This window comes from Sus scrofa, chromosome 2, assembly GCF_054392235.1.
Source record: "Sus scrofa isolate SSC_HxYL_T2T_F1_AM1 chromosome 2, Sscrofa_HxYL_maternal_Yorkshire_Landrace_v2.0, whole genome shotgun sequence".
Lineage (NCBI taxonomy): Eukaryota > Metazoa > Chordata > Mammalia > Artiodactyla > Suidae > Sus > Sus scrofa.
Window position 1 is genome coordinate 50,540,012 of NC_139384.1, and position 288,358 is coordinate 50,828,369.

The 288,358-nt window shown below is 41.8% G+C and overlaps 2 protein-coding genes and 1 long non-coding RNA gene across 13 annotated transcripts; 1 reads left to right on the forward strand and 2 right to left on the reverse strand.

Annotated features, from left to right (window-relative positions):
- The first annotated feature begins 19,797 nt into the window (after window positions 1–19,797).
- On the forward strand, window positions 19,798–78,918 carry DKK3 (dickkopf WNT signaling pathway inhibitor 3). 2 transcript variants are annotated; one of them, XM_005661123.4, is made up of 8 exons: window positions 19,798–19,933; window positions 20,501–20,745; window positions 29,097–29,234; window positions 33,812–33,895; window positions 73,696–73,788; window positions 74,894–75,038; window positions 76,285–76,441; window positions 77,313–78,918. In XM_005661123.4, exons 2-8 carry the CDS (start codon window positions 20,533–20,535, stop codon window positions 77,530–77,532), a joined length of 1,050 nt encoding a protein of 349 aa, XP_005661180.3. In that variant the 5' UTR covers window positions 19,798–19,933; window positions 20,501–20,532; the 3' UTR covers window positions 77,533–78,918.
- A 619-nt stretch (window positions 78,919–79,537) lies between these two features.
- LOC146405378 (uncharacterized) lies at window positions 79,538–82,637 on the reverse strand. The gene is made up of 4 exons (XR_014837279.1): window positions 82,390–82,637; window positions 80,487–80,564; window positions 79,837–80,321; window positions 79,538–79,622 (listed from the first exon to the last, which is right to left on the reverse strand). It is a non-coding gene; the product is annotated as an uncharacterized LOC146405378 (long non-coding RNA).
- Window positions 82,638–85,295: 2,658 nt separating this feature from the next.
- Window positions 85,296–216,952, reverse strand: USP47 (ubiquitin specific peptidase 47). Of its 10 annotated transcripts, XM_085012012.1 has the most exons (30): window positions 216,701–216,952; window positions 186,952–187,146; window positions 171,408–171,467; window positions 164,626–164,829; window positions 160,939–161,052; window positions 159,367–159,505; window positions 153,512–153,608; window positions 148,708–148,853; window positions 148,064–148,143; window positions 145,163–145,312; window positions 128,197–128,292; window positions 127,940–128,092; window positions 125,436–125,603; window positions 123,516–123,647; window positions 122,991–123,067; window positions 122,349–122,404; window positions 119,998–120,110; window positions 118,988–119,092; window positions 109,413–109,620; window positions 106,948–107,063; window positions 103,268–103,387; window positions 100,390–101,167; window positions 95,785–95,960; window positions 95,340–95,420; window positions 93,217–93,332; window positions 92,743–92,861; window positions 89,866–89,996; window positions 88,176–88,223; window positions 87,951–88,081; window positions 85,296–86,811 (listed from the first exon to the last, which is right to left on the reverse strand). In XM_085012012.1, the coding sequence occupies exons 2-30, from the start codon at window positions 186,964–186,966 to the stop codon at window positions 86,637–86,639; spliced, it is 4,104 nt and encodes a 1,367-aa protein (XP_084868138.1). In that variant the 5' UTR covers window positions 186,967–187,146; window positions 216,701–216,952; the 3' UTR covers window positions 85,296–86,636. The 10 variants fall into 10 exon arrangements, with proteins under 10 accessions (XP_084868138.1, XP_084868137.1, XP_020938974.1 ...); XM_085012011.1 differs by lacking the exon at window positions 186,952–187,146 and having other exon boundaries at window positions 106,948–107,060; XM_021083315.2 differs by lacking the exon at window positions 186,952–187,146.
- Window positions 216,953–288,358: the final 71,406 nt, after the last annotated feature.

A 288,358-nucleotide genomic window follows, 5' to 3' on the forward strand; every position in this document is an offset into this window, starting at 1 on the left:
CAACATGGGTTCTGAGCCATATCTGTGACCTATACCACAGCTCATGGCAATACCAGATCCTTAACGCACTGAGCAAGGCCAGGGATCGAACCCAGGACCTCAGGGATACTAGCTGGGTTCATAACCTGCTGAACCACAACAAGAACTCCCATGTTTTCATTTTAAATCTAAGTCCCCAAAAGCAGGTGTTTCCACTGAGAAATAAACATGGTTTCTCTTTTCTCTGACTTCTGTCCAGATTCTCTTCAAATTGTGATGACGGTCCGGGCAGAGTGACAACTATGCATAACACGTCCATCCAGCTCTGTTTACGTCGAGCCCTTCAGCATCTGTGGTCCTGCACAGCCCTCACTCTGTCCCTGAGAATCAGGAAAGGTAAGATTTGAGACCCCACAGACCTGAGACCAAACCAAAGCAAGAGAGGCCACTGGAGCACAGTGTGTGCAAGTGTCAATTACAAAAACAAAGTAAAAGACTAGCCCTCAGGACTCCTGTGACAATTCTACACTATAGTCTAGAGCTGAGTTTATCCTAGGCTTGGTGGGAAACATTTATTACAAATTAAGGAAGACGGAGCTCCTGTTGTGGTGCAGAGGAAACGAATCCAACTAGGAACCATGAGGTTGTGGGTTCGATCCCTGGCCTCACTCAGTGGGTTGAGGATACGGCATTGCCGTGAGCTGTGGTGTAGGTCGCAGATGCGGCTCAGATCCCACGTTGCTGTGGCTGTGGTGGAGACGGGCAGCTACAGCTCCGATTAGACCCCTAGCCTGGGAACTTCCATATGCTGCAGGTGTGGCCCTGAAAAGACAAAAAGACAAAAAAAAAAAAAAAAATTGAAGGAAGAGGCTGTTTAGGCTGTTTCAAGCTGATGAAAAGAAAAAGGGAGAGTAAGACTCTGTTCCTTAAAAACAGGACTCTGACCTCTCTGCGTTTTTATAGTCAGAGCCAGGCATCATAGCTGATAAGCCTCTATTCATTGAATGAATAAATAACTGAGACATAGACATAAACAGATCCACTTGGTTCCTGAGACAAGTAATTAAGATTCTTCACATGGTAATATTTCCAAAATCCACATAGACAGGAGTCCTGGGCAGATGTCTCAACAGGAGGAAAGCTCACAGCATGCAATGATTTGTTGGTCTTTCTCTCCTGTGGCTTTGAACAGTGACCCTCTGGGGAAAGGCAGGCTTCAAACAGTGCTGGACTCCTGCAGCTTTTCATTGTTGAAATCATCCATGTAGCTAATATCTTCCACCCACCTCCTGAGGATCACGGTGGGTCAGGTTCTGAGGCGTAGGGAATAGACAAGTTGGATAGCATATGTAATAGTGTGACATATCAGAACTTAGATTTAAAATGAGAATAAAGGGCTCTAGATGTGTGATCTTGAACGGATCCTGACTCATAGTATAAGTGGGAATGGAGAAAGCTATAATTAGGAAGTTAATCTAGTAACAATTGTCTAAACTCTAACATGCCCAGGAACAAGTACTGGGTGAGTAGGAAGACAGGGCTGAGGAAGGCAAGTCACTGGCGCTCTTCACATAGATGGAACAAGACAAGGACATAAATAACCACTTAGTCTCATGTTTACCCATGTTGTAACATGTATCGGCACTTCATTTCTTTTTTTTTTTCTTTTTTTCTTTATTTGCTTTTTTTTTAGGGCTGCACCTGCAGCATATGGAAGTTCCCAGGCTAGGGGTCAAACTGGAGCTATAGCTGCCAGCCTACACCACAGCCACAGCAACAAGGGATCCAAGCCACGTCTACAACCTACCCCACAGCTCCCGGCAACACCAGATTCCCAACCCACTGATCAAGGCCAGGGATCAAACCTGTATCCTCATGGATCCTAGTCAGGTTCATTAACTGCTGAGCCACAAGGGAACTCCCTTTAATTTGGTTTGTTTATTGGCCACACCCATGGCATAGGGAGCATATGGAAGTTCCCAGGCCAGGGATTGAATCCGAGCTGCAGCTGCAAACTACGCCGAGGCTGCAACAATGCTGGATCTTGCAGTAGGGTTCTGAATCACTGTGCCACAGCGGGAACTCCAACACTTCATTTCTTTTCATTGCCAAATAGTATTCCACTGGGTGAGTATAATACATTCTGTTTATCCACTCATCTGTTGATAGACATTTGGGCTGTTACTAGTAATTCTACCACGAATATTCCGTATTAGTTTGGGGTGTTTTCATTTCTCTTGAGTCTATATATCTCGGAGTGGGATTGCAGGATGATATACTAACTGTATGTTGAACCATCTGAGGAACCGAGACACTTTTTCAAAGTGCCAGCACCAGGTTACCTTCCCACCAGCAGTGTAAGAGGATTCCGATTTCTCCCCATCCTCTCCAGCACCTGAAAGGACCTGTCTTTTGAACCCAGGAGCCCTTTGGAGAGTGCTCTGGTCAGAGATTTTTTTTCTCCTGCTTTTTGTGAGGTTGGGTGCAGAGGAGGGACTGCCAGCCAGCAAGGGGAGAGATTGCCCTGCAGAGGGACTGCTGTGTTCATGCAGTCAGTGGTGGCAGTGGCAGTGGTGGCAGGCGGGTGTCTGCACTTCCTAGCTGGGTGTGCACCTGCCTCACCTGTGAACTACAGGGGCCTGCTAAGCCCAAATGACACACATTCTTATCTATGCTTGCAACACCCAATGCACAGGGGCACAGATAGCAGCTGATGGAGCAGCCAAAGAGACTGGGAAAGGCCAGGTTCTAGAAGGGTGACACTCTCAGGGGGCCACCAGAGCGGAAGCGATCTTAGGTTCATTGTTTGTCTACTGCTTGCCACATCTCCTGAGATCTCATTTAATCCTCATAAAGGGACAAGGGAAGAGGAATTAGGATTATGACTCCTCTATCTGCTCCAGGGTTTCTCGAGCTTTTTTTTTTTTTTTTTTTTTTTTTTTTTTTTTTAAAGCTCTCACCTACAAGTCTTTCTAGGCAATGTTTTTTAACTGCCTCCCCCCATAAAATTTTTAGCACCACAGATACACTGTATGTCTGTTTACTTGCTGTATGTACATCTGTGCTTTATTATAAATACAAGAATTTTTTTGTCTTTTTTTTTTTTAATGGCCGTACTCATGGCATATAGAAATTCCCAGGCTAGGGGTCAAATCAAAGCTCTAGCTGCCAGCCTATGCCACAGCCACAGCAGTGCCAGATCCAAGCCATGTCTGCGAACTATAGCACAGCTCACAGCAACGCCGGATTCTTAATCCACTGAGCGAGGCCAGGGATTGAACCTGCATCCTCATGGATACTACTCAGATTCCTTCCCACTGAGCCACAATGGGAACTCCAAGAATAATTTTGTCTCTAGGAACTAGCCCTTACCCCTCCAGGATGATGCTGCCTGTGGGGAAGTTTTATCCCCCAGCACAACAGATTGATGGTAAGACAAGTCTCCTGCCCCCAAGATGCTCATGGTTCAGCAAAGATGATTTAAAAAAAGAAAGAAAAAAGTTACAGGAGTTCCCATGATGGCACAGCAGAAACAAATCCAAGTAGGAACCATGAAGTTGCCAGTTCCATCCCGGGCCTCGCTCAGTGGGTTAAAGATCCAGCCTTGCCGTGAGCTGTCGTGTAGGTCACAGATGCAACTCAGATCTGGCATTGCTGTGGCTGTGGCATGGTCAGCAGCTGTAGCTCCAATTCAGCCCTTAGCCTGGGAACCTCCACATGCTGAGGGTGCGGCCCTAAAAAGACAAAAAAAAAAAAAAATGTTACAAACCAAGGCACAAAAACTGAGCATCACAGTAGGAATTGAAAAATGGAATGATCATTTGTGCTTGAATTAAGAGTCTGACACACCAGTAGCCAGAAAGGAGTCACGGACCTGCTCTCTCTCAGGAACTACCTGAGTCCCCCAAGACTGCATTCAGTTGCTCCTCCCTGACCCTTCCCATGCCTCCCTTTCAGGTGACACTTGATTAAACTGATTTAGCAGCACAGCAGAAAGTACAGGCGGTTCGGGAAGCATCTCACTCTGAGTCCAGCTGTGTAGGGTGGGAAGCAGATAAGGGCCAGTGATCAGAATCCGCCGAACTGAAGCAGTAGGAATCTCTCACTGCACCTTGGGGCTGTCCTGTGCCCCCTACCCCCACCGCAGGCTTCAGAAGTACAGCCAGGCTGGGCAGCAAAGAAGGGCACACCCCGTAAATTCAAGTCGATTTTAGAGCAATGTCCAGTGGCCTTTTTCAGTCCCTCTTTAAACTAATGCCATGTGCATCTGGCCCCAGTTTGCTCTACTCCAGTGTGTACTGGTGGCTCAGGATGCCTGCCGTGGCCACCTCGCCCAGCCTCAGCATACATCGCTGCCAAGTCTCTGATATATGACCTTCCCTTCACAAACCTTACGGGCAAAATCTCAAGGGCTCTTCCAGCAGCACACCTAGCAAAATGTGAGAAAGCATGCTTAGATATGGGGAGCAGGGCTTAAATTTTGTTTTTCTTACTCCTCCTCTTTTCTTTCTTCTGAAAGGATCACCCAATAACTGTGGGACCACAGGAGAAACAGACCTGTCTTTGCCCCCCACTTCCTGACACACAGCTCCCAAAACTCTCAGAATCTCTGGAGTTCCCGTGGTGGCGCAGTCGTTAATGATTCCGACTAGGAACCATGAGGTTGAGGGTTTGGTCCCTGGCCTTGCTCAGTGGGTTAAGGATCTGGCGTTGCCGTGAGCTGTGGTGTTGTTCGCAGATGCGTCTCAGATCCCGTGTTGCTGTGGCTCTGGCCTAGGCTGGTGGCTACAGCTCCGATTAGACCCCTAGCCTGGGAAACTCCATATGCCGTGGGAGCAGCCCCAGAAAAGGCAAAAAGACAAAATGAAACGAACAAACAAAAAAACCCTCTCAGAATCTCTGGAATGAGGAGAGTGTCTTTTGTGTGCTGCTGAGATATCTGGTGGCTGGGGGACCCTAGATGTCTTCAGGATGAGAGCCGGTCACCAGAAAGAACAGAGCTTGATTAGACAGTTGGAAATTCCAGCCCCACCCCCTGACCATCAGGGAGAGGAGAGCTTGGATTGAGCTAATCACCAATGACCATGGATTCAATCATGCCTCCATCATGAAACCGCATCAAAATCCTTAATGGACAAAGTTTGGAGCACCCCCGGGTTGCTGAGCACCTCCAGGTGCCCAGAGAGGGCACACCCCTTCCCACATGCCTTACCCTATGCATCTCTTCCTTGTGGCGGTTCCAGCGCTGTGCCCTTTAATAAACCACTAACAGCAAGTAAAGCTCTTTCCCATCATCTGTGAGCTCTTCCAGCAAATTATCAAACTTCAGGGCGGGGGTCATGGGTACCCCCAGTTTATAGCTGGTTGGTCAGCAGCACAGGTGATGACCTGGGACTTGTGACTGGCCTCAGAAGTGGGGATGGTCTCGTGGGACTGAGCCCTTATCGGGAGCGAGTGTACTAATCTTGGGCGAATAGCATCCTGATTGAACTGGAGCAGTAGTTCAATGCTGGGTCCTGGGTGTTGCAGAACTGGTGGTTGGTGAGGGAAACCCGCCCCCCACTCCCGGCCACTCACTGTCAGAGGTGTTAGGAGTAGGAACCACTCCCACTGTTCATTCATCATTCACATTATCCCAAGTGCTGGTCCCTTTATCTGCATAATCTCATTCACGTACCTGACAACCCGGGGGAAGTAGGAACAGTTATTGTGCCCCCATTACAGATGTGACACTTGAGGCTGAGAGTGACACACTCTGACAGCTGATGCCTGTCACAGCTGGGATTTCAACCCTGGTCTGACCCTGAAATCAGGACTGCGTTTAAAAGCAATTCATTTACCCGGTTTTCATTTTTGGCATAGGAAATGCACATGCAATTTGCAGATTTTGTCAGGTACCAAAAGGTACATAGAGGATATTCCATACTGAGAGATGCAGTTAACAAACACACACTGTTTTTGCACTTTCATTTTTTTTTTTTTTGCCTTAGCAGTGTATCTTGAGGATTATGTTATTCCCAGTACCTTTCCCCCCTAATACTTATTGAGGTGAAATTCCCAAGACATAAATCAACCATTTTAAAGTGAACAATTCTGTGGCATTTTGTACAGTCACAGTGTTACACAATCACACCCTCTCTCTGGTTCCAAAGCATTTTCATTACTCCAAAGTAAAACCTTACCCATCACGCAGTCTCTCCCCATTCACTGCCCCTTCTTCTAGCCCAGGTGACCAATGATCTGCCTTCTGTCTTGATAGATTTATCTATTCTGGGTACATCACATAAGCAGAATCATACAATATGTGATCTTTGGTGATTGGCTGCCTTTACTTAGCATCACGTTATTGTTGTTGTTGTTTTAATGATTTTTATTTTTTTCATTATAGCTTGGTTTAGCCATGTTGGAGCATTCATTACTTTTTCAGGCTGCTAACATTCTATTGTATGAATATATCACAATTTGCTTATCCATTCATCCTTTGATGACTTTGGGCTGCTCCTGCCTTCCTCCTATGAAAACACATGTGTATGGACTTGTGGAAGAACCTGTTTTCAATTCTAGGATGGGAATTGCTGGGTCATATGATAATTCTAGAGTTAACTTTTTGAGAAATTGCCAAGCAGCTTGCCACAGTGACAATCATTTTACATTCCTACCCGAAATATGTGAGGGTTCCATCCTCTCAATATCCTCACCAATACTTGTTATTTTCCATATATACTTTTTTTTGGTCTTGTCTTTTTAGGGCCGCACCTGTGGCTTATGGAGGTTCCCAGGCTAGGGGTCCAATGGGAGCCACAGCCATAGCAACGCAGGATCTGAGACCTGTCTGTGACCTACATCACAGCTCATGGCAATGCTGGATCCTCAACCCACTGAGCGAGGCCAGGGATCGAACCCCTAACCTCATGGTTCCTAGTTGGATTCGCTGAGCACTGTGCCATGATAGGAACTCCATGAAGTTGTCTTGATTTGCATTTCTCCAGTGACTAATGGTACAAGCTGTGAGGTGTAAGCTCTTGAATGTCCTTTTCATGTGTTAGTTGGCTGCTTGTTTATCTTTGGAGAAATGTCTATTTAGGTCCTTTGCGCATTAAAAAATGGGATTTTCTTTCTCCTGTTGAGCATAGAATTCTTTACCAATTCCAGATGTTAGACCCTTATCAGAGACCATTCCTCACTTTCTTTATATCTGCTCAAATGTCACCTTATCAGAGGTCTCTCCACAGCACATCTAAAATAGCAAGTCTCCCCATTCTTCTCAGTCTTTGACTTTATTTTCTTCATAGCATTTATCACCTCCTAACATGTAAAATATTCTCCGTATGTGTGTGTATGTGTGTGTGTGGTGTGTAGGTTTGAAAGTCCCTCTGTATCCTCTGGAATGTAAAGCCGATGCTTTGCTGTTTTATTCATTTCTATTCCCAGCGTCTAGACCAAAGCCTCACACCTAAAGTAGTGTAGTTTTACCAAACACGATTCTTAAAATATAATGTTTTCAAGAGTTCCCATCATGCCTCAGTGGTAATGGACCTGACTGGTATCCATGAGGACGTGGGTTGCATCCCTGGCCTCACTCAGTGGGTTAAGGATCTGGTGTTGCTGTGAGCTGTGGTGTAGGTTGCAGATGTGGCTCAGATCCCACATCGCTGTGGCTGTGGCGTAGGCTGGCGGCTACAGCTCTGATTTGACCCCTAGCCTGAGGACTTCCATATGCCGTGGGTGCGGCCCTAAAAAGACAAATAATAAAAAAAAATCATAATGTTCCCGCTCATCTAATACCTAAGTTTTAAGAGAATTGTTCAGCCCTGTCTGGTCCCTTACACCCTCAGCTGCCTACTCTAGAATTATATAGCCATCAGCTCATAAAAGCAAGATGCTCTCCGGCCCCCCTGCACCCTTTACAGACTTGAGCCTGCACTGCTTGCCCCAACCTTGGCAGTTACCACATCCAAACCTGTTTCTAATCAGCTCACTTTTTATTGTCTCCCTATTTCTGACCTCACCCTACTTTAGATGTGATACTCAGCACTGTTCTTTTCGGCTCTGCTCTTTAACTGTTAGTCATGCTCCAGAAACATCTTTCATTTGGTTTCTGGGACCCTCTTCAGTGGTGTTTTTTCTTGAGCAGTTCTTTTACCAATTCCTCCTCTCTTGGGTCTTAATTTGAACCCAATGGAGAATGTTTGGTGGTAGCTGCTGGCAGAAAGCTGAATGCAAAACTTAGAAAGCACTTCAGGGAGTTCCCGTTGTGGCTCAGTGGTTAACGAATCCGACTAGGAATCATGAGGTTGAGGGTTCAATCCATGGCCTTGCTTAGTGGGTTAAGGATCTGGCGTTGCCATGAGCTGTGGTGTAGGTTGCAGATGCGGCTCAGATCCTGAGTTGCTGTGGCTCTGGTGTAGGCCGGCAGCTACAGCTCTGATTCGACCCCTAGCCTGGGAACATCTATATGCCATGGGAGCGGCCCTAGAAAAGGCCAAAAGACAAAAAAAAAAAAAAAAAAGGAAAGAAAGAAAGAAAGAAGGAAAGAAAGAAAGGAAGAAAGGAAAAAGAAAGCACTTCAGGAGTTCCCTTGGTGGCTCAGTGGTAACGAACCCAACTAGTATCTGTGAGAACACACGTTTGATCCCTGAACCCAACTAGTATCTGTGAGGACACACGCTTGATCCCCGGGCTTGCTCAGTGGTTTAAGGATCCTGCGTTGCTGGGAGCTGTGGTGTAGGCCGCAGACACAGCTCAGATCTGGCGTTGTTGTGCCTGGAGTGTAGGCGGGCAGATACAGCTCCGATTCAGCCCCTAGCCTGGGAACTTCCATATGCTGCAGGTGCGGCTCTAAAAAAGACAATAAATAAATAAATACATTTTTTTAAAAAAGAAATCACTCCAATTTTCCTTTTACTATTATCTACAGCACAATCTCTTTTTCTTGGGCTGGCTGCTACTAGCAATGCTACCACCATCTTCTGATCTCCAGTGAAGCTTCATATCTCCCCAACGGTAATGAATAGAGGTTAAACATTTTGGTCCCTGGACGGACATTATTAGGAATACCTAGGAGATTATTACAACTGCAAAGTCTAGGGCCCCATCCAGGAGTCTGTGTTTAAGACCCACTCTTGTTGCTCCCAGGCAATTCTGATGTTTACTAAATTTTGAGAACACCAGCCCAAAAGATGATGGGTCCTGGCCTGTGCTGCCTGGCCATCAGGGTGAATTTCCAAAACAGCACAATCAAACTGGCAAGGGGCTATTGTCTTGCAGAGATATTGAGCAAATAGACCCATTCCAAGTGTCTGTTTCAGGTCAAGCAGGAGCAGGCAATAAGTGACGGAGGAACAAAAACAAGAAGACATGGAGTAAACATTCGTTTCAGGGGAAACGAATCTGACTAGCATCCTTTTGGACACAGGTTCGATCCCTGGCCTCACTCAGTGGGTTAACGATCCAACATTGCCATGAGCTATGGTGTAGGTTGCAGACCTGGCTCGAATCTGGTGTTTCTGTGGCTGTGGCGTAGTCTGGCAGCTGTAGCTCTGATTCGACCCCTAGCCATATGACTTGGGTACGACCCTAAAAAGCAAAAAAAAAAAAAAAAAAGAGAGAGAAGACACAATTTTAGCATTTTTCTATCCAAACTGTTCTAAACGTAGGAAGTCTTTTCTTTCTTGAGACTGCACAAATTCCTTCCTCTGAATCTTGCTCATGTGTCATCAGGGGGCTGGATGGAAATCATACGGCAGGAAGGGATGTGCAGACCATGAGTGAGAAAAGAAAACAAGTTTAAAATGTGAAAGCCTCAGCTACAGGACCTAAGCATGGATGGGAGCGTGTTCTGGGTACAGAGCATGTCTATTATGTGAACTTCTTCTGACCCAGCCATGCTGGCAGCACTGTGCGCTGAGGCAGACAAAAGGTTTTCCTGCATAAGCAGAGAAAAGCTGTCTGCACAAGACCCTCCAGAACCCTTCGTGGTCTGAGCAAAATCGCCGTGGACACTCCCCTCACCCAGGCTTCCCTGGAGCCCCAGCGGAGCACACAAAGGGAGCTCTGTTCCCTGCTCGCTTTGCAAGAGCTTTGTTAGCCAGACCTGGCAACACTACAGAAGTGATCATATCATAATGGCTAACACTCAGTGATGCTTGCTCAGTGCAGGCACTTTGCGGAGTGTCTTAAGGAGCTATTTCTTTTAAGACTCACAACAGTCCCATGAGGTCGATACTGTGCTTGCCCTCCTTTTATAGATGAGGAAAGTGGGGCTCAGAGAGGTATCTCAGTCACCTGGATGGAGAGTAGCACAGAGCTGGGATCATTCCCAGCCCCAGTCCTTTAATGACGACACAGCGATGCCTCTAGCAAAGGAGAAAGTCATTTAAAAATGAACAAACTTGGAGTTCCCTTCGTGGGTCAGTGGAAATGAATCTGACTAGTATCCATGAGAACCCAGGTTCGATCCCTGGCCTCACTCAGTGAGTTAAGGATCTGGCATGGCCATGAGCTGTGGTGTAGGTTGCAGATGCAGCTTGGATGTGGAGTTGCTGTGACTGTGGCATGGGCTGGCAGCTACAGCTCCAATTGGACCCCTAGCCTGGGAACCTCAATATGCTGCAGGTGCGGCCCCAAAAGGACAGAAAAAAAAAAAAAAAAACCATGAACAAACTTGGGTTTAGAGAGAGACCAAGGAGCTTATCTGAGATTATAAATATACAAGGTGGAGTTCCCGTCGTGGCGCAGTGGTTAACGAATCCGACTAGGAACCATAAGGTTGCGGGTTCGGTCCCTGCCCTTGCTCAGTGGGTTAACGATCCAGCGTTGCCATGAGCTGTGGTGTAGGTTGCAGATGCGGCTCGGATCCCGCGTTGCTGTGGCTCTGGTGTAGGCCGGTGGCTACAGCTCCGATTGAACCCCTAGCCTGGGAACCTCCATATGCCGCAGGAGCGGCCCAAGAAATAGCAACAACAACAACAAAAAGACAAAAGACCAAAAATAAAATAAAATAAATAAATAAATAAATAAATAAATACACAAGGTAGCAAAACCATGACTAGAACACAGTTCTTTCCCCTACACCACGATGCCCCCGCCGCAGGCTTCTTTGTCGATATTCCTGAACAAGAGCAGAGTATTTCCTGAGAGTTGCCCCCTCCCCTGCAAGCTTCCAGAGCACAGAACGGCCAAAGCCCATATCCAGGAGGTCCACGCACCTGCTTGCATCCCTGGCTCGGACCTTGGGCAAGTTACCTTATCTCTTTTCCCCTTCATTTTCTTTTATAGGTATAATTTGCCTACATTAAATTCCGAGTTTTTGGAGTACCGTTCTACGAGTTTTGACAAATGTAGACCAACATTTTATGTCTGCCACCACAATCAAAGTACAGAACCCCTAAATGTTCCTGTGCCCCTTTATAGGCAATGCCTCCTCTCATTGTAGCCTCTGGCAACAGATGACAGGGGGATGTAGTCCCTATAGTTTTCATTTTTTCTAGAACATCATATAAGTGGAATCAGTATATAGCCTTTTTTTTTCATTTTTAAAGGTTTTATTGAAGTATAGTTGATTTACAATGTTGTGGTAATTTCTATGGTACAACAAAATGATTCAATTATACATGTACATACATTCATTCTCTTTCAGATTCTTTCCCACACAGATTATCACAGAATATTGGGTAGAGTTCTCTGTGCTATACAGCAGGTCCCCTGTTGGCCAATCATTCCATGTACCTTTGTGTGCATGTGCCAATCCCAAACCCCCCATCCATCCCTCCCACCCTCCTACCTGTCCCCTCTGGTAACCATAAGTTCTTCAGAGTCTCCGAGTCTAGTATATAGCCTTTGAGTCTGGTTTTTTTTTCCACTTAGCATAATGCATTTGAGATGTGTTTGTGTTGGTCATGTAAGTGGTTCATTCCTTTTTACCACTGACCAGCAGAGATCTTAACATAGCAAAACCCAGCCATCCCCCTGGAAACATCTTGGCAGGCTGTTGAGATCTTCACCTATTAAGTTATGACCCCTTATTTTCAAGGTGGAGCAACTATCTTGGAGACTGTGGTAGTGCAGGTGACTGGAAACCAGGACTGAGTCACAGATGCACAAACACATCTCTTGGGGACTTCCCAGGTTATCTTAGTGACAGCAGGTATAGGCTAAGAGCCCTGTAGCTTAGGCACTAACGTGATCATAAGCTAGAGAATCCTGGAATATTCAGGTCTTGGCAGTAAGGGTTAGACCAGCACCCACACTCAAGGCTACCCAGCTCCACATCCAGCCTTCCTTCTGCGCTCCATTGGCTTCTAACCACATCCGGGGCAAGCGAGTACTGCTGGCTATTGCACATGTCAGGGGAGCGGCTGATGGCAGGAGAGGAAAGCTTTTGGGTAAGGCTTCATGATAAATGAGCCTGTGGCAAGAACCATTCCAGAATATATCCTGAAGGGCCACCTCTCATACTCCTGAATCAGCATCTCCAAAGGACAAGCTGATATCTGTGTTCAGCAAGCTTCCCAGGTCATTCCGATAGTGTTGAAAACTGCTCCAGGGAAGAAAAAAACACACCATTCTGACCTCAAGACATGGAGAGAACTGGGCAGAAACACATTTCTAGATGGTCTTCTTCTACGGTTGCCTAAGAACATCAGTTCTTTTTTTTTTTTTTTTTTTTTTTTTTGTCTTTTGTTGTTGTTGTTGCTATTTCCTGGGCCGCTTCCGCGGCATATGGAGGTTCCCAGGCTAGGGGTCCAATCGGAGCTGTAGCCACTGGCCTACGCCAGAGGCACAGCAACGCGGGATCCAAGCCGCGTCTGCAACCTACACCACAGCGCACGGCAACGCCGGATCATTAACCCACTGAGCAAGGGCAGGGATCGAACCCTCAACCTCATGGTTCCTAGTCGGATTCGTTAACCACTGCGCCACGACGGGAACTCCAGAACATCAGTTCTTGCCTCTTCCTTTTTGGCACTGGCTCCACCACACTTCTCTTGTTCCTTCAACAGCCTCCACTTCAGATACACTTGGAAGAATGTACAGAGCACAGGAATCCACCTGCTAAACAAGCAAAACAAGACAGCCAGGATTGGGGCTCATTCCTCCGGTGCTGTGTTCAAAGTGGGAGGGTCAGGAGTAGGGTCCTCTGGGTCCCCTTTTATCCCCCACCCATGGAAATTTGGCAAATTAAATGTAAGTATTGGATAGTCAGTGGTTCTTACTCATGGAAACCCTGAGTCCACGTGAACACTCTTTCCAAAGCCAGATGGAGTTTCCATTCAGAAAAATCTTGGCATCAATTTCCTCAGAACAATCACAACATACAGGCAGGAGCTGGGAGGGCTCAATGGGATTGGTGGCTGGCACTGCAGGTCCGAGGGGGTCAGCAAAAGGGGGGAAGCTTCTGGTTGACATTTCCCTGTCCTCTTGGACCTGGTGGGCTTCTATTTCTAATTCATGCGTCTCGAGAGGAGTAATGACTTTCCCAAATGCAATCCTTCCTTGATGAGGACCTCCTTGTTGATCTACAGGCAGTCCCACCCCAGATATTTAAGGCAGCTTGGTAGCCAGCAACAGAAAGTCATGAAACCTAGCTGGAAAAAAAGAAAAGAGAAGTATGGGAGAAGAATCCCCAAACATCTTACAAAGTCTAAGGGCGGATGCGGCAGCTGGGTCTCAAAACTCAGGTAAGACTCGAACCAAGAACCAGAATGACATCATGGGAAGAGGAAGCCCCCCCGCCCCCGCCTCTTCCCATCACACCCTCTCTCAGTCTCATGGACTCTCACTTCTCGAAATGTGTCTCCCCCACCCTCTCTCTCTCTCTCTTGGACTTCCTTTCTCGATGGTAGCTTTTGTCCTTAAGCAGCTGAACAGTAGGGTCTCCAGCCTCAAAATCCAGGAAAGACTGATGGGTCCCACTTCAGGCAGGTGTCCATCCTGGTCCAATCACAGGGGCAGGAGAAGTGGGTCCTCCATGTGGATAGCGCCGAACCTGCGGCTCCCACAGAGTTAACTGGACCAGCGATGGACACTCCTCTCCTCCTATGGATGCTCTGAAAAGAATCAGCTTTTTTTGTCTTTTCCTCTGTCATGCTGTCCTGACTTTATCTGCTTACTTCTCTGTTTCTTTATACTCAGTAGGTTCCTCGTGGGTGGGATCCCAGCCGCTCCCAGGCCTGCACTCATGGAGGGTGTCCTTCCTGAGTGTGAACTCCCTGAAGATGCCAGGCTAGACAGATTGGAGACGGTGGCAGAGCCAGGCATCCCAGGGAATCTCAGGGGCCTGCATTCTAGCAGGGAAAAGAGATACTAAATAGATACTAAATAGTCCTGCAGATACATGATCTCTGAGCCAACTCTTCACGTGTGTTTCCAAATTATGTTCAGTGAAGTCAATCTAGGAAGGGAAAGAGAAAAGAGGAGTGTTTAATAAGGCCTTCCTTGGTCTAATTAGTTATTCAGAATGGTTAAAGTTTTAAAAATCGGTACCTTGATGTTCCTGTCAAGGCACAGCGGAAATGAACCTGACTAGGAACCATGAGGTTACAGGTTCGATCCCTGGCCTCACTCAGTGGGTTAAGAATCCAGCATTGCTGTGAGCGGTGGTGCAGGTAGTAGAAGTGGCTCGGATCTGGTGGTGTTGTGGCTGTGGCGTAGGCAGCAGCTACAGCTCTGATTAGACCCCTAGCCTGGGAACCTCCATGTGCCACACGTGCGACTCTAAAAAGACAAAAAGACAAAAAAAAAAAAAATAGGTACCTAAAAGTCACCTATCCAGACTGAGTCCCTACAAGTTCTGGATGTCTGAGGTTTCCTTGTTTGCAAACTGTTCCCTGTCCTGGTGTTGGCTGGGGAGGGGTTGACATTATCTGTCACTCCCAGGGTTATTACCCCCAGCTGGAGAACTTCCACATGCTACAGGTGTGGCCCTTAAAAGAAAGAGAGAGAGGGAGGAAGAGAGAAAGAAGGAAAGCGAGAAAGAGAAAAGAAAAGAAAATGTTACAAATGCAACTGAAGGTAATCCCTATCTCTTCCCCCGCCTTCTACCTCAGAGGCAGCCTGCCCATTTCTGTGTTTTTTACTGTATTTTGTAGCATCCGTAAACAACAGATAGTTGTTTTGTGTCTTTAAAATCAGCACAAATACCATTCTGTGCATCTCATCTTGCAAATTGCCACATTATGTCTTTTGAAAGTTATCCACGTTGTTGCCTAGAAATACTGCTCCATTCCTTTAACTCCTGTAGAGTATTCTATTGTTTGCAGGAGCCTATTTATGGCTTCTTCTGCTGCAGACACTAAAAAGTGTTTTCAAGCACATGGCCATGACCTTCTGCGGGGTCGTCAGCTAGCCCTGAAATTGCTGTGTGGGTGCGAACTTTGTAGGTAATTTCCAGCAGGCGACAACCTCTCTGCTGCCACTTCCTCAACCATGAAATGAGACCCCTCAGGAAAAAAGGTGAAGATGTTTAAGTTTAAATGACAATTCCAGTAACTGGGTCCAATACCCTAAAAGAAAAACAAAACAAAACAAAAAAAACAATTTTGTTGGATAGACAGCTGAGACCAGTGATATAAATGGAAATTGTGGCATTTTAGAAAGTTCTTTACCCTAAAGATGATCGATCTGGACAGCTCTGGACAACTGTGCCTGCTCTATGTGTTCCAGAGCCCGTGCCCTCACAATGACCTTCCAGACTGTGACCTTTTTTAAGTCAGGCCCCAAACCCCAGGGCTACTCCCCTGCTGCCCCTAAGCTTCTTGGAGCCCAGAACACGTGTGGGTCTGATTTGAGCCCATCTCTGCAGCTCCCTCTGGTGCTTTTCTGCTTGTCTATGAATGCCTCACACTAGTGCCTCAGGGGGAGCATTTATATCTGAGGACTATAAATTTTCTTACTTTTTCTTTCTTTTTTCTTCTTTATCTCTCTCCTTTTTACTAGTTTCACTTAATACTGGTATTATTGATACATTTGTACATTTAAGAGTACAAAATTTAGACCCTGGATGAGAAAACACATAGCCCTTCACCTGTCACTTGGGGAAGCACAACTTTTTTCTTTTTTTTTAAAGTTCAGTCTGAAAGTCAAGATCTCCAGGCTAGAGTTCCCACTGTGGCACACGGGATCAGCAGCATCTCTGGAGGGCTGTGACACAGGTTCCATCCCTCCCCTGGTGCAGTGGGTTAAGTGGTGTGGTCTGTGCGTAGGTTGGAAAAAGTATTTTCCAGACTCAGTGCAGGGTGAAGAAAAGACAAGTTTACTGAGGCAAGAATGCTGTTAATCCAGCAGGCTGACTTCCTGCTAATCAGGGAGAGTTGACCCTGGGCACATGGTCTTGCCTGTTTTTACAGCCCAGGGACAAAGGAGAGAGAGGAGAGGTCTTACCATACACCTGCTGACCCTCTGATTGGTTGGGGAAAGATGGGGTATTCTGCTACACTTGCTGATTGATTGGGGTTGTATATTGCCTCTATAGGGGCAGGGTGAGGAGTGGGCTACATGCCTTTCCTAGTAGGTGGCAGGAAGGAGTAGACTAGGTGCTGGGGGTGGGGGACTCAGGAAGTTTGTAACAATTACAATGAGACAGGGGGGGATGATAAAGGTCTGATCATTCTTATCTCAACCAAAAGCCTTTTGAGTTTTACCTCCTTGGAGAGGTCTTGAAGTCCCCCATCAAGGACCCTGCATTGCCACAGCTGTGTTGTAGGTTACAACTGTGGCTCGGATCTGATCCCTGGCCTAGGAACATCATATGCCATGGGGAGGCCAAAAAAGAGAAAAAAAAAGATTTTCAGACTTCAGAACAGCAGATACAAGGTAGAAGACAAGTCTTATTTGGGGGAGATTCCAGTCTTTAAGCCAACAATGTGGAGGAATAGAAGACATGGTTTGCTCTGTAAATCTATACCATTGTGACTCTTGCCTTGGCCCCCAAATACGCCCCCTGGCTGTGACCTCTGTTCTGCTTTAGTTTCTTCCTAGAGTGTGTGCCTGAAGTGGCAAGGTGGGATATTTGGGGATTTGCCTCCATGCTCTTTGCATGGGATTGGCCAACCCCAGAAAGCTAGGGAATAGCTGAGTCAGGCCTGCCAAATATCAAAGGGACAGCACAGAAAATGCTGGGGGTGAGGGGGCTTTCTCTGGACTTTTGGGAAGGTCTGACCCAGAGACCCAGAAATTGAAGAGAACCTGGCTAGAAGCCACAGAGTGGTGATAAACTGTGAATCAGAGAGTTCTGCAAAGAAAGAAAATTATGAGAGGGAAAGCTAAGAGCACTGGCTTTAGAGTCAGTCGCACCCAGAGTCGAGTTCCAGACCAACCCACTTGCTGTCTGGCTCTGGGCAGAAGGCCTAACACCTCTGAGTTTCCAGGCAACTCACTATAGATTGGAGTGTGCCCCGTGCCTGATGCCAAGAAGGCCCCCAATATGCTTTCTTCCCACTTTCCCCTCTGCTGTATCCTGATGAACATGATAAAGAGGCCCCTGGAGGGGAGGCCCATTTTCTCCTCTAGCTTCTTAGCATCTCCAGCTGGACCTAAGAATTAAACTGACCTAAGATAATAATAGGGGGAAAGCATCCATGTGTTATTAAACTCTCAAGTGTACATGGGGGCCTTCACAGGCAAAATGAAGACCTGGGAATGACCCTGATCTGGAAGCATATATATCTCTTAGACAGAGAAATGATAGGTTTATGAAGAAATGATGAGGCAAAGCGGGTTGGGCTAGGGACAGCGAACTGTGGGGAAGTGACTGGGAGCTCTATGGGGGGAAACTCATGGAAGATGAGGGTTGTTTTTAGTAAGTGTGTTTGTTCAGGTCCCTTTTGGCATTGACTCACTCTCTGATGATAAGAATGTTCTCTTTCTGGTACAGGGAAAGCATCTCTCTGGTGGGAAATTTTATGGTCTGCTTTTAGGTGGAAAATGTCACGTCTGAAAGCTCTTCCTGCATCTGCTGTTTCTCAAGTAGCTTCAGTGCAAAATAATGAATATGCCAAAGTGGCATATTTGGGGTGGCATGTCCCATACTCCCTCCCCAAACACATAGTTTCTAAGTGGTCACCAGCAGAAATTGCTCATCTCATGCTCCCAAGTCATCTCATCCTTCCGGGCCAGGTTTACAGTAGAAGAGCTTGGCAGTGAGCTTGTAGCATCTGGAGCCAGATTCCTGGGTTCCATTCCCAATTCAACCACTTATGAGTTCTGTGGCTTTAGGGAAGTTTCCTTATTTGTAAGAAGGGAATAAAAGTAGTACTACCTTACTCAGAGACTGAGAATTACATGAGTTAATACTTGCTCCTGGCATATAATGCACGCTCAGTAATGTTACTGCCATACTGGTAGATCAATAGCAATTGATATAATGATCAGCCCATCAATTTCTTGGGGACCAACTGTATATTATAATTGAGGCTCTGGTGACACAAAATGGGCAAGTCAGTCCCCGCCCTCCTAGAGGAGCTCCTGGTCTCTGGGGGGAAAATGGGCCAGTGACCAGACAGACCATGGCAAATTAGGGGAAGCAAATTAGGGGAGCACCATGGGCTGCAAATTAGGGGAAGCACATGATGCTGGGAGAACCCAGAGGGAAAATGGGATGGAGTAGGGACAGATAATGAGAGACTGAGTCTTGAAAGATGGGGTGGAGTTAGCCAGACCAAGGGGAGGAAGAAGGGCTGTCCAGACAGGAAGAGTAACAGGAAAAAAAAAAAAAATAGGAGGGGATTGACCAACAAAACACAGGTTTATTCAAAAATCAGGTGAGTGCTCCCTGTTCTAGGCACTAGGGAGAGGACCAGTAGATAGACAAATTCTGCTCTCTTTACAATATAGCTAAACATAGATACCCCAATTATCACATGCCCCACACTTTCCTGCATGTGTGTTACTTCAAAAGGTACCCTTACTACTTGTCAACTAAATTAAAGACCGACAACAGGAGAGCTGGGAGTTTTAGTTTTCCTTGGGAACCTCTTGAGGACTAGAGCCCTAAGTAGGGGAAGAGGCAAGACTTTGGGTTCACAAAATTTTCTCTTAAAAATGTCTGCCCACCCCAAGGCCTGTTCTGCCAGTTTTCCGAGGGCACAGAGTGCCTCATTCCTGATCTCTGCCCTCAACTCCTTTTAGGGTGTGTTGAAGGTCAGCGGAGTGCTGAGGCTAGTGACTTCACCCTTGGAGAACCAGATGGCAAGTGATGTTTGTTAGTTATCATACCATAACCTCCATTCTACATTTGGGCCAACTGAAGAGCAGATGAATCTGATAACTTGGCCAGATTGGTAAAGTCCTGAGGAGCAGAGCTGGGATTGACACCATTGCGGCTGTATACTCTTTATCATTCCGCTATGACACCCTTAAGAAGCTTGCTGGCATTCTCCTAGAACTATTGAGGGAGCTACAAGTGGATTTTCTTGGCTGGAGTACGTGTCAGCGATGGCAAACAGATTAAGACCCGCCTGTGATGGGCCTAGAATGCCAGGCTAAGGGGCTTCGATTGTATCTGCCTGCTGGGTAAAGGATGGCTTGGAAAGGACAAGGTAGGAAACAGAACACCCCCCTCACCCCACCCCCTGCCTCCCTTAAGCTGTGGCAAGAATCTGGCCAGAGATGACAATGGACTGGGATGCTGCAGGGCAGTGGGATGCAAGGAAAGGGACAGCTTCCAGGAAAGCCAAGCCCCGCAGCAAACGAGGCCAGCCTGGAGTAGGAGATCGCCTGGGGACCCGGCGGCCAATGGCGGCGGGCTGGGCCACCGCCCCTCCCATGGGGCGGGGGCTGGCTGGCGGGCGGGCGGGGCGAGCGCTGCGGGCTCGCCCGGGTACCAGCGCTGCCGCATCCCCGCCGCGCTCCCAGCACTCGGGCCCAGCCCACCGCGCCGCTCCTGCTCCGCAGCCCGGAGGCAGCCCCCGCCGAGGCCTGGCAGATCCAGACCCGAGCGCAGCGCGGTCCAAGCTGGGTAGGTGAGGGCCGCTGGCGGGTACGGTGGGCGGCTCAGCTCGGTCCCGCTGGACTTGGTTTCAACCCCGGGGGTGGGGGTGGGGATGGTGATCTGCTCAGTGACCCCCCGAGATGGGGGCTGGGTCGCAGTACCGTAGCTGCGCTCTGACCTGATCGAGGAGGGGGAGGGCTCGAACCCGAGACCAAGCCGGGGTCGAGAGCGGGTTGGTGGGTGTAAGCATCGGGGAACCCAGGTTCTGTTGCTCCGGGAGGGGGTTATCACTGGGGACAGGAGCAGAGCACAGCCTGTGCCTGAGGATGGGGGTATGGGTACCCAGAAGATTCGGGCGCGGGGGCGCAGGGGCGCAGAGGCCCGGGGCTGGAGCGGGTTGGGGGCTTCCCTGACCGCGGGAGCTGCGTCTGGAGGGGGGCTCGATTTCATCAGGTCTGAGGGTGGGTGAGGGGAAGCGGAGCGCCAGATGGGGGCGGGCCGAGGCTCTTAGTGCCCGCGGCGGCGGCGGGGCGGGGCGGCGGCGCGGAAGAGCGGGTGGTCGGCGCGCCTCTGACAGCATTCTGGGACGCGCAGGCGGCGGCACCCGCGGCGGGCGCAGAGCGGAGATGCGGCGGCTCGGGAGCACCCTGCTGTGCCTGCTGCTGGCGGCGGCGGTCCCCACGGCCCCCGCCCCGGCTCCGACGGTGACCTCGGCTCCAGTTGAGTCGGGTCGGGCTCTCAACTACCCGCAAGAGGAGGCCACCCTCAACGAGATGTTCCGCGAGGTTGAGGAACTGATGGAAGACACGCAGCACAAACTGCGCAGCGCGGTGGAGGAGGTGGGTGCGCTCAAACGGTCGGCGCTCTGGGGAAGCGCAGGGCTGGCCACAAGGGGGTCTGGGAGACCAGTACTCGAAGGCCCTGGGTGGGGCCGGCAGCTGATTCTGAGTTGTCTGGAAGCAGCGCAGGGTGATTCCCAACTCCCACCTCCCTTTTGCCTTCCTGCCAAAAGCTCTGGGTCTGAGTCTAACCACCCAGAGACTATGGCAGGACCCACCCATGGGCAGCTGGGGTCACCACCTGCGCACGGGCTGCCGGCCATCACCCAACAATTATCTTCAGGTGTGCACTTGGCCTCATCTGGTGGTAAGCGGGTGCTTGCAAGGCCCCTGGTATTCCAGTGCTGTGGTTTTGCAGAGGAAGCTCCTGGCATCTCAAGTCCTAGCTTGTCTGTTAGGTTTTGAGCTTGTGCCATCTTCCTAAGAGACAGTTAGGGCGCTGTGTGGGGACAGAGAGCCCTGAGCTTTGCTGGTAATCTGTTTGGGCTTCCATGTGGGACAGAGAAAGAAACTGGGAACCTTAAATCCCAGCATCCTATTCAATTGTCAAAGGGTGGTGGGTGAGAGGAGGAGGGGCACTGTGAAAGGCAACCCCACCCCCACCCCAGGAGCACTTTGGAGTCAGTCCTGGGCTCAGAGTTCTCCCCTGTCATTCACTGGCAGGGTGGCATCGGGCAAATCCCTTGATAGCCTGTGCCTCAGTTTCCCTTGGTAATTAAATCCATATGTGTGGCACCTGGCGTATAATAGATGCAATAAAAAGAAGCTGTTAGCATCGGATCCCTTGGGAAAACTTTGCCTGACTTCTTCCCTCCCTTGCCTCCCAGGTCCAAATACTATGGATACATCCTCTATGGTGGTCATCCAAGCATTGCCAGGGTCGCCTGGACAGGAGGTGCAACTGGCCCAGCTCTACCAGTCAGGTGGCCCTGCTGCCTAGGGTGGCTGGGCACAGCTACTGCTAAGCCTGGCTCTGGCTGCAGCCTGTCTTTAGGAAGAAGCCCACCCCAGGAAAAGTGTCAGTGAGAAGCCAGATGGTAGATCAGGCACCACCACATCCCTGCTTGTCCACACCACATTTGGGCAGAGCCTCCAAAGCTGGCCCTGGTCTACCAGGAGAGGTGTGTTCTTTGGGGGCAGTTCCCCTTCTTTTTCTTTCTTTCTTTTTTTGGTCTTTTTAGGGCTGCACCCATGGCATATGAGGGTTCCCAGGCTAAGGGTCCAATCGGAGCTGTAGCCACCGCCACAGCCACAGCAACGCCAGATGCAAGCTGCATCTTCGATCTACACCACAGCTCATGGCAACGTTGGATCCTTAACCCACAACAAGGCCAGGGATCGAACCTCCATCCTTGTGGATATTAACAACTGAGCCACAACGGGAACTCCAATAGTTCCCCTTCTTTCCCATCCACAGCTGGCAACCCAGTGGACCCTGGACACTGGCGAAAGGGACACTGGATTGGGAGGCAGTTGCGTGGGCAGCTGTATGGGAACACCCACTGAACAGGCGGGATTCCAAAACCCATGCACTTTCTGTTTCCTCTGAAAGCAAATGAATCATGACATGGAACAAATAAAAGGGCAGGAGCGCCAGTGTTTCCCACTCTGCACCCTCAAATTGAATTGAGCTCATGATCCTCTGGTTCCACAGCAGGCCATCTGCTTCCCTTCTCTGAGTTCTAGGACTTTCCCTCCTGCACATGGATTCCCAGTGAGACTGACCAGGTCACCTCCTCATTTTCACTCAGTGTGAACGTGCTTGTGCAGCACGGTTCTCGGCCCCAAGCCCCTGGTGAGGGAGACGAGGGGCTTCTTCAATCTCCTCATTGATCAGAGCAGCTTGGGGCCCATCGGCAGGTTAGTGGGACTTGTCCACAATGGCTGTGCCGGGGCCCAGCCTTCCTTCTCCAGACGTGGCTCCACTTGACCTGCACGGTGGCCTGGCTGCAGGTTGCCACCAGGAGAGACATTGGCTGCCACCTGGACCCCACTTGGTGGGAACCAACCTTCCTTTAGCCCACCTTGGCTCTGCCACTCTAGTGATGGGATCCAGCCTCTGAAATGGAGGAAATGTCCACCCCTGAGTTAAATGGGAGAATGCAGTTAAAGCAAATTATCTGACCATCCAAAATGGGATTAGGTAAAACCGATGTAATATAAGTTGCTCCTTTGTGTGGTGGATCTAAGGACTATGGGAAACTGTTGGTTCTCAATAAATCATGTCCATCCTCATCATCATATTAAGAGTACTAGCATGGGAGTTCCCGTTGTGGCTCAGTGGAAACAAATCTGACTAGTAACTATGAGGACACAGGTTCAATCCCTGGCCTTGCTCAGTAGGTTAAGGATCAGGGGTTGCCCTAAGCTGTGGTGTAGGCCACAGACACAGTTTGGATCTGGTGTTGCTGTGGCTGTGGGGTAGGCTGGCAGCTACAGCTCTGATTTGACCCCTAGCCTGGGAACTTCCATGTGCCCGAGGGTGCGACCCTAAAGAGACAAAAAAAGAAAAAAAAGAAAAAAATACTAGTATGACTAATAACATAAGAACCATTAGTGTCTGCTATGCAATAGATTCTTAACAGACTGTGGGTATTAGTAGTAATTTTTTTTGTTTGTTTGTTTTTTGTCTTTTTGCCATTTCTTGGGCCGCTCCTGCGGCATATGGAGGTTCCCAGGCTAGGGGTCGAATCGGAGCTGTAGCTGCCAGCCTACGCCAGAGCCACAGCAACGCAGGATCCGAGCCACGTCTGCGACCTACACCACAGCTCACGGCAACGCCGGAACCTTGACCCACTGAGCAAGGGCAGGGATCGAACCCGCAACCTCATGGTTCCTAGTCGGATTCGTTAACCACTGCGCCACGACCGGAACTCCAGTAGTAATTTTTTAAAGAGAAACTGCTTGAAAACCCGTAACTCTCAAAAACAAGAGTTGCTCCTTATTCAAATGTCCCAGAGAAGAACCAAAAAAGAGCCCTCAGGCAGATACATTAATTGTTTACATAGTTACATCACGAATCTGCTTTCAAAGTAACTTCCTGACATTTAAAAATTCCAGCTGACTCAAGCTGTTGATTTCTTTTAAGGGAACAAAGTTAACTCTACTTGTTGAATCATTGTTGAGGGGAAGCAAATCTCTAAATGGTGTAATCTGGGTTGTTGCATTTTCCTATTTTATTATTCTCTTTGTTACTAATACATTTACTTTGAGGATAAAAACCACTCCCCTGGCCCCACGGCGGTGCCTGTAACTAGCATATTTTAGAATATTTTTATCACTTCACCTGTTTCTAGGAAGAACTCCACTCCCAAGCCTGAATGTCTCTCTCCAATTTTTTTTTTTTTTTTTTTTACTATGCTTCTTTAACAGACACACAGATTCACCAACTGCAGATGCCATTTTAAATAAAAACATTCCTCCTCTATGAAACAAGTCTGTTACTGCAGGCTTAAGTTTCTCTTGCTAGAGGCAGTAATAGTTGTGGCTGAAATTTCCATTGTAAACTCTACTTTTAGTTTGTGGTGCCATGAAAGAGCTGTTAGCTCATTCTGTTGAAATAACCACTGGTTGAGGGCGAGAAGGTTTTCTATAAAGATTATCTGTTCAGCCCAGAGCAAATTCTAGGTTTGGGAACTTCATTATTTAAAAGCCAAACTGGAAGATGCAGATTCCTATGGGAATTTTAAAAACATGAACATATTCTTTTCTTCTGGATAACGCCCCTCTAGCATCTCCAGTCTTCTACTCTTTTCCAGCTGTGTCTTTTTTAAATCACTGAAGATGCCAAGATCGCTTGCTTAAAACAGATTTTAAAAGCCCTTAAATTGCCTACTAGCTTCTTTCTGTTTCTTCTCCATTTTGTTAGCAAACCCTCCAAACACACATTATCTACTGTCTGATCTTTCCACTGCCACCCAGATATTATTATTTTTTTTTTTTAAAGGGCCACACCTATGGCACATGGAAATTACCAGGCTAGGGGCTGAATTGGAGCTGCAGCTGCCGGCCTACATCACAGCCACAGCAACCCCAGATCTGAGCCACCGCATCTGTGTGACCTACTCTGCAGCTTGCAGCCACGCTGGATCCCTAAACAGCCAGGAATCGAACCTGCATCCTCATGGATACCAGTCAAGTTCTTAACCCACTGAGCCACAATGGGAACTCCTAAAAGTGCTTTCTTAAAGGACTATATTATGCAAGTATTACACCTTTGCTGGGTGGCAGATACTGCATCAAGTACATGGATTTCATGATCCTTAATTCTTACTTCTGCTCAGCAAAGAAGAATCGTTCTGATTCTGCAAACAAGAAAGCTAAGGTTTAGAGATATTTGATATGTTTTTTGTTTTTTTGTTTTTTTTTTTTTTTTGTCTTTTTAGGGCCATACCTGCAGCATATGAAGTTTCCCAGGCTAGGGGTCCAATCAGATCTACAGCTGCTGGCCTCCACCACAGCCACAGCAATGCCAGATCTGAGCAGTGCCTGCGACCTACACCACAGCTCACGGCAACACCGGATCCTTAACCCACTGAACGAGGCCAGGGATTGAACCCACAACCTCATGGTTGCTGGTCAGATTCTTTTCCACTGCACCAAGACGGGAACTCTGATATTTGATACCTTGTTCAAGGTTACATGGCTGCTTTGTGGCAGAGCTGGGACTTGGCCGTACGTTCCCCAGCTCCAGAACCCAAATACTGTCTTTTTTTTAATCTGATTTTTTCTTTTTTCTTTTTTTTGTCTCTTTAGGGCCATACCTGCAGCATGTGGAGGTCGCCACAGCAATGCCAGAAACGAGCTGTGTCTGTGACTTATACCACAGCTTACGGCAATGCCAGATCCTTAACCCACTGTCTGGGGCCAGGGATCAAACCTGCGTCCTTAGGGATGCTAGTCAGATTCATTTCCGCTGAGCCACACCGGGAACTCCCCCAAGTACTTTCTACCGAACTGCCCTCTGACGATACTGGGGGCAACTTCTTATCTAGTCTAGTGGCCAGCTCTCAGTGGCCCTTCTAGATTTATTTGGAGCCTTTGCCACCTAGAAGGCCACTCCCCAAATATAACCTCTGACTCCCAGCCTGCTTCTAGCCAGTCCCCTGACTCTATTCTCTTCCTTCTCTGGACTCTGAATTTTTCTCCCAACTAGTCTTCAGAACTCGCCACAACTCCCCATTGCTTGGTGTGAGTAGAGAGAAGGGAATACCTTAGAATCATCTGGGAAACTCATTGGTATGTGGGCCCTTCCTCCAGAAATTCTAAGTCAGCAGTCAGCAGGTCTGGAAGAGATCCATATATATTTTTATGTATCTATATCAATGAATATTATATATATATTTTTAAAGTTTTGGCCATGACTCAGAGGTACCCTCTTGCTTGAGAACGAGGACAACACTTTCCGCTTTCTTTCTTTCTTTCTTTACTGTTTAGGGCTGCTCCTGTAGCATGGAAGTTCCCAGGCTAGGGGCTGAATTGGAGCTGTACCTGCCAGCCTATGCCACAGCAACACCAGAGCCAAGCTGCACACCTGCAACCTACACCACAGCACATGGCAGCGCCACAACCTTAACCCACTGAGCCAGCCCAGGGATCGAACCCGCATCCTCATGGAAGCCAGTCAGGTTTGTAACCAGTCGAACCACAACAGGAACTCCCAAACACCTCTGCTTTAGAACTGCCCCAGGATCCAGCAGTCAGTCTCTCTCTACTTCATCCTCCATCATTTTATCCATTTAGGGTCCAGCGTGGACCCTCTGCCCTAGCCTGCAAGATGCCATTCTCATCCAGGCTGCCACAGTTTTTTTTTTTTTTTTTGGTCTTTTTGCAGTTTCTTGGGCTGCTCCTGTGGCATATGGAGGTTCCCAGGCTAGGGGTCTAATCGGAGCCGTAGCCACTGGCCTGCACCAAAGCCACAGCAACACAGGATCTAAGCCACATCTGCGACCTACACCACAGCTCACGGCAATGCCAGATCCTTAACCCCCTGAGCAAGGGCAGGGATCGAACCCGCAACCTCATGGTTCCTAGTCGGATTCGTTAACCCCTGCGCCACAACGGGAACTCCCAGGCTGCCACAGTTTTGTCCCTCTTGGCTCCTCTCTGTCCATGCTGTTCCTGACCTTTGAGACCAGCCCAATCATTTTTCCTCCTCCACATGGAAGCCTTTCTACTCTCTTCTTTGAACCCCTGGCTTGCTTCTAGAGACCGGCTTATGTGGGGCTCTCCTATCTCTCCAGTAAAAGCATAAGCAGCATGATACACTAGGAAAGGCATGTAAGTGGGAGTCAGATTACTTAAGTTCTTATCTGAGTTTCACCACTTGGGAAGAATGTGATGACCTTGGGTAGATTCCTTCAGCTTTGCTAACCTTGTTTTCTTTATCTGCAAACTGAAGATAATAACACTTCCTCAGAGAGCTGCTGTGAATATTCGAGGAGGTACGGAAGGGCCTGGTACAATGGCTGAGACAGAGCTGGTACCCAGGCAGGGCGGCCGTTGTGATAGTGATGATGGAACCAGGGATCCGGTTTCAGACAGTTTGGGATTTGTCTCAGGGACAAACACAGTGGTTGCTGACCAAGTCCTTGTGTGGTCACCTGAGGCTTTGTGCTGACCAAGCTTTTCATCACACTTCTAGTTCAGCGTCTGTGCTATGCTGAGACATGGGAACTCTTTCCCCATGTCCACCCAGCTCAGCAAATCTGGTTCAGAGAGAGGCAAAGAGGGGCCTCATCTAGGATGTGAGGAAATAGAGGGCTGTGATTTTTTTAAATACAAAAATCTTTTTTTTTAATTTTCTTAATTTTTAAATTGTAATCAATTGTTATTTCCCCAATCGAAAATCTTTTTTTGAGGATTCATTTTAAGGAAGAAAAATAGCCCGGAGTCAAAGATTGCAGTGTTGGAAAATTGCCAACCACCAGCTACAACTTCTCTTAGTGTCTCCCATTCTAAATTTCTAGAGAGAGCATCTGCTTGGCCCAACTGGTCCATGATGTGCTCTCTGTTTGAGTCCCATCAGCTGTGACTGGTCTCATTGTCACCTGCCCTCTCATCAGGACTGAGGCTGGGCAATAAATCCAGGGCAGGAAATGGGGTACAGATTCAGGTTGACTGATATAGCTGGTATAGATGTCTTAGAGGCTCACGAGACTAGATGATTTGAGGACAGTGGCCTCCAAAAAGGACACATGTGCAAGAAGAGCCAGAGGAGGGTGCCCCCGCTGGGAACTAGTCACCTGACCCTCTCCAAGTGTCCCTCTATACTCAGGGGGTAGGTGGGAAGGAGACTTGCAGTGGGGAGGGGCTGTCCTAGATTGGGTCCCCACCCCACCCTCCACGTGGCCCTGCAACAAGGATTTGGGAGCAAATAATTTATTTGAAATGTGATCCCAGAAGTACTAGGAGGAAGTAGGAAAGTGAGAGGGAAGAGAAGAAAGTCAATTAACTGTGCTGGTGGAGTTTCTGTGGTGGCACAGCAGTAACGAACCCAACTAGTGTCCATGAGGAGGTGGGTTTGATCCCGGGCCCTGCTTAGTGGGTTAAGGATCCGGTGTTGCTGTGAGCTGCAGTGTAGGTCAAAGTCATGGCTCAGATCTGGCATTGCTGTGACTGTGGCGTAGGCCAGCTGCTACAACTCTGATTTGCCCCCTAGCCTGGGAACCTCCATATGCCACAGGTGTGCTCCTAAAGCAAAAATGAAAATAAACTGTGCTGGTGAACAGCTTCCTCCTAGGGATAGCTAGGGCTCCGGTCCTTGGAGAGAGACTGCTCCCTGGAGGGGAGAGAGCACTGGAGTCCTCCGCCCCATAGCATGTCCCTTCTGTGGTTGAGGGCTGTCCCTGGAGTGTGCACTCTCTGACACGTGGGGCCTGTGCAGCTTGAGCACACTCCTGCAGCCAGAGAATGCTCTCCAAGAGAGACAGAGTTGGTTGTTGGCTTGTAAGGGAACTGAATTCAGGTGACCTCCTGATGAGGCCGTGGGAAGATGGATGGAGACCAAGAGCATTTACACAGGGGTCAAGACCCTTCAGCGGAAGCCTTCTCAGATCCGGACTCTGCCCTTCATGGAGCATCTTGGGAAGTTATCTAGTCTTCCTGAGCCTCAGTTGCCCCACTTGTAAAATGGGGACCTTAACACCCACCTCCTAGGGAGGTTGTGGGATATAACGCAATAATCTATATAAACATTTAGCACTTTGTCCTGCTGGGTACTCACTTGATGGTCATCACCGCCATTATTTGTTGTTGCAGAAGAGGAATGGGAAGTGGTTCTTTTCTTCTAACGGACTCTAGTTTGTATCAGGAGAAAAGAATATTGCTCATTGAATTCATTGATTTAATAGATGGAGGCAGAAGAGGCTGCGGCTAAAATATCATCAGAAGTGAACCTCGCGCACTTACCGCCCACCTATCACAATGAGACCAACACGGAAACCAAGATTGGAAATAATACCATCCAAGTCCACCGGGAAATTCACAAGGTAAGGGCCGTCGTGGCCAGCACGTCCTCCTTTCCTCAGTGCCCAGTTCCTTCAGAGAACTATGGTCTTGGTCACATGTTTGATACCCAAGTCAATGACAAATGAGAGGAGTTCCTGTCATGGCACAGTGGTTAATGAATCCGACTAGGAACCATGAGGTTGCGGGTTCGATCCCTGCCCTTGCTCAGTGGGTTAAGGATCTGGCATTGCCGTGAGCTGTGGTGTAGGTTGCAGATGAGGCTCGGATCCCGCGTTGCTGTGGCTCTGGTATAGGCTGGCGGCAATAGCTCTGGTTAGACCCCTAGCCTGGGAACCTCCATATGCCGTGGAAGCAGCCCTAGAAAAGGCAAAAAGACAAAAAGACAAAAAAAAAAAAAAAAAAAAGAAGACAAACAAGGATGGGAAATAGAGGTTAAAAACCAGAGGGAGTCAAGGAGCTATTTAGAGGGGAAAGAGATGTGTCAAAAACATGAATTACTTTTGCACGCAAGCAGTAAATTTAACTCTGGTCTTCCTGCCTGTCCAATTGCAAAGGAATGTTTGGGGATTTTTAATGATTGAAAGAAGGGAAGCAAACAGGTGTTTAGAGAGATACTTCCCTAGTATGGAGTTTGAGGAGTTTATCTCACAGGATTTTATCTATGTTTAGTAGAGAGTTGAAATAGAGTTCATGATGGGGTGAATAGATCTTTCCCATTTCCTTAGGAGGAGCTCAGATGTGATATACTTAGTCTTTAGAAGGGAAAACTCTATTGCCACAAGGTGAAACATTCATCTGCTTGTGGGTCATTCATTCAAAATTCGATCATAGAGTGTTTTCCAACCTACCATATGTCTAACTGTCTCATGGTCCAGTATATTGTACGAGGAGCCGGCAGGTTTGTTCTTGATCTGACTTGAGAAGAAAACATCGCAGACCTAGAGGAGCATGGCATTAGCTTGTCGCTGGTGCGAGATGGCTCCACTGTGGCTTTGGCAACAGTCTGAGAGCAAACCGAGCAGCCTGTATTCTCTCGAAGAGAATCTGGTGCACAGATGTTCAGGGTGATTGTTAGAGTAGAGAACATCAAAGACCTTGACCTCTGATCTTATCTCAGTGCCTACTTGGAAGGCCATGGTGGTTCTCACAAGAGAGCCTTGCTTTTGTTCAACCCAGGTAGTGACTGGGTTGAAACAATAGTGTATATGTGCCATAGAGGATAAAGGGGGCAATTTTCATGAGCCATTGCCTTCACTATAAAGTAGCCTTTGTGTGGCTCTCCCCCTGCTGCAGACTGATGGGCCCAGCTCCAGAATGGAAACCCTCCACCCGCCCACCCCTGCCAGATAAATGAATGAGTCACCTGCCAAACAGAATCCTTTAGCATTGCCCATCTCAAGACTAGAGAATGTTTCCAAAATTATTGTTTTATTCTCGTCAAAACCAATATTCAGTCATCCTTTCTGACAACCGTTAGCCAATAGGCTCACTGCTACTTACATTCGCTCCTTGTAGATATCAGAATACCCACGCTTGGAGTTCCTGTTATGGCTTAGCGGGTTAAGAACCCAACTAGTATCCATGAGGATGTGGGTTCAATCCCTGGCCTTGCTCAGTGGGTTAAGGATCTGGTGTTGCCACAAGCTTCCATATAGGTTGCAGATGCAGCTTGAATCTGGCATTGCTGTGGCGTAGACCAGCAGTTGCAGCTCTGATTCAGCCCCTAGCCTGGGGCCTTCCATATGCTGCATGCATAGCCCTGGGGGGGAGGGGAAATCCCAAATGTGAGTCCTACCAGTAACTAGTGTGATTCTAAAAAACTACTGGGAGTTCCTGTCGTGGCGCAGTGGTTAACGAATCCGACTAGGAACCATGAGGTTGCGGGTTCGATCCCTGCCCTTGCTCAGTGGGTTAACGATCCGGCGTTGCCGTGAGCTGTGGCGTAGGTCGCAGGCGCGGCTCGGATCCTGCGTTGCTGTGGCTCTGGCGTAGGTGGGTGACTACAGCTCCGATTGGATCCCTGGCCTGGGAAGCTCCATATGCCATGGGAGCGGCCCTAGAAAAGGCAAAAAAAGACAAAAAAAAAAAAAAAATGGGGACAATAAATGCCTCCAACGCGGCTCTGATCCCGCGTTGCTGTGGCTCTGGCGTAGGCCAGTGGCTACAGCTCCGATTAGACCCCTAGCCTGGGAATGGCCCAAGAAATGGCAGAAAGACAAAAAATAAATAAATAAATAAATAAAAATAAAAAAAAAATAAAAAACTACTTCAATTTCATGACCCTCACTAATTACATTTATGAACTAGAAATGTCAACGTCTATGTTATGGTATCATGAGGGTCAAATAAATAATGTGAGTCGTTGTAAACTAAAAAGTGCTATGCAGTGGCAGATTATTCTTATTATTATGGTTGTTGCTATGGCAAAGTCATTATCCACAATGGGATAGTAGTTCTTGAGTGGGTTCCATGGAGTACCTGCCCTATACAATGCTTTATGAAAGGGAGACTCAGTGGTGAAACATATTTGGAAATGTTGCACGTATATCTCATTCTAGAGAGACAAAAATGCATCTTTGTGTAATAAAGGCTCTGAGAAATCCTGCAGCCTATACATACAGAACTGTACAATTTAAAAAATACATAACATTGGAGTTCCCGTCATGGCTCAGTGGTTAACGAATCCGATTAGGAACCATGAGGTTGCAGGTTCGATCCCTGGCCTTGCTCAGTGGGTTAAGGATCCGGCGTTGCCATGAGCTGTGGTGTAGGTCGAAGATGCGGCTTGGATCCCGAGTTGCTGTAGCTCTGGCATAGGCCTGCGGCTCCAGCTCCGATTAGACCCCTAGCCTGGGAACCTCCATATGCCGCAGGAGGGGCCCTAGAAAAGGCAAAAAGACAAAAAAAAGAACAACAACAAAAAAAACCCATAACATTGGTTAAGCCTATAAAAATCTGGCATAAAGGAGGATGACATCATCTCTTTGCTGCAGAGAGAAATTATTTAGATAAAAATTTTAATGTATGTTGATGAAGACATGATCCTTATCTCCTCAGAACTGGAATTAGAACTGGAATTGGATCCACTGTTGCACATTAGGCTAAGAGTTTCCACTTTGTTTTGGCTGCAGGTACCTGCAATATTAGAGCTGGCGGGAACTTTAAAGATGACCTAGAAATGAGAAAATTGTGAATCAGAGACCAGAAATGATTTGTTCCAGGTTACATACTAGACGGTTGTAGGTATCTGAGCCAAGTCTCAGAAAACACAGATCAGGAGCTCCCGTCATGGCTCAGTGGAAACGAATCTGACTAGCATTCATGAGGACACAGGTTCGATCCCTGGCCTCAATCAGTGGGTAGGTGAGCTGTGAGCTGTGGTGTAGGTCACAGATGCAGCTCAGATCCCAAGTTGCTGTGGCTGTGCTGTAGGCCAGCGGCTACAGCTCTGATTCCACCCCTAGCCTGGGAACCTTCATATGCCATGGGTGCAGCAAGTTTAAAAAAAAAAAAGAAAAAAGAAAGAAAGAAAAAGAAAAGAAAACACAGATTACTTAGCTCCCAAGATTCTTTCTGTTCTTTTAGCATCAATGCATAGGTTAGAAGACAAGGCCTTGGATGGGTTGGGAATGGCCAGGATTCCATGTCAGGATTTTAAGGCTCAGCTTTGAGGTGCCTGCTTCTGGTTGCTGAAGCTGAGGCAGACAGCAGATAGAGAATTGTGGGGTCAGGCCTCCCATTATTTAGTTGCTTTCTTCTTCTTCCTTTTTTTTGGGGAGGGGGAGGGCTTTACCTGCAGCATGTGGAAGTTCCCAGGCCAGGGATCAAACCTACACCACATCAGTAACCAGAGCCACAGCAGTAATAACTGAATTCTTGACCCACTGAGCCACCAGGGGACTCCACTTAGGCGCTTTTTGTTTTGTTTTGTCTTGTCTTTTTAGGGCAGCACCCATGGCACATGGAAGTTCCTAGGCTAGGGGTCGAATCAGAGGTGCAGGTGCTAGCTTGTGCCACAGCCACAGCAATACCAGATCCGAGCTGCGTCTGTGACCCACACCACAGCTCGCAGCAACGCTGGATTCTTTAACCCACTGAACAGGTCCAGGGATTGAACCTGCATCATCATAGATACTAGTCAGATTCTTAATCTGCTGAGCCACCAGGGAAACTCCACGTAGGCACTTTTTTGATGAAACAGTTCCCCAGAATCAGGAAGGGAGAAACTGTAGCTAAAACCTGCTTCCTTCTCCTGAACAATGTTCGATTTGTTACCCAGACCCGTATTTGTTGAAAAAAAAGTTGATGTCGTGTTTCAAGTGAATGAGCCCCACGAATGACAAAAATAGCTAATGCTGAGTATTTTTGAGGTGACAGGCCATATGCTGCCTCGCCCCCCTCGTAGCAGCCGCATGCCGTAGACTCTGTTGGATGTCTTATTGCTGCTGGTGGAACTCAGAAAGAAAAGGAGAGCAGGAATTCTGTCTGCTTTAGCAGATGCTGCTGCTTCAGAAAATAGAAAACCACAAAACACCACCTTGAGGAATTTGCCCAGAATTCCTTCTGTCTCACATTGACCATCCTTGTTCTCCTCTAGATCACCAACAACCAGACTGGACAGATGGTTTTTTCTGAGACGGTCATTACGTCGATGGGAGATGACGAAAGCAAAAGGAGCCACGTGAGTAGTCACCTCCCCTGCGCTCACACCCCAAGGTGCACACTCCCTTGCTCAGCCTGCCGAGGGGGACCCAGACCTTGTTTCTGCCAAGATTCTCCAGTTCCTCCCTTTTTGGCCAGATAGCTTCAGTCTGGTAACAGACTTTGTCTCCATGCACCCCGCCTCAGAAATGACGCAGTCAACTCAGTTGTCATTTGCCCGACTGCGTCTCGTCCTTGAAAGGGGAAGTACCACATGCATTGTTTGGGGTCCCTGCTAACAACACCTGGTGCATTTGACCTAAACATTGCCTGAAGCCTCTGGCCACATCATTTATAATCCCAGCCCTGGTCCGGCAGTGTGAGAGCAAGAAAACCTTAAGTGGTACCCAGTGGCCCAAGGAAAAGAAAGGTGTTCTCCTCCAAAGGGCTTCACTCTTGGGCCCCCATGCTTGTGCCTGCTACATAGCGCCCTGTGGCTCAGTCCAAAGGCATCTGCCTTTTAGAGAATTAATACAATCCAGACATTGCAAGGAGCATCATTTCTCAGTCCAAAGGCCTGGCACAGGTCGGGGGATGACCCAGGTGGAGTCATGGCTCTCCAAGACTCCCAGGCCAGACGTGACTCAGCTGCCTGCACCTTATCCTCACAGAGAGGTGGCCAGTTTCTGATGCAGAAGCCTAGGGAGGCACACACACAGCGACTGCCACATAACGTGGTCCATTGTAAAACGTGCCCCTTCCAGGGGGCCTGCCAAGACCAGCCTCTCTGTGCCCAGTGCCTTATGCAAACTTCCGACTGCAGGGTCTTCCCTTCGTAGGTGCAGAATGCATCCCCAGCCCTCTGGCCGTCCCAGGGGGTCAAGGATTTGCCTTCACCCCTTCTGGCCTTATCACAGGAAGAGAGGCAGTGTGCCCGTAACCCTTAGGGAGGTGGTTGGTAATCATTGGGTCCTTTTCAAAAACAAAAATTATGTATTTATTTTTATTGGCATAGAGTTCATTTTATAATTTGTCTTAGTTTCTGGTATATGTAGTCTTTTTCATATTCTTTTCCATAATGGCTTATTAGGATGTTGAATATAGTTTGCTGTGCTATATAGTAGGGCCTTGTTTATCTACTTTATATATAAGCAGTTTGTATCTGCTAATCCCAGACTCCTAATTTATCCCTCCCCCACTCCTTTTCCCCTTTGGTATAAGTTTGTTTTCTATGTCCGTGAGATTGTTTTGTAAATAAGTTCAATTGTGTCATATTTTAGAGTCTACATATAAATGAGATCACACAGCATTTTTTTTCTCTTTCTGGTTTGCTTCACTTAGTGTGATAATCTCTAGGTCCATCCATATTACTGCAAATGACACTCTTTCATTCTTTTAATGGCTGAGTAGTATTCTGTGGTCTGATGTGTATATGCCATATCTTCTTTATCCATTCACCTGATAAACATTTAGGTTGCTTCCATGTCTTGACTATTGTAAATAGTGCTTCTATGAACATAGGGGTGCATATATATCTTTTCAAATCATAGTTTTGTCTGGATTATATGCCCAGGAGCGGGATTGCTGGATCATATGGTAACTCTATAGTTTTTGAGGAACCTCCACACTGTTTGCATAGTGGCTGCACCAATTTACATTCTGTCCCACGGTGTAGGAGAGTTCCCGTTTCTCTACCCCCTCTCCAGCATTTGTTCTTTGTAGACCTATTAATGATGACCATTCTGACTTGTATGGGATGGTACTTCATTGTAGTTTTGATTTGCATTCCTACAATAATTAGCGATGTTGAGCATCTTTTCATGTATCTATTTGCCATCTGTATGTCTTCTTTATAGAAATGTCTATTTAGATCTTCTGCCAATTTTTTGATTGGGTTTTTTTTTTGTGTGTGTGGTGGTTGTTGAGTTGTTTTTATATTTTGGAGATTAAGCCCTTGTTGGTTGTATCATTTGAAACTATTTTCTCCTATTCCATATATTGTCTTTTCGTTTTTGTTTATGGTTTCCTTTGCTATGCAAAAGCTTGTAAGTTTGATTAGGTCCCATTTTTTTTATTTCTATTTTTATTTCTGTTGCCTTGGGAGACTGACTTAAAACATTTGTACTGTTTATATCAGAGAATGTTTTGCCCATGTTCTCTTCTAGGAGTTTTATGGTATAATATCTTATGTTTAAGTCTTTACGCCATTTTTTTGAGTTTATTTTTGTGCATGGTATGAGGGTATATTCCAACTGCATTGATTTACTCATGGCCGTCCAGTTTTCCCAATACCACTTGCTGAAGAGACTGTCTTTTCTCCATTGTATGTATGCATGCTCCTTTGTCAAAGATTAATTGACCTTATAAGTGTCAGTTTATTTCTGGGCTTTCTATTCTATTCCATTGAAAGAAGAGAGTCTGTTTTTGTGCAGATATCATCCTGTTTTGATTACTGTAGTTTTGTAGTGCTGTCTGAAGTCTGAGAGGGCTATACCTCCAGCTTTGTTCTTTTTCCTCTGATTGCTTTGGCAATTCTGGGTCTTTTATGGTTCCGTATAAATTTTAGAATTATTTGTTCTAGTTGTGAAGAATGTCGTGGGTAATTTGATAGAGATCACAGTAAATCTGTAGATTGCTTTGGATAGTGTGGCCATTTTAACAATATTGATTCTTCCAATCCAGGAGCCTGTGATATCTTTACATTTCTTTGAGTCATCTTCAGTTTCCTTTATTAATGTTTTATAATTTTCACTGTATAAGTTTTTTACCTCCTTGATCAGATTTATTCCTTGGTATTTTTTATGCAATTTTAGAAGGGACTGTTGTTTTACTTTCCCCTTCTGATGTTTCATTGTTAGTGCAAAGTAATGCAACCAATTTCTGTATGTTAATATTGTATCTTGCTACCTTGCTGAATTCATTTATTAGTTCTAGTATTTTTTTGTGTGGAGTTCATAGGGTTTTCTATATATTGTATGATGTCATCTGCCTATAAAGATAAATTTACCTCTTCTCTTCATTTGGATACCTTTTATTTATTTTTCTTGTCTGATTGCTGTGGCTAGAACTTCTGATACTTTGTTGAATAAAGTGGTGAGGGTGGGCATCCTTGTCTTTTTCCAGGTTTTAGTGGGAAGGCTTTCAGCTTTTCACCATTGAATATTGTGTTGGTTGATGGTTTGTCATAAATGGCTTTTATTATGTTGAGATATGTTCCCTCTATACCCACTTTGTTAAGAATTTTTATCATGAATGGATGTTGAATTTTATGAAATGCTGTTTCTGCATCTGTTAAAATGATCATGCAGTTATTGTCCTCTCTTTTGTTGATATGGTGTATCACATTGATTTATTTATATATGTTGAACCATTCTTCTGACCCTGGGATTAATCCAGCTTGATTGTGTGGTATGATTTTTTTTTTAGTGTGTTGTTGGATCTTGTTTGCTAATATTTTGTTGAGAATTTTTACATCTGTATTCATCAAAGATATTGGCCTATAATTTCCTTTTTTTGATATTATCTTTGTCTGGTTTTGGTATCAGTGTGAAGGTGGCTTCATAGAATGACTTTGGGAGTGTTCCCTTCTCCTCAGTCTTTTGGAAGAGTTTGAGAAGGATTGGTATTAAGTTTTTTGTATGTTTGGTAGATTTTAGTGAAGCCATCTGGTCCTGGACTTTTGTTTGCAGGGAGTTTGTTTTTTGGGGGGTTTTTTTTGTTTGTTTTTTTACTTAGACTCTATTTCACTTCTTGTGATTGGTCTGTTCAGATTATCTGTTTCTTCTTGATTCAGTTTCAGTTTTGGTATGTTTGGGCTGTATGTTTCTCAAAAGTTGTTCATTTCTTTCAGGTTGTCCAATTTGTTGGCATATAATTGTTCACAGTATTCTCTATGGTTTTTTGTATTTCTGTGGTATCAATTGTGATTTCTCTCTTTCATTTCTTGCTTTGTTTATCTGGGTTTCTCTTTTCTTCTTGGTGAGCCTGGTCAGAGGTTTGTTGATTTTGTTTACTCTTTCAGACAACCAGCTATTGATTTTATTGATTTTTTTTCTGTTGTTTTTATAAATCTCTATTTCATTTATTTCCTCTCTAATCTTTATTATTTCCTTTCCTCTGCTGACTTTATAGGTTCTTTTTGCATGTTTTTGGCACAGTGCTCAGACATTTACTGCAGACTGGGGGAGTCCAGTCATCTTTATGTGATGGGGGTAACCCCCCCATTCAAGGGACTTGGAGGATGATGTGGGGAGGGCAAGCCATGTGACAAAATGGAAAGAGACCTAGTGGCAGAGGTTGGAAGCATGAGTTTGTCACTTCAAACTAGGTCACTTCAGTTCTCCCATCTTTAAATGAGCAATGAATTTCATCATCACCCCCAACTCTGAGAGAACAGAAGCCTGTGAAACAAAGGTAGGATTGACTAAGATCAGGAAGGAAGAGAGGCTGGCTTTCAAAGGTGGGAAGAGGAGTTCCCATTGTGGCTCAGCAGTAACGAACTCCGCTAGTATCCATGAGGATGTGGGTTCAATCCCTGGCCCTGCTCAGAAGCTTCAGGATCTGGCATTGCTATGTGCTGCAGTGTAGGTCACAGGCATGGCTTGGATCTGGTGTTGCTGTGGGTGTGATGTAGGCTGGCAGCTGCAGCTCTGATTTGACCCCTTGCCTAGGAAATTCCATATGAGAAGAGAAAGAGAAGAATTAAAGAAAGGGGGGAAAAAAAAAAAAAGATTCACAGATGCTACCGAGAGAGAGACTTTAGAGTATTCCATATTTAAGTCTTTGTGAAAGGGCAGAAACACAACTTGGATGAGGAAAAAAGAAAGGGTTTGTCGTCAAGAAAAAACCCAGGTGTAAGATGGTATGATAGCATTTTTGCTCTGGGGGCCTCCGGAGCCCAGAGGGCAGTAGTGCTTCAATGAGCACCCTCATACCTGCTGGAGACCCAGGTGTATATGCTCCCCCCGCTGCCCTCCAAGTGTGGCAGCTGTGTCAGGCTTTGAGCCGTGTGGTGGGGGAAAACCAAGGCTCTGAGAGTGGCAGGTAGGTAAGAGACAGGATCTCAAGGATGCTAAGTGCAGCTGCCTGCACTTCTGTGCTGCAGCCTCCAAGTTTGTGCCAGTTTTCCTGAGTCTGCATGGCCTGTGTGTGCATGCTCCAGGCTCAGCTGGGAGGCCAAGAATCCCCATGCCTGCCCATGCAGGCTCCTACATGGATCAGGAGATGGAGGACCTACACATGGCACCCCTGTGCAGTGTACTCTGAACCCCTGTGAAGGACAGTTCTGAGACTGCAGGAGGGTGATAAGGAGAGATACATCCAGGAAACCCAGAAGGTAGAGACTAACCAAGTTTTTCCAGATTCCTGCTCAGGGCTTCACAATGTTAACTCTGAGTTTCTCAAGCAGAATAAATTCCAATTTGATTGGGTAGAGCAGAGATCTGGGGCATCTGATGTGTGACCATCCAGTGACTGGTGACGCCCATGGATCTTTAGAGAATAGACTGGAGACTTTCCAAGCTACCTATGAAAGGCGGGTCACGTGGCCGGAATGGTAGTGTGTTAACCTCACCCCAGAGCCTTGCTTATTGGCAGAGCACCTTGCCAGGAGTCAGAGAATCAAGGTCTAGTTTCATGTGCCCACAGAATTCTTCCATTCAACTCCTCTTTGGTGCCTGGGTCACCATTGTCCCAGCACAACTGAGCTGGGACTCAAGGGTCAAGAGAGGTAGGGCTCCTTTTCCTGTGTGGGATGCTGTAAAGACTAGATTGCCTCAAGGGCATGAAAATGGTCACACATCGTCACTCCTGTCCGATTCCCTAGTTTTACAATTTAATGATTTTCACAGTTGGTTCTGAAAAATGCATTATGTGCCGATGAAACTCTCTTAAAATGGAAAAGGGAGGCTTGCCATTCAAAAGGATAAAATTATATGCTGTGCAAACCTTAAACTGCTATAAATAGGAGCTAAGTTTTCAGGATTTAAAACTCCCAGATGAATTCAGTTAAAAATAATCCCCAAGCACCCCAGATTTTCCATTCTTCAAATGCTGGCGTGTGTATTCAGATGTATGGTAACCTGAGGAGGCCCATGGAGAGTCATGCATGGTAACACTATGTGCCCGTCTAGAAGACCCAGCCCAGTACGTGCAAGGCATTGGTCTGTTTTCACTCTCACATGCACAAAGGGAAAAGGACATGGTGGCTTGTTATTTCACCTAAGCACCCCAGTGATGGTGATGTGGTCTGACGTCTTTCTATGAGGCTTTTGTGCAGAGCCCTCTGTCTATCTCCCTTCATGGGCCAGTGGGCGGGCTGACTGATGCTGTGCTACTTTGGTGCAAGGGGTTAGGAAAAGAGTCTTGGAGCAGACAGGCCATTATGCACACATGAGAGGCTTTTGTTTGTAACTGTGTCCCCAGATATGAAGCATCCGGCCCAATTAGCCAAGACAGCATTTTGAAGGGACACATCCTCTCATTAAAATACAGCTTCGAGCTACAAAGCTCAGCGCATTGTGCCTTTGTTGTCTTCTCTGTTTTCACATTAGGATACGACATGAAAGAGCAGATCTGTTTCTCCAGCTGAACATACCTTATTTGAATCTACAGGTTCCATCACTTACAACCCACTCTAAGATATAGCTCAAGACATCTGAAGGCACAGGCAGACACATTTCACTACCAGAATCGTCCAGATGGTAGTAATTTGAGTGACCCCGAGATTTAATTGTCCAAGAGGATGGTCAGGGCAGGCAGCACAGTGTGAATAGTGACAATGGAATTTTCCACCCGTGTGAGCCCAATACCTTCCCTGCTGCAAGGATGCTTTGTCTGTTATTTGTGTTCATGTCTGGGAGAAGAGGGATGATAAATTGTAGTTGAACTTCTCCAAGATTTGTTTGTTTGTTTCCTGTTGAACAGTAAACATTCTGTTACTTCAAAGTGCAGAGAGACCCAGCAAGAGTGTGAGCAGAGGAAGCAGGTTAAACGGGCCCTTTTCTTATTAAGCCTCGGGTTCTTTCTTGTCCCCAACTTGTTCATTCATCACAGAGTAAGTATAGGTGGAGTGTCAGCTTTGCTTCCTCTGTCCTGTTTTCTTTCTTTCTTTTTTTTTTTTTTTTTTCTGTCCTGATTTCTGAGTCGCCCATCAATGTCATGGAGTTGCAGAGGGTACCATGCTTATAGGTCTTTGGGGTTAATTTTAACAGAAATGCACTCGCGGAGGTCATGGGTCCCTTAGAGACCTTCTGACAGTTCCCAAAGGCCCAGAAAAGTCCTTCTGGGTATGTGGGGAAGGGGTGGGGGCGGGAGCCCAGGTCCCAGGAAATGCAGCCCTTCCCTGTCAGTCTGGGGGCAGAATACCCGTCTGAACAGGGTGTGAGGGTTCACACCTGGGTTCAGACCTGCCCAGGCCCTTACAGGCTGTCTCCTGTGATTCAGTTTCTTTATCCCCTGTTCACAAAATTGTGTGTGTGTTTAGGAAGACGAGTTTATAAAAGCTCTTTGTGTAAAGCTCATTATTACTGGGAAGTAATTAATGCTGGTTTCTAATTGACTTCTCCCTGGATCCCAGCAACCTGCTGTGAAAAGAATGGAAGTTCCCTGGAAGCCGAGGATGGGTTTTAGGACTCCAGCAGCTGCTTCCCACTGAGGGTTATGGCCTTGGGCTAAGTTCTCCAGATCCCTCCCTCTGAGTAATGCATTTTGCCGGTAGCTCTGTGCTCCCTGCCTTGAGCTGCCTTGGCTTCTTGTCCTGTCTGGTTTGGGTGTTGGGGATGCAAACAAAAGGAAGGACGGGCCTAATGAATGACGAGAAGTATAGGTTATGGTCAAGTGCTGACAAGGTCCAGGATGGGGCTGGGTTGGCAGAACGTATCCTGGTCTCTATAGCAAACAACACGCTTGTGGTTCTAAGGGCGATGCCAGAGTCTCATGTGAATTCCACAGTCCTCTAATCAGACACTTGGGTCCATTTGTCTTTCTAGATTTATATTTTGCATTGACTTTGTAATTTCAAGTCAAGTATAAGGCCAAGTGTAAGGCTCTTGTGCCTTAATCTAGTAGGAAAAAAATATATAGGAAAAATTAAAGAGCTCTGGATTGTCTGAGACGTGGATAAGCAGTCCCCAAATAAAGATGATGTGGGTGAACAGTTTTGAAGGAGCAGGCATTTGTCGTTGAGCTATAACCTAGTTATATTAAATTGTAATCTCCTTGGAGTTCCCATTGTGGCGCAGCAGAAACGAATCCCACTAGTAACCATGAGGTTGAGAGTTCGACCCCTGGCCTCCCTTAAAGGGTTAAAGGATCCGGCGTTGCTGTGAGCTGTGGTATAGGTCGCAGATGTGGTTCGGATCTGGTGTTGCTGGTGTAGGCTGGCAGCTGATTCGACCCCTAGCCTGGGAACCTCCATACACCGCAGGTGTGGCCCTAAAAAGCAAAATAAATAAATTAATAGTATTCATAAAATTGGGTTGTGATGATCGTTGAACAACTATAATTGTAATACAGTTCACTGAGTTATAAAAAGTAAATAAATAAATTGTATTCTCCTCAACCTAAATATCCTTCAGGAAAGAATTCAAGATTCCACACGCAAAACCAAAATATCGTGAGGTTGGAGTTCCTTTGTGGCTCAGTAGGTTTAGGATCTGGCGTTGTCCCTGCAGTATGGCTTGGGATGCTGCTGTGGTGTGGGTTTGACCCCTGGCCCGAGAACTTCCAGCTACCATGGATGTGGCCAAAAATTAAAAAAATAAAATAAAAAATACTGTGAGGTTGATAAATGAGTTTTCCTATGGGTTTTCCATATACGTTAGCATAAAAGGGTGTCTTCGTTAAAATGATAAGGGAAGAAAAGTAATTGCAAAGCAATGTATTTACTACATAAAGTATTTAAGATAGGTGTTCCTGTCATGGCTCAGCAGAAATGAATCTGACTACCATCCAGGAGGATGTAGGTTCGATCCCTGGCCTAGCTCAGTCGCTTAAGGACCTGGCATTGCAGTGAGTTGTGGTGCAGGTCACAGATGTGGCTCGGATCTCATGTTGCTGTGGCTGTGGCATAGGCTGGCAGCTGCAGCTCCAATTCAACACCTAACCTGGGAACCTCCATATGCCTCCTAAATAGACCGAAAAAAAAAAAAAAAGAGATATGCTTTATATATACAATAAAATATCTCATTTATAGGAAAAGATATACATAAAAGTATACATAAAAGAGCTTGGCAAAATGTACAAAAAATCATTACCAGTAGATATCTCTGGAAAAATTGAACTTTGCAGAAAGTTTTCTTTTGTAGATCTCTTTGTGTTTTGAATGTTTAAAAAGAGCTTGTGGGAGTTCCTGTTGTAGCTCAGCAGGTCCAGAACCTAACTGGTATCCATGAGGCTGCCAGTTCGATCCCTGGCCTTGCTCAGTGGGTTAAGGATCTGGTATTGACACAAGCTGCAGTGTAGGTCACAGATGAGGCTTGGATCTGGCCTCGCTGTGGCTGTGGCGTAGGCCGGTGGCTACAGCTCCGACTGGACCCCTAGCCTGGCAACCTCCATATGCCTCGGGTGCAGCCCTAACAATGAAAGACAAAAAGACAATTTCTTTGATTATTAGTAAGATCAAGAGAAATGGCCATGTGAGAATTATAAGCTGTAACAAACACAGAGTGCTCCACAGAGTTATCTCATCCTTTCCTCTCTTCGTCAGGGAGAAAGGTCAGTTTTGCATTCCAGGCTCTTCCCAAGACTGAACACCCTCCGGCCCAGTGTGGGACAGATTAGGAAGGTGTGAAGTTCCAGCTTGAACCATGCGATCTGTGTCCACAGTGGCAGCTGATGGGCTGTATCACCCCCTGGGAACCGGTGATGGTAACAAGCAAGCTCCCACCACCACCCCTGTAAACACAGAAAGACAGGCACTCCCTCCTTCCTTCTCTGGACACTTCCACAAACACCCTAAATCAAAGCTGGGTGCCCTCTGAGAGGAGGGGCACTTCAGTGGGGTGTTGGAGGCATGGGCCCAGGCAGCTCCAGCTCAGAGCACAGCCCTGCTGCTGTGAACCACATGCCTGCTCAAATCCCTTAACTGCTCTAAGCCTTAGTTTCCCCACATGTAAAGTGGGTTCCTCAGAGTTCCTTCCATATAGTGTTTCTTAAAGATGAAATAAAATAGTCCAGGTAAAACATATCCTACATCATCCTGGATGCAAGAATAAGCAGTCAGTAAATGCTAGTACCTTATTGTTATCATTATTTGAATACCCCCAAACCATGGCTGTCGAAATTCCCATGATTGGAGTTCCCACTGTGGTGCAGTGGGATCGGTGGCATCAAGGGAGCCGTAGGATTCAGATTCGATCCCAAGCCCAGCACCGTGGGTTAACGATCTGGCATTGCCATAGCTGTGGCTTAGGTTGCAGCTGCAGCTTGGATCCGATCCCTGGCCCAGGAACTCTATCTCCTGCAGGGCGGCTAAAAAAGAAGAAAAAAAAACAAATTCCCAGTATGAATCATTCAACTCAGCCATTTATTTGTGCATTCATTGAGTACTTAATGTGTATCTGGCAAATAGACACAAAAGATGGTCCCTGACAGTAAAGAGGACCCAGACTATCGGTGGAACAAAAAGGAAACAGGTCATTACAATGTGGATTTGGGAGTTCCTGTCATGACTCAGTGATTAACAAATCCAACTAGGAACCATGAGGTTGCAGGTTTGATCCCTGGCCTCGCTCAGTGGGTTAAGGTTCTGGCGTTGCTGTGAGTTGTGGTGTAGATCGCAGGCACAGCTCGGATCTGGCATTGCTGTGGCTGTGGTGTAGGCGGGCGGCTACAGCTCCGATTGGACCCCTAACCTGGGAACCTCCATATGCTGCATGTATAGCCCCAGAAACAAAACAAAACAAAACAAAAAAACAAAAAACAAAAAAACCAAGGTGGGAGTTCATGTCGTGGCTCAGTGGTTAACGAATCCTACTAAGAACCATGAGGTTGCAGGTTCGATCCCTGGCCTTGCTCAGTGGGTTAAGGATCTGGTATGGCCATGAGCTGTGGTGTAGGTTGCAGATGCGGCTCGGATCCCACGTTGCTGTGGCTGTGGTGTAGGCCGGCAGCTGTAGCTCTGATTCAACCCCTAGCCTGGGAACCTCCATATGCCTCGGGAGCGGCCCTAGAAAAGGCAAAAGGACAAACAAACAAAAACAAACCCAAGGCGGATTGTATTTCCTGGGGCAGAGGTGGATGGTGGGGGCATTGTGGGGGCTCCAGATCAGATAGCCAGGGAAGATTTTGGCAGGAGACAACTCTTCTTAGTCTCTGGAGTTTCTGCATGTTTAATAAACAGGGGCACTAATGGCCCTTTGGTTTCAGGCTATCTTCCAGGATGTTTGTCCAGCAAGCAGCCTTGGAAGACAGAGACGGCTGTCCCTGCCTGGCAGGGGAAAGGCTTGCTTGCAGTCCATTATATAAGAATCGGGTGCTCACCTTGACAGTCCTCACTTATGATGCACACCCACGGCATCCACTGCATCCACCTGCATGCCTCCTCATTGTCCCCTGGGACTTGGGGGCAAGGGGAACTGTCACAGACCTGAGGTTCATGATGCTTCCGGGCTGGCCGCAATAAAGCCCTGTGTCTCTGACTCAGGAGTCCCCCATCTCCGCTGGTGCCTGAAACTGGAAGGCTTACTTGTCACCTTACAAGCAAAGTCTCAGATCCTTCATGCATCTTGGCAGACTTTCTGGAAGAGGTGGCCCTTGAGCTGTGTTTTGAACCATGTCCAGGAATTCTTAGTTGTGGGGCGGAAGGGCATTCCTCACAGAAGCATTCTTTACTCAGAGTCGAGGAGGAGGCACGTGGAAATTGGAACGCATTTGAGGAATGTCACATAGGTGAGGATGGCGGAGGTGGAGGTGTGCTGGGGGGAGCAGCAGATGAGGCTGGGGAGAGGGGGGAATTACTTCAGGAAGGGCTTTGAGAGCCCAGCCAAGGACTGGGAAATACATGCTGAGTGAGAACATGCCTTGCATCTGCAATGCTGCGTGTTTACTGTATGGCGGCTCCACGGAATCCCCAGAGGAGAGAGAGCCAGGAAGACGTGGTTTGGATGGCAGAGACATTGGTGGGGACAGGGTTTTGCTTTAATCCTGCTGAAACTCAAGGCTGGGTCGCCTGTGCCCAGCAAAAAGCCTGGCCTCAGGGCTCGGCATCTGGAAATTTTTCTTGTGAAATGGGATGAGCTGCTTTTGCTTGGTGCCAGTCGGCAAGCCAGAGAAATGACAGTGATTGAATGTGAAACCTCATTAGGCTGATGGCTGCAGAACAAGCCCATTTCGATGGTTGCTGAGGAGCCCAAGCAGGTCAGGGGTGAAAGAGCTCCCTGTGCAGGTGGGTGATTGTCCACAGCTCCTGGGGCCTGGGGATCCTTCCAGACTAGCGTGGGGCCTTTTCAGCTCAGCCGCAAGGACTATGGCTCTGCCCTTCCTTGATCTTTGGCATAGCTCTGAAAAACAAACTCATGAGTCCATTTTGCTTTGCTTTGTTTTTAAAATAGTATCAAAGACTACAGCATTCCCTCATTTGGTCACTATGACTCAGAAAGTGACCACATTAGCCATCCCCTCTCCAAAGCCACCTATTTCTGCTTTTCAGGGTAAGTCCTAGTAACAGTTCAGACCAACGTGTCAGTGCTCGGGTGCTCAATAATAATTAATAACCATCATGGCAATAATAGGAATAGACAATGATGCATTTAAGAGCTGCCATTTACGGGTCTTGCTGTGTGTCAGACACAGTGCTTGGGACCTGACCAGCTTCCCTTCACGTTATCTACATGACAACCATGCAAGGCACGCAGCCTATTGATCCCATTTTATGGATGAAGCAACAGAGGCTCAGAGAAGTGAAACAGCAGAGCTAGGTGGAGAGCCAGTATGGAGAGAAAAACAAAATAAAATAATACCAATTAAGTCTTATTGATTCCAAAATTTCCAAAACCCATGTTCTTCTTTTTTTTTTTTTTTTGGTCTTTTTAGGGCTGCACCCTCAGCATATGGAGGTTCCCAGGCTAGGGATTGAATCAGAGCTGGCTTATGCCACAACCACAGCAACCCAGGATCTGAGCCACATCTGTGACCTACACCATAGCTCACGGCAATGCTGGATCCTTAACCCACTGAGCAAGGCCAGGGATCGAACCCACGTCCTCATGGATACTAGTCAGATCCATTTCCGCTGAACCACGTTGGGAACTCCCCAAGACCCATGTTCTTAATGGACCATTTTTTAAAATTGTGCTAAAAATATATAACATAAAATTTGCCATCCCAATTCTTTTTAAGCACACAGTTCAGTTGTAAGTATCTTCACATCATTGTGCTGCCAATCGCTAGAACTCTTTTCATCCTGTGAAACTAGAACACCGTACCCTTTAAACAGTAACTCCCCATTCCTCCCTCCCCATGGCCCCTGGCAACTACCCTTCTATTTCTGTCTCTATGAATCTGATTATTCTAGTACTTCCTATGAATGGAATCATACAGTATCTGTCCTCTTGTGACTGGCTTATTTCACTGAGCATATGTCCTCAAGGTTCATTCCTATGGTAGTGTGTGTCAGAATTTCCTTGCCTTTTAAGGCTGAACAAAATTCCGTTGTGTGTATATATGTATACACCACATTTTATTTTCATTCATCTGTCAGTAGGCACTTGCTTCCACCTCTTGGCTGTTGTAAATAATACTGCCATGAGCATGGCTGTACAAATGTCTCTTTGAGCCTCTAATTTCAATTCTTTTGGTTATATACCCAGAGTGGAATTGCTGGCTCATACTGTAGTTCTGTTTTTAATTTTTTGAGGCACTGCCATACTCTTTTCCACAGCAGTCGCACTGTTCTGCATTCCCACTCGTGGAGCATGAGATGGGATGTTTTGTTACCTCTTGGCTCACATGACTGAGGGTCTAGGGAGCTCAAGGGCTCTGTGTGAGCCGAAAGGCTGTAGAGAAGTCCCAAGGCTTTGCTGCCCTTGGTCAAGGCAGTGCTTTCCCAACACTGGTCCCAGGAGTTGCTTTGCAGTGTGGCAGCCAGTCTCAGGGGGTGTCTTGGAGGCGTTACTAACTCCACTCATATCAATGAACAAATCCTATAGATAGAAAATCAGTAAGGCAACAGAGATCCTAAATGACACAATAGAAAAGTTAGACTTCATTGACATTTTCAGGACATTACATCCAAAAAAAAAAAAAAAAAATCAGAATGTTCTTTTCAAGTGTCCATGGAACATTCTCAAGGATTGACCACATACTGGGGCACAAAACTAACCTCAACAAATTGAAGAGTATAGAAATTATTTCAAGTATCTTCTCTGACCACAATGGCTCAAAACTGGAAATCAACCACAGGAAAAGAAAGGAAAAAAAAAGTGACTCCATGGAAACTAGACAATATTCTACTAAAAAAACCAATGGGTCAATGAGGAAGTCAAAAAGGAAATTAAAAAACACCTCAATACAAATGATAATGAGGATACAACCATTCAAAAAAAAAAAAAAAGGGGGATGTGCAAAAGCAGTGCTTAGAGGGAAATTCATAGCCATACAGGCCTTCCTCAAAAAAGATGAGGTGTAACCAGAGGTCTAACTTAACACTAACTTACGCCCCAGCCTCAAACCAACATGCTGAAAACTGACCCCAGGCTGGGTGTGGGCAGGCTCAGGGTGAATCTTGGAAGTTCATCTCTAGGATCCAAAGATGTGGTTCTCCTGATCTTTAAGCATCTAGGCCCCCTCTACACCCTTCTTTTTGAGATCTCCCACTGTGTCTCCTATAAGAGTCTCAGGGGCTTCAGGGAACTCCCAAGTTCCTGTCAGGGCACTGCAGGCTCCTGGGGGCTCAGGCTTACAAGGAGAGGGTTTTGTGGTGGTGGCAGCAGTTTTTTTTTTTAAATACCACCGGTGGTCAGGAGGGCTTCCTGAGAGGAGGGCCAGAGGACAGTGCCAGCAGAGGCCTTGCTCATGCCCTGTCCTCTTCTGGGTCAAAGCAGAGCCAGCAGAAGGGAACTGGCTCAGGATGGAGAGGGATGTATTTAATGCTCTCAGGAAATTCACAGTCATGTCTCAAATCTGATGAGCTGAGCTGAGCTCCCAAATCAGGCAGGAATGTCTCCTCTTGGTCCCAACCCCAGGAGATGGTAGGAAAAATTATGGATGAGGATTGAGTCATCTAAATGTTTGCCCAGATCTCATCGCTCTGTCTAGACCTGCTGTCAGTTTCATTTTTCACCTCCACCTCCTGGAAGAAAAAGAATAAACAAGACATTGGGTACATTTTATGGGAGCCCAGAGCAGTGGGATTTGGGTACCATGAAGTACCATGGGTTGGAATCCCTGTTCCTTGGGCGACTACCCCCACTGCTCTGAGTGCTGGTTCCTGCTCCATTAAAGGAGTTGGTAACCACCCCAAGGGTGTTTTAGAAGGAATGGCAATGTATGGAAAGTATCTGGCACTTCATAGATGCTCAATGAATGTAAATTCGCCTTTCTGACCTCATTTCTTGGGCTTCATGAGGGCAGGAAGCCATGATTTACTGAATGTAAGAGTGATAAATTAGTACATGGGTTTATTTTGTGGTAAGATTGCTGGGTATCCCTTGAAACCTGGTAACTGAGAAACTGTCTCGGATGATATTGGCTAAGGTGCCAGATGAAAAAGCAGTTGTGTGTGGAGCTGTTGAGTGTCCCATGCCAAAGGGAAAGTAAAGTGAGTTTTCACTGAGTCACAGAATTTTGAATGGAAGGATTCACAGGATCCTTTGAGCTCCTGGGGACCAGAGTTGAAAACATGGGGCCCATACACTCCTATCCTCCCCTCTGCCACACCCATGGCAGACATCACTAATCAATTGTAGTTACTTCCTAATGAGCCCAGGTAGAGCCTCAGAACTTGAGATAACACAGTACTTCAAGCAGCCAGCCATTCATTGATGATCAACTGGAAAACACTATCCTTGAAATCTATTTCTCACTCTTTCTCTGGACCAAACCTCATTGTGCAGATGGGAAAACAGAGACAAGGAGCACGTGATTTTCTCCAAATCACACAGCTCTTGGAGTTGAGACCTCATATCCAGTTCATTTGGGTTTTGAATACACGGTGGACCTAGAGTTTCCTGTTCAGAAAGCAGGCCTCAGTGCTACTGTTTTTGTGACATATGCTAAGATTGGTAACTGGGAAGGTGGTCCGCCTCATGCTGAGAAATGGTGACAACTGATGGGGAAGGGTCTTCTCAGGTTCAGGTAAAGTGGTGGCTGGGAGAAATATCTAGAAGATTGTGAGCCCTGGGAAGGCAGGGGCTTTGTCTGTCATCTTTACCTCCGTATTGATGTGGGGTAGGTGCTTAATGGTTGAATGAACAATTTTTTTTTTTCTGTGTTTTCTAGGGCTGCACCTGCGACACATGGAGGTTCCCAGGCTAGGAGTCTAATCAGAGCTGTAGCTGCCGGCCTTCACTGGAGCCACAGCAACTCGGGATCCAAGCCGCGTCTGCAACCTACACCACAGCTCACAGCAACGCCAGATCCTTAACCCACTGAGCGAGGCCAGGGATCGAACCTGCAGCCTCATGGTTCCTAGTAAGATTCGTTAACCACTGCGCCGCAACGGGAACTCCGAATGAACAGATTTTAACAGACGAAAGCTGAATGACCCGGAGTAACCTGGGGACTATAAACAGAGGCAACAGCTCTTGAAGATAAGACTCAGCAAAGAGCTACACATACGGAGATGAGTTTTATTGGCTTGAAAAATAGTGGTGCTTGTCTTGCCTTCCTTCATTCATTTGTAATATTGAGCACCTGCTGTCTGCTGGGCTGCATGCCAGGTGTTTCTATGCCTTTTATTTTCTCATCTTTATAGTACTGAGAAGTAGATGGTCGTTTTACGGATGAGGAGGACACTAGAGGTTAGAGAAGTTAAATTCCCAAAGTCATGATAGATAATCGAATGGTAGAATGGGTTCCTCTTCCTCTGAAACCAGATATCAACTTTGGTCTTTTGCAATAAAAAGATATGTTTCAGATAGAAAAAGTCATGGAAGTTTGCAGCCATAATGATGGTGGGGGGTCTTGAAGGGGTTTTCACCACCTGGTTCCATTCCAGTCATTTATACCTACCCCCCCAGACCAAATACCCCTCCCCCTGGACCAAAACTGCTCAAAACGAAAAATCAGAATCACTGAAGGACCACTGCGTGGCAGTAAACCAGGGATGGCAGAGTGCCTGGAGGTCACTGGGAGAGGCTGTCAAGGTTAGGGACCTGTGGAATCTCTCACCCACTCTCTTTTGCTCTCATCACTGGTCACGTATGAGACCCGTGCCCCCCGGCAACATTCTAAACCACAGAGGAGGAGCATTTTAAGTGGGTGGCAGGCGCCCGTATCTGAGGTTTGGCCACTGACACATGTCAGTGATATGATTCAAACAGCCCCAGTTTGAATCTTCCATTGTCTCAGAATTCATGGCCTCCCAGAACAAAAAGTGGGTACAAAAGGCAGAGAGAGCCTGGTGAGTAGCGGTCAGGGTGGAGAAGCATCATGGCTGGCAGCTGGAGGAGGCCTGCTCCCCAGGCCAGTGAGTGGGTCCCCCGGTGACTCAAGGTGGGCACAGGCCAGCCCTCTCAGGCCCAGTAAGCAGCACCTTAGGGTCAGCCTCCACGTGCTCAAGTGCCCCCTGGCACCCCGTTTTTCCCCCATTGCTTTTTGTCCTATTTTTCCCCATGATGTCTGCAGGGACCTCCTTCCCCGGGCAGAATCCACTCCCTGTAGCAGAAGGGAGGCCAAACCAAAGGCCAGGAGTCCTATGCGGTGCCTGCCTTGGCAGCCTGCTCCCCTGCCCCTGGCAGCTTTGCTGGAGTTTGGAGGATGAGAGAAAGAAAAGAGAATGAGTATTCATTGAGCACCTACTATGTGCCAAGTATGATGGACTATTTCATAGAAGCTATTTTCCTTCACTCTAACCAAACCCACCTAAAACAGGAAGCACGGAGTGACTTGCCAAGGTTGTACAGCTAGTCAGTGGCAGAGTCAGGTTTTGGAAGTGGGTCTGTTTTAGCGCACACTGCTTTAGAAAAGGGGCAGATGGGAAGGTTGCAAATGGTGACCGAAGGTCTGATCCATGCCATGGCGCGTGGACACACTTCTCCCTCTTAGTCTCCACAGCAACAGAATTGATTTAGTGGGTGGTTTTTTTTTTTTTTTTTTTGGTTTTGTTTTGCTTTTTGTCTTTAGGGCCTCACCCGAGGCATATGGAGGTTCCCAGGCTAGGGGTCAAATCAGAGCTACAGCTGTCAGCCTACCCCACAGCCACAGCAACGCAGGATCCGAGCTTCGTCTGCAACCTACACCACAGTTCACGGCAACGCCAGATCCTTAACCCACTGAGTGAGGCCAGGGATCGAACCTGCGTCCTCCTGGATACTAGTCAGATTCGTTTCTGCTGAGTCATGACAGGAATTCCCAGAATTGATTAGGTTTTAACATTCCCATCTGGAGTTCCCGTCGTGGTGAACTCCTTCGTGGGAATCCGACTAGGAACCATGAGGTTGCGGGTTTGATCCCTGGCCTCGCTCAGTGGGTTGCGGTGAAGGCCGGTGGCTACAGCTCCGATTAGACCCCTAGCCTGGGAACCTCCATATGCCGCAGGCCCTAGAAAAGACAAAAAAAAAAGAAAAAAATTCGCATCTTACAAATGAGGTAACTGCAGCCCAGTGATGTTAGATGACCCCCCCAGCGAGGAGAATTGAGAAGGAAGCAGACCTGGGGGCTCACCATAGGGGTAGTGAGTCCTTTTTATAGCCCAAGGCCAGGGTCTTGGCTAGGAGAACTGGAGCAGACCGGGTGGTGGGGGTGGATTCCTGGGCACTGGCAGGCAACACAGGGCTTGGAGTGGGGGATGGGCATCCTGTTGATGAGTGGCTCCAGGGTGTCTGGGGCAGAAAACCTAAGTGGGCCCAGATCGCTCTCCCTAAGCCACAGCTCCCCCCACCCCTGGAGCTGGAGCTTTCTGGGCACCCCGTCATCGCGTGAAGATGAAGCAAAATAAGACGTGGCCACTTGAAAGCAGAATGAGGCCAGAGCATATGTTTTTCCACCACCAAAACATGCTAAGGTTTTTTCCAAGCTCATTAGCACAAATGGTTTGACTTGGAAGGTTTAACAACTCCACAAGCCCCTTTCAAGTCCTCATTGTGGTGAACTTTGTGGGGAGCTCTGGGGGAGGGAAAGCATAATTGCTGATGGTAGGAAAGAGGTGGGACCGAGGGGTCTGGAAGCCCATTCGAGGCCCAGGGTGGACGCCAGAGGCCTGGCAGTTGGCTGGGGAAGCGACTTTTCCTGCATGCGGGGAGGGGGCTAACACATTGGCTTCTGTTTTCTTTACATTTTCTTCATCCTTTTCCTTTTTTTTTTTTTAAAGAAGTTGAAGGAATCTTTTGAGTTGTATTTTTTAGAGAGGGTGTGTGAGGGGAGGCCTAAAGCAGTAGTTCTTAACCTTGGCTATGCATTCGAATCACCTTCTCAACCTGGACAGATCTCATAAAGAAAAAAGTGCACTTAACATTCACCAACTTTTTTTTTTTTTGTCTTTTTAGCTATTTCTTGGGCCGCTCCCTCGGCATATGGAGGTTCCAGGCTAGGGGTCAAATCGGAGCTGTAGCCACCGGCCTAACGCCAGAGCCACAGCAACGCAGGATCCGAGCCGTGTCTTCAACCTACAGCACAGCTCACGGCAACGCCGGATCCTTAACCCACTGAGCGAGGCCAGGGATCGAACCCGCAACCTCATGGTTCCCAGTCGGATTCGTTAACCACTGCGCCACAACGGGAACTCCAACGCTCACCAACTTTTATTTTTTTTATTTTTTATTTTTTATTTTTTATTTTATTTTCCCTCTGTACAGCAAGGGGGTCAGGTTATCCTTAGATGTATACATTGCAATTACAGTTTTTTCCCCCCACCCTTTCTTCTGTTGCAACATGAGTATCTAGACAAAGTTCTCAATGCTATTCAGCAGGATCTCCTTGTAAATCTATTCTAAGTTGTGTCTGATAAGCCCAAGCTCCCGATCCCTCCCACTCCCTCCACCTCCCATCAGGCAACCACAAGTCTCTTTACCAACTTTTAAATTGAAGTGGCACTTGCCCTTTTTTTTTGGGGGGGGGTGGCCCACCCATGGCATATGGACATTCCCAGGCTAGGGGTCCAGTCGGAGCTGCAGCTGCCGGCCTACGCCACAGCCACAGCCACACCAGATCCGAGCCGCGTCTGCAACCTACACCACAGCTCACGGCAACGCCGGATCCTCAACCCGCTGAGCGAGGCAAGGGATCGAACCTGTGTCCTCATGGAGCCTAGTCAGATTCATTTCCACTGCGCCAGGACGGGATCTCCCCAGCCTTGAAAGCAGGCAGCGAAGCACAGATAGTGAGCAGTCCCCTCGTTACCAGCAGAAGTCAGGCATGTTTTCTGCTTTCTTGCCACTGTGGCAGATGACTTGAAATAGCATTTGTGCTCATCACTACTTAGAAATCAGAGTTCCCACTGTGGCTCAGTGGAAATGAATCTGACTAGGATCCATGAGGACACATTGCCGTGAGCTGTCGTGTAGGTCGCAGACGTGGCTCGGATCCCCCGTTGCTGTGGCTCTGGTGTAGGTGGCAGCTGTAGCTCTGCTTAGACCCCTAGCTCGGGAAGCTCCATATGCTGTACCTGCACCCCTGAAAAAGAAAAAAATAAGAAAGAAATTAAGGTTATTATCAGACTGGCCAGTACATTTTCCTGCTCAGTGTGTTAGTAAAGACGCCTATAAAACACTGCATCTCTCTCTCTATATATACTCTCTCTATATATGTATATATAAAATTTGTCTTCTTAGGGTCATAGTCTTGGCATATGGAAGTTTCCAGGCTAGGGGTTCTAACCGGAGCTGTAGGTGCCGGGCTACACCATAGCTCATGGCAACGCTAGATCCTCAACCCACTGAGCAAAGCCAGGGATCAAACCTGCAACCTCATGGATACTAGTCAGGTTCTTTACCATTGAGCTATGGGGGAATGCTTCAAAATATTTCGATAACTGTGTTTCGGTGCAGTCATTTTCCTTTGTTACCTTGTGTGTTTTCCTTTATTCACCTAGTGCATTATTCTGAAAAGGGGTCCATAGGCTGTATTAAATTGCTGTAGGAGTCCATGGTATGAAAAGGGTTAAGACTCCCTGATTTAAAAAAGGCCAGTGGCCAGTGCCCACGCCGGGGCCTCGTGGTCATTCGGATTTAGATGATTTTGATGAGGCCTGCTGGGCTGAGGGGAGGCTGTCGCAGGGGCTCTGCCTGTTGCATCCTCTGGAGTGGAATTGTCCCCACTGTAGCCAGGGCATGGCCCCCAGGCTCCCAAGTACTTCTAGCCTCCAGTTCAGGTTGTTTTGTGGCCGAAATTAGACCTCTGTCCACCGGTGCCAATTAGACATGCAGAGACAGCATTTGGGGTGAAGGAGAAAAAATAGCTTTTAGTGCTTTGCCAGGCAAAGGAGGCCACAGCAGGCGAATGCCTCAAAGACTGTGTCCACCCTTGGGGAAGAATGGCAGGGCATTTTAAAGTCTAAAGGGAGAAAAAACAGGGTTTCAGATAAGAATCAGGATTTGGGCAGGCAGGCATTCTTCCTTCTTTGGGGGAATCTTAGCCATTGAAGCGGCTGTCAGGAGATCTTGGCAGGATCCTGGTGGTGGTCTTCTGGGTTATTGCCTAGAATAACAGTACTTGCAAAAAGGGCATATTGATCAGAGATGAGAACAAACTAGGAAAGTTCCTGAAAAACCCCATGTGTGAATAGTCTTTAACCCACAGGCAATTGTGCCCTGGGTACCTCCTCTTTAGCTCACAGGTGATTGTGTTTAGGATGCAGTCAATGAGGGAGAAGGACAAGGAAGGACTCCAAGCGGTTCAGTTATAAAGTATTCTTTTCTAGAAGAAGCATAAGGAATATCACCTTTCTCTTAGGTGCATAAGAGAAAAGTGTCATTATGTGTATCCCTTGAGAGGGAACCAGGATCCTGCCCCAAGGCTGGACTGTTGTCTCTTGACTCTTCCTCCTTGGTCTCTGCATCCCCTCCCTTCCCTGATCAGCAACTGCCTGAATCTGTCCCCTTGGAACTCAGGGAGGGCCATGGAGGCTGAATGAAGCCCATTTCCTAAGAATAAGAAATGGAGCACACAGAAAGGCTTTTGTGCCCAGGAGCCCCATGGAGTCCTGCTTGGTTACAGGGACACAGGCAGGATGTCCCATGGCGATTTCTGATGGGTTGGGGAGGATCACTCAACCCCAGAGCCTGTTCTTCATCAGAGAAGACTTGGCCTGCTCCAGTGCAGACGCAGCCCCAAAGAGGAGGAGAAAGATGAGCAGGGCTTCACCAGCACGTGTGCCTGGGGACCAAGCCTCAGGATGTGCTACTCTGAGATGATGGATCTTATAGAAGCATCCTCTCCAAGGGCTAAGAGTATGTAGGAACGTGACACATGCATGCCTTTCTTCCCAAGGCAAAAGAAGAGCAGTTTGAAGGAAATAGGTTAGGCCCTCAGCTCACTGACTCATGGGGAAAGAGTAAAAGGAAACCAACTGAATATGGAGAAACTGCATCCATCCCCATTGATGGAGGGAGGGTCTTAAAAAGAATCAAAAGGTAACCGTGGAGTAGAAATGCTCTCAGAACCTACCTGGCAGAGCCTAAGCAGACATGTGTACCTTGTCCCTAAAATCTCCTCTCTTCTGACTGTCTCCCACGTTATTCTTTCCCTAGAGTGAATGACACAATCATACAGCCAATCATGGGAACCGTACCAGGCTTACGGGGTGTAGGTAAACGCGAGTGTGATTTAAGTTTAATCCTAGTAATTGCTTTGTTTGAAAGAAAGGTGATTTTGTTAGGGCCTGTCTGAGGAGTTGTCTGAGGGTGGAGCCACGGATCTGTGGCTCCCACAGGCCCCGACTGGATCCCACCTGCTGCAGCCATCTGAGAGCATCATCCTTGCCTCTGACTGGCAGTGGCTGTGGCTTCACTTAGTCACAGAAGCGTAAAGGCCCTGAACACCTCTGCCATGGTAGTGCCTCTGCTGCCCTCCAGGGCTGGGCATTATTTGTCTGGGGCACATGCCAGCCCCGAGGGGACTTCTGATTCTGGTTGCAAGTGTTGCAAAAAGTGGACGAGTTCCTGGCAGGACTAGAGGCAAGCAGATGGCAGAATATGCGTGAGCCACTCAGGTGTTTCAGCTCTGATCTAGGAAAAGAGAAAGAGGAAGGTGACAGAAGTGTGCCAAGGTGGATGAGTTTGTGGCTGAGAGGACAGAAGGGGTGTAGCAGAGGCAGCCCTTTGAGCCGGTGCCAAGAAGCTTGTGGAAACAAGAACTGAGCCGTGTCTTCCCATAGACAGTCCTGGAGTGGCTCCTGGAAACCTTCCATGACAGCCAGATCCCTCTCCCTGGGAGGACCTGCCTGCTCCCGCCCAGGAGGGCTGGTCACAGGTCCCCAAGGCATCTCCTCCTGGGGATTCTCCTGGACCCCGACACGGTGGAGCCCAGGAACGCATCTGCCTCCTCAGACACATACAACCCTGGAGGACCTAACATCACAGCCAGATGGTGCTTCTTCAGCCCCCATTCCTCGCTCAGATCGTTTATGATAAGAGAGAGAAAGCAGAGGGGGTTCCCATTGTGGCGCAGTGGAAATGAATCCAACTAGGAACCATGAGGTTGCAGGTTCGATCCTTGGCCTTGCTCGGTGGGTTAAGGATCCAGTGTTGACATGAGCTGTGGTGTAGGTCAAAGACACGGCTCCGATCCTGCATTGCTGTGGTTGTGGTGTAGGCTGGCAGCTGTAGCTCTGATTTGACCCCTAGCCTAGGAACCTCCATGTGCTGTGGGTTCGGCCCTTAAAAAAACAAAAAAAGTGGGGTGGGGGAGAAAGCAGAGACCCTCACCATGGACTTCCCTCCCAGCACCATGGGGTCAAGGCTGGGATTGGGGGTGGCCTCGAACTCAGAGACCAACCACGACCACAGAGAGCAGCGTCAGCAGCTGCTCTGGAGACGTCCCATCAACAAGGATGATTTTATGGAAAATCACTTGGAGTCTCAAGAATCTCAACTCTGCTGGACTCTGAACAGTGAGGAGAGTTAAGGAAAATATTTAGCCTAGGGATCAGCTAAAAGCAGAGGGGGCCACACCCTTGGCCAGAGAGGGTCAGAGTGGAGATGAAAGAGTTCGTGAAATCAGCCACCGTGCAGGCAACCAAGCAGACGGGCATGGAGTTGGCTTCCTTGCTCTAAACAACTGCTGAGACTGCTGAGGACACAGCCTGCCATGCTCCTGGTCTGCTCGCCAGCAGGGGAGCAGCACCCACTGAACCACTGGATCATCCCCAAGGTGCCAGCGGGAAGGGTGGCCCAGCAGAGGGCAAGTTTGGGATGCCCTGTGCTCTGATCGCCTGTTACCCCAGCCTCAGTGGTGTGAAATGCTCGTGGACTGTGGATTAGGGGCTAGGAATTTGGACTGGGTACAGGAGATGGCTCGTCTCTGCTCTGTGGTCTGAGAGCTCCACCCGGAAGCCAGGGCGACTCAGTGGCTCAGGCTGGAATCGTCTAAAGGCTCTTCACACTCACGCTTCTGGCCGTTCCCTGAGACATAAGCTGGTGCTGCGGCTTCTCCATGTAGTGTGGGCTTCCTCCCAGCATTCAGCCTGGGTTCAGGGAGAGAGCTAAGCAGAATCTGTATTGCCTCTTATGACCTAGTTTCGAAAGGCATGCAGCATCACCAGATCCGATTCATTAAAAGTGAACCTGGGTGCTGTCCTAGGGTGGATAGGATGGCTAAGGGACTGCCCCTTTCAGTCCCTATGACTTCCTATTTCTTTTGTGTGTGTGTGTGTGTGTCTTTTTAGGGCTGCACCAGCAGCATATGGAGGTTCCCAGACTAGGGGTCGAATCGGAGCTGTAGCTGCCAGCCTAAGCCACAGCCACAGCAACACAGGATCCGAGCTGCATCTGTGACCTACACCACAGCTCCCAGCAACGCCAGATCCTTAACCCACTAAGCAAGGCCAGGGATCCAACCTGCATCCTCATGGATGCTAGTCAGATTCATTTCCACTGCACCACGATGGGAACTCCTCCTCCCGCTTCCTGTTTCTAGAAACAATCCAAAGATGCTCTAAGTGCTCTGGTGGGAAGAGGCCAGTGACTCAAGTGAAGGTTTTGGGGGCTTTGGGAATGCAGGCATGTCGCACCTTGGGTTGCCTAGATTCACCAATGACCAACCAGCTACAGGTCAACCTTGGCTGCTGCTGGATGAGGTCATCCCTCAGAGACATAAGTCAATTGCAAGCAGTCGAATTTTGGCTTTCCCGGCGTGAGTCTTTGCAAGTCTTATAGATCCCTCTTGATCTTTGGCATCCAAATGTGCTCTCTTCACCCAGCTTTCTCTGGGGATACCGAGGGCCAAGGGCACCCAGGAGACAGGCCTTTGTTGCCCGCTGGGGAGAGTCACCAGTGTCCTTGAGAAGGACACTTTGTACTGCTCCTTAAAGATGAACTGGCCAGAGTTCCTGTCACAGCTCAGCAGAAGCAAATCTGACTGGTATCCGTGAGGACACAGGTTTACTCCCTGACCTTGCTTAGTGGATTAAGGATTCAGCGTTGTCGTGAGCTGTGGTGTAGGTCGCAAACCGGCTCGATCCCATGTTAGTGTGGCTGTGGCGTAGGCCAGCAGTTGTAATTCTAATTTGACTCCTAGCCTGGGAACCTCCATATGCCGCAGGTGCGACCCTAAAAAGAGAAAACATAAGGATGAAATGGCCGAGCAGGAGGTGAGGGCATTCTAGCAGCAGGAGCCAAAATTGGGTCTTGGGAGTTAGGAAAATGGACTGGAAAGTAGGTTGGGAACTGACCATGAAGGGCTGTGGGTGCTGTGCAGAGACTGGATTCAGGTCACCGTTGGCAGGGAACGTGGAAAGACAGTGAGTTACAAAGTAGAATGTCCTTAGGGAGAGGGTCTCACAGGGTCTCACTGCTGCAGGTGAATTTGCTGGAGTCCAGGATCCTTGTGCCCTGCAGATTCAGACACTGGACATCCTTGGCTCTCTTGCTAATTAAACTCACACCCCACTGATGTATCATTTATTAGTTTGCAGTGCAGAGGAGCATCTCTTTTCAGGGACAGGAATGTTTGGGCCCCAGCCAAACACCCCCTATCTGGTGTCAGGGTCTTGGGGAGCTAGGCTGGTTATCTGAGAGTTGCCGGGTGAGTTAAAATTCCAGCCTAGGGAAGCTCGCGCTGCTGCCTCTAATCCAGGTCCAGCAATAGCACTCATTTGGTTATGCCCAAGGAACCACTTGGGCATATGGAGAAGTTTCCTTTGGAAGGAGATGTGGATATAAGTTTTCCAGAAGAAATATCACTCAGGCTGAAAGATACTGTTGGGGGCAGTTCACAGATCCAGGAGCTGCCTGATGCAGGCAGAGCAGAGAGCTCCCTGTGACAGAACCCCAGGCCCCCCCTCTCCCAGGTCACAGGGGGACACACGTGTTTCTTATTCACCTCCCCCCTTGCTACTTTATGTGTTTGTGCCGCTATCACAGATGCAGTCTGGCCCAGGCCTGGAGGGCTGCCTGTCTCCTCCAGTTTGGTGTTGATTGAATTAGTCCAACCTCAGCCTTTGCCAGAGCCCCTCTGCTGGGGCGGCTTTCGGAACTGTTATGATTAGCCTCCCAGTGACTCAAACAGCAGGTGTCTTCTGCGTCTGGAGCACTGTGTCCTACCTGTGTTTGGTGAAGGTCAGACCCAGGTGAGGCCCAGGACTCCACCCCCCCAATCTGCCATTGGAATGGGGGTGGGGGCCTGTAGACCCCAGGCCCCCGGAAACATGGTTGGGCAGAGGGCTCGCTCTGCTGCTCCTAATCCGGGCCCGGCAATAGCACTCAATTGCTTAGGGACCATTCAGGCACATGGAGACGTTTCCTTTGGAATGAAATGTGGGTATAAGTTTTCCAGAAGAAACATCACTCAGGCTGAAAGAATGTGCTGGGGAGTTCCGTGAGTGTTGGGCTGGCTGTCTCTGTGGCCTGTCCCTGGAAGAGTCCCCTCTCCATCCCTGTGGACTTGTGCGTGTGAAGGTCTCCCCAAGGGCCCCCGGTCTGGGGTGGGGAGCAGGAGGAAAAAGAACTCCAGGACTGCTTCTCAAACAAAGGATCTGGGCGCTGAGGGGTTGAGAGTGCAGTTCTTCACACCTGCTGTGCTGAGCCCTGCTGGGGGGGCCGCGTTTTCCTTCCCACCCCCCTCAACCCCTCCACTCCCCACCCAGCCTGCGTGATGGGACAAGACCTGGCAGGAGCAGCCCGGGAGCCCAGGCTCTGCGGATGTTGTGACTTTAGGATGATGATAGCTGGCGCTGGCTCTTGGCTTCAGCCTGGGTTTTTTTCCATGGGGCGATCTGTGCCTTGTGGGTCAGGCCAGAACCCTGGCTGAGGTTGGTGGCCCCTGCCTGCCCCAAGCTGGCTGAAATTTCCCAGGGCAGCTTCCAGGAGAGGCTGGGGGCGCCCTGCTGTGGTCAAGATAGCGCTTCAGCCTTACTGGCTCCTGCAGTTGGCAGGGTCTTAAGGTCCAAAAAGGACTCCGAGGAACAGGGAATGTGACTTGGAAATCCCGTAGAACAAAGGGGAGGCTGCCCGTCGCACTGCTCTCTGAGCTCTTCTCCTAACCCTCCGGGCATCTGCACCAGGACCTGGCCTTGGGAACCCTGCCTTCCCTTGGAGGCAGAGCTGGCAGCTCCCAAAGTCTTCCGGTCCCCATGCTCCTCCCTCCTGCCCTGGGGTCTGCCCTTCTCTCTGTAGAGCACTGGGTCAGGGCCACATGGAACTCCTGGTACCACCTCTGACCACCCGTGACCTTGGTAAGTCACTTGATCTCTCTGCCTTGCTCTCCTCATCTGTAAAACTGGGCTTCTCCGGCTCACTTGGGAAAACAGCGAGAATGAAATGAGATGAGGGATGCCAAGGTGCCTAGCACCCAGGGTGATCGAACGCTGTATTCCCTGGCCCCTTGCGGGCGTGCTTGTGCTTAGCTGTCCCCAGGCCCCTTGTGGTTCTGCGTGCTTGTCCTCCTCCCTCCGGTGTCCCCCATAGCAGAGGGCTCAGGGGTGAGACAAAAGGTTGTCTGTGATGATGGATTGAGTGCTCCGGCTGGACATGATGTTCGGCGTCTTTTTAGGAGAAAAAGTACTCACTGTAGAAGAAGAGCCACTGGCCCAAACTTAAGCTGGAAGCCTGCTCAAGCCTTCCCACGGCCGCCCTTGAGCTCTGGCAGTAAGTTAAGCAGTGCAGATAGAGGTGCTCCCTGGGCGTTAAGCCCTAGGGGCCAGGTGCTGTTCCAAGCACATGCACATTTTATCTCTCTTCATCTGTCCAACAGCCTCTTGAGGGTCCCTATGCTACAGACAAGGAAACCCAGGCACGGAGAGGCTCCTTCATTTGCCCGCCATCACCCAGCTTGTAAAGGAACCCGTATTCAAATCCAAGCTTGGGTCCTGAAGCCTGCATCTCATCCTCATGCACCCTTGGTAGCTTGGTGCCACGTGGTTGTCAAATGAAAAAAAAAAAAAAATGCACAACCTTAAAGTTGAGAGTTATGTTTTATTCAGAGGGTAGTCTAAGGATTTCAAGTGCTGGACCCCTCATCTCAGACCACACTGAGAAACTGTTCCAAAGAGGCAAGGCAGCAAGCCAGGATAAACAGGAGTTTTTTGCAACAATGACCAGGTAGTCGGAACATCAGAACTAGACATCTCAAGTTAAGGAATTTAGGAGTTCCCATAGTGGCTCAGCGGTAATGAACACACCTAGGATCCATGAACTCTGGTGTAGTTCACAGACACGGCTCGGATCTGGTGTAGCTGTGGCTGTGGTGTAGGCTGGCAGCTGTATCTCCAATTCCACCCCTAGCCTGGGCACTTCCATGTGCTGTGGGTGTAGCCCTAGAAAGACAGGAAAAAAAAAAAAATCAAGTTAAGGAATTTAGTGTTTTTCTACATATGAGCAGATGCAGAGTCTGAGCTCACCCAAATCATTGCTTTGATATGCACCCCAGCTATTTGGGGCCAGTATCCTGTGTTTTTCTCATCCTGCACTGTTGGGGGCAGCTGCAGCATTCTGTCTGCATCCTGAGCTCCCTCAGGGCTCACCGTCAGGGAGGCTGTAATGTGGTAGCTTGGTGGCCACAACATCCCCTGTGTCCTGCTGTGGCAGACAGTGTTTTTCATTGTGTGAGTGTAGCCACAGGGCCCTCCCAGAGTGCCCAGGACTTTCCTGGCTTTGACACTGCAGAAATCGCATCCTAGGAAGACCCCCAGTCCTGGGCAAATTGGCAAAGTTGTTGCCCACAGTCTGCCCTTCTCTGTGTGGGGCAGTCTCTGCTCAGGAGGGTCAGGGGTCTGAGAACTGCCCCACATCTGGGAAGGCCATTTTTTGGTTTATTTGTTTGTTTAATTGTTATTTCCCCAATACAATTTTTTTTTCTACTGTACAGCATGGTGACCCAGTTACACATACATGTATACATTCTTTTTTCTCACATTATCATGCTCCATCATAAGTGACTAGACATAGTTCCCAGCAGGATCTCATTGCTAATCCATTCCAAAGGCAATAGTTTGCATCTATTAACCCCAGATTCCCAGTTCATCCCACTCCCTCCCCCTTGGCAACCACAAGTCTATTCTCCAAGTTCATGATTTTCTTTTCTGTGGGAAAGTTCATTTGTGCCATATATTAGGTTCCAGATATAAGTGATATCATATGGCATTTGTCTTTCTCTTTCTGACTTACTTCACTCAGTATGAGAGTCTCTAGTTCCATCCATGTTGCTGCAAATGGCATTATTTTGTTCTTTTTTATGGCTGAGTAGTATTCCATTGTGTATATACTACATCTTGGGAAGGCCATTTGTTAACTGTAACCATCTGGATATCCCGGGAGCAACCAGGGTCTGGTACCACCACCCCACCCCCGGGGCCAGGAGGCGACTGACCATCCAAACCTGTGTAACCAGAGTGTGGGCCTGGGGGGCCAGAGCCTAGAACAATCTGGTTATGAGGAGCCACGAAACTCTGCTCTAGTCCCCTTTAGGATGTGCAGTGTGCCCCTCTCCCCGTCACCTCCCCCCAGGGAGACACAAAGCTCAGGAACAGAAGCTGGATGTGTGTAGAGCAAAGGAGATTTGGATGCAGGCTTATTGGGGGTGGCAGGTGTCAAATTTTTAGGGCTGCTAGAACATAGACCCGCAAATGAGTGACTCAGAGCTCTGGAGGGCTGGAGACCTGAAGTCTCTGTGTTGGCTGAGGTGGCTCCTCTGAGGGCACAAGGAAAGGTACTGTGCCAGGCCTGCCTCCTGGAAGAAGAAGGTAGCCTTTCTCTCTCTCTAGGGGTTGAATCAGAGCTACAGCTCTGGCCTACACTACAGCCGCAACAACACCAGATTCTTAACCCACTGAGCAAGGCCAGGAATTGAACCTGTGTCTTCATGGATACTAGTTGGGTTTGTTACTGCTAAGCCATGACGGGAACTCCCAGTCTCTCTGTTCTTCACACCCACTTCCCTCCACGAGTGTCTGTCTCTGTCTATGTTCTCCTTTTCACAAGGACACCCAGTATGTAGGACTCAGGCCCACCCTAATCATCTCATCTTAAGGAATTATGTTTACAGTGACCCTTTTTCTAAATATGGTCATATTCTGAGGTACCAGGATCAGGACTTGAACATACGACTTTGATGGGGAGCATCATTTAACCCAGATGAGGGCATTTGGAGGCAACAGGGTGCAGTGGGAGGAGCAAGCCTCGGTGTGGGGGTCTGGTGGACTTGAGTTTATGTCTTAGTGTTTCCAGCTCCATCTTTGACTTTGAGCTCTGAGCCTGAGTTCCCTTATTTGCAAAGCGGAGGCTGGTCTGTGCTCCATCGGTCTATTCACTGCTGAATGGCATCTCCACGCCAGGCCTATGCTGGGGGATATGAAGTCAGCAGCTGACCTCAGAGGGGCTCTGAGGGTCAGAGAGAGCCGATGAAAGGCTGAGCAGGTGCTGGCACACAGTAGGTGCTTTCTGATCCTCCTCTGCTGCAGTGGGCAGAGCTCTGAGGATCATCTGGCAGAGGTCCCCTGAGCCTTCATTTCATGCCCTGGCCTGTTCCCCTGATATTCTCAGAGCCTCAGGCTTGAGAGGGGGCCGTAGACAGCCCAGGCTTCAGCGAGGTCCCCTCAGGTGGCCTCCTCCTTGGGGCTTCACAATATAAGAACATCTGGTTTCCAGGGGACTGGGGGCAGTGTGACCTGGCCAGTGTGTGAGGCGACGTGGGCGGCAGAAGAGCCACACAGAAGCCAGGGAAGGCCTTGCGGGGTTCCCGTGCTGCTTTCTCCCCTCTCCTCTGTCTCCTCTGATAACCCTGAAGTGGAAACTCAAAGACAGAGACTGGCTCCTTTGCCATTTTCCATTATTTCATGATCGTATCAAAGCACCAGGGCCATTTCCTGGCCCAGCATCGGGCCAGCTCCCTGCATGTTCCCTGCCAGCCCCTCCTCCCCGCCAGCATCCGAGCAGGACACTGTGCAGCTTCTGGCCAGAACCTTCTAAATATAGCTCCATCCTCAGAACAACAAAGCCCCAAGCCTCTGAATGGCTTCGGCCCTGACAGCCGGCCTCTGTATGTCAGCAGGATGGGAGGGAGGAGTGGGGACAGAGGGGGAGTGGCCAGAACCAGAGGAGTGACACATGAGCCCCAGTCGGCCACGGCCTTGGCCCCGAGCTCCTGCCGTCTGTCTTGGGGGATGTATGAGAGCAGGGGCCCTGTCCCAGGCGGGCTCTGCTCAGCAGTGAAGGATAGGAGACTGGTTAGCGCTAAAGGGAGAGAAAGACGGTGATCTTCTCCGAAGGAGACAGAAAGGTCCTGTCTTTAGGGTCAGACTGACTGGCTTAGATGCGTGACCTCTAGGCTGGGGGACTCTGGGCATATCCTTCATGTTAAATCTCAGTTTCCACATCTGGGAAGTGTGGCTACTAAGGCCTGTGTTGGATTTCAGGAGAACTGGTGCTGAGTGGCGGCAACGGTGGCCCCGGGAGCCAGGGCTTGGTGCCAGGACGTGTGGGCTGCTGTGGACTCTGCTGGGAGTTGACAGCTCACCCAGCACCTTGACCCACCTGCTCTGCAATGCTCAGATGACCCCCTATGTTCTGTATCTTTTGTGTGTGTGTGAGTTTTTGTTTTGTTTTTTTTGTTTTTTTGTTTTGGTCTTTTCAGGGCCACACGTGCAGCATATGCAGGTTCCCAGACTCGGGGTTGAATCAGAGCTATAGCTGATGGCCTATACCACAGCCACAGCAATGTGGCATCTGAGCCATGTCTGTGACCTATATACCACAGCTCATGGCAACAATGCCAGATCCATAACCCATTGAGTGAGGCCAGGGATCGAATTGGCATCCTCATGGTTACTAGTCGGGCTGAGCCACAATGAGAACTCCCCGTTCTGCATCTTTAATTCCACCTCCTGAGTATAACATGGAGCCCTTCTCCCAGTGATCTAATAGGTACCTCGAACCCAGAACTTCCATGGCCCTTTAGATACGGACATGACTGTGCCTTTCTCCCCACTCACAGGCCTTCTACTTCAGAGCTCACCTCCTCATCCCTCCTGTGTCCAGCTGGGTGCTGGGGCCCCTTTTAAACCTCTGCCCAGGAGTTCCCACTGTGGCTCAGTAGGTTAAGTACCTGATGTAGTATCTATGAGGACGCAGATTCGATCCCTGGCCTTGCTCAGTGAGTTAAGGATCTGGCGTCGTGAGAGCTGCAGTGTAGGTTGCAGATGCATCTCGGATCTGGTGTTGCTGTGGCTCTGGCATAGGCCTGCAGCTGCTGCTCTGATTCCACCCCTAGCCTGGGAACTTCCATATGCCACATGTTTGCTCCCCACACCACTCCCCACAAAACATAAAAACCTTTGCCCAAATCTGAATGTACCTGTTGAGCACAGATAAGAGAGGCTAGAGTTATTGAAAAAAAAAAATTAAATCCTAGGTTTCTCAACTCTAGGCCAGGCTCTGCTTGGGGCAGCACCAACCCATGTAATCCCCTGCCACCCATTCGGTTCTGTTTAAAGTGGGGGGATCCACCTGTTCCTGAGTCTCTAACGCCAGGAAAGGTGGGACCCTGCCCTCTGCTACTAAGGGGTCCTCAGAAGAGACCCCAAACCATATGGAAAGTCTGGTTCTCACATAGTAAGAGGCCACTCTGCCCCAGGAATTTCACTCCTGCAGGCATTCAGGCAGCTGCCTACCTCTTAGTGGCAGGACTAAGTAGCAGGGTGTCAGGACTAGATAGGACTTCCCCACATGCTGGCAGGGGTAGGGATGGAGAATTGGTGGTAGTGATACCAGCCCCAGTTGTTTAGACCTGCCTTTCTGCTGACAGGAGGGCTCCCTGGGAAACAGGCACTGGATGGGCATAGGACGGCCAGCATGCTTTTGCACCAGCCACCATTCACAGAGCTTGACTCAGTGCCACAGCCCTGTGAGACAAGTCACCACTAGGAGGTGGCCAAACCAGATTTCATCTGTGTTCTTTTGGCCCCCAGGGTTTCTTCACACCCTGGAGTTCCAGGGTTTCCAGTAGGAGCACAGTTCTCAAAGAGCATTTCTGGGGGCTGCTGGAATGTACTTCCACAGCAAGGGAGCTGGCAGACTTAGCACAGAAGCCCCAGGCTTTCCAGAGGGGCAGCCATGCCGAATGCACCTGCCAGAGCTCCTGGCGGTGGAAAAACGTGTCGGCGAAGGAGAACATCACTTTTGTGTATTTGGTTGGATTGTTCAAAAGGGTTTGGCAGGCTTCCGAGCCCCAATTTTTTCCATACCTAGAAAAGAATGAACTGCTTCACTGTGGCTCTGTGGGGAATGCTTTGTTCTGCGTAGGAGTCAGTTTAGGGAAAGGAAGATAGTCCTGAGGATAAACGCCATTTCTTTCTTGATGGAGAATTGTGAACAGCAGAGGGTCTTAGCTCATATCTTTTTAAATTAAAGATCTGGAAGAGGAAGTACGTAGTGAAAATTCCAAGTGTACCGGATTCTTGGGGAATGAAAAGGCAAATTAATGGCATGCGCATATTTTTGTGCTTTGGTTCCCAAATCATTGCTAATGATGAGCGCTTCGTTAGCTTGTTTGTCCCAGTCACGTAGGATTGGTTTCATCCACTCAAGATATATCCATCATATGCCCCCACATGCCAGGCACTGTGCTGGGCCCAGACGGTGTCATACATATTGATATTCTGCTTTATGGAAGTAGGATTATGTGCTTCTTTCACTTGCTTGCTTACTAATTCGTGGATTGTAAATATCATCATGCAAAGAGCTACCTCTTTTTTTAATGTCTGCGTACTGCCATTTTACCGTGATATGACTCTACAATAATTTAATCAGTTCCCTCTCATCAGGCATTTCCATTATTTCTGGATTATAAATATTACACTGATATAACCTTAAACATCCTTATATTTAGATATTTGCACATTTGGACATGTGTTTCTGAGGATAGCTACCTGGAATGGGAATTATTGGGTCAAAGAATCTATGCATTTATATTTTTTAAAAAGTTTTATTGGAGTGTAGTTAATTTACAAGGCTGTGATAATTTCTTCTGTACAGCAGAGTGACCCAGCCTAGTCATACAGATGTTTACATATTCATTTTCTCTCAGAGTCTTTTCCCACATAGATTATCACAGAATACATTGTACAGTTCTCTGTGCTATATAGCAGGTCCTTGTTGGCCAACAGTTCTGTATACTTCAGTGTGCATTTGCCAAGCCCAAATCCCCAGTCCATCCCTCCCACCCCGACACCTGTCCTCTTTGGTAACAGCAAGTTCTTCAATGTCTTTGAGTCTGTTTCTGTTCTGCAAATAAGTTCATTTGTATCCTTTTTTTTTTTTTAGATTCCACATAGAGGTAATATCATATGATGTTTGTTTTTCACCGTCTAACTTCACTTGTATGATAGTTTCTAGGTCCATCCATGTTGCTGTAAATGGCATTATTTCATTCTTTTTTATGGCTGAGTAATATTCTATTGTATATGTGTACCACATCTTCTTTATCTCTTCCTCTGTTGATGGACAATTAGGTTGTTTCCATGTCTTGGCTAATGTAAATCATGTTGCAGTGAACATTGGGGTGTATATATCTTTTTCTTTTCGAGTTATACTTTTCTCTGGATAGATGCCCAGGAGTGGGATTGCTGGATTGTATGGTAGTTCTATTTTCAGTTTTTTGAGGAACCTCCAGACTCTTTTCCATAGTGGTTGTACCAGTGTACATTCCCACCAATAGTGTAAGATTCCCTTTCTCCACACCCTCTCCAGCATTTATTGTTTGTAGCCTATTTGATGATGGCTGTTCTGGCAGGTGTAAGGTGATACCTCATAGTAGTTTTGATTGCATTTCTCTAATAATTAGTGATGTTGAGCATCTTTTCTTTTTTTTTTTTTTGGCCATCTGTATATCTTCTTAAAGAAATGTCTATTTAGATCTGCCCATTTTTTTGATTGGGTTGTTTGTTTTTTTGATTTTGAGCTGTGTATTTTGGAGATTTTACCATCTAGTTGCCCAGTTCCTCAAATCCCTATCAACATTGGATCTTATATTAGTTTCCTATTATTGCTCTGATAACTTACCATATACTTAGTGGTTTAAAAGCAGCATGGTTTATTATCTTACAGTTCCATAAGTCAGAAGTCCAACAGGAGTCTCACTGGGCTAAAATCAAAGTGTTGGCAGGGCTGTGCTCCTTTGGAATCTCTAGGAGAGATACTGATCCCTGGCCTCTGGCCTTTCCATCTTCAAAGCCAGTGAAGTCTGGATGACTGCAGAGGGGGTCTTTCCACATGGCATTGCTCCGATACTGACTCTGCTGTGCAGCAGGCTTCTCTCCTCAGGTCAGGTCAGCTGATTAGCACCCTTAATTCCGCCTGTGACTTCAATGTCCCCTTGCTGTGTAACCCGATGTATCCAGGGAGGAGGGTGCAGACACCTTGGTGGGCCAGTGTTCCACCAACCCTTTTGTTTCTGTTCTAAGTGAAAACGTGGCATCCTCCTCTTTAAAGTTGCATTTTCTTGATTACTGATGAGGTCGAATATCTTTTCTGTGGGAAGAGACAAACAAATTTCTCTGACTGTAAGTTGTCTGTTCATATGCTTCACCTCTTTTTCTGCTGGGTTGCCCCCTTTTTTAAAAAATCTTTTTAGGGCCGCACCTGCGGCATATGGAAGTTCCCAGGCTAGGGGTCGAATTGACGCTACACAGCCATAGCAATGCCAGATCTGAGCCGTGGCTGAGACCTACACCACAGCTCACAGCAATGCTGGATCCTTCACCCACTGAGCCAGGCCAGGGATCAAACCCGTGTCCTCATGGTTGCTAGTCAGGCTCATTACTTCTGAGCCACAATGAGAACTCCCCATTCTGCATCTTTAATTCCACCTCCAGAATCCCTTCTGCTGAGCCATGGTGGGAACTCCTGCCTTTTTTTAAGTTGAAAAATTCTTTGAAGGCAAGGGCCTCCTCATACTCAGGTTTGCATCACAGTGCTTCAAAAAGCTGGCCGGTTCAGAGAAGGGCCTCTATTGCCCATGGGCCCTCTTCCACTCCCGCCCGCCCCGTGCTCTTGCTGTTCTATTTTGGAAAAAATGTCAGGACACTTCTGTGTGAACTGGCTGAGCTGTCTCTCTCCAGGAAGGTGTGGTGGCTGAGCGCTTCACCTACAGCCCAGTGAGCTTCTCAAGCCATTACGGACCCTGAGGTCGAACAGCCTGTGTGGAAGTTCCCATCTTGGCTCAGTGGAAACAAATTTGTGACTAGCATCCACGAGGACACAGGTTCGATCCCTGGCTTCACTCAGTGGTTTAAGGATCCGGCATTGCCGTGAGCTGTGGTATAGATCATAGCTGTGGCTCGGATCCAGCATGGCTGTAGTGTAGGCCAGCAGCTACAGTTCCGATTTGACCCCTAGCCTGGGAACCTCCATATGCTGCAGGTGCGGCCCTAAAAAGATTAAAATAAATAAATAAATAAATAAACAAACAAACAGCCTGAGTGCCCAGCCCCTGACTCGGGCAGCACTTCCCCCTGCTCTGAGATTCAGTTTTCTCACCAGTAAGAACAGTGATGGTGGCAGGCTGACCTTTTAGGGTTGCTGGCATGGGACCAGGGACAAGATGAACTCCTTTTGAGAGGGCGGACCCCGCTTGCCGAGCTGCTGCACTTGCCATGGCGGGGGCTTCTCGGCTGACATGAGTGGGACTCTGGGGAGACCCAGAGAAGAGCAGTTTTGGGTCATTTTGCAGGGTGTTGGGCAGTGTGCTCTCCTTTTGTTTCCTTTTGTTACCCAACCAAACTTGGGTCTGCTTTCCTGGACACAGTAAGCTAATCTGCTGACACCAGGCTGTGGTGAAGAGAAAGGCAGCGTTTTCTGCAGAATGTCAAACAAGGAGAACCAGTGGCTAGTGCCCCAAAGACCCAAAGTCCCCGATGGCTTTCAGGGGAGGGTTTTTAAAGCCAGAGAGGGTCATAGGGAGCCTGGTCAGCTTGTAGACATTGTTCTGATTGGTTGGTGGTGAGGTAATTGGGAGTCAATATCATCAACCTTTTTTTTTTTTTTTTGGCCTTTTAGGGCCACATTCTCAATATATGGAGGTTCCCAGGCTAGGGGTCGAATTGTAGCTGTAGCCACTGGCCTTCACCAGAGCCTCAGCAATGCAGGATCCAAGCCATGTCTGCGACCTCCCACAGCTCACAGCATGTCGATCCTTAACCCACTCAGTGAGGCCAAGGATTGAACCTGTGTCCTCCTGGATGCTAGTCAGATTTGTTTCCACTGAGCCACAACAGGAACTCCAATTTTTTTTTTTTTTAAACATCAATCTTCTGGTTCTAATCATCTGGGGTCTTCATGCTGGTGGCCAGCATGAAGTTAACATCTCCCACCTGCTGGGGGTTTCAGTATCTGCAAAACAGCTCATGGATATGGCTCAAAATATTATATAGTGCTGGAGGAGGAACTAAAGGTTCTTGATTTTGTTTAACGGCTAAACTATTTTTTTGTGTTCCTTGACTGTTTTCCTTTGGTTCTGCATTTTCTCACTTCTCTGATTAAATTTGTTCTTTGGAACTTGGAGAAGGCCTAGGAGGCTAAAGGCTTTCTATAAACAAAGGGGAGGACATGGGGGCAGGGGTGGGGGCTATGATCTGTCCTGAGAAGGCCCCATAGACTCCTGATCGGTTACACTTTTTTTTTTTTAATGATTTTTATTTTTTTCATTATAGCTGGTTTACAATGTTCTGTCAATTTTCTACTGGACAGCAAGGTGACCCAGTCACACATACATACATACATTCTTTTTTTCCTCACATTATCCTCCATCATGCTCCATCCTGAGTGACTAGATATAGCTCCCAGGATCTCATTGCTTATCTGTTCTGCATTTTGAGAAGTTACAGTAGAGATTCAAATTGCTTTTCTCTTATTCTGGGGGTCAGCCCTGGTCCCTTCTAGAGACCCTGGTGAGCACAGTGCCTAGTGTGTGGGGGTGACTTTTACTCCATCTCAGAGGGGCTGTAGGACAATGGTATCCAGTGGGACTGATGGTCTTCCTGGCTGGATGACCCACGTGCTGAGATGTGCCAGGCAGGGGGTCAGTGCCAGGCTGAGGTTGGAACAGTCCTATGCAGAAGCCAAGCTGTACCTGCCCTGGACCAAATATACATTCTTTAGGCCTCTGTTATTTATTGGCTAGGGGACACTGGCCACTTCTTTTTTTTTTTTTTTTCTTTTGGTCTTTTTGCCATTTCCAGGGCCGCTCCTGCGGCATATGGAGGTTCCCAGGCTAGGGGTCTAATCGGAGCTGTAGCCACCAGCCTATGCCACAGCCACAGCAACACGGGATCTGAGCCTTGTCTGTGACCTACCCCACAGCTCACGGCAATGCCGGATCCTTAACCCACTGAGCGAGGCCAGGGATCGAACCCGCAACCTCATGGTTCCTAGTCAGATTCATTAACCACTGCGCCACAACGGGAACTCCTGGCCACTTCTAAGGGACAGAGCTTCATTCTGTAGGCTGCCTGCCCAGAGCCATGCTGTTGACATCCAGCCTACACACATGCCCTGGCCCTGGGGGGGTCCCTGGATGACCCTCTTCACAGTCTCCTGCCCAGGCCCATTAGCACTGGGTGCCTCCGCTCACAGAGCAGAGATGGGGACCAGTCAATGCCTACCTATCTGGGCCTTTCTGGCTCCAGCTCCACATTTGCTTTCAGGATGGAGCATGCCGAGATCGGGGGTCAGGGGATGGGGAGGCAGATCCTTCCCTCCCCGAGAGCTTTCATAAGGTTGGCTGGGGCCCCAGAACACCTGTCTCGGGAGATTGTTTCTCATCCATGTATCTCTTATAGCCACATCCCTGGCCTTGCTCAGTGGGTTAAGGATCCTGTGTGGCTGCAAGCTGTAGTGTAGGCTCTGAGCATTTCAGAGGCTGTGGTGAAGGCTGCAGCTCCAATTAGACCCCTGGCCTGGGAACTTCCATTTGCTGTGGGTGCAGCCCTAACAACAACAGCCACAAAAAGTGGAGCTTGGCCCTTCCAGGGTATTGTGGGTCAGCTGACCTGCCTTCCACTCACCAAGATGTTCCCTCCTCCCCTCCCGCCCCTTCCAGGAGTGCATCATTGATGAGGACTGCGGGGCTGGCAGGTACTGCCAGTTTTCCAGCTTCGAGTACTCCTGCCAGCCGTGCCGGGACCAGCAGACAGTGAGTGTGCCCAGAGGCCCCCGAGGCTGCAGCACCAGGGCCATGGGGGCACAGAAAAGGGCACCTGGGGGAGAAAGCCAGTGGCCCATGCTTCGCAGCTGGGCTCCAGAGAGAAACCTCCTCAGGGTGCCCCACCATGTCTATACTTGGAAGAGCTTCTCCAGGGCACCCAGTGGGGCCATTCCCTGGAGTATCCAGGAAGCCCTCTGCTGCCACCCCACCCACCCAGTGACCTCTGGCCCCACTGCCAGCCTCAGAGATACCTGAGATGGGGAGGGAGGGCAGAGGAGGCAGCCCTGCCTTGTCCCTTCTCCCGGGAAGCCCCATCTCAGTAGACACAGCCAGCAACACCACGGCAGCCCCCTCAGGCAGGAAGGGTGGCTCTGCCTGCAGATCTCTCTCTCCCAGTCTGCTCAGAGAGGGCAGAAAGAGAGCCAGGAAGAAGCCAGAGCACATCCCCGATGGCGGTTGCACAGAGAAGCAGGAAGCCCGGGAAGAGAGGCTCTCCCTCCACCCAATTTACGTTTTGGACAAAGCCACATATAGGCTTCTATTGTCTTTTTTTTTTATGATTAAGGTTATAGCACAGCACAATGATAGGTTTGGAAAATAGAGGGCTTCTCACGGTGGTCCTGGTCCCACTCAGGGTTAGGAAGCTCCTGCCCTGTTCCACGCCCCCACCACCTCTCCGTGTGTGTGGCCCGGGGGGGCCCATGCACATGGCTTCCCTGGCGTGGGCCTTAATTTGATCAGCCGATCAGAACTGTGCTGCCGCCTGCCTGTGTGGGTCCTAAGCCACCTTTAAAAAGGAGGCATGGCTCCAGGCTGTGGGAGAAGCTCAAAGATGTAACCATCCTTCACAAAACCTCAGGCTGCGTAGGACGCCCCCTGTGCCATCTTGGTCTCACCAGCCCTATTCCTGTCTCTACCCCTTGACTTCCCTAAAAGCCCCTCAGACCTGGGAGCTGGGTTTCCTTCTGTCTCTCATGGGAGCATGTGGGGTTAGGCCACCCGCACTATCTCCAGGCTCCTTGGCTTGGGGGCGGTGACAAGCTGGGCTCCCGCAGGTCCGTGAGCTGGCTGGTGTTTTCCCTCTGCTCTGCAGCTCTGCACCCGGGACAGTGAGTGCTGCGGAGACCAGCTGTGCGTCTGGGGTCACTGCTCCAAAGCAGCCACCAAAGGCGGCAATGGGACCATCTGTGACAACCAGAGGGACTGCCAGCCGGGGCTGTGCTGTGCCTTCCAGAGAGGTGGGTGGGGCCCCCTCGGCAGGGGCAGGGCAAGCCCTGTCCTAAGCTCCACCACACTGGGCCTCCTGGGGCTCCATCTGGTCCAACCCCACCTTTCTAGTAACCTCCCTTCTGGCAGGGTCCCCAGTGCTCATCAGTATGTCTCCAAGCCCCGCCCCCAACCTCTGCCTGGGCTGGAGACCATCTCTTTCTCTCTCTCTTGCCCTGTGATGCCTAGAAATTAAATTCCTTCTGGATCATGAGCCCAAGGAGGGAGAAACACCCCTAAATGGGTGGGATGAGGGCACAACCCACTCATTCCCCAGGGCTCAGATCGCTCTTGGCCCCCGTCTGCTTTCCTGTGAATGGCCCCTTCTACTCTCTTCGTTTCTCACTGCCCCTCCCAGGTGAGGTCAGCTCAGACGCTGTCCCCATCCCCAAGTGTTTCTGAAACCCTCCTTTAGCCCCCTCCCCTGACCTCTAGTCCACCCACTACCTGCTGCCCCAGTAGTTTTCCTCAGGACGTGGCTCTCTGGATATTGCTTCTCCAGGAGCTGCGGTCGCTCCCATCCTTGTCACTTCAATTAGCCCATCAGTCTGCCTTCCAAGGCTTCGGCCAGGCCCAGATTATCCATCTCTGTGTTCTCTCGGCTCCTTAGCCTGTTGTGGAATCTCACTGCCCCAACCTTTCTCACCAGCCCAACCCCAGGCCTTTGTTGGTTCTGTGCCCCAGCCTTGAATGCCTTTCTGCACTTTTTTTTCTTTTTAGGGTGCATCTGCGGCATATGGAAGTTCCCAGGCTTGGGGTCAAATTGGAGCTGTAGCTGCTGGCCTACACCACAGCCACAGCAACGCCAGATCCGAGCTGCCTCTGTGACCTATACTGCAATTCAGGGCAATGCCGGATCCTTAACCCACTAAGCAAGATCAGGGATCGAACCTGCATCCTCATGGATCCTAGTCGGGTTCATTAACTGAGCCACAACAGGAACTCCACCTTTCTGCACTCTTAATTCCTCCAGACCTCTGGCCCCCAACCTTAGCACAAGGCCACCTCTTCCAAGAAACCCTCCCGAACTGCTCCAGCCCTCCCAGCTCGTTTCCTCCTGATTCCCCACTGTTCTTGTTTCTCATCATTCCCCTTCTTTAATCCTTACCTCTGCTTTGGGACTCAGGGTGGGAGGCTGTACCCCACTTCTCTGTTCCTTTCCTTGGCCCCTGCCTGCCTGGTGCTGGGCATATAAGGGTGACTCTCGGCCGGTTCCAGGTCTGCTGTTTCCTGTGTGCACACCCCTGCCCGTGGAGGGCGAGCTCTGCCACGACCCTGCCAGCCGGCTTCTGGACCTCATCACCTGGGAGCTGGAGCCTGATGGAGCTTTGGACCGATGCCCGTGTGCCAGTGGCCTCCTCTGCCAGCCCCACAGGTGAGGTCCCACCATCCTTCTTGTCTGGGGATGAGTTCAGATGGGGTGCCATCCAGTGGGGACCCATAAGAAGGGGGGGAATGTGGATTTAAGATGGGTCTGGTCTGAGGTGTCCCTGGGTCTTCCAGATGGAGGGTCCAATAGTGAGGTCTAGAGGACGAGGGCTCAGGGGACCGTGTGGCCGGAGTACAGATGTGGGCTCCTCTAGATCGTAGTTGATGCCTCCTGAGATGACTTTAAAAGAGATTGGGCGTGGAGGGAGCAGGGCTGAGGGCTGAGGAGGGAGCCCAGGCCCATCACAATGGAAGACCAAAGGAGAAGACAGAGAGATGGAGAAGGTGCCATCAGGAAGGGAGGGAAGGGGGGACTCCAGGAGAGTGGCCAGTAGTGGGACGGCAGTGCCAGCAGTGGAAGGACATAAAGCACCAGGCCTGCGCCCAGGCTTATTTCTTTGTGTGCATCTCATTGGGCCCCCTCAGCAGCCGCTGCTCCGCCTTCTTTCCCAGAGGAATCCAGGGTGGCTGGGCAGATGGAGAGAACCGGGCCCCCGGCCCTCAAGGCCCAGGGCTCCCCATGGGTGCAACAGATGAGGCCGTGAGGCCCTGCCCTGCTCTCAGGGGCAGTAAACTCTCTGACCTGGAGTCTTCAGCGCTGCCCTGGCGGGTCAGTCACAGGAGGGGACAGACCTGCGTAGACATGGGCAAGCTGCCCTTGGAGGACCTTCTCCAAAGGTGGCCCTCCCTTGGCATCTGTCTTAAGGCGAGATGTTGACAGCGTTAGGATGCTGGAGATGTGGGAGGAGGCCTCATTCCCCGCCCCCATCAGGGGAGACTGGGCCCTCGGCTGAGCCACAGCCCCCATCCCTCTGCAGCCACAGCCTGGTGTACGTGTGCCAGCCCACCTTTGTCGGGAGCCGTGACGAGGACGGAGAGAGCCTGGTACCCAGGGAGGTCCCCGAGGAGTACGAGGATGGAGGCTTCATGGAGGAGGTGCGCCGGGAGCTGGAGAACCTGGAGAGGAGCCTGTCGGTGGAGATGGCTCTCAGCGAGCTCGCGGCCACCTCGGAGCTGCTGGAAGGAGAGGAGATTTAGACCCAGGCCTGTTCCGTGGGTAGACGTGCAATAGAAGTAGCTAATTTATTTCCCCAGCTGTTTCCCTAGGTGTGGGCTCTCCAGGCTTTTTTCCACGGCCTCTCCCCAGTACACTTTCCCTCTGGCTTGAAACAACACGAGGGGCTGCACCCTCATCCGGTGCCAACCCCCTCCCCAGACTGTACACCGTGCGTCGCAGTTCTGGTGCCTGGGGAAGATGGGGTGTGGGAGGCTGAAGGCGGAACAGGGCTGCTAAACTGGTCCAAATGATTGGCTGCTTCGCCTCTGCTGCTTGGCAGATGGCACATTTTCATTTTGTTATGACAGCACCTTGAGAGTTGCTGGCAGGGAGGGGGCAGAAGGATGCAAAATTTCCCCACAGTGGGTTTTGGGGAAAGGTTGACTCAAACATGTGGAGAAGAAGGCCCTGCTTTGCAAACCTAAACCTGCAAAAACACAACCAAGTCAATCTTTCATGCCGTTTTTCCCATTAGCACGGGTACGTGCTGCCCTCAGCTGCAGCAGGTGAAACGTTCTGCTCACTCTGTGTTGCCTGCATCCGTCCTCTCAGCCGTGTTCCTCAGCTCCTACCTCTGTGCCAGGGCAGCAGTTTCATGTCCTCTCGCCATAGCCTTGGTCTCCCCATCTGTCAGGATCTCGGAGGCTCAGAGATGTCAAGTTGCTTGCCCGTGTCACACAGCTAGTGAAGACCAGAGCAGGATTTCACTCAGGTGTGGTTCCAAGTCCAGTGCTCTCCCCACTGCTCCCCACTGGCCTTGGTGCCACCAAAAGTACCCCCTACAAAGAGGAAGGATGAGATTTTTCTTTTTTGGGGGGAGGCACATCTGGAACTAAGGTCAAACTAGTTCACACATCCCTATAAGAGTCAACTTCTACTGTTAAAAATGCACATTCTCCCCAGTGTAGGGGTGGTCCCCATTCTAGTGGAGATGGAAGGTACTGACAGTGTCCTCTGTGGCCGGATGTTACATCAGTACCTTTGAAGGGACACATAACTGGAGCATAATATGTAAGTTAACTTGCCAGAAACAGTACTTAGGTAATTGTAGGGCCAGGACTATAAATGAGGCTTGCAAAATCATTTACCAGCAACTGAAGACCATTACCAACCACACAGAGAAAATCAAACCAAGCAGAAGGCTCTATGAAATAATGGTTGTAATAGCCAAGCTGAGAGCACTGAATTGTATGCTGTTCCATAAATGATATTTTCAGGTGTCATGGACTGTTTCCATCATGTATTCATCCAGAATTATTAAATGTTAAACTCACACACAATTGTATAAGCATGCTTTCTTTGTGTTCTAAATTATGTATAAACACATATGTTGCATTTAGAAGTCAAGCATAAATCACTTAAACTACTCTTTGTAGCTCTTGGACTTTTTTCCCCCCTTCTGACTGAATCAAGCCTTTTCAGCCAGAAAATGACCTGCATTGTTAAAAAAAAAAAAAAAAAAACCCAAACTCTTCCATGAAGCAAATTTTCCAGACAACCAAACCACACCTCTCTTAGCATCAAAATATTTTAGAAATGTCAACCATTTTTGGATGTTGGTCCTTAAGAGTGTCAGTGCTTCACTGTCTCTTTTTTAAAAGAGTAAATGGAATATGTGTGCCTCTTTAATCAAATGCAGTTTCAGACCAAACAGTAAAATCTACAAGGACCAAATGAATCCATACAATATACGAAGGTCAGCTGGGTGATAGGCACCAGATCCATGAGTATTTATTTTCTTCATTTAACAGATGAAGAGGCTAAAAATTATTTCATCCAAAAACTTACTGAGCACCTACTCAATGTCAGGGCTCATATCAGGTGCCAGAGAGCTAAAACTACGCCCTTTTCTCATGGAGCTTATATGCAGGTATATTGTCTTGCTCCACTTTGTCATCATATTCACAAATATATAAGAACATGAGAGACTTGGCAAAATCCTCAGCTGAAATTCATACAGAGAGTAGCTGGTGTATATCCTCTACTCACGATGCTAAGTGGACTGCAGTGACAGTTAGGTGGAGTTTGGAACTTGCATCTTCCTGCCTGCCCTTCCCGGGGTCCAGAGTTCCTGCCAAGGAAACCAGGATAGATGCTGTCCTTTCTGCTATCACACCTAGGCCCAGCACTCCTTCCTTGCCCTTTTCCCACCATCACAGAGGATGGAGAAGCAGGACACTTGCTTTCCCAGCCCCCCTTGCAGCTAGAGATGCCCATGGGACCCAGTTCTGGTCCAGGCAATGTAAAGGGAAGGCTGCCCGTGAGTTTCTAGGAGGGTTTTTTACCTGAGCGATAAAAGGAAAGAGGCATATAGGAGGTGTCCCCCCATCCTCCATCTGCTTCCCTGGTTGCCTGCCTTTGAGCACAGATATTTAGGATGTGACACTGGGAGCGGCAGCAGCCATCTTGGGGTTGTGTGATCATGATCAAGGCTGTTGGCAGGGCAGTCTTCTTCTTGGAGGCTCTGGGGTAGAAACCTTGTGCATTTTAGCCTCTAGAGGGTGCTCTCATTCCTTGGCTCCTGGCCCCCTTCATCTTCAAAGCCAGCAGTGACAGTTTGGGTCTCTGCAGCTGGGAAAGGTTTTCCACTTTTAAGGATTCATAGATAATCTAGGAGTTCCTGTTGTGGCTCAGCAGTTGGCAAACCCGACTAGAATTCATCAGGATGTGGGTTTGATTCCTGGCCTCACTCAGTGGGTTAAGGATCTGGCATTGCTGTGAGCTGTGGTGTAGGTTGCAGATGCAGCTCGGATCCTGAGTTGCTGTGGTCCTAAAAAAAAAAAAAAGATTCATAGATAATCTAGAATAATCTTCTCATGTTAAATTCCCTAACTTTTATCACATCTGCAGTCATTTTTGCCATTTACGGTAAATATTCACAGGCTCTGGGGTTTAGGATGTAGATATCTTTAGTGGGGGGCATTATCCTACTTACCAACAGAAGGATAAAATGCCTGAGTCCTTGATGACATTGAGGAGGAAAGAAGTCCTGCCTTCAACCATTTCTGGCCTCCTTTGAAAATGAATTACCAATATGATAAAGTTGGGGTTAGTCTTTTTTTTCGAAACCTAAACAGCAGCCTCAAGGGGAACAAAGTGCAGCTTTACAAAGCCCAACCCACCTGCTTTCCCACCCCAAGTAGAAAAGCAAGATTATAAAATGAGTATTCCAGGAGTTGCCGTTGTGGTGCAGTGGTTAACGAATCCAACTAGGAAAATTGAGGTTGCAGGTTCGATCTCTGGCCTCTCTCAGTGGGTTAAGGATCTGGCGTTGCCGTGAGCTGTAGTGTAGGTCACAGATACGGCTCAGATCCCGTATTGCTGTGGCTCTGGTATAGGCTGGCGGCTACAGCTCCGATTAGACCCCTAGCCTGGGAATCTCCGTATGCCACAGGAGTGGCCCTAGAAAAGGCAAAAAGACAAAAAAAGAAAAAAAAAAAAAGAATGCCATTACTAAAAAAAAAAAAATGAGTATTTCGGTGTGTGATGTAGGTTCTGAGTCTGAACTCCTCCTTCTGCACAAATGAATGGCTGGTTTGTCCACCCACACAGCCTTAGGCTGAACTAGAAGAGGAATGTCATGGAACCAAAAATTGATTCCTGGAGCCCCCACCGTGAATCAGCAGAAATGAATCTGACTGGTATCCCTGAGGACACAGGTTCGATCCCCAGCCTCAGTGGGTTAAGGATGTGGCGTTGCCATGAGCTGTGGTGTAGGTCGCAGATGCAGCTTGGATCCCGCATTGCTGTGGCTGTGGCGTGGGCCGGCAGCTACAGCTCTGATTAGATTCCTAGCCTGGGAACCTCTATGTGTCGAGGGTGCAGCCCTAAAAAAGCCAAAAAATAAAAATAAAATGATTCGTGCTGACCTTCCTAGCTTCCCCTCTTCCTGTTCCCTCTTTACCCAGTGTCTGGCTTTTCCAGCCTCGCTAACCTGGTTCTTTGGGCTTTTGAAACAATCAGGAGAAAGGGTGCAGGGCAGAAGGATGAGAGCTGAAGAGAGAAGCAAGGAGCCTGCCATGGTTGGAGGGAAGAGGAGGATAAAGGCAGTAAGTATTCCTTGGTGTGTGCATCCCCTCCAGATAGTCATATGCAACTACATTAGAGGTTATGTTCTGATAGCCAGACTGGGTTTCTAAGGTCAGAGGGCCGATAGCTGTGGAGCCAGGCACCTCCTTGCAGGGCTTGCTGAGAGGTGCCACTGTACCAGCAGCAGCTCAGCTGCCCTATATGAAGACAAGAGGTAGGAAGAAATTTCCTTTTGGTAGATCTTAGTGCTTGGAAAACAGGAGTTTCCCTCCCTGATGTCCTGTGAAGGAAGGGAAATTAGACCTACTCCCCTGGCTAAAACCTATGGGAAGAACTTTCAGAAAAACACTCATACAATTTGATGGGAACGACTGACATTTCAAAAAGAGAATCATTGCGGCGAAGCTGAACATTTTCACTGGCCAATAATGCCAAAAGGAGCAGAAGAACCTTGGAGAGAGGACTGGATGGAGCAGACGGAGGCTGAGGAGGGCAGAGATAAAGATGGATTCCTACTGCACCCTGAGATAGGGCCATGGAAGAAACATAACATTGAGGGGACTAGTGCAGCAAGGGATACAGTGGTACATACTAGAGAGGAATGTCTCTCCCCAGCAGGAAGTTAACAAAAGATGCTCCGGTTTCATAAGGGACCCCCCCCCCCCGCCCCCGGGATGTTTGGAGTTGAGTCCTTGGCTGGTAGGAGCTGTAGGGAATCTACCTTCTATGAGTTAATGGTGACCAGACAAAAGGGGACAGTAACCTCAACCACCACCAACAGGAGGCTGATCTTCTCCCTTCTTCCTTACCTCTTCCACCATCCACAGAGCTGGTGCAGAAAGAGCCAGGGGGCAGTGAGAGCTCTGACAGCAGCCTCCTTCCTTCTCCAAGCAGAGCGGGCCCTGAGCAGGGTGGGAGGAGGAGCTTTGAATCAAATGCCTGAGAAAACTTCAACGAGGTCGGATGGTCTGAGTTACACAGAGACTCAAAAGGTACAGGACTACACCGAGAGCTTGATGAGAGTCTGCTTTCAGTGAGAAACCACATTCAACAAAACACAGTTGGCATAGTTGCTGGACAAACAGAATCACTGCTTTATGCATATCTCAACAAGGTGATACTTGTTCAAGAGGTTACTTAGGCATTGTAAAAGGCTGCACATTAAGTGTGCTTTCTAGATTGGGGGAAGGGGCAGGTTGGGAGCAAAGGAAGCCGAGGGAAAGCATGGTACTCACCTTTTAGGCAAGGTTATCTATTCCCTGGTCTGGTAAATTCTCAGGCTCTGACCAATCAGAAGACCAGCTCCTTCTGTGCAGGTTAGCAGGTGAGGGGAGGCAGGTGGCGGTGTTATCACAGGAAAGCTGCAGGGCACCCCTCCCCCAGCACCTTTTTGCCCTTCTAGCTTGGCCCTTAGTGATTGTTTTAGTCTTTTCTAAAAGGTAACACATGATTTAATGCACTATGGATTTAGTGAAGTATTCTTGTTTCTGAAAGGCAAGTTTTGAAAATTAACACTACATCTAACCAAATGATCATGGTGGCCCCTTCCCAAAAATGACATCGAAGGAGCATCTTCTGATGTCAGGTATAACAACTAGCTACAAGCTTTATTTGGGCCACAAACTCCTTTGCAAACCCCCTTTTTTTTTTTTTTTTGCAAACCCAATTTTAATTAAAAGCAAAAACAAAAAAAAAACCAAATGAACACTTACCAGAGCCCTAGAAAACTATACACACACACAATTTTGCTTTTGATTTAAGGATTTATGGCCTTGTAAGGTTTTTGACTGCTAGTGACCAAAATATTCATTTGTTTTGCAAAAATTACACAGAACTGTTTAGATGGAATACTTTTATTTAGCAAATAAAAAACTTGCTATTTCAGATTATTTTCTATTTCATATGCTCTAGACTACAATTTGCAAATTACAAGTGCAAGAGGTGGTTAGTCTTGAGGTTGAACAAAGGAAAAAAAAACTCAGCGAGAGAACTACAGTAACCAATTGAATAGGAAGTACTACCAAATGAACCAGAATCGATTTAATTGTATTCCATACATTCACAGGTCACTTCCAGATTTAGCAATAACACTGCAGTGCTCTGATGCTGTGCATTCTTTAGCTCGGACCATGTTGGAAGTTTGCAGCTGTCTCCTTTCAGCCTACATACCATTCCTAATGGTGCAACCTGGCAACCAATAGCTACTTGACTATCTTCTAATTGTGGCATAGTTCACCCCTGTTTTCTCAGAATAAAGTGCTTTCCATTCCATTATGAAAGAGCTCACCAAACACCACGGTAGCATAGGGCTCCTTCTCTCATTATTTTTATCTTGTCGTGGCTACCATCCCTTACTTAGTTTGAGAAGTGGACGTTCATCTAGCAAGCCTCTGCACAGACTAAATCAACACTGTACAGACAGCTAAATAAACAAGCTATAGCCCTGAAACCACAGCTCTTGGTTCCTTGGCCAGAATGCATCCCTGACTGTGAGCCCCTGCCTCAGAAATGTAGGTACTTGGTTCTCACAGGGTGTGCCTGGTTGACCTCAATTCATGTGCCCCACGGTAAAAACTCTTCAAAAGTTTGGCATGACCCATGGGAAGCAGGGTCACAATTTATTGCATGTGGCCTGCCTCAGCCTCAGAAGATTTAGGAGATGACAGAACACCAGGTTCCACTGCCCCTGGGCTTGGGGCTTGATCTAAGCACCTCTTGGCTTACAGATGCTCAAGCGATTCTCTGAATTTGAGGGAGGCTCACACATTAACCTCTTTCCCCCAAGTTACTGCCCATTGCCATTAAATCCACTTGAAAAGTTCACCACCCCCTCTACTGAAATTATTAAAGTGCGACATTGTGTGTTCTCTCAATCAGGCACTGAAAAGCGAGAAGCTTTAATTTTTTCTTTTCTATAATGAAATACCTATTTCCTTTACTTTTGCTATTTGTAATATGCCTGTAATGAGAAGCAGTAAACACGGAACAAAAAAACAGGGCAGATGGCACAGAATGAGGAGCAGGTATGAGGATTTTACCATTTACTCTTATAGGAACACTAAACCAAACAAGGCCCAGAGCCCATTTTGTTTACAAATTGGCCTACCCTGCTTCATAGAGTCAGTCACTCTGTAAAGCAGAAACTGCCTTTACTAACCCCTGTATCCCAAGTAGGCAGGTGTATCAGAACCAAAGAGCTGTCAGGTTACATCAGAAAATTTAAGTGACCCGAAAGACAACTCATCACAAACGCTTCCAGTTTTCCTCTGAGAACACCACCAATTCCACTAATGCAAACTCACAACAGTATTGTCATCAAATTCTGCAGAATGCTACTGTTTACACGGAATAAAAATTAGCCAGAAAAATCCCTTAGAAAAGATTTTCTTCCCTTGTGGAGACTTTTAATTAAGAGATTAGGGAATTCTCAATCATTATATTCCAACTGTGGCCAACATTTACTAATACTATTTTCTAATTTTTTCTTAAAAGGAAAAAAAGGGTAAAATTTTGATTTTGAAACATTGACAGGATTCTCCAGTTAAATATTAACATCTTTTCATCTCTCTTATGAGAACTTAACTGTAAACATGTTATCATAGAAATAAGATAATTCTTCAACACACATTACAAAATGCTGTATTTAAAGAAAACAAATCTATTCTGAACCCATATTCTTCATCCACAAAAGTTTAATGACTAAAATAACACAACAGAATGAACAAATGTTTTATTGGCATGTTCATTGTTGTAAACAGCATCTGGCATGAAAAAGTTTTACCAAAACCTTTTTTATTGATTTTTATAAATTAGATGGCATTTTCAAAAATTTACGTAGAATTGTGTTCATTTAAGAGTCATATTTAGCAAAGCAAAAACTTGTTGATTCTAATAGGCTTTGCAATGAAATCATGTTGACTGCATTAGCCTGTGCCATGACCTGACTTGCTAGCAAGTTTATTCAACACGATGTTAAGACATTTCCCCAAAGTTAAACTACACATAACTAGTTATCAACTCCAAAAATTAAAGTGGGACTTACAAGGGTTCCAGGAAATTCAAACTTGAAGTCCATCTTCAAAAAAAATGTACAAAAGGAAAAAAAAACAAAAAAACTGAAGCCGCTGAACAGAAAAACCTCATTAACAAAGGCAAATACAATCGTATGGGACCCAGTACTGAGGAATCTCACTGAGGATTACATTACATAGACTGCTCTACTTCTCCATGTACACAAACGTACATCATGAATGACATGTGAAAGGAATAACCATGGGAAATAGCCGAACTGCAATTGTGATAACTCAATAGGATCAATTTTATTTACATGCTGAATGAATGAGTGAAACGTATTCTCTACATCCATAACTTACGTACAATCAGTTATAATTACAACATGGCAGCATTTTAAGCTGCCACCTGCTAGGAGCAGTCTAAGGGAAACGTTTTGATGTTCCAGAATAATGTTCTTAATACTTTGCAAAAAAATGAAACAACAAAAAGAAACACTTCACAATTCTTTACTGGGTTACAGCTGGTTCTAAGAATTTCTTTCTTCAGCTCCTATTTTTGCTGCTTTCCAAGAGTCAACACACGTTGCATTTACTTCCAAATTGTCAATGAGGTAATGTGTGTATCAGTGAAATAAACAGAAAATTCATTCATTCATGGCCTTTGCACAGCTTTTATTATTAAGCTATGAGCATCCTGTTTGAGGCTGGTTTTACTAGCGGCTATGTGCACGTCTGTCCGCAAAAAAGAAGTTTACTCGTTCCCCTTCCCCCTTTTCTAGTAGCAGGTTTTGCTTTTTTGTTTTTATTTTTTTGCACATCCCTTTTCACTTTACAGTACATTTGACTATAGTGCACAACATGATTCCAAGTCAAAACAGTGGCCCATTGGGCACTGAGCTTCTGATTGGTGAAGGGCAGTCCAATCAGTGCTGGTGTCACTGGGTTACCCCTAACCACATCAGGCCATAATGGCACTACACAGTAGCAGTGAACCGTCTAATTAAAACCGAAAATCCCCCAGGGAAAAGGCTACACTAGCAGAGTCAGTCTTGAGTCAGATCTTTATTTGGTGCTCCATCCAGATATATTTTTAGTGCTTTCTCTTTCCGAGGTGAGTACGTTACACGATGTCCCGTCTTCTGGAGTCGACTGCTTTCTTTTTTCATCAGTTCATTTCTTTGCTCATCTGTCAACTCCATTAATTCTTCTGTTTTATCCCTGATTTAAAATATTAATGACATATTAGACTGGGAGAGCCATCTGCCTTTTTAAATTTATGCTTAAATGCTATATAATGCTCCTCAGGGAGAAAATGAAATCTGGTTGTCACCACTGAAGTTAAATAACCTCATATACTAAGGTGTCCTAGATTTCTCACGTGTTTATTATATTAACAACAGCATTCACTTCTAAAAATGGCATGGAATAATTTCCATGTTACTATTAATAAATTCCACGTTAGGAGTTTCCATCGTGGCTCAGTGGTTAACGAATCCGACTAGGAACCATGAGGTTGTGGGTCATTGCTCAGTGGGTTAAGGATCTGGCGTTGCCATGAGCTGTGCTGAAGACTGCAGACGCAGCTCGGATCTCTCGTTGCTGTGACTGTGGCGTACGCCAGTGGCTACAGCTCCTATTAGACCCCTAGCCTGGGAATCTCCATATGCTGTGCGAGCAGCCCTGGAAAAACACACACAAAAAAAGACAAAAATAAATAAATAAATAAATAAATAAATAAATTCCACGTTAAATAACGGCTATCATTTATTGAATATCTATAATAGGCACTATGCCAGTTTTTTTTAAAAAATTCAATAGTTTTAATTCTCATAAAGTCCTACAAGGTTGACAGCACTGTTGCCATTTTACAGATGGGGACCTAGGTAATTAACAAAGCTAAATCTCAACCCATACGTGCCAGGCTCCCATGACTTTGCTTTTCCCTCTATCTGTTGATAGCTGATACAGCAGCCACAGCCACATGTGCCTACTGAGTGCTTGACATCTGTCTGATCCAAATTGAGATGGGCAGCAAGTGTAATATACACACAATATTTCTACGACTTACTACAAGAAAGATAATGTAAAATATCTCATAAGTGATTTTTTATATTGTTTTTCATGTTGTAATGAGAATTCTGGATGTATAGCATTAGAAATATTTCATTAAAATAATTTCACCTTTTTACTTTTTAAAACATGGCTACTAGAAATTTCAAAACGTAATGTGTGGCTCTCACTATATTTCTACTGGTCAGGGCTGCTCTATATCATATGAATAAAACTATTTATGAAAAACAGGATGTACAACAAAAATGTTATTTCACTAGAAATTACCAAAACATGGTGAATGTTACCTATAAAATATGACTGCACCATCATCACAGATATAAAGAGGCCAGACATTCAGGGTAGAAACTTTAGGATTCCAGTCCAAATCCTGATGAATATCAAGGACAGAAATATCACAGGGAAAAGTTCCTCTACCCTAAGGAGAAAAGAAAGAATGAATAAATCACACCATTAGCCATATTTACTGAACACTAGTATCCAGATGCAAACAAACATTCTCAGGGCCTTACCTTGGCAAATTCAATATCTTCCAAAGGAATTCCACTAATCTCACAAAGCTGTAAAAGGAAACACTTTATATGAGTTCATTTAAAAAATAAATATGCTGAGATAGGTTATTTTCCTTTGACCCGCAGAAATAGCTTGATTTTTTTTCCCAAAGAAGTAACATATGTTTGATATAAAAATTTTTTACGAGTTCCCGCTGTGGCTCTACAGGTTAAGAACCTGACATAGTATCCATAAGGATGCGAGTTTGATCCCTGGCCTTGCTCAATGGGTTAAGGATCCAGCGTTGCAGTGGCATGGTTGCAGATGCAGCTTGGATCCAGTGTTGCTGTGGCTGTGGTGTAGGCCTACAGTTCACGCTCCAATTTGACTCCTAGCCCAGACTCTTCCACATGCCACAGGTGAAGCCTTTAAAGAAAAAAAATTTCTTTTTAAAGCAGGACATGGAATTTTCTCCTCTGTCCCCCTGCAAATGCCAGGTCTCAAAAATGTCAATTTAGTATATTTCTTCAGGACCTTTCCCTATGCATATATAAAATACATACACACACTTAGAAAATACATAAGATGTATTTATGGAATATCTATACAATAATTTTATACAGCCTATATATAAGATTAAAATACAGAGTAATATAACCTTATTCTCTTCAATAGTTGAAAAATATACCATTTTATTTCCTACTGATGGACACTGAGCATGTTTTTAATTCTTCCCAGTTACAGTGCTGTAATATGTATCTCCAAGAATATCTTTGCATATTTCTGCAAGTATTTCTTTTTAATGAATTCTCAGATGTGGAAGTACACATCTGAAATGTTGACAAATAATGCCAAACTGAACCCTGAAAAAACTATCAATTACCCACTTATCAAAGGCGTATGATGTTGCTTGTTCACCCCAAACCTTGATGACTCTAGGCATTTTTTAAATTTTCTAAATCTTCATCAATTTAAGATGCAAAAAATGCTGTTATTGTTTTAACTTCTATTTCTTCTTCTATGAATTGCTTATTCATGTTCTTTGCTTATTTTAAAATTAAATTGCCCGGGTTAGGTGCACTGTACAGAGATCTAAACTTTTATGTTGCCTTCCTTTTCTTTTTTGGGTTTTGGTATTATACTTACAAATATCTTTCCCTTGCTGAGATTACAAAAATATTTTCAATTATTTTCACCTAGAACATTTATCATTTTTTATATTTTAAAATATAAATTAATACATTTAGAACTTATTTTTGTGTTTGGTGTGAAATGTGGAAATAAATTTTTTCCCAAATGCTGACTGTTTTCATAGCACTTATGAATAATTTGCCCTTTCTCTAGAGAGCCTTAGAATTACCACCTTTAAAATGGAAAATGCAAAAGAGACCTTCATATGTACTTTTTACACAATTCTACTTCATTTGGCTTTTCAAATATATACAGCTATTTATTCTAGTAACTCTAACTAATCCTAACTACTTAGGGCAAAGTTGATCCAAGCAACAAGAACTAAGGGTCTACTTCTGGGTGGCCAGAAAAGAGTGTAATTTTCCAAAGCATCAGCAGCCCTCAGAAACAACAGTGTGACAGAGACAAAGAAAAGAGAGTCTGCTGCATCAGTGTTTGGCACTCACTTCCTAGGGTATCTCTTATTATGCAACAGAGAGGAAAATGTGTACTGGTTCACTCTGTTTAAAATAAACTTACCTTCTCTCGCAACTCATCGACACTGCTGCTTTCCAACACAACCTCCTGGAAGGGATCCAACTTCATTTCTGAAGGCCTCCACCGTCTTGACAAAACCGCAAGTTGGGACATGGATTTCATCTTCTCCACCCCTAAGAATATGCAAGATTAGGCCATCATTCTATTTACTCTTAAAGTTCATAATCTGCCTTTTCTTGTCTTAACTAACTAAACAAAAATATTTACTTCAAGAGTTATTCTTAAAAAGTGGGCATAAAAGGAAGCAATTAACCCAAGGAGTGTTTTTTTTTTCTTTTCTTTTCTTTCTTTCGACTGTGTTCAAGGCATGCGGAAGTTTCTGGGTCAGGGATAGAACCCGTGCCACTGCAGTGACAATGCCGGACCCCTAAGTCACTGTGCCACAAGAGAACTCCCCTAAGGAGTTTTTGGAATAAAATATTTATTCTCTTCCCTTAAGTCTGAGAAGTTAACTTTTTTTTTTTTTGTTTTTTTGTTTTTTTGTTGTTGTTGTTGTTGTTATTGTTGCTATTTCTTGGGCCGCTCCCGCGGCATATGGAGGTTGCCAGGCTAGGGGTTGAATCGGAGCTGTAGCCACCGGCCTACGCCAGAGCCACAGCAACGCGGGATCCGAGCCAAGTCTGCAACCTACACCACAGCTCACAGCAACACCGGATCGTTAACCCACTGAGCAAGGGCAGGGACCGAACCCGCAACCTCATGGTTCCTAGTCGGATTCGTTAACCACTGCACCACGACGGGAACTCCAGAAGTTAACTCTTAACTCTTGCAAGCTCTCCTTCTACCAGTACTCCTAATTCACTGCTCTACCAATTACTCTGTTCTTTGGAACTCTAATCTTTGCTTCTTGTTGGCTACTATCCTACAATCTAAATCATAATCAAATCATCCTATATTCTTTTTTAACTCACTCATTAATCCTTCTCATTTACTCCCAAACTTACTGATTCTTCAAAATCCAGCTCAGTTGTTACCTTTCTCCTTGATGCACATCAGAGCCAATGAAATGGTACTGATTTGACCCTTTGCATCTATCATTTTGGAATCACAGGTTTGCAGTTCTGGTTTTTCTACATACTGTGCATCTATCTGGAAGGCAATCACTGGTCTTTATTCATTTTTGTAGCACCAGAGATCAGTAATGCCTAGCAAATTACAGGTCAATCAATGATTCTTAGATTTAATCACATGACTTATTTCCACTCAAGTATTTTGATGCTAAAATAGATTCTGAAATGATACCGATGCAAACACCCACCACCCAGGGACATTTTCTGGCTAACCCATCTCTGCTAACACATAGTCCTTCATAACAAGGGGGATGTCTAAGTCCTTCATCTCGTCCTGGCCTACCCAGACATAGCGATTATTCTGTAAGGCCCCAGGCGCTCAGAGAAGGAATTACAATTTGGAGCACTTGCCCACAAATCATGTAGATGGTATCCTGGTTGTCCCTTGGCCCCCCAGTTAACTTGTTCATTAATCAGAATCTCAAACACTGACATTTAAACCAAACTAAACCTGGAAAAAGGTGAGGTGTTAATATTATTGAACCCTGGAGTTCCTGTCATGGCTCAATGGTTAACGAATCCGACTAGGAACCATGAGGTTGTGGGTTCGATCTCTGGCCTTGCTCAGTGGGTTAAGGATCCGGTGTTGCTGTGAGCTGTGGTGTAGGTTGCAGACGCGGCTCGGATCCCGTGTGGCTGTGGCTCTTGCACAGGCCGGTGTCTACAGCTCCGACTAAACCCCTAGCCGGGGAACCTCCATATGCTGCAGGAGTGGCCAAAGAAATGGCAAAAAAAAAAAAAAGACAAAAAAAATTTATTGAATCCTCTGAAAATGATCATAATCTCACATAAAAACATACAGAACTTATGATATTTTAACTTCTTTGGAAAAAGGAAAATCAAAACCTTTCTAAGCATCAGCAAAGTCACAAAAGAATATACAAGTTGTTTCCCCTGATATCTCCCAAAAGCCAACATTTCCCCCATTAACTCCTCCAAAAAACATGCCATTCAATGTACCAATGCTGATCACTAAAACCAAGAAGTGTGACAAACACAACTGATCTTCCAGATTACTGTTACAATGTTAGGTTGAATTGTGATCTCCTTTAAAAGTCGCATGGAAGTCCTGACCCCCCAGTACCTCAGTATGTGACCTTATTTGGAAATAGGTTTGTTACGGTGGTAATCAAGTTAAAGTGAGGTCATTAAAGTGGTTACTAATCCAATACGACTAATGTCCTCATATTACAATGTGGGAAACTGAGATACAGAGAGGAAAGCCCATAGAACATCATGCGATGATGAAGGCAGAGGTGAGGGGATGCATCTACAAGCCCATGGGCCATCAAAGACTGCCAACAAAACACCAGAAGCTAGGAGAGAGGCATGGAAGAGATTTTCCCTCATAGCCCACAACCCAGACAACACCTTGATCTCAGTCTTCTGGCCTCTGAAAATGCCGGAAAATAAATTTCTGTTATTTAAGCCACCCGGTTTGTAGTACTTTGTGGCAGCCTAATAAATCATTATTCTTAAAATCTCTGAAAAGTTATTAACAGCACATTCTCAAAATCTAGTAAGTAACAATAAAAAAAGAGACAAAATAACAAACATGCCTAAGAATGTTTTACTTTCTGTAAAAATGTTAAAAATACAACTTTGATATTGTAACTTGCCTGTAAAGAATTCATATATTCTCAAAATTAGAGGAAAGAAGAAATACTCAAAGGCAAATAGATTCAGAGAAAAGATAGAAGAAATTCATTATTTGATTAAAAATTATAGGCTTCTACTATTTCTAGAGAATTTCTAACTGATATTTCCCCACAAAAATATTGATTAATACCATCAAGAACTTCAAGGAAAACCTCCCAGTTGCTGGAAATATTAATATCTTCTTCATAAATATGATAATCCAAAAAGACAGTGCCAGGATTCTTCCATGTTTTTTTCCTTAGACGAAACCTAAAAATGTGATAAGACATTTTAAACTACTGTATATGGAAATTCTCAACTTAAAAAAATGACATGAAATTTCACATCAAAGAAAAATGAACTATGTTCAAATATAAAAGTGGTTATTTCATTAAAATTTTGAGAAAATATAATGAAATGCTTTCAAGATATCAAATTTAGTATCCTACAGAGGACGTTCAAATTCTAATACTTTTGCTTAGTTCTGTTATATTAATCTGCAATATTAAAATTCTGTATGGTACAGGAATTTTTAATTCTTCTAGTTTTATAAAATTATACCAATCCCTATCAGTTGAACACAGGTTTTCTTCAAACTGCTGATGATGCTGTAATTTTACTTTACCTGTCAATACTGAGCTCTAAACCACACTGCTCCCTGAGTTGAGGAATTAACTCCTCTTTCGATTGCCGTACAGTCATTCCTTTAGCAAACACAGCATCTAGCAGAAACTTGCAGGGCTAGGGATATAAGTATAAACAATTAGCGCCTAGACTACACATTAAAATAAGACTTAACAAGACTTTTTTTTTTTTTTTTTTTTTTTTTTTTTGTCTTTTTTGCTATTTCTTGGGCTGCTCCAGCGGCATATGGAGGTTCCCAGGCTAGGGGTCAAATCGGAGCTGTAGCCACCGGTCTACGCCAGAGCCACAGCAACGCGGGATCCGAGCCGCGTCTGCAACCTACACCACAGCTCACGGCAACACCAGATCCTTAACCCACTGAGCAAGGGCAGGGACTGAACCCGCAACCTCATGGTTCCTAGTCAGATTCGTTAACCACTGCGCCACGACGGGAACTCCTTAACAAGACTTTTTATTTGCACCTTATAGTGTGACAATTACTAAATTGGGATTACGAGTCTATCTTCCTTGATTTAAATTTTGGCTCTGCTACTTACTCTCTGGAGCAAAGCTTACCTACTATTTCTATGCCTCAGTTTTCTCACCTGTAAACTGAAGACAGTGTCTTCCTCAGAGTCAGTGTGAAGACTAAATAAGATATTTGTATTTCCCTTCTTGTAATATAATGATCATAATTTTGAAAGCTCACCATCATGAAGGAAATGCATGCTAATTCTCCAAATACTTCCATTGTCTCAAAAGAGACATAATATCCACAAAGCTCAAACTCAGAAGATACAACTCAAAATGAGTGTAATGGATCATATATAAGAGATATGACTTATGTATAATAAAACATTTGTTGAACAAATGAAGGCATTTTTATGGAAACTTTATCCCCTTATTTGCTATTTGTTTTTCACATCTGTCTAGATCCTCACTAAGATATCATATATATATCTTGAAAAGAGTGTCTTTGCCCTGTTCTTCTGGGTATTCGCCACAACCTTATACATCACAGGAAATAAGATACTTTATTACTTCCCAAAAAGCATAGCTTGTTCAGATCCTTAATCCACTACTGACAAGTTATATGACCTTGGGTAAGTTGCTTAATTTCTCTGTGCCTCGGTTTCTTAATCTATAAGATGGGAATAATAGTACTTATATAAAAGAGTTAACAAACGAGGAAAAGAGGAGTTAATATTTGTAAGTGCCTAGAGCACAAAACAACACTAGATATAATGCCTGCTAAATACTAAAAGACTCTCTGAACACAAAAAGTACCATATAATCTATAGGTCAACCACTATCCTTGTAGCATTATATGATCATTCTCAGAAAATAAATACAAACAAATCCACCTTTAAAAGCAGAAAATGGGAGTTCCCATTGTGGCTCAGTGGGTCAAGAGCCTGATATAGTGTCCATGAGGATGGAAGTTTGATCCCTAGCCTCGCTCAGGGGGTTGAAGATCCAGCCTTGCTGCAAGATGCGGTGTGGGTTTGCAGATGCAGCTCAAATCTGGCGTTGCTGTGGTTATGGTGTGGGCCAGCACCATAACGGGAACTCCTATAAGTGAAATTTTATTGGAACACAGCCACTCCCACTGGCTTATGTACTGTCTATGTCTGCTTTTGTGCTAGAATGGCAGAACTGAGTAGTTGCGACAGAGGCAATATGACCTGCGCTATTGAAATATTTCCTAAAAAAAAGTTTGGCCACCCCTGCTTTGGAGCGATATAATGAAATACTTAGTGGAGTTCCTATCATGGCACAGAGGAAACAAATCCAACTAAGAACCATGAGGTTTCGGGTTCAATCCTTGGCCTCACTCAGTGGGTTGAAGATCTGGCGTTGCCGTGAGCTGTGGTGTAGATCACGGACATGGCTCAGATCCCGAATTGCTGTGGCTGTGGTGTAGGCCGGCAGCTGTAGCTCTGATTAGAACCCTAGCCTGGGAACCTCCATGTGCCATGGGTGTGGCCCTAAAAAGCAACAAAACAAAACAAAACAAAACAAAAACTGAAAACCCACAAAATACTTAGTAATAAAATCTATGCATTGTATGTTTTTAATAACTACCAAATGTGATCTTATATTGCTTGTAAGTATATTACTTACCTCTTGTTCATTGACTAGAAGCTGGTACACTTTAACTCTGTATTCTCCTTTTTTAAGTGCTCTCCCCAGTCTAATTGTAATCTATAAATTAAAAACACTTTTTTTGTAAGATGTACTGTCTCAGCAGCATAAACTACCCATCCTCACCCCAATTATTTAGTATTTTTTCCCCAATGCTTTAGATTATGGGTTCTTTGAGAACAGGTATATGTTTTACCTCTGATTCCCCAGCACCTAGAATAGTAACTGACACACAGTTAACATTTAACAAATGTTTGTTAGATGAACGGAGAAAACAACAACAAAAAAGCCAAATAACCACTAGACATCAAAGACAAGTTACCATTTTAGGGTATCTAGTTCACCTTACTTGGAAGGAGTGCAAGATGTTCTCAAATCTATCATTTTAAACAGATTCTAATTATTGAGAATTATTTTAATCAACCTTATTGTCATCTGAAAATGATGAAAGTGTCTCATTCAGCCGGACGCTCTCAAACTCTTGATTGCTGGCATACACGCGAAAGACCTTGAAGTGAGAGGACAAAACTCCAACAAAGGGCTCTAAGTGTTGTTTGAAAGCGGCCAGAGTAATTCTTTTATCAACATGCACCATCAACCCTAAGCACGTACAAAAAAAAACAAAAACAAAAACAAAAAACAGAAACACAAATGTAAAAGAACCCTCTGAGAGTATAAAATAAAGCAGATCATATACTTCTTATTATACGATAAGCAGGGAAAAAGTACCCCTTTTCAGGTATTTGACTTTTAGCTAATATACTACACTGAATGGACAAAAAACATGGATGTTGATCATATGCTAGGTATAATCTGACAGCCTAAAATATATATATATATATATATTCTGGCTTATATACTGTGGCCACTGAATTCAAAACCAAACTTCCAGGGATTCTTTTCAAATACAGACATTTAATTCTATACAGTAATAGTGTGGGCTCTGGCTCTGTGTCAACCCTGCCTCTTCTGCAACACACATCAAGCCACCAGCCTCTGTACCTGCACTTCTTCATTTGGAAAATGGAGATTATAACAGTACCTACCAAATAGTAACTTACTGTAAATTCAACAAGGTAATATGTTTATCACAGTTTCAGAACAGTGCCATATTGTCAGTAAATCTAGCTCTGGGATTTCTACCAGAAAAAAAATGTCCATACTAGTATATGAAAATACCTGTTTTAACACGTGGTTGGACTATAACAGAAATAGCATCTAATTGGATCAGAAACTCCCACCTCCTCCAAGTTTCAATTGAAGTGCCCTTGGCATCCTAATAGGATTATCTTTGATGGGCTTTATTTTTTTCTGATTACTCTCTTCATCCTTTATCCTTTATTTTATAAGCCACTCATGAGGATACTTCTGGAATATTTCTTTTTTAAAAAAATTTTTTATTACAGTTGATTTACAACATTCTGTCAATTTCTGCTGTACAGCTAAGTGACCATTTATATATATATATACACATAAAATATTTATATATATATAAAATGTTCTGTTTTACTCTGGTCTTCATATTCTAGTAAAGAGTAAAAACTTCACTCAGTTCTTTCTCTTGTAATAGAGCAGTGCAGAATACGAGAGCTGCCATATTGCCTCAGGCTCATGGTCTCTCTGCAGTCCCGAGACTCCCTAGGGCAGACCTCTGTTGTTCATTTTCCATGAAATTTAGACCAAAGGTCAGGAGCAAAACCCTAAAACACTCCTGGTTTACCTTCTGGGATCATCCCAACTCTTGGGTTGATGAATTTTCCTAAATGGATTTTCAAATAATGTCCATTTACTATTTTACCGGTTATGAAATACTAGTTTATCATAAAAAATGTGACTAGTATGAATTAGCAGAAAACAAACAGGGTGATGAACTTTATTTACTGTATATACTTTTGAGGCAGCATTTCCTTTAATTTGTTTAAAATGTTCATTTTTAAGAATGCCCTTAAGTATTAATAATCTAGCTTTTGGCAAACAAGCCTCTACTTATGATATCCCATGAGGTACCAAATTGTTTGACAGAAGGGTGTAATGAAAAAATTGCTTGATTAGAAATGAGAAGCTTATGGCTGAATTTTGGTTTTGCCACTTTAGTCTGATAAATGATTGAGAGGGCATCCAATCTCTCTAAGTTTCAGTTTTCTCATGGGATCATTACACCAGTCTCATTGCTTGTTATGAAATACGTAAGTAAAATCTAAAGCATTACTCAAACTGCCAGCTATCACTGCCATTTTGGTTTCTCTCATAACTCCTAGTAATGTTGTATCATAGGAAGAGATGAATGTTTGTTGGTTATTGATATAGTCCAATATGATGATTAGGACCCAAGTACTCTGGAGTTAGGTGGCCTGGCCTGAATGAAGTCCTGGTTCCTCCTTATATATCAGATTTGCGATTCTGACCTTTTAATATCTCTGTACTTCAATTACCTCTATTATGAAAGGCAGATAACAGTATTTATACCTCATAATATGTTTTTGGGTCAATACATGTAAAATGCTTAACATAGCACTGGCAAAGTGTTAGCTTAGTTGAGCTATAATAATTTTGTAGCTTTAGAGAATAACAACATTTCATTTTTCCTATCTATCCTTTCAAACCGAAGAGTTCAGTCTCTTCACAAGTGCAAACTCAAAATATCCTCAAAGGCTTTCCTTTTTATTTTCCTTTATGTATTTCTTGGAAGAGGAGGTAACCAAAATTGTACAAAGAAATTTCAGTGCAAATATACTACCATTTTTATTATCTTGGCCTTCCTATTTATACCCCAATGCCTGCAGACTACAACTAGGTCACAATGGGACAGTATTTTCAGAAAAAGTTCTATAATTACTCCCTGAAACAATTCCTGGATTATAATGAATCACTTAAAGACCACCATTTTAAGTGTTGTTTTGACTATTATCTAAATGAACTGCCTATACTGTATACAGTATACCACTCTTTGGATATCACTCTTTGCTTACCTATTATACCTTGCCATTCGGTCACTCTGTAGATGAACCTGTATTACTACTTAGCACCCACGTTCCCCGACACCTACTTTCAGATCCCTGTGGAACTGTGATCAGTCTTAGCAGAGACTCCTGAAACACCGAGCTGCTGGCAACATCTCCACTCCTTTTTCCCTAAGCCAGATTTTTTTTTTAAACTGAAAAGCCGTCTTCTAGGGTTTTCACCTTTTCTTTTCAGACAAACATTCTATATAGCTTCTCAAAGCCTAAATAAATTGTAGTAAATGGTTTCTCTTCATCACCTGTTTATGCTAGTAAATTAGCCCACAATTAGCCCAAAAAGGTTTAAATCGCCAGCAATCTCTTTTGTAAAGATTTCATTAACCATTCTAAGATGGAAATGAGACTTCATATTATAATTCTAAGTATTCCCACCGAATCCTTGTTATAGTTGAGACTTCATGCAAAATTTCAAGAGGTCATTCTAAAACAAACCCCTTGAAAGAAATTTCTAACCTCCTAAAGAGAAGCTACTTTTAATTTCTCCAATGCCCTGAAGGGTTGAGGATGGTAAGAAGAGTACTATCAGCTATTTCTCCTTTACTAGGATGTGAGGAAAGTAAGCAACATTTGGCAGTTATGGGGTGGAGGAATTAATTAGTGCTAGGCTAACAATCCAAATAACCTCAATCTGATCCCAGTTGTGTGACCTCCGGCAAATTACTTAAACCAGTCTTTTCATCAGTGAAAGGTGTCTAATAATATCAATTTCACACTGCTGTTGAGAACTAAATAAGTTAATGAGAATTATAAGGAAAAAACTCCATAGAAATTTGAAATACTCTAATAATGTTGTCTCCATTTTAGCCCTGCAACCCACTTAAGTTTCTACAAGATATTGCTATGTCTGTCAAATAATTACATTGTTATCTAGATCTAATTTATGTTAACCACGGACAAATTATGTGTTTTTACTACTGATTTCATAATTTCTATCACTTCCTTTTAAAAGACCCAATTTTGAGATTACAGGCATCATATAGCATTTAACTATTATAGTGGTTGTTTGTGTACTTTCTCCCCATGAGATGAAGCATAAGGCTACAATTTCAGTCATCTCTGAGGGCCTGGCACCTAGCATGGATTTAGGAAATAACAATAGTTGGATAAAGAGATAGATGAAGAGTAGGACTCTCCTCTAAAAGTAATGGGAAGCAAGTGCATTCAATTAGAAGCCTCTTGTAATGATTCCACCACTTACTAGCTATATATGTATATTTGGGCAAGTCACTCATCAGTTTTCCTACCAGTCAAGTGAGGATATCAATGTTTACTTTATTAATTTCAGAGAAACTTAAAGGGAGAACAAACAACTGTTTTGAAAGCTAAAATATAAAAATATAAGGGATAATATTTATATTTGCCTTCCAGACTAATGCAAGGTATCTAGGTTTTCAGCTATTTTTTAATACTAGAAGAAAGATTTTGAATCTTGAACCTGGTTGCCCTGCTAATTTCTGGTTTATATCTTGCCTGAAGCTTCCTTTAAGAAAACTTGAAGGAAAAAAAAAGATCCTTTCCTTTCTCCGACTTTCCCGGTTAGCTATGGCCCTTTTAGGGGGAGTGGGAAGGGTGCTGTCTGCTTTAGGTGATAGAAAAAGGGGAAGAGCTGCAAAAATAAAAATTTTTTCTGGGTACTGAACGTAAAATTTTCTAAAATGTCTAGCTTTTTTTTTAAGCACTGTTATCATAATTCTTTCCTTCTTTAAAAAAATTCTTAATTCTCTCTCCCCCCTTTTTAAAATCATTTCATTGGAGTTCTGACATCATTAGACCTGTATATAAGTCTAATGTACAGGTCTAAGAACACCATTCACTATCAACTGCAACAAAAATGAAAGCAAAGGCAACAGAAGATAATCCTATAATCCAGGAAGTTATAGGTAGTTGTAGGACAAAGTATCTGACTCTTAGCTGATTTTTAACTAAAAATTTAAATAAACTGATTAAAAAAAAACAAAAATAAAAACCCGAGGCTGTTTCAAGGAGCCTTCTTCTTATGAAGTACATACATTTATGTCCTTCCCCAGAACCTTCATCTGCAGCATAGGGCTCTGCTTTGAAATACATGTACTGTATTTCTCCCCTACTCTTGCCACTCTCATCATATTCACTGTCCGTTCCAGAGTCTTCTTCTGCTGTATCCCATGTCTCCTTTTTCCCTTCATTTGCTTTAGTTCTCCTACTACTTGTGATGCTATGAGAGTCAAGTCCATTTGCCAAAGGGATTTGGGCATTATCTGCATTGCACAAAGTATCACTGCTATGACTGGAGCTAAGAATATCACTGTCCACTGAACTTGTACTCCTGTCATTATTGACATCTGAGTCTGATCGTTCTTCAGATTGAAAATTTTCAGGATCAGAAGTTGGAATATGCTGTTCAAGTTCTCTATTATCCACGGATGCTGAAGAGTCCCTCTCATTGAGAGGTGATTCAATGTTTTCAAAGTCACTAGTCTCAGTACTTTTGCTGCTGTCCCCATTATCTCCCTCCTGCTGCTGCTGCAGCGACAAACTTTTTAGTTTTTCAGTGCTTTCTTCTAGAATAGCTTCCACAGACTTTAGGCTCCCGGCAGGTCCTTTGACTCTTTCACAGTCATCATCCACATTGCCAGAATCACCCCCAGCTTTCTGGTATGCTGTCCTTTTGGAATAAGATCCTGGGGATTGTTCAGGTAACAAAACAAATAATCTGATTGTATTTGCATGTCGATCCAGGAGTTTCCATAAATGAGAGTCTGTAAAGGCCATCTGGTGATCCACAGTCTCAGAACTTTCAACAAACACCTAAATTGTAAGTCAGAGAATTAACTTCATTAAATTAGGTGACATTCTCAATACATCATAGGAATAATAACACATCAATATAAGACAGTGCACAATAAGCTAGATAACTTGAGATGATGTTTCTAAAGGACACATCCATTGTTTCTGGAGGCTAAACAAAATAAATATTATATTTACATATCTTTGTAATTAGTCAAAAAATTGTTCTAAGACAGATGCCGTGTCCCCCCGCCCCCAACACACAAGTGCGTGCAGACATCTTATTTATTGGAATATGTGCAAAAACATCTCAGGAATGCGACACCAAAATCCAGATTATATATAATAATGTAATGGACAAACGACTTGATTCTATAGCAAATAAATTACAGATAGACAAAAAAAACACATAGTGGAATCTTCAGATTAAAATAGACTGGAGAGGTGTTCCCTGGTGGCCTAGCAGTTAAGGATCTGGCATTGTCACGGCTTGGGGTTCAGTTTCAATGCCTGGCTTGGGAATTTCCGCATGCCGTGAACGCAGCCAAAGAGAAATAATAATAAAATAAAACGGACTTGAGAGATATTATGGACATTGTTTGGATCCTGATTTGAACAAACAAATCTTATTGGAAAAAAATTTTAATATAATCAGGGAAATCTGAACACCAAGATACTGGTTGATATCTTGATAATGAGGCATTTTTGTTAATTTTTTAGGTGTATTAATGTAATTGGTTATGTTTTTTAAAAGTTCTTATCTTTTGAAAATATACATTCAGACTGTTTATAGATGAAATGACATGATACTGGGAATGTCTTTCAAAAAATCTGGGGGAAGCAGTGGTTAAATATACATGAAATGACTTGATAATTACAGAAGCTGGGTGATAGTACATACTCATTACACTATTCTCTGTATTTTTGTATAAGTCTGACATTTTCCATAATAAAGTCTTTTTAAAAAATGAAATGTGTATACACAAATATTGCAATTATGAAGAGTATTTTGAATTTTTTATAGCAAGATTATTATTCAATAAATGTTATAACTCAGGAGTTAGTTAACTATTTAAAGAAAAAAGTTGTAGCATTCCCATTCTTTACCCTAAAACAGTATTAGGGAGATTAGAGGATTTTAATCTTATACACACAAACACCACACAAAAGTATTAGAAGAAACTAGAGGTGAATAAAAATTACACATTAGAATTAAGAAAACAACACTAAAAAATGGTTAAAGGTGATAAAAGACCAAACTGCACTAAGATGAATGAGACTGGAAATGGCGATAAATAAAAAATGGCAAACAAGGAAATTTTGATGCAATTTATTCAGAGTAAACCAATGGCATTAGGAACAAAAACAGAAAAATGATAAGTGATGGAACACATAATGATATCAAAAGATGAAATAAAAAGATCAACATGCCAGGCCAGGGATCAGTGGTATCTCTGAAGCCCTGGGACACAGGTTTGATCCCCGACCTGGCACAGAGGGTTAAGGATCCGGCATTGCTGTAGCTGCAGTGTAGGTCAAAACTACAGCTCAGATCTGATCCCTGGCCTGGGAACTCCAAATGCTGTGGGGCACCCAAAAAAGAAAAAAAGAAAAAGAAAGATCGACATGAACTTTCTCTTTTCTTACGGAGATAAGTGAAGAGGCAAACGGAATAATGTTGGGCAAACTCAAGGTAATAATGTTCTCTATACTAGGCAAGCTTCAGACTTTCACCATGAAGTACTGCTTAATGAGAGAAGCTCATGAATGAATAAAATTCAGAGGACATAATCACTGACCAGAACTAGTCATGAAAGTGCCACTAAAGAGGAAGGACTAATCTGGGGATTGAAAAAAGGGGGAAAACACTCCAGATGGGGGTAGTGCATGAACAAGGCAAAGAGGAGAACCAGCAAGACTGATTCAGAGGAAAGAAAGAAGTGAGATCTGACCTTACTGCAAAGGAACGTAATTATTAGGAGGATGTGAAAATGTAAAAAGTAAAGTTCAGACAGACGGTGAATAGTTCTAGAGGCCAGACTTAGAATATTAAACATAATTTCATTTACTATTTGCTGCATAGAAAAAGAGCAAAAGCATTAAAAAAAAAAAAAGACATACCTTGTTACTTCTAAAAAACCCTTCAGCTTTCAGGGTTTTACTGGGCACAGTGAGAAGACGCAAATCATTGTAGCAGCGTTCCAGCACTATTCTCATTGTTTCAGCAGGTAAATGGATGGCCTATAATAATGAAAGTAATTTAATAAAAAAGTACTCTTTCAAGAATAACTCTGCTTGATTTGGAAATATGGGAAAGTAAGACATTGCTGAGTTCTTCTTAAAAATAGTAGGAAGAAGTGGAAATGTCCTGCATGTGGAAAACTCAGTAGCAGCCCAAAGGATGCTGTTTCCATGGAATGATAAACAGAAATGCAGAAGTGTGGGTGAACTTCCCGTCCTATAAACTAATTCAGACAATTAAAGGACTTGGGCTTTGTCTACATAATGCCAAATTACTGGTTACTGGTTACAGAGAGAGAATTTATCCTGTGTTGAAAATTATATTTCCTCCACATGGAACTGAAATAAAGTATTTGCAGCAAATTCCATAAACACAAAATAACTGGGAGTACGTCTAGGAAAACTTTTTGATAACCTGATAGACCTTTAACCCATAAAAACAGTTGTGTACCAAATTTTGCATATTAGTAATTCAGGGGGTTCATGGAGCCCTTGAAATACATCTATTATTTCCTGAATTAAGAATCTATGCCAACTACAATGGAAAAAATAAAAATCATTAAAAAAAAGATCTATGATATATGTAGTCAATCAATGTATGATTATCTGGTAACTGCTACAATGTTTTAACAAAAACCAACAACAATTAATTATCCATCTACTAAGCCAAAGCACATAGCTCAATTTAGCAAAGAATGTAATAATAAAATATTCACATTCAAACATATATCTAGAGTAGGGAGTTCCCGTCGTGGCGCAGTGGTTAACGAATCCGACTAGGAACCATGAGGTTGCGGGTTCCGTCCCTGCCCTTGCTCAGTGGGTTAACGATCCGGCGTTGCCGTGAGCTGTGGTGTAGGTTGCAGACACGGCTCGGATCCCGCGTTGCTGTGGTTCTGGCGTAGGCCGGTGGCTACAGCTCCGATTCGACCCCTAGCCTGGGAACCTCCATATGCCGCGGGAGCGGCCCAAGAAATAGCAAAAAAAAAAAAAAAAAAAAAAAAGACAAACATATATCTAGAGTAAACCAGAAGACAACTCTATTTCTAAGAATAGGCTTCTTTTTTAAAAAAATAATTTCTGAAAATATCTTCTGTATCTCCAATTGCCCTATATTCTCCCCCAGTGCATTAAAAAATCAAAAAACATGAAACATTTTCATAACTAATAAAAAAAATAATTGCTTGTTCTAACCCTTAAAAACGGCAGAAGGAAAATTAAGAGAAAAATAATCTTAGTAGAGGTTTACAAATTTTTAAAGAATCTATGGGAAAAAATATTAATTCCATTCATTAATTATGCTTTATATTAGGAGACCAAAGTATCACTTATAAATAAATGTATGTTCTGAAACTACTTTTAAAGGAACAATTTTTCACTAAAAATTCTATTTCTCCCAAACTCACAAAGTAAATGAGGTGATTTGATTACAAGGAAATTGAATAACTGATTCTTTGAGAGCTGATGTCAAATGAACATCTCTTTAACTTCTTAACTTTTGATAAGTTCTATATTCATGAATAGCTGTTAATACTTTTACTAAGTCAATTTTCTTCTGTGTACAATGAGATTAAATTAGTAGGTAAATTTTGAAGTTATTCTAAAATCCCATGTCCTTAATTCTTGCTGTCATTTTATAAATTTCTCATGATATGAGCAGATGAAAATAATTTTACAAAACATGACTTACTTGTTTTTCAGCTAATGATAACTAATTTTTAGGCAGCCTAGTTCTACTTTAAATACTATATTTTGGAGTTCCCCAGTGGTTCAATGGGTTAAGGATCCAGTGTTGTCACTGCTGTGGTGGTGCAGGTCTGAGTTCTGGCCTGGGAACTTTTACATGCTGCAGGCACGGCCCAAAACCAAACAAAAACCCACTGTATTTCTTTGGCATCCTGTTTTCTAGCTGTCTTTATTCTTTACAGACATATTTTTTCTGAACAAAATTATCAGCTTCATCAGTAGAGGAAATGCATATATTTCTTTTATGTTCTACTTCAGTGCTCATATTCTAGATTAAACACAGCAATTACACTAATGTTATGTTTTTATGAGCAATTTAATCATAAACTGTAACTTCATGATATAATTTGTTTCCTCCAATTACACTTTGGCGAAAGTATAGGAAGTCAGTTTTTCTAACATAAAAATAATTAAAAACTAACTTCTAGACAATACAATTTTTTTTTCACAAAAAGAGCCATTTTTTTTTTTTATTCACGTTCACAACAATCCTGTTAAAACAGATATGAAAAAGCCCCAGGTAGGATCAAAGACAAGACTACATAAAATGAATGACTGGAAACTAGACTCCTTGACTTATGATTACTGAACAATTTCCACCATAACAAGGAATCTTAACCTGGGGCTCAGGAACCCTCTAAAATTTTGCCTATGTTTATGTGCTCAATGTTCTATAGAGTACAGGACCCCTGAAAGGATAATAATCATGTTTCTGGGGTGGACTATTTTTGTCTAAGGAAATCTGAATGTTTTATCATCATATTTTTCCAGCTCAAAAATTCTGAATGAGCCTATGCTCTTTACCATTAACTCACATAATGTGGCCAATATTTAATTCATCACCTTCTCTGTCAAATCTGTTCCACCACCTTACTCTTCTACTTCTATTCATACATCACTCCTTTTCTGGCTACCCAAGTGTGAAACTCCTAAGGTCTTGTTGCTTCTGCCTTGCTCCAATGTTTACCAATCCCAAGGGCTGCCAATTCTATTTATATATTCATTCTTACAACTTCCACTTCTCTCATTTTTGGTAAGAGGTCTTCATCCAAATTACTCCAACGGTCTCATCTACGTCCTTGACTCCACCCTCAGACCATGGGGAACTCTAGTCTAGTGTTGCCAGAATTCCCACACTACAGCAGAGCTCTAATCATACCACCTGCTGTGGTCAGAAAAACCAACACCTGCTTTCTATTGCCTGCATTAAACATAGCCCAAACTTTTGTGTTTACATTTAAAAATCCTCCATGAAATAAAGTGAACTTTATTTCTAGGCACATATTTGATGATAATCCAGCCAAAAGCAAAAACAAACAAACAAACAAACAAAAAAAAAAAAGGAAAAAAGGAAAGAAAAGAAAGTGTAAAACAGCACACTTTTTGCTTTTTAGGGCTGCACTTGCAAATTCCCAGGCTAGGGGTCAAATCGGAGCTGCAACTGCCAGCCTATGCCACAGCCATGGCAATGCAGGATCCGAGCCACGTCTGTGACCTACACCACAGCTCAAGGCAACTCCAGATCCTTAATCTACTGAGAGAGGCCAGGGATCGAACCTGTAACCTCATGGCTCCTAATCAGATTCGTTTCCTCTGCGCCATGACGGGAACTCCTGCTTCATGCTTTCTTACCTGCACACAGGTCAGTCTGTTTCTTCCATTTGAAATGTCCTTCTCGGCTAACCATAATTGTCTCCTAGCTATAAATACTGGCTCTTTGAGGTAAATACTGGTCCCTATATCTTGCTCATAACTATCACACAGTGCTTTGCACACAGCAGGCACTTAGTCACTGACCAATTTTAAAAGCTTACCTTTGAAATAAGTTGTTTGAACTCTGTAACTGTTTGATTTAAGTAAGCTCGAACAGTGATAGGAGCAGCTACAGATTCTGCCTTTAGATCAACAACATGAACTTTCACCATCACTTCTGTCACATTTGAAAAACATAAAAACACAACTGAAGGTTATTTTTTCAAAGGTATTTCACATGAACAATGTGAATGTGTTTCTAACAGACGGCAACGATTTTTCTAATTATCAAGATGGTAAATGTATATGTTATGCATGTGTAATACATGTTAAAACTTCTATTTCACAATTTATAAACATATCTAAAGAAATAAAAAATGAAGCTAATAAAAAGTTCTTTTAGATCTCTTTAAAAATGAAAAGTCAAAATGTGATTTTTAAAAACACATGCTTTGTTTCCTTAAAAAAACTTAACATCACTGTCAAATTTATCAAGCATATTAAAAATACATATTCCAAGTTCCACAACAGAGACCAAAACCACAACACTTAAGTAAACATAAATAACCAGAGAATGCAAGACACATACTAAAGGGGACACAACAGCCCTACTTGCTTTTGACAACCTTCATTAAACAATTCAAGACCTTGTTCATAATCAAAGACTTTTCTTCAAAATAGTATCCTCCATATCCTATGGAAAATCCTATATCCTACAGAAAAGCTTTTGGTTTACATGTTTGTTTTCTGACTTAAATTCTTCATGTTACAATTTAAGGCCATCGTCTTCTCTTGTATTTTCAGGAGATTGTATATAACTAAACTTTCAGTCACCAGAAAAATAAATGATCTTCAAATACCGCATTTAGTAGACAGTTATTCTCGCTTAACTGTGTGACTATCTTCTATGTAGTTTATGTCAATCCTTCCTTTTTCTCCCATGTTACTAATCTAAATCTGACAAAATACCTGCTAAAGTCTTAATTCTTAATGATTAAGGAGATTATAAGTTTTACAATCCACAATGATATTTAGAGCACTCTTTTTAAAAAGTGATTTTATTTTTTTAAAGTGGTTTTATTGCTGACCCATGTTATACTTGTATAATTTTTGCCATCTAATTCAAAAATAATTTGTAAGAAAACGCTCCAAAGAGACTCTACAGATAGAGCAGAGTCTGACTGAAGGAGCCCTTGAAAGAGTACCACACTTAACATACTTTGGAAAGAGAAGCTGTCATTAAAAAAAGGAGATGTAGGAGTTCCCGTCATAATGCAGCGGAAACGAATCCAACTAGGAACCATGACATTGCAGGTTCGATCCCTGGCCTTGCTCAGTGGGTTAAGGATCTAGAGCTGTTGTGAGCTGTGGCATAGGCTGCAGACGTGGCTTGGATCCTGTGTTGCTGTGGCTGTGGCGTAGGCCAGCAGCTGTAGCTCCAATTTGACCCCTACCCTGGGAGCCTCCATATGCCACAGGTGCAACCCTAAAAAGCAAAAAAATAAAAATTAATTAATTAAAAAAGGAGATGTATAGGAGTCAGAGAAGAACTGAATTTGAAAGGGCAGAGGACTTTTTAAATCCGATTTTTAGGAATAAAAATCGAGAATGTAAGTCTGAACTCTGATTAATGCTAAGGAGCTAGGGTCAAGACAATAGTAAGAATTTTTTTTAGGCCACACCCACAGCATGTGGAAATTCTCGGGTCAAGGACCAAACCCATACCATAGCAGCAACCCTGGCCACTACAGTAACAACGTGGATCCTTAAGCTGCTGAGCCACATGGGAACTCCCAAAGTAAGAACTTTCAAAGTCATTCAAACATTTTTATTTTTCCCTATTTGTGACAGTTTATACACAGTGATTACCAGAAAACTTTGGGCACTGGAAAAAAACAACTGTCTTGAGGGATTAGTTGGGATAAAGCTAGGGCCATGATATTTGGCTTTCGAGAAAAGTCTCAAAGGAAAAAAAAAAAAACCCAAGACACAGAGAAATGTGGTAAACTTAATGAAACCAGAAAAAGCAGAAATCCCTAGGACCTGTAAAAATGGAGACGATGGAGAAAAATGAAAAATGCTGTCAGTGATGGGGTATGAAATCATGTCTTCAAGGAAACCCTGAAAGAGACTCTACTTCTGAGACTTTGTGAGAATATTTCTTTTGGACCAGAGTCCTCTTTATAAAATGAGGGAGGTATAAGTATAGGTAGGGCCAGGATCAGGGCCAGACTCAGAGACAGAAGCATAGGTAGAGGCAGGAAGGGAGGATGATTCAGTACTGGAGAGATAAATCCCACTGAAGACTGTAAGCTACAAGTTTTGTTGTTTGTTTCTTAAATTTTGTATATAGTTTTTTGAAAGTAATATAAAATTCCAAGTCTGTTGCTGGCTGCTTCCTGACCTTTCAAAATTATTCTACAATTTAAAAATATATAAAAAATTAAAAATAATTTATATAAACAAAAAACTTTTCTTATGAAAATTTTAAGTCCATGACAACTCAAAATACCATAAAATTTCTTACCTCCAGGTTTATAGGACTGGAAAACTTGATCAGGTCTTCTTGTCTCCAACAACAGATCAAACATGTATGTTGACTTGACTCCACCTAGTAAAAGTCCCATTGGTGTATCTTCTTCTCCTTCATATGATCTTTCAAGATAATCATGAAACTCATCATACTTAACAAGGCGACAGCAATCCATGGGTATTACCTCTTCTAAATCCATCATCTAAAACAATATGACACCCAAGAAAAGAGAAAAAATTGTATAGTATTTCAGCCTGATGTGTAACTGTATCACCAATAGGTCTTAACAAACAATAAAATCCATTTATTGGAGTTCCCATCGTGGCGCAGTGGTTAGCGAATTCGACTAGGAACCATGAGGTTGAGGGTTCGATCCCTGGCCTTGCTCAGTGGGTTAAGGATCTCGCGTTGCCGTGAGCTGTGGTGTAGGTCCCAGACGCAGCTGGGATCCTGCGTTGCTGTGGCTCTGGTGTAGGCTGGCGGCTATAGCTCCAATTAGACCCCTAGCTTGGGAACCTCCATATGCTGCGGGAGCGGCACAAGAAACGGCAAAAAGACAAAAAAAAAAAAAAAAATCCATTTATTTATGGTTTGCATCAATGCTCACAGGAATGACTTAAGTGTTATTTTAAAATAACCATATTTCATTATTCCTCAAATTATACAAGCTATGCACTAACATACTTTAAAGACATTTTTGGTTTTTAAAAAGGTTAAATAACATTCTAAACTTTAAATGTACTCAAAATTAATACATTTTAAGTTATTGCTCTATAACCACTAAGCTGGAAACCTGAGGGGAAAACAATCAACTATAACACACATCTTCTGTTATCTTATTCTAATTTGGAGAAAAATAGGTAACTCGTGTATCTAGTATCAATCTCCATAAGCACAGGAAGACAGCATGCCTTGCAGAGCTACCACAAAGGCCACAGCCTCTATGCCTCCCAATGCTACCTGTTCCTCCTTGAACCATTCCTTTTATTTTCAGCCTCCAGATTACTAACAGCTCCGGATATAGAAATTTCTATAAAAAACTTTTCCTCTAGGAGTTCCCTTGTGGCTCAGTGGGTTTAGGATCCGGCATTGTCACTGCTGAGGCTTCAGTTGCTGCTGTAGCATGGGCTTGATCCTGGCCCAGGAACTTCCACATGTTGTGAGTGCAGCAAAAAAAAAAAAAAATCCCTCTCATCAATTTCACTAGTAGATGGCACACTCTGCATGCAACATATCTTAAGTGCGAACTGAATCTACTGGAGAAACATAGTAGGGTTGCTTAGAAGCATATAATACTCATGTAAGGTTTGAAATGATGACTTCAAATTACCTAAGCCTTGGTATGTTCCCACTGACCTCTACCCTTCCCATTCTCATTTCCCCAGAAATGGAGCTTTAGTTTTGTTACAGAAAATTGACTTATTTCTTTCTTCAATTTGACACTTTACATTTGTGAACTTAAGCTTCCTATTGCTTTTTAAATGGCCACACCCATGGCATATGGAAGTTCCTGAGCCAGGGACCAAAGTCACACCTGTGGTAACAACGGATTCTTTAATCCATTGAGCAGGAATGGGGATCGAACTTGTGCCTCTACAGCAATCCAAGCCACTGAAATTGGATTCTTAGCCCACTGTGCCACAGCAGTATAACTCCTTATACCTCCTATTTTTAAGACAACATTCTTTTCTTCCTACATTAAAAACTGATGGAAAATAGGGTGGGATCAAGATGGCAGAGAAATAAGATGTGGCACTCACCTTATCCAACAAACACATTAAAAAAAAACCTTCAACATGTAGAATGATTGGGACCAGAGGTCTGGCAGAAGACCTTAAACCTCCAAAAAGGGCAAGAAACCCTCCACAAAACTGAGCAGAACAAAGGGGAAAAAAAGAGAGGGAAGAGAAAAAAAAAAGAATCAGGACAGAGCCAGCATTCATGAGAGGGAGCTATGAAAGAGGAAAAGAACCTGCACCCTGGGAGGCCACGGTCCTGCAGGGGGAAACTCAAAGCCTTAGAGAAAAGTGCAGCAGCCAAACTCAGGAGGACAAAGCACAAAGAGAGCCACACAGACTGTTGGTACCACTACCCTCAGACACCACAGCCTGAGACACTCAGGCAGGCTCTAGGCACTGACACTCAGGCTTCAGAGGTCGGTTCCAGGGAGAGGACTAGGGCTGGCTGTGTGGAGAGAGCCTAAGGGGCTAAGGACTGGTGCACCATAGCTAAGGGAGCATAGGAGGAGAAGCAAAGTGCCATTGTTGGGGAGGGCAAGGGAAGGAGGGGTGGGACTGCCATAGGATTATTTTTCTCTGAGCACATGTGGGCTCTCAGGTGGTGAGGCACCTTTTGTGTGTGTAGTGGGGGGCAAACCACTGCAGGCATCTCAGGCTCCAGAGGTGGCAAGGCTCGCCACTAATAGGGGTCTATAAACAGGCACAACCTATGGCCCTGGTCACCTCTGGGGTTACCACTGAGGAGGGCACTGCAACTGAGCACCACGTGTTGCGCTCACAACCCTGGGAATGCACACGCCCTGCTGTTGCAACTACCACCTACAACTCCCTGAGGGTCACTGCCACTTCTCAGGGCCCAGTGGGTTAAGGATCTGGTGTTGTCACTGCTGAGCAGCCTGTGCCACCTCCCCATGGTTCCTTGCCACTGGTAAAAGCCTAGCAACCAGACACTGACTACTAGTCCTGCCCACTGCCTTACACCAGCACACCCCCTATCAAGGGGATAACATCCTGCACAAACTGAGGAAAGAGACAGCAAGCATCTAAACTGAAAGCAACCCCTATGCCAAAACAAAAAGTAAGCCCTCACAAACTACCCATGAGCACTCTCCCATATAAAGTGCCCTCCAAGACCACACTAGTTGTTTTCTCTAAACTAACAGAATAAAAAAAATATAAGTAAAATGAAGAAGCTCAGAAATCATTCACAGGTGAATTCCCCTGAAGGAGCAAACAATGAAACAGACCTCTGCAGTCTAACAGACACCAAGTTCAAAAAGGTGATAGTGAAAATTCTGAAGGAATTAAGACCTAATATGAAGGAATTAAGAGTGGATATGAACAGTAATGCAGATTACTTCAGAAAGGAACCTGGAAAGTAAAAAAAGGAGCCAAGAAAAATTAGAAAATTCATTTCCAGAGTTGCAAGCTGAGTTAAAGCCATTGAAGAACAGAACGAATAATGCATAGGAACGAATAAGTGACTTGGAAAGTAGAAAAATGGAAATCACCCAATCAGGAAGCACACAGAAAATCAAACGAAAAAACATGAAAGCGTCATAAGAGATCTATGGGATAATATAAAGTGGGCCAATCTATGCATAATAGGGAATCTAGAAGGTGAAGAAAAAGAAAAGGGGAATGAAAATTTATTTGAAGAAATTATGGCTGAAAACTGTCCAAATTTAAAGGAAACAAATATCAAGATACAGGAAGCACAGAGGGCCCCAGACAAGTAAAACCCAAGCTGACCCACACCAAGATATAATAAAGATGGCAAAAGTTAAAGATAAGGAGAAGATTCTAAAGGCAGCAAGAGAAAAACAAAGAGCTAATTATAAGGGAAACCCCATAAGGCTAACGGCTGATTTCTCTACAGAAACAATACAGGCCAGAAGGGCATGGCAAGATACATTCAAAGTTCTAAAAGGGAAATATTTACACCCTAGAAGCAAGATTATCATTTAAAATAGAAGGAGAAATAAAGCATTTCTCCAACAAACAAAAACTAAAAGAATACAGCAATAGTAAACACATTCTAAAAGAAATACTGAAAGGACATCAAAATCATAAAATGTGGGGAAGGAAAGTAGGAAAAACTAGATTCTTTGTTTTTTATTTCTTTTTTATTTTTTGTCTTTTTAGGGCCATACCTATAGCATATGGAGGTTCCCAGGCCAGTCTGTTTTGTCTAATATGAGTATTGCAACTCCTGCTTTCCTGTCCTAGGGTTGAGTCAGAGCTACAGCTGCCAGCCTACACCACAGCCACAGCCACGCCAGATCCAAGCTGCATTTGCGACCTGCACCACAGCTCGTGGCAACACCAGATCCTTAACCCACTGAACGAGGCCAGGAATCGAACCCACAACCTCACAGTTCCTAACTGGATTCGTTTCTACTTTGTCACAGTGGGAACTCCTAGATTCTTTGTTTTTTAGAATGTGTTTGAGCCTGTATGATATCAGGCTAAAGCAAGCAGATATAGGAAGGGGTTAACATACCTGAAAGACAGGGCAACCACAAATCAAAACCAAAAAAATACATTCACAAAAAATAAAAAGAGGACAAAAGAAAAAAAAAAAAAGGAAAAACCATCTAATCAAAAAAAGAAAGGAACAAAGGAGAAAGAAAATCAACTAGAAAACAAGGTTTAGAATGGCAATAAATACATATTTATCAAGAATTACCTTATATGTCAATGGACTGAATGCTCCAATCAAAAGACAAAGAGTAGAAGACCCTACAATATGCTGCCTACGAGAGTCTCACCTTAGGGCAAAGAACACATTTAAGTTGAAAGTAAGGGGATAGAAATAGATATTTCATGTGAATGGAAAAGACAGGAAAGCAGGAGTTGCAATACTCATATCAGACAAAACAGACTTTAAAACAAAGGTCACAAAGAAAGACAAAGAAGGACACTATTTAATGATAAAAGGATCGATTCAAGAAGAGGATATTATGCTCGTCAATATATATGCCCCTAATATAGAAGCACCAAGATATATACAGCAAATACAGACATAAAAGGAGAAATTGATGGGAATACAGTAATAGTAGGAGACTTTAACATCCCACTCACATCAATGGACAGATCCTCTAGGCAGAAAATCAATAAGGCAACAGAGATCCTAAATTACACAATAGAAAAGTTAGACTTAACTAACATTTTCAGGACATTACATCCAAAAAAATCAGAATACACATTTTTTTTTCAAGTACACAGATAACATCCAAGGACTGACCATATACTGGGGCACAAAACTAACCTCAACAAATTGAAGAGTACAGAAATTACTTCAAGTATGTTCTCTGACCACAATGGCATGAATCAACCACAGGGAAAGAAATGAGAAAAAACTGATTAGATGGAGACTAAACAACATGCTACTAAAAAACCAATGGGTTAATAAGGAAATCAAAAGGGAAATTAAAAAATAACCATTCAAAATCTATAGGATGCCACAAAAGCAGTGGGAAGTTCATAGCAATACAGGCCTTCTGCAAAAAAGAAAAATCTCAGATTGAAAACTTAACCCACCACCTAAAAGAATTAAAAAAAGAAGAACAAACAAAACCTAAAATCAGCAGAAGGAAGGAAGTCATAGAGATCAGAGAGGAAATCAATAAAATAGAAATGCAAAAAAAATTTTTTTTTAAATCAATAAAACCAAGAGCTGGTTCTTTGAAAGAAGAAACAAAATTGGCAAACCTCTATCCAGACAAGAAAAGGAAAGAAAACTCAAACAAAATAAGAAATGAAAAAGGAGAAATCTCAACAGATACTGCAGAAATAAATCATAAGAGAATACTATAAACAATTATATGCCAACAAATTTGACAACCTAGAATGGACAACTTTCTAGAGTCATACAGCCTGGCAAAACTGAGTAAGAACAGTCTAGTCTCTAGAAATTTAATATGTAATAAAAATACTACCTAAAAACAAAAGTCCAGGACCAGATGGCTTCACAGGCAAATTCTACCAAATACACAAAGAACTTATACCCACTTATACCCATCTTTCTTAAACGTTTCCAAAAGGTTGAAAAAGAAGGAACATTCCCAAAGACCTTCTATGAGGCCACCATCACCCTAATACCAAAACCAAACAAAAGTACTACCAAAAAAAAAAAAAAAAAAAAATTACAGGCCAGTATCTTTGATGAATATAAACAAAAATTCTCAGCAAAATCTTAGCCAACTGAATCCAACAACATATAAAAAAGATCATACACCACAACTGAGTGGGATTCATCCCAAGTTCAGAAGGATGGTTCAACATATGTAAATCAATCAACATCACACATAACATTAACAAAAGGACAGTCAAAAATCACATGATCATCTCAACAGATGCAGAAAAAGCATTTGGCAAAATCCAACATCCATTCATGATAAAAATCTTGCTAAAGTGGGTATAGAGGGAACATAGTTTAACATAATAAAAGCCATTTATGACAAACCCACAACAAATATAATATTCAAAGGAGAAAAGCTGAAACCCTTCCCACTAAAATCTGGAACAAGACAAGGATGCCCATTCTCACCACTTTTATTCAACATAGTATTGGAAGTCCTAGTCACAACAAGCAGGCAATCCAAAGAAATAAGAGGTATCCAAATTGGAAGAGAAGAAGTAAAACTCTCACTCTATACAGATTACATGATACTCTAAGGAAAACCCTAAGGATTCCACACAAAAACTATTCAAACTGATCAATGAATTTAGCAAAATAGCAGGATATGAGATTAACATTCAGAAATTGGTTGCATTTCTGTATACTAACAATGAAATATTAGAAAAGGAATATAAAAATACAATACCTTTTAAAATCACACCCCATAAATTAAATACCTAGGAATAAACCTGACCAAGGAGAAACAAAAACCAAGCAGGAGGCATAGCTCTCCCAGACTTCAGGTAATATTACAAAGCTACAGTAATCAAGACAGTGTGGTACTGGTACAAAAACAGATAGTCAGACCAGTGGAACAGAATAGAGAACCCAGAAATAAATGCAGACACCTACGATCAATTGATCAATTAATCTTTGACAAAGGAGGCAAGAATATAAAATGGGAAAAAGATAGTCTCTAAAGCAAGTGGTGCTGGGAAAACTGGACAGTTGCATGTAAATCAATGACACTAGAACATACCCTCACATCATGCACAAAAATAAACTCAAAATGGCTTAAAGACTTAACCATAAGACAAAACATCATCAAACTCCTAGAAGAAAACAGAGACAAAACATTCTCTGACATCAACAATACAAATGTTTTCTTAGGTCAGTCTTCCAAAGCAATAGAAATAAAAACAAAAATAAACCAATGGGACTTGATCAAATTCACAAGCTTTTGTAAAGGAAACCATAAAAAACAAAAGAACAACAACAACAACAGCAAAAACAACAAAACAGGACAACCTATGGAATGGGAGAAAATAGTTTCAAATGATGCAACCAACAGGAGCTTAATCTCCAGAATACACAAACCGATGAATGGATTAAGAAAATGTGGTACATATACACAATGGAATACGACTCAGCCATAAAAAAGAACAAGATAATGTCATCTGTAGCAACATGGATGGAACTGGAGACTTTCATACAAGTGAAATAAGTCAGAAAGAGAAAGAGAGATGATATCACTTGCATGTGGAATCTAAAATATGGCACAGATGAACCTATCTATAGAACAGAAACAGACCCAGACACACAGACATGAACAGCAGACTTGTGGTTTCCAAGGAGGAATAGGAGGGGGAGGGAGTGGGATGGACTGGGAGTTTGGGGTTAATAGATACAAACTGTTACATTTAGAATGCATAGACAATGAGGTCTAGCACACAGGTATAGCACAGAGAACTATGTCCAATCACATGATGTAACATGATGAAAGATAATATGAGAAAGAAAGTGGGTATAGATGTATGACTGGGTCACTTTGCTATATAGCAGAAATTGACAGAACAATGTAAATCCACTATAACAACAAAATTTTTTTTAATTAAAAAAAAAAAAAAACTGATGGAATATAAACTACCCTTACTGCTATCACTGACTGACCTGTGTAAAACTTTAGTTAAGACATTTTCTCCATTTTAGTCTAACTTGGTTTCACTATTGTTTTGTCTGCAGCCCACCATTGTGTTTAAAGGAGTTTAACTTTAATCAGCTGAACCCAGAGCCATTCACCCCTTCTACTGATTGTTCATTCATTTATTCATTCACTTACCCATCCAATTTTGACTATCCTATCAGGTAAAAGTAGTGGAAATGCAATTGTGAGCAAAACCAGAACATTCTTCACTCTTGTAAGTGGTTATAGTTTAGTGAGGCACAGTAACATTAATTAATTAGTCACACAGTTAACTGTAAATTTTTAATACTGATAAAGGGCTGTGAAAGGCCAGGTACATAAGACAAGTTCTCAAAGTTTGTATGTCTAAAAACCACTTGAGGGAGTTCCCATTGTGATGCAGTGGTTAATGAATCTGACTAGGAACCATGGGGTTGCAGGTTCGATCCCCGGCCTTGCTCAGTGGGTTAAGGATCCGGCATTGCCATGAGCTGCAGTGTAGGTTGCAGACGCAGCTCAGATCCTGAATTGCTGTGGCTGTGGTGTTGGTGCAGACCAGTGGCTACAGCTCCAATTAGACCTCTAGCCTGGAAACCTCCATATGCCGTGGGAGCGACCCTAGAAAAGGCAAAAAGACTAAATAAATAAATAAATAAAAATACAATAAATAAAAACCACTTGAGGTACTTGTTCAAAATCCATACTCCCAAGTGCCAACACGTAAGTTCAGATTCATTTGCAGGAATTAATTTTTTAATAGGAATGTGATCCTGGTACAGGTTGTGCTCCATTACACTTTGAGAAACAATGCTGGCTATCTTCTGTATTATTTTTACTTCTTTTATTGGTTTTACATATATTATAAATGAAATGCTGTAATATGCAATTTTTCTCTAGGAAATGACTGTTTAATTTCAGTCAAATGATCTCAATGTTTATATGGAAAGAGCAAACAATTTTAATTAATCAAATATAACAGAGGACAGAGTAATCTTGCTAAAAGAATGCTTCCCTTTCTAAACTCACTTATAAATTTGCATTATTTTTAGAATAAAAGCCTCTAATTTAGTTTTATGTTACTCTATTCCCATTCAAGATGATCTAAACACAACGCCCCTTTTTGCAATTTCTGGATCATGCACTTCCTAGCTCATTTTTTACACATGCTGTTACTCCTACTTAAAATACTCTTCTCCCAATTTGCACAGCTGCTCCTTCTCATGGTTAAAGTCTCAGAATAAATAATCTTAATACACTACTGATTTACTTCATAGCATCTAAACAATAAGACATTTGCAAATTGTGATGTTTAAATATTATTGCCTGTTCTACCTCCACCCCCAGTTGATTGTAAACTCCATGAAGTCAGTGAGTATGTCTTACTCATTCTAGTATCTCTAACACCTTATGTTGTCCAGTTTTCTCTAGTGTCTCTAAATGTCTCATGAAGGAAAAACTCAAATAAGTATCTACTAAATGAATATAAAGAATACATAGACATTTTTGTTTCTAATTCTAACTCTGAGTTCTAGAAAGTTTAGCTTTCAGAGAAAGTTCTCGAAAGTATTAGAGCACCTTTCAAAGAAGTATAAACTACACTCTTTAAGAGACACATAATTTAAATGGGTTACCAGTTATTGCAAATGCTTATATTACTATCAATTATGATAAAAACTCTGGAAAATATGTTAATCCTGTTATGTAAGATATCAAAACTAAATACCAACAGTACAATTAAACATACCTTATAAGCCATTTCTACTGCTTCCTTTAATGTCTTATCCTTATGAACCTCCAATTTATTTTCCATCATTATTTGTTTCACAGGATGCAAACAGAATAATTTTATCTAGAAAAGGTAAATGTAAGATATCATTAATTCAACAGGTCATGAATCCAAGTTTAATTTTTTCTGGACAGTATTTTTCCTGAAAAAGAACTATAATTTTTAAAAAACATAACAGATCATTCTCTTTCACATCTATTTTTCTCACTTAATGATCGATGCTCTCATATTATAAAAAAATTTAAAACCATTAATTTTTAACAACTCTATCTTTCCCTATAAGCATGTATCATAATTTATGTAATCATTCTCCTACTGATATACATTCAAGCTGTCTCCAATTTTCCCCTCTTTTGGAAAATACTATGGAGTATGTCCTTGTGGTAAAAATTTTTACCACGTCTATAATTGCATCATTAGGTAATAACATGAATTTGCTTAAGGCTCTTGATAAATCCTACTCAAATTCTATGCAGAAAAGTTTTATAAATTTATTCTTGATGCAGAACGTTACAATGTTCATCTCATTGCAATTTCACCAACACTAATATCACTACATTACTGTTCTTTTTATGCAGGAAAATGCAATCAACTTACCTCAGTAATACAGTTGGTTACACTATTTAATGATCATGACAGCATAACTATTTACAGAACAAACCCAGTGAGTTAGTCATGAGAACTGTAGTTAAGCAAAGTTTAATAGCACCTTTTAATTAAAAGTAAAATTACGGGGAGTTCCCTTTGTGGCTCAGCATTAACAAACCCGACTAGGATCCATGAGGATGCGGGTACAATCCTGGCCTTGCTCAGTGGGTTAAGGATCCGATTTTGCCATGGCTGTGGCATAGGCCAGCAGCTGTAGCTCTGATTTGACCCCTAGCCTGGGAACTTCCATATGCTGTGGGTGAGGCTCCAAAAAAGCAAAAAAACAAAACAACAAAAAAAGTAAAATTACAAAATCTAACCTTGCATGTGTTACGCTCAATTTCCCGTTGCCTCTTCTCTTGTTCTTCCAATTCTCTCTCTCTCTGTACCAAGTTTTTAATATGTTCTGGATATTCATCTACTTCTAGAAATTCTATTAACAGTGAAAAAACAGAGTAAGACACTGCCACCGAGATTGAGCTTGTTCCCACAGTACATACCTCTACTAAAAAGTAAAAGGCCTTTTACTTTTTCAGGCCTTGGTTTCTTCAGCTTTTTAATAGCAAATACCATGTAATTACTTGGGATCTAATGAAATATAATAAATACTGTTGGTGCTGCTACAGATGCTATTTGTTTATTATAATTCACTAATAAGTGACAATGTGAGATTATGAAACTATTTGATAAAGCCAATGACTGTTAAGTATTAACCAGGGAGAACAATTTACATTGTTTAAAAAATCATGCCTCTGTGGAAAGTGAAAGTCCACTGTTTTTAGAAATGAGCTCTAACTTAAAAATATTCCGTATCATACATACAGTGCCCCCTAGTGCTTCATCACAAAACTAGAGTTCGGGGAGTAGATAAAGGAAGGCTGAATTACTGCACTACTGGAAATACCTGGAATGCTGGGTGTCACAGAGGATATGCAAAATATAATCCTGGCTCTGCCTCCAGGTAGCTATAACCCCTGGACAATTTATTCTTTAGTGTATAGTTTCCTTCTCTGTAAAGTAAGAATGATTATTTCTATTCTGAAATCTCTGTTCTAAAATGACTTATCATTTCCTTTTTTCCTTCTTATAATTATGCAGTAAATTATTCAACAGCCCCAATATGACAGACCCTGGGTTGTATCGCAGATGAAAAAATATGTAAGTCCTAAGCCTTGCACCAAAATGAATTCACAATCTGATGAAACTTTACAAAATGTAAATAGGAACATTAGACCACTTAAAGATTTGCTCATAGTATGGTAATACATTTCCTTCTAAACAAAGGAAATGTATTGAAATCAAAGACAATGATTATATTAATTATGAAAAGAATCTGAACATATCATCTGTGCACATATCTGTATGTACCGCCCCTAACACACACACAATCTCTATTTGCAAATACTGCTTCTGTCAGGATCAGATTTAGCAAGGAAACACAGGATCAGTAATTTTTAAAGTAATAATTATAAAAGAAAAAAGGTAAACTTACATGCTTTGTATTATACATTAAAAAAAACAGGTATTAAACAGGGAGGAAAAAAAAGGCAAACCTACATGCTTTGTATTGGATTATTTTTAGGATTCTTAATAAAATGAAAATCTAATAAAGGATGCATATTCAAATCATAAAACTTTACTTGCTTTGTTAAGTAAATATTTAAGTCTAATATGATATTAAATGCTTGAAATTATATCTCATTTAATATTTTATAACAATCCTATAAAATACTATAATTACTCCCATTTTAATATGTGTAAAGTAAGATTTAGAAAAATTAAATAACTTGCTCTGAGACATGTAGCTGGTGAGTTATGGCTTCTACACAGATCTCGGGTTATCATCACTGCACCAAACTACAAATAATATAACCTCCCTGCAAATAAATATCCAATTTATGTAACGCATAGTAAATTTTTTCTTAATGTATTAAAAAATAGTTTAACTTTTTTGCCAAAGTGTTTTTACCAACTGGCATTATCTTATAACAGTCCTTATTTTAGGTTTTTTTTTTTTGGACATACCTATGGCATGTGGAAGTTCCTAGGCCAAGGATTAAACCCATATCACAGCAGCCACTCAAGTCCCTTAAGTGACAACACTGGATCCTTAACCCACTGCACTACGAGAGAATTCCATAACCGTTTTTATAACTAATTCTTCCAGGCAGAAAAAAAAATTTGTCTTATCATTTGAAAGTAGTTTTCTGAGCTACAGCTCTAATTCGACCCCCTAGCCTGAGAACTTCTATATGCCGCTGGTACAGCCTAAAAAGACAATAAAATAAAATAAAAAGTTAAAAAAAAAAACTAAAAGCAGCTTTCTGGATTTACAAAATCTGCAAGAAAATAGTTTAAAACACAAATTAAGGAGTTCCCATCATGGCTCAGTGGTTAAAGAATCTGACTAGGAGCCACGAGGTTGTGGGTTCGGTCCCTGCTCTTGCTCAGTGGGTTAAGGATCCGGCATTGCCATGAGCCATGGTGTAGATCGCAGACGTGGCTCCGATCCCGCATTGCTGTGGCTCTGGTGTAGGCCAACGGCTACAGCTCCGATTCGATCCCTAGCCTGGGAACCTCCATATGCCAAGGGAATGGCCCTAAAAATGGCAAAAAGACAGAAAAAAAAAAAAAAAACAAATTAATATCAAGTAACTATATGTCAACATACTTGCATTTCTTGCTGGATCCTTCAGTCTATATATCAGCATATATGCATTTGTGGAGCTAGCAGAAATACAGAAAAGATTAATGGGGACAAAAATAGATTGTAAAGATTTCATTTCCTATCATAAAATATTTATTTTAAATAGCTGGTTTTTGCTGTTTCAAACAATTAGAAAATCATGTAACTATTCTTAAACAGGTTCAAATTTAAAATATTCTAGAAAAAAAAGGACACTGTGCTTTACTGACATTTTATGAGAAAATCCCTGTCTTCTCCTGGTAACACAGTAAAATCTTGAAAAACACTGTGATCTAGAATGATTACTACAGTTAAGTCAGGAATCAGCAAATTTTCTTCTGGAACGGATCAGACAGTAAAAGCCTTAGGCTTTGTGGGCTATATAGTCTGTGCTACAATTACTTAACTCTGATATTGTAGTGGGAAAAGATCAACACACAATATTTAGAAAACTGAGTGTGGTGGTGCTCCAATAAAACTTTATTTCCAAAAACTGAAGGCAGGCTGAATTTGTCCCATGGGTCATAGTTTGCTGACCCTTGGGTTAAATCTTTTTAAAGGCAAAAGATGTTGAAAAGCTATCATTAATTCTAATTTATAAACACTAAAAATTAGTAAGTTATTTACCTTGCAAAAGCACTGGAGTAATATCCTCTGCTTCCTGAAGATCCACCATGTGTTTTCTTAATATCTTCTTGTGTGATCTAAAAAGTGGTTACATTACTTACATTTTTTTGGTAAGATCTCTAACATCATTACCTTTTTGTCAATACCTATGCCAAGTATTAACCTCAGAGTTAAATGGATCACATAGATACCAATTCAAAAAATATAATCATAATTAGTGGCTACTAACAGCCAATCAGTTCTAGTGCTCTTAAATAGGTAGCTCACATGAAGGCTCAGGGCAAGAAGAAAACTGAGAGTCTAACTCTGAAAACATTCTGCAAGACCCAAACAAAACAAAACAACAAAGAAGTAATAATAAACAAAGGAAATTTATTGAAAACAAAAAGAAAAGACTGATTTGGTATGTGTCTTATAATGCTTCACTGAACAGAATGACTCCCATTTTTAATAAACCCTCTTGTTGATGAGAAACATCCCTACCCTTGTCTTTCAGAGTAATAATCTTAAAAAACCCCTCCTTACCCTGCTGACATGTTGATCATTGAAGCTATACCACTGTTCATCACTGAATGACTTTATACAAGCATAATAATGACCACCAGCGGCACTCCCTGAATGAACCATAACGGAGAAGAGCTCATAGATCAAAGAATTCTAAGGAAAAAAATAAAAGTAACTCAGAGCAGAGGAAAAGTACAAAATCCTTATTTGTGTATTTCCTATATTCTACTAAAACATAGGGAAGTAATATGTTAGCTGTCTTATATATTTATTGTAGATCAACTTTTCTCTAAGATCATTAAAACGGTAATTCACCACCGCAAGTTTCATTCAGTGTACTCATTCACATTTTAATTATGTTATAACCTCTAGAACTATGCATATCAGAAATATAAATGTATATATTTATGTAAAAAGAAAATAGTCTGAAATTTTAGAAGTAGGTGCTAAACAAGCTACTGTTCTGATATGCACATCAAAATCAGTAAGTACTGTTCTGATATGCACATCAAAATCAATAAATCCTAGATAATATTTTTTTGGGGAGCACAGTGGCATGCAGAATTTCCCGGGCCAGGGATTAAACCTGCACCAGAGCAGCAACCCAAGCTGCTGCAGTGACAACACTGGATCCTTAACCTACTGTACCACAAGAAAACTCCCCAAATAACATTTTTAAAAAATTCAAATAACATTCCAATTCCTTTGTAAAAGGGCTAAGGTACATATCTCAGGCATGCAAAGTTGGTTCATCATTACAAAATCAACCTATGTCACCCACGCTAAAGATGAAAAATTACACGATCATATCACTTGAACCTAGAAAAAAACATTTGACAGAATTAGAACCCATTCATGATAAAGATTCTAAACAAACTGGGAAGGATCCTCCTCAACTTGATAAAGAGCATCTATAAAAAATCTGGACCAATATCATACTTCACAGTGAGAATTTGAACATTCTTCTCCTGAGATTGGGAACAAGGCAAGAATGTCCCCTCTCAGCACTCCTCTTCAACACTGTTTGGGGAATCCTATCCGGTAGGACAAAGGACAAAGGACAAAGGAAATTAAAAAAAAAAAAAAAAAAAAAAAAAAAGATAGACACAACTGTCTATGTAGAAAAATAGGCAGGCTCTTGAGCCACAGTTTGATAACCCATGTTTGAATTCAATGTTTTTATACTAAACTATAATGTGTCCACTACACTATTCATCACATTATAATTCAAGCTCCTCTTATCTCCCCTGAAAGAAATAATTTTAAAAGGTAAAGGGTAGTGGGGATAGTAGTGAGAATAATGATCTTGGTCTAAACCAGATTTATGCAAGTGAAACGCCATTTATTTAATATGACTGTATGAGTTGAGCTAGTAATCAGTCTTCACGCTGGTGATTTGTTATTCACATCATGTTCGAGACATTTGATCTGTTAATTCTCCCCTAAATGAAGAAAATTATACAAATGTGAAAGAAACGGTTTGACAAAATCTAAAAATCATTGACATAGTAACAAAAAAAATTCTACCCTAGATATTATCCAGTCTTGTAGTTTTCAAATTACATCATCTTTTTTTGAAGACCCTTAGGGAGGCTGTCATGGGGGAGGGGAGGGAAACTAAAGGGTCCTCTACCTAAAATATGAGGCTTGCTGATACTTTACAGGCAGAAGTGGCTTCCTGAAAGTTATTAGGCACCCTTTCCACACCACCACCCAGCTTAGCTGATAGTAAGTTACAGTTTAGCCTCTCAGAAATTAATGATCCCAAATGTAAGCAGTTTTTCCTAAAGTTTAATTCTGACTGAATATATGCATAAAAGCAAAAGCAATTAAACTTCTCTTACAGAGAACATTATTGGGCATAATAGCAAGAGAATTATATAGGAGCTCAGAGATTTCTTTATCCTGTCTTTGAACTAAAAACTAAATTATAAAAAGTACCTTTTCAAGTCCAGGCTTTGAAATCTTTTCAGTTCCACTATTGTTTTCAAGGCAGATCCCTTCATCTACACCATCATCATTGGAGAAATCATTGCTCATTTGATCACTGTGACAACTGCCTTCATTTTCTGCTCCACTGTCAGTGCAACTTTCAGTCTGGGGAGATTTCTTAATAAAACATAATTATCTTATAATTATAAGCTAAATAAGGGGAAAATATAAAATTTCATATGCTGTTAACTCTTTCACATAATTTAAGATACTACTGTTAATAAAAATATTTATTTTACTTTAAGCAAATTTATTTTCTCTTAAAAAGACCTTAAATAAAATTAAACAAAAATGTGTATTTTATTTTTTATTTTTAAAAGTCAATGAATTTTATTATATTTATAGTTGTACAACCATCATCACAACCTAATTTTAGAACAAAAAATATATTTTAAGAGCATTTCTTTTAACATTCTTAAAATTCTGTTAAACCCCATTTATGTTTACAGTTGTAAAGTAACAATATAAAATTACCATTTCTTCTGTCAAAATCCATAAAAGCAGAGAACTTAAGCTTTTGTTCTCAAATCCCAAAAGAATACCATATCTTTTTCTGTTTTTTTTTTTTTTTGGTCTTTTGTCTTTTCAGGGCCGCAGCTGCCAGCTTACGCCACAGCCACAGCCATGCCAGATCCGAGCCACATCTGCGACCTATACAACAGCTCATGACAAGGCCGGATCCTTAACCCACTGAGCAAGGCCAGGAATCGAAACCGCAACATCATGGTTCCTGGTCGGATTCGTTTCCGCTGTGCCATGATGGGAACTCCAGTCATATCTTTTCTTGAACAAAAAGTTCAATTTATAGGCATGCTAGGTATTATAGACAGAAAGAAAAATAAGACACTGTATCTATCCTCAAGAATTTTATATTCTAGTTATAGGAGGTAGAAATGTAACAATAGTAAATCATACTTTTGTATGCTTTTATGATTTTGAAATCTCTTTTGCGGAAGTTTAATTTGAAGAATTCTACTTCCTAGAAATCCTCAAACAACTCTTTCCTCTCTCTTCTCCTTTAATATTTTAAATACATACCTAATTTTTTAAAATTTAAATAATTCCAAAATTCTTATCTCAGATGTAAAGCTTGATATTTAAGGCATGGCATAGACATTCTTGAATTAACCAAGCAATATGTAATAAGTACCAACTCTTCTCCAAGAACTTTGTTGTGAGGAAGGACTGTATCTAACATACAGTCTTCATCCCTCAAGAAAGTTTGGTTCAAGGAGAAACGGAGGTGAAAATCAACTTCAGAACTCTACAGAAGTCCAAAGAGATCATTCATTCCTAAGCCAGCACATCTCTTTTCTTCTCCTAGGAAATGGACCTAGAACTTCCTAAAAGTTTAGTTTTCTTACCTTGGAAAAGATCTCCCTTTAACAAGAAATACATTAGGAATATACAAAAGAACCATCTAATACTGATCTCTGAGTAGGAATCTCCTTTGAAAGTTTGGTATACTTTGGGTAGATTTCCTAGCTTAAGCACAAGTGTTTGAGGTATTATTTCAAATTAAGCCTTTTAAGATGTTTCCTGGTCAGAGGTACCATTCAATGAGTGTTTACTTTAAGACACTCTTTTTTTATGAAAGCTATAAAAAACAATTAATAGCCTTACCTTAAAGACAAGGAAAATGAGGCTCAGAAAACATCTGCCTCTTAAGTACATAAAAAAAAAACAAACCTTAAGAATGTTTAAAATTATTTTTGAGCTTCTAGGAAAAGGTATTCAAAAATTTTTTTTATTATAGTTGATTTACAATGTTCTGTAGGAAAAGGCATTTTTAACCATACTGATGAATTCCAATCAGAAAAAAAATGCTTCATGGCAATTTTGAGAATAAGAAACCTTTATGACTGTAACAACTATGTTAAGTGATCATAAATATTCCTAATAATTAAATCAGAAGAGTTTCCAAAAGAATAGAGTGGGTCATTATGAATCCTCTACTAGGTATGGCTAGAGGAACCAGAGAATTTGGGGAGGCCAATAAATGGAAGAAATTAATAAGCATTATCTGTGCTCTTCGAAGTCCCATTCTCAAACTATATTTAAATAAACATTTTTAAAAGTCTTAATTAAAAAAGAAACCAAAAAATACCTTTATTGTTTAGTTTTCTAACCTAGCCAACTTAAGAGTTGGTAAACCTTACATGAGAATAACCTGGAAACCTTAAAGCTTGAAAAAAGATACACAAACACAAGAAATTAAGGCCATACTACGCACTTTGCTCTTTCATTCGATATATTTGTTCTGTTTATTATGTATAAGTACAGCCTACCTCTAGACCAGTATGTTTCAATAACTAAGAATGTTACAAAATATGACTGTTACTCAAATTAAAGAAATAATTCCAGAATTTGAGATCCTTTTTGTTTTTTCAAAGAAGTTCATAAGTTATTCTGATCAAAGAAGAATGTTTTAAAAATATATTTACAACATTTACCTCATCTTCAACATCAATAAATGTACTCATATCTAGCTCCTCTGGAAATGTCATCCGATCATTCAATTTAATCCTGTGCATGGTTGTATAATCAAAATCAAATCTTTTCAATTGTAAGGTCAGCAGATAAGGGAAATGCAAAAACCGAAGACCCTAAAAAAAAAAAAAAAAAAAAAAGCAGGGGTTGGGGGGGGACACCTATTGAATATTGAATATTGTCTCAGATAATTAAGTATTAATTTCTACATGGCATCTACCTTTCGTGCATCACACTTCTTCTTACAACGTTCACAAAAATATTGATTTGGGCCGTCTAGGATCTCTGGCTGTATAAATGCATGCAATGCTTCTTCCTAGTTAGAAAAAGAGTAATTGTTTCATAATTATTTAAAAATATTATAATGTTAATGACAAAGTCCTGAATATAAAAACACTGAATTACCAAAATATTTCTAAGCAGAAAATTAGGAACTCAAAATTTAAAAAGGGGAAAAAATTTATTAACAGCAAAATAACATCATCATTATTAAAAAACTGAACAAAGAACTACATTATTTCATTCTACACGAGCTCTGCGTTTTCAAGCGTTGCAAATCAGTTGGTCACTTCCACCTAATTTTCACAGAGTTTACATTTTGGTTTTTAGCTAAATGATCTAACAAAAATCCTCAGTTTTTAGATTCCACATTTCTCAGAAAAGCAGTTGCATGTATCACTGCAGCCTTCTTGAAAAGGAAACATTTTTTTCTTTTTCAGCCACACCTGCAGCATAGAGAAGTTCTGGGGCCAGGTATCGAATCTGAAGCCACAGCTGCAGCAAAGCTGGATCATTAACCCACTGCGCCACAGCAGGAACTCCAAAACAAGACAATTTTAAACTGCACAATAAATAACACAGTACTCAAGAATTCAAACTGTCAGTACATTTAAAAACCTGATAATCATCCTTAACCACTACATTTAGGGCTGGTCAGTAATCCACCACTACACTAATTACAAAGTTGAAAACCACTGTGCAACCTTGTCACTGCCTGTCAGATACTGATCCAATTGAAAATGTGTAATGAGAGCTTCTGGATTGTCCACCTATTGGAACCATGCAGTTCTCTCTTCTCCATACAGTTTTAAGACGGAAGCAAGAAACTAATTATGAATATGGTTGAAGAATCAGTGGGTATCAAACAAAATTTTTTTAGGCCACACCCATGGCATGTGCAAGTTCCCAGACCAGGATTACATCTGTACCATATCACGTTCCACCTGCTACAGTGACAACGCCTGATGCTTAGCCCACTGTGCCACAAGAGAACTCCTTAACTTCATCCATCTATTTCCTCCTCAGAACACAAAGAAGCACTAATGAGGTGGGGGAGAGGGACCAAGTAGTTGCATTTCTGCCACATGATTGAGCATTTTACAAAAGGTCATAGGAAAGGACACATTTAGAAAAGGATTTTTTTTTCCCTTTCAAGCATATTTTTAAGCGCAAAAAGGCAAATTCCTTAAAAACATGAGAGAAAAAGAAGCTTTTAGAGAACTCACATCTATTGCTTAACACAGATTGAAACCAAATCAGTTAACCTTTCCAAATGGAAACTGAACTGGTAAAAACAGTATCTTAAAAGCAGGGTGTGGGGGAGAGGGGTAAAGGGGGAGAATGAGAAAATTATGTAAATTCTACTTTACTAAACTAAGCTGTGTATATATTGATCTCTGGCTTCTAGCTCATAGCCAAAGCTATCTTATTTATTTATTTAATTTTAAACTCAGAGAAAAATGTAAAGAACAGAAAACTTCTTACTCAGACTCACCTTTTAACATTTTGCTACCTTTATCATTCTCCCCCCCACCACACACACATACTTATTATGTGTTTTTCTGAACCATTTGAGAGGAGGTTCACACATGCTTTTCCTCTCAATACTTCAATGTGATGTTTAAAAAAAAAGGGGGTATTCTTACATAAACATAAGGGTTATCAAACTCAGGAAAATCCCCCATCCAGTACAGAATCAAATCTAGGATCACAGATTGCATTTGGTTGTCTCTTCAGATTTATCTTATCAGGAATAGTTCCAAAGCCTTTCTTTCATGACATTAATAATTTTTGAAGAAAGAAGTTATTTTATAAAATGTTCTCCAAGTTGGGTTGGTCTGATGTTCTTTACAGTTAGATTCAGGTTATGCATTCCTTACTAGACCTACCACCTAAGGAATGATGTGTGCTCCTAAGGGTATCACAGTTAAAGTGAATGACGTCCATAACATCCGTACTGGTGCTATCAATTTCAATCACTTGATCAAGGTGGTGTCTAGTTTCTTCATTAGGTAGTTATTTTTTCCTGTTGTAGCTAACAAGCAATTTCTAAGGAGACACTTAGAGGCCATACAAAAATACGGAGGCTTCACAAATTTTCCACCTTCGTTCAGCATCCACTATTGGATTCTACGTTAAACCAAATTTTAATGTTTGTTTCATACGCCAACTTGAAAATCTTTTTAGTGGACAACTTAAGCCCATCTGTATTTAATATGACTGATGTTTACTTCCTCTCTAGTGTATATTTTGATTATTCTATTAGTACTTATGGTGTTCCTTTTTCTCACAGTGTGTTTTCTCTATTTTTTACATTTTCTTTTGGTATATTTAGGAAAGTTAGTAATTTTGTACTAGTCCATTTATATGTACTTTTGTGTCCTTAATCCTCTCTCCTCCTCTTCCTTACTCAAGCTTTTAGCATGTGGTCTGCTGATTTTAAAGGGTATCCTTGGTCTCCCCTCTATGTAAGTCTATGACCTCATTCTACTTTTCCTTCTCCCCCTCTTCTCCTTTTCTAAGAGTGGTATTCTCTGTACTTTGTCTAACATAACATTTCATACTTCTACTTGTGTCCCTTATTTTATTCAGTCCCTAATTCTACAATTTAATATGGTAAATGCTCATGGTCCTTTTACTGAAGCTTTCCCACTGGTCTCTTGGTTAGATGGAACCCAGCCTCTAATAAATTCCACATGAAGGGCTTATGGATACAATATTCAATGAGTTCTTCAATATACAATAACTGATTTTCTATCACCTTAACAAGTACAGGAAAAATTTGGTTGGATATCAAATCCTTGGCCCATGCTTTCTCGAATGTCTTAAAATTGATATTGTTGCCAAGATTTGCATGTTGCTCTTCAAAAGTATGATGTCAGCCCAATTAATTCTTCGACTTTAACAGTTTACTAAAATATGTCTCTGAGTTGATAATTTCAGGTCCAATTCTTCCAGGTACGGTGATGGGTCCTTCAAAAGGTAGATTTAAATTTCCCCTATTCTCAGAAAGTTCTCCTGGATTATAATTTATAAGGTTTGTTCATGTTGTCTTTATTCTTCACAGATTCCAATTGTGTTGGACCCGCCTTTGCAAATCTTCCCTTTCAGTCATTTTGTCTAAGATCCTAATTTTTTACTTCTTTATCCCATTTTCACTTGATGTTCTTCCTTAGATTTTCATTACATTTTACTTTCTCTTGAGCATTTTCAAATTTATTCTTCATTCCTAACATAGTTTTGTCTTTTCCTCAATTTCCTTCCTGAGTTTCATCTGGTTGCATTGCATTTCCTGTTTTTTTTTGTTTGTTTTTAATAATCCCTTCCTCTCCTTAAATTTTTGGAGATTTTGTTTTGTTTGCTTGAGAATACTTAGTTTAGTCTGGAGTACTGTGTTAGAGTACGTTACTTTGTGGTTATTTCTCTGAGGTTTTCTTTTTGGGGTTGTGTGTACGTGCAGATTTTTGTCAGCTGAAATGCTTTAACATATATTTTCTGTTTTCCTCCAACAGTGATACCGTGTAAGTTTGATTTTTTTCCCCCCTAGTCATTTTGTGGACAGCATTCTTTAGTTTGTGAGTACCTTCTGTTAACTTAGTGAAGTGCAATTTCTTGAATGGGTAAGGGGAAAAAAGAGCTTGGTGTCTTCTTTCATTTTGCTGAACCCTTTATTTTTCTCTTTATTTCTCCTAATTCAGTGGAAGCTCTGCTGGAATTGATAATTAGAAGTTCACGGTATTCTTTCAGGTAACTTGAAGTTCATGGTATTCTGCCTCCTAGCAATCCAGAAGGTATGGGTTAGTTGGGGTTCCTAAGTGTTCCTTTTAGTCTATGATTTTGGGAGGATATATAGAGATAACACAGATTCAGAAAATCAGTTAACTCAGAAACCAGTTAAAGATACATTAATAACTTTCTTCAGCCTATTCATTTTTTAAAAAGTTGTCACCAGAACAATTATAAATAAAATTACTGTTATAAAAAATTAGTTTCAATTCATCCATTCAACAAATAAATTATGCACATGATAGGCTAATGTGGTTATATACATTTATCTTCACTTAGGGTGATGTACTAGATAACTAAAAATCATGCCAACTCTTATTTTAGGTATGAAAAATAAGTTACGGGTCATAAAAATGGAAAAAATATAACAAACATTGTGCTATTAATATAAAAACACACACAAAAAACTGTATTGCTTACCACAAGCTGTCCTCTGGAATATGTTAAATTTTTCTTGTATCATGTTCCCAACTAGCTCTGGGTTGACTATGATTGTTTTTCGTTATTCCAGATAAGAGTTTTATTTTCCAGAGCTTACACTTCCTTATATACTATACAAAATGTAATTGTGCACAGTTTTTTAGACTCAGAAAAGGACACAGAGAATTCTTACATCCTTAGTTTTCAGAATAAAAAATAGAGAAGATCTGGGTACTGTGCAATCAAAAGACAGAACCACGGAATGGTACTGCCAATAAATCTTCTCATTTTTTTTTAACTCTTAACTGATATGTAAAATTCTTTCTCCATCATTCAATGTCTGTATTATTTTGAATGAAGAAATGGGTGTTAAAATGATACTTTATTTCTCAGACTGAACTACAAAAATTAGAACTACCACTGATAATTATTTTCTGATTTTGATGTACTTAACAGCTCTGTGCTATTGATACACAATCCCATGTTGTCCTTATAGACAATTCAACTATCTTTCCCAGAATATATACTTTAGGTTTGTTTTTTTCCTTTAACTAGGAAAAGGACTCTAGATACTTTTACCTAAGCCATCTACTTTTAATTGCAATTTTTGATATAAGTCAAGATTCATATGTTTTTTAAAGAAATAATACTGAACTCTGTGCACTTTGTCATTCCTCCAATTGATAACATTTTGCAAAACTATAGTATACAATGTCACAATCAGGATATGGACATTGATATAACATACCAACCTTACTCCAACTGTCTCATTTTCAATGTACTCATTTGTCTGTGAAGGCGTGTGTATTAAGTTCTATACAATCTTATTACCTGTACAGGCTCACGTATTCACCACCATAGTTTAGAGACTGAACAGCTCCTACACCATAAGGATCCTTCATATTGTCCTCTTATGTAACCACCTACCCATTCTTCCCCTTCCCAACTAATTTATAAGCTCTGGCAATGATTAATCCGCCCCCTAGTTCTAAAATTTTGTTATATCAAAAAGTTACATTAATGGAATCATACGTAACATTTTGAGATTGGTTGTTGTCACTCTGCATTATTTCCTGGAGAGTCATTCAAGTTTTGTGAATCAGTAGTTTGTTCCTTTTTATTATTAAGTAGTATTCTACAGTTTGTGTGTACCACAGTTTTTAAAAACACTTATTTGTTGAAGGACATCTGGGCTGATTCCAGTTTTGAGATATTAAAAATAAAGACACTATGAATATTTGAATTCAGTTTATATAAGCTTTCATTTCTCTGGGTTAAATAACTAAGTGTACAATTGCTGGAGCTTAGGGTAATTTCATGTTTATTTTTTTTAATTTTTTTTTTCAAATGGCCACAACTGCAGCATACGGAAGTTATCAAGCCAGGGATGGCATCAAGCCGTAGCTACAGCAATGCCAGATTCTTGGTGGGGCCACAGATAGAACCTGCATCTATACAGTTGGATCCTTAACCCACAGAGCCACAGCGGTAGGTGTTACAAGAACTGCCTGTAACATATCACATTCCCCCCCAAAACTTGAGTGATCCGGTTTCTTCACATTCTTGCCAGCTTTTTATACTGCCACTAGTTTTTATATTTTAGCCACTCTGTTGGAGTTGTCTTCATTATGGTTTGAATTTGTATTTCCCTATGATGGTAAACATGCTTTCCTGTATTTACTTGATATCTGCATATCCTCTTAGATGAAATTTTCTTTATGTTTTTTGCCAAATGTCTAAATAGGCTTTTACTATTTGAGACATCTTTATAAATTCTAGACACTAGTTTTCTGTGAGATGTGTGATTTCCAGATATGTCCTCCACTCTGCAGCTTTTTTCTTCTTCACATAGGCTTTCAAAGAGCAACTGTAAAATTTTGATGAAATACAAATTGTTGATTTTTTCCTTTGTGGACTGTACCTTTTGGTACCAAGTCTAAGAACTCATTGCTTAACCCTAGAACTAGAGGATTTTTTTCCTACAGGTTTATAACTTTACATTTTATGTTTAAGCCTATGATCCATTTTGGGTCAATTTTTGCACAAGCTGTGAGGTTTAAGGAGAGGTTCATTTGTGTGTATGTGAATGCCCCATTGTTTTAACATCATTTGTTGAAAAGACCTCTCCTGGATTCCACTGCATAGTTCCAAAAAACAAAAAAAAACAAAAAAAAAAAAACAAAAAAAAACAAAAAAAACAAACCACAGTTGGGCTTATTTGTGTAAACCTATTTCTGGGTTTTCTATTACGTTCCACTGATCTATTGGTCTTATTCCAATACCATACAGGCATGATTACTCTATATATAATAAGTCTTTAAGTCAAGTAGAATGGTTTCTCCTACTTAATCTTCTTCTTCCAAACTTCTTTTAGCTATTCAAGATATTTTTTTTAGAAAAAGCTTGAAAAATCTTAGATTTTGGAAGGAATTTTATTAAAACCATGTAATTTGGGGGAGAACTGACATTTTTATCATGTGACTTTTCCAATCAGTACGTACAGTATGTCTCTCCATTCATTTAAATATTCTTTTCAGAATTTAGTTTCCAGCACACAGATCTAGTCCATACTTTATTAGATTTACACCTAAGGTTCCCCCCCCCACACACTCTAAATGGTATCGTATTTTTAATTTTACTTTCCACATGCTCATTGCTAGTATTTTGAAATAAAATGATTTTTTAATGTTTATATTTTGCTATTTTGTAAACTCACTTATTAGTTTCTAGCATTTTGGACAGTCTTGAGGTCTTTCAATAAAAAATCATGTTATAAAAGGGGGGAAGGGGAGAACAATCTTATTTCTTCCTTTATATGGTATCTTTTATTTCCTACTCTTACATAATTGTATTAGCTGCAACTGCCAGTACCATATTGAGTAAGAGTGAGAACTACATGCTTGCCCAGATAACCTCAATGTTCTAGGGGGAAAACATTCAGTTTTTCACCATGAAGTATGTTACCTGCAGATTTTTCAGTATATCCTTTATCAGGTTGGGAAAATTACTATTACTAGTTTTCAGAGTGTTTACCATAAGTTTTCACCATTTGTCAAAGCTTTTTCTGATCAATTGATGTGACTGTGTCAGTTTTCTTTTTTTCTGTTAATATGGTAGATTACACTCATTGATTTTTTTAAAATATGGGCCAGCCTTGAATCCCTGGAATGAACTCTACTTGGTTGTGGTATATAATTCTTCTTACATATTGCTTAATGCTATTTGCTAGTATTTTGAAAAGGATTTTTCCATCTATATGCCTTAAGGATACTGTCATGGTCATAGTTTTCAGCATTTGTTTTGTTTTTTAAATACCTTTATCTGGTTTAGTATGATGATAAGATTAGATTTCATAAAACACAAAGGAAGGGTTCCTTCCTTCACATTTTTTGGAAGTGGAGTTCCAATTGTGGCTCAGTGGTAACAAACCTGACTAGAATGCATGAGGGCACAGGTTCGATCCCTGGTCTTGCTCAGTGGGTTAAGGATCCAGTGTTGCTGTGAGCTGTGGTGTAGACCAGCAACTATAGCTCCAATTTGACCCTAAGCCTGGGAACTTCCATATGCTGCAAGCGTGGCGCTTTAAAAAAAAAAAAAGTGACATTTTTGGGGAAGAGATTGTGTAGAAATTAAGAATTGGTATTTACTATTCTAAAATGTCTGGTACAATTCTCCAGGTAAAACAATCCCAACTTAGAGATTTTCTCAAGAGATTTTAAATTATGAATTTAATATTAACAGTTATTGGCTATTCAAATTATCTAAGTCATACAAGAGGGGTTGTAGTTTGTGCTTTTCAAGGTATTGATTCATTTCATCTAAGTTATCAAATTTATGTGTGCAGAGTTGTCCCTTATTATCCTTTTGACATCTACAAAGTTTGGAGTGGTACTAATTTCATTTATTCATTCATTCATTTATTTTTGGCTGTACCCACAGCATGCAAAATTTCCTGCACCACAACAGTAACCAGAGCACATTAGTGACAATGCCAGATCCTTAACCCACTGAGTCACCAGGAACTCCCTAATTTCATTCTTAATACTGGAAAATTGTTTTAGCTTTTTTTTTCTGTCAATCTCACTGTAGGTGTGACAACTGTAACTACCCATCTTTTCAAATAATTAGCTCTCTTTCATTGATTTTGTTTTCATTATCACTGATTTCTGCTCTTTTCTTTAATATGCCCTTCCTTCTGATGCCTTTGGGTTTCTTTTGCTCTTTTTCCAGGTTAGATGGAAGATTAAATTATTGATTCATGGAGTTCCCGTCGTGGCGCAGTGGTTAACGAATCCGACTAGGAACCATGAGGTTGCGGGTTCCGTCCCTGCCCTTGCTCAGTGGGTTAAGGATCTGGCGTTGCCATGAATTGTGGTGTAGGTTGCAGATGAAGCTCGGATCCTGCATTGCTGTGGCTGTGGGGTAGGCTGGCAGCTGTAGCTCCGATTCGACCCCTAGCCTGGGAACCTCCATATACCGCGGGAGCGGCCCAAGAAATAGCAAAAAGACAAAAAAAAAAAAAAAAAAAAAAGAAAAATTATTGATTCAAAAAACTTTTTTCTAATCTAAGAATTGTTACTAAGGGCCAGCATTTAACGATGTAATTTACCTCTCAGTAGTATTGCTTCATCTGTGTCTCAAAATTCCCAATAAATTCATTTCCATTCAGCTCAAAGTATTTTTTTTTTTTTTTTAACAATTTCCCTTGAGACTTCCTCTCTGACTCATGGATTAGTATGTTGTTTATTTTTCAAATGTTTGGTGCCTTTCCAGTTATCTTTCTGTATTTTTGATTTCCAATTTGATTTCAGTGTGGCTGAAAAACATTAGCCCTGTGATTTTAATCTTTTTAGATTTGTTGGAAGTTTCTATCATGGAACAGGATATTGTCTACTCTAGTATGTAGTCCGTAGGCACTTGAAAGGAATGTGTACTCTGCTGTTGTTGAGTAGACCGTTTTATAAATGTCCATTAGATCTTGTTGGTTGATGGTACTGTTGGGTTCCATATTTTTGCTAACTTTCTGTCTAGATATTCTACCTATCAATTATTGAGAAGGGCACTGAAGCCTCCAACTCTAATTATAGATCTGCCAATTTCTACTTTTGGTTTGGACAGTTTTTGCTGCATACATCATACAGCTCTGTTATTTGATACATACATGTTTAGGATTACTGTCTTCTTGATGGATTGACCCTTTTATCACTGGATAATGCCTTTCTCTGTCTCCAGTAGTTTTCTTTGCTTTAAAGTCTACCTAATATTAATGTATTCATTCCTTCTCTTGATTAATGTTTACGTGATGTATCATTTTCAGTCCTTTTACTTTCAACTTGCCTTTACCAATATACTGAAGAGAGTTTTTTGTAGATAACATATATTTTTTAACCTAATATGCTGATCTCTGCTTTTTACTTGGTATAGTTAGACCATTTACATGTAAATAAGTCTACTATTTTGTTTTCTTTTTCTTTTTCATGTCTTCTCATGAATGATTTAAACTTTTAAAAAATTTTTTATTTTGATTTCTCTATAGTGCTTTTGAGTATATCTCTTTTTCAGTGGTTCTTCCAGGTATTACATTACATACACAAAATTTATCACTCAGTCTAATGGTCCCATCCTTTTACCAGTTCAAATGAAGTATAGAAACCTTACTCTATGTCTTTTTACCTTCTCCCATTTATTATATAACTGTCTTAAACAGTTCCTCTATGCATACTGAGAACCACATCAGATAGTGTTACAGTTTTGGTTCAACTATCAATATAACTTACAAAATTTGGGAGAAAGAAGTCTATCGTATTTACTCACATTTTTCCTTACCATGTTTTTTCTTCATTCCCAATATTTCGATATGTCTTCTTTTCACCACCTTCCTTTAGAGAATTTATTTAGCCATTTCTTTTAAAGGTAGGTCTACTAGTGACAAATCATCTTAGTGTTCCCTCATCCAACAATGTCTTGATTCCTCCTTCATTCCTGAATAGTATTTCCATTGGGTATAAGACTCTGATTTATAGCTCTTTTCTTTCAATACTTGAAAAAATGTGCCACTTCCTTGTCTCCTTAGTTTTTGATGACAATCTGCTTATGAGAAATCAAAGTGCTTTTCCCTCATAAGAAACAGTACTATTTCTCATTCAATGCCTTCAAGATATTTTGTCTTTAGTTTTCAGAAGTTTAATTGTAACTGTAAGTTTAACTGAACTTGATGTAAAGTACTTTTGGCTTATCTTGTTTGTGGTTTGCTCAGTTTCTTAGATCTGTAAGTTTATGCCTTTTGCCACATTTTTAAAAAGTCTTCAACCACTTTTGAGTATTGTCCCACCCTGCTTTCTTTTTCCTCTCCTTCTAGGACTCCAAGGATGCAAATGTTAGATCATTTGTTATAGTTCCATGTTATCCCACTCATCCCCAAGTTTAGTTCTCTCTGCTATCTATTTGGACAATTTCTATTGTTCTTTCATTTCTATTGTTCACGGATTATGTACTATCTCCTCCATCCCACTGCAGAGCCTATTCACTGACTTTTTAATTTTGGTTTTTGTTTTTCTCAGTTTTAAATTATTTCATTTTTCTTTATATCTGCTATTACTTCCCCAAGACTTTCTGTTTTCTCATTTGTTTCAAATTGGTTTAGGAAGTCTCACTGAAGTATTTCTATGATGACTGCTTTAAAATATTTGTCAGATAATTCTGACATCTGTTGTTATGGTGTTTAAGTCTATTGATGCTCTTCTTTCATTCAAAAAGAGATCTTCTTGGCTCTTAGCATACAGTATGATTTTTTACTGAAACATAGATATTTTGGGTATTATCATATTCTGGATCCTATTTACATCTTCCAATTTAGCTGGCTTCCTTTGACATGGCTCCAGCTGGGGGAAAAGCCCTGCCTAATAACTGCCGAGTGGGAGTAGAAGTCCAAGTTTTTCACTTGAACTCTGTTGATATCCAAGGTGAGGAGGGGCTTCTCATTACCGCTGGCAAGGGTAGGGATTCTACCTACTCAGCAGGCCTCTGCTGATATCACCTGGGCTCTAAGAGGCAGGAATGTCTCATTACTGTTCCCTCTGTGGCCTCCACTGACACCACAGAAGAGGAGAGGCATAGCCTCCTTACTGCTGGGAGGCACTGAAAGTCCTGACTCTCACCTAGGCCTCCACTAACATTACTCCAGTGGGGAAGGATTGTCAGGTGTAAGGTCAGGCTCCCCACACGGGCTCTAATGACAGTGAACCAGGGGAAAGGGAAAATGGCAGTGGGGAGGTTCAGTACTGCCCAGCAGGGAAGAACCTCCTGGCTCCCTACTCAGGCTTCTCTAAAACCGCCTCAGCAGGGGGTTGGAGAGCCTTGTCACAACTCCATGAGGGTGGAAGTCTGGGCTCTCTACTCAGCCTTGGCTGGCATGTGTTAGGGTTGGGGTCGGTCTTTCTGTAGCGTTTGACGGCAGCACAAAGGTATTGGCTAAGTTTTCTGCCTTGCCAGGGTCTCTCTCTCCTGGTCTTTTGGCTAGAAAGACCAGGCTTATTAGTTTGTACCAGTTGCTATTTCCAGACTGCCAGCTTCTTCGGCTCCAAATTTGGGATATATTAGGCAAAAAGAAAACCCAGGGAACTCACCCCATGTCATTCTTTGAGTCCTGAGGTCCCTAGTCTTTATGCCTTTTCTCCACCTTTCAGAGTCTTCTTATCTTTATTTTATATATACTGTTCAAGACTTTCAGTTGTTTTAGCGGGAAGAATAGGGCAATGTACATCTACTCCATCATCCTGAAAGCAAAAGTCCCCACTTTTTAAACTGGTTCCCACTATGTCCAACCACACAAATTCCTAGAAAAAGGAGGGTAGAGTCTGTGGAAGAGAGTTTTCTTTATGTGATGCTTACATATTTGGACAAATCTGGACTACTCCACCATCCCAATAAGTTATGTGGCTAAGCCAGCCATATAAGAATTTCCAGATTACCTGTTAAATTAGGGTAGCACTTATGATATAAACCTGTGTTCACTAAATACTTGAAACACTGATGATTTCATAAATACTTATAAATTTAACAATTTTCTATTCAAAACTTTAAAATAATCATTAATTGTGTTTACTTCGGGAACAAAAGTCTTTTACATAATCTGATCTTTCCAAAGACACTATATGCAACTGTACAGCTAAATCCAATTTTAGACTTTTAAACACACTTTTTCATAATTAACAGGTATTTAAATGTACATACCCCCAAAGAAAAAACTATTTAATAGACATGGTTTAAAATAGTGTCTGCCAGAGAGTAACAAGCAACTCAGTAAATATGACAAAAGGTACCCATAAAAAGATAGAGTTTAACATTTACTATTAAATAGAAAAACTCTTCCCTAGCTAATGTCAGACATATGAGGCTATATCATTTTTGTTTAATTTATGAAATATGTTTGTATAATTAACCAATAAAAATTATATTTCCAATTTTTATGTATTATTATAATGTATTTGGGACTACCTTCTTGTAATAACATATTTTCAAATCTGCTTTGCAATAAGCAAATTCAAGGTTTCTTTGAGCCTGAAATTCAGAGACTGATTTTACAGAGACAGCTCTAATTAGTGAAAATAAAAGGTTCTAATTACCTAAAAATATCACTATAAATCAAGTTTTTAAAAGATTAACACAAGAAATTTTTTCAACTGATACCATTTTTTCAGGACAAACAAAATTATGTAAAACACTTGGAAATTATAGCAGATATTTTAGTATTTGCATTCCCCCCCACGATCCCAAGGACATAAATGTTAATGTAACAGTAGTGATTTCCTTCTATCACTTTAATCTAATGAAGAACATTACAAAATATGTTCCTCAGAATCCTAGTATCCCTTGAAATACTAACAGATGTCCTACAAGGAAAACCCGTTGGTTAAACACAGTTAAACACATTTCTTTACCACAGGAACACTCAGGGCACTTAAAATAAAATATGCACTGTGAACTTCTCAAAGAGAATTATATTACACAGTTTCCCAAATTTATCTAATCAGAAGCCTTCTCCCAAACATCTATTAAATCCCATCGGAGACTAGTGCTGAAGAGACAATCAGAGACAGAATAGCAGAAAAGCCCTTTTCACTACTTTGTCAGGTAAAATGAAGACCAGAAATTTAACAAATATTATTGTTAAAATAACTAAGAAATGATTCAATAAAAAAATCAGGATGAAAAGCTTTTTCAAAAAATTACAGGCAATTCCTCACACTTACTAAAAAACCACTTTATACGTCATAATGAAAAATACTCACCGAAGTTGATTACAGATGTGGTAACAATAAATAAACTAAGTGTCAATTCCATTCTTATTTAATCTTAAATATTATTTTCAAGTTAATTAACTTAAACACAGAGAAAAAAACAATTCCAGAAACTGGATGTTTCAGACAAAGTTTTAAAAAAAGACAACTTTCATTTTTAACGGAATTTCACACTTAATTACCTGAAATTAATCACCAGGTGTTAACCTCACTATACACACATAGCTATAGCACTGCGGCTCACTGACCAGCATTTATAATAAACAGAACATATAACCATCAATGCTGTATGTGTATATAAAGTACATGTATGTATATGTGTGTATGTACTCACAGTACATTTTTGTGTACATATACGTATAGCCAATAAAGCAAACAAACCAGAGCCCATTAATAAAAGAAGAAAAACACATTTTAAGACCTCAACTCAAATTAAGGCCAAATAGGAGTTCCCCTTGTGGCTCAGCAGGTTACAAACCCAACTAATATTCACGAGGATGTGGGTTCAATCCCTGGCCTCACTCATTGGGTTAAGGATGCAGTGTAAGTTGCAGATGCTGCTTGGATCCCACGTTGCTGTGGCTGTGGTGTAGGCTGGCAGCTGCAGCTCTGATTCCACCTGTAGCCTGGGAACTCCCATATGCTGCAGGTGCAGCCCTAAATAGCAAGAAAAAAAAAAGTTAAGGCCAAATATTTTAAAATAGTCTGAATAAGATTTTATAATGCTTCTTCTAACTAGATAAGTAAAATTCACATTTATACCACACAGAACGAACAAAATACACAATGGCAAGCAGTGATATAACACTAAATTTAGATGTTTTATGATGATTTCTGCAGTTTAAGAAGTACAGGTTATAGGTTTGAATTCAGAAAATAAAGGGAAATCACTTACCTCTAACTAAAGTTTTCTGAAGGTAGTATCCTCCTTAGAAACCCTATCTTGGGTAGTTTCACCTGCTATAATTTCCCTCAAGAGATTCAAGCAAAGTCTAGGAAGTTTTAGGGTCCCTTCTGCAAGCCCTATTAGCGCATGTGTGTTATAAACTTGCTCACATACTGCTTCATAGCTGTAACTACCAATTCTCACTCAATAATCACCAACACCCCACAACCACCATTATAATATAGGAGAGAATTTCATTTTAAAATGTGACTTTTTTCACTTCTCCAAAAATACTCTCCAAATCACTCCACTGCTGTTTCTATAACATGCTGAAGAGAGAGGTGACAATTCAGCAGATGAATAAATGAAGATTTAGCTATGCAATTATATTTGCTGAATACACAAATATTAGATTCCAACAGAACACAAATAAAATTAGCTTCTGCCACATTCAATAAATATGTTAAAAAAAACACTAAACATATATGTGAAATATCTTACATAAAAAATACTTTTAGGAGCTCCCACTGTGGTACAGTGGGATCGGCAGCATTTTGGGAGTGCTGGGACACCGATTCAATCCCCGGCCCGGCACAGTGGGTTAAGGATCCGGTGTCACCACAGATGCAGCTTGGCTCTGATCCCTGGCCTGGGAGCTCCATATGCCAAGCGACTGCCATAAATAAAAAATACTTTCATAAACATGCCAAGCGACTGCCATAAATAAAAAATACTTTCATAAACAAAGTAGAAAAAAAAAATGTACATCCCTTGGGAGTACTGAATATTTTCCTAGTATATTTTGCTAAAGAAATCCAATATTTACAAATGAGTTAGGAGATAAGTCACCATGAGACAAATGTTAATGATTTTTCAGTATGTCACTTCTACCTTAAATCCCCCCCCCCACAAAAAAAATGAAAAACTAAAAAGGCACTCAAACTGAGGCCAAGTTTCATATACCTAGTATAGCAGTTTACAAAGGGTACTGTTAAGCATTTAACAAAAATTTTCATATCAATTCAAGAAACTGACTGAAAAATAGTGGAGCAAAGAAGACCTGATCTTTCAGTATCCAGGAAAGGTCTTATACTTTGGATTCCCACTGACTGACTCTGTAACTTCTTGCTGATTATTTCCTTACAGTCTAGTCATATGAAAATAGGAGAAAAAAGCAAAGCACATCAATTGTCCTAGAGGCCAGAGTACTAAATCATACCTGCAACACTATTTTAGAGGCTAATCTATGGGCTAATTTTAAGAACACCAATTTTAGCTACAAGCCACCAACAACTTGACTGTAGCATATATAAACTCTAAGACAACATTATGATGAAATTTTACTTTTCAGATGTCTTAGCTTTGAGAGTTTCCTCTGGCCGATAATAGGTTCAAATAAATGTTTCTGAACTCTAATTTTAAATATCAACTCAACTTCTTCCATGACTCCTTTTGTATAAGCAATTAAACCCAAAAATATAAGGGTGAAATACAAAAATTAAATTATTTAAAAAGTAGTTAAAAATGGGAACAAGAAGAGGAATAAAAAAATCTTAATCTCTCAATTTGATGCTCAATATGTAAGTAACTAGGCTAATTACATATAGTTCTGATTCTTCAAATTACCTGTGCTTATACAATACCTGGTCATTTTTAGTTATTTATCTACTTGTTTCTTTCTTTTTAGGGGTGCACCTGCAGCATATGGAAGTTCCCAGGCTAGGGGTCGAATTGAAGCTGTAGCTGCTGGCCTACACCATAGCCACAGCAACACCAGACAGAAGCCACTTCTGCAGCCTATGATGCAACTTGCAGCAATGCCAGATCCTTAACCCACTGAGCAAGGCTAGGGATTGAACCCACATCCTCATGAATACTAGTCGGGTTCTTAACTCACTGAACCACAATGGGAACTCACATTTTTAAATTAAATCTTAGAATAGGGATGCTCCTTTAAAAACTATGGCCTCTGTCATACAAAGCAGAGGTTATTTTTCCAATTTTAAAAGTATATGAAACAAAACTATACCTCAGAAAACAAAAAAGTACTTTCCAATGCAACAAAAAGGTCATAAAAGTAGCATTTATAGAATAAACTGTTTAGGGATCCCTTATAACTCAGGGGGTTGAGGATACAGCATTGTCACTGCTGTGGCTCTGGGTTTGATCCCTGGCCGGGAACTGCTGCATGTCCTGGGTGCAGCCAAAAAAATAAAACTGTTTAGAGGTTTAAAAAAAAGCTAAGGTGAAATAATAATCTAGTCACCTACAAGAAAGAATAAAAGACTAAGCCATGAGGAAGTACATCTGCATTCAGTTTCCCTTTTATACATGCACTATTAGGACTCACTGAAGGGTCAAAAATCTTCTAGATTTTGCTAGTTTAAATGCAGGAATGACTAACAACCCAAGAAGGTGTATCTAGGATGATACTTACCTTAGTAAAGATTATATACCACTGTGCTATTATGTATTCTGTGTATGGATACACAAGCAGTCAGCTGAAAGGTACACACCACACTAGCAAATGCTTGGCTGGACCCATAAGGTCGGATGACCAATGGAATATCAAGATATGTGTCGATTCTCCAGCCCTCATAACCACATTCCAGACATCTCACGTAGTCCTTCAGCTTGCCTTGATACAGTTCATTTATAAGATCAGCCTAAAAATAAGAACATTTGCATTTTTAAAAGGGTTCCTTAAAAATAATTTACCAATATGTCATGCCTTTTAGAATGAACTTCAAAAGGATACTGACTGAGGTTTTAGAAGACATTAAGATTTATCTAAAATTCTATTTTAAAAAATCAAGGCTTAACAAAAATCAATAAAGAATGTGTAAAAATTAACTACTTTAATTCTCATATCACAAAAATCCCACTATTAAAATATGTTTGGTTGAAATCAGTTATCAATTTATTTTAATATTAAGCCTGTATTATCTTGCCTTTAGGATGAGAATACCCTCTAATCTATCATTTTAGGCATACTGATAATTACACAACTAAATAACTGGCTATTTTTATAGCTTTACATATACATATCACCTCCTTCACAATACATACTTTGATTTCTAAAATCATATCCTCTATTTCAAGGTGCAAATAAAACTTTCAGTAATACACACAAAGTAATTTAAGGGAAAATACACTATTAATGTTTTAAAATGTACAGAAATTGAAAAAAATCTTAAAAATCCACCTCCATCAAAATATCCTCACCTTAGGAATGGATCTCTCATCTAACCCCCAAACTTGGCCAAATGGGGGCTCTTCTGGCCTAAAGGAGGCAGGTAACTCCCTAAGTAGGACCCTCCATGTGAATGTTTTGCCTTAAGATTCTTGTACCAAAACTTGGGAACTCAGAAGGAATGCCCTAGCTGATCTTAACAGAAGCGTTGATGCACAGAGGGATGTAATGAGGAAGGGTACCTTCAGATCCACAAGGAAGAAACAGCCCCTAATACTATATAAAGTTACTGAAACACAATCCTATAGATTATATACAGAAACTAGATCATTAAATGAACTTAAAATTTTTTTTTAATCTTTCCTAGGTAAGACTAGATAAAGAAAGTGCATTACGGTTTTCCTCTTTGATAAATTTACACCTAGGGCTGACAAGTCTTCAAACTAGGATCTACCATCACTGTCTACTCTAACACCATTTACTAATGAAAGCTTCTTCATTCACCTGCCCCTAATCATAGCTTTTTTTTTTCTTTTGGTCTTTTTACAGCCACACCCACGGCATAGAGAAGTTCCCAGGCTAGGGGTCGAATCAGAGCTACAGCTGCTGGCCTACACCACAACCACAGCAATGCGGAATCCAAACCACGTCTGCTACCTGCACTACAGCTCACAGCAATGCAGTATCGTTAACCCACTGAGCCAGGCCAGGTATCAAACTTGCATCCTCATGGATACTAGTTGGGTTCGTAAACCTCTGAGCCACAACGGAACTCCTGCCCCAGTCATGTCTTCTATATCTGAGAGGGCATTTTTAAGTGGTTCAACCTGGTGTTTTTCGGGATGGGGGTTGTTTGTTTGTTTGTTTTGTCTTTTTAGGGCCACACCTGCAGCGTAGGAGGTTCCTAGGCTAGGGGTCGAATGGGAGTTGCAGCCGCCAGCCTATGCCACAGCAACAGCAATGCCAAATCCAAGCCATGTCTGTGACCTACACCACAGGTCATGGCAAGGCCAGATCCTTAACCCACTAAGTGAGGCCAGGGACCGAATCTAAGTCCTCATGGATACTAGTCAGATTTGTTTCCACTGAGCCACCTTGGGAACTCCCATGGTGTTTTTCAGTTTTGATAGCAACCAATAAGAAAATAACTTACACTGCAACTCAGTACATGTGACTGTAATAAAATTGCATAAAACAATACTTAATGACTTAACCTCACTTCTCTTATGCTTCTCTATTTATTCCCCTTTTTTTAAGTGCTGGTGTAGAATCACTAAACTGATTTTATAACTTCTTCACAGATCACAATCTAGTTTGAAAAACTCTAGTCCAAGCCATCATAACAGTTCTGAAAGGAGATCCTCCAGGCTATCTTCCAGACTCTCCCCCTTTTTTTAGTCCCTAATGATCTTATCTGACTGCGTCTAGCATAAACCCTCCTCTGCACTGAGTCCTGAGCTCCACCTAGTTCGGCCTTGTGCCTCATCACAATGATATATTTAATGTTCTTCCCACTTCGAACCTGCTCCTCCTTCCACTGGTTAAGAAAAGGATCAGATTAACAAGGATCCTAAATGTAAACAGCAATATGACATGTACCACATTAGTCAAAAAGAAGGTAATGTTAGACAAATATATAGTCATATATTTTTATGATTACACCTGCAGCATATGGAAGTTTGGGCCAGGGATTGAGTCCGAGCTACAGAGGATCCTTTAACCTACTGTGCCAGGCTGGGGATCGAACCCGCGCCTCTGCAGTGACCTGAGCTGCTACAGTCAGATTCTTAATCCACTGTGCCACAGAGGGAACTCCTAGATGATTACATTTTATACTGTATAGTTTATAATATGCTATAGATAAAACATTGAATTTACTTAGCATATATCTGAAAATACTGTTCAGCAATCATTCCCAACACACACATGTACAAATTATATAGTTTTTAGCTAATATAGTTTTTAGCTAAAAAGAGACCATCTAGATCATAGGGCCCAACATCCTTATTTTAAAGATAAGGAAACTGAAGTCTAGAGTCATTTAATGAGGATCTTTAGGACTCAGTTAATGGCCAAGTGGGAATCTAGTACTTTCAATTTCCCATTCAGTATTGTAACAACTGTACTAATGCCAAGTTTTAAAACATTCCAATAGAATAAAGTCACTTTAAGGTAATGAGTACATTGTTTGAAAACATTCCCCTCAACCTGAGAAATAAATTACCTGTTCTGTTTGCTTCCACTTCTGTTCCAAAGCATCAAACATGACTCTACATAGTTCCTGTACATCATGCTGCTGCCAAGCTATTTTAAGAAAAAATTTAATTAAAAATAGATATTAATTTAGTATAATGAAACATTAGTTTTTTAAGACCAAATTGTCAGGAACATGGCAATGTCTATACAAAATAATGTAACTTTAAAAAGAACACAAAATATATATTACACTCATAGAAAAGCAATCACAAGGAAAAGAATCAAGAGAGCTTAGTATTTTATAAATATCATATGCCTTATGGTGCTACGATATTTACTATTTTCATTTTTCACTGTAGAGTTAATAAATGTCAATAAAAATCTAAGATTTTTTTATTTATTACTTTTACAATTTTAGTTTAAATACACAGAAAAGTATAACCAAACTTATTTTAAAATAAAATTTTAATTGGTCAAAAATTTATGCCTAAGCACTTAAATTTATTTTTAAATGCCAGCTAAGAAGCAATGAAAAGGTTAAGGTGTAGAGATTAACTAGGGTATAGAGGTTAAGGTTAATTAATATGGTAATATGTGCTATTTGTTTACAGTATGGTCTCTCAGAATTCCTTTGACTACTACAAAAACTTATCATTGTAAGAGATTTAGTACCCTCACTACTATCCCATCCAAAGCTCCTTGTAACATCTGTGGTTTCGATTGCTCTCTTTTTGCTGGTTTGTAACAAAACAAAAAGCCTTTGAAGTTGGTATGGGATACTCATCACTGGATCTTCTTCAGATTCTTCAAATTCCCACCTATTGAAATGAAATGTTTGAAAATTATTTATAAAACATATTTATTCTTTAAAGCTTAATTAATATTAACATCATAACAAATGCAAGATCTTAACTCTGGAGGCTTTATGGAGTTTGGTTATTAACTAAAGTTATAGTTAACAAAACAATGATGTTCCTCTAATTCATAAACTCAGTAAAAATGTAGAATCTTAGAGAAAAAGCCTAAGAAGGCAACATAAATAAAAGGCAAAGATTGTTTAAAAGTATTCGTTGAACATGAATCTGGTCAGGATTTTTGTCATAATTATTAACTCACAAAAAATACAGGGAACAGAACATTAACTGGTACTATGGCATTCAACCATCAAAATTCAAACTATGGAAAATACAGGACAAATGCCAACTTTTTCAATACAGATATATATTTTCAAGGAATAAACTACAATAGGGATAAAAGATGGGAGGGGATTAAAAACAGATTAAATAGGTTAAAAGTCTTATCAATCAATTTCAATGCATAGATCTCATAAGGATCCTGAATTGAACAGACTGTTTCTTTAAAAAAATTATGAGGCAATCAGGGAAATCTTATCACTGACCTGAGATATAATTTACATACATGATGGGTGTGTGCTTCTCAATAAACAGAGTGGAAGATTACAGACAAAAAAGGCTGATCATGAGTTGATCACATCCAAAGTTGGGTGATGGGTACAGAGGAATTCATTATACTATTGCACTATTTTTTAATATGTTTGAAATTTTCCATGATAAGAAGTGTTAAAAAGATAAGTACATTAAATAATACGGATGAGATTTTTACCCTCAAAAACTAATATTAGATAAACATCGGTCTAGCCCTAGCTACAGGGACTGTCTCAACAATCAAATTCCTAACTAAAGAACTTAGAATTCCTGGGAAAACATAAGATTGGGAGACTAAATCACCCACCAAGTCTTTAAAATAATTTTATATTCAATAAAATAAAATGTCAAAGACAAAATAAGATAACAGTAGTGGTTTTCTTATCCTAAGTTGGCAATCAGATTATTACTTTCTACTTCCTCACTAGAAATTTTTTTGTTTCAAAAGGAGGCTATAGTATTAATTTCCTTCTGCTGCAGTTTACAAACATACTACAAGGCTTTTTTGCTTCTTTTGGTATGTCCTTATGCTAAAACTTTCCAACACTTTTCTTATTTTAGGGCTTATTAATCACAGTTCTGTGATCTGGCCTGTCTTTTTACATTAGAGCTCCCTTTTGCCTTGCAGATGTCAATGGAATACATTTCACATTTTTTCTTCAAAACTTCCCTGAAAATAGCTCTACACATTATGGCATCTGCTTTAATGCTCCGCTTTTCTATATTCAATCCCTGGCCCTCTTTAATTCTTACTTTCCTCAACAGAAGAGACTTATAATTGACAACATAAGATCTAAAATTCTCCCAGTAATTGTTAAGAACAGTGAAGTAAAAAAAAAAAAAAAAAGGAATGCTTAAATTTTCTACAAGGGAAATTCACTAGTAGAGAGGAATCACTCTGATATAAAACTAAATTCTCATTTGTCCTTTATTCCTAGTACAAGCACCTTAAAATGTTTTCAGTCTTGCTGGTTCTTGCCATTCATTACTCCAGTCATCTAAGTTAGAAACTTTAGTGTCATATTTGATCCTTCCCTTTCTTTTACTCCTAAATAAAATTTGTCACTAAGTCCTATCAATTTTCAATCTGAAATATCATAACCACTGCCACCATCTTCATTTTAACCCTTACCTATCCATGCCTAGTTTAATAAAAGATTCCTCCAGGGTTCCCCATCTTTCAAACCAATCTTGCACGCTGCACTACAAAAACATCCTTAAAACAACATATTTAACATATTACTTAACATGCCTACACACCTAAAATGGTAGGTTCTCTGTGACCACTATATAACAAATGAAGAAAATAAACAAATAGAGCTCTGTCTTCCATATGAGTGCTACCCCGTCTATAGTCAAATGAGGTCCAGCCTTCTAAAGGAGCCACCCCTTCCTTGGTTCCAGATTATGAAACACGATCAGGCTCTCAGGTTTTGTTTCTCCACCTGCAATAAGCTTCATTCTCTTTTCACAATCTCTAAGGCATCCCCTTTAATCTGATGTCTCACTACCCCTCCACTCACAGGGCTCCAGTCATAATTAGACTGCTTTTGTTCCTCAAAGGCTTTTGCACTCGAATTTTTTCTGCCTTTAATGTTCTTTCCCCATATCTTGACAAGAGTTGTCAAGTCCATACTATTTCCTCAGAAAGGCCCTCCTTAACTACTCACCCCACCTCTTGACAGTTACGCTTTCCACACTGCTCTGCTTTATTTTCTTCATGGCCTGTATGACTGTGAAATGAGTTCATTTCTACAGGCTGACCTATGGAAGGTCTAAGGGAAGAAAGTTGTCTAATTTACCTCTCTAGTAAGAGTTCTTGGCATATAGTAAGTATGCAACATGTTTGCGGAGTCAAAAGACCTGACTACACTGTTACTCTTCTCCACAATGCTGTATATTCACACACCACCACTTTTAGGGTGGAATTCACGGTTAAGCTCCTGGGATCCCCATTACTAAGAAATACTTCCCAAAGCAGGCACCTTACAGTGGACTATTTTGTTCCAGTTGTTAGGGCAGGCTCTAGGTTTCATCTTTTGACCTCACCTTCCAGTACTACTCTGATAAAAACTCCAGTTAAGCAGATCTCTTCGAGGCCCCTACAACATACTATACTTATGGCATCAACTAAAATACATAGAATAGAGTACATAGAATAGAGTAATGGATTCTGATATCTAGCAGTGTGGCCTCCGGCAAACTAACCTCTCTTGTGTCTTCAGTTACCTTTTTTGTAAAATGTATGTAATGCATGTAATTCATATAGTTACAATGAGAATTATTATTAAGTCTATATGTAAAGTGCTCAGACAGTACCTGATACAAATAACTAAAATTAAGGTAGCATGTACTATCACTCAGTTTTGCTCTTTCAAGTCCTCCTGTCAACAATGCCTTCTTTTTCTTCTCAACATGGCTAAACTCTACCTATCTTTATGATCTACCTAAAGTTCTACTTATTCCACTAGGTCACTTTCCCAAGTTTCATTAATCTTCCTTCTCTCTAAATTCTCATGGCACTTAGATGTCCTTACATGTTATTTAAACTATTTTATACATACACACATTGCTACTGTAAAGAGATCTGTAAATTACTTAAGAACAAAGACTTATTTCTAACTTCATCTCTATCTACCAAGTCTAGCTAGCATATAAACACTACTGGGTAACAAATACTTGCCAAATGAAAAACATGTCAACTTTTATAAGTAAATTCAGATGATAAGTCTACATATGAATGTAATGGTAATATAATGTTCTTTGAACATTACAACCAATAATATTAAAAGTTCCAAAAATACATTAAATACATATTTACAGTAATTACAAAGGTGTTATTCAAAAATAACACAAAAAGGAGAAAAAAATCAGTTTTTCTGTATTTCAATTGTCATAAAAAAACAAAAGTTATTCATGTAATAAAGAAGTACACAAAGCAAGAGTGTATTAAAAGTATTATAAGAGGATACTCATAAAAACATATGTCTGACTTTAGGATTTATTTAAATATACTATCTCCACAGAGTATTTTAAAGCATCTGATATAAATAAAGTCCTTTAAAAATGCACACACACAAATACAGAACAGCTGCATTATATTTTAATTAAAAACAAACTTTGAAAGTTTAAAGAGACATCTTTCTTTTCTTTATTTTTTTGGTTTTTTTTTTTTAGGGTGACACCCACAGCATATGGAGGTTCCCAGGCTAGGAGTCGAAATGGGAGCTACAGCTGCCGGCCTATGCCACAGAAACACAGGATCCTAGCCGTGTCTATGACCTACACCACAGCTCACGGCAATGCTGGATCCTTAACCCACTCAGCAAGGCCAGGGACTGAACCCGTGTCCTCATGGTTCCTAGTTGGATTTGTTTCCACTGCGCCACAAAACAGGAACTCCAAAAAACATTTTTCTTAAACTGAGAGGAGGGGAGTTCCCATTGTGGCGCAGTGGAAACAAATCCAACTAGGAACCATGAGGTTTCGGGTTCAATCCCTGGCCTCGCTCAGAGGGTAAAGGATCTGTCATTGCTGTGAGCTGTGGTGTAGGTCACAGACACAGCTTGGATCCTGCATTGCTGTGGCTGTGGTGTAGGCCAGCAGCTGTAGCTCCGATTAGACCCCTAGCCTGGGAACCTCCATACGCTACGAGTGTGGCCCTTAAGAGCTAAAAAAATTGAGCGGTGGAAGAAAAGGAGATTATGGCTTCCATATTCAGATTATGTCCAAAAGCAGGTAATATATTTCTTCATAAAGGCATTAAAGGTCAAAGTGAGGGAAGCTTAAATCCAGTAATTTATCTTAAATGTAAATCTTATTAATTTTATCCTTTTGCTGTCTATTTACTTCTGATTTTTCTCTCCCCACAAATTTTTCATATGCCTATCTAAGATCCTTATATACTATTCAAGGTACATTTTAAGAAGCGAGACATGTCCCATGCAAGGAAGAAAAAAGATTTAATTAGTTAAAAACTATATTTTCATTCTTAAATCAATTTTATTTATATAATTTTTTTGAATACTCACTTATATAATGCATTCCTAAATTCAGGAGTCATAAAAAGTGTTTGTAAAAGGCTATTCAAATAGCAAGTCATTGCTTGGTTTACCAATCCCACATATCCTTTGAAAAAAAAACACACAAACATACATAAATCAGCATTTACATTAAAAAAAAGAAAACTTGAGAATTTAATACACAATAAAAACTAAGAGGTTAAGGTTGCAGTTGGAAATGCTTTCAACTTTTTCAACAGCAACTAAGAAAGACCTCTTTGCTAATAAGTGCCCTTTATAAACCTTATTTCTCAGAAAAAGTCAGAATTAATGGACATCTTATTAAATGTCTAGAGATAAACATGAACATTACATAGCATTTAATTAAACTTTGAGAGATGTGTTTAATATATTTTAGACAAAAATGATCTTTGTTCCCCAAATCTAAAAATTATGTATTAAAACAGAAAAGTATAAATATATTCACTTCAAATATCATGCATATCCAGTATATGAAGCCAGTACCCAACCAATTATCCCTGTCATCAGGCCCAATAAACCAATTTCTATCAAGAATTAATGACATGAAATAAATTCATTGTATGCAAATTCAGTGACTTCCACTATTTTAACACACCCAGGAAGTATGAAATCCCATAGATCAGCATGCTATGCAGAGTGACTATTAAAGTAAAGGAGAACCCAGAGATGGAAGTAGGGGAGAAATGAAGGAGGGAAAGAAGGAAAGGAGGAGAAACTTACATGCATATAAAATGCAAGTGAACAATTTATGTACCTAGCTTTATATACCTAACTGGAAATGACTACCACTTTAGAACATTCTAGAATTCTTCTCTGACAGAAACTTCAGGCCCAGTTTATGTGCACGCACACAAACGCACACACATACACACACACACCAGCTTCATCATTTTACTACACCTCATTATTTGAGTAAAATGTGGTAAAAACATTGCTTAATAATTAACCTTATTTACTCCCACTTAATACTGAATGACTTGGTTGTCTAAAAAAAAACAAATCTTTTCTCAACAGATGCTCAAGACGTTCACTGAAGCTTTTCAAAATACTTTTTCAATTTCCAACAATTACCAAAAATATCTTAAGAAGTGGTAAACTCTGTGGATAAACTATATTGCTAAAGAAGGTGATGAAAGGACCAACGAATGCACAATGAACCTTGGTCAGCTGGAAAAAAGGAATCAATTCTCCACTATCTGTAGTCATACAATTTTAAGAGACCAAGTAGCAACCTCCTTTGTACTCTGAACTAAGGTTCAAGATCTGACTTCTAATGCTTTTCATCTTTGCAAATACTGTGTACATATATTTATATATTTACATTGTCATATAATTACAAACTGTTGCAATTCCTAACCATCCCCTCACCTAAGTTGTTCTAACAGCAACCTGTCCTTAATCTTTATCAGAGCCTTTATCTCCCTGTTCTATATTTGTTTATTTACTAGTATGTCTTCTTCATCAGACTGTGAGGAGAGGGGTCGAATCTGACTTATCTCACTATCCTATTACTTGGCACAGCAGCAGATGCACATGAGGGGCAAGTGCATATGATTTACAGGTAACACAAATCTGTAAGGTATCTGGACTGATTATTAACAATAAAAAGCATTATTTCATTCTTAGGTAATATAAACTCTTTCCCACCAATGATAGCACTCTAGCAAGGAGACCAGTCTCTTCTCAGCTGTGACTGCCTTGGATTTCTTTTCTTCTCCATCTCCCTCCCCCAATTCCTTCCTTTTAAGACTACAGGTAGAGAGGGACAACCACTCTACCTAGAGTCTTAAAAGGTAAATGAATACTACTATTGTCCCCTGTGTACCTTAAGACCAATGATGACTCATTTACTTGTGACCTTGTTTCTCTTCCCTGGGTTTACAAAATGAGTGGCAAGGGTTTCAGGGAAAGAGGGTGTAATAGCAATTAATTTTTATTGCTCTTTATTTTACCACTAGCAATAAAAATCATATAGACAGCTATGGTCTTTTGCACTTGATTTAGCACCATATTTAAATAGAATGAAAAGTGTCTCAAATAAATGTACTACTATTTTCCTAAAGCATGAAGATTTTAGTGAGAATAAGATAAAACGCTACTGAACTAATAGAAATCTTTGTCATTATACATTGTCTAAATCAACAAATTTCAAGTAACTATTATCAAGTGGACTATCTATCTGAAATAGGTATGAATCAATACTGTAGGCATAAAACAGTAAGGGAGAACACAGAACATATGCAATTCTGTAGAGGGCAAATGTAGAAAGAAATCCTGAATGGACCCAACAGATAATGAAGGAAAACTCATGCAGCCCAAATGAAGTAAAATGAAACTGGCCAACTCTTAAAGTAGGCAAAATGAAAATAAAAGAAGATTTAAAGAAACTGTCCAAAAAAAAAAAAAAAAAAAAAGGAGTTCCCGTCGTGGCACAGTGGTTAACGAATCCGACTAGGAACCATGAGGTTGTGGGTTCGGTCCCTGCCCTTGCTCAGTGGGTTAACGATCCGGCGTTGCCGTGAGCTGTGGTGTAGGTTGCAGACGCGGCTCGGATCCCGCATTGCTGTGGCTCTGGTGTAGGCTGGTGGCTACAGCTCCAATTCGACCCCTAGCCTGGGAACCTCCATATGCCACGGGAGCGGCCCAAGACATAGCAACAACAACAACAAAAGACAAAAAAAAAAAAAAAAAAAAACAAAAACTGTCCAAGGAAAGATATCTCAGATTTAAATGATAAAACACTTCAGTCATATGGAAAATGAACAGCTAAAGAAAAGGAGTGGAGTAGAGGTGTGTGAAGAACCATAGTTGGGAATGAAGACTATGATTACATGGAAATGTATATCAAAGTCCTCTAAATATATTTTTAAATAAATTTCAGGAGTTCCCGTCATGGTGCAGCGGAAACAAATCCGACTAGGAACCATGAGGCTGCAGGTTCGATCCCTGGCCTTGCTCAGCGGGTCAAGGTTCCAACATTGCTGTGAGCTGCGGCGTAGACTGCAGACGCAGGTCGGATCCTGCGTTGCTGTGGCTGTGTCGTAGGCCATCAGCTATAGCTCTGATTAGACCCCTAGCCTGGGAACCTCCATATGCTGCGGTCCTAGAAAAGACCAAAAAAAAAAAAGACAAATAAATAAATAAAATTTCAACTTAATAACTCAGTTTCTAGGAACTCACTCTAATAAGGAAATAATCACAGATGGAAATAATAACTTATGTATAACAATGTTTATCATAATAATGGCAATAATTATTGTTTAAATATCTAAATAATACAATGAAACATTAGTTTTCGGCCATTTAAAAGCCATATTAAAATACTATTTAATAACACTGAAAACTCCTCATATGGTATTACACATATGAGATTGAAAGTCTGTATTTCCCCATTTTCTTAAAAGCATTCAGATAAAGGAAAGATTAGGCAAAAATAAGCAATCATTAAAGCAGTTTCTGTTAGGAGTTCCCACTGTGGTGCAAATGGATCAGGGGTATCTTGGGAGCAACAGGTCACAGGTTCAATCCCCAGCCCAGCACAACGGTTTAACGATGTGGCATCGCCACAGCTGCAGCTTAGGTCGCAACTGTGGCTTGGTTCTGACCCCTTGCCCGGGAACTCCGTATGCCTCAAGGCAGGCAAAAAAGAAGAAAAAAGAAAAAAAGTAGTTTCTGTTAATAGTTCCAAGATTTCCACTTTCTTCATTTCACAGTATGACAATGAACATGTACTACATTCATCTAATCAGAGAATTTCTTTTTTAAAGTATGCTTTAGTCTACGAATTTACAGGCAGAGAGCCATACAGTACACAGCACAAAGTAGGAGTTCTGTAAATACTTCTTGCATAAGGACTGAATTGCTTGTCAGAATACTTAGCAAGAATTTCAAGAATCCTGATTTGTTAAATCTGGAACTTTCTCAAAGTATTCCAAATATCTCATAATAATCTAGGTCGCATTTATGAAAACAAAATGCAGTTTATCCAGCCTATTCTAGAGGAGCTCAATGGAGGAACGCCTTGGAACCTACATTTCTTTCTTTCTTTTTTTGGCCGCACCCATGGCATATAGAAGATCCCCAGGCCAGGGATCAAACCCAAGCCACAGCTGTAACATATGCCACAACCGTGGCAATGCTAGATTAATAACCCACTTCGCCAAGCCAGGGATTGAACTCCCACCACCAAAGAGACAACACCTGGATCCTTAACCCATTGTACCACAGTGGGACTCCCAGGAATCTACATTTAAAAAAAAATATTCCACAATGATGTTAAAAGAAATAAAAATTTGAGGATTACTACTCTAGAGAGTGTCATGAGAAGCAGCTTTACTATATCCTATTATCTGAAATAGCTTTGCATTCTCTTTTATTCTTGGTAGTTTGCTGTAAAAAGTTCTACTGATATAAATGATCCTAGGAGTTCCCTGGTGGCCTACCAGGTTAAGGATCTGACATTGTCACTGCTGTGACATGGGTTTGATCCCTGGCCCAGGAACTAACTTCTGCATAATGCAGTCACAGCCAAAAAGAAAAAAAAAGCAAAAAAGATCCTAACTAAATACCAAACACAACCAGCTTTTACTATTTCTAGAACTCCAAAATAAACACACCATTAAGCCTATAAAATGATTAGCTACGAGATCATTCATTTCAATTACAAAATATAGTAAATGGAAGATTAAAGATCACATTAAAACAAAAGCTGCAATATAACTCCATAGTTTTATTTTTATTGTAGATATCTGTATGTAATATTCACAATTATCTCTGTTTTGAAGTTCTAAGAGTAAACACTCTGAAGCCATACCTAGCATGAAATACCATTAACAAGCTGTACAAAGGCTTCTTTGAGCCCCTGTCAATTTCTTCTAACATAATACTATGTACGGAAAATGTTTTAATATAAAATGATATGTAAAAAGTATCTAGATTATATTTTTAGGCAATCAACCAGTCATATATAAATACATATAAAACTGCATAAATAAAGCAATCACACTAGGTCAATAAATTAATTCAAAATTATAGGCTCAATCATATTCAGAAAAAAGCTAACAAAATTTTAATTACATGGTTAACTGCAAATGTATAACTAGATTAAACCAGAAGATACCACAGCAGTTCTAATAAAATAAACCTGGCCCCTCTGTTTCCAAATGGAAGTATTCCCTGTAGTCTATTCTAATCCACACGGAAATACATTCCTTTCCAGGGGAAGTCAACTTCAAAATTTTAAGATTAAATTCAAAATAGAAAGTTATCAAAGAAAAAAGTGTTCCTTCAAAAATCCAATATTTTGGAGTTGCCATTGTGGCTCAGCAGTTAACGAATCCAACTAGGAACCATGAGGTTGTGGGTTTGATCCCTGGCCTCGCTCAGTGGGTTAAGGATGTGGCGTTGCCATGAGCTGTGGTATAGGTCGCAGACGTGGCTCGGATTCCAAGTTGCTGTGGCTGTGTCGTAGGCCAGCGGCTACAGCTCTGATTAGACCCCTAGCCTGGGAACCTCCATGTGCCACAGGCGCAGCCGTAGAAAAAGACAAAAAAAAAAAAAAAAAAAAAAAAAATCCAGTATTTAACATTTTTATTTTGTTACTAAATAGTGGTAGTAACAATACCACTACTTAGTAATTATTACAGTAAAAACAAAAATGGGTTGAGGGAAAAGGAAACCACATTCTTGTTCTAACTCTGCTTCTGCTAACCATTGATCTTGCTCTGGATTTCAGTTTTCTAATCCATAAAATGAAGCTAGGCTTGAGATCTCTAAGATTATTCTGCGTCTAACATCCTATGATTTTCTGAAAACATAACAACAATAATAACAATAAATCTTACCAGTTTCTGACTTATTCAAGATAGATGAATAGGAGTAGCTTTGGCTGACATAATCACTAGTAGAGCCCACAGAACCTTCTCTTGGAAGTGGACCTATAAATTTGTCATGAACGCTGTCATCCCCAGTACTGGAATCCTCCTAAAATGCAGCAAAACCAATATTTACTGAGTGGTACGCATTACTAACAATAAAAAAAAAGACATACTAATTCCTGAGGCAAAAGAAAAAAAAAAGACAAGGCATTACTGGTACCACCAAGGCATATCAAATACCCTATTTCCTATAGGAAGGTCTGAAAGATGCCCAACATAAAACACTTTGGAGAAATGTTTATGTCTCCTTGCCGAGTTCTTACTTTCTCAATTTTATTTCTTTTTCAAACCTTGTTTACTTGAGAGGGGAGATTTCTGATACTAACAAATAAAAAGTATTATGGTGAACTCTGTGATGACAGAGCCTATCATTCATTTTTATATCATCTTTGCCACAGAAGCCTGCAAGATAGGAAATAATAAATATTGAATAAAATGGATAGTTTCCTATTGTCTCCAATTAGAAACTTTCTATTAATGAAGAAGAAGTCAAAAGGAGTAAGGGATATCAAATCAGCACAAGTAACTAGGAACCAAAGAGTAATTACTATGCATTTTAAAACATGACTCCCCAAGTTAATAGCTAATTTAGTTTCAATGTCACTTAGACTAGTCAAAATCTCATAATGCCATAAAAAGTAATGAGATTAAGGAAGGTCAAAACATATTATGGTATTACTTCAGTATAGATGTCCACTGTTTAACTACTTTCTACTCTCCAGAGAGGTATTCTAACTCACAACAGATTTGTAAAGCAAAAGTATCAAATGGAAGAACTTTTCCTGAGGAAAGTTTCATTTAAGAGACGGGTTCTGAAAAAGTCCATATATTCTATAATCCTTAGTTTCCTCAGTCTGTAAAAGAAGCAAGGTAAATCAGACCAGGTATTTCCAATAAATGGCTTTAAAACTGAGTTACTGGATTTGATGATCGCTACCTAAAGCTGAACCAAACAAGAAGGACTACTGAAATAGTGCAACAAACACTAAAGAACAGAATTTAAGCATATAGCTTACAAAGAAGTCATTCCAAATAAAGGGGTGATGGAGATGGGGAGTAGAAGCAAAAACAGCAGAGTGGATAATTCTGGGGGTCTATTCCTCTAACCAAATACCAAAATATCTGGGCAAAACTGCCAAAGCTTAACAGTAACCAAGCAAATGCTTAACCAAAGAAATGACCACTGAAACACAATAGGAGATCCTAGACTCAGCCCCACCCCTGTCATAGTGGTGATTCCCAATGTGAAAAGAATCTATCTATCTATCTATCTATCTATCTATCTATCTATCTATCTATGTAACAGTGCCATGGATACCCAGTGTAACTATGTCAACATATATACTTAAAACAAACCAACAAAAAAAGAAAATAAGCTATTATACACAAATTACAAGGCATAGCTCCTTCCTTTAGAAAATTGCTTCCCATGTAGTAGGTGACAGTACACAAAAATATAGGGCTTTCTAAACAGTTTACCAGCAGTATTTGAGGTTGTTCACCGTCTTTATCTGTCAAATGCAGAAAATTCTTCTTCCCTGGCTCAAAATTAGCATCAAGAAGAGACTTGTCACTGGTATGATCCAGTGGAGCCTATAGGCATAAAACAAAAAAAAAATCTCAGATTATAAGAAACATTAATAGTGATAATAAAATAAAGCAAGTAATATTTAAATAGACAAATATCTACAATTATTGGACTCAAATAATATCTTTTTTTAAATGAAGGTTCTGGTAAATTCTTTTAAGCTAGGTTGGACTGGGCTCATCTGTTCGTGAACTAGGATGGCTAAGCCCAGCGACAGGGATATACTGATAGGTATCCCAGATGTTCACATTTCTCAACATCTAAAAAACTAAAGTACTACACAAAAAAAGAATTATAGCAGTTCCCATCATGGCTCAGTGGTTAATGAATCTGACTAGGAACCATGAGGTTGTGGGTTCGATTCCTGGCCTTGCTCAGTGGGTTAAGGATTCAGCGCTGCCGTGAGCTGTGGTGTAGGTCGCAGACAGGCTTGGATCTCGTGTTGCTGTGGCTCTGGTATAGGCCGGCAGCTACAGCTCCGATTAGACGCCTAACCTGGGAATCTCCATATGCTGTGGGAGTGGCCCTAGAAAAGGCAAAAAAAAAAAAAAAAGAATTATAAACATTTACGTTTTGGAGTTCCTGTCGTGGCACAGTGGAAATGAATCTGACTAGAAACCATGAGGTTGTGGGTTCGATCCCTGGCCTCGCTCAGTGGGTTAAGGATCCTGAGCTGTGGTGTAGGTCGCAGACAAGGATCAGATCCGGCATTGCTTGGGCTGTGGTGTAGGCCGGCAGCCGTAGCTCCGATTAGACCCCTAGCCTATGAACTTCCATATGCCGCAGGTGTGGCCCTAAAAAGCAAAAAAAAAAAAAAAATTGTGTTTTAATGTTCTCTAAAATGTATGCAATATAGTATTCAATGGGCTTTCATGAAAACTAAAGATTTTATATAATTAAAAACTGGAAAAACATGTTTTGATATAAGACTATAATGAGAATTCCCACATAAGCAAACACACTAAGCAACCCAACACAAATAATTAGGTAATATAACAAAACAGACAACTTCAGAAAGAACCCTGAAGGAGAAGGCTGACCTATTTCAAGTACACTGCCAGGATCCAGAGGATCCCGGGGATAGAAGTGATCACGCCTTTGAAAACTAAGTAACATACTCAGTCTTTGCCTAACTCTTTTATCTGGTGAGGCAATTTAAACCCTGGCTGTCATTCTGATATACTCTAGGTGGTGGATGAGAGATAGTGCTCTGTGTACCCCAAGCCCTACTCACCCAATGATTCAGTCCACTGTTGAGAAAAATGAGGGATAGGATAGGATACTCATTTGTTTTAAAACTATTTGTTCATTAAGAAACGTTTTAATGTTTCAAAGACATGAGGAGTATCTCCTTAGGAAGACTTATTTTATTTTTTTGGTTGCATTCGTGGAATGCAGAAATTCCTACATACGGGATTGAACCTAGACTACAGCAGTAACCAGAGCCACAGCAGTGACATCAGTATATCCTTAACCCACTGAGCCACCAGGGAACTCCTAGAATGACTTATTTTATGGAGATGACTTATTTCTTAGAAAATTAACATTATATAAAAGTACAACTATTAAGGCCAAAAAAAAAAAATTAACTGTAAGACACACCACCACTTGCTATTTGTGACTCTGAGCAAGTTACTTCACTTCCCCATGACTCAGTTTCCTCACCTATGAGACTGTGACAGCACTTACCTCATAGGGTGGTAAAAGGATTAAATGCAGTTATATTTGTATATAGCCTAATAATAGAACAATACTAGGTACAGAGTAAGCACAAAATAAGTGTTAAGTAATAAATAAACTTACATAATCTTGCTTAACTTTGGCTCTCATCTAGAAGTCCATGATAAAAATAGGAAATAGAAAACCAGAAACTAAGAGAAGCCACTAGAAGAAGAAAGGTATCTTTGGGTCCCTACATTCTCTGGCAGAAACCAGATTTCAAGCATAAAAGATCGGATGTTGTAGCTAGACTACACAGGGGTTTTACCTCAATAAATCTGTGTCTGTGTATATGAGATGTAGGCAGACAAATGAATTAGGTTTTCAGAGAAGCATACATGCAGTGGGTAAAAGAGTATACTTGTAGAAAGGTACCGTACACAAATAAAAACACAAAAATTAAGTACTTAAGAACAGTCACAAATGAAGAAAGGAAAATAGTTAATCCTGACATAAAGCTACTTGAAGCTACTACAGATGTTAATTTAACAAATACTTTTTGAGTGCTCAGGGATAGTATCTATGGAGGATACAAAACTATGAGGTCCCAGCCATCAAAATACAATCTATCAAGTGAAAAAACAGAAATGAATAACAACTACAATAAGTGGACCAGCAGAAGAAAAAGTACAATAGGAAGACAAAAAGATTACTACTTTTAAAGTGACATGGAGAAACATGAGTAAGGCCTTTTAAGAGTAAAAGATAAATAAGACTTGGGCAGACATATGTGACAGACTAGAACCATCGTTTAAAGTGAAAGAGAGCCAACACTAGATAGTACATGGTAATGTAAAAGAGAGTATTCAAAGTTTCAGGTTAAATATTGTTTTTCTTTGTTATTATTTGTTGGACTACCAATTTTACTGATCAATTTCAGAGGAGAAAAGTTGGCTAGAAGAGAAAATATCATAAATTTTAAAGGCAAGTCAAGCAACATCCAACACCTTTGATTCTTCTACAAAGCCAATTAAACTATGCCCTCCCAATACCATAGGGATATGCATTCAATTTCATTTGCCATTAAAGGTATTTTTCTATTTTGTTTTTGTTTTTGTCTTTTTCTAGGGCCGAATCGGTGGCATATGGAGGCTACGGGTCTAATCAGAGCTGAAGATGCCGGCCTACCACAGCCACAGCAACACCAGATCCGAGCCATGTCTGCAACCTACACCACAGCTCAGGGCAACACCAGATCCTTAACCCACTGAGGGAGGCCAGGGATGGAACCCGCACCCTCATGGATACTAGTCAGGCTCGTTACTGCTGAGCCACAACAGAACTTCCAGTGTTAATTATTTTTTGACACACCTGTCTCTACAGCTTTACTATGAAATCTCTGAAGCAGAAGTCATAGTAACACCAACTTTCCTGATCAGGAGTTTACCACTCTTGACTAGTATAAAATCTCTGCTTATATTGGGGTATAAGTCCTTTTATTCCTTTTTCTTTCTATACACATTTTTTCTTCTTTTCCAAAAATTAAATTATAAAACGTATGATTTTATATCCTGCTTTTTTAATTTAAATATTTAAGGTGAATATAATTCCATTCAGTAAAAGTTGGAAAACTTTCTATAGCTGATAGAATATTATGATAGTCATATTACACAAATAAAAAAACTAATGAAATGACATTGTGCAAATTTTAAGATAATCAAATGCTGAATCTAGAATGAAGGCAAAGGGATGAAGAGGGATCCAATTACTGAGTTGCACAAAAGCTCTATAATTTTGCTTACAATGTTAATAGGGATTCCAAGATTTAATATATTCATTAATAACAAAAATAATAACAATGGCTATAGTATAATATTATTAGCAGCTTAAGGGAAGATACTTTCAGTCTATAATTTTACCATATCAGCTGTATTGATTCCATTTCCCCAGACCAAATCAAAGGTTCCATTTATGTAGCCTACTTTGTTGGCCACATCTTCAAAGAGCTTTCTGAGTGGAGTAGAAGCTGGTAAATTTAAAGTGATCCGTTCATTTACTGTCTTTGAATTAGTAGTATCTTGTATTATACATAAGACTCTAGGTTCTTCAGCAGCATTTTCTATCTGAAATTAAAAAGGAAAATAAATATTATTTCTCTTTGAAGGAAAACAAAATATAACTAGTCACACTTTCTATGAGTAGGTGCAAAAAATCCACAAAATACTATTTTCTCTGCATTAGTATTACTGTTTTGTATCTCAAACTCTAATGGATATGTCAAACATATAAAACACCACATATTTGCTCTGTAAAAACTGGGGCACATTTAAGAATCGACTATTGCTCTTGTGGATATGTGCTTTCACCTTTTAAGGCTGCAAATCAATGGTCAATAAGCCCATGAAGACAGTTTGCTTGAGCAGTTTTCCATTGAAAATAACAAAATCTGATCCTTAAAAATTTGTTACTACAATGTTAGCACAGTCTCACATACAGCATTTCTGGGCTTCCTGATGAAATAGAAGGGAATTGTGTAGAAAAGCAATGAGGATTGTCTAAGATTGCAAAATCCACAACTATAGGACATAGGCAATCAGGCATCCTGACCTTTACACTACTGTACCCACAGACCAAATGTACAAAAGCCCCATTAGAGAGTCCCCGTCATGGCTCTGTGGTTAACGAACCCGACTAGTATCCATGAGGATGAAGATGCAATCCCTGGCCTCGCTCAGCCGGTTAAGGATCTGGCATTGCTGTGAGCTGTGGTGTAGGCTGCAAATTCGGCGTGGATCCCAAGTTGCCATGGCTGTGGTGTCTACAGCTCCGATCAGACACCTAGCCTGGGAACCTCCATATGCCGTGAGTGTGGCCCTAAAAAGACCAAAAAAAAAAAAAAAAAAAAAAAAAAGCGTGTTAGGAGTTGACAAGCTTATGCAAGCAGACTAGCACCAACAGAGGAATAAGGAAAAGCAAGGAAAAATGTAGAAGAGCATTAAGGTCACAAATTCTCTTTTGTTCTTTTTCATCTAGTACGTAAATCAGACAAAAATTCTTCAAAGGAAACTTTCTCAAAGAAACTATGCCTTCCCTTAGCTGCTAAAGAACACTTACTTTTTTCCCATTTTCCACAGGGGTAGTAGGCTACATCAGATACTCTAGTTAAAGAAGTTCTTTCCCTCCTCCTGCAATACCAACTCAATGAATGGTACCATCATCTACTAACTGCTGAAACTGGAGCGCTGAGCATCTTCCTCATCTCCTCCCTCTTCTTCACCTCACATAATCACCACATTGTATCATTTCTACCCTTTGGATGTGTCTTAAACTTTACGTTTTCTCTTTACTCCTGCCTGAAGCAATCAGAATCTTACACTAAGATAATGGTAATAGCTTCTCCAATCTCATCTTCCTTCAATCCAGGATAGTATTTTAACACGCAAATCTGATTATGTAAATCTCTTCCTTTCCCTCAACATCAAGTGTAGCAGTCATTTATCTGAGGGACCTCTTATAACCACTATAAACGACTTTGCGGAAACAAGAACTATACAAATTGGTGCTGTATACAAGACTGGATCTCTCTCTCTCTCTTTTTGTCTTTTGTCTTTTTAGGGTCGCACCTGCAGCATATGGAGGTTCTCAGGCTAGGGGTCTAATCGGAGCTGCTGCTGCTGGCCTACGCCAGAGCCACAGCAACTCGGGATCCGAGCTGCGTCTTTGACCTACACCACAGCTCATGGCAGTACTGGATCCTTAACCCACTGAGCAAGGCCAGGGACTGAACCTGCAATCTCACAGTTCCTAGTTGGATTCGTTTCCCCTGTGCCACAAAGGGAACTCCTCTCTTTTTTAACACAATAAGATCAACCCCAACTTCTTATTAATTCTATATTATCCACTTTAAAATAGGAACAGTTATTATCATTTACCTGTATTGAAGACAACACAGCCACAAGGAGTTTTCTGTTTGTTTGGTACAGTAATACAATTACAATTTGTTTCTGCCCCTATAATTTGGGGTTTGTAAGAGAGTACTTAAACTAAGGTTAAGTTAATTAGTTTAGAACAGAAATAAGGTGCTATAGAAGAAGTATAATGTTTAAAAAAGACTGGCTAGTGCTATGTTTCAGACAAATAATTACCAACAATAACCGACTTTAAAATGAAGAAAAATACTTCTTTTAAATAAAAAAAAAAAACAAAAAAACGGATAACAAAAAAAAAGCAAAAGGAGTTCCTGCTGTGGTGCCACAGGATCAGTGGTGCCTCTGCAGGGCCAGGATGCAGATTCGATCCTGGCCTGGCACAGTGGATTAAAGGATCTGGCATTGTCACAGAGGTGGCATGCGTCACAACTGTAGCTCAGATCCAATCCCTGACCCAGGAACTCCATATGCCATGAGGCAGCCAAAAGAAGAAAGAGAGAGAAAAAGAGCAAAAAAAAGGGGAGGGGGTTTTCAGTTATACACGTAAGGTGTTCATATTAACGCTTATAATGATTTTATACATTTTAATCTCAAACTTAAAGTGGACCTTTCTTAAACACTGGTCTAAGATAAAAGGGAAACTCAAAATAAATTTCAACAACAAAAGAACTACTTGTAGGGAGTTCCTATTGTGGCACAGTGGAAATGAATCCAACTAGTATCCATGAGGATGCAGGTTTGATCCCTGGCCTCCCTCAGTGGGTCGGGGATCTGGTGTTGCCATGAGCTGTGGTGTAGGTTGCAGACACGACTCAGATCTGAGTGGCTGTAGCTGTGGCGTAGGCTAGCAGCTGTAGCTCCAGTGTGACCCCTGGCCTGGAAACTTCCATATCCCACAGGTGTGGCCCTAAAAAGCAAAAGAATAATAATTTTTTTAAAAATCCACTTTGATATTTTCAGTAGTGTACTTCAGAGGTAAATTCAAGTTTTCCAGGTGAAAAACACTACAGTGGCCAGATTTTAAAACTTCAGATAGGTTGGAGTTGATGATCCGAGGAAGAGGATGCTATCTAAGAATAAGAACTCAGAAGTGCTAACATAGCAGTACATGTGAGAATGGTGATGTGTCAACATCATATAGCCAGACATTAGCAGTTCCTGGTTCTTTCCTTAAAGAAAGGTATTTAAGGTATAGGGACTCCAGCCTCCGGTACTTCCATCCGAAGATGTGGGTGAAATTATCCCTGATGGAATCTCATCAGAAGAATGAATGTACTATAAGAAACACAAATTTTAATCTCACGTATGCCTTTTACTCTTTTCAATGACAACAGCTTTCTTTTCTGTGCAATGCACATAAGTAATTTTGCTCCTTTTTTTAAAACAGGAAGAGTAAAAAGAAAAAAGTGGAAATCATCTGTAATTCATAACAAATACATAACTATTAACATTTTGGTGTATATTCTTCCAAATATTTTTTCTATGCATACCCACACAGATACATACATGCACACTTTTTAAACACAAACGTTTAGTTAGGATATACATGCTGTTTTGTAACTTTTTTCTTTACTTGTATCATGCAGTCTTTCCTTGTCAAACTTTTTCTAACTCATCATTTTAACAACTGAATAGTATTTTATTACATAAATTAATAATAATTTGTTCCATCAATTTTATTTTACTGCCTCTTAGGCTAGACTTTATTACACTTGAGAAATAGTTTTGTGATAAATACCTATATGTATGCTCCTCTGTTTCCCTAAGATTCCCATAAGAAGAATTTCTGAGCCAATCCCCTATTACTCTTAAATTCAATTCTAGGATAATTTAAATAAATGGAAAGCTCTGCTCTTCTTTAAAGGTCTAAGCTAGCCACATGTAAATATTACTTTATACTCAACCTTCTGGCCCCTATTTTAGTCCTAATTTAATCTAGCATGTGGCTGTTTTCCATGGACTACATCTAAATTTGTGCTACCACTATTGCCAACACTAATTATACTAAGGCAATCTCTTTCTCCTCCCCCTCCTTTCCAATTTCGGAACTATTAAGAAAAAAATTTTTTTTTCAATTTTAACATTTCATCCATAAGGTGTACCAACAATAATTTCATTATAGCTTTTCAAGAGAAAAAAAACTCTACAATATTATATTAAGCATACAGATTTCTAAAATACTTAAATGTTAATAAAAATTATTTCTTAGAATTGGGAAAACAGGAATGTTATCTTTCTTCTTAATTTCTTTGGAGTTCTACCTGTGATTGGCCCTACTTGTGACTAAAGCAAAAAACAAAATCATCTTGAGGTGAACTAAACATGGCTAAAAATTCTTTCCCACTCTTTCTTTTATCTCTTCCCATGAATCTGGGCCGGCCTTGTAACCAACTAGGGGCAACAGAATATGATATAAGTGATACTGTGTGATTTAAAGCAAGAAAGTTCTGCTTCTGCATCTCTTGGACTGTTCCCCTTTTATAAGCCAGCCAGGCAAAAGATATCCCTTTGCCCTGGGACCACCACACTGTGTTAAAATCCGAACAATCCATACAGAGAGAAAGTGGCCACTTAGTGGAGCACCTGGCTGCTTGATGAGTGAGAAAAGCCTTAGACATGCCGTCCAGAGCCAGTCACCAGCCAAATGTAGCCAAGTAATGATCCCAGATGATGCCATGTGGAACAGAAAAACTCACTGGCTGAGCCTTTGCCCAAATCCCATTCCATAAAATTGTGAGCAAATAAACTAGCAGTTTTAAGCCACTAAGTTTTGGGGTAGGCTGTTCCATAATAATAGATAACAAAAACATACCTAAATACATTTAAGCATATGTAAGTGATAGTTGGGAAGAATGTGTTGACAGTGGTGTTAGCTGGGTGGGGGTGTTTGTTAATTTAAGTACTATAACATTAAGGTAAGGCATCTGAAGACATATCATGATTTAGGGAAAGGAGCACAATCTTTGAATGAAAAAAAGTTATATAATAAATAGGAGAAAGCAGGCAAGAGAAAATAAGTACAAAGCATTACAAAAGCCTAAAGCATATTCTACTGGAGAAATATTTAATATATCTTAGGTGAGCCCAGAGCATAATGTTCTCTATACAGGAAATCTAGCCAATTATGAAAAGGTATAAAATTAAAACTACTTATTTTGTGGGTAACTCACAGCAATACCACACTTCTGAGAATAGGGGAAAGTCAACAGTAGTTATATGACACTATATGCTAAAACAGTGCTTTTTATTTGTCTGTGCTCACTGCAGAAACAAAGCCAGATTTCCTAGCACTAGAAGTCTGAAAAAGAATCCTTGAAAAAAAAACAAAACGAACAAAAATGACAGTTTATTTACAAAAGGTAAAACATATTGGGATAAAAACACTGAGAACACATTTTTTGTTCTAAAGATGGTAGGGTCACTGCTAGAACATCTAGCAGTGACCAACACAGATGGCTGTACGGAATCTCAGAGCTTACTAAAGGCGTATGTGACTCTTAGGTCATCTTGTTCCCTTTCCTTGGCATTCCTAACAATTTTAAGTTCAAATCTGAGTTCTCTGAAGTTAATATCATAATTTTTGTTTTATAAAAAAAAAAATACTAGGCATTTCTTATTAAAAAAGACAAAATGAGGTGTATAATTAATGCATATATTTAGAATGGCATTAGCATGCAGAAAACAAACGAAATTTAAAGTTAACAAGACTAAGATTTTTCTAAGAAAAAAATATAATACGAAGAATTTTAAAACATTATAGAGGGACTGCTTTACCTCAAAATTTAACAGTCAACCCATTTTTCTCTCAAGACTTTGTTCCTTTCAATGTTATTACAAATGATAAGATTACGGTTGTAAATTTAAAAATACACACACACACACACACACACACACACACACACACACACACACAGTGCCCATTTTATCTACTCCTTGGTATAAGAACTACTATGAGCTAAGAAATTAGGCCTTCTGGATATACACAGTTCATGGTTAATATACTACTATAGATTTAAAAAGAAACAAATAATGGTGTAAATACTTTTGCTGATTGAAATGTATTAAATTTTATCAGCCACATTCAGATTGTGCACTTTTACCTTAATAAGTAACAATTCCTAGGGTACTGTTGGGAGTCGTCCTAACTTACATGAAAAAAAAAAGAACATTCTTTTATTTTTAAGATCCTCCCTCCACTTCACCCCAACCCGGGCAAATGCTAATGCCCCATGATCTTTCTCTAAGTGGTTTCTTGCCACAGATCACCTGGAGAAGACAGAAGAGATTAAATAAGAACCCTGAACTTACACGTAAAGGAACCTGAGAAAAATGAGACATTAACTAAAGGTCAGAATGGGATGCTTCATTACAGGAATGCTTAGTTTGTAGTGCATACAGACTGTCAGGAAAGTAACAGTTTTAATTCTTCAAATAAGATTTCTAGGTTTTGATTCTATAAATCATTAAATGACTTAATTCAAGCACTACTAGTATTTCAGAAAATAAATATTTCTGTAAAAAATAGATAACTAGCATACCCAAAAGTCAAAACAAATGGTTCCACAGTTTTTATATCAGCTTTCCACCTAATTTACTTATTAAAAACAAAGGACTATCAGACATATAGGTGACTTATTATTAAAATCAGGTAGAACTAAAATAGCCAAACAAGCATAAAACTTAAGACATGCCTTGTTATCAAATAAAAATACTAACATGCTGTTACTTGCTCTGCTGATTATCACACTAAAGCAATTATATCAGCAGTCTACCTGTAAAAATTTCTTCTTCATTTCATCAAAGATATTTTGTCTGCATCTCCAAAACACATCCTATGGTATATAAGAACAAAATGAATTTCAAATTATTTCTCCAAAATGAAGAGGCTAAGACATTGAAATGAGAAAAATTAACCTATATACATTTTTGCAACAAAATATTATGAATTAAAGTATTATCGCATCATCTATAATTTTATTCACAAAATATATGTGTAATTGTTTGTTGGCTGCACTCATGGCATGTGGAAGTTCTTGGGCCAGGGAGCAAACCCGTGCCGCAGTGCAACCTGTGCCATTGGCTGGCAGCAATATCAGATACTTAACCCGCAGAGCCACAATGGAACGTCCCATAATTTTAATCTTAGGCCTCAATTATTCTTGTAAGGTTATAAAACCAATGTTATGTAATAAAGAAGAATATTAACATGGAAAACAACATTTAACAGAGTTGTAGCTGAAGAACTGTGTGTAAATCAAATGTTCTAAGTCACATATTTTCTGTTTTATTGAGATATAATTAACGTACAACACTGGCAATATATATATTGCAAAATGATTAATTACAATAAGTTTAGTTAACACCCATCATCTCACACAGTTAAAAATGTTTTTGTCTTTGTGATGAGAACTTTTAAGTTCTATTCTCTTAGCAACTTTCAAATATACAATATAGTACTGTTAACTACAGTCACTACATTATATATTACATTCAGAACTTTTTTTTTTTTTTTTTTTGTCTTTTTGCCCTTTCTAGGGCCGCACCAGTGGCATATGGAGGTTCCCAGGCTAGGGGTCGAATCGGAGCCTATGCCACAGCCATAGCAACGCAGGATCCAAGCCGCATCTGCAGTCTATACCACAGCTCACGCCAACACCAGATCCTTAACCCACACTGAGCAAGGCCAGGGACCGAACCAGCAACCTCATGGTTCCTAGTTGGATTCGTTAACCAATGAGCCATGACGGGAACTCCCAGAACTTATTTATCTTATAACTGGAAGTTTGTACCTCTTGGCCACCTTCACCTGTTTCCCCAACTCCCATCCCCCAACTCTGGCAACTACCCATCTGTTCTCTGCTGCTATGAGTTCAGTTTTTTGGACTTCACATATAAGTAAGATCATACAGTATTTGTCTTTCTAAGTCACTATTTTGAGACCATTAAAGAAACTCTGAAAAGAAACCAAAAGATCCCTGATTTTGCTAGTTTATAAATGTGGATTTTTCACATGATGAATATTCTTAAAGTAAAGCTACTTAACATTACCCCTTACAGCTATTTTGCTTTATTATAAATCTCCTCCATATTTTAAGACAAGCTTACTTCAACTAATTAAGAAAATATAAAAATAAAGATAACCTACAGTCAATAAATAATCCCTTAATTAAGACCCACAATGAGATGGCAATAAGAATAGTGTATACAAGCCCCAGACCAGGCAGTGGCATGAACCCCTTTCTGTGCCTTTCTCTGGAATGACCAAAATGGCTAGAGTTTGTTATCCAACAAAATGTCATGAAACTTTCCTGTATTTTATTTTACAATAAAAAATAGCTAGTAAAGAAAAAAAAAGAGGTAATCCTTAAAAAATCTTGATTTTACAACACTTTTTCTGTACATATTTTGTTTTCCTCTACCTTGTTTAATGAAAAGAAACCAATATATTGCTTTAAAAGGTGCTTTTTAATTACTATTAGATACTATTCTACATCAATAAAAAATTTTACATTATTTGCTTTTACAATAGAAATATTTCTATCATAACAGTAATACATAGTTCTTTGGGTTTTTTTTTTTTTTTTTTTTCAGTTGTCCTGAGGCATATGGAACACCCAGGTGAGGGACTGAATCTGAGCTGGAGCTGCAACCTATGTCACAGCTGCAGCAATGCCAGATCCTTAACCCACTATGATGGGCCAGGAATTAAACCTACATCTCCGCCACTGCAGAGACACAGTCGATCCTGTTGCCCCACAGCAGGAACTCCTAGTTTTTTGACAAGCAACTCTAAAATAACCCCTACAGCAATTATTAACAATCTGATATATATCCTATCAGATCCCTCTCCATTTTATGCATATATTACATAATTACTATAAACCAAAAAGGATCATTCTGAACACTATCATTTGTTTGTTTAATATTTACATTTTTTAGTTGTTACCAATATAATGTTAATGAATAACAATCTGCAAACTCAAAAACACTGGAGATTATTAGTTTCTATAAAGACTATTTTCAATAGATAAATGCCCTTTTTCTTTCCTTTTTTTTTTTTGTATTTTGTATCACCACCCTTTTTAAATTATTATTATTAAAGTATAGCTGATCTGAACACTATCATTGAATTTTGCTCCTTTTCCCTCATACTGACCCAATCTTTCTTGGCCAAAATATTTAGTTTAAAAACTGCAATGTTTCATTACATGTGCAAATTCATTTAACTAATCAGCTATTAATGGGCATTTAGACACCTTCAAACTTTCACTACAGCTTTGCTTATGTGTATAATATTTTATCTGAAGATTAGTTCCCAAAGAAAGAATTACTAAATCATAAGTTATGCACTGATTTTTAAAATTTTTGATATAGGGGGCTAAAAGGCTACCTCTTCCTCAAAATAAGAATTAAACTACAACTCACTGCTATTTACTCTTCAAGAATTTGACACTGTACAGGAGGAACTCAACAGTAAATAAATCTACCAGGTATCTACCAGCCTCAGTCTTTGTATTTCTGTACACCACAGCTGGGAAGCTCTTCCTTTAAATATCTTTACCTTCTTTGGCTCAAACATCACTGTGTTAGCTTTAATATGTGTCCACAGATGCTCTGACATGCCTCCAAGCAAGAACGGGAGTGTAATTTTGGTCCTTCTTATTTATTTTTTGTCTTTTCTAGGGCCACACCCGCAGCATATGGAGGTTCCCAGGCTAGGCGTCTAATCGGAGTTGTAGCTGCCGGCCTACACCAGAGCCACAGCAACGCAGGCTCTGAGCCGCGTCTTCAACCTACACCACATCTCACAGCAACACTGGATCCTTAACCCACTGAGCGAGTTCAGGGATCGAACCCACAACCTCATGGTTCCTAGACAGATTCATTAACCACTGTGCCATGATGGCAACTCCTCAGTCCTTTTTAATATGGACCAGCCCTACTGACCTTGTGCTATTCACAACATGACTTTCAAGGCTGGGCTACAAAAGGCAGTACAGCTTCCTCCTGACTCTCAGATGCTTACCTTTGGAACCTGGCCACTATGCTGTACAGTAGCCAAGCAGCCACATGTAGAGGTCATGTGTAGATATTTCAGCCACAGCCAAATGAGATCCTATCTGGCAACTGGTATCAACCACCGTACATACGAAGAAGTAGTGAAATGATTCCAGCCCCCAGCCTTTTAGATGTCCCAACTGATGCCTAGCAGAGCAGAACAAGATGTCCCAGTCTAGCTTTGCTCAAATGTTTATAATTTACTTGTTTATTGGTAACTCCAAAAAACTTCCACTATGAGGCAAGATGAAATAGCAGACTGGGTTTACCCTCCCCACATAAACTAGGAAAAAAAAAAAAAAGGACAAAATACATGAAACAATAGTTTTGAAATACTACTAAACAACAGGCAACACAAGACAGTGATCCCTGTGAAAATATAAACAAAATAAGCTACCTTCCAGGCTGCAGTGCAGGGAGAGAAAATCTAGCTAGAGTTCAGCAATCTCCACGAGTTGAAGAGATGAGGTTGAAAGTGCAAGTGGGTCAATTCAGCTAGAATTTACCATGCAGAATACTAAAGAGAAGAAAGCTGTGCAAATGGCACGCTCCAGAGTTCTGCAGTGTTCCTCCTCGAGTGCTCAGCTCATCTGCATATACATGTGAAACTACCTGAGGCAGTGGAAAGAATCACAGGAAAGAATCCCTGGAGCTCACCAGCTAGAGTGAGAAAAAAAAATTTCATAGTACACAGGCATCAGGTAAAAGTATTCAGAGAAGTACTGTCTCAGTAGTGGGACCAAATTAGGCCTAGTGTAAAGGCTATCCTGGTCCCATTTCACAAAACTTTTTAAAAGCAAGTCTCAAAAGGATCAAAATGTTTACAAGTAAAATAGCTTTATGAGTGAACAAAGCTCAAGAATATCTATGAAAATAAAAAATATTCAGCACCCAGCAATGTAAAACTCAGTGTCTGGCAACCAATCCAAAATAAAAAGGCATGCATAAAAATTGGAAATGAAGACCCATAACTAGGGAAAAAAATCAAACAATCAAAACTGACCCAGATATGATACAGATGATAGAATTAGTAGACAAGAATACAAAAAGTCAATATTCTATTATTTCAAGAAGGTACAGAAAAGTCTATAAAGGGAAAACATGAAAGATACATGAAAGCTTCAACTGAAATTTTTAGAGATGAAAAGTATAATGTCTGCAATGAAATGTACACTGGACAGTATTAACAGATTAGGTACCACTGAACAAAAGACTAAAAGCACCTGCTGTATATAGCACAGAGAACTCTACCCAATATTCTGTAACAATCTATGTGGGAAAAGAAAATGAAAGAGAATGAATATTGTGTACATGTATAACTGAATCACTTTGCTGTACAGCAGAAATTATCACAATGTTGTAAGTCAACTATAGTTCAATAAAACTTTAAAATGACTCTCCCCCAAAAAAGATTAAAAGCATTTGAAGACACAGCAATAGAAACTATCAAAAATGAGATAAAGTGGGGGGAAAAAAATCGCTCTCTCTCACACACACACAAACACACACAGAGAGACTATAAAGTAGGACAACTTTCTTATCAGACACCAAGAAGACCAGAAGGAAGTTGCTTAAGATTTTTTCAGGTGCTCACAGAAAATCACTGTTAACTTAGAATCCTACAATCAAAAAAATGCCCTTCAAGAATGATCCAGAGGAGCTCCTGTTGTGGCACATCGGAAATGAATCCAACTAGTATCCATGAGGATGCAGGTTTTCTGGCCTCACTCAGTGGGTCAGGGATCTGACACTACCATGAACTGTGGTGTAGGTCACAGATGCGGCTCCCATCCCATATTGCTGTGGCTGTGGCGTAGGCTGGCAGCTATAGTTCTGATTCGACCCCTAGCCTAGGAACTTCCATATGCCAAGGGTGCAGTCCTAAAAAGCAAAACAAAACAAAACAAAACAAAACAAAACAAAACAAGGGGAGTTCCCAGAGTGTCTCAGTGGAAACGAATCCAACTAGTAACCATGAGGTTTCGGGTTTGATCCTTGGCCTCGCTCACTGGGTTAAGGATCCAACATTGCTGTGGGCTGTGGTACAGCTGCAGATGCAACTCGGACCTTGTGTTGCTGTATCCATGAGGATATGGGTTCGACCACTGGCCTCTCTCAGTGGGTTGGGGATCTGAAGTTGCTGTTGTGGTGGTGTAGGCCAGCAGCTGTAGTTCCCATCTGACCCCTAGCCTGGGAACTTCCACATGCCATAGGTGCAGCCCTAAAAAGCACACACGCACGAGTGCGTGCACACACACACATGCAAAAAAAAAAAAAAAAAAAAAAAGACCCAGAAATTACTTTAGTAACCAAGCAGAATTTAAGACATGCTCAGATAAAGGTAAACTAAAAGAATCTGTCTCCAAGAGAAATACCCTAGAGAAACAGCTATAGGAAATTCTCTAAACAAAAAGGAAATGATAAAAGGGAATTTTAGAACACCAGGGAAGAAAAAATAACACAGCAAAATATGGCTAAATACACTTTTCGTCTCCTCTTGAGTTTTTATTAAATGTTTGACTATTGAAATTAAAATGAAGAGACTGCTTAATGTGGTTATAAATACATGTAGAGGAAATATTTAATACAATTGCAAATAGGAGTGGTTAATGATACACAGAAGGAGGTAATGTTTCTTCACTTCAATTAAACTGGTAAAATAATGACACCAGTAGACTATGATAAACTGATATAAATAAACAGAGGAACCACTAAAAAAGCTATTATAAAAGGATATAATCAAAATCACTATGGGTAATTATAAATTATAAAAAATAAATTTTATAATTATAAATTATAAAAAAATAACTGAATTTTTTCAAATACGGAAATAACACACAGGAAAGTAAGACAAGAGAAAAATGAAAACCAAAAAATAAACAGAAAATAAAATGGCAGACATATGTTCTAACATTACGTTAAATATAAATGACCTAATTACACCAATTAAAAGATTTGGGAGAGTAAATTAAAACTATATGATGTCTCAAACCTATGGTGGTGCAGTGGTAACAAATCCAACTAGTATCCATGAAGATGCAGGTTCAATCCCTGGCCTTGCTGAGTGGGCTAAGGATCTGGTGTTGCGGTAAGCTGTAGTGTTGATCACAGACACAGATCAAACCTGGCTGTGGCCATGGTATAGGCTGGCAGCTATAGTTCTGATTCAATCCCTAGCCTGGGAACTTCCATATGCTGCAGGTGTGGCCCTAAAACAAAACAAAACAAAAAAACTATATGCTGTCTCTAAGAAACACACACCTACACATACAAAGATATACACACATAAATAATACATATTATGTCAAATATATGATACACATGAAATATCTTAAATTTACATATAAGATATATTTCACATAAGATACTTACTATGAAAGTAAAGGAGGGGAAAACATTCCATGAAATCATCAGTCAAAAAAAAGCTAATTTAAAACATTTATATTAGTTAGGAAGTTCCCTTGCGGCACAGCAGGTTAAGGAGCCAGAATTGCCACAGGTATGATGTGGGTCACAATTGCAACACAGATTCAATCCCTGGCCTGGGAGCTTCCACATGCCATGGCTGGGGCCAAAAAAAAATTTTTTTTAATTAATATTAGTTAAAGTGACCTCAGAACTAAGAAAACTATCAAAGATAGTTATAATGATAAAAAGGTCCATCCATTAAGAAGGCACAGCAATCCTAAATGTGATTGAACCAAACAGAGCTGCAAAATATGTGAAGCCAAAATTTCTATAACTCAAAGAATTAAATAAATCTACAATTATTAGGAGACTCTAATACCTCTCTCTCTACAACTGCTATAACAACTACACAGAAAATGAGCAAGATCACAGAAAAAAAAAAAAAAAGTACCATCAACTAACAGTATCTAATCACCATTTGTAAAACATTCCCACCAAAAAGAATAGCATATGCATTCTCTTCAGATGCATTTGGAACATATTCCAAGACAGGCCATATTCCAGGACATAAAACAAATTTCAAATTTAGAGGAAGTGAAATCATATAATTTATGTATTCTATGCTCATACAGGATAACAGAAGATCTAAATAAGTGGTGAGATATAATGTATTTTCACACTGGAAGACTCAAAATAGTAAAGGTATCAGTTCTTTCCAAGTAAAAATACAAGTTTAAAAAAATACAGATTTGCTTCTGTTTGTTTTGGCCATACTCATGACACATGGAATTTCCCAGGGCCAGAGATCAAACCCTTACCACTATAGCTGTAACCAAAGTCATAGCAGTGACAATGCCAAATCCTTAACCACTGAGCCACGAGGGAACTCCCTAAAAATACAAGTTTTAAAACAAGTCCAATCAAAAGCCCAGCATGGTGTTTTGAAAATACAGACAAGATTATTCCAAAATGTATATGAAAAGGCAAAGGAACCAAACTAGCTAAAAAGATAAAGTGAGAGGAATCAGTCTACTCAGTTTTAGGAATTACTAGACAGTGACAGTAATCAAGACTACACGGTATTGGTAGAGGGACAACACAGAGATCAATGGAACAAGGTAGAGATTCAACACGGATATGCCCAAATGATTTTTTTTTCATTTATTTATTCATTTATTTTTTCCTGCTATATAGCATGGGAACCAAGTTACATATACATGTATACATACTTTTTCCTCCCATTGTTGTGTTGCGAAGTATCTAGACACAGTTCTCAATGCTACATAGCAGGATCTCACTGCTACTCCATTCCAAGAGCAATAGTTTGCATCTGTTAACCCCAAGCTCCCGATTCCTCCCATTCCCTCCCTCTCCCCCTGGGCAGTCACAAGTATATTCTCCAAGTCTATGATTTTCTTTTCTGTAGAAACATTCATTTATGCTATATATTAGATTCCAGTTATAAGTGATATCATATGGTATTTGTCTTTCTCTTTCTGACTGATTTCACTCAGTACGAGAGTCTCTAGTTCCATCCATGTTGCTGCAAACGGCATTATGTTGTTCTTTTTTATGGCTGAGTAGTATTCCATTGTGTACATATACCACATCTTCCTAATCCAATCATCTGTCGATGGACATTTTGGTTGATTCCATGTCTTGACTATTGTGAATAGAGCTGCAATGAACATGAGGGTGCATGTGTCTTTTTTAAGGAGAGTTTTGTCCAGATGTATGCCCAAGAGTGGGACTGCTGGGTCATATGGTAGTTCTATGTATAGATTTCTAAGGTACCTCCATACTGTTCTCCATAGTGGCTGTACCAGCTTATATTCCCACCAACAGTGCAGGAGGGTCCCCTTTTCTCCACAATCCCTCTAGGACTTGTTATTTGTGGACTTAATTAATGATGGCCATTCTGACTGGTGTGAGGTGGTATCTCATGGTAGTTTTGATTTGCATTTCTCTAATAATCAAAGATGATGAGCATTGTTTCATGTACTTGTTGGCCATCTGTACATCTTCCTTGGAGAAATGTCTATTCAGGTCTTTTGCCCATTTTTCCATTGGGTTGTTGGCTTTTTTGCTATTGAGCTGTATAAGTTGGTTGTATATTCTAGAGATTAAGCCCTTGTCTGTTGCACCATTTGAAACTATTTTCTCCCATTCTGTAAGTTGTCTTTTTGTTTTCTTCTTGCTGTGCAAAAGCTTGTCAGTTTCATTAGGTCCCATTGGTTTATTTTTGCTCTTATTTCTGTTGCCTTGGGGAATGACCTGAGAAAATATTCATGAGGTTGATGTCAGAGAACGTTTTGCCTCTGTTCTCTTCCAGGAGTTTGATGGTGTCTTGTCTTGTCCTTTATAGGGCCGCACCTGCGGCATACAGAGGTTCCCAGGCTCTAATTGGAGCTGTTTCTGCTGGCCTACGTCAGAGCGACAGCAACGCCAGATCCGAGCCACATCTGCAACCTACCACCACAGCTCACGGCAATGCCAGATACTTAACCCACTGAGCGAGGCCAGAGATCGAACCCAAAACCTCATGGTTCCTAGTTGGATTCATTTCCTTTTGGAACTCCAAAAGGCACGATTTACAAAAGGAAAAACTGTTCAACAAAATTGAAAATGTCTACTTTGCAAAGACTCTGTCAGGAATGAAAAGACAAGTTACTAAACGGGAGAAAATATTTCAAACCACATAATCGACAAAGGACTAGTATCTATACTATACTATAAAGAACTCTGAAAACGTAACAATAAAAAGCAAACATAAGCAAAAATCATTAGAAACATTTCAATGAAGGACATGAACAGATGGCAAATCAGCACATGAAAAGACAGCCATTAGACAAATACAAATTAAACCACAATGAGATACTACCACACATCTATCAGAATGGCTAAAATTAAAAATAGTGGCAACACCAAATGCTGGCAAGGATGCCAAAAAACTGGATCTCTCATACTTTCCTGCTGGGAATGTAAAAATGGTACAGCTATTCTAGAAAACCATATGAAAATTTCTGAAAAAACTAAATATGCAACTACCATACAACCCAGCAACTACATTCTTCAACATTATCACAGAGAAATGAAGAATTATGTTCACACAAAAGTCCATACATGAAATTTATAACAGCTCTATTCATAATATCCAAAAACTGCTAATAATCCAGATGTCCTTTAACAGCTAACTGGGTTAAAAAAACTGGTATATCCATACCATGGACATTAATAACAGGAATAAACTATTGATATATGTAATATCTGAATGTACCTACAAAAATTTTATATATTAAGTATAAAAAGCCAAATCCAAAGGTTGCATACAGTAAGACTCCTTTTTTTTTTTTTTTTTTTGGTCTTTTTAGACACCACACCTATAGCACATGGAAGTTCCCAGGCTAGGGGTGAAATAGGAGCTACAGCTGCCACAGCCTCAGCAATGAAGGATCTGAGCCACATCTGAGACCTACACCACAGCTCACAGTAACGCCGGATCCACAACCCAGTGAGCGAGGCCAGGGATTGAACCTGCATCCTCATGGATATTAGTTCGATTCATTTCATGGATATTAGTTGGATTCATTTCTGCTGCACCACAAGAGGAACTCCCAAGACTCCTTTTTCAAAGAACATTTTTTAAGTGAGTATAGAAATGTAAAAGAGATTAACGATTGCTAGGGATTAAAGAGGGGCTGGGAGTGGGAAGCAAGTCAGTGTGGTAATAAAAGGGCAAAATGAGAGATCCTTGGAGTTCCCCTTGTTGCTGCAGTGGAAACAAATCTGACTAGGAACCATGTAGGAACCACGAAGTTTTGGGTTTGATCCCTGGCCTCACTCAATGGGTTAAGGATACAGCGTTGCTGTGAGCTGTGGTGTAAGTCGCAGACATGGCTCAGATCTGGCGTGGCTGTGGCGTAAGCCAGCTGCTGTAGATCTGATTCAACCCCTTGACTAGTACCCTTCATACGCCGCACATGTGGCCCTACAAAGCACCCCCCCCCAAAAGAGAGATCCTTGTGAAAATGAAAAACGTTCTGTATCTTGACTGTACAGTGCCAACATCTTTTTTCCCCCTGCACCTGCAGCATAGGAAAGTACCTAGGCCAGGGACTGAATCTAAGTGACAGCTGCAATCCATGCAACAGCCATGGCAACACCAGATCCTTAACCCACTGCACCAGGTCAGGGATCAAACCCGTGCCTCTGTAGCCACCCAAGCTACTGCAATAGGACTCTTAACCCACTGTACCACAGCAGGAACTCCAATGCCAACACCTTGATGTTACACTGTACTTTAGTTTATATGATACTACCATTAAGAGAAACTGAGTAGAGTACATGATATTTCTCTTTAATTCTCACAACTATAGGTGAATCTACAATTATCTCAAAATGAAAAGTTTAATTTAAAAATAAGACATTTGCCTATGCTACTATTCTTCCACATCTCTTTTTCTAGAGACTAAAGGAGGACTGCCTGGGAGTTCCTGTCATGGCACAGTGGAAACTGACTAGGAATCATGAGGTTGCAGGTTCCATCTCTGGCCTTGCTCAGTGGGTTAAGGATCTGGCATTGCCGTGAGCTGTGGTGTAGGTCGCAGATGTGGCTTAGATCCCGTGTTGCTGTGGCTCTGGTGTAGGCCGGTGGATACAGCTCTGATTAGACCCCTATCCTGGGAACCTCCATATGCCGCAGGAGCGGCCCTAGAAAAGACAAAAAAAAAAAAAAAAAAAAAAAAAGAAGACTGCCTGTTTTAAACCTTGGAGTGGGAGTTCCCGTCGTGGCTCAGTGGTAATGAACCTGACTAGTATCCATTGAGGATGTGGGTTTGTTTCCTGGCTTAGTTCAGTGAGCTAAGGTTCCGGCATTGCATGGTTCCGGCATTGCCATGAGGAGACGTATAGGTCGCAGACGTGGCTTGGATCCCACGTTGTTGTGGCTGTGGCGTAGGCCGGCAGCTGTAGCTCCAATTCAACTCCTAGCCTGGGAATCTCCATATGCTATGGGTGTAGCTCTAAAAAGACAAAAAACAAAACAAAAAAACAACTTGGTGTGGAGTGCAGCAGCAGTGGAATATGGGGTGGGGGTGGTATTCTTGAGAATGTGTAGTCAGACTGGCCCTCATGCTGATTTGCGGGCCCAATTCACACTATCTGAATGATGTGAAAAAACACAAGTTAAGAATTACTTTGAAAATGGCTCTAGAATAGCAGTACTCACAGGTACATGGCAGAAGCAATAACAATTTTCTTTTGCAAGAAGCCATCTGTATTCCAAAGCACAAATAATTTTCATAAAAATTATTCTCATAATTACAAGACAAATGAAGAGTTTGAAATTATATTTTAAAAAACCCGCTAAATACATAAGGATAAAGGCACCGTAAGCGAGAGTAAGCAAAGAATAAAATGAAGCAGGTGACACATGTAAAAGTTTCAATATGGAAATTACCAGCCACAATATAAAAGAAACAACATGCTTCCAGAAATTAAAAAAAAAAAAAAAAAAACTCTGAATTCATAAGTAGATGTTAGCAATTAGCAGGCTTTTTAAAGGACCAAACAGAATTCCTAGAAAAGAATCTAATAATAAAAATCAAAATCACAAAATTTTTTCTTGTTTTTTTTTTTTTTCTTTTTTAGGGTTGCACCTGCAACATATGTAAGTTCCCAGGCTATGGATGGAATCAGACCTGCAGCTGCCAGCCTACACCATAGCCACAGCAACACCAGATCTGAGCCACATTTTCTACCTACACTACAGCCCACGAAAACACCAGATCCTTAAACTGCTGAGCAGGGCCAGGGATCCAACCAGCATCCTCATGGATACTAGTCAGGTTCATTACCACTGAGTCACAACAGGAACTTCTGCAAATATGTATTTTTAAAGCACAGGCAGAATCATCATAAAAACTGACCTGCTACTGGGCTATATCATAAAGCCACTCTCAACAAATTTCAAAAGAATGGTATCATATAGAATACTTTCTTTCACTATCAATAAAAAAATAAATTAGAATATCAATAAATTAAATATTAAATTAAATATCAATAAAAATAATTTGGAAAATCACATATAATTACAAAATTAAGAAACACACTGGAGTTCCCTTGTGGCTCAGCAGGCAAAGGATCTGGCAATGTCACTGCAGTGGCTTAGATTGCTGCTATAGCATGGATTCAACCCCTGGTCTGAGAACTTCCATATGCCACAGGCGTGGCCATTTAAAAGAAAAAGAAAAAGAAAAAAGGAAAGGAAAGGAAAGAAAAATCACACACACACAAAAAGAAAACAAAAAGTGATTAAAGAGTTCTTGATCTTTACAAAATTAAAAGGGTGAAACAATAAGCAATAACTTGTGAAGGGACATTTATAAGAAATATAACTAACAAAGGACTGGTAACCCAGAAAAATAATAAACTCCATAAATCAGTTACAAAAAAAGACAACCCAATAGAAAAAATGGGCAAAGACAGGAATAGGAGAGTCTCAGAAAAGAATGATTAGATGACAAAGAAATTTTGTTTTTTAGTGTGCAGTATTATTAGTAAGCAGAAAAGACACTTCAAACCAAGAACTCTCACTCACTATTAGTGGAACCATAAACTGACATAACCCTTTGGGAAAAGTTTGGTGTTACCCATAAATTTGAAAATATGTTTATCCTACAATCCACCAACCACAGCACTAAGAAAATCTATTTATTTATCTGGCAATTCATCTATCCACCATCTCCTAGAGGAACTGTTGACCCAAGTAACAAAAGCCATGTACAGAAATGTTTATAGAATCATTGTTCAAAATAGCACAAAACTATAAACATCCCAAATGTGCTTCAATGGATAAATAAGTTGCAGCATATTCACAGGAAGTAAGACTATTTAAATGTACTACATAAGCGGAGCTCCCGTCGTGGCTCAGTGGTTAATGAATCCGACTAGGAACCATGAGGTTGTGGGTTCGATCCCTGGCCTCGCTCAGTGGGTTAAGGATCCGGTGTTGCTGTGAGCTGTGGTGTAGGTCACAGATGCAGCTCAGATCCCACATTGCTGTGGCTGTGGCAAAGGCTGTCGGCTACAGCTCCAATTAGACCCCTAGCCTGGGAACCTCCATATACCACAGGTGCGGCCCTACAAAATACAAAAAAAAAAAAAAAAAAAAAAAAAAAAGAGTAAATACTACATAAGAAAAGAGGTGAAGGGACTAAAGACATCTCAAATAGAGAACACTTATGATAATAACTTTGACTTCTAGGATTTTTCTACTTTTGGAAAAACAGAGGGCAGAAGGAATGGTGAAAGCCTCAAAAAAGAAATTAAAAGAATTTTAAATTCATTTAGTTTAAAAAAGAATTAAGGTCACTTATAGCCTTAGAGCCACACACAATATTCTACTCTTTATCTGGGACTTCCATTTCTGGGACATGAGGGAGTGTATGTATTTCTCCCTACTCCTGCTAAATACAACTAAAAACATCATGTGTAAAACAAAGGTTAGAAGACACAGAATGGTGGAGAGGAAACAGATGGGCTAGGGATCTCAGGATCCAAGAAACAAAGGACATGGTGGGTAACTCCTCAGATTTCTTTTTTCCTAAAACATCCTGGTCTAAGTGAGCACACACTAAAAAAGTCCAAGGAAAAACTGTCTTTAGCTGAAGGATTGGCAAGGAGCAGCCTCATAAAACAGAAAACTTTTATTAGACACTAGTCACACTACTCCAACCAAACATCACAGAAAAAACTATTGCCTACCTCTACCCCCATCATAAGAGCCCAAGAGAAAAGCCTAGATGTCTACCTTCAACCTCGCTATAACAAGGCACTTCCTACCCTCAACGTGCCTCCAGAAAAATCTCAGTAAAGAAACAGATTAAAATGCAGTAACTAAAATGAAAACTCATTATGTGACCTCAAAAGCAGAATGAAAAAAAACAGGGGCAAGAATCAAGTGACCTAAAGATAAGAACAACAGAAATCTTTATCTGAACAATAAAGAAAAAAATACAGACTTAAAGAAAAAGACATCAATCTCTGTATGACTATAACGAAAGATCTAATATGTGTATCTCCCAAGTCTTGTAAAGAAAAGAGTAAAAGGGTGGACTTGAAAAAGTACTCCAAGTAGTAATGGCTAAAAACATACCAAATTTGCAAAGACATAAAACTATATATTCAAGAAGCTGAGTTAAACCCATATAGACAGACAGATACATCATAATCAAGCTCCTTGAAAGCTAAAGACAAAGAGGAAGATTTTGAAAGTAACAGGAGAGAAATATCATCTATAAGTACAAAATAATTCAAATGTAGTGTATTTCTCATCAGAGGTTATAGAAGTACAATATTTTATAAGTGCTGAAAAAAATTCAGAATTACATATGCAGCAAAAATATCCTTCAGGGAGTTCCTGTCATGGCCCAGCGGAAACGAATCTGACTAGGAACCATGAGGTTGCAGGTTTGATCCCTGGCCTCATTCAGTGGGTTAAGGATCTGGTATTGCCATGAGCTGTGGTGTGGTCACAGACATACCACGGATGTGGTGATACTGTGGTGTGGCCAGCGGATACAGCTCTGATTGGACCTCTAGTCTGGGAACCTCCACATGCTTGGGTGCAGCCCTGAAAAGCAAAAAAAAAAAAAAAATTCTTCAGGAATGATGGGGAAATTGAGACATTTTCAGATGAAGGAAACTAAGAGATGTGTTGCTAACAGACCTATCTACCCTAGAAGAATTGCTAAAGAAAATTCGCTAAACAGAAACAATAAAAATGCTAAGAAAATACCTTACATTAAAAGTGAAATATGGAGCTCCCATTGTGGTTCAGCAGTAACAAACCTGACTAGTATCCATGAGGATGGGGATTCAATCCTTGGCCCCACTCAGCAGATTACGGATTCAGTTGCTGTGAGCTGTGGTGTAGGCTGCAGACACAGCTTGGATCCAGTGTTGCTGTGGCTGTGATGTAGGCTGGCAACGGTAGCTCTGATTTTACATGTTGTCTGGGAACTTCCATATGCTGCAGGTATGGCCCTAAAAAATTAAAATTAAAATTAAAATTAAATTAAATTAAAACAAAGTGAGATATGAGCATTAAATGCTATGATAGTGTATAAATACTATTTTATGTAATAAGAAGAGAACTACCCTGATTAACACACATGCAAAACTCTAGACTACAAAATAACTTAGAATTGACTCAATGTGGTATTTGAGTTGTTTTCATAAAAAGCAAGACATCAGGAGTTCCCGTCGTGGTTCAGTGGAAAAGAATCTGACTAGTAACCATGAGGACGCAGGTTCATGGCATTGCCATGAACTTTGGTGTGTAGGTTACGGACACGGCTGGGATCTGGCATTGCTGTGGCTATGGTGTAGGCCAGGGACTACAGATCCAATTAGACCCCTAGCCTGGGAACCTCCATATGTGGTGTGGCCCTGGAAAAAAAAAAAAAAAAAAAAAAAAAGTGAGACATCATGGAATCTTAGTCAAGTCTATAACCTCCTGTTATATACCACTATCTATGTTGCAAAATCAAATTAAACTTACCATTTCAATTTACAAGTTTTACAAAGAGAGGACCTTCCATGAGTGTTAAAACTGCCTACTGATCAGGCAATTTCACTTCTATATATACAACCAAAAGAAGTGAAACCAAGAACATCAATAGGTATATACACACCCATATTCATAAGAGCATCATTTACCATTCACAAAAGGCAGAAGCAGCCCAAGAATCCATTGATAGAGGAATGGAAACAAATGTCACACATACATAAACACACACACATAGGAATAGTATTAAGCTTTTAAAAAGGCAATTCTGGGAGTTCCTGCTGTGGTGTAGCAGGTTAAGGATCTGGCATTGCCTCTGCAGTGGCATGAGTTCGATCCCTGACCCTAAAGAGTGGGTTATGGTTCCAGCATTGATGCAGCTGTGGCATAGACTGCAGCTGCAGCTCAGAGTTCAGATTTGATTCCTGTCCCAGGAACCTGCATATGCCACAGGTGCAACCAAAAAAAAAAAAAAAAAAAAAAGATTATTCTGACACACATGACAGATGGATAAACTTTGAGGAAATTATGCTAAAAGAAGTAACACTGCAATAAAAGGACAGTACTGTATGTTTCACTTTACATGCAGTACCTAGAGTAGTCAAATTCATAGAGACAGAGTGATGGTTGGCAGAGACTGGGAAGGGGAAGGGAGGAGAGGAACAGAGAGTTGTTGTTAATGGGTACAGTTTTGTAAGATAGCTGTGGACAGGATGATGGTATGAGCAGCACAACCATACCACTGTACTTAATACCTCTGAACTGTACACTAAAAAATCATTGATGGTAAATTTTGTTATGTATATTTTACCACAATTTTTTAAAATACAAAAATAAAATAAAAAACTTATGACCAAAACTATCTGCAAATTGGGTTTCCAATGGTTCTGTTACAAACACATTAATGTGCATAAAAACATATTATGACATGTATAAATATATGTATAAGTATGAAATAAATTTCTATATTTTTCTTGTAAATCCCTCAAAATTTTCTGTCTGTTTGTTAACGGCTTTCAAATGATTTCACTGTATATACATATGCATACATGTAGAGAGAAACAGATATAGAAATAAAAGCAGATTTCACATTTAAAAACATGTCTATGCATATTTTCTAACTCCTTCCACTGAAAGAACTTAGAAGTAGTAACATCCCTGTAGCAAAAAACATATTTAGTGCCCAGATCTTAGTTTCTGAATACCATTTTCCACAAAAAGGGTTTGTAGGTCTTTGAAGAAATGGCTGATGTTAGTTTTAGGGCTGGGAAAATATATGAAGAGTTTGGAATGTCCTACACTGCCAGAAAGTAAGGACATGCTCAAACAAAGGTAAAACATGTCAAGAGGACACAGGAACCAGTTGAAAAGGCTCTCACTGGCTAAATATTCAATAATTTAAATATCAAAAAACAGATGACTTATCCCATTTAAAAGTTAACATTTTCAGCAAGTTCCCGTCATGGCTCAGTGGTTAATGAATCCGACTAGGAACCGTGAGGTTGTGGGTTCGATCCCTGGCCTCGCTCAGTGGGTTAAGGACCCAGCATTGCCATGAGCTGTGGTGTAGGTCGCAGACACAGCTCAGATCCCACATTGCTGTGGCTCTGATGGTAGGCCGATGGATTAGGCTCCGATTAGACCCCTAGCCTGGGAACCTCCATATGTCGCAGGTGCAGCCCTAGAAAAGACAAAAAAAAAGTTAGTTAACATTTTTTTAAAAATCTGATCATAAAGTTTTTATTCAGCCTATTTTAAATACTGAATTTAGAAGTAGATGAGTATGGGATACCAATCAACATGGCGGAACAGAAGGACATGGAGCTCTCACCTCCTCCCAGAAATACATCAAAAGTATACCTACATGTGGAAAAAGTCTCATAGAATACCTACTGAACACTGGTAGAAGATCTCAAACAACCAAAATTACAAGAAAAATCACTAAATAACCAGCCAGGACAAAAGGGAAAAAAAAGGAGTCTACATAGAAAATGCACCCCTGGGTGGGAATGGTGAAAGCAGAAAGGCTCCCTCACCCTGCAAAGCCCCTTCATTGGCCAGATCATCCAGGACAGAAAGGAAGCTTCAGAGACGCAGAGGAGAGTGCAGCAGCCAGTTTGCAGCAGGCAGTACAGAGAGAGACCAATGTAAACAGTCCCTGTCACCTCATTGCAATCCCTAGTCTGAGATGAACACCTGATGGTGTGCATGACAGGTGGGTGCTAAAACTTGGGCTTCAGAAGACAGATCCAGGGAGAGGACTGTGGCTGGCTATGCAGAGAGACAGTTTGAGGAGCTGGAGTGTGGTATGGGCCAAAACCAGGGGAAGTTATGGAGAAAGAGCTCAGGTTTGCCCTGGAAACTTAGTGCCATTGTTAACAGATGCACAAAGGGAGGAGTAGGGCAGTCTCACTCTAGGGATGCTCATAGCAGGCATGATTCCACCAATAAAGCCCAACTACTAAAGGGCAAGAAGAGAGGGATGGGGCCTGCCATAGCAGCCTCTTTCTTAGCGTGCTCACAGGGGGCACCCTCCACCTCTATGAATTCTGGGAGAGCGCCAAACACCAGCAGGTTGCCCACACGTGGTGCCAGGCTGAAATGAGAGCCAATCCCCAAGGGCCACACAACTTAGGAAGGAGAGCTGAAATCTGAGACCTATCCTTGTGGGTGCACAATCTGTGGACTTCTGCCATAGCCACCAGGGTGTCTGTAAATTCAGCACCTGCAGGACATCCAATGGGACTTGAGGTGCTCCTGTGGCTGAAGTGGTTCCCGAGTTAACAGCTGTGGGTTTCGTGGGTGTGTATACACGAAGGTGGGGCCTGGGTCTGTACTGTTTCCATAGCTTCTACAGCAGGTCCAGGTGAGTGACTACTGTGGTCTTGGTACTGGATTTAAGTGGCTCTGTGCCTACAGATCTGCCCTGGTGGCTTGGTGCATATAGCGCCTCAGGGCTGGTTGACTGCCTTCCCAGAGTTGAGCTGGGCTGAGGGCAGTGCCAACAACACTATACTCTGTGAGCATGCACAACAGGTAACAAGTGACACCCCGGAGTGCACTCCCTGGTAGACAGCTCTGGAGGAGGAATACTCAGTGTCTTCTCTCCCAGCAGGAATGCTCCAATCCTGGCCACCTCACACCACCACAGTACAGAAATGGATGTGAGTGAGGACTTTTACTACTACCCTGCCCCCAAGAGAGTTGTGACAACTACAGAGCAAAGAGGGGGCCCCAGTCAATATCTGCAGGATCTGGTCACCACAACACCAGTCACACCCCCTATCAAGGAGATAATGGACAGCGTACAATGAAGAAAAATGCAGCAGGCATCTACACTAAAACAGCCCTTGCACCAAAAATATTAGACTCATGCAAGCTACACAGGGATGCTCCCACATAAAATAGCTCTCCAAGACCAGAGTAAATAATTGTTTCTCCTCAACTCATAGAGTAAGAGAAACATAAGTAACATGAAGAAGCAGAGGAACCACTCCCATTTAAAAGAGCAAGAGAATTTCCCAAAAGAACAATGAAACAACCTCTCCAATCTAACAGACTCCTAGTTCAAAAAGGAGGTAACAAAAAATACTGGAAAAATTATCAAAGGCACTAGGAAACTAAAGAGGAACCAAGAAAAATCAGAAAACTCATTTGCTGAGATGAAAGCTGAGCTAATGGCAATAAATAGCAAACCAAATAATGCAGGAGAACGAATACTGATCTGGAAGACAAAATAATGGAAAGTACCCAATCAGAAGAGCAGACAGAATTACAAATGGAAAAATATATATATAAAAGCAATATACAAGACCCATGGGATAATATGAAACGTGACAATCTACACACGATAGGAATCCAAGAAGGAGAAGAAGAGAAAAGGAGATTGAAAAGGTATTTGAAAAAAATTATGGCTGAAAACTTAGCAAACCTAAAGAAGGAAACATCCAGGTACAGAACAGAAAACAGAGGGTCTCAAACAAGATGAACCCAAAGAGACTCACACCAAGATTTATTATAATTAAAGTGGTAAAAATTAAAGATAAAGAGAAAAGTCTAAAGGCAGAAAGAGAAAAACAAAAAGTTAATTAAAAGGGAACCCCCCATACAGCAATCAGCTCATTTCCCTACAGAAATGCTGGAAGCCATAAGGAAGTGGGAGGATATATTCAAAGTCTTGAAAAGGAAAAAAATACAACCTAGTATACTCTACCCACAGTATTATCATTTAGAATAGAAGGAGAAAGAAAGAATTTCTCAGACAAGCAAAAAAATAAAAGGATATAGCAATATTAAACATATCCTAAAATAAACAGTAATACATCTACCCTAAATAGAAAAGAAGAATATATGTGGAAGAGAAATATCACAATTTGAAAGTAAATCACTTAAATGAGACAGTACACAAATTAAAAAAACCAAAAATCTTAGTGAAAGCAATGACAGCTACCATGAACAGCAAAAGAATAAACATGAAAATGTAAAAGAGGACATCAAAATCATAAAATGTAGGGGAGAAAAGTAAGAACGTGCTGTTTGGGGTTTTTTTTATTTTTTGTCTTTTGTCTTTTTAGGGCCCCACCCACGGCATATGGCGGTTCCCAAGCTAGGGGTCTAATTGGAGCTACAGCTCCAGGCCTATGCCACAGCCACAGCAATGCCGGATCCTTAACCCACTGAGCAAAGCCAGGGATCAAACCTGCAACCTCATGGTTCCTAGTCAGATTCGTTTCCACTGCGCCACGGTGGGAACTCCTTTTTTTTTTTTTTTTTTTGGTTTGAGTTTGAGACTGTATAACCACCAGTCCAAAACAAGTAGATATAGGAATGGATTAATATACTTGAATAACAAGGTGATGGCAAATCAAAAACATATAATACATTCACAAAAAAATAAAGAGGACACAAGCATCATACAAAAGAAAATCATCAAACCAAAGGAAAAACAAAAAGAACAGAGAAATAGACAATCAACCGGAAAACAAGGTTTAAAGTGGCAATAAATACACAGCTATTAACAATTACCTTAAAGTCAATGGACTAAATACTCCAATAAAAAGACACAGAGCAGCAGACTGGATTAAGAGAGAGAGAAAGCAAGCCTACAATATGCTGCTTACATGAGAACCACTTTATGGCAAAAGACACATAGAGATTGAAAATGAGAGGATGGAAAAAGAAATTTCATGCAAATGGAAAGGGTAAGAAAAAAGGGTTAGCAATACTCATATCAGACAAAACAGACTTGAAAACAAAGGTCATTAAGAAAGATAGGAGTTCCCATCATGGCACAGCAGAAATGAATCTGACTAGGAACCATGACGTTGTGGGTTCGATCCCTGGCCTGGATCAATGGGTTAAAAATCCAGCATTGCCATGAGCTGTGGTGTAGGTTGCAGACGCGGCTTGGATCTAGCATTGCTGTGGCTGTGGTGTAGGCCAGAGGCTACAGTTCCAATTCACCCCTAGCCTGGGAACCTCCATATGCCGTGGGTGCAACTCTAAAAAGACAAAAAAAAAAAAAAAAAAGAAGAAGATAAATAATGACACTACATAATAATAAAAGGATAAATATATAAAGAGGATATTATACTCATTCATATATGCACCCAATACAGGACCACCCATATACATAAAAAAATTCTAGCAGACATAAAGGGAGAAACTGACAGGAACACAACAGTAGATTTTAACATCCCACTCACATCAATGGACAGATTTTCCAGAATGAAAATCAATAAGGCAACAGAGATCCTAAATGATACAATAGAATAATTATACTGAATTGATATTTTCAGGACATTACATCAAAAAAAAAAAAAAAGAATACACATTTTTTTCAAGTGCACATGGAATATTCTCTAGGCTTGACAACATACTAGGACACAAACAATCCTCAACAAATTTAAGAGGACGTAAATTATTTTCTAATCACTATGGCATGCCACAGAAAGAGAAATGAGAAGTTAAAAAAAAAATTACATGGAGGCTGAACAACATGCTATTAAAAAAACTAATGGGTCAACAATGAAATTAGAGAGGAAATTTAAAAATACCTTGAAACAAATGAAAATGAAAACACATCATACAAAATCTACAGGATGCAGCAAAAGCAATTCTTAGAGGGATGTTTAGAACAAGACAGGCCTTCATCAAAAAACAAGAAAAATCTCAAACAACCTAACCTGCCACCTAAAAGAATTGGGGGGGGGGAAGAACAAATAAAACCTAATGTCAGCAGAAGGAAGGAAATAATAAAGACAGAAAGGAAATAAATGAAATAGAGATTAAAGAAAAAAAAAACAGTAAAACCAAAACCTGGTTCTTTGAAAGCGTAAACAAAATTGACAAACTTCTGGCCAGGCTCACCAAAAGAAAAAGACTGAGAACCCAAATAAAGTAAAAAATAGAAAAGGAGAAATCTCAACTGATACTGCAGAACTACCAAAAAAAGAAGAAGAAGAAGAAAAATACAAGTAGGTTGCAGAGGAGGCTCAGATATGACGTTGCCATGGCTGTGGTGCAGGCCAGGGGCTACAGCTCTGATTCAACCCCTAGCCTGGGAACATCCATATGCCGCAAGTGTGGCCCTAAAAAGCAAAAAAAAAAAAAAAAAAAAAAGGAATATAAAAAAAAAATGTCTTTTAAAACTTCACCCCCAAATATTACATACTTAGAAACAAACCTAAGGTGGTGAAAAACCTACATGCTGAAAACTATAAAACATTAACCAAAGAAATTAAGGAGGATTCAAAGAAATGGAAAGATATCCCATGCCTGTTGATGGGAAGAATTAATATAGGTAAAATGGCCATATTACCCAAAGCAATCTACAGATTTAATGTGATCTCTATCAACTTACCCATGACATTTTTCACAGAACTAGAACAAAGAATCCAAAAACTTATATGGATCCACAAAATATCCAAAATTTTCCAAAGCAATCCTGAGGAAAAAAAAAAACAAATGGGAGCATAATTCTCCCAGACCTCAGACAATACTCCAGAGCTACAGTAATCAAGACAATGTGGTACTGGTACAAAAACAGACAGACAGACCGATGGAACAGAACAGAGAGCCCAGAAATAAACCCAGACAGCTATGGTCAATTCATCTTCAACAAAGGAGGCAAGAATATAAAAATAAGAAAAAGACAGTCTCTTCAGTAAGTGGTGCTGGAAAAACTAGACAGTTGCATGTAAATCAATGAAACTACAACACATCCTCACACCGTTAACAAAAATAAACTCAAAATGGTTTAAAGACTTAAACATTAAGACAAGACACCATCAAACTCTTAGAAGAGAACATAGACAAAACATTCCCTCACATCAACCGCAAAAAATATTTTCTTAGATCAGTCGCCCAAGGCAACAGGAACATAAATGAATAAACCAATGAAGGAGTTCCAGCTGTGGCATAATGGGGCATCTTGGGAGCATTAAGGCTCAGGTTCAATCCCCAGCCTGGCACAGTGGGTTAGGGACTGGTATTGCCACAGCTGCAGCTTAGGTTGCAGCTTCAGCTCGGATCTGATCCCTGGCCTGAGAACACCATATACTGCCGTGCACCCCCCCCCAAAAAAAGAAAAGAAAACAAAGGACCTAATCAAACTTACAAGCTTTTGCACAGCAAAGAAAACCTTAAAAAAAAAAAAAAAAAAAAAAAAAAAAGACAACCTACAGAATGGGGGAAAATAGTTGCAAACAATGCAACCAACCAGGGCTTACTCTCCAAAACATACAAACAACTCATACAAATCAAGAGCAAAATAACAAACAACCCGATTGAAAAATGGGTGGAAGATCTAAATAAACATTTCTTTAAAGAAGGCATACAGGTGGACAATAGGCACATGAAAGATGCTCAACACCATTATTGGAGAAATGTAAATCAAAACTACAAAGAGGTGCCATCTCACATAGGTCAGAATGGCTATCATTAAGTCTACACATAACAAATGCTAGAGAGGATGTAGAGAAAAGGGAACCCTTCTACACTCTCGGTTGGAATGTAAACTGGTACAAGCACTATGAAAAACACAACAGAGGTTCCTCAGAAAACTAAATACAGAACTACCATATGATCTAGCAATCTCACTCCCAGGCATATATCCTGACAAAGCTTTCAGTGAAAAGGAAACATGCATCCCTACGTTCACTGCAGTACTATACACAGCAGCCAAGACATAGAAACAACCTACATGTCCACTGGCAGATGAAAAGACATATACACAATGGAATACGACTCAGCCATAAAAAGAACAAAATAATACCATTTATAGCAACATGGATGGAACTAGAGATTCTCACAGTAAGTGAAAGAAGGGAAGTCAGAAAGAGAAAGACAAATACCATATGATATCACTTATATGTAGAACCCAAAATATAGTACAGATGAACTTATTTACAGAGGAGAATACAGACTCAAAGACAAGGAGAACAGATGTGTGGTTGCAGGCAGGGGGGAGGGATGGACTGGGAGTTTGGGGTTAGTAGATGTAAACTATTACTTCAGAATGGATAAGCAATGAGGTCCTGCTGTACATGGCACAGGGAACTATAACCAATCACTTGTTATAGAACATGATAAAAGATAATATGAGAAAAAGAGTGTGTGTATATATATATATATATATATATATATATGTATAACTGGATCACTTTGTTATACAGCAGAAATTGACAGAAATTTGTAAATCAACTGAAACAAAAAAATTTTTTAATTAAAATTAAAAATTGCATCCCAAAAATAAAATACTTAGGAACAAACTTGACCATGGAGGTAAAAGACTTATATGCTGAGAATTATAAAACATTCATAAAGGAAACTGAAGATGACTCAAAGAATGGAAAGATATCCCATGCTCTTGGATTGGAAGGAGTAATATTGTTAAAATGAACATACTACCCAAATAATCCATAGATTTCATGCAATTTCTACCAAATTATCCATGACATTTTTTTCACAGAACTAGAACAAATAATCCTTAAATTTACATGGAACCATAAAAGACATAGAATCGCCAAAGCAACACGAGGAAAAAGAACAACACTCGAGGTATATCCCTCAGACTTCAGGCAATACTACAAAGCTACAGTAATCAAAACAGTGTAGTACTGGCACAAAACAGATATATGAATCAAAGTAAAAGAATAGAGAGCCCAGAAATTGACCAAACACCTATAGTCAATTCATCTTGGACAAAGGAGGCAAAAACATGCAATTAAGAGTTCCTTCAGCAATTGATGCTGGGAAAGCTAGACAGCTGTAAGTAAATCAATAAAGTTAGAATAACATACCTTCACACCATAAACAAAAATAAACCCAAAATGGCTTAAAAACTTTATCAGACATGACACCATAAAACTCCTAGAAGAGAACAAAAGCAAACATTCTCAGACATAAACTGTACCAACATTTTCTTAGGTCCATTTCTCAAAACAATAGAAATAAAAGCAAAAATAAACAAATGGGACCAAATCAAATTTACAAGCTTTTGCACAGCAAAGGAAACCAAAGGCAAAACTAAAAAACCTACAGAATGGGAGGAATAACTGCAAACGATGGGCTTATTTTCCAAAATATATAAACAGCTCATACAAATCAACAACAAAAAACAAACAACCCATTCAAATGATCTTAACTGCAGAACAGAAATAGATTCACAGATTTTGAAAACAAATTTATGGTTACCAAAGGTGAGAGGTGCAGGGGGATGGACTGGGGGTTTGGGATTGGCAAATGCAAAAAATGTGGTATATGGAATGACTGGTCAATGGGGACCTGCTACATAGCACAGAGAACTCTATCCAATATTCTGTAACACTGAATACAAATTCTATAATAAGCTAATTTGCAATATTAACAGGTACTTATTTAATATATCATAAATGGATTTTCTGAACTTAAAACTAATATAAAATACAACTGCCTGTCAACACATGACATTTGTTTTTAAAATCTTTTAAAAATATACACTTTGATACCTGCCTTTACATTCTAGTATTAGTGTCCCTCAGATTCCTGCATTCTTATTCCTTCTACCCACAAAACAAGCTCCCAGAACACCCACAATATTACTAGAAAACTAAATATATAAAACTCTTTGAAAACTATGTAGCATTTTTCCTATAACAAATTACATCAAGTACTAATTCAATTAGTAGAAAAGTAACAATGTAAAGTTTCAGGGCTTTAAAAGAGTAGTTTACAATCTATTTAACTAAGATCAACATACTTGACAGTTAATATACAACCAGACAGACCACTCATCACATATAATACAGAATTACAATATATACTTAAAGATGGATAGACCTTCAGACATCAGATAAGCTCCTTATATTACAGATGAATAAGATGAAATTCAGAGCCTGAAGTGACTTTCTTGCCTAAGGTCACATATAACAACAGATTTCCTAATAAATACAGACTTTCTGATGACTTTATAATGTTGAAATATTTGTCATTAAAATTATAATGAGGAGTTCCTGGGTGGCACAGTGGGCTAAGAATCCAGCAGCATTGTTACTGCTATGGCTTGGGTTCAATCCCTGGCCTGGAAACTTCTGCATGCAGTGGGAATGGGGCCAAAAAAATTACAATGATACTATTTTTCTTCTCACCTCTATCCTAAAATTATTCCCACTTTTGCCATTTTTTTTTTTTTTTTAAGGTTTTTAGGGGCCACACCTGAGGCATACGGAAGGAAGTTCCCAGGCTAGGGGTCAAATCAGAGCTGCAGCTGCTGGCTTACACCAGAGCCACAGCAATGCAGATCCAAGCGCATCTGCGACGCACACCGCAGCTCATGGCAATGACAGATCCTTAACCCACCAAGCATGCCAGGGATCAAACCCGCATCCTCATGAACACTAAATGGGCTCATTACTGCTGAGCCATGATGGGAACTCCCATTGCCATACTTCTTTTAATAGTTGTTCTACTACTGGTAATGGTAATGGTTAACCCACTAATGCTTACGTATCTAAACTGAGAAACTAAACAAACTACTCTCAGGAGAGGATATAATATGCCCTTTACTATTTCTGCTATCTTTATTTCTGATTACAGATGAGCTTTCTTCTGTGAGTAGGCTGTTGTTGAAAAGCAGTGACTCAGCTTATAACACAACCAACTTGTTTACAAGTCTTGAATGTTCTACTGCATTATTTCTAAATCAAGGAAGCAAGTTTATACTGTTACCATGTTTTACTCAGAAGCATGGATAATAATTTTACAATAACCTGAACATGAAATTATACAACTGAAGAAAAAATGTTAAGGTTATTTAAAACTAAAGACTGTTCATGTCCTATTCAGGTAGACTATAGCGCAAAGAGCAATGTAGTGCAGACACAAATGATCTAGGCTAGAACCCTAAGGTCAGGATGGCTACTTTTCTTTTAGCTGTGTAATCCTATACAAATCACTTATCTCTGACTCTCAGCGTCCACAAAGAGTTTTTCTGAAGATCAAAAGAATATCCTGAAAATGCTCTATAAATTAAAAAATATTAATAAAATATCATATAAAAGCTATTATCATAGCACCATCAGTCACCATCCTTATAACAGGCAAATATGTAATTCTCAACTATAATAAAATTTATATTATAATTTATATTATTTAAAATTCAAAAGATGATCTTTCTTGGATAACAGAGATTTCATCAGACAAGAAAAATCTGCAAAGATCTTTTGTTTTCTGATGGCATGGCTTTCTTATAAAATTTAAAAACCTACTGCTAAATATTTATGTAATTTAGAGACAAATCTTATACCTTGTCTGGTCCAACTCCCTGATTTCGGAGATGAAATAAGGAAGGAGAAAAATAAAAAGGCCCCGAGAAGTTAAGCAACTAATAAGGCAAAGTCAAACAATGAGTTTTCTCATTTCCAAACCACTATCTTTTTCACCAGACAGCTACTATATGAACCCCTTTCTCAAAAAGCCTATCAAAATTACTCTTTAACACAATGATCAGTTTTCTCTTTGTAAATCATAAACTCTTTCAGAATAGGTAATCTTCTTACTTCCCTCTCTCCTATAATCACTAGCAAAACTTTAAACATGTAATACTCAAATATGAGTTTTGAAAATCAGGCTTTACGGGAGTTCCCACTGTGGCTCAGCAGTAACAAACCTGACTAGGATACATGAGGATGCAGGTTTGATCCCTGGCCGAGCTCAGGAGGTTAATGATCCAGCACTGCCATGAGCTGTGGTGTAGGTCACAGATGTGGCCCTGATCCTGAGTTGCTGTGGCTGTGGTGTAGGCCGGCAGCTGCAGCTCTGATGCAACCCCTAGCCTAGGAACTTCCATATGTCATGGATGTGGCCCTAAAAAGCAAAAAATAAAAATAAAAAATGAATAAAACAAAATTAGGCTTTAATAATAAAAAAAAAAAAAACTCAAGCACATGAAAAGATACTCTACATCATTAGTCATTAAGAAATGCGAATTAGGGAGTTTCCACTGTGGAAACGAATCCTGCTAGTATCCATGAGAATGCAGGTTCAATCCCTGGCCTTGCTCAGTGTGTCGGGGATTTCGCATTGCTGTGAGCTGTGGTGTAGGTCACAGATGTGGCCCTGATCCTGGGTTTCTGTGGCTGTGACATAGGCTGGCAGCTGTAGCTCTGATTTGACCCCTAGCCTGGGAACTTCCATATGTTGCACACATGGCCCTAAAAAGCAAAACAAAACAAAACAAAAAAAACCACTAAGCTGAAAATAAATTGATATTGACTACTACCAACAAGGAGGCAGAGCAACTAGAATGCTCACATTGCTGAATGGAATACAAAACAGTACAGCCATTTCAGAGAAGTTTGGCAGTTTCGTACAAAGTTAAACATGCACTGACCATATGAAGACAGCTGCTGAAGCTCCATATTAATATGAATCATATGAATATGAGCTGTAGCTCCAATTAGACCCCTAGCCTGACAACTTCCATGTGCCATAGGTGCAGCCCTAAAAAAAGGGGGGAAAAAATGCTACATACCATAAACTCCAGTTACATGAGGAAAAAGCAAAGTATGAGGGTAGAAGACAGATCAGTAGTTGCAGGGCCTTGACGTAGAAGATGAGGTTGATTCCAAGAGCCTTGAGAAAACTTTTTTATTTTAAGATAATGATAATGGAGATACTCTATATCTTTTTTTTTTTTTTTTTTTTTTTTTGCCATGCCAGAGGCATGTGTAAGTTTCTCAGGAGGGATCAAACCTGTGTTACCGAAGACCCAAACCACAGCAGAGACAATGCCACATCCTTAACTGCTAGGCCACCAGGGAACTCAGATATTCCATATCTTGATTGTGGTGGTAGTTATACAACCATATAAATGAGTACAAATTCATAAAACTCTATGCCTTAAAGGGGAAAATTTTACTGTATATAAACTATACCTCAGTAAATTCGACTTTTCCAAAAAAAGTCTCATTCCAGCTCCTTCACTATGTGAGACATTAAGAAAGTTATGAAGCTTTTACTTCCTTTATATTTTCTTTACCTAAAAATGAAGGGGCTGTAATACCTATTACCTTCCCTTCCAGTGTTAAATAATATTTCTAAATTGACGTTTTCTGCATGTCTGTTTTCCTTAGAATTCTTAAAATCATTTGTGTTATATTAATGGTAAACAATAAATAATAAATATCTCAAGACGTGAGTTTAAAATGTCATAATTAAACCAATTACTTCTTAAGTATCTTTTAATAAGAGACTTCATCATTAGTTATCTAATTTTCTACCAATTCCCTTTCATTACCACAAAGTGCTATAAATAAAGTAATAAATTATATGACTTAGTGTTAAAATTACGTGGCTCAGTGGTTAATGAATCAGACTAGGAACCATGAGGTTGCAGGTTCGATCCCTGGCCTCACTCAGTGGGTTAAGGATCTGGCGTTGCCATGAGCTGTGGCGTTGGTTGCAGACATGATTTGGATCCCAAGTTGCTGTGGCTCTGGTGAAGGACCGAAGCTACAGCTCTGATTAGACCCCTAGCCTGGGAACCTCCATATGCCATGGGTGCGGCCCTAGAAAATACAAAAAAAAAAAAAAAAAAAAAAAATTAAAGGCAACAAAATTATCTAAACACATAAAAGTTTATATCTATAAAACTTATATAGATATTATACAGATATTTTATATCTATAAAATGGAAGAAATGTACATCAATTCATAAATAGCTTATGTATATTTTGCTAAAACAACATATATCTTTTACCAGATAAGTCATACAAAAATTATGGTTTCTAATGCAGCCTGGAACTGGGGTTGTAATCAAGAGCTCCTCTTGGTTAAATATTAAAGTCAACTTTATTTGTAGGGCATTGGGAAAATCCTTGGGAGGATTTCATTAATCCTCTAATTAAAAACATCCCTTGTGGTATTCTCAGTTGCTGCCGCTGCTGCTGTAGCCACCACCAGAGCCATCACTCTAGCATCGGTGCCACTTCTAGCGTGCTGAGCTGCCCAAAAGAAGGGGGGTATACAAGGAGTTCTGTATACTATATGGCTCCTACCAAGACAAATGGCTGTAAACAGCCAGTGGTAAAGCACTCAATAAAGCAGCCAGCTACAAAAATCACTCCTAAGAATGTGCCCTATGCTGAAAAGGTGAAGAAACCACAATGTCACAAGCCTTGTACTGTAGCTGTCCCTTCCTGAAAATCAGAAGTACACTGAACTTCTCACTTGCAAACTTCCCTTCTAGTATCAAGTGTGAGAAATTGTTCAGAACTTCAAACCAGATCTATACTACCAAAGTGCAGCTACTGGCACTTTTCTGGAGGCAAATGATGTCTATTCAGTTAGCCTATTTGAAGACAGCTATCTCTGTGTTATCCATATCAAATATGCAACAATTATGCCAAAGGATATACTACCAGCAGAACTCGTATGTGGAGAATGTGCTTAAGATGCATTATGATGGGAAACATTACAATTAAAAAAAGGAAAAAAAAAAAAGTACCTAGTTATATGATTGCAAATTGGGGGGAAAAAAAAAAAAAAAAAAAGGCATGTGAGAGAAAATGGTTTTACAGCAAATTCCCCCTTGCCCCATTTTCATTTATGTGTAAACTTTTAATATTAATGCAAGGACATAAAACATTCATGCAAATAAACAGTGTTTCAGTGAACAAATTTCAGCAATTAAAATTACTTTATAACAAATTATAAATAAATCTGTTAACTTTTTCTGCCCAAAAAAAAAAATTTCTGTCCCCTAATGTCTAAACAATAAAAACCTCAACTTCTAAGTATACAAAGCCTTTAGAATTTTGAGACACAATCTGCCAAAACTCTTCTCTCACTCAATCCCAGGGACCTCATGCATCTACCCCCAGCTCTGCCAAAACTCTTCTCTCACTCAATCCCAGGGACCTCATGCATCTATCCCCAGCTTCTAAAATGCATTATGGGGAGTACCCACTGTGGCACAGTGGGTTAAGAATCTGACTGCAGCAGAGGCAGAGGTTTGATCCCCAGCCTGGTGCAGTATTAAAGGATCCAGTGTTGCCACATTTGCAGTGAAAGCCACAGTTGTGGCTCAGATTCAATCCTTGGCTGGCCTCGGAATTTCCATATGCCATGGGTGAAGCCATAAATAAAATAAGATGAAATAAGATTTAAAAAGATAAAATAAAATACATTACAGACTTTTGTGTTTTAAGTACTATTTCTCTTAACTCAAAAGCTCTTACCTCATTCTTTACCTGGTAATCAAGTCACCCTTTGTGACCTAATTCAAGTATTATTTGTGAGAACAAAACCCCTTATACAGAGCTAGTGGATCCCTCCTCTTTGGTTCCACATTACACATTTATCTCATTACAAATTTTTGTCTCCCAGACTAGACTAGACTAGCCTCTAGAACTAGGTCAGATTTCTTTATTCATCTTTGACCCTCTGGTTCTTGGCAGCTACTAACTCAATGCTTAACTGAATGAATTCTACAGCATCAGGAAATCTATATTAAGAAAAATTTGGGAGTTCCCATCATGGCTCAGCAGTTAACAAACCCAACTAGTATCCATGAGGACGAAGGTTTGATCCCTGGCCTTGCTCAGGAGGCTAAAGATCTGGTGTTGCCATGAGCTGTGGTGTAGGTCACAGATGCGGCTCAGATCACACATTGCTGTGGCTGGGGTGTAGGCTGGCAGCCACACCTCCAATTCGACCCCAAGCCTGGGAACCTTCATATGCCACAGATGCAGCCCAAAAAAAAGACAAAACAAACAAACAAAAAAAAACAATTATATTTATAATAAATTAAGAATAGGTAATATCACTTAAAACAAGAAAGGTAGTTATAGTTAAACTACAATGCTCTGGTTATACTAGAAAATTTAACTTAGGTGATAAATGAGGTTTATGGTGGTTCGAAAGCTAAACCAAAAGCACTGGACTCAATGTATAAAGAAAGATTTATATTCCAGATCTTTTTTTTTCTTTTTTTCTTATTTATCTATTTATTTATTTATTGGCTGCACCCATGGCATGGGGAAGTTCCTGGGCCAAGGACTGAACCCACAACATAACAGCAACCCAAGCCACAACAGTGATACAAGATCCTTAACACACTGAGCCACCAGGGAACTATCCAGATCTTTTTTCTTAATTACATCACTTAGCCCTTAATTTTTCTCTACTGGAAAGTCACGATATTTATGCTAATATTTGAATGATTCTGCAAGTCTTATAGCAGTCAATTACATAGCAAAAATCTAAAGCACCATCAGTAATACAACTGACAAGGACAGACATGTTAATTGCTTCTTCTATCTATGTCAACTAGTTATATTACAGAGTTCCAGAAAATCAAACCTATCAAACACATAAAGTTCTCCCAGAAACAAACTGTTCTTAACATGGATCCTGCTTTACTTTTTTTTTTTTTTTTTTTTTTTTTGTCTTTTTGCTATTTCTTGGGCCGCTCCCGTGGCATATGGAGGTTCCCAGGCTAGGGGTTGAATCGGAGCTGTAGCTGCCGGCCTATGACAGAGCCACAGCAACTCGGGATCCGAGCCGCGTCTGCCTACACCACAGCTCACAGCAACGCTGGATCGTTAACCCACTGAGCAAGGGCAGGGACCGAACCCCCAACCTCATGGTTCCTAGTCAGATTTGTTAACCACTGCGCCACGACAGGAACTCCGGATCCTGCTTTAAAACAACATTTCACACTGAATCTTATAAAAAAAGTAACCTGCTAATCTATTAAGTCATTTTGACAAATATCTACATAAACTGATTTTCCTCAGGATCTCATTAGACTCAAACTTTTTTTTTTAATATTTGTACTCTGTTACATGTTTCAATTATCAAAAAGCAATAAAAATAGGTCTTGTTTTTGTTGTTGTTATCTGTTTGTTTGTTTGCTTTTTAGGGCCGTGCCCAAGACATATGGAAATTTCCAGGCTAGGGGTCGAATCAGAGCTACAGCTGACGACCTATGCCACAGCCACAGCAACTGAGGATCTGAGCCATGCCTGCAACCTACACCACAGCTCATGGCAACACCGGATCTTAGACCCACTGAGCAAGGCCAGGGATTGAACTTGCATCTTCACGGATACTAGTTGTATTCATTTCCGCTGAGTCACAATGGGAACTCCTGGGTCTTGTTTGATGATATAAACGAACCTGTCAAATCTAACAATCATTTAGGATTCATATTGACAAGTCAGATCAGATCTATGACTTCAAATGGCAAAGTATATTTAATAACTAAAATATGACTTTATTTTTATTTAATCAATAAATACTTATTGGACAACAATAGACAGCACACTATGCTGGCCCCTAGGAAGAATACAGAATGAAGGTAATAACGGTAATGAAGATAGTAACATTTATTATGATAGATATCATTTATAGAGTGCTTATTAACTGAAAGACATTTTACATGTATTATCTCATTTAATGTTTCCAACAACTCTAGAAGGTAGTTAATAGTCTCCTCATTTAACTTAGGTACCGGGAGCTTAAGTAACTTGCCCAAAATCATAAACCTGGTCTTTGAACACAGGTACTGGGTGTCCTGACTCTGAAGAGCTTCCAATGTAATAAATGCATTAACACAAATAGTAAAGGTATTAGATTATAATAAAGGGGTATAAATTTTCAAATGCCAAAAGATACAGTGTTATGAGATTTCCGGGTTAGAAAAATGCTAGCAGGTTGAAAGAGGAGAATCAAGAAAGGTTTCTTACAGTAGTAAGAAGGGCTGGATTTTGCTGGTAGGGTAGGATTTTAAAAGCTTGTTTTTAAAAAACAAAAATTCAAGACATATATCTCACAATAATCTCTCAACAGTGGGTTGTGGCAACAGTATACATCAATGGAAATGTTCATACCCATGGCTACTTTAGGTATGCTTGGTTCAGTTTAGTTCCATTAAGCAAAAGACTAGAGCAATTAATTACTATTGCTCCTGCACCTAGAGACAAAGAGAAATATGTGGTAAGGCAGAGAGGGGACATCTGTTTACTCACAATACACCTATATCCATCCCTTCTTGGACTTCCCGTGTGGTTCACAACATCCCTTCTTCCATCATACCCATAGAAGACCAGGCTCAGGAGAAATACTCGTTCTTTAAGAATCCTGATATGATAGATCACATCATTTTTGTCACTCATTTGCCATCAATAAGACTTTTTTACACTGGAGAATGTTCGTACAAAATTAGATTTTAAGCAGCAACACCTGGACACTTTAAAAATCTGTGTAGGCATTTCCACTGCGGCACAGCAGAAATGAAACCAATTACTGTCCATGAGAATTCGGGTTCAATCCCTGACCTCACTCAGTGGGTTAAGGATCCAGCATTGACACGACCTGTGGTGTAGGTCGAAGACACAGCTCAGATCCCAAGTTGCTGTGGCTGTGGCTGTGGCTGTGGCTGGCAGCTACAGCTCCCATTCAAGCCACAGGTACAGCCCTAAAAAGAAAAAAAAAGAAAAAATTCTGTGTAATAAGCCCCATAAAAGAAAATGCCTCTGCCTCTCATGACACCTATCATGATGCCTGAACTAAATAAGGCCCTTAATATTGATGGATCAGTTTTTAAAGTAGATGTCTTCTGGAACCTTAATTTACAAAAGTATATAAATATATATTTAATGCTATGTTTTTCACAACCCCCTATTTTCAATACAATCTTTTCTTTCACCTTGGGTTACAATGGTAGTGGTACACTAGTACTCTGAAAATGCAATAAGCCTCTCCCCTCCATTTTGGCAAAAAATTAAATTATCTGGCACTTCAACACAAAACATTTACGTGACTAACCCTAAAAAAATGGGGAAAAAAAGGGGCAAAAATCCTAAGAAAGCACTTACATTTAAACTCCCAAAAAACCAGATGTTAAAAAAAAAAAAAAAAAAACATTTTATATTATTCACTCAGGGCAAGGACATAGAAGTGATACATGAAAGCATATAGCACATCCGGGAACAGTCATTAATGTAGTCAACTATGGCTAAAACACAATTGGCTTGGGGCAGGGGACAACAAAAACATCAAGAATTGCTGGTTAGGAGTTCCTGTCGTGGCGCAGTGGTTAACGAATCCAACTAGGAACCATGAGGTTGCGGGTTCGGTCCCTGCCCTTGCTCAGTGGGTTAACGATCCGGCGTTGCCGTGAGCTGTGGTGTAGGTTGCAGACGCGGCTGGGATCCTGCGTTGCTGTGGCTCTGGCGTAGGCCGGTGGCTATAGCTCCGATTCAACCCCTGGCCTGGGAACCTCCATATGCCACGGGAGCGGCCCAAGAAACAGCAACAACAACAACAACAACAAAAGACAAAAAAGACAAAAAGACATAAAAAAAAAAAAAAAAAAAAAAGAATTGCTGGTTAAAGAAGAGAGTGAATAAAAGCATTTAGCTCTAAAGCTTCCCAAAATATCTCTGAAATAAGAGTAAAGAAATTTTTTAAAGAGCATAAATCCATAGGAAATCAGAAATACAATTTTAGAAATTGGAAAGCAGAACAACGGGTAATGACTGTTACACTTGAGAAGGCTGAAACCTATGTTAGCCTAGAGGAAAAATATACCATATTTATATTTACACCATGAGACCTGTCTAAATTCTTTGTAGAAGCAGCTGATTGAAGGGTGGGGGCAGGGCAAACATAAGATGGTTGGAAGCATTATGTGGTGCCACAAAAAGTAAAGAAATGCCCATGAGTTTCCTTGGGGTGCTGCGGGTTTAGGATCCAGTGCTGTCACTGCAGTGGCTTGAGTTGATGCTGTGGTATGGGTTTGATCCCCGGCCTGGGAACTTCCACACACCACAGGTGCAGTCGAAAGCAAAGATGTACACACATGGTAACCAGAAAGAGCTCCTCCCTGGCCAAAACTGGGACACTTTGAGCAACAAAATAAATAACAATAGATTGGTGTTATAATCCAAAGAATAAATATTCATAAATCTATAATGCATAAATAAATAAATGAGGAAGAAGGGAAAACTCTTCCTCACAAGAGAATTCCAATTAATAAATATAGAAAGAATGAGAAAAATAGAAGATCACTATTAGAATGCAACAGAAATAAGATCTATAGATGGACACTAAAATTAGCAGGCAGAGTTTAAGCAGAAACCAGATATCTGCATGGTCTCAAACTACTTAGTAATTATTAAAGAGGAAAATAGTGACTTTACAGTAGAGAAACCTTGCAGAACCAGCTGACCCACGTAATCAAAGGCTAACCTCACTACTAGTACACATTAGTATCATGTCCCCCCAGCCCCTGCAAATGATGCACTGAGAAGGACATATCACTTCTGTGATATCCTCAATTCATACCCTCAAACCAAACATGAGACAACATCAGACAAACCCAAATCCAGAGCCATCCTACAGAAACAACTGACCAGTATTGTTCAAAAGTGCCAAGGTCATGAAAGAGAAGAAAAATCTGAGAAATTATCACAAATAAAAGAAAACTGAGGGGTTCCCATCATGGCACAGTGGTTAACGAATCCGACTAGGAACCATGAGGTTTCGATTTGATCCCTGGCCTTGCTCAGTGGGTTAAGGATCCGGCGTTGCCATGAGCTGTGGTGTAGGTTGCAGACTCGGCTCAGATCCCATGTTGCTGTGGCTCTGGCATAGGCCGGTGGCTACAGCTTCAATTCGACCCCTAGCCTAGGAAACTCCATATGCCAGGAGCGGCCCTAGAAAAAGGCAAAAAGACAAAAAAAAAAAAAAAAAAAGAAAACTGAGAAGAAAGGACGACAAAATTCAATGTAGGATCCTAAATTTGGACCTTGGAAGAAAAAGCAAAATTAGTGGAAAAACTAGTCAAATCTGAATAAATTTTGAATATTTAATAGTACTGTACTGAAGTTAATTTCTTAATTTTTCATAAATGTTCTATGGTTATATAACACATTAATATAAGACGCTTGATGACAGGTATATGGGAACTCTGTGTATTCTTTTCCCAAATTCTATTACAAAAATTTTTTTCTAAAGAAAGAAAGAAAAAATTAAAGGCTCAGAAACTAGCAGTTGCAGGTACTCTGGGAGCAAGAGTGAGTCCAAGCTAGAGTAGGAGATTGAAGTCTGCTTAAGAAGCAGTTAGAGGAGGGGGTTCCCTTCCTGGCTCAGTGGTTAATGAACCCGACTAGGATACATGAGGATGAGGGTGCAATCCCTGGCCTCAGTCAGTGGGTTAAGGATCCTGGCATTGCCGTGAACTGTGGTGTAGGTCAAAGACGAGGCTTGGGTCCTGCATGGTTATGGCTATGGCATAGACTGGCATAGCTCCGATTCGACCCCGAGTCTGGGAACTTCCATACGCCACGGATGCAGCCCTAAAAAAAAAAAATCAGCAGCAGTTAGAGGGAGTTCCCACTGTGGCTCAGTGGTAACACACCTGACTAGTATCTATGAGGATACAGGTACGATCCCTGGCCCTGCTCAGTAGATTGAAGATCTGGCTTTGCCTTGAGCTATGGTGTAGGTCACAGACATGGCTCGGATCCTGCACTGATTGCTAGGCCTGTGGAGTAGGCCCAGCAGCTGCAGCTTCCAAGCCTTGGAACTTCCATATGCCACAGGTGCAGCCCTAATAAAACAAACAAACAAACAAACAAAACACAGAGGAGTTTTCACTGCAGCGTGATGGGATCAGCAGTGTTTCTGGAGCACTGGGATGCAGGTTCATTAAGGCCGGGAACATGGGTTAAGGACCTGGGAATTGCAGATCGGTTCTCACCCCTGGCCCAGGAACTCCTCTTGCGGCAGGGTGGCCAAAAAAGAAAAGAAAAAGAGGCAGCAGCAATTAGAACTCCCAGATTCTTTCTCTTCTACTCTTTGACCCTTCCTAGGTCACAAAGAACTAAACAATCTCAGGAGAGCATAAGACAAGGTATCTCTGGAGTAGAGGACACCAGGTTCAATCGAATTTGAGGGCTGCCATACTGAAAACTGGAGAATCAAATGAAAGTGTATTTATTCATGTACTTATGAAACCCACATCCCCTTTTCCTCCTCAGCGCCCAAGCTTGATCTCTCTAAGCAGAAGTTCAGGAATCTTTTCTGGGAAATAAATCCAGCAAAAGAGAAAAACATGTCACTGGGAGTCTGCAAGGAAATTATCCAGACACGTCAATGTACAGTTCCATTCAGCTTTTTAAGGCCCCTCTTCTAAATAAGCATTGACTTCCAAGGAATACCAGACATCTAAGGAAATCATCTAATATGAAAGACAAAGCCCAAAGCAAACAACAGAAAAAGGAAATTTGGAGGAAAGAACATACGCAGAGAAGAAAACTACCAATAATTTCCTGTAACCATAAAACAAAAACAGGATATTATTTGAAACTATTTCAGAAAAAAAGAGTACTTGGAAATTATAGACATGAGAGCAGAATAAAACTTTAGTAGAAGAATAGAAGATAAAGTTGAGAAAAATCTCCCAGAAAGCAGGGGGGATTTGATAAACCAGTCAGAAGGTACAATACCTAAACAATAGGAATTCAAGAGAGAAAGAAAATAGAGAAAATGAAGGGGAAGAAACCAAAGAAATTACTTAAGGAAATTTCCTGGAACTGATAAATTCCAGAGTGAATAAGATCACCCTGAACCCAGAACAAATGGAGAAAATGGACCTTTACAGATAATACAGGAATTTTGGACTCTAGGAAAAAAGATTCTCCAAGCTTCCAGGGAAAAAAAATAAGATTCGAAATCTTCTAGGTATCTGATGTCTCAACAACAACACTGAAAAAAAAAAAAAAAAAAAAAAAGATGGCAGTGGAGCAATGTTTTCAAAATTCCGAGAGAAAATTATTTCTGACCAAAATTCTCTGCCCAGCTAAATTATCATAGCAAGAGGGCAGAAACAACATTTTCAGACATGTAAAGTCTCAAAAAAATTATAGTCCATCTAGAAAGCTACGGAAAGTGCCCCCAAGAATGAGAAAGCAAAGAAAGATGAAGACATCAGATATAGAACCAGGCGCTCTAATACAAGAGATTTGAGGGTAACTACCAAGATGATTGTAAAGGCAAATCTAAGACAAGAACTGCAATTCAAGGAAATTCATCAAAAAAAATGGTAGGTTTGAACATAATAAGGAGAAGATTTATACACAAGATTTATACACTGGAGTGCTTGGACTAAATCAGGGTTTCTCAACAGTGGCACCATTGACACTGTGGGCCACATAATTTTTTGTTGTGGGAGGCTATCCTGTGCAGTGTAGGATGAAGCTTGGCAGCATAGCTGGCTTTTGCTCAGCTGATATCAGTAGCACACTCCTGCCCTCCCTCACCTACTCAACATCACCAATATCCTCTGGGTGGCCCCCAGCGGAGAACCACCTTGCTAAATTAATGACAAATACATAGAAAACTAAGCAAAAGCAAAGTTGTAGGAAATATTAGCTCATGGAAAAATTCTGTATAAAGGAAAATAATCACAGTAAACTACATGGCTCAACTGTGAATAGCTTATAGTCATACTGATATAAACTCTGAAAACTGATATATCTAAACAACTTGCAATATGGCAACACCGGGAGGACTGGGCAGGATTGAGAAGCATGCCTATGTTTGGGGATAGCAGTAAACCAAACCTTACATTGTGGGAAGTCAACAGACATTCCCTTCACTGAAAAACCAAAAGGGAAAGCTATAGGAGTTCCCTTGTGATACAGTGGATTAAGGAGCCAGCCCTATCACTGCTGTGGCAAAGGCATTCAATCCCTGGCCTGGGAACTTCCCTATGCCACAGGCACAGCCAAAAAAAAAAAAAAAAAAAAAAAGAGAGAGAAGGAAAACTGTAAAAGAATGAGTTGAAGAATTCCTTGCTGGTCTACTGATTAAGGATTAAGGATCCAGTGTTGTCATTGCTATGGCTTGGGTCACTACTATGGCACTGGTTGGATTACTGGCCAGGGAACTTCCACATGAGGAGAAAAAAAAAAAAAAAGGATGAGTTGAAAGTGGTTGCCTCTGGAGAGCCCGAAATGACAGGGGGAGAATCTGCAGAGGACTACTATTTTTGTAAACAGTCCTGCAGAGCTATTGACCTTAACTTTTAAATGCTTGCATGTACAACTTTGATAAAAAATTAATTTTAAAAAACAAACCCAATTGAGGATATATTATGAAGGACTTTGCTACTGGTTAAGGCTACACTGACTTAGAATCAAACAGCTATACAACTCTGAGCAAGTTACATATTCTTAAGTCTTACTTCCTTCATCTACAAAATAGATAATGAAAGATAAGAGCTGCCTTCAAGAACTGTCATAGATATTAAATAAGTGTGCAAATTATTCAGCATAGTGTCCAGCACATAGTGTCTATAAATAGTACCAAGTATTCAATTTGCAGTCAGAAGGTAATAATTACAAACTGTAAAACATGTTAAGTCATAAGCTCATGTGTTTTAGAAAGTAATGACAGTGGTGGAGAGGATAGTTAGGAAAGAAAAGAGCCTAGAAGCAGAGACCATTTAGGAGGGTTATGTGTGAATGAGAAAAAGAGGCAGAGCCAGGAAGAGAAAGGCAAAGGTAAGAGGTATCTTCCAAGTGATGACCTAACTATATGAAAAAGGAAAAAGAAGGACTTAAAAAAAAATGTTAAAACTTAAACAAACAGATGGTGATAACACTAACTCAACAGGAGAATACAGAGAATTACGTTGAGAGGACATGAGAAAGAGTGAGGAAAGAAAAATGATTGATATTACACATATTTAATCTGAGGGTCCTAAAGTACAACCAAGTGGAGATACCCAGGATGCAGGTAGAAATCTGAACTCAGAAGAGAGGTCAGGGCTAGAGATATAAATGTATAAATTAGAATCAAAGGTTGAAGCCATACGAATTAAAAGAATATTCATGGAAGTTCTCTTGTGGTGCAGCAGGTTAAGGATCCAATGTTGTCATGGCAGCAGCATGGGTCACTGCTATGACGTGGATCTGATCCCTACCCCGGGAAGTTCCACCTGCTGCAGGCAAGGCCAAAAAGTAAAAGAAGATTAAAATAAATTTTAAAAGATCTCTCCAGAGGCAGCTACAAAAAGATGGCAGCCATAGAGATCTAGGCTTCTCTCAAATCAAAATCTTAAAATAACAGATCCCTTCTAAGTCAAAAATGTTATCAGAGATTAGTCATGAAGGTATTCAAGCAAAGGATGGAATACAGCTTGCCACTGAATGTAGAAAATATCCAAGCACGGGAAACTGATTAGAATTCTAAGTCTCCCTGCAACCCTGTAACCACATCAACAAATATTACTGAAGATCTGCTTCAGAAAGGGCACTGTCCTAGACCTGTAATATATACAGTAAAAACAAAACAGAGGGAGAAACACACAAAGATCTCTGCTGTCAAGAAATCCATAATAATAAAAACAGAAATAAACCCATAATGAATAATAAAATACAGTTCGAGACCATAATAGATGTCACAAAGCACTATTTATTAATTGCCAAAAAGTCTTCTAAGAGGGAGAAATCCTTGAGGTTAAAATGGTCAGAAAAGGCTTTTTAGAATAAATGAGACATGAGGTACTTAAGGAAAGATGTGTATAAGTGTTGTGAACCAGTGCACAAAAGTAGGAAAGAGGAGACAGCACAAATGGAAGTGAAAAGCAAGTTTGAGAAAAACCTGTTTGGCTGCATTAAAAACTTGTTTTGAGAGAGAAGAGATAAGCTGAAAGGGCAGATCGTGGCCAAAATCAAACTGTACCAGGCCTTGGACACCAAGCTAAGTAGTTTCAAATGTATCCCACATACAGCATCTGTATCAACTACTCAACTCTGCTGTAGCCATAGGCAATAGTAAATAAATGGCCATGGCTGTGTTCCAATAATACTTTATCTATCTATCAATACTGAAATCTGAATTTCATTTATCTCCATGTGTGACAGATTATTACTGTTTTGATTTTTCTCAATAATTTGAAAAAGTAAAATTCATTTATAACTCATGAGCCAAACAAAACAAGCTGTAGGCTGAACTTGGCCCAGGGATTGGAGTTTGCCAAGCCCTGTATGACACTAACCAGCTGCCTTTTTCAGCAGTCCTCTAAGGTACATTTGTCCTTGAACTTCAGAGACCAGAATAACATATTATTCATTCAACAAATGCATGCACACACACATGGATGCACACACTTAACCTAAATCTAGTAAGGGTCAGAGATTCCCTTAAAAAAAAAAAAAAAAAAAACCTCCAAATTGTTGATAATAAACCATTAGCACAGAAGCAAGACATTTTTTGATTCTGTAATTTATTATCACATAGTACATGTACTTAGTTACAGACTATCCTTACAGAGCCTCTAGGTTACAAGGAGGGATCTATAAAATAGAGTATAATCAAGGGGATGTGAATTCTAGTCCTAGCTCTGTCATTTACTCATTAAATGACGCTGAACAAGTCACTTTCAATCCTCTGGTCCTAATTTCTTCATCTGTAAAAGTGAAGCAGTTTAACTTTTTAGATGATCACCATGCACTCTCTCAGCCTTAGCACTGTATGACTCCACTTCTTAAAAAGACCAGGCAGGGGACAACAAAGACAAAAGTGATCACTAAGGACACAGAAAGGAAGAAAAAAACATTGACTAAATGGGCAGACAGGACAAACAGGGAAAAAAGGTCCCAAGGTACAGTATTACTAAAATCAAGGAACTTTTTAAGTATCAAATGCAAAAGAAAATCGAGGAAAAGAAACAAGAACTCAAAAAGAGAAGTATGGCCATCAAAAAAAGAATTAACTAATTAGTTAGCTAAAAAAGGCAAGGACTTCAGTGACAGGCTCAAGATTTGAGAGTACTGTGCATGCTTCCACAAATCATGAAAGAAGACAGGGGCAAAGAAAAGACCGAAGATGAGTCTAGGGAACAGAAAATAAATGCATATGGTCCAGAAAATCTAAACCAAAAAAAAAAAGGTCAGAAGTCAGGATGAGTTTGAAGCCTCAGGTAAGGGAGTTTTAAAGGAGAGGCATTTAACCTTTAAAATCCAAAGATAAAAGCAGCATTGCAGTATGTTCCTGTGAAGATGTGTATTTATATGATGTTTCTACAAATCAAATTGTTAGGGAAATAAATCTAATATTGATTTTCTTAAAGCAAAGTTCCCCTTATATTTTCTAATGGTCAATAAATTAAGAAAGGACTAACTTTTCTTTTCATAGGAATGAAAACCAGCTCTATGTAACTCTAAAAGAAAAAGCATGTATATATCTCTCTCATAGCACCTATCACTTCCATCCTACCATAAGATTTACTTCTGTAAAAAAATACCTAGCCCCTACCTGAAACTCAATGAATAAAAGCATTACCTTCCTTTGTAGCTTTAAAAGCTCCTAAGGCAAAAATTCTGATTAATTCATCTGTTTATCTGCTTTGCAGAGTTGGTGGTGCTTGATAAATAAACTGACACATGATAACTGAGTTTCTTAAAAAAACTATCATCTGATAAAGTTGGGAAAATATTCATATCATTAACACTTCTGCAGTGTCAGAGCTTGCTCAAATAGCAACAAATTGCTACAAAGCAACCAAAAAAGGAGAAAAAATTTAAGCATTTTTAATGAATATCACCCATAAATATCAAGATCCAACACAGCTAATTTGAACTGACACTTGCCTCTATTTAAGGTATATAAGAAATAAAAATTCAAAGCATTCGCCTGATGATCAACCAGTTAAAAATACACGTTTGGATACGCTGAAGATATTTATAAAAGCCAACAGAGATACTATTAATATATTGAAATTCACTGGCCAGTGCTGCATTCTACCATTAATCTTCTCCTACTATTCAAGAGAAGCCAAGAAGTCAAGCCTTCTCATATCACTTGCTTTTAAGAATTTAAGAAGTCACGCAAGCTGGCATACACAACCCCAGTACAAAAGGTAATTCTGTTCTCCATATGGTAATGCTTCGTTATCTCTTACCTTTACGTGAAAGTCACATCTACTACTTTTCAATGATCTTCAGTAGGCCCCATTTAGGCAGGCCCATAGTACTACCAAGTAAGTAACAGGAGTTCAAAAAAGTCACAACAGTTAGCAGCCCTCCCACAGAACTCAAGCTGGGTGTAGATTTCGCAAGTCCTGAAAGCTATACACTGCCACTGTCAAAACCAGAAGCAGCACCGTCACCCTGTCGTGCTCATCAGCAACCCGCTCCAGAATTTTTCCTTTGAAATTACCTATATTGGCTCGACATGCTACATAAGTACTTAAAACGTCACCCTCTCCCCCAAAGCAGGATCTCATTCCTTCCAGTCCGCTCCTTTATTTGTCCAGCCCCACAGACCCGTGGGGAGAGAGGGCTCTGCTCCTTTGGTCCCCTCACAACAGCTCGCCGTACCCACCATGCACCCCGGCCACCAACACCACACACCCTCCATCCCCTTACAGGCGGGCGGGCCCAGGAGCAGCGCCCGCAGCCGGCCCCTTGCCCCCGCCTGCGCTGCCGAAGCGGCCGCAGGCCTCGGGCCTAGCCTCCTCCGCAGGCTTCTCACCTCCTTCGGGACCAGTTGGTTCTCCTCGCCAGGCACCATCGCTCAGACGCTGGCCGCTCCTCTCCGCCCTGCCGGGGGAGGGGGAGGGTGGCGGCGGCTCTCAAGCTCAGGAGCGAACGGCAGCGGCAGTCATCCTCTCCACCAGCTGCGCTCGGGCTACCGCGGAGGCCTCAACCTGGGCCTCAGACACTAGCGCGCAGACACCGACCCAAGGCTCCGCCGCCGCCGTCGCCGCCGCCGTCGTCTTCGTCCTCGGCCCCTCCCCCAGCCCGCTGCAATCAATGGAAAAATGGCGGCGGTCGCTCTCGCGAGAATTCGGGCCATTGGGCCCCTATCTCAGCGCTCAAGGTGCTGATACAGCTGTCGCTCGCGTCTAATTACCTCCGCTTTTACTCAGCCTCGGGATGTATAAAATTAGGTGAGCTCCCAGGCAAACGCTTTTCGTAGAGGGATTCTGGACTGTCCATCTCGGGACTCCCTCTGCCGGCGGGACCAGGCCTTAGGGTCCTCCATGCCTTCCTGGGCTCTTCGGAGTCCCTGCCCATCAAGCCGCTCTTCTGGCCTTACTACCAACACTGCCCTTCCTTCCCGTTCGAAAAGCGCCAAAACGCATCCCCTCTTCACAGACCCTCAGCCTCTGCCTGGAAAAGAACCAGGCCTCCGCCCTCGGACACGGTCCCAGCCAGAAAGGACTACGTTTTCTTTTCCCCTCTCCCCACCCTCCCCATGGACCCCGTTCGTGAGACCAAGGCCGTTCTCCGGCTTGGGAAGGCGACAGCCCAGGGCTCAGAAAAGTGGTATTACTCTCTCCCCAACCCTTCCCTCTCCCCCCTCCCTCAGAGAGACACACTCTCCTGGCCTTTTCAGGGAACTTCCTTCTCGGACAGGTTCAAGTCTGGGGCTGTTCTAGACAGAATAGAGAGTAGGGCTGCAGTTTGCACCTAGGAGCCTCTTTTAAAATGTTTTTAGAGTACTTGAATCTCCTCTGGCAGTAAGCCTTGTGCTCTGTTTTAGAGGAAACAGACTTTGCAATAGTTATTTTCCCAATTCCTGCTAGTTCCTTAAACCTCCCTTTATGAAAACCCGATGGGACGTCCTTCATGAAGACTTCCACGGTACAGCGATTTTACATCATGCTTAGATAACATAATCCCACCACGTTCCTAACACCTACACCATTAACTACCCTACCCGTACCTGTTCTCTCCAAACTTCTTTTGAGTGCAGATTTCTATTACCAAGGGGAAAAAAAGATGGCTGTATTCTTACGTAAGTTATATACACGTCCTGTTGTGTATGACAAAACATTTTTAAAGCATAATAAAGGATAAGAAAAAGATGAAATAAACATTTAAAATAATTGTAAGTTATTTTCTAAATTAATTGTCTTTTTAAAAATCCTTGTTTTTCTCACTAACAATGTTGTGGAAACAATAAAATTGACTAGGTTTCCATGGTTTTAAAAATCTGTAATACTTTGTGAAAAGCTATTAAAATGATTCAATGTTCAGGTTATTTCTGTACTTTGTTTTAATGGGCTGTTATAAGCGGGGGGGGGGGGGGGGGGGGGGAGATAACTCACAAAGATAATGTAGATCCTAATGGAATAAGTACATCTTTGGTTACTCTTACTAATGCAAGTATCTATTTTTATTACTCTATCCACCAACCATGAAAAGCTTTTGTTGAAATTCAACTAGTAACTTTCTATCTCCCCTGATGTCAGCCAAAAGATGTATTTTTATATTTTTTCAAACCTCTTTGTTTACAGAACATTGTAAATCAAGTATAATAGAAAAAATTAAAACTTTTTTTTTTTTTTGGCTTTTTTGCCTTTTCCAGGGTCGCTCCCACGGCATATGGAGGTTCCCAGGCTAGGGGTCGAATCGGAGCTGTAGCCGCCAGGGACATGGGGTTGTAGGTTCCATCCCTGGCCTTGCTCAGTGGGTTAAGGATCCGGCGTTGCCATGAGCTGCGGTGTAGGTTGCAGACGAGGCTTGGATCCTGCATTGCTGTGGCTCTGGTGTAGGCCAGCGGCTACAGCTTCAATTCGACCCCTAGCCAGGGAATGTACATATGCCGCAGGAACGGCCCAAGAAATGGCAAAGAGACAAAAAAAAAAAAAAAGCTCCATCTTGCAAAGTTGGTATTAAACAGTAAAGATAATAATCACAAAACAGTTAATAGTTAAGATTGGTTGAATATATATCATATATACCTCCAGCCCTGTTCTAGGTGCTTTACACGTATTTCTTTTTCGTTTTTTTTGCTTGTTAGGGCCACACTCATGGCATGTGGAGGTTCCCAGGCTAGGGGTCTAATTGGAGTGACAGCTGCCGGCCTACACCACAGCAGCACAGGATCCTTAACTCACTGAACTAGGCCAGGAATCGAATCCACAACTTCATGGTTCCTAGTCAGATTCATTTCTGCTGCACCACTGCAGGAAGGCCTATACATATTATTTCAATCAATTCTCTCAACAACTTTATACATAACTGATACTATTATCCTCATTTAATAGGTAAGGAAATTGATAGAAAGCCTTTGAAACATTCAACACACTGCCTGATATACACAAAATCAACATAAGCTGGCTATAATTATACCAACACTAGTCTGAGCTCCCCGAGGGACTATGCAACCCGAACAATGCCTGGCATACAACAGGTGCTTTTAAACATTTGTTGAATAGATGAAGTATTAAACCAGTCATTTAATTAGTGAAAAAATCTTGTCAATCACCTGGCAACCATACTTTGATACAGTTTCATTGCTGCGTACTCCACCTATGGAGTATCTCCATGAACTTGCTTAAAATGTTCTTTTTTGAGGTGCCTCTGAAAAGAAATTCAGCTGTTTGCAATGAGATTGAGTAAAGTGATGGATCTTAACCATGAGACAGTCTCTCTGGCTAAGTTAGAGAGTGGAATATAATCGTAGTCAATAGCTTACATTTGTGATGGAAATGACAGCATCAATAAAGAAATAAGAAAAAACAACTTGGTGGTGATCCCATCGTGGCTCAGCAGAAATGAATCTGACTAGCATCCATAAGGACACAGGTTTGATCCCTGGCCTTGCTCAGTGGATGAAGTATCTGGCATTGCTGTGAGCTGTGGTGTAGGCCGAGGATGCAGCTCAGATCCTGTGTTGCAGTGCTGGTGTAGGCCAGCAGCTACAGTTCCGAATCGATCCCTAGCCTGGGAACATCCATATGCCGTGGGTTGGGCCCTAAAAATACAAAAAAAATGAAAAGAAAACATGACCAACTTTTGTGTAAAGATAAGAACAGGAAACACGCTACTCAAGAAAATGTAACCCAGGAAAAGCCTAGGAAGATGCACAAATATTTTTATGAAGCAATAGAGTGAAGACATCAGTGAAGCTCTCCACCTGCTCTAGACTCAAAGAAAGATTGGTTCAAGAGCCTAAAGTAGCATTTTCCATTGACATAAACGAAAAAAGAATCATTGCCACAGAAATGCTTACCTCTTTTTGAGTTGAAGAAGTTCATAAAAGAAAAGGTTTATAGGTCAATGTATTCAACATAAAAAGAGACTCATATTGACAGAAACATATCAAAGGTAGAGACAAAAATATTAGAGTTTGTGATAACCAAAGACAAATTGACCAACACATCCAAGATTTTCTAGAGTTCTGCAAATGCTCAGATTGCAAGATCCAAAAATAAGGAGAAATCTAATAAAATAAAGTTGGAGCCAAGGCATTAATCATTTGAAGTCATTCCTTAAGATCTTTGAAATAGAGTAATATTTGTTAATTTGGAGTTTGAATAGATCTCAGCATTCCTTGAGAATATTGGGGGTTCACTGTAGTAATTACTATATAGAATTTTGAGGATTGGGAATAATGTATGTGGAGTTGGGGTTTTTTTGTTTGTTTGTTTTGTTTTGTTTTGTTTTGTTTGGTCTTTTTAGGACCACACCCTTGGCATATGGAGGTTATCAGGCTAGGGGTCGAATCAGAGCTGCAGCTGCTGGCTTACACCACAGCCATAGCCACTCGGGATCTGAGCTGTGTCTGCAACCTACACCACAGCCCATGGAAGTGCAGGATCCTTAACTCACTAAGCAACGCATGTGATCAAATCTGCATCCTCATGGATGCTAGTCAGATTCGTTTCCACTGAGCCACGATGGGAACTCCCAAAGGTAAATATTTTATAATGACACTGTCATGGAACCAACAAAAACCCACAGAGGTTCGAAGGAAAAGATGGTTATTTAAAAATTTTAACTCATGCCATAGCAAAATATTAAAACATTACAAATCGCCAATAAACATCTGAAAAGGTATTCTGTTTTACTCACCATTAAAGAACTGCAAATGTGAAAAACTGCCAGAGTTACCGTTGTGGCTCATAAGTAATGAACCCAACTGGTATCCATGAGGATGCAGGTTTGACCCTGGCCTTGCTCAGTGGGTTAGGGATCTGCTGTTGCCATGAGCTGTGGTGTAGATCACAGACACGGCTCTGATCTGGCGTTGCTGTGGCTGTGGTGTAGGCCAGCAGCTACAGCTCTGATCAGACCCCTAGCCTGGGAACCTCCATATGCCTCGGGTTCAGCCCTAAAAGGACAAAAAGACACATAAATAAAAATAGTATAGCAAGTTCCCAGAGTTCCCATCATGGCTCAGCAGTAACAAACCCAACTAGTAACTATGAGGATGCAGGTTCAATCCTTGGCCTTGGTAAGTGGGTTAAGGATCCAGTGTTGCTGTGAGCTGTGGTGTAGGCTGGCAGCTGTAGCTCCAATTCAACCCCTAGCCTGGGAATTTCCATATGCTACAGGTGTGGCCCTAAAAAGACCAAAACATAAAATAAATGAATAAAAAGTAGCATTAAAAATCAAGATATAATAAATGAAAAAAAGCAAGTTTCAGGATAGTATGTATAACAAAGATGAGATAAAAAAAATGGGAGCTATATGTATATATGGCATAGAAATCTCTAGAGGCATTTAATCTTATCCACGAAAGACAAGATTTATACTGGGTATCTGAGTCCCTGGATTAGAGGTTGTCAATGTCAATGACTATGTTAGCTGGGATCTTTCATTTTTCACTTTCACATTCAATCATGCTGTGTTCCTCTAATTCTTTTAAGGGGAGGGGGTGCATGTGTGTCTTTATATAATTTTAAAACTACTAATTAAAAAATAAGGTGTGGAAAATGACTAACATGATGACCGAAACATTGTACAGGCTCAATACTTGAAAAGTTTTAGGAGTTCCTGTCTTGGCACAGCAGAAACGAATCCAACTAGGAACCATGAGGTTGTGGGTTCGATCCATGGCCCCGCTCAGTGGGTTAAGGATCTGGCGTTGTTGTGAGCTGTGGTGTAGGTCCCAGATGTGGCTCAGATCTGGTGTTGCTGTGGTTCTGGCATAGGCCGGTGGTTACATCTCCAATTGGACCCCTAGCCAGGAATCTCCATGTGTCACCGGTGCGGTCCTAAAAAGCAAAATAAATAAATAAATAAATAAAAAGTAGGAGTTCCCGTCGTGGCGCAGTGGTTAACGAATCCAACTAGGAACCATGAGGTTGCGGGTTCGGTCCCTGCCCTTGCTCAGTGGGTTAACGATCCGGCGTTGCCGTGAGCTGTGGTGTAGGTTGCAGACGCGGCTCGGATCCCGCGTTGCTGTGGCTCTGGCGTAGGCCGGTGGCTATAGCTCCGATTCAACCCCTAGCCTGGGAACCTCCATATGCCACGGGAGCGGCCCAAGAAACAGCAACAACAACAACAACAAAAGACAAAAGACAAAAAAAAAAAAAAAAAAAGTAAAACACTATGGGAGTTCCCTCATGGCTCAGCCGGTTAAGAATCTGGCATTGTCACTGCTGTGGCTCTAGCTAGAGCTGTGGCGCAGTTTCGATCTTTGGATCTTTGGCTGGTGGAACTTCCACATGCCTCAGGCGTGGCCATAAACAAAAACTAAAATAAGTAAAATAAAATAAACTATGTGTTGGAGTTCCCTGGTGACCTAGCAGTTAAGGGTCCAGCATTGTCATTGCTGTGGCTGCTCTAATTACTGCTGTGGTTTGAGTTCAATCCCATGCCCAGGAACTTCCACACATGGCAGGTACAGCAAAAAAAAAAAAAAAAAAAAGGGTTTTAAAGTCTTTTATTGTCTGCTTTGGTTCTTAAGTCCTTTCTTATATTTCTAATAAAAATCACAGGTTGTTATTGAGTGTTTACCATGGCCAGACCCTGTGTTAAATATATTATACATAGTATCACATTACTCCCCAGGACAACATTCTGAGTTGGGTACAATTATTATCCTCGTTTTACAGACAAGGAAACAAGAATTGAGAAGTAACTTGCCAAGGTTATAAGGCTAATAAGCGATGGAGCTAGGATTCTAATCTAAAAAATCTGACTCCAAAGTTTTTCATCGTAGGTAAAGCCTTATTTGTTCCCATAGATGCCATAGAATATATTTTAATATATAGAAATATTTCTCTAGAATACGCCTTAACTTTGTTGATGATTAAGTGATAAGTATAATTTACCTTCAGTGGATCAAAGCAATGACTAATCACTTTAATGTTTAACTAAATTGGTGACTCAACTCTCTGGACCTTTCTTCTCCCCCCCCTCCCCACTGTACAGCATGGGGATCAAGTTATTCTTACATGTATACATTTTTTCCCTCACCCTTTGTTCTGTTGCAATATGAGTATCTAGACATAGTTCTCAAGGCTACTCAGTAGGATCTCCTTGTAAATCTATTCTAAGTTGTATGTGATAATCCCAAACTCCCGAAAGTTTTCAGCAAATGATCTTTGCTGCTAGATCTTTTACATTTTAACTGTTCAGACCGTTCATTCAATTATTTGATAATTTTCACCAGACTAACTGATTCGCATTTTAAGTCATTTTTAAAAGATTTAGTTATTTAATCCTTACAATTGGTCTTTGCTGGAAGATTACCAATTTCTTTCTACAAATCCTAAAAGTGAAGCTTTTCTTTAAAAAGATAAACAGCAGTTGCTATTCCTTTCCTCCTTTCCCTCGTCTTCTCTCTTTTCATAGTAGACAGTTTTTCATCAAAACATGTCTATGAAGACTTTCACAGGCCAGTACAAGAGAGTAAAGGAGTATTTTCTCATTTGTTTACATGAGTCCCTTATTAGAAAAATTTGAAATTGACACTTGGATGTTATTTGTTCATAAAATTTTCTACATGCACAGATAATTAGGCCATTTTTAAGCTTAATATTTCAGAAATTTCAACTATTATCTCATTTACTTATCTACAGGCAGAGTGTAAATTTTTAACCCCAATCATCATCACAGTTTTTGTCAATAATCAACATTTACTGGGTTCTTGCAGTTTATGAGGAATCATAAATTCTTAACCAGACTCCATGTCTCATTTGATTTAACTACAAAAACTTGAAAATTTATCATGTGAGCACTACAACCAAACAAGGCTCTTTGGAAGATAAAATATAATAAATAAAACTTAGAAAGTAGATCATAAAATAGATTTTTAAATGTAATGGAAAGAACAGAAAATGAGCAAGGGTCATTTATCATGACAAATTAGTCTCTGCTAAATATCCCTAAGGAATTTGACATTGTGATAGATGCTTAAGAGAGCAGATAGTCAGTGTGGTGACTGATTGTCTGCATAACTGAATAAATAAGATTAAAAATGATGGTGCATGTGAGAGTGTTATGTCTGAAAATGCACTCTGAAATTAAATTCAACAGATATTTATTGAGTCATCTGACAAGGCATGTTGCCAGGAGCTGTGCCAGAAGGATGAACAAGAATGTCCTCTACTACTGGGGGACTGTCTCTGGGGCTCACAGCTTGCTGAGAAGTGCTTGGGACGGATTTCAGCCTCCATTTGTTCTTAGGCATCTGTGTGCACTGTACAACTTGCACCTGGCAGCTCTGTTCATAATTAACACAAATATGTTAAAAAGACAATAGATGTATGTGCAAAGTCCTGAGTGTGTAAGGAAATAAACTCTCTCAGGTCCTGGCTTTTTTTTTTTTTTTTTTCCCCCACTGTACAGCAAGGGGATCAAGTTATCCTTACATGTATACATTACAATTACATTTTTTTCCCCCACCAGGTCCTGGCTTTTGAGCCTCAGATGATTGGTAGGAGGTGTGACAGTGAGAAAGAGGAGCCCCTTTGTCTATGATTGGCCCAGACTGGGTCACATGCCTAATTCAATGACCAAAGAGGGAACAGAGTGCTGACAGCCCAATAGAAGCCTCAGGGAGAAGAGAGTCCTAAAAGGCAAAAGCAACAGGAGGCACTTTCAGAGCTGGAGAAAAGGATTACAAACATCATGGAAGATCCTATGGGCCTTGCTAAGAAGTTAAGACACTTGGGGGTTTGGCGGTAGAGACATGGAAATAAATTTTCTTCTTTAACTCTTCTTTACCAAATGTTTTGATGCTAGTTTGGGAAATTGCAACATTGAGTCTAGAGGTAATAAGTGCAAATTTTAGGAGTTCCCATCGTGACACAGTGGTTAACGAATCCAACTAGGAACCATGAGGTTGCAGGTTCGATCCCTGGCCTTGCTCAGTGGGTTAAGGATCCAGCGTTGCCATGTAGTGTAGGTCGCAGATGCGGCTTGGATCCCGCGTTGCTGTGGTATGAGCTGGCAGCTACAGCTCTGATTAGACCCCTAGCCTGGGAACCTCCATATGCCTCCGGTGCGGCCCTAGAAAAGACGGAAAAAAAAAAAAAAGTGGAAATTTTGTCATAAAATTATTACATGTATACAATCTCCTTTCCTAGCATATAACCACAATAAAACATGTTGGGGTGTAAGTTTCTGGACCCTCACAGAAAGTTGTTTAGCTGTTTGTTAATCTCTAGGGCAGAGATCTCCAAATTTTTTTGACCTGGTGTTTATTTAATAAGGCAATAATATGCATTAATATATCCTACTATTATTAGTTAGCATTCCAAGACATAATATACAACTTAAGGCAAATTTAATCACTAAGGACAGTGAACACTAATCTGTATTTCAAATACATTTGACAGGCATACTGGTCAGACTTTTAGCTTCTTAAGATGTGTCAAGAAGAGAAGGGTTCACCCCTGCCATCCTCTTGTTTCCTTATGCTTACAAGCAATATCACATTAAAATTAAGAGCATGGGGAGTTCCTTTCATGGATCATCGGTTAATGAACCCAGCAAGGATCCACGAGGATGTGGGTTTGATCCCTCGCCTTGGTCAGTGAGTTAAGGATCCGGCATTGCCATGAGCTGTGGTATAGGTCGCAGACGTGGCTTGGATCCACGTTGCTTGGATCCAACATGGCTTGGATGCACGTTGCTGTGGCTGTGGTGTAGGCAGGAGTCTGATTCGATTTCTAGCCTAGGAACTGCCATATGCCACAGGTGTGGCTCTAAAAGAGAAAAAAAAAGAGCACAGCCTAGAGATAGACTGCCTGGGGTGACTTGAGGCTCTGCCATTGACCAGCAACTTACTTAAACTTTCTATGACCCTTTTTTTTTTTTTTTCAAATTTAAAATGAGAATAAAACCATCCTTTCCTCTCAGGGTTTTTGTAATGGTTAAATGAATTACTAAAGCACTTAAGACAATGCTTGGTGTGTAATAAATCCCATGTAAATTCTCCATGTTGTTGGCATTATATTCCAAGTCTTCCTTTTCGTAGGAATTTTTTGAAGCCACTTTTCTATTAGTTAAAACCACATAAACTGAACCTTCAGTGACCCCCCTCTTTGCTGTGGAAGCTCCCCTTACCCCTGCCCCCAAATGACCTGGGTGGAGTGCGGGAGCAGAGCGGGGTGGGGGGGGTGAGTTCAGCAGATGTGCATGCCTAGTGGAATTGCTGTTTTCATCTGCACATAACATGTCAGTAAATCTTGGTTTTCTTTTTTTTTTTTTTTTTTTTTTTTTCTGGTTAAAAGGTAAATACGTGTGTGTGTTCTATTACTTTCTTTTCACACCTCAGGGATTTCCAGGGGATTTCCTGGGATGGGACCACCCACCTTGGAGGCCCAGTGCCAGGAGCTTCACCACCAAACAGATGCGCTACCCTGCCTGCCGTGGAATCCTGACAGTTCTGGAAGCAGGACCCCAGCAAAACTGAGCCTTGGCGTGGTGGGAAGGGGCAGGCAGAGCGAGGAAACCTGGCAAGAGTCCAGAAGACAGATTTAAGATAGAGGTGTAATCTTGCTCTAAAGGCTCTTTTTGAGCAAGTTGGTGAGATTGTCAAGTTTCAGCCCCAAGGTATCTTGAAACTGAGAGGGGATCAGCCACGGAGCGCTGAGCACCAACAGGGTACAGCACTGCACTGCGGGCCTGAAGGTAAGTCGTGGGTTCTGCAAGGAGTTTATAGTCTGATGGAGATAACCAAAACCAAGGTAGAATTTTATATATTTTTTTGGTCTTTTTTTTAGAGCCGCACCCTTGGCATGTGGAATTTTCCAGGCTAAGGGTCAAATTGGAGCTGTAGCTGCCAGCCTTCACTGTGGCCACAGCAACACCAGATCCTTAACCCACTGAGCCACAACGGGAACTCCCAAAGTAGAATTTAAATAGGAGTGATTTCTATTAGTAGGTGAATACATGTGCAAGTTATGTATAAATAGCATAGCACAAAACGCTATAACTTACAGAAGAAACCACTCAGCCCCACTTCAGTCTTCAGAGAAAAGGTTTCCCAAAGGAAGGGGGTGAGTCCGAGATAAGTTAAGTCCTAAAAGAACACGATTTACTTCATTACTGTTAAAAGAACAAAAAAAAACTTTTTTTTTTTTTTTTTGCTTTTTAGGGTTGCATCCATGGTGTATGGAAGTTCCCAGGCTAAGGGTTGAATTGGAGCTACAGCTGCTGGCCTACACTACAGCCATAGCAATTCAGGATCCAAACCATGTCTGCAACCTACACCACAGCTCACGGCAACACTGGATCCTTAACCCACTGATCGAGGCCAGGCTTCGAATGCCATCCTCATGGATAGTAGGCAGATTTGTTTCTGCTGCGCCACAACGGGAACTCCCAAAGAAAAACTTAAAACTGTTTATTAAAGATGTTATTGCTGGAAGTTCCCTTGTGGCAAAGCAGGTTAAGGATCTGGCGTTACTACAGCTGTGGCACAGGTCACAGCTGCTCTGTGCGTTCAATCCCTGGCCCGAAAAATTCACACACAAACACACACACTGCTGTTGCTAATGACCCAGGATTTGTGTAAAGTCCCTATAAACACTAGAATCAAAATTTCATGAGTTTTTTTTGTTGTTGTTCGGTACTGTGTGCCTGATGCTTGTGATAATACTGGCACATAGTGGGTTCTCATTTGCCATGTGAATTAATGAATGATTAGAGAAACTGTGTCTGTAAAATGTTGAGAAGGAGGGCTCATTTTCTCTCTTCAAATCATAGTATGAAGGAGTTCCTGTTGTGGCTCAGTGGTTAGTGAACCCGACAATTATCCATGAGGATGTGGGTTCAGTCTCTGGCCTTGATCAGTGGTTTAAGGATCCAGCATTGCTGTGAGCTGTGGGGTAAATCGCAGAGGCGTCTCAGATCCCATGTAGCTGTGGCTGTGGCGTAGACCGGCAGCTGTAGCTCTCTGATTTGACCCCTAGCCTGGGAATCTCCATATGCTGCGGGTGAGGCCCTAAAGAACAAAAAAAAAAAAAAAAAATCATAGTATGAGGATTATGGGGACTCCAGACATACATTAGTCCAAATCCCATAGCTGAAGGACCAAGGTCCAGAGAGACAAGTAATTTACTCAAAGCGCTCCAGGACCAGGTCTAGATCTGGAGTTACAACTTTTTTTTCCTAAGCCCCGAGCCCAGTGCTTTCCTCATAATCCAATGGCACTTTCCCAGAAGTACCAGATGGCAGCAACTCATCTTTCACTACTCAGACCTTCTCAAGAGCCAGGGAAGATGCTGATTCCAGAAGGCTGAAGGAAATGAAGACAGCTAGAGACTTTTCTCTCCAGATGCTATGTCTGTGCCTGGCTTCCCAGGAAAACAATGCTTCCAATTGTTGTTGTCAACATAACATACTGGAGTTCCCATTTTGTGGTGCAGCAGGTTAAGGATCTGGTGTTGTCTCTACAGCAGCGGAGGTTTGAGCCCTGGCTAGGGAACTTTCATATGACAAAGGTATGGCCAAAAAAAAAAAAAAAAAGAGAGAGAGAGAGAGAGATGTATGTTATTTATACGTAGTATAAATTATTATAAACAGACTATAAACCCTGCTCTAAATTAAAACACATGCAGGAGTTCTCTGTGGCACAGCAGGTTAAGGATCTGGCATTGTCACTGCAGCGACTTGGGTCACTGCTGTGGCATGGGTTCATTTGCTAGCCTGGGAATTTCCACATGCCTTGGGCACTGCCAAAAAATTAAAAAATAAGAAAATAAAACATATGCACACAGACACACACACTTGCACACATGTTCTGAATTACTCAAAAAAAAAAAAAAAAGGATGGGGAATTCCCATCGTGGCTCAGTGGTTAACGAATCTGACTAGGAACCATGAGGTTGTGGGTTCGATCCCTGGCCTTGCTCTGTGGGTTAAGGATCTGGCGTTGCCATGAGCTGTGGTGTAGGTTGCAGATGTGGCTCAGATCCCACGTTGCTGTGGCTGTTGCATAGGCTGGCAGCTATAGCTCCAATTCAACCCCTAGTCTGGGAACCTCCATATGCAGCGGGAGCAGCCCTAGAAATCGCAAAAAGACAAAAAGACAAAAAAAAAAAAAAAAAAAAAGGATGAAGGGCAAACATTTGCAGCTCTAATGAGAGAAATCTTTCTAGGAAGGATGCAGAAAATATTTTGGATCAGATGACTGAGTACTTTAGGACCTGGTTACCTACCAACTGAGGGAGACACAGCCTGATCCTAACCAGCTACACTGGGGCTCCTTTCCTCTGGAGAGTCCTCCATGCTGCCTCTTAGAAGAGGGGAGAGACTGTGAACTTGGCTGATACTGAAGAGGCAGAGGCAGATAAGCCTTCCTAGGACATACCAGGTTTCTGGGACTGGGGTCATACCAGGTTTCTGAGCACATGGGTGGGGAAGCTGACTTCAATCAAAGCCCTAGAATTTTACCCCAGAGTGGCGCCCAGAGCTGTGGAGGAGGCAGCTAAGGGCATCATGCAAAAGCAACATACAGGGTCTTTGGTGGTTATCAGTGTCCAGGGCTAAAGCAAGGGAGTGGTATGAATACCCCTTCCTCAGCTATCACTATATATAAGCTATCACTAGGTATTGATTTATTTATTGTTTTGGTCCCACCCAGGGCATGTATAAATTCCCAGACCATGGCTTGAACCCATGCAGCAACAGCAACCCAAGCTGTGACAACGCTGGATCCTTAACCCACTGCTCCACAAGAGAACGCCCTATCACTAGGTATTTATTCATTTATTTATTTATATTAAATATATATGTATATATTTCTGCCTTTTTAGGGCTACACCTGCAGCATATGGAAGTCCCCAGGCTAGGGGTCAAATTGGAGCCTCAGCCGCTGGCCTATGCTATAGGCACAACAACACAGGATCCAAGCTGTGTTTGCAACCTCACAACACACAGCTCACAGCAATGCCAGATCCTTAACCCACTGAGCCAGGCCAGCGATGGAACCTACCTTCTCACGGATACCAGTCGGTTTCATTTCCACTGAGCTGCAACTAGATATTTATCGATTGCATCACTAGGTATTTATCGATTGTCTATAGGACATTAGGGATTGTACTGTAGAAAAGTATGTGGACAATGATCTATATAGAAATTCACATTTAAGAAAAATACCGATTGTCTATCTTTTTATGATGATTGAAGTCATTTTTTTTTTTTTTTTTTGGTCTTTTTAGGGCTGTACCCTTGGCATATGAAGGTTCCCAAGGTAGGGTGGAATCAGAGCTGTAGTTGCCAGCCACAAAGCCACAGCAATGCCAGATCAAAGCCAAGTCTTCCACCTATACCACAGCTCATGGCAACGCCAGATCCTTAACCCATTGAGCGAGGCCAGGAATAGAACCTGCGTCCTCATGGATGCTAGTCAGATTCGTTTCTGCTGAGCCATGAAGGCAACTCCTGAAGTCGTTTTTTTAAATCAGTGTTAGAAGTAGGGTCATCTGGTTGGGTAGATTTGTAATTTAATTTTTGGTTAACAGTGAATACTCTTCTGGATGGTGCTAATATCCATACAACTGTCCAAAGAAAAGATTGATTACAGTGAAGATTCTTGACCAGAGACAGATATTCAGAGGAATACGGTGTGGGACTTGAGAACTTATTATTTGCAAATTAAAAGTTAATTAAAGGATGTGCACAGCAGCTGGTTTACTACAGAGCATTTCATGTTCCCCTCTGTGGACCATCTTATGCATTTCTGCCAGTGGGCAGTGGAAATGGGGGCAGCTGGAGAGCCCTCTCTAGTGGCTCAATGCTCAAAAATGAAAGGAGAGGAAGGAAAGAGGACTAGTTTCTTGGGGGAAACCACAAGATGCCCTTTGAATCTTGCAAAATGAGAAGAATCTGCATGGGGCTGGATTTTGGAGAGAATAGCTACAGGAAAAAGAGGAGGGTTAGATCAAGAAATATATTGCTCTGGGAGTTCCCGTCGTAGCACAGTGGTTAACAAATCGGACTAGGAACTATGAGGTTGCAGGTTCGATCCCTGGCTTCGCTCAGTGGGTTAAGGATCCGGTGTTGCTGTGAGCTGTGGTGTAGGTCACAGACACAGCTCGGATCCTGCGTTGCTGTCGCTCTGGTGTAGGCCAGCAGCTACAGCTCTGATTCGACCCCTAGCCCGGGAACCTCCATATGCTGAGGGAGCAGCCCAAGAAATGGCAAAAAAAAAAAAAAAAAAAAAAAAAGACAGAAAATGTATTGCTCTGGATCATGTAGGATTTTATTTGCCTTGTTTATTGTTATTTTTCATTTTTTTCTTTAAATGGATGTGACCCGAAGAAGACAGCTAGCAAAATTAACTTTTCCCATTGAGTCTGGATAGGCACATAGGACCTCTATGCATGTTTACTGGCTTGAAATGAATAGAACAGTAGGAACAGTTTCAACATCCTAGAATGTTGAGACATATATTTCAGATAATAGTTCCTATTAATCAAACTGCCTATTGTACATTATGCTACTTGCTTACCATTTAATCCTTATAACCAACCGCAGATGAATGTTTTTGAGTTCATCATTTTACAGAGGGGATTCTGAGGCTTAGAGAGTTCAGGTCACTAGTCTAAGTCACATCCAGTAATTGGCCAAGCTAAGGGTCAAACCAAGATATGCCTGATTCTGCAGCCTATGTACTACTTTCCCATGAGGCTCTGCCTTTCTGCACTCCTGAGTAATCAGAACCAAGGTATTGGAGTTCGAGTCGTGGCGCAGCGGAAACAAATCCAACTAGGAACCATGAAGTTGTGGGTTCGATCCCTGGCCTCACTCAGTGGGTTAAGGATCTGGCGTTGCCGTGAGCTCTGGTGTAGGTTACAGAAACAGCTCGGATCTGGTGATGCTGTGGCTGTGGAGTAGGCCAGCAGGCTACAGCTCTGATTAGATCCCTAGCCTGGGAACCTCCACATGCCATGGGTACAGCCCTCAAAAAGACAAAAGACAAAAGACCAAAAAAAAAAAAAAAAAGAAAGAAAGAACCAAAATATTTTACCTGAGTTATATTAATCAGATTTCCTGTGGAATTATTAACTTATATGTCTGTATTCTCTGCGAATGTGTGAACTCCCAGGGTGGAGAGAGCTATCTAATTCAGCTTTTTTGTCCTTTTGCTTAGCATAATGACTAGTACCTAATAGTAATAGCACTTGTCGAATATTAGGTGTTAAATGTGCTTTATGTATATGGCCTTAATCCCCACAACTTTACAAGTAAGATACCATTATTATCTTCATTCTTTAGATGAAGAAATGGAGCCACAAAGAGATGACGTAATATGCCCAAAATGTCATAGAGGCTTTTAGTGCTCACTGTCCCTGGTCTCTTACCTTTCTAAGCATGTAGGAGAATCATTTTCCTACCTTGTTACAGTGAGATGGCCTTGTGGCTAGGAAAGGTCAATGAACTAAGAATAGAATTGATATGTGTCACTTCTGTGCTCTAGGGCACTTCTCTGCTAAAGCAGTGAATGGATGGTATGAGACCCTCCGGTGCTTAAACAGCTACAAGACACTAGAGCCTCCTTCACTCTGGATCTCTGAGTGAAGATGAGAGTACAGCTCCTTCTCCCTCACAATAGAAACGTAGTATGAGTGAGAAATAAACGCCGAAGATTTAAGTCACTGAGATTTTGGTTCTGACCTGTTAGCATTTGCTATAGACTGATGTTTAGCCCCCTACCTCCCCAACTCATATACTGAAATCTAATCCCTAATGTGATGGTACTGGAAGATAGGGCCTTTAGGAAGTGATAGGCAAAGCCCTCTTGAAGAGGATCAGTGCCCTTATACAAAATACCCAAGGGAGTTCCCATCGTGGCGCAGCAGAGATGTATTTGACTAGCATCCATGAGAGTCGGGTTCTGCGTTGCTGTGGCTGTGGCGTAGGCCCAAAGTCTGGGAAATTCCATATGCATCTGGTGTGGCCCTAAAAAGCTACACACACACACACACACACACACACACACACACACACACACACACACACACATACGAGACCCAGGTAAGCTCCCTCACCCTTTCTGCCACGTGAGGACGCAGCAAGATGATAGCTGTTTATGAACCTGGGAACAGGCTCCTATCTGACACTGAATCTGCCAGGACCTTGATCTTGGACTTCTCAGTCTCCAGAATTATGAGAGACAAGTATTTGTTTATAAACCACCCAGTCTATGGTATTTTTGTTATAGCAGCCCAAACAGACTCAAACATCATAGCAAACCTAACTTATCTCGACTAATACACAGAATCAGAACTCTACTTGGTGATGGAGCGGAAATTTAGATCCAGGCAGTCTGGCTCTGAAGCCCATGCCTTGAATCACTATTCTATAAGTGATCAATCAACATTTATTAACTGAGCGAATGCATAAATTATAAGAGGTCTTCGTTATTCACTTGCACTTAGTGATCATGATCCAGCTTTGGTGGGAGTTGAATGTTTTCCTATTTCTAAGAATATCATCTCATTTTCATCCTGAAACATTGGACACTCTTGATATTTATATCAAGATGAATATATCTAATCACCACAATGTTCATCTTGACCTCATCTTTTGAAAGTATTTAGCTAAATTACAGCTTTCAGATCTCATTAAAATTGAAATGTTTGGTGGTTTTGATTCAGTCTTTTTTTTTTTTTTTTTTTTTTGGCTGCACCCATGGCATATAAAAGTTCCCAGTATAGAGATCAAACCTGCCCCGCAGCAGCAACTCGAGCCACTGCAGTGACAACACCAGATTCTTAACATGCTGGGCTATGAGGGAACTCTGATTTAATCAGTTTTGACTCTGTGTATTTAAAATAGCAGTATAACTATCAATGGAATGAAACTTTAATCACAGTTGGAACTTTCAATAACTAAGAAAAGGCACAGTCAATTTGTTAGTAAAAGACAGTTCTCCACAGAAGATTCCCATAGGTGCTTATAAATTTATTTATTTGTTCATTCATTCATTCATTTGTTGGCCACCTCATGGCATATGGAAGTTCCCAGGCCAGGGATCAGATCTGAGCCGCAGTTGTGACCCATGCTGCAGCTCTGGTAACACTGGATCCTTTAACCCACTGTGCCTGACTGGGGATTTAACCTGTGTCCTGGTGCTGCAGAGATACCCATTTCATCACAGTGGGAACTCCACACATTTTTTTTTAAGTTGCAAATAATAATAAAAAAAACCCATCTAGCAACATTTCAGAAACTAATATGTACAGCAAAAGCAACACATATTTCAACCACCTTTTACTGTTACTGAACACAAGTTCATCCCAAGTTCATCTGCCTGATGAACAGTGAGGTCAAACTAACCAAAATGCTGGAGCAGAGACAAGTTTATTGCACGACCAAGCAGGGAGAACAGGTGGCTTATGCTCAAAAACCCTGAACTCATAGCAGTAACTAACCCAACTAGTATCCTTGAGGTTGAGGGTTTGACCCCTGGCCTCTTTCAGTGGATTAAAGATCTGGCATTGCCATGAGCTGTGGTGTAGGTTGCAGACGTGACTAGGATCTTGCACTCCTGTGGCTGTGGTGTAGGTCATATGCTGCTGGTGTGGTCCTCAAAAGACAGAAAAAAGAAAAAACCCTCAACTCCCCAATTATTTGGGGGGAAAGGTTCTTATAGGCAAAATTTGGGGTGAAGGCCAGAGCATGTGACTTTCTTCTGACTGTATGGTGGCGAGGTAAGAGGGTGGTGCTTTAGGAATCTTGCTCTCAGCCTGAAGTTACCATTCTCCACCAGGATGGGGAACTTAGTTCCCTGAGAAGACCTCAAAGATATTGTTATATATATATTCCTTGAGGAGGGATCAGGACCCTGGCCCGAGGCTACACTCTTATTTCTTGACTGCTCCTCCCGTGTTTCTGCCTTCCCTCCCTTTTCTGATGAGAAACGGCTTGAATCTGCCCTTTGTAATTCAAGGAAGATCAGGGATGCTGAGTGAAGCCCATTTCCTACCCTAACCCTAATGGAAGACGTAAGTTCTCCTGTGGTGCATGGGGTTAAGGATCTGGTGTTGTCACTGCAGAGGCTTGGGTTGATGCTGGGGCTCAGGTTTGATCCCTGGACTGGGAATTATGCATGCCATGGCCTGTTCAAAAAAAAAAAAAAAAAAAAAAAAAAAGAGAGAGAGAGAGAGAAATGGGGGACACAGGAAAGGTTTTTACCCAGGAGCCCCAAACGGTCCTGCTCTGTTTCATTACTAGGCTAATTTTTACATTATCCTTATAGTTTTTAAAATGTCATTGTAATCAAAGTATGTCTTTTTGTTTTCATTTCTTTTACTCAGTATTATGTCACAAATATTTTTCAAAATTTCCTAAAACAAGAGTTCATAGTTATGAAGTGAAAGCACTGTAATTTAATTCACCAGTCTCCCACTTTTGAACATCTATGTAGATTCCCCCCTTTTTTTAAACTTGTGAAAAACAGACTGAAAGGAGTTCCCATTGTGGCTCAGAGGGTTAAGAACCTGACTAGTATCCATGAGAGTTTGATCACTGGCCTCACTCAGTAGGTTAAGGATCTGGCATTGCTGCAAGTGGCAGTGTAGGTTATAAGATGCAGCTTGGATCTGGTGTTGCTGTGGCTGTGGCATAGGCTGGCAGCTCCAGTTTCACCCCTAGCCAGGAAACTTACATATGCTGCAGGCGCAGCCCTAAAAATACACACACACACACACACACACACCCCAAATCCCCCCACAAAAAAACCCAACCCAGACTGACAGGAATAGACTTACCATGCAGTTTGTTAAAGAAAACCTCTGACTTTACTGCATGACATTGAGGAATAGTCAAATTTATTTATCATGTATTATTAGTTTGCAGTTTATAGGACAGGTAAAAAATATCTAATTTGATCCTACTTCCTTCTATGTGGACAAGTCATGGAAAAAGATATAGAGCCAGGGTCAAGCTCAGTTTTCCTGACATCCAATTGCATATTGTGTTCTCATGTCTTAAGGGTGATAGATGAATTATGTCAAAATATGTATTAGTCAGCTTGGGTTCCATAACAAAAATACCATAGACTAGGTGGCTCAAGAAACAGAAATTCATTTTTTCATAGTTCTAGAGACTGGAAATATGAGATCAGGGTACCAGCATGGTCATATTCTGATAATAGCTGCCTTCTTTCCATGTGCCACATAGTACAGAGAGCAAGAGATGAAAATCTCTTTATTTTCTTATAAAGCCACACTCCTTTGGAATTAGGCCCCACCACCGTTACATCATTTGACCTTAGTTACCTTTTCTTTTTTTTTCTTTATCTTTTTTTAAGGTCACACCCACAGCATATGGAGGTTCCCAGGCTAGGGGTCTAACCAGAGATACAGCTGCCAGCCTACACCACAGCCACAGCAATGCCGGAACCTTAACCCACTGAGCGAGGGCAGGAATCGAACCCGCAACCTCATGGTTGGTTCCCAGTCAGATTTGTTTCCGTGGTGCTGCGTCGGGAACTCCAGACAGTTCATATTTCTTCTCCAGGAAGATATAAATTAGAAACTAAAGAAATAGACCATGATTCCAGTCACTAGCTTTGGGCTTCCTTTTTTACATACCATCAATTTATCGTGGGACAATTTATATTTTTTCACTGGAACATATTGTACTTAATAACAAGGAAACAGTGCCTGAACAATGTTTTCTTCTTATAGGGGCTTAATATTTTTCCCCACACAATGTATATCACTCTGTGTCTGAGGATTTTATCTTTTCTAACATTTAAATAACCTCAGGAACTGATTGTTTGATCAGAATTAAGACATTCCTGTCCTTTGTGTAAGAAACCAATGTGAATGTTATCACTTTGCCAAATGAGAGTGTTGAACTAAGTTAAGTTGCAAGGGCCTGAAAATACCAGGTTATAATGAAAATATCTTCCTAACCATGACCGCAGTGGTTAAAATTTAATGCAACATTAACGGTGAAGTATGATTCTTCTAATAGTTTCTGCTCCTGCTTTGTGAAAGCTAAGGTGGGATTTATGCTGCCAACAGGAATCTGTACGCACAGAAATATGCAGCTTAGTTTTTAAATATCCCCAGCACATAAAAAGGCCATTTGCTCTGTTTTATGTTTTCATGTATTTATTAGTTTATAATAATAACCATGACCTCCAGAGGCTGGACATTTTCTAGAAGCTAATGATCTGTCGGGGTTAGAGGCCTGGAGCTTCATGCTGAGACCATTAATCAGCCAACCAGCTCTTTGCTCTGGGGCAACCCCCTCTTCCATCAGTCACTGTGACTCAGGCCCTGAAAGCCAGAGCATGGGGTTTGGAAAGCCTACACTGTGGGCTGGTTTTGCTGAATACTACAGCACGCTGCTTTCCTACCCATGTAAACCAGTGTCAGGACCTTCACACCACAGAGGCCATATCTTCTACAATTGTCACTCTTCAAAGGCCTTGAGCCTGTATCTCAAAAGATCAGAATATGGGACAGATCAGCTAACTCCCTTTTCAAGCCATTGGTCAAGCAGTGGTAAAAATATTCCAAAATGGGAGGCGTTCCCGTTGTGGTGAAGTGGTTAACGAATCCGACTAGGAACCATGAGGTTGTGGGTTTGATCCCTGGCCTTGCTCAGTGGGTTAAGGACCCGGCGGTGTGGTGAGCTGTGGTGTAGGTCATAGACCGCAGCTCGGATCTCGCGTTGCTGTGGCTCTGGTATAGGCTGGTGGCTACTGTTTCGATTAGACCCCTAGCCTGGGAACCTCCATATGCCTCGGGAGTAGCCCTAGAAAAGGCAAAAAGACAAAAAAAAAAAAAAAAAAAAAATCCCAAATGGAAGTTCCCACTGCAGCACAGCGGAAACCAATCCAACTAGTATCCATGAGGATGCGGGTTCAGTCCCTGGCCTCACTCAGTAGGTTGGGGATCTGCTGATGCCATGAGCTGTGTTGTAGGTTGTAGATGTGGCTTGCACCCTGTATTGCTGTGGCTGTGGCTCTGATGGGCAGCTCTAGCTCTGATTGGACCCTTAGCCTGGGAGCTTCCATATGCTATGGGTGCAGCCCTAAAAAGGAAAAAAAAAAAAATCCAAAATGTTTTCATATAATAGAATCCTATTAAATAAATGTTTTATGCAATTTAAAAACTGCGATTGGGATTTCCTGCTGTGGGGCAGAAAGGATCCAGCGTTGTCTCTATGGCTGTGTGGGTTCGATCCCTGGCCCAGTAACTTCCATATGCCACAGATGCAGACATAAAAAACAAAACAAAACAAAAACTGTGATGGGTTTTGTAAAACAGGAAACCACAAATGAGCCAAATATTCCATTTTTTTCCCTTACAACTCTATTATGATGAACTGAACTCTAGGGCAGGTTATCTGTTGATACAGCATACCAAGCTCCTACACCTCTCTTTCTGGAAGGTCTCACAAATTAATGCTGAGAAAAGCAGGAGGCTTTTCCCCTTGAGGCTGCTCCTTTAGTTCCAGCTCAACCCTTAGGGCTTCTTTAGAGAGTTCATCCTTCAGGTCCTCTTTGTGTCCTGTTAACCACTTCTTCCCTCTGGACATTGCTATTCTTTCTTTTTAGGGCCACACCCGTAGCACACCAAAGTTGCCAGGCTAGGGGTCGAATCGGAGCTACAGCTGCTGGCCTACACCACAGCCACAGCAACACAGGATCTGAGGCACATCTGCCACCTACACCTCAGCTCACGGCAGCACTGGATCAACGACCCACTGAGCAAGGCCAGGGATCGAACCCACATCCTCATGGATACTTGTTGGATTTGCTTCTGCTATGCCTCAATGGGAACTCCTTGGATATTGCTGTTCTTTCATTCAAGAGGAATTCATTCGGCACCTACAAGGCACCAGACAGTACTTCTCTCCATTTAGCTTCTGGGCCATCTTTCTTTCTTAGCTCTCTCACCTTTTTGACTTCTCCTCTCCACCTTCCCTGCTTCCTCTCTGTCTGTTCATTCTAGGTGTTGTCCAGGGCTCTCCTTTGTCCTTTTTCTTCCCTCTTGAGATTTTTGTTTATTTATTTATTTTTTTATTTTGCAGTGTTTTGAGGTGCACCTAACATACCACAAAAATCATCCATTTTTTAAGTGCACAGTTGATGAGTTTAGGTAAATGTACACAGTTGTACAACCACCTTCATAATAAAGTTTTGGAACAATTTTATAACTCCCCAAAGTTCCTTCCTGCCCATCTCCAGTTCCAAATCCACTGATCTGCTTTTTATTGCTATTATTTTGCCTTTTCTAGAATTTCATATAAGTGGAATTATTGAATATGTTCTCTTTTGGGTCTGGCTTTTTTCTCTTAGCACAATGTTTTTGAGATTCATCCATGTTATTTAGTGTATCATTAGTTTTTTCCTTTCTATTGCTCAGTAGTATTCCATTGTATAGATATATCACTTTCTGCTTTATACATAGGTTTTAACTTTGATGCCCATGCTGTTCCTCAGTCTCCCAACCTGTAAAGTGGGTACGATAGTGGTAACTTACTTAGAGTGGAGTTTGGCAGCTAGTAGATTCTCTGTTAGCTCATACTATTATATTTAATTATATACTTATGGATGCTACAAATGTTTTACCACAAGGGGTTCAAAAAAAATTTTAGGGTGGAATCTGACTTCCCGATTGTCAGTACAGCATCAACGGTGGGGCTCTCTGCACCTGTCTGATGGGCCTGGACATGAGAGGGGAGGCAGGGAAGTGCTCTGTATTTGAGGAGTTTTGGGAGCAGGGAGAACTTCAGGGTTGGGGGAAGGAGGATGGGACAGGAATGTATGGAAGAGCTGGACAGCAAGTGAGCAGGGGAATGGGAAGGGTGGGGCACTCGGGGCCTGGGGGCGTGGTCTGGAGAGTGGGCGTGGCCAGGGGCTTTTGGCCCCAGGTGCTTCGGCTCAGCCTCTTCTTTCCTAGCATAGTGGGTGGAGTTAGAGCCTCAAGATCATTCCCAAGCCTGTGAGCTTCTTTCTTCCCTGAAAGGCCAGGCCAGGTTAGCAAGAGAAAGGCGGCTGGTTATCAGACCAAACTTTGCCCTTCTGCCCCTTTCCCCTGGTTTTAGGGCTGGAGAGCCCAGGCCATTGGATGGCGCTGAGGAACAGAGAATTGAAGACACTCAAGTTCTGTGCTACGATTCCTCCTCTGCTGGAGGAAGATGTGGGAGATGAGTGCTTTGTTACAGCATTTTTTGTTTTTTTTAGGGCTGTACCCATAGCATATGGAAGTTCCCAGGCTAGGGGTTGAACCGGAGCTATAGCTGCCAGCCTACACCACAGTCACGGCAATGCCAGATCCGAGCTGCGTCTGCTACCTACACCACAGCTCATGGCAATGCCAGGTCCTTAACCCACTGAGTGAGGCCAGGGATCGAACCCACATTCTCATGGATACTAGTTGGGTTCATTACTGCTGAGCCACAATGGGAACTCCCTGTTACAGCTTTTTGTTATACACTTAGCAAAGAAGGGGGACATATTTCTTAAGGAAATTTCTTTATTAAAATATTAGGAGGAAGATGGAGTTCCTGCTGTGCCCAGTGAGTTAAGTATCTGGCTGTTGTCTCTGCCACGGCTCCAGCTCAACTCTTACAGGAGCAGTGAGTTAAGGATCCAGCCTTGTCGCAGCTGTGGCATAGGTCACAGCTACAGCTCTGATTCCATCCCTGGCCCAGTAACTTCCATATGCCATGAGTGTGGCCATGGGTGGAAGAGATTGAGTCACATCCACTCCCAGGCCACCTCTTTGAATTCACAGAAAGTATTTAGATTTCAAAAACATCCTTTCCTGGAGTTCCCATTGTGGCATAGCGGAAAAGAATCCGACTAGGAATCATGAGGTTGCAGGTTCGATCCCTGGCCTTGCTCAGTGGGTTGGGGACCTGGCATTGCTGTGAGCTGTGGTGTAGGTCGAAGACACGGCTCAGATCTGGCGTTGCTGTGGCTGCGGTGTAGGCCAGCAGCTACAGCTTAGATTAGACCCCTAGCCTGGAACCTCCATATGATGCGGGTGCAGCCCTAAAAAGGAAAAAAAAAAAATCCTTTCCTGAATGGGAGGTATCAAAGTAGTTCCCACTCTTATCAGTAAGTTCCCTCTGTTATCTCAAATGAGTCAGTTAACTTTCTGGGCCTCCATCATTGTGTCAACTGTAGAATGAATGATCTCCAAGCTTTTTCGGTTCTGCGCTTCTATCAAAGGCAGTTTGATAGACCTGAAAGGCCTCAGTTTGTATATCTTTAATTGCCCATGAAAGCTGCAAGCCTCTCATTACTTTTACTATAGCAAAGAGAATGCAAGGTGCTGGGGGCACTGCGGTGATGAGACTTGCCCTGTGCTCAGGAGCTCCCATCAGGGAAAATGGAGTTTCCTGGGATCTGGGCAAAGGCAGAAGGAGGAGGCTGTGTTTTGAGAAGCAGGAAAGGCTCTCAGACTGGGAGAGTGTGCAGGAGCCAGGCTGGTGTAATCGGGGTGTCCCTGGGACCAGTGATGCCAGCAGATGACATACTTCTGCCATTTCAGCGAACAGGCATTATTAACCGCTGTTCTGGGGCCAGGTCAAGCACATCTTGCCGAGGGCCCCCCACCCCCAACCAAGGATGACGAATACAAACTTATCAAAAAGCTCTGAGTGATTACAATTAGCCTGAAAGGGAGGGGACAGGGATGGGGAATAAAATGTGGACTCTTTCAGGGCTGTATCTTATTCATTTGCTTCTCCCAAGTCTCTAGCAGAGAGCCTTGCACATAGCTCACATAGCTGATTCTCATTTGTGCTTTGTTTTTTTTTTTGTTTTTGTTTTTTGTTTTGCTTTTTAGGCGTATGGAGGTTCCCAGGCTAGGGGTCCAGTTGGAGCTACAGCAGCTGGCCTACACCACAGCCACAGCAGCATCAGATCCGAGCCACATCTGTGACCTACACCACACAGCTTATGGCAATGCCAGATCCTTAACCCACTGAGCAAGGCCAGGTATGAAACCTGCAACCTCATGGTCCGTAGTCGGATTTGTTTCCGCTGAGCCATGATGGGAACTCCTGTGTTTTTTAATTTAATGTCAGAATCTCAAAATAAAAAGCCTGTCAAACTCTTCTCCACCCGCCTTACAATCTCCCCTCTCCAAAAACAAACCCTAACCCCCTCCAAATTAAACCCTGATAACGACAGAAACCCTTCTCTTGTTCATATTTAGGCCATTCTTGCAATATTGTGTTCCATTCTGGGCAACGCTTTTGAAGGGAGACTTTATTGAGAGCTGCAACCTGTCCAAGAGAGGATGAACAAGATGATTAGAGGCCTATAAATCATGTCTTATGAGGAGCACTTGGGTGTATGTGAACTGTGGGCCATGGCACTCAGTGGGGAGGTGACAGCTGCGTTCAAAGGAAGTGAGAAGCTGCCAGGAGGCGAAGGACTTGTTTTATACCTCTCCAGTGAGGAGACACTGTAGGGGGCTAATTTGGGCTAGGATGACTGAGTACCTTTTAATGATTGGAACAGTCCAGAAATGGAATAAGCTGCCTCAGGAGGCCTTGATTTATAATCAGGGGAGGTGTTTACTCAAAGGCTGGAGTCCATGTGTGGGGATTATTCTAGGAAAGTTGCTGCAGAGGGTGAAAAATGAGGGGAAAAAATGCTTCGAAGGGGACTTCCAGACATCTGATTCTATGTGTTAAGTTCTAGGTAAGAATATCTGACCTCAGTTGATTCCCTGAAGATCTTTTCCTGTTTCCAAGTCATGGGAATGGAGGTTTGGGGTGTATACATCGTTGGGGTTCAGGTGGGGAGGCTGAAGAACTATAAACAGAAGGGTAATAGACAGAGGTAAGAAAGAACCCAAGAGACTGTCTTAGCCTACTTAACAGGGTTTTGTTCATTTTGTTTGTTTGTTTTGTTTTTTGTTTTCTGGAATGGGTTCTGTTTAAGGAGAGGGGCCACGTGGCTTAGTGAGTATGTTGATTCATAGCCTGTTCTCGCTCTGCTTCCTACCTGGTCCTTTCTGTAAAACTGCCCTCTATTTACACGTTGCCATCCCTGCTGAGTTGGAGGGACAGATTTATTTACTTATTTTTTGTCTATTTTGCCATTTCTTGGGCCACTCTCGCAGCATATGGAGGTTCCCAGGTTAGGGGTCTAATCGGAGCTGTAGCCGCCGGCCTACGCCAGAGCCACAGCAACTCAGGATCTGAGCCACATCTGCAACCTACACCACAGCTCATGGCAACGATGGATCCTTAACCCACTGAGCAAAGCCAGGGATCGAACCAGCAACGTCATGGTTCCTATTCCGATTCGTTAACCACTGAGCCACAACGGGAACTCTGGGGCAGATTTAAAGATAGGAGGATGAGCAATTTCAATTAACCAGTGGAATCTAGACTTGGATTCTATTTTTATTCCTTCCCCGTTATTGTGTAGATCAGTGGGGACAGTTTTGATTCACATACCCAGCGTGCTTTTCTTGCCTTGCCTTTTAGTTGGTTTTGTCAGCTTTATTTGTTTTTTGTTTTTAGGGGTTTTTTTTTTGCTTTTAGGACAGCACCCATAGCAAGTGGAGGTTCCCAGGCTAATCGGAGCTACAGCTGCTGGCCACAGCCACAGCCACAGCCACACCAGATCAGAGCCACGTCTGCGACTGACACCATGGCTCAGGGCAAGACCAGATGCTTAACCCACTGAGCAAGACCAGGGATCAAATCCACAACCTCATAGTTCCTAGTTGGATTTGTTTCCGATGCACCACAGTGGGAACTCCTTGATTTGGTTTTGATTAGAGCCCAGCTTCATAGTCTGGGGTTTACCTTCGCTTAATATAATGTGCTAAATACAAAGCTATTCTGCCTGCACCACTGCTTAACGGCCCAGACCTTTCCCCCCTCAATGTTCATTACAGCTGCATAGGGCAAATCGCGTAGCATCCTTTCTCATTTATTGGTGTGGAATGTGAAAGCATTTTGACAGCAGAAACACACTATACAAGTGCAAATTACTATTATAGATAATATGCAATTCTTAGGGGGAAGTTTAGATAGATACTTACTAGTACTTTATCAGCAGAACATGGCTCTGTTGCTTTTTTGTTTTTGTTGTGGTCTCACCGATGGCCTGTGGAAGTTCCCAGGCCAGGGATCAAACTGGCAGTACAGCAGGAACCCCAGCCACTGCAGTGACAATGCCAGATCCTTAACCTGCTGCAATGCAAGGGAACTCCCATTCTTTTCTTTTTCCTTTTCTTTTTTCCTTTCTCTCCTTCTCCCTTGCTTCCTTTCTTCCTTCCTTTCTCGTTTTTTTAGTGCCTCACCCACAGCATATGGAGGTTCCCAGGCTAGGGGTTGAGCTGTAGCCACTGGCCTACACCACAGCCATAGCAATGTGGGATCTGAGCCGCCTCTGCAACCTACACCACAGCTCATGGCAATGCCTGATCCTTAACCCACTGAATGAGGCCAGGGATGGAACCTGTGTTCTCATGGATACTAGTCAGATTTGTTTCTGCTGAGCCAAGATGGGAACTCCCATTCTTTTCTTAATCAAAACATCCCATGTCACTCGGATACACTTTATCAAATGGAAACCTCTGTAAACTTCACTAAATTGGAAAGCTGACAACAAAAGCTTTGTTTTCTGTTCTTTGGGGAGCACTTGCTTAGGAAAGTAACCATTTCTACTTAAAATACATCAAGTTACTACTCCTTACAGCTGAATCTACAGTGTTGCTAGACATATCCAATACTACTTATACTGCAACCAAATTATTGTAATGTGTATTATGTATAATATTGCTAAAAGAACAGTAATGATTTATGTTTAGATATGACTATCTTTGGGCCTACCACCTATTTAAATACTAAGATTCTTTTCAAGGACCCATATTTCCCCATCTCTAACAAACCTCCTTGAGGTATGACCATAGAGAATACCTAGTGTAAGTCTGTCTTCATACAGTGGCCACTTAAGTGTTTATATTTGGATGAATGGAGCTGACTGTTGTCTGTCATTTTGAGTATCATCAGTTGTAACCAGATGAGCACCTGTGTGAAAACCGGCGACGATAAACAAACAACCTGGTGACAATAAAGGAAAATTCAGAACAAGTCATTATTTAAGAAAAGATACAAGGGAGTTGCTGTTGTGGCTCAGAGGAAACGAATCTGACAAGCATCCACAAGGACCCAGGTTTGACCCCTGGTCTCACTCAGTGGTTTAAGGATCCGGCGTTGCCATGACCTGTGGTGTAGGTTGCAGATGTGGCTCGGATCTGGCATGGCTGTGGCTGTGTGGCTGTGGCATCAGCTGGCAGCTGTAGCTCCAGTTGGACCCCTAGCCTGGGAATCTCCATATGCCACGGGTGCAGCCCTAAAATTAAAGACAAAAAGAAAAGAAAAAGAAAAGATACAGGAATCCCCGTGTGGCACTGCAGGTTAAGGATCCAGTGTTGTCACTGCAGTGGCATGGGTTTAATTCCTGGCCCGGAAACTTCCATATGCCTCAGGAATGGCAAGGAAAAAAAGAAAGAAAGAAACGAAGGAAGGAAGAAAGAAAGAAAGGAAGAGAGAAAGAAAAAAGTATAGCTAGAAAATTAAAGAAATGGAAGACTCCCATGAATCACCAAAATATGCTTCAGCTGTGTAAGGAAAATGAAGCCATGACGTTATATTCAGGAAACTCTGAATTTTTTTGGAAAAACATTTCTTTTCTTTTTTTTTTTTTTTTTACCACCGTACTTCAATGATTCTTTGCCAAATTCTTGACTTTATGAGGCATTATGCTTGTCTTTTTTTTTTTTTCCCACTGTACAGCAAGGGGGTCAGGTTATCCTTACATGTATACATTGCAATTACAGTTTTTCCCCCACCCTTTCTTCTGTTGCAACATGAGTATCTAGACATAGTTCTCAATGCTATTCAGCAGGATCTCCTTGTAAATCTATTCTAGGTTGTGCCTGATAAGCCCAAGCTCCTGATCCCTCCCACTCCCTCCCCCTCCCATCAGGCAACCACAAGTCTCTTCTCCAAGTCCATGATTTTCTTTTCTGTGGAGATGTTCATTTGTGCTGGATATTAGATTCCAGTTATAAGTGATATCATATGGTATTTGTCTTTGTCTTTCTGGCTCATTTCACTCAGGATGAGTTCCATCCATGTTGCTGCAAATGGCATTATGTCATCCTTTTTTATGGCTGAGTAGTATTCCATTGTGTATATATACCACATCTCCCTAATCCAATCATCTGTTGATGGACATTTGGATTGTTTCCATGTCCTGGCTATTGTGAATAGTGCTGCAATGAACATGCGGGTGCAATGGAAAAACATTTCTAACGTTTCCAATGTCTTATCTTGTAAAAAGGGTAAAACTCCTAAAAACAAACATTCCAAACATGCCAAAAAGGGTCTAGGCATTATCAAACCAAAAAATTCTACTTAACAGAATCCAACCTTTTCTCTTTCATCTTCATTCTTATCTGTTGTTAAGAAAAGAAAGCAGAGGAAAACACATTTAAAGTCTTAGACGAGGAGTTCCCATTGTGGGTCAGTGGGTTAAGGATGCTCTGAGGATATCCATGAGGATGTGGGTTCGATCCCTGGCCTCATTCAGTGGGTTAAGGATCTGGTGTTGCCACAAGCTGCCGACTAGGTCAAAGATGGAGCTTGGATCTGGTGTTGTGTGGCTGTGGCGGAGGCTAGCAGCTGCAGCTCTGATTCAGCCCCTAGCTTGGGAACTTCCTTACACTGCAGGTGTGGCCGTAAAAAGGAAAAAAAAAAAAAAAGTCTCAGCCAAGACTCATTGTTGGACATAACCTGTAAAAAGCTTTCAGAGAAACATCAACTCTCCCCAAAAAAGTGGAGTCGAGGCAAAGCCAAAAAAGCTGTGCAAATGTTTATGTGCTTTTCCCCATCCAGAGGAAGACAGTAAACACCAGGTGGCCAGTACTTCTAGAGACAGTTGCAATGAAGATCTCAAAACTGCTCCATACTGTTTTGATGATGGGATCCTAGCAGATTCCAAAAAAGCAGAGAAAGGCACACAAGGAAATCATTGTTGGCCTTGTATTAGGAGTTGCCATCCCTGAAATAAACAGCTGTCCTCATAGCATAGAGCTTCCTTTGTCATCTAGCCCATCTGTGCTGGAATTGAGACCATGTAACTCAGGAGATCAATTTTGGGTGGAGAGCTTGAAAGATAAAAGGGCTTCTTAAGCCCCCCCAAAAAATAGGCGGTAGCTTTGTCACAGTCAAGAGATCTTTTTTTTTTTTTTCTTTTTTTTTGGGGGGGGAATAGTATTTTATTTTATTTTTTTAATTACTCAATGAATTTATTACATTTATAGTTGTACAATGATCATCACAATCCAGTTTTATAGGATTTCCATCCCACAACTCCAGCGCATCCCCCCACCCCCCAAACTGTCTCCTTTAGAGACCATAAGTTTTTCAAAGTCCGTGAGTCAGTATCTGTTCTGCAAAGAAGTTCAGTGTGTCCTTTTTTTTCAGATTCCACATGTCAGTGAAAGCATTTGATGTTGGTGTCTCACTGTATGGCTGACTTCACTTAGCATGATAATTTCTAGATCAAGAGATTTTTCTAACTCAAAAGACTTTTTTTTTTTTTTTTTTAAATCTTTTGTCCTTTTAGGGCCACACCCACAGCATATGGAGTTTCCCAGGCTAGGGGTTTTATCGGAGCTACAGCTGCCAGCCTACACCACAGCCACTGCAATGCCAGATCCGAGCTGCGTCTGCAACCTACACCACAGCTCACAGCAACCTCATGTTTCCTAATTGGATTCATTTCTGCTGTGCCACAACGGGAACTCCTAACTCAAAAGACTTAAGACCTTTTTTTTTTGGATTTATCCCCAGTAGTCGCTGTAGCTATTTGTCCTTAACAACTGCCACACCTGTCAGAGACAGAAGTGATTGTGCAGAAAATGGGCAAAGATCTCTTTGTGGAGAAACGTAGAGCCACCTCACTGAGAGCAACACGAGATCCTCTGAGAGAAATCAGAAGTCAGTGGGCCCCCAAGAGAAGGTCAGCCTTCTGAAGATTTCTTTAGTTCCTCAGGCATAGTCACCTCCTTGCTCTCAGAAAGAGGGAAATAGGTTTGGATGAATAGTCTCTGGATTTGAAAAAAAAAAAAGGAGCTCCCATCATGGCGTAGCAGAAACGAATCTGACTAGGAACCATCAGGTTGTGGGTTTGATCCCTGGCCTTGCTCAGTGGGTCAAGGATCCGGCATTGTCGTGAGCTGTGGTGTAGGTTGCAGAAGAAGCTCGGATCCCAAGTTGCTGTGGCTGTGGCACAGGACAGCAGCTGCAGCTCCAATTAGATCCCTAGCCTGAGAATCTCTGTATGCCGCAGGTGCAGCCCTAAAAGAAAACAAAAACAAAAACAAAAAACCTGTCTCTGGATTTGAGTTTGACTGGAAGAAGTAAGTCTTGCCTAAAAGGGGCCAGGAGTGTATTTTATTTACTAGCATGCTGGATGCTAGCGATGGAATTCCTATGACTCCTAAAAATGTTTTGGAGACTGTGAGGCTTAAAGAAGACAATAATGAAGACCCAGGTGTCATGACTGAAGTCCTCAGTGAGTATAGCCAGATGGCAAAATGTATTTGCAATAGGTGTCAAGAAACAGATGAGTTAAGATATATTTAGACAAAATTGAATTCATTTTTTTTTTCTTAAAACTCAAGCGTTTTGGAGTTCCCATCATGGCTCGCTGGAAACAAATCTGACTAGCATCCATGAGGAAGCAGGTTCGATCCCTGGCCTCGCTCAGTGGGTGAAGGATCCGGTGCTGCCATGAGCTGTGGTGTAGGTGGCAAATGCGGCTTGGATCTGATGTTGCTGTGGCTGTGGTATAGGCCAGCAGCTGTAGCTCTGATAAAACCCCTAGCCTGGGAACCTACATATGCTGTGGGCGCGGCCCTAAAAAGCAAAAAAAAAAAAAAAAAAAAAAAAAAACAAGGAAAGAAAAGAAAGAAAAAAAAAGAAAAAGCAAGCATTTCTATTGCTAAAGAACATTGAGTGGAAATAAAAACCAAGACAAAATGTTTAAATCCAGATATTAACCAGGAATGTGAGCTAATCCAAAATGCAAAGCAGAGGTTTTCAGCCTTTATATTTGTAGTATTTTGTACTAAGACAATAAGAAATTCTTAGCATGGGAGTTCCCATCGTGGCACAGTGGTTAACGAATCCAACTAGGAACCATGAGCTTCCCGGTTCGGTCCCTGGCCTTGCTCAGTGGGTTAAGGATCCGGCGTTGCTGTGAGCTGTGGTGTAGGTCGCAGACGCAGCTCGGATCTGGCGTTGCCGTGGCTCAGGTGTAGGCTGGTGGCTACAGCTCCGATTCTACCCCTAGCCTGGGAACCTCCATGTGCCGAGGGAGTGGCCCTAGAAAAGGCAGAAAGACAAAAAAAAAAGACATTCTTAGCATGATAAACACACATTCACATACATGCATACATGCCATGTCCAGCGCTGCAGGGAAATGGGGAATCCTGGAAGAGGGATGGCTCGGTATCACAAAACACACAAGACTCTTTTACATTTAGAAAGTGGGGGACCAGGAAACACTTTGTCCTGCAGAACAAAAGGCACCTAGGCTTTAGCCCATGTGCCTTTTATTAAGGAAGGTATGTAGGTTAATGAGCAAAATCAAGCATGGGCAATGACAAAGCTACCTCTTAGTGAATAATAAAGGAAACTATTAGCAGGTGTGCATACCTCTAGGGCATAGTGCAGCTGCTTATAGAAGAGCATGGTTTGTGCATAACTCCCTTGTCTTTGAAGGAGCCCCTGTACTTTAGAACTCTGCGTCAGCAGAGTTTAGCAGTTCAGTGGTCTCCAACACATACATACATATAGACATATACGCTTTTTTTTTTTTTTTTTCCGACTGTGCCCATGGCATGTGGAAGTTCCCAGGCCAGGGAACTGAACCACAGCAGTAACTATAACCACTTCGGTGACAATGCTAGGTCCATAACCGCTAGGCTACCAGGGAACTCCTGTACATACATACTTTCGAATTTTAGTATGGTTTTTGTTGTTATTGTTGTTGTAAGTTGAAGAAAATGGGTTGGAAGAGTAGGGAAACAGCAGTTTCTTGAGATGCGAATATTCAGTTATCAGCAAATCTAGATAAGGTACTGTTACCTGAACCCCATTTCCAGTAAGAATAGAAAATAGTAATGTTAGTCGTCTACTTTTTCAGGCAAGAAAATTGTTTGTTTGTTTGTTTGTTTTCAAATGTAATAATCCTCAGTGTTACTGTTTATTTCTAAGAAGCACTTAAGTGACTGGTAAAAAATGATTCACTGATGGTTTACAAAGAGATTTTTGGCAAATGTAAAAATGATCATATTTTTCCCCCCCAAATTTGGTGTCTTGTAGACAGCCTGTGTTTAGGTTTCCTTACCTTATGAGAAATAGTTATTTAAACAAAACTTAGAATTTGATCTTTAGCTATTAATTTAAATACTATGATTTGGAGTTCCTGTCATGGCTCAATGGAAATGAATCTGACTAGTATCCATGAGGATGCAGGTTTCATCCCTGGCCTTACTCAGTGGGTTAAAGATCTGGAATTGCTGTGAGCTGTGGTGTAGGTGCAGACTCGGCTTAGATCCTGCGTCGCTATGGCTGTGGTGTAGGCTGGCAGCTACAGCTTGGATTCGACCCCTATCTTGGGAAACTTCATATGCTGCGGGTGTGGCCCTAAAGTGATGAAAAAAAAAAAAAAACACCCCAAAGAAACCACACTATGATTCTTCTAAAGCATTACGCAGTTTAGAAATATGAGCACTTTTGGACAAATAGATGGTTACTTAAATTGCCAGCTACATTGCCTAGACTTTTTTTTTTTTTTTTTGCTATTGTTTAAGCAGTAAAATTTTTGTTACTCCAGATATTCCTTTAAAGATTCAAAGCTCACTGCTTGGTACTGTGGGATTTTAGATATTATATGTACATTATTTATGCGTTGCAGTGTACCATATTTTACCGCTACCTTTGACAAATGTGAGAGTAGATATGTAATTATACACAGTCTTAACTGTTGTTGGAAATTTATTATTTTTTAAAATATTGCTCTTATGGCGTCCTGTGGTGGCGCAGTGGTTAACGAATCTGACTAGGAACCATGAGGTTGTGGGTTCAATCCCTGGCCTTGCGCAGTGGGTTGGGGATCCTGAGTTGCCATGAGCTGTGGTGTAGGTTGCAGATGCGGCTCAGATCCTGCGTTGCAGCCCTAGAAAAGGCAAAAAAAAAAAAAAAAAAGGCAAAAAAAATATATTGTTTTTATGTTTTCTACAATATACAGTGTTTCTCTGTTTGCAGTCATAAACACTAAGACAATTTAGAGGGGTGCGTAAATGTTTCTGTGGTGAACTCACTGGAAAATTGACTAAAGCGCATTCAATCTGCAGAACATATTATGCATCAGTTGTTTTTAGCTCTTTGGTACAATTTAGAGGCAACTCTTTGGTTTTGCTAAACATTAATTTCCAAAAATTTGATGACTTTAGTTGTCACACTTCATTTGAAGTGATGCTTGTGAAAGAGAGAACATTGTGGGTCTTTCCTTTTCCTCTACCATCATTCTGAGGTAGAAGTGCTTACTCTGCCTGAATTCCCACTTGTCTACATAGCCTTGGAGCCCTTTGGTATATGCAAATAGTGAAAGGCGACAACCATTAGCGAGGAGATCCTGCTGTGTAGCACTGGGAACTATGTCTAGTCCCTTATGATGGAGCATGATAATGGGAGAAAATAGAATGTGTACATGTATTTGTAGCTGGGTCACTTTGCTGTATGGTAGGAAAAAATAATAATGTATTGGGGATATTAAAAAAAAAAAAAGGCTACAACCAGCAAAAAATACTTTAGGTGGGGTTATGTGTGCATGTGCATAAACACTGAGCAGTGGCACCCAAATGCGCTTTCCTGTTTCCTGGTTGATTGGCCAGTGTGTCAGCCAAAAGACAGAGCAAAGCTCACGGTCAGAGGCCCCTCTTCCTCGTGTCAGACAGTTAGGTCTTATCCCTCCCATTTATTTTGCAGGCACAGGCCTGCTAAGTAGCATTTGGGGATGAAGATATCTTTTTCTTTTAACAAAGTTGCATTATTCCCAAATGATTTTCTTCCTTCCTTCCTTTCTTCCTTCCTTCCTTCCTTCCCTTCCTCCCTCCCTCCCTCCTTTCTTTCTTTCTTTCTTTCATTTTTTTTAGGGATGCACTGGAGTCATATGCAGGTTCTCAGGCTAGGGGTCGCATCAGAGCTTCAGCTACTGGCCTACGCCACAGCCACATCAACGCAGAATCTAAGTCACGCTGGATCTTTTATCCACTGAGCGAGGCCAGGGATTGAACCCACATCCTTATGGATACTAGTTGGACTCATTACCACTGAGCCACAGTGGGAACTTCCATGTACCATGTATCTGAATAAAAGAAAGATCTTCCTCTGGGGATAACTCTTTCTTTCTTTCTTTTTCTTCCTTTCTTTCTTCCTTCCTTTCTTTCTTTCTTTCTTTCTTTCTTTCTTTCTTTCTTTCTTTCTTTCTTTCTTTTCTATCTTTCTTTCTTTTCTTTCTTTCTCTTCCTTCCTTCCTCTCTCTTTCTTTCTCTTCCTTCCTCTCTCTTTCTTTCTTTCTTTCTTTCTTTCTTTCTTTCTTTCTTTCTTTCTTTCTCTCTTTCCCTTTCTCTCTTTCTCTCTTTTGCTCTCTCTTTCTTTCTTTCAGAAGAAAAATCGATCCCTAGCAAGTGGTCTTACTTTTACTCAGTTTGGACGAAGGGAAATTCCAGTGCCCATGAGCTCCATGGTGTTAAGGTCAGTTTAGGAAAGTCAGAAGCTGCAGCACCTAATGGTCTAAGACTGTTTAGGGGAGGAGCAGGGGTCGGGGAGATGTGAAGAGAGGATGTGGAAGTCACAAGAGAACCTCCCCTGCCCACTTCTGTGTGAGATGGCCCTCCTTTGTGCTGGGGAGATGGCAGGGCCCCAGGGGTCTCCACTTGTACGTATGCCCTTGTAGCAGACTATTCCCTTGAATCTCACTTAATGGAAGTCATGCATGCACCTGATAAAAATTCAAATGATATAAAAAGATATGTACGGAAAGTAATTCTTCCTCTCACTTTCTTCTTCTCCTCCTCCTCCCCCTTCCCTTCCGCTTTCCTCCTCCTCCCCCACTTCTTTTTGCATAGAATTGCAAGACCGAACAAGGAGATGGGTCACTTGTACTCAAAAATCCAAACTCTCTGATGTTTGATGAGGGGAGATGTTTCTAACAGGCAACATTTGGAGTGAGGGCTGCAGAGTGTGTGACTTTCTTCTGATTGGTTGGTGGTGAGATAACAGGCCAGTGCTCCAGAAATCTTGCTTTCAGCCTGAAGTTACCATTCTCCACCAGTATGTGGAACTTAGTTCCCTCAGAAGAACTCAAAGATGTTGTTATGTATATTCCTTTAGGAGGAACTAGGGTCCTGTTCCAAGGCTGCACTGTTGTTTCTTTTTAAATTTTTTTTTTCTTTTATCTTTAGGGCCGCACCTACCGCATATGGAGGTTCTCAGGCTAGGGGTCTAATTGGAGGTGTTGCTGCCGGCCTACACCATAGCCATACCAACGCCAGATCCGAGCCGTGTCTGCGACCTACACCACAGCTCACGGCAATGCCAGATCCTTAATCCACTGAGTGAGGCCAGGGATCAAACCGATAACCTCATGTGGAAGTTCCCGGGTCAGGGATTGCATCTGAGCAACAGCTGCAACCTACACTGTAGCTGCGGCAATGCTGGATCCTTTAACCCACTATACTGGGCTGGAGATCCAACCCACAACTCTGAGGTGACCCAAGCTGCTGCAGTCGGATTCTTAACCCATTGTGTCACAGTGGGAACTCTTGCACTTGAGTTTCTGGACTCTTCTTCCCTTGTTTCTGTAACTGTTTGACTCTGCTGTTTGGGACTCAGGACAGATCAGGGAGGCTGAATGAAGCCTACTTCCTACAAACAAGAAATGGGGGACACAGAAAGGCTTTGTACCCAGGAGCCCCACAAGTTCCCACTCAGTTTTAGTATACGTCATGCATTCAACAAACTATATATATATTTTTCCTTTTTGGCTGCTTCATGGCATATGAAGTTCCTGGGCTAGGGATCCAATCCCGGCCACAGTCGTGACCTAAGCCACAGCTGTGGCAACACCAGATCCTTAATCCACTGTGTCGGGCCAGGGATCGAACCTGCATCCCAGTGCGCCCAAGATACCGCCAATCCCGTTTTGCTACAGGGGATACTCCAAACTGTACCTATTTATATTTGCCATGTAATATTAACAACAATACTAGATAATAATATCATGGAAGTAGTTTAGGATTTCTGATAGTTTCCTGACTGCAGGCCTTGGGAGAAAGTGACCAGATCTGGTTAAAAATTCAAATTACCAGCTCTGAATCTCTGATCTCTAATTTAGTTCTTTTCCTGTTCTTCCTAGAAAGCCTGCCATTCACACAACTCCCACCCCAGGATTCTCAAATCTGCAGAAATAAGGCCTGCTTCCCATCAGGCCCTGGGACCCTCCCTGGCTGTACACCGCGGTGAATGTTTGGTTGGGACTGCCTAGCTTTCCCAGGTCTTGGGGTTAGAAATCAAGACTGTGGAGTTCCCATTGTGGCTCAGTGGGTTAAGAACCTGACTAGTATCGGTGAGGATGTGGGTTCAATCCCTGGCCTCGCTCAGTGGATTAAAGATCCGGTGTTCCCGTGGCTGTGGTATAGGCCGAAGTTGCAGCTCTGATTTTGCCCCCTAGCCTGGGAACTTCCATATACCGCAGGTGCAGCCCTAAAAAAAATAAGAAAGAAAGAAATCGAGACTTTGAAGTTTTTCTCCAATCTTTCCCATGGACTTGCTAAACAATCAGCCTTCAGGGACTTGCTGGAGCCTCCTGGAGGTGGCCTCTGGGCAGAGGTAACAACAGGGTGAATGGGTCCTGCTGAGTTCAAAGCACTTTGGTACCAGTTATCGTGTTATCACAGCAAAGAGGTTTTAGGCATCTCCCTGGCATCTTGTAGACTTTGAGACATGCAGAAGGATAATGACATGTGTGAACTTCCAGGGAGGGGTGGGAATGATGAGGAGAGAGCTGTGGGGCCAGTGAGATGGTGTAGCCTGGAGTGTTTCACAGGAATACAAAGCAGAATTGCTGTGCATCATGACAAGCTTTGACTGGATCAGAATGGGACCCAGGAGAGCCAGGTCTCCTGGTGATCTTAATCTACTTTCAAGGTTTAGCTGCTTTGAACTTTGTGAATTTCAAACAGCCTAATAGTTAGTTTGGCTAAGATATTAATTTACTTAGAGACTTTAAAAATTAAGCCAATGAATACCTACTGAACACCTGTCATATGCTAAATACGGTGTTAAGCACTGCGGAAAATTCTTTTTTTTTTTTTTTTTTTTGTCTTTTGTCTTTTTAGGACTGTACCCGCATATGGACGTTCCCAGGCTAGGGACTGAATTGGAGCTGCAGCTGCTGGCCTACGTCACAGCCATAGCAACTGGGGATCTGAGCCTCATCTGCAACCTATACTACAGATCAAGGAAACACCAGATCCTTAACCCACTGAGCAAGGCCAGGGATCAAACCTGTGTCCATGAACGCCAGTCATTTCGTTTCCACTGAGCCACTATGGGAACTCCTGCTGTGGAAAATTCTAAGATAAATCATAGTCCCTGCCCTCCAGGAGTGCATAATCTTGTGGAAGATAGAAGACATATAGATCAGTAACTGAAATAGAGGGTGGAAAGTGATAATGCTTCAAGATAAATAAAAATAAACTGTAAAGCAAGTTCAGAGGAGGGAGAGCCTTTCAATAGACAGTGATCTGGAGTAAATTTTTAGAGCAAGAAATATTTGCACAAAACCTAAACGATTAGAGATGCAGAGGGCATGCCAGATGGGCTTGAGGTGGAAAAGCCTGGGTGTGTTTTGAAAAGCCTGCAAGTGCACAAAAGAGACTGGAAAAATAGATTGAAATCAGATTGTAGGGGTCCTTATGGTCGGTGTAAGAAGTTTGGACCTTGGAGTTCCCGTCGAGGCTCAGTGGTTAACGAATCCAACTAGGAACCATGAGGTTGCGGGTTTGATCCCTGGCCTCGCTCAGTGGGTTAAGGATCCGGCTTTGCTGTGAGCTGTGGTGTAGGTTGCAGAAGAAGCTCGGATCCCAAGTTGCTGTGGCTGTGGTGTAGACCAGCGGCTGTAGCTCTGATTGGACCTCTAGCCTGGGAACCTCCAAATGCCATGGGAGCGGCCCTAGAAAAGGCAAAAAGACAAAAAATAAAAAAATAAAAAAGAACTTTGGATCTTATTCTTCAGATGATGAGCATTGCAGCAACAGTGCAACCTGGTGAGATGAGGGTTTTAGGAGGAAGTGGAGTAGAAGATAGGAGAGGAGGAAGGAAAAGATGGAGTGTGGAAGATGTGACACAATTGTTAGGTTAGTTCAGGCAGGTGGAATGGAGCGGTGTGGGCAACTTGGGAGTTTTGAGTAGAATTAGCACAACTTTGCAGCTGATTATAAAAAGGGAAAAAGGATTATAAGAAAGACATGAACCAAAAATACTGGAGATCTTCTGTGGCAGAGCAGGTTAAGGATGCGTAGATTCCATCCCTGACCTTGGAACTTCCGCATGCCTTGGGAACAGCCAAAACAAAACAAAACAAAAATGTAAAGTTCCCAAGCAGGGGTAGCTGAGGAAATTGTGGAATCAATAGGGGTACAGAAGGCAAAGCATATTTGGAAGGAAATGGGGGGAGTTCAGTTTTAAACAAGAGGGGTTTGAGGTGGAAATTCAGGCTTGGAGGATGGGAGGGAAATGGTCCTGGAGATACAGGATACAGGATCATTGGCATTGAGGAGAAAACAAGGCAGTGGAATTCAATTCTGAAAGGGATGGAGTAGGCACAGGTGGCTGTAGAAGTCCCAGTAGGGGATCATAGATAAAGAGGGAAACCTGGGGGATGTTGGGAGACCACTGTAAGGCTAAGAAAGACATCTATATGCTGCATCATTTGAAACTATTTTCTCCCATTCTGTAAGTTGTCTTTTTGTTTTCTTCTTGGTTTCCTTTGCTGTGCAAAAGCTTGTCAGTTTGATTAGGTCCCATTGGTTTATTTTTGCTTTTATTTCTGTTGCTTTGAGAGACTGACCTGAGAAAACATTTGTAAGGTTGATGTCAGAGAATGTTTTGCCTCTGTTCTCTTCCAGGAGTTTGATGGTGTCTTGTCTTCTATTTAAGTCTTTCAGCCATTTTGAGTTTATTTTTCTGCATGGTGTGAGAGGGTGTGTTCTAGTTCCATTGATTTGCATGCAGCTGTCCAGGTTTCCCAGCAATTCTTGCTGAATAGACTGTCTTTTTCCCATTTTATGCTCTTGCCTCCTTTGTCAAAGATGAATTGACCATAGGTGTCAGGGTTTATTTCTGGGTTCTCTATTCTGTTCCATTGGTCTATATGTCTGTTTTGGTACCAGTACCACACCGTTTTGATGACTGTGGCTTTGTATTATCACTTGAATGGGAGGAAAAATTATGTATACATGTATGTGTAACATGGCCCCCATGCTGTACAGTGGAAAAAAAATAAAGAAAAAGAAAAAGAAAAAAAAAAGATATTCAAACAAGGCAGGCTTGCTTAACTAGTGGAGGTGTGAGAATTGCCTCAGGGCACTGGGTGGGGGATGGATGAGCCTGTGTTAAGATTCAGACAGAGGGCAAGGGTTTGAAGACCACCTTTCAGCTGATTTGAATGTACCTCTTACGGGATACTAAGGAGGAGCTACTATTCCCAGAAAGGAAGAGGCAGGCCTTTGCAACCCCGACTCCCCTTGGATGATAAAACCAGATCCTAGGGCAGAGCTTCCACGCCTGCCCGCTTGCATCTTTTACTTTGTCTCTCTCTGAATTCCTTCTGCACCGAGGCATAAAGATCCTGAACCTTGGTGAGTCTAGCCACAGAGTGAGTAACTCGAATTTAAAACTGTGGGTTTAAGTCCCAGCACATGGGTTCAAGTCCCAATCTGTGTTCTGGCTAGGTTCAGGCCATTAGTGCTGTCAGTTTCAATTCCACAAGATTTTAGAGGAAGGAGGGAAGTATATTCCTTATGGATAAAGAATGAGAGGCAGTGTGAAAGTGACCCTGTGCTCTGGGACCGAACAGACCTGTTTGAACCTAGCTCTGCCACTTACTTTTTGTGTGACCTTGGGCAAGATACTTAACCTCTCTAAGCCTCAGTCTCCTCATCTGTCAAATGAGATAGAAAAAGTATTTTTCTTGGAGGAGATGTGGGGATTAAATAAGATGATATGTGTAAAACATTTGGAATGATGCCTGGCATATGCTCAATAAAAGCTAGTTATTTCAAAGAATGTATTGCCACTAATAATGGAAATGATTGTGGACAGAAACTTGGGGGCACTGACATTTTGGGCGGGTGGGGGAAGAATTCAGAGAGTAGAGGAAGAAACTGTGGAAGAGGATCAATGGATTATAATTTTGCAGAGTAGGGGTGAGTTTCTCAAGGACTTGGTGGCCACTGTTATCAACTGAAATGAGATGTTATTGTAGCTGAGTATAGAGAAAACATCATTAAATTTGGAAGGGGAATGTATTAGTTTGCTAGGATTTTTTTTCTTTTCTTTTTTCTTTTTGTCTGTTGGGACTGCATTGAGGCATATGGAGGTTCCCAGGCTAAGAGTCCAATCGGAACTGAAGCTGCTGGCCTACACCACAGCCACAGCAACACGAGAATCCTGAGCCACATCTGTGGCTCCACCACAGCTCACAGCAATTCCAGATTCTTAACCCACTGAGCAAGGCCAGGGATCGAACCCACGTCCTCATGGATGCTAGTCTGGTTCACTAACTACTGAGCCACGATGGGAACTCCTCTAGGGCTTCTGTAACAGCACCACAAACTAGGTGGCTAAAGCAACAGAAATGTATTGTCTCACAATTCTGGAGGATAGAAATCCAAGGTCAAGGTGTTGCCAGGGCTGGTTCCTTCTGAGGGTGTGAGAGCATCTGTTATGTGCCTCTCCCTTAGCTTCTCGAATTTGTTGGCAGTCTTGGCCTTCCTTGACTTGTGGATGCACCATCCCCATCTCTGCTTTTGTCATCACATGGCATTCTCCCTGCATGTGTGCTTGTGTCCAAATTTCCCCTTTTTATGGAGTTCCCGTCATGGCTCAGTGGTTAATGAACCCAACTAGGAAACATGAGGTTGCGGGTTTGATCCCTGGCCTTGCTCAGTGGATTGAGGATCCAGGATTGCTGTGAGCTGTGGTGTAGGTCACAGACATGGCTGGGATCCTGCGTTGCTGTGGCAGCTGTAGCTCTGATTCCAACCTTAGCCTGGGAACCTCCATATGCCGCAGATGGGGCCCTAAAAAGACAAATAAATAAAAAAACAAAAAACCCCACACATGTCCCTTTTTTATAAGGACACCAGTCAGACCCACCCTATCATGTGTGACCTCACCTTAACTAATTACATCCGAAACAACCCTGTTTCCAAAGCAGGTCATGTACTGTGGGACTGGGGCTTAGAACTGCCACACGTAAATTTTTTTTTTTTTTTTTTTTTTTGCTGTTTGAGTCCTTTATTTATTTTTTATTAATCAAATGAATTTATCACATCTGTAGTTATATAATGATCATAACAATCCAATTTCACAGGATTTCCATCCCATAACCAAAGCACATCCCCCCAACCCCCCTGCCACATGTGAATTTTGCGGGGACCCTATTCCACTTACAACGGGAAGGTGGTCTTCAGGAGACCAGTTTCAACAGAGACCAGATTATACGCAGGACAAGAGAAGTCAGAAAGTGGAACTCTGAGATGGAATGGAAATAGACGAGCATGGGACAAATTGAAATAGGTTGATCATGAGGGCAGAGAAGATGTTTATATTTAGGACAAAGCAAAATGGGTATCTGAGCAATAATAACACGTGTCCATGTCCAAGTGCAGAGGGTGGACTTTGCTGCACCCTCCTGCCAGGCCCCACACTCTTCTTTTTCTTTTCTTTTTTTTGGTTTTCAGGGCCACACCCTGTGGGCTCCGAGCTGCAACTGTGACCTACACCACAGCTCACTGCAATGTCGGATCCTTAACCCACTGAGCGAGGCCAGGGATCGAACCCACATCCTAATGGATACTCGTTGGATTCGTTTCTGCTGCACCGTGACAGGAACTCCCCCCACCCTCTTTTCTTTTCTTTTTGCCTGAGTTATGTGGAGAATTGGTTTATCTCCCCACTTTGTTCATGAAAAAAAATTGTCACTGAGAGACAAAGCAAGCATATGCCAGCAACTCTGATTTATATTATAGCATAGAAATAGAATGAGGAAAGGAGGAAGGAGGTCCGTCTGGATATACACAGTGCATTCACACTCATAGAATTTCAGGATTTCTTTTAAAGTACTTTTCTCCCCCTCAAAGAAGATGAAGAACATTTCCTTTGAGGAAAAGCTTTAAAGATTGCAATAATCTTAATTAAATAGTCTTTCATATTCAGAAGGGAACAAAATTATAAATGTACACGCAACTTTCTCAACCATACGTTCTTTTTATGATATTAATACATCCCTAGAGATAACAGTAAAGCTCCTTCCTAATTAGGTAGTATTTTATTAAACCGAATGAAATTTCTTGTTAGTTTGAACACCATTTTCAAGAATTAAATAGTAATCATAGTCTCAGATAAAGGGGGAGTTTTGCTTTTTTCCTATGGAAATTATTGGTGCTGGTTAAAAAAAAAAAAACACGTTTTAGGATAAAGGAATGAGTTTGCTCGTTAAATTAAGACAATTCAAATTCCTCAATATCTTGGAGTTCCCGTCATGGCATAGCAGAAATGGATCTGACTAGGAACCATGAGGTTACGGGTTTGATTCCTGGCCTCGCTCAATGGGTTTAAGGATTTTGTGTTGCCATGAGCTTCAGTGTAGGTTGCAGGTGCGGCTTGGATCCGGCGTTGCTGTGGCTGTGGTATAGGCCAGTGGCTACAGCTCTGATTAGCCCCCTAGCCTGAGAACCTCCATATGCCTCGGGTGCAGCCCTAAAAAGCAACAAACAAACAAAAACAAATTCTCAAGATCTTTCCAAGCATAAATATGTTGTGTGTTACTTATTTTTGGCTACACCCATGGCATGTGGAACTTCCTGGGCCAGGGATCCATTGAACCAGCACCACAGAAGAGCTCCACATGACTAAGTGTGGAGTTCTAAGTGGGATCCTTAACCCACTGCACCACAAGAGAACTCCACATGACTATGTCATTGCTGAGTATACTTACGCCAAGATAGCTCTCTTAAGCAAAAATTAGAACAATTTAAACTTTGTGGAAGTCTAACTTTTGCAATTAACTGATAGTTTTAACCAAATAAGTCAAAATAATTGATATTTATTGATTCAGCCTTAATTCACTACTAAGGGCATAGTAAGGAGCCAGAGCATGAGGATTCAGGCTGGAAGCAGAAACACTTGAGTTCAAATCTTGGTTCTATGATTAAAGAAAAGAGAGGGAGGGAGTTCCCGTTGTGGTGCAATGGTTAATGAATCCGAGTAGGAACCATGAGGTTGTGGGTTCGATCCCTGGCCTCACTCAGTGGGTTAGGGATCCGGCGTTGCCGTGAGCTGTGGCGAAGGTCATAGATGCGGCTCGGATCCCATATGGCTGTGGCATAGGCCAGCATCTACAACTCCGATTAGACCCCTAGCCTGGGAATCTCCATATGCCAAGGGAGCGGCCCTAGATGAGGCAAAAAGACAAAAAAAAAAAAAAAAAAAGAGAGAGAGAGAGAGAGAAAGAGGGAGGAAGTTCACGTTGTGGCACAGTGGAAATGACTCCAACTAGTATCCATGAGGATGCAGGTTTGATCCCTGGCCTCACTCAGTGGGTCGGGGATCTGGTGTTCCCATGAGCTGTGGTGTAGGTCACAGGCGTGGCTGGGATCCCATATGGATTGTGGCTGTGGTGCAGGCTGGCAGCTGTAGTTCCAATTCAACCCCTAGCCTCGGAACTTCCATATGCCATGTGTGAGGCCCTAGAGAGCAAAAAATAATAACAATAAAAATAAAATAAAAATAAAGCAAATACTGAAAGTTCTTTTAAAAAAAGAAAAGGGAGAGCAAAAAGTGTATAAAACTGGAAATGATAGAGAGGAAAATACTTGTACATATAAATCCCCAAAAGGAATAAGTAGAAACGAAAAATAGGAATGTACCATTCACCATATAAGGTGTTGGAAATGTGATTAAAAAGCTATGGTTGGAGGGGTTAAGGATTAGATTAAGGATTGGGTGTTGTCACTGTTGTGGCTCTTATTTCAGCTGTGGATTGGGTACCATCCTTGGCCCAGGAAATTCTGCATACTGCTGGTGCACCAAAAAAAAAAAAAAAAAAAAAAAAAAAAAAAAGCTGTAATTGAAGAAGACAATAGGACCAGACAGATTCACACCTGAATTTTTTCTCATTTTTAAAGACTAGGTTATTCAAATATTTATAAACTAGCTTTTATAAATATTTATTCAAATATTTATAAACATATTTATAAACATGTAGATGCAAAATTTCTAAAATAATAATAAATAGATTCTATTAAAACAAAATAGAAATACCAAGTTTTTGGAAGGTAAGACAATATTAAAATGGCCAATTCTTTCAAAATTAATAAATTAATGGATTTTTTTTTTTTCTGTGTGTGTGTGTGTCTTTTTTGGGCCGCACTTGCGGCATATGGAGGTTTCCAGGCTAGGGGTCTAATCAGAGCTGTTGCTGCTGGCCTATGCCAGATCCGAGCCAAGTCTGTGACCTACCCCATAGTTCATGACAATGCCGGATTCTCAACCCACTGAGTGAGGCCAGGGATCCAACCAGCAACCTCAGGGTTCCCAGTCAGATTCATTTCACCTGTACCACGATGGGAACTCCCTTAAAATGCTATACTTTATTAAGATCCCAGTGGCTTTGGAGTGAGGAGGATTTAATAAAATGATATTAAAGTTTATATAGAAATAGAAATGCCCCCAAATGGCCCAGAAAGATATGATAAAAAGACTGCTGAGAGAGGATTCACAAGACGTCAAAACATACTATAAATTAAATGTTGTATTGGTGCAAGAATAGGTGTTAGATCAGCAGAGTTGAATAAATAATGTGGAAACAGCCTGGAATGTATAAGCATTTTCTATATCAGAATGTTGATAGTTTAGTTGCGTCGGAAAAGGATGCATTCTATAATGAATGATCCTGGCAAAGTTGGCTATCCATTTGGAAGAAAAACTTGGACCCCTATTTTATATATATTTAAAAATAAAGATACATGTAAAAACTAAATATAAAAAATTAAACTATGCTATCTTGCAACATAACTCTGGGAGATTACATTCCTAGATTTTCTGAGTATTGGGAATGATGAGGAAAGGCCCTTTTAATCCAAAGCTTAATCATATTTAACTACATAAAAATTCGCATTTTTTTGGCCACACCTACAGCATATGGAAGTTCCTAGGACCAGGGATTGAACCCAAGCTACAGCAGCGACCCAAGCCACTGCAGTGACAATGCTGGATTCTTAACCCACTGCACTACAAAGGAACTCCAAAAATTCACATTCTTGTATGGTGAAATTATCAGGGGTAAAGGCAATAGACAAGTGACAAATTTGGAAAAAACATAATTGTAATGCAGGTGACAGGTAGATTTGTGATGAAAATATACCAAGAACTCTTACAAATGGCAAGCAAAAGATGAACTATCCAATAAAAAATGGCCAAGTCACATAAATAGGCATTTTGTGGAAGAGCAAATTTAGTTGTCAGTAGACTAAAGAAAAGGTGCTCAAATTCATTAGAAGTTAGAGAAATGCAAATTAAAGTAATAATAAGGTTATTCATTATCTCTACCTGACTATTAGAAGCAGTAGGGCCAACTACTGGTGGGACGTAGAGAAAAAGGTACTTTGCCAAAGGAAATAGGAATTACTTCGGTCCTTTTGCAAAGTAATTTGACAACTTCTTTTAAAAATAAAAATACATCAGAGTTCCCATTGTGGCGCAGTGAAAATAATCCGACGGTATCCATGAAAATGAAGGTTCTATCCCTGGCCTTGATCAGTGGGTTAAGGATCCAGCATTGCTGTGGCTGTGGTGTAGGCTGGCATCTACAGCTCCGATTCGACCCCTAGCCTGGGAACCTCCATATACTGCTGGTGCGGCCCTAAAAAGCATAAATAAATAAAATAAAAATGTACCTTTTCTTCACCCTAGCTATCCCTCTTATGGACTTTCTCTTATACAAATGAATTCATTCTGATTAGAAAGGGTTTCTGTAAGATAATTGCTTTATTTATTTTTGCAGCAAAAACCTTTGTTTCAGGAGTTCCTGTCACGGCTCAGTGGAAATGAATCCAACTAGTATCCATGAGGATGTGGGTTCGATCCCTGGCCTGGCTCAGTGGGTTAAGGATCTGTTGTTGCTGTGAGCTGTGGTCTAGGCTGCAGACATGGCTCATATCCTTCGTTGCTGTGGCTCTGGTGCAGGCCAGCGGCGCTACATCTTGAATTTGACCTTGAACGTGGGAACTTCCCTATGCTGTGGGTGTGGCCCTAAAAAGCAAAACAAACAAACAAAATCTGTTTCCATTTGGTCCAAGGCATGAGAAAGGGCTCCAGGATTGTTAAAAAGCTACCTAACGGCTGCAGAGAGACAGGCTTCAGGCAGAAGCCCTGGCACCAGAGGGCTCCCCAAAGGCTACGTGGCTCCGGAGGCTGCTTGTCATGTTTGAAGGTGAGCCTTTTGAAGAGATACCTGCCCAGCCCAGCCTGGGACTAGTCAGCTTACTGAGGTTGATCAGGTGGTCGCCCATCTTCTTCATGAGTTTCACCTGCTCTTCTAGGGCGTGGCTCTCCAGGAAGTCACAGAGGTGGTGGTGGTAGTGGGGTCTGCCTTGGCAGAACCTAAGGCATGCAGATTCAAAAGGGCCTGATTCAGGTTCAAGTTCTTCTGTGTGACAGTGGTGGCTTCCACAGCATCCTGGGTTTTATGCTACTTTTTTTTTTTTTTTTTTTTTTTTGCTATTTTAGGGCCATACCTGCAGAAGTTCCAGGCTAGGGGATCTAATTGGACCTGTAGCTGCCAGCCTACGCCACAGTCACAGCAATGCCAGATCCAAGCTACATCGGCGACATACACCACAGCTCATGGCAATGCCAGATACTTAACCCACTGAGCAAGGCCAAGGGATAGAACCCACATCCTCATGGATCCTAGTCGGGTTCGTTAACCGCTGAGCCGCAAAGGGAACTCCCTGTTCCACTCATCCTGCAATGGTTTCTGCCAGTCCTAGAAGAGGGTGCAGCTGTGCTGGTTTTGCTTTTCAAGAGACGCTAGGCGCCCTTGTGCTTCTTCTCCACCAAATTCATGGAAAAAGTGGCCCATGCTGTCCAGAGCCACACTGTGGTGTTCAAAATATAAGCCCAGAGAGAGCTCGATGTAGGAGACCTACAGATGCAAGTTGTCCAGGTAGTGGATGGTGGCTTCCACCTTGGGGGAATAATTCTGATGAATCTGGGAGCTCAGAGTTGATCCATAATAAAGAGTTATGTTCAGAAAGTGATGATGGCTGGTCCTAGAAGCTGAGGATAGCCGAGTGGCTGATTTTGAAGGTTTTGACTAGAAAAGAGGTTGAAGGGTGATTGGAGGCAGGAGGAAGGGTTATCCCTTGGCCTGTACCAGCCGGACACCATTCAAGCAAGAGACAAGATCTGGTGGGCCACTGAGTGCCCTGCAAGACTCTGAGACATTGTCAGTGAGAAAAACAAGATGCCAGGAAATGTAGATAATGTGATTCGGTTTTTATAGGAGAAATAATGAAAAGTTTCTCCCAATATGAATATGTGAAATTATATAAATAGGGAGACATATGAGAGCAGATACTTGTTATTGACATGAGTTTGTGTGGGTAGAGAGGAGCAGTCAGTAAACCCAATATAATTTCTCCAACAATCTCCTGTCTTTATCTCTCTCTCTCTCTCTTTTTTTTTTTTTTTCTTTTTAGGGTCGCACCTGAGGCATATGGAGGTCCCCAGGCTAGAGGTCCAATCAGAGCTATAGCTGCTGGTCTACGCCACAGCCACAGCAACACGGGATCCGAGCCACATCTGTGACTTATACCCCAGCTCACGGCAATGGCCTGATCCTTCACTCATTGAACAAGGCCAGGGATTGAACCCAGATCCTCATGGATACTTGTCGGATTTATTTCTGCTGCACTCCAACAGGAACTTCCCCAACAATTTTCTATACAGTAGCTTTTCTTCTTTTTCCAATTAAAATTTTTTATTTTACTGAAATTTTTATATTAAGCTCATTTTTTTTCCTTTATATTTTTTGACAGACTCAACTAATTAGCATTTTTTTCTCCTACCTAGCTTGACTGGTTATAACTTTTTCTGCTTATCTTTTTGGCCATTACTTTTCACAAGTGCAATTCCCCTAGATCCAATTATTAGATCAAAATTTTGGGTAGAAGTTTTCATATTTTAGCATAAACATTTGAGTTAAAATTTTGCTGCTTTCAATAATACCTAAAAGAGATGATTCTTTTAGTCATTCAAAAATCAATAATACATTCTCTAATTTGAATCTTTTGTCATTGCAAATTTTGTTTTGTATAGATTATTTCTGCAAGTAATATTATTATGAATTGGACATGTTAGCAATTTTGTATTTCTTGGCCCAGAGAACAAAGCAAATACAGAGAGAAAGGATGTAAGAATTGAATGCACAATGGGATAGAAATATATTTGAGGTCAAAAGTTAGGGTCAAAATGTTCTTCTGGAGTTCCCGTCGTGGCTCAGTGGTTAATAAATCTGACTAGGAACCATGGGGTTGCGGGTTCGATCCCTGGCCTCGCTCAGTGGGTTAAGGATCTTGTGGTGCCATGAGCTGTGGTGTAGGTGGCAGATGCGGCTCAGATCTGGTGTTGCTGAGGCTGTGGTGTAGGCCGGCAGCTACAGCTCTGATTAGACCCCTAGCCTGGGAACCTTCATATGCCTTGGGTGCGGCTCTAGAAAAGACAAAAAAAAAAAAAAAGAAGTTCTTTGTGCCTGATGTAGACTAACTTCTTGATAATTACTAATTATTATTATGACTTGAGAGTGTAAATCAGTCCTACTCTGTTTAGCCACCTACTCTCCACAAGTACTTGTGATTGAGATTAGGGATACAACAGTTTGTATAGAGCCGGGTCAGAGGTCAATTTACTAAGTGACTTACTAAATGAGGCAGTTCAAGCAGAAAATTCAGTTGGGATTGGTAATGTCAAATTGGCCAAGGCCTGCTCAGGCTAAAGGACCTTCAGCTAATTAATTGAGGGTTATGTGTTGCTCTAAGATTTTTTTTTTTCTTTTTCTTTTTAGGGCTGGAGGTTCCCAGGCTAGGGGTCGAAGCTAAGCTATTGCTGCCAGCCTACACCACAGCCACAGTAACTTGGGGTCCAAACCGTGTCTACAACCTACAGACAGCTCACGGCAACGCTGAATCCTTAGCCCACTGAGCAAGGCCAGGGATGGAACCTGCATCCTTATGGATCCTAGTTGGATTCGTTAACCGCTGAGCCACGAAGGGAGCTCTCTTAGATTTTTTAAAAAACAATCTGAATATTCACATTTTAAGGTGAAATCTGATACTTAAGCATTGGTGGGTAATTTGAATTTTATGAAGCATGGTATGGGTCAATATCATGTAGTTGCAATGAAACAGGTCCACAGGCTCTATATTAATTTTTGATTTTGGTAGGGCTCAGCCCAGTGCTGTTCCTATGTTCCTATTGTTGAAAAATATGACCTATTAGGAAAATGTTGTCCCCTGTCTGAAAGTCCCTCCTGCCAAGGAAATTCAGCTGTAACCCTGGGATCAGATAAGTCAGGTGTGCCCTTGGTCCAGATCTGAAGGATGGAGATAAGGGAGGTGTGCTGTGATATATTTTTTCCAGTTGCACCCCATAGACTCCCCCACGTATTTCAGGGCAACCCCTTGAAATGGCAGCATGGGATCCTGGCTGCCCAGCAGCAGGTGGCAGTATTAGAACAAAGATTGGCTGTGTTAGAGCCCATGATAGTGAACTTCTCTATTTGTACATGAATAAGAAAAGGAATAGATTACTCCAGATCAATTTTAAAGGGAAGAAAATGATTTGCCGTACACTTCACAATTTAAAAAAGGATTTAAACTGCTACTATGTGCTTTGTGTTTTCTCAAGAGACTTTTTTCTTTTTTCTTTCTTTTTTTTTTTTTTTTTTTTTTTGTCTTTTCTAGGGCCGCACCCAAGGCATATGAAGGTTCCCAGGCTAGGGGTCTAAATTGGAGCTGTAGTCGCTGGCCTATGCCACAGCCATGCCAGATCTGAGCCGAGTCTTCGACCTACACCACAGCTCATGCCAACACCAGATCCTTAACCCACTGAGAGAGGCCAGGGATCGAACCTGCAACCTCATGGTTCCTAGTCGGATTCGTTAACCACTGAGCCACGACAGGAACTCCTCAAGAGTCATCTAGCTTGATGCTCACAGCCTTTGGCACTGGGAACTACTTCTCTCATTTTGAAGATGGGGAAATTGCATTTCAGAAGGCTAAAGGAATCTATCTGCTCAAGGTTGTACTGTTCCTAAGAGGCAGAGTTGGGTCTGGAACTGCCAGATCTTTGATTCTCTTCATGGAATCACACCTGTCACTAGCAGCCTTGCAATCACGTTGCTGTCTCAATTCTGTTAACATTTTGCCTGATTGATGTTCTTGAGAGATTTGGAGTGTACTGTGGGCGAGGACATTTGCCCCAGATGCTGGCCAGGTGGTTGTGCCCTAGAGCTGATGATTGAGAGAAGATGGATGCTAGCTATTAGGGAGAAACACTACCTTTATAGTCCGAGGATGGATGTAGAAATTTGATGTTCCTTCTTTTTCATATAAGAAGTCCTGTGACAAGAACGGATTACCTTTTCCACTCTTTCTTATGGTTCAAAGCATTGGCATAGAAAAGAAGTTATCTTAGAAGTTTAATATTTCTTGTGATACATGCAAGAGGCTTGCCCTCATTCCAGCCATTTGGTAATTAAGGCCTGAGGATTTTTTTTTTTTTTTGGTCTTTTTGCCATTTTTGGGGCCGCTCCCGTGGCATATGGAGGTTCCCAGGCTAGGGGTCCAATCGGAGCTGTAGCCACCAGCCTTTGCTAGAGCCACAGCAATGCCAGTTCCGAGCTGTGTCTGCAACCTACACCACAGCTCATGGCAATGGCGGATCCTTAACCCACTGAACAAGGCCAGGGACCGAACCTGCAACCTCATGGTTCCTAGTCAGATTCGTTAACCACTGAGCCACGACGGGAACTCCAGGCCTGAGGATGTTTGCACAACAGACCTACCCTTGGCTCTTTTGTATGGTGTCAGACTGTGCTTGATTCAGAATGATTAATCTTGTGGTTTTGTATCAGTGGCTTAAATCTGTTCTACAATTTGCTAAATGAATTAGAGCAACTAGAAAAGTTCACCATCTCTTCCAGCTAAGGCAGTGTTGGGTAGAGAGCAGATTTAATGTTATTCTCATCTTCCTGGGTGATACTGTGCATGTAACTCCTTCTTCACCTGGAAGGCTGGGCATGGACAGGTTCCTTCCTGCTTTGCTAGTCCATGACTTTCTGGAGTCCCCAGGGATGGGTATGGGAACAGAATGAAGCCCCCTTCCAAGCCAAGGAGCTCCAGAGATAGGCATGGAGATTAGATCAGCCCTTCCACCTTCACAGGAACCATCCCAAGTCGCTAGCAAGTGAGAAACCAGCTAAAAAAACACTATTATATGACATTTAAAGAGCATGGGCTTGGAATCAGTCCTGATCCAAATCCTGGCTCTGCATCACATAAACCTTCATAATAACTCTGTGAGAAAAATATTATTTCCCCCATTTTACATACCAGGAAATTGAGGCAGGGATATGTTTAATAACTTATCCCAAGCTCACACGTCTATAACGTAGTAGAGACAGGATTTGGATGGACGAGGGTAGTCTGAACCCCAGAGTCCATGCCTTTAAATCTCATATGAGCTCTTAACCACTGTGCAGTGAATCCTGGAGGATTGGAGGCGAAGGGGCTTGAAATAAGTCTGAACAGGCACCTTTCACCAGCAGGAACACCGGAAGCATGACAGAACTGAGAGGTCTGTGGCCTCAGCGCCAACCTCTGAGCATCTCTCTGACATCACTGGAACATGCTGGGCACACTGGTGTCCACTGCCTGTAGATCACCAGACCTGCTAAGGGGTTCCACTGGCCGGAGCCCAGGGATGTGGCCCTCATTTCAGGTCCCAGAGCCTGCCTCTTTCAGGCTCTCCCCAAAGCTGCCACTGATGAACTTTTTGGACTTTGGACAAGGGTCTGAGGTAGAAAACCACTGTGGAGGGGCAGAATGCCATCGTGGTTAAGAGCTCAGGCTCTGGTATCAAATGCTTGGGTTTAGACACCGGCTCTGTTAATTACAGCCTGGGTAAACTTAAGTGATGCATTTAGCCTCAGATCTTCACCCATAAAACAGGGATGACAATAGTATATATCTTGCAGAATTGTTGTGGTGAGACCTATTAACACATGCACACGTCTCAAACCAACACAAGCTGAGCACTTAGTACGTGTTGGCTCTTTTTATACAATAGCAATGGAATGGGAGGCAGTACAATAATGGTAACTGCCTAGAGTGCATCTCTTCCAGAAAAAGGACTGATTATATCCATTCTATAGTAATAAATTTATAAAATTTCAATAACCTGCCATCCACATTGCAATGGAAATACAGAGCTTGCTGTGTACGTAAGTTATTTAGGAATTTTGCAATTTGCTAGAGAAGGTACATGGTACATAATAAATATTTGTTTAATGAATGAACGAAATGTGGCACTGCAGGAGGGAGGGGAGCACAGGCAGGCAGAGGGATGCCTGGGCAGCTAAAATAAAAGTCAGAGTAGCAGTTGGAGTTCCCGTCGTGGCTCAGTGGTTAACGAATCTGACTGGAAACCATGAGGTTGCAGGTTCAATCCCTGGCCTTCCTCAACGCCGGTTGAGGATCCGGCGTTGCCGTGAGCTGTGGTGTAGGGTGCAGACATGGCTCGGATCCTGCATTGCTGTGGCTCTGGCGTATGCTGGCGGCTATGGATCCGATTAGACCCCTAGCCTGGGAATCTCCATGTGCCACAGGAGTGGCCGTGGAAAAGGCAAAAAGACAAAAAAAAAAAAAAAAAAAGTCAGAGTAGCAGTTGTCTAAATCCTCAATTCTGGTCCATGCAAGACAGCAGATAGAGGAGTGGATGTCTCCAGCATCTCAGTGTGACCAGCACTGGTGGAGATGCTGGGGCTAAGGCTGGGCTGAGCTAGAGGAAACAGGGCTGGGCAGAGCAAGGAGAAGGAGGAGGAGCCATAGCCAGTTGAGCTAGAGGAAGCAAGACTGGGAGGACCAAGGAGAAGGAGAGGCCGTGGCCAGTTGGGTTCCCTTCTAAGTGGGATCTGAAGAGAAAGCCAGGGACTAGGACAGAAGCCTGTTAGAGAGACAGAAAGACTGTTCTGTGGGAACTAGAGGTGGCTCTGGCTCTGTGCTTGCACAGGGAGGCCCCATCACTCACAGGATTTCCAGAGACTGGCTGGGGTGAGGGCAGAGGAAGCACTGCAGACCTTGATGCCCACGTGGGTCAAGCCTGCTTCCTGTGTCCTGAGGACAGGGCTTCATGGCTGGCAGCTAGAAGGATTCAGACACCCAGGCTGAGAGAAAGTGCCAAGAACTGGACCCCAGTTTATATGCTGCAAAATGTGGAAACTATAGCCAGTCCCAACCAGGATGGGCACTTCCCCCTCTCAAGTTGAAACTTGCATTGTGAACCACTTGCCTCCTAGAACTTTTAAAAGGGGAGTCGATTGACAGCTTTCCAGATGCGATGGAAAGATTTGCATTGCGTGTGTCAAGCGTAAATTGTTATAATCTTTTTGGAGGGTAATTTTGCAATACTGTCAGTATTTAAAGAATGTTCAGTGCAGTGTTGTTTGTAACAGCGAAAAAGTGGAAATGCTCTAAATGCCATCAACAGAAGACTGGTTAAATAAATAATAGCACCTCTGTTCTATGGAATAATACGCATTAATCAAAAATGAGGAAGTCAACACTTAACACTTATATGGAAATGTGATCACATTATAGTAAATTTTTAAAAAGCATGTTTTGGAAGAATGAATCGGTATGATCCAGCATGTGTTTATAAAAGAGAATTATATGCATATAGTATATATGTTTGAGCAATGCATGGAACATCTCTGAAAGGACACAAACCAAATGAACAGTGGCTAATTCCAAAAAGAAGACTTGATGGGAGAAGGGAGGGAGAGGAAAGGAAACAGGGAATTTCAGTTTATACATGATTTCTGTATTCTCTGCTTGTATTGTTTTGTTTTACAATGAGTATTGCATGCTATTTTTAAAACAGTATAAAAAAGAATCTCAAAACAAAAGTCTGTTACATTAGTATGTGGGGTTTTATCTTTTCTTGGCTGTCTTCAGGTTTGGAACAAGTGGTTCCTTTTGATAAAATGATATTATGTGGCTTTTTAAGGACCTCAGGATCCTTAGAAAAGCTGCAGCGGAGTTGGCATCGTCAGGATAGCAGGGCAGTCCTAGGGGACATCCTGGGGTGTTGTGAGCAGGAGAGAGGCTTCCCCTGGAGTGTGAGGGCCATTCATTGGGCACCATGAAATGGGCACTTGCTGGGCACTAGGCGTTATACTTAGCGGCATGTTGGACCTCTTGCTGGGTGCTTCTTGGAACATTTTATGGGGAATTTTGCTGAGCATGGCATAGAACCCTTGATCAGGTATTTCATTTGAGATGGCTGAGGTCCTCTCAGGCACTATCTAGGCTGCAGCCCATTATACCTGGTTGGACTCAGGGAAGTTACTGCATGGAGCATTTGACTAGGTGATGTTATGAGGCTCTGGGTGGAATGCTTTGTGTGCGCCATATTGGAAACGCCATCACACTAATACTGGACTACACAGGATGTGACTTTTAGTGTCATAGCTGGCATCATGCAGAACTCTGAGCCGATCCTTAGAAAGAGCACCTTTCTGAGCCCTTCCATGACCCAGATAATGGGTAGAATGGACAGCTGAAGAGTTTGATTCTTTTTTTTTTTTTTTTTGTCTTTTTGCCTTTTCTTAGGCTGCTCCCGCGGCATATGGAGGTTCCCAGACTAGGGGTCGAATCGGAGCTGTAGCCACTGGCCTTCACCGGAGCCACAGCAACGAGGGATCCGAGCAGCGTCTGCAACCCACACCACAGCTCACAGCAACGCCAGATCCTTAACCCACTGAGCAAGGCCAGGGACCGAACCCGCAACCTCATGGTTTCTAGTCAGATTCGTTAACCACAGCGCCACGACGGGACCTCCAAGAGTTTGATTCTTGCATCCCAGACCTCCTCCTTGGCAGTTTGAGGAACAGAGCCTGTCCCTTGGGATAAGTATGTCTTCTCCATCAGGGCTCTGTCTGCTGGCTGTGGCAGTGAGGAAGGCTGGGCAGAGACTGGGGAAGGGCAAGGGAACTGTAGCGCCCACTCACATTCACCGTCCCTTCCCACTCTTTGAAACCTTGCAAGGGTTTGAAAGGGTCAGTTTGCTGCGTGACCCTCCAAGTCAACAGAAACCACTGTCACTAGCACAAAGATTCCTGAGGGTAACGTAAAGTGAAGGCAAACATTTCCTGAAGTGCCTGAAAGGACAATGAAGCTCTGAGAGACGTCCTGTGTCCAGGTTCACGGCTGCTTTGATGGTGACCTTAAGTCCCCATTTTCATGTGGTCTCAGTGCTTATCACATCCCACATATAAGGCAGTAAAGCTGCATCAAGTGACCCTTTAGGCCCTTCGTGAGCATTTCTATACCTTGAATGCCAAGAACAAGCCCCGTTGAGGTGGGATGTTTGGTGGCTAGCTCAGTCATTCCCCAAGAGATTATTCCATATATTTCCAGATTCACAGAGACTCTGTTTCTCTTAAGCAACCTAGGAATGACTGTATTTCCTGGACCTGTGGGGTCACTTGAGATTCAAACAAATATTTATTGGGTCTTCTGCATTTCGGGCACTCACAGCAGGGGTGGCCTTTACACCTTCCCCCACAACACCAAAATACTCTCCGGGTCATATTGGACCATCTTGGGCACCTCCATTTACCATGATGGAGGAGCGAAGCTGTCTGTGCGTGGGAGTTCCTATTCTCAACTAAGGAGAGAGACGCACACCTTTATCCAAATCCTTAACTTGGACTGAGAAGCACATTTTGGCCCATCATGCTGTTCCCCTGGGCTCGGGCAGTTCATTGTCTTCTAGATATGCCTCCGTTTCCTTAGTTTGGTCTCCTTGAATTCTCCTTCCCAGTAGCTTTTAAAAATAGAGGTAAAAGTCACATAGCATAAAATGAATGATTCACCATCTAAAAGTGTACAGTTCAGCAGCACTTAGTACCTTCACGGTTGTGCCACCGTCATCTCTGTCTAGTTGCAAGATGTTTTCATCACCTCCAAAGGAAACCCCTACTCATTAAGCAGTTACCCCCATTCCCTTCTCCCTCAGCCCCTGGCAACCACTAGGTTTCTGTCTCAATAGATTTACTTTTTTTTTTTTTAATGATTTTTATTTTTTCCACTATAGTTGGTTTACAGTGTTCTGTCAATTTTCTACTGTACAGCAAAGTGACCTAGTCACATATACATATATACATTCTTTTAATCATATTATCCTCCATCATGCTCCATCACAAGTGACTAGATATAGTTCCCAGTGCTATACAGAAGGATCTCATTGCTTATCCATTCCAAAGGCAATAGTTTGCAACTGTTAACCCCAGATTCCCAGTCCATCCCATTCCCTTCCTCCCCTTGGCAACCACAAGTCTAGTCTGTTCTCCAGGTCCATGAGTTTCTTTTCTGTGGAAAGGTTCATTTGTACTGTGTATCAGGTTCCAGATGTAAGTGATATCATATGGTATTTGTCTTTCTCTTTCTGACCTCCTTCACTGAGTACGAGAGTCTCTAGTTCCATCCCTGTTGCTACAAATGGCATTATTTTGTTCGTTTTCATGGCTGAGTAATATTCCACAATAGATTTACTTGTTCTAGATGCTTTATTATAAATGGAGTCATACCATATGTGACATTTTGTGCCTGGCTTCTTTCATTTAGCCTATTAATTTGAAGGTTCATCTACATTGTCCTAATAGTTTTTTAGGGACACTGCGAGGTGTGGGAAGAATTTAGTCTTTGGAGTCAGACAGACCTGGGCTTTAGTTCCGGCTCAGTCACTTAATAGATGTATGTTTTGGGAAAGTTCTTTACTCTTTCCTTTTTCTCTTTCTTCTTTATTTCTTTTTGGCACAAGGGAATTCCCAATTCCACTTTTAAATACTCTGTTATGTAGACCCTATAAACCCTGGGATGTCACAGAAAATCCAGTTTGACATCCAAGCCACATCTCCCAGACTGCACTGGCACACAGAAGTGGCACCCTGTTCTTCAGCTTTGGTTTGGACCATATAGTCCCTTTTTAAATTGAGATGTAACTGATATATAACATTGTACTAGTTTCAGGTGGTAATTCCTTTCAATATTTGGTGCAAATGTCAGTAGCTCAGAAATACCACATCTGTGCCCCACATGGAAATGGAGCAGGCGGCAGGAGAGCCTCCGTCCTAATTATCTGGCCGTAATTGAAAGGTGCAAGCTGGCATCCTCAGGAATGTGCTTCTTCAAAGGCACTTGCTGTAGAAGCTAAAGTCCAAATTAAAATTGATTCACATCCTCATAGAAGCATTGGCTGTTATGGTGCTGAAATGGTGTGCGTTACCAGAGAACGAGGTCAGGTATAGGCAGGGAACATGTCTCGCAGAGTTTCAGCATAACTTAGACCCAGAGCTGAATTTGTTTTACTACAAATAAAATGTAATAATGCTCACAGCATCCATTTAATATTGTTGATCTTTTTTTTCCCTTTTTTTAAAACAAGAAGTCTGAGGAGTTTCCACTGTGGCTCAGCAGTAATGAACCCGACTAGTATCCATTAGGATGTGGGTTCGATCCCTGGCCTCGCTCAGTGGGTTACGGTTCCGGCATTGTTGTGAACTGTGGTGAATGTCACAGACATGGCTCGAATCCCATGTTGTGGCTGTCGTGTAGACCGGCAGCTAGAGCTCCAATTCAACCCCTAGCCTGGGAACTCCCATAGGCTGTAGGTGTGGCTCTAAAAAGACAAAAGCAACAACAAAAAGAAGTTGGTACGTAGAAAAGGAATAAGAACAGAAACTAAGAGAAACATTTATGAAGTGACAAATTTTTAGAAGAGTTGTTTTTCATCAACACTTTATGAAAAGATTTGGATCCCAGGGTCCTTTGAGGATGTGATATAGGAGAGGTGCAGCAGGTCCTGTAACTGACTAGCAGAGGTATCACTGTCTGAATATATGTTTCATCCCCCTCAATGGAGTTCCAAACCCCTTGAGGGCAGGAACCACATTTTATTCCTCTTTGGGGCCTCAGTGTTTTGATTTTTTGTTGTTCTTTTTTTTGGGCCTCACCCACAGCAGGCAAAAGTTCCCATAGGCTTTTGCTGATCCCAGAGATCAAACCCACACCACAGCACTAATCAGACCACAGCAGTGACAACACCTGATCCTTAACCCGCTGAGCCACCAGGGAACTCTGTGGCTTCAGTGCTGAACACAGGTGGCTCCCATTAGGGTTGAAGTCTAAACCTGGTGACTTTTGTTGGACTTCAGGGGAGCCTATAAATCCCCCAAAATGATACGCAGAATTTTCTGTGTCTGCCCTTCTCCTGGTTTTGTCTCTCATGTCAGAGCCAGAAGCAGTAACTTTCAAGCTGGTGGCTTGCTGCTAACTTCTCCATCTTTCCCATGGTTGGCTTTTGATCCTCTTAAAGCTCCTTCCCCTGAAGAATGATCAGATCCTCCTCTTTTTTTTTTTCTTTTTCTTTTTGTGTTTTTAGAGCTCCACCCTTGGCATATGGAGGTTCCCAGCCTAGGGGTCTAATAGGAGCTGTAGATGCTGGCCTACACCATAGCCACAGCAATGCAGGATCCAAGTCATGTCTGTGACCTACACCACAGCTCATGGCAACACCGGATCCTTAACCCACTGAGCAAGGCCAGGGATCGAACCTGCATCCTCATGGATGCCAGTCAGATTCATTTTGGCTGAACAACGACAGGAACTCCCAGATCACTCCTCTCTTGAGAAACCTGCCATGGGACTTTCCCAAACCCTCCAGAGTAAAGACTCCCCTTCTTCCTACAGCACTGATGGCCTTTTGGGTCATTGCACATTTCAGCTCCATGTCCTGTCCCATCTGGTATGAACCCTGCTCTTTATCAACACTGAACCCTTCATTGTTCCTTAAATAAAGCTTGCATTTCAAGCTTCCCTGGCTGGCTCATTCTGCACCCCCATCCTGGTATGCGACTTCTTTTATTCTCTATCTACTAAATCCTTTTATTTATTTATTTATTTATTTATTTATTTTTCAGGGCCACACCTGCAGCATACGGAAATTCCCAGGCTAGGAGTAAAAAAGGAGCTGCAGCTGCTCACCTACGTTATGCCACAGCCACAGCAGTGCCAGGTCCAAACTGTGTCTGTGATCTACACCACCACTCATGGCAACATCGGGATCCTTAGCCCACTGAGGGGGGCCAGGGACCGAGCCCGTATCCTCATGGATACTAGTTGGATTTGTTTCCGCTGCGCCACAGCGGGAACTCCTCTATGAAATCCTTCTTATCCTCAGAGAACCAGGTCAAATAGCTCCTCTGTGGAACTTTCCCCAATTCAACAAGTCAGAATTAACGAGGACTTTTTGAACCTATATTTAGCACTTAGTCTAACCTGCCTTATAAATGTGTTATTGCCCATGTCAGATTCCTCAAAAGACCATTACTTTTTGAGACAGAGATGAATCAAATTTATCTCTGGGGTTTGGCATCCCTGCCAGGGGGACAGCTCACTAGAGACTGAATTTGTGCATTTTATTCTCTTCTTCAGGGGAAGGGATGCAGAAGGCCACCTCTGATCTTGGAGGCTGGCATTTCTTAGGATGGCAGTGGAAACTTTGGAGGGTCTTCCTGAGAAAGGCAAAGCCCCTTGGAATCACTCAAGGTAGAGCTTGTGAAAAGAGTAGGTGTAGGAGTTCTCTTGTGGCACAGTGGCTTAAGGATCTGGTGTTGTCACTGCTTTGGTATGGGTGTGGTAGCCCAGGGACATCTGAATGCCCCAGGTGGGGCCAAAAAAGAAAAAAAAAAAGAGTAGGTGCCATATGACTGAGGGGAAAGGGCTTAACAGAACCAAGCATGTGATGGAGTTCCCACTGTGGCCTAGTGGTTAAGGGCCAGACTGCAGTGGCTTGGATTGCTATGGAGGTGTGGGTTTGATCCCTGGCCTGGTGCAGTAGTTTAAGGATTCAACATTGCCACAGCTGTGGCATAGGTCACAGTTGTGGCTTGGATTTGAATCCTGGCCTGGGAACTTCCCTATGCCATGGGTGTGGCCAAAAAATTTACAAAATAGGAGTTCCTGTCGTGGCTCAGCGGTTAGCGAACCTGACTAACATCCCTGGCCTTGATCAGTGGGTAAAGGAGCTGTGGTTTAGGTCACAGATATGGCTTGGGTCCCAAGTTGCTGTGGCTCTGGTGTAGGCCGGTGGCTACAGCTCTGATTCGACTCCTAGCTTGGGAACTTCCATATGCCGTAGGTGCAGCCCTAAAAAGAAAAAATACCAAAAAAAGAAAAAGAAAAATTAAGCAATCCCGTGTGTGAGAGTTCAGAATGAAAGCTGCTCAGTTCTTGCAGACAAGCGCCAGAAGAGACGAGGAGGGTGATTCTGGGTGCAAGAGGTGGGCAACCCCAGAACCACTCCCGGAGCAGCTCCTTCCTGAGCCAGTCTTCAAACAGAAAGACATGTTGAATAAGAATGTGTCCATGCTGAGTTGAAGCTGGAGCAGAAGGCCCACCTCTTCTCTGAGCTCCAGCTTGGCTTCAGGAGAGGGCTCTGTGCCAGTGGGCACAGCGCTCTGCCCCTCTGGAGGCTGAGTTCTGCCAAGCCTCTGGGCTCACCCTGCGCCCAGGAGCTAGAGCTTTCCTTTGTCATAGCTTCCACACTCTGTGGAGCTGGGACATGGAGACCATCAGCCTGAGAGTCCTGAGGGTCCATTAGTTTCACTTCCGGTGGAAAGGACACGCCCTAAAGCACAGAGCTCTTCCTGGAGCTGAGGGCTTGACACCACTTTCGTGGGTGGAAGGCAACTCCCCAATTGGAACTTCTGCTCAGCCATCAGTGCCTCTCCCTGAAGTCAGAACAGTGAGGTCAGCAGGGTGGGCTTGGTTTCTCCTAAGCACTAAGGACTGCTGGGAACATGACCAGGAAGACACGGTGACGAAATTTATGCTATTGTTGTCAGAGTGCAACCTGAGCCTCCTAGTTGGACCCTAAACAGGATGAAAGACTCTCCTACCGCATCTGTATTTCCAGTATCTGGGGCTCTGTCCACAGTGATGCTCACAGAATTAAAATCCAAATGCTTCTCCGCTGGCTCTGAATATTGATTCTGCTATGGAAACGTTCCTTCCTCGTCTCCACAATACTAACCGTTGCTGTTTTGGCCCCTTTCCAAGGTCTCTGTCTTGAAGCTCTTAATTAGAAAAAGGAAGGAGTAATTATTAAAGTTATTAAAGTATGGAATATTGCAAAGGAGCGGATTAGAAGTCTTCGTACTAATCCAAACAAATCGTGCTCATGTTACTTTGATTCTAGCAAACCCAAACCCACAGAGGAAGATGAAAGCTAAGGCTTGTTTTCTAAGTGGAGGGTTTAGTCTATTCACTAACCCAGGATTCATCAAGCATTCACTGGGAGCTGCAAAGGAGAAGCAGGAGGAGGTGGAAGGAAGAAAGATGTGAAGACAATAGAAACGATGAGGTGGGTAGAGAGGAGGGTTCTGCCAAGACAGTCAACTCAGTAGCTGTAATTCATCCAGCTCTCCCCTTGGCGGGAGCCATGGGGTACAAGAAGTACCTTTTCCACCCTATGACTTCAGCTACTGCATTTTGAAGATGACTGCTCCCCACCTCTGTCCAGCCCAGGCACGTCTGCAGGTCTAATTGTTTACTGGGCATGGAGGCTTAACAGAGAGAAGAATGTACATTTCAGCCAGCATGGTCCCCACAGCTCCAGCAGAGTTACACATTAGACACATCTTTGTCTGGGAACCTGCTTTGGCTTGGAAGGGCCCCACATACATCTCAAAGTCAACGCATGCCAGAGAAGCTGAGAGCTTACACCCTCACCTGCTTTCCCTACTAGAATGCCATCTCAGTCACTGGAGCCACCACTCACCCAATCCTCCAGGTCCATTACAGTGACCTCCTCATCCAAAATCTTTTGGTTGCTAACCAGCATCTTTTGGTTGCTAAGAACTGATGATGTCATCTCAGAAATCTCTCTTCTTTTCTTCCTCCTTATTTTCAGTACCACTGTCCTAGCTCAGATTTTTATCATCTTTTCCTGTCTTCCTCCTCCAGTCTCTTCTCCTACCACGTTCCCACCCTACCATGTTTCAGCCAACACAGACTTTTCACCCTTCCTGTCTTCACGCCTTTGCATGTGTCATTCCTCTTCCTCCCTTGACCACCTGTGAGCTCTTCCCCATCCTCCAAGGCTGAGCCTAGAGTTGGCCTTCTCTGGCTGTCCAGTGTTGGTCCTCACAGAGCTTTGGGCTTTGTGCCATCAGAACTCTGGCCCATGGCACTGCTGCTATGGACAGTCGGTCTTCCTTGGGGGCCAAGGACTCTGCATTCTATGGTGACCAAACCAGGGGCCTTGCAGAGGGTTTGCTTGCACACAGTAGCACTCAACCTGCCTTTGTGGACAGAACATGGGTCTTGGAGAGTGATGTCTGGGGAGAAAAGATGCTTGGGTCTGAATGGGAGGGAGAGGATGAAGGAGTTGCATTTTGGTATGTCAGCTTATTAGGACTGTATTTCATAAAAAGATCTCGGTAGTGCTAAAAATCATTACCATAGTTGGAACTTGAAAGACTTGATATAAACATGTCAGTTTAGAAGAACTACCACTTAGTGAACACTGTCCAGACACTCTATTTTACCTTTTTTTTTTGTTTTTTTAGGGACATACCCGTGGCATGTGGAGGTTCCTGGGCTAGGGGTCGAATTGGACCTGGAACCCCTGGCCTATGCCACAGCCATAGCAACTCCAGATCTGAGCTGCTTCTGTGACATACACCACAGCTCACAGCAACGCAAGATCCTTAACCCACTGAGCAAGGCCAGGGATTGAACCTGTGTCCTCATGGATGCTAGTCAGATTCGTTTCCACTGAGCCATGACAGGAACTCCGTATTTTACTTAATTTATATTTAAACCTAACAACTCTGCATATTAGGTATATTTACCCCTATCTTATGGATGAAGAAATTGAGGCTCAGATTAAGAAATTTACCCATAGTCACACAGGTATAAAGGGAATGGAGCAAGAATTTTCTAAGGTTTGGGATGCAAATCTGATTCCAAAACTTGATCTTTTTTTGTTTGTTTGTTTGTTATTATTATTATTACTTTTTATATTTTGTCTTTAGACGTCTACACCCATGGCATATGGAGATTCCCAGGTTAGAGTTCTAATTGGAGCTGTAGCTGCCAGCCTACACCAGAGCCACAGCAATGCCATATCCTAGCCACGTCTGCAACCTACACCACGGCTCATGGCAATACTGGATCCTTAACCCACTGATTGAGGCCAGGGATCGAGCCTGCAAATTCATGGTTCCAAGTCAGATTCATTTCCGCTAAGCCATGATGGGAACGCCCCCAAACCTGAGCTTTTGTTCAAACCTATACTTACCCCGAAAGTGGAAATATACTACCTCTCTGTGTACAAATCAACCTCGACTTTCTTTCATCGGAAATATTATAGGTGGGAGTTCCCATCATGGTACAGCAGAAACGAATCTGACTAGTATCCATGAGGATGAGGTTCCATCCCTGGCTTCAGTCAGTGGGTTAAGGATCCAGCGTTGCTGTGAGCTGTGGTGTAGGTTACAGATGAGGCTCGGATCTGGCATTGCTGTGGCTGTGGTGTAGGCTGGCAGCTACAGCTCTGATTCGACCCCTAGCCTGGGAACTTCCATGTGCAGCAGGTGTGGCTCTGTGGACTGAGGTTTGTGTCAATTTGTTCTCCTTCTCTTCCTTCACTCCTGGTTGGTACCGAAATAGGAAAGAGAATAGGAACAAATGAAGGCTGGGGGAGAAGCAAAATGCCCAAGTAATGCATGAATGACTAACAGTATCTCCTTTTGTACCTTCCACGTGCTTTCCAAAGACATTGTACTATTTATTTCTTGCAACAATACTAGGGATATATATTAGGACTCATATTTTCTAGGCAAGGAAACTGAAGCTTGGGAAGATTAAGGGATGTGACTAAGCTGGCACAGCTAAGAAAGGGCAGAGCTAGAATTGGAACTCAGCGTCCATTCTCCCAGACCTACTTTTGTTCCACTGTACCAGGTGTGCCCACACTCCAGCTCACAGCACAATGCTTGACAACCAATTATGTTTGAAAACGTGAACGATAATAAAAACAACCAATTTTTATTGTGCTTACAATGTGACTGGCTTTCTCCGAAGCACTTTGCATAAATTAGCTTTTAAAAAAATTGAAGTGTAATTGACTTCCAGCATTATATTAGTTTCAGATGTGTAACACAGTGAATCGATATTTTATACATTACAAAATGATCATAAGTCTGATTACCATCTGTCATGATACAAAATTATTACAGTATTATTGATCATATTCTCTATGCTGTGAATTTTATCCCCATGACTTATATATTTTATAAATGGAAGTTTGTGTCTCTCAATCTCCTTCACCTATTTCACTCACCCCTTCTCTCTCTTCCCCTCTGGGAACCACCAGTTTATTCCCTGAGTTTGTTTCTCTTCTGTTTGCTTGCTTTGTTTCTTAGAATCCACATATAAATATAGAGTATTTATCTTTCTGTCTGACTTATCTCATTTAGCATAATACCCTCTATGTTCATTCATGTTGTCACAAATGGCAAGATTTCATTCTTTTTTATAGCCAAGTTATATTCCATTGTTATATATTCCGCATCTTCTTTATCCATTCATCTATTGTTGGATATTAGGTTGCTTCCATATCTCGGGTATTATAAACGATGCTGAAATGAATGCCAGGGTGCATATATCTTTTTTTTTTTTTTTTTGTCTTTTTAGGGCTGCACCCTCAGCACCTGGAGGTTCCCAGCCTAGGGGTGGAGTCGGAGCTATAGCTGCTGGCCTACGCCACAAGCACAGCAATGCGGGAGCTGCATCTGTGACCCACACCACAGCTCACGGCAATGCTGGATCCTTAGCCCACTGAGAAAGGCCAGGGGTGGAATCTGTATCCTCATGGATGCTAGTCACATTCGTTTCCGATAAGCCATGATGGGAATGCTGCAACGTTTTGAATTAGTGTTTTATATTTTCTTCAGAAAAAAATACTCAGAAGTGAAATGGCTGGTAGTCTCACTTTCAGTGTTTTGAGGACCCTCCATACTGTTTTCCACAGTGGCTGCCCTGATTTACATCCCCGCCAACAGTGCACAAGCGTTCCCATTTCTCCACACCCTTGATAACACTTGTTATCTGTTGTCTTTCTGATAATGGCCATCTGATGGCTTAAGGTGATATTTTCTTGTGGTTTTGATTTGCATTTCCCCGATGATTAGCGATGTTGAGCGTCTTTCATATGCTTGTTGGCTGTCTTCTTTGTAAAAAATGTATGTTCAGATCCTCTGCCCATTTTTAATTGGATTGTTTGTTTTTTGATGTTGAGTTCTGTGAGTTCCTTGTATATTTTGGATATTAAACCCTTATTGAATATATCATTTGCAAATATCTTTTTCCATTTAGTAGGCTGCATTTTCATTTTGTTGATGGTTTTCTTTCCTGTACAAAAGCCTTTTAGTTTGATGTAGCACCAATAGTTTATTTTGGCTTTTATTTTCTTTGCTTGAGGAGATATATCCCCCCCCCAAGTTTTGCATAAGAGCAATGCCAAAGAGTGTACTGCCTGTGATTTCTTCTAGGAGTTTTGTGATTTCAGGTATTATATTTACTATATTTATTACAAGTATTTAGTTCATTTGGAGTTTATTTATTATTTATTTATTTATTTATTTTTTGTCTTTTAGGGCCGCACCAGTGGCGTATGGAGGTTCCCAGGCTAGGGGTCAAATCAGAGCTGTAGCTGCTGGCCTGTGACAAAGCCACAGCAACATGGGATTTGAGCTGAGTCTGTGACCTACACCACAGCTCAGGGCAACACCAAATCCTTAACCCACTGAGTAAGACCAGGGATTGAACCCACGTCCTCATGGATGCTAGTCGGGTTCCTTAATGACTGAGCCACAGCGGAAACTCCTGAAGTTTATTTTTGTATATGGTATGAGAAATAGTCCAGTTTGAATCATCTGTATGTAGCTATTCAGTTTGCCCCACACCATTTATTGAAGAAGCTGTCTTTCTCCCATTGTAAACTTTTGCCCCTTTTGTTGTAGATTATTTAACCTTATAAGTGTGGGTTTATTTCTGGGCCCTCTATCCTTTGATATTTTTCTGTTTTTGTGCCAGTGCCATACCAGTTTTGTTTACTGTCGCTTTGTAGTATAGTTTGAAATCAAGAAATCTATCTCCTGATTTGTTCTTCCATCTCAAGGTGGTTTTGGCTATATAGAATTATGTATATAATCAAATTAAATTGATGATCTCCTAAGTTTGGATGCATTCTAACAATTTTGCATCTTTACTTCCCTTCTTCAGGTTTAATATTTTTTACATCATATTTTACATCTTTTATATGTATTTCTTTTTTTTTTTTTGTCTTTTTTTTTTGTTGTTGTTATTGTTGTTGCTATTTCTTGAGCCGCTCCCGCGGCATATGGAGGTTCCCAGGCTAGGGGTCGAATCGGAGCTGCAGCCACTGGCCTACGCCAGAGCCACAGCAACGTGGGATCCGAGCCGAGTCTGCAACCTACACCACAGCTCATGGCAACGCCGGATCGTTAACCCACTGAGCAAGGGCAGGGACCGAACCCGCAACCTCATGGTTCCTAGTTGGATTCGTTAACCACTGCGCCACGACGGGAACTCCTATATGTATTTCTTAACTATTTATTGTGGATACAGATGATTTCACTACTTTTGTCTTTTAACTTTCTACTAGTTTTATAAGTGGTTGATCTACTACTTTAATGCTATTGCTCTTTAGTAAAGGTTTGCCTTTACTATGAAATTTTTACTTTCATAATTTTTATACTAGTTATGGTCTTTTCTGCTTAGAGAAAAGACCATATGGTCTTTTAACATTTCTTGTAATGCTCATTTAGTGGTGCTGAATTTTTCATTTTTGCTTGTTTGTAAAATTCTTTATTTTTAGCCTTGTGAGGTAGAGTATTCTCAGTTGTAGGTTTTCCCTTTCATCACTTTAAATATATTGTGTCACTCCCTTTCTGCTGAAAAGTCAGCCAATAGCCTTATGGGAGTTCCTTTTATCTAACTATTTGCTCTTCTGTTGTTGCTTTTAAGATTCTTTCTTATCTTTAATTTAGCCATTTTATTTATAATGTGTCTTGATGATAGCCTCTTTGGGTTCATCTTTTTTTGGTCTTTTTTTGCCTTTTCTAGGGCTGCACACATGGCATATGGAGGTCCAACTGGAGCTGTAACTGCCAGCCTACGCCAGAGCCACAGCAAGGATCCGAGCCTCGTCTGCAACCTACACCACAGCTCAGGGCAATGCTGGATCCTTAACCCACTGAGCAAGGCCAGGGACTGAACCCGCAACCTCGTGGTTCCTAGTCAGATTTGTTAACCACTGTGCCACAACGGGAACTCCTCTTTGTGTTCATCTTGTTTGGGAGCTTTGTGTGCTTTCTGGACCTGGATGTCTAGTTTCCTTTCCCAGATTAGAGGAGTTTCCAGCTATTATTTCTTCAAATAAGTTCTCTGCCCCTTCTTCTCTTCCTTCAGGTGCCCCTATAATGAGAATATTAGTACACTTGATGTTGTCCTAGAGGCCTCAAACCATTCTTCTTTTGAAAATTTGTTTTCCTTTTTCTCTCTTCACTTTGGGTGATTCCCATTGCTCTGTGTGTCTTCCAGGTTGCCGCTCCATTCCTCTGAATCATCTAATCTCCTGTTGATTTCTTCAAGTGTATTTTTTATTTCAGATTTTGTGTTCTTCAGCTCTATTTGGTTCTTCTTTATATTTTTTAAGGCTTTGTTAATTTAAACTTCTCACTATGGTCATCCATTCTTTTTTTTTTTTTTTTTTGTCTTTTTTTGTCTTTTTGCCATTTCTGGGGCCACTTCCACGGCATATGGAGGTTCCCAGGCTAGGGGTCGAATTGGAGCTGCAGCCGCTGGCCTACGCCAGAGCCACAGCAACATGGGATCCGAGCTGCGTCTGTGACCTACACCACAGCTCATGGCAATGCAGGATCCTTAACCTGCAAGGCCAGGGATCAAACCCACAACCTCATGGTTCCTAGTTGGATTCATTAACCACTGAGCCACGACAGGACCTCCTGTTCATCCATTCTTTTTCCAAGTTCCTTGAGAATGTTTATGATCATTTCCTTGGACTCTTTATTGGGAAGATTGCTTATCTCCCACTTTGCTTAGTTCTTCTTTTGGAGTTTAGTCTTGTTCCTTCATCTGGAACATACTCCTCTGTCTCTTCATTTTGCTTGATACTCTATGTTTATTTATATGTACTAGATAAGTTGGTTACATTTCCTGTTCTTGAAAAAGCAGCCTTACATAGGAGATGTCCTAGGGAACCCAGCAGCACTCTCCCCTCAGGTTGCCAGACTTGTATGTTCCAGGATTGAGTGTCTGTTATTCGGGCTGAGAGAGTGCTTCTATTGCGATGGGGCTGACTATTGTGAGTACACTGTTATGTGGGGCTGATTCCTGGCCCAGTTGGCTGCTAGGTCCCACTTCATGCCATGGCTGTCAGCCTGCCGATGTGCGTATGTGGGGTTGGTCCTGATATGCTGGCTGCATGGCATGGGGGGTAAGGGGGTGATCCCAGGGCTATTACCAACCCACTAGTGAATGGAGCTGGGTTCCAGGGCAGTTGATGTAGGCCCTAGGGGACCAGGGCTGGTGCCAACCTGCCAATGGGTAGGTGAGCCCCCAGTGCTAACAGGCTAGAGAGAGGACTCCAAAATGGCACTTGCAGCACTGGTGTGCTCATGGTAGAATGAGCTCCCCAAATTGGTTGCTGCCTATGTCTCTGTCCCCAAGGGGGAATCCCAGTTAATTCCTGCCTAACCTGGAGGCAGTCCAAGATAAGCCAGTGGGTCTGATCCAGGCTCCTTCCATTTTTTTTTTTTTTTTTGTCTTTTCTAGGGCTGCTCCTGCAGCATATGGAGGTTCCCAGACTAGGGGTCTAATCGGAGCTGTAGCCACTAGCCTATGCCACAGCAATGTGGGATCCGAGCCATGTCTGCAACTTACACCACAGCTCACGGCAACGCTGGATCCTTAACCCACTGAGCAAGGCCAGGGATCGAACCCGCAACCTCATGTTTCCTAGTCGGATTAGTTAACCACTGCGCCATGACGGGAACTCCCATTCCTTTCAAATTATTGCCTCTGCCCTGGGACTTAGAGCATGTGAGTTTTCGCATGTGCCATTTAAGAGCAAGGTTCCTGTTTCCTGCAGTCCTCTGGCTCTC

Bases quoted from the DNA above. Each gene is read 5' to 3' on its own strand.
- DKK3 (XM_005661123.4), top strand. From the start codon at position 20,533: ATGCGGCGGCTCGGGAGCACCCTGCTGTGCCTGCTGCTGGCGGCGGCG. The intron at 29,235-33,811 runs GTAAGGGCCGTC...GTTCTCCTCTAG, and splicing joins TCCACCGGGAAATTCACAAG to ATCACCAACAACCAGACTGG. The intron at 75,039-76,284 runs GTGGGTGGGGCC...GGCCGGTTCCAG, and splicing joins GTGCTGTGCCTTCCAGAGAG to GTCTGCTGTTTCCTGTGTGC.
- USP47 (XM_021083315.2), bottom strand. From the start codon at position 216,739: ATGGTGCCTGGCGAGGAGAACCAACTGGTCCCGAAGGAG. The intron at 103,388-106,947 runs GTAAGCTTTTAA...TCATTATTATAG, and splicing joins TCAAACAACTTATTTCAAAG to GCCATCCATTTACCTGCTGA. The intron at 93,333-95,339 runs GTAAGTAATATA...TTATATCCCTAG, and splicing joins TTCTAGTCAATGAACAAGAG to CCCTGCAAGTTTCTGCTAGA.